Consider the following 205,331-nt stretch of genomic DNA (forward strand, 5'->3'; position numbering starts at 1 on the left):
CCTATAGTCCCAGCTACTCAGGAGGCAGAGGCAGGAGAATCACTTGAACTGAGCCAAGATCACATCACTGCACTCCAGCCTGGACAGCAGAGTGAGACTCTGTCTCAAAAAAAAAAAAGAAAAAAGAAAAAAAATTATCTTGAGTAAACAGACAACCCATAGAGTGGGAGAAAATATTCATAAACTACGTATCTGACAAAGGACTAATATCCAGGATCTACAAGGAACTCAAACAAATCAGCATAAAAAAAAAAATCCCATCAATAAGTGGGCAAAGGACATGAAGAGACAATTCTCAAAAGAAGATATACAAACAGCTAACAAACATGAAAAAATGCTCATCACTAATTAGCAGGGAAATGCAAATTAAAACTGTAATGACATACCACCTTACTCCTGCAAGAATGGCCATAATTAAAAAGTCAAAAAATAATAGATGTTGGCATGGATGTGGTGAAAAGGGAACACTTTTACACTGCTGGTGGAAATGTAAACTAGTACAACTACTATGGAAAACAGTATGGAGAGTCCTTAAAGAACTAAAAGTAGAACTACCATTCGATCCAGCAATCCCACTACTGGGTATCCACCCAAAGGAAAAGAAGTCATATGAAAAAGACACATGCACATGCATCTTTATAGCAGCACAATTCACAGGTGCAAAGATATGGAACCAACCTAAGTACCTGTCAACCAACAAATGGATAAGGAAAACGTGGTATATGGGCACAGAGGCTCACACCTATAATCCCAGCACTTTGGGAGGCCGAGGCGGGCGGAACACCTGAGGTCAGGAGTTCGAGACCAGCCTGGCCAATATGTTGAAGCCCTGACTCTACTAAAAATACAGAAATTAGCTGGGCGTGGTGGCAGACACCTGTAATCCCAGCTACTCAGGAGGCTGAAGTAGGAGAATTGTTCGAACCCAGGAGGTGGAGGTTGCAGTGAGCCAAGATTGCACCACTGCACCTCAGCCTGGGCAACAAGAGTGAAACTCTGTCTCAAGGAAAAAAAAAAGGGGGGGGGGGAATGTGGTATATATACACCATGGACTACTACTCAGCCATAAAAAGGAATGAAATAATGTCTTTTGCGGCAACTTGGATGGAACTGGTATTCTAAGTAACTCAGGAATGGAAAACCAAATGTCATATGTTCTCACAATTGGAAGTTAAGCTATGAGGATGCGATGGCATACGAGTGATATAATGGACTTTGGGAACTGGGATGTAAGTTTGGGAGGGGCTGAGGCATAAAAGACTACATATTAGGTAAAATGTACACTGCTCGGGTGACTAGTGCACCAAAATCTCAGAAATCACCACTAAAGAATTTATCCATGGTAACCAAAAACCACCTGTACCCCTAAAACTATTTAAATTTAAATATAAAAAGTGATCTTGCTTCTCTTCTTAGATCCAGATTAAATATTTTTGACAGGACTCTTACATAACTCATGTTGCATCCTTAGAAATCACACATTTTGGGCCTAGCGTGTGGTGGCTCACACCTGTAATTCCAGCACTTTGGGAGGCTGAGGCGGGCGGATCACTTGAGGTCAGGAGTTTGAGACCAGCCTAACCAACATGGTGAAACCCCGTCTCTACTAAAAATACAAAAATTTAGCCAGGCATGGTGGCATGTGCCTCTAGTCCCAGCTACTCAGGAGGCTGAGGCAGGAGAATCGCCTGAACCTAAGAGGCAGAGGTTGAAGTGCACAGCACTGCACTTCAGCCTGTGCGACAGAGAGGCTCCATCTCAAAAAAAAATTACACATTTTGAAAAGGAGAAAAAGAATGATGAATTACACCACCAAGTGCCAATTATGTTGTATATATTATATATAACAATACACATAATTATCATAATCCTATGACTGAGTGTGGCAGATATGAAGATTGCTGTTCAGACCCCTCTTCTAGAAAGCACTTGCTGTGCAGCTGAGAGGAAGAGGGGTGGGTGACAACCTCTGTTAGCTCCATCAGGGTCAAGCTGAGTTTATTCTCTTGAGTTTATTCTCTTTTTCAGGTAGCCACTAGTCAGTGACAGAACAAGGCCTAGTGAGAATACAAGGGCCTAGTCATTTCTGCCCAATGCAGGGCTCCTCCAATGGGTAATCTTAGCTCCATATTGCCTTATGGGCCTGGCAGAGAATTCGTCAGGTCTGCATCATTCTGGTTACTCCTCCTGCTCAATCCTGTTCCTCTCATTTTCTTTCATCTGTGTTATTCCCCAACAAATCATATGCATGTAGTAACACTATCTCAGTGTCTGCTTCCTGGAAAGCCCAAACTACAACATTCTCATTTAGCAAACGAAGAAAACTGGAAATCAGAGAACTTTAAATATTGTTCCAAATCATAGTTAATATAGCTACTAGGATTTGAATTTAAACAAATGGACTTCAGGGCCTCAAAAGTAATCACCTTCGTATTATAAATCAAGACTCTTTTTTCTTTTTTTTTTTTAGACAGAGTTTTGCTCTTGTTGCCCAGGCTGGAGTTCAGTGGCACGATCTCAGCTCACTGCAACCTCCACCTCACGGGTTCAAGCAATTCTCCTGCCTCAGCCTCCCAAGTAGCTGGGATTACAGGCACATGCCACCACACCCAGCTAATTTTGTATTTTTAGTAGAGATGGGGTTTCACCATGTTGGTCAGGCTAGTCTCGAACTCCTGACCTCAAGTGATCCACCCACGTTGGCCTCCCAGAGTGCTAGCATTACAGGGCATGAGCCACCATGCCCAGCCTATAAATCAATAGACTCTTTTTTTTTTTCTTTTTTTTTTGAGACGGAGTCTCGCTCTGTCGCCCAGGCTGGAGTGCAGTGGCCGGATCTCAGCTCACTGCAAGCTCCGCCTCCCGGGTTCACGCCATTCTCCTGTCTCAGCCTCCGAGTAGCTGGGACTACAGGCTCCCGCCACCTCGCCCGGCTAGTTTTTTGTATTTTTTAGTAGAGACGGGGTTTCACAGTGTTAGCCAGGATGGTCTCGATCTCCTGACCTCGTGATCCGCCCGTCTCGGCCTCCCAAAGTGCTGGGATTACAGGCTTGAGCCACCGCGCCCGGCCTAAATCAATAGACTCTTAACACATATAGGCTCTCACTAGCCTTTGATTGCAATTTGCCTAATTCTCAGCTTAAGTACTTCTAGGAAAATCATCCTTAGAGAAACTATTTATTTCATCCCACATCTGTCAACACATTGATCAATCTTTAGCTCCAAGTCTATGGTATTGCTAGCCCTTTACTTAACATATTATGCATTTTGACAATTATAATGTAAAAAAGATTGGCTGGTCATGATGGCCATATATATATATAAGCACTTTAGTAAAATGAAACAATCTAAGTTTCAATAAATAACAATCATTAAAAACAAATCTTTTTTGATTAACCACTAAATACTAGGCATTACACTAAATTCTGGTGATTCAAAAAAAATCAATAACATTCAGACCGTGACGAAGATCATAGAATCATATTTTACTATATATTTTTACAAACTTCAAGTAGATCTTAAATGGCTGCTTATTAAAATTCATTTCATTAAACATCAAAATTGTACTACACTGATGACCAGCCCGAGCAATAAAGTCTGACTTTGTCTCTACAAAAAATAAAACAAATTATCCAGGTGTGGTGGTACACACCTGTGGTCTCAGGTACTCAGGAGGCTGAGGTGGCAGGATCGCTTGATCCCAAGAGATGGAGACTGCAGCGAGCTGTATTCAATGCTGGGCACTCCAGCCTGGGTGACAGAGCTTGAGAAACCCTGTCTAAAAGAACTAAAATAATAAATAAAAACTGACTTTACTACACTGAATGACTTGTTTGCATACTTCTGATTAAGAAATAAGAGGCCGAGTGCAGTGATTCACACCTATAACCCCAGTTCTTTGGGAGGCTGAGGTGGCTGGATCACATGAGCGCAGGAGTTTGAAACCAGCCTGGGCAAAATGGTGAAACCTCATCTCTACCAAAAAATAGATAAAAATTAGCCAGTCTCATAACCTGGTCTCAAAATAAATAAAAATTTTAAAATAAACTGGCTGGGCACAGTGGTTCACATCTGTAATCCCAACACTTTGGGAAACCAAGGCAGGTGGATCACCTGAGGTCAGGAGTTCGAAACTAGTCAGGCCAACATGACGAAACCCTATCTCTACTAAAAATACAAAAATTAGCTGGGCGTGGTGGTTCATGCCTGTAACCCCAGCTACTTGGGAGGCTGAGGCAGGAGAATCACTTGAACCCGGGAGGTGGAGGTTGCAGTGAGCCAAGACTGTGCCACTGCATTCCAGCCTAGGCAAGGGTGAGACTCTGTCTCAAAAGAATACATAAATCAAATAAAATAGAAACAGCAAGAAGGTATTAATATTAACAAACTTTATACCTTTTACCTTTAACGTCTATCAAATAAATTCAACATTCAAGTTTTACATTTTAAAATCATTTTTATTGAGCTAATTTTAACAACATTGCTTTAGCTTGTGACAGCTGCCCCAAACCAAAACAAAGCCATCATGAATGCTATTCAGCATCCTCAATGTAATCCAGTATGTTTTCGTACTTGGAATATAGTTAAACTTTTGACATTACATAATCAAGCAAACAGCAGTGCATACTATATTATTCAAAAAGACTTTATCTATTTCATTTAAAAAATCAAGCTACAAGTGGCCTCAGTTTTATCACCAATCGCAGTGACACATTCCACACTTCATGCTCTCAAAATAAAAAGTGCCCTAAAACTAACTCTAAGTTTTTTAGTTACTGACATTAATACTAATCAGAGTTACAGGAATTGAAGTTTAACATTGTACAATATAAGCGGCAATAAGTTACTGATATTTGCTGACAAATTCCACTCAAACTAAATACATCCTTGATACATTCAAAAAGACATTTTGTAAATTTTAATAAGCTAGTGTATATGCTGCAGTGCAAAAAAAGTGACACCCTAGTTTCCTGAGCTTTAGGAAATTAACAATTTTCTGACTACTACTTTCAACTTAAAATAGGCTCTCTATTATATGAAGCCATGATAAAACTACACAATTAAATTAGGCTTTTGGAGAACTGAAAGACTGGTCAGAGTTACAGTGATTTAGGGTAATGAAAAAGTTTTCAAAGTAAAAGTATTTACAACACTACAAAGGATACTATGGATCTGCATGTAGTACAAAGATTAAAGATAACCTACTGATTTCACAATTGTCCCTCCTCTTTCAAAAATATTACACTGGGCCAGGCGCTGTAGCTTACACCTGTAATCCCAGCACTTTGGGTGGCCAAGGTGGATGGATCACCTGAGGTCAGGAGTTTGAGACCAGCCTGGCCAACATGGTGCAACCGCATCTCTACTGAAATACAAAAATTAGCCGGGCGTGGTGGCAGGTGCCTATAATCCCAGCTACTCAAGAGGCTGAGGCAGGAGAATCGCTTGAACCCAAGAGGCGGAGGTTGCAGTGAGCAGAGGTCGCACCACCGCACTCCAGCCTGGGTGACAGAGGAAGACTCTGTCTCAAAGAAAAATTACACTGAAAGACTTTATGGTAAGTATTTAAAATTAAATATACCAACCCGTGGTATATTACACATTTTAATATATTCTTCCATAATGCCCACTAAGAAGAAATAAATGGGATAAATGATGAAAAAAAAACAAAGAAAATAAACACGCTTTTAGGAATGTTTTCACATGTGTACATGGCAAGGGACATGAAAATGATTCCTCATGAGAACTCTCTACATCCTAAAAATTACAAAGACCGAGTTTCTACTTCAATTTTTTCTTCTGCTTGAAGTATATCTGGATCAACATGAACAACCGGAGGTCGTAGGATAACTTCAGGCCCTCCACCATAAATAGACTGCAGAAAATTCCATGTTTCTTCAGAAATCTGGCCAGAATCTGCTCCTTAAAATTATGTAGAAGAAATAATGTTTACAAACCTACATTCATACTGCAAAAGCTTTCATAATGTACCCCCCAGCATGAATCTTCTAGGGATAATTGAGAACTTTTGGAACATGAATCCGCAGACTACCAGCCCATATTGTTATAAGCTGCAACATACGGTTTGTCTCAAAATGTCAGAGATGCTTTTTCTTAGCTCTTACCAACAGCCTTAAGACCTTTCCTCAGATAAAAAAATAGTGGCTGCTTTCCATTATTTGCCCTAGTTAATGTATGGATTACATTCTTCAGCTGGGTAAAAAAGTACTATAGATGACTAATAACATATTTCTAACAGTGACAAATCACTCACAAGTAAAAGCTTAAATACGAGTCAAACTTACCTTGCCTAAGTATCACATTACCACATTTAGTGACTGCAATCTTAGTATTGTCAATAGGACCTGGAGGATCTAAAGGAAAATATATCAAAATGTATTTTTCAAAGAAATATAACAAAAATTGTGTAATTTTGTGCTTGACAAAATTGTGACCTGTAACTATATTATCAGATTGGTTATTTCTTAGCCTAATTATTATTATTATTATTTTTTTTGAGATGGAGTCTCGCCCTGTCGCCCAGGCTGGAGTACAGTGGCACGACCTCAGCTCACTGCAAGCTCCACCTCGGGTTCAAGTGATTCTCCTGCCTCAGCCTCCTGAGTAGCTGGGATTACAGGCACACGCCATCATGCCCAGCTAATTTTTGCTTTGTTTTTTTTAGTAGAAATGAGGTTCACCATGTTGGTCAGGCTGGTCTTGAACTCCTGACCTCATGATCCGCCCACCTCAGCCTCGCAAAGTGCTGGGATTACAGGCATGAGCTACCGCGCCTGGCCTAGGTTAATTCTTAACGTCTTCTCCTGAGCTTCTTCGTTTTTAGTTCTTAGTTCCCCCAAAACAGAACCAGGAAAGAAGATAAGAGAGGCTTGTTCACAACTATCACAGTCTAACAGAAATTATTTTTTAACTTTCTGTTTGGGGATTACAAGTCAAAATGTACCACTAATGCTAAAAAATAGCAATTCCTTTGTAACTTTAAATAAATTATACAATTAATGTGCTTCAGATTATCAAAGTAACATTAAAAACAATAAAAGCATTATAAAGGAAAGTGTTTAAATATATTCTTTTTAAATTGTAAGGCAAAAGTGAACCACATGGTCATCATCAAAAGCTGTAAAAGAAACTTAAATTTACAATAAAAAAAAAAAAACCATTAAAAAGTGGGCAAAGACCATGAACACTTCTCAAAAGAAGACGCTAAGGCAGGACACTCGCCTGAACCCAGGAGGAGGTTGCAGTGAGCTGAGATCTCACCACTCCACTACAGCCTGAGCGACAAAGTGAGCCTCTACCTCAAAAAAAAAGAAGAGTCAAGAAACAAGAGATGCTGACAAGGCTGCGGAGAAATAGGAACACTTTTACACTGTTGGTGGGAATGTAAATTAGTTCAACCATTGTGGAAGACAGTGTGGCGATTCCTCAAAGACCTAGAACCAGAAATACCATTTGACCCAGCAATCCCATTACTGGATATATATCCAAAATAATGTAATTCATTCTGTTATAAAGATACATGCACACATATGTTCATGGCAGCACTATTCACAACAGCAAAGACAGGGAATCAACCTAAATGATCATCTATGGTAGACTGGATAAAGAAAATGTAGTAAATATACACCATGGAATACCATGCAGCCATAAAAAGGAAAGAAATTATGTCCTATGCAGGCACACGGATGGAACTGGAAGCCCTTATCCTCAGCAAATTAATGCAGAAACAAAAAACCAAACACTGCATGTTCTCACTAGTAAGTGGGAGCCGAACAATGAGAACACAAGGACACAGGGAGGAGAACACACACTGGGGCCTGTTGCTGGGTGGCTGGGGTATGAGGGGCGGGAGAGCAACAGGAAAAACAGCTAATGCATGCTGGGTTTGATACCTAGGTAATGGGTTGATAGGTGCAGCAAATCGCCATGGCACACGTTTACCTATGTAACAAACCTGCACATCCTGCACATGTATGCTGGAACTTACAAAATAAAAATACAGTTTTTTTAAAGGTGTAGAAAAGTCAGATAAGGTGGTGAGCACCTATAGTCCCAGCTACTCAGGAGGCTGAGGCAAGGGGATCGCTGGAGCCCAGGAGTTTGAGGCCAGCCTGGGCAATATAGAGAGCACTCAGTAATTCAGCACTTTGGGAGGCCAAGGTGGGTGCATTCCTCGAGCACAGGAGTTCCTGGGCAACACTGTGAGACCATATCTCTACAATTAATTTTTTAAAATAATTTTTAAATTAGCCAAGTGTGGTAGTACATGCCTGTGGTCCCAACTACTCAGGAGATGGAGGTAGGAGGATCGCATGGGCTGAGAGGTCAGGGCTGCAGTGAGCCATGATCACACTGCTGTACTTCAACCTGGGCAACAGAGGTAAGACCTTGTCTCTATTAATTAAAAATTTTAAAAAGTAAATATATAAATACAAAAAAGCTTTAACCAGGCATATTGTTGCAGCCTTTTTCACATATCAGAATATCTTTTTGTTTGTTTGTTTAAAGACAAATCTTGCTCTGTTGGCCACACTGGAATACAGTGGCCATGATCTCAGTTCACTGCAGCCTCCGCCTCGCGAATTCAAGCAATTCTCCTGCCTCAGCCTCCTGAGTAGCTGGGATTACAGGTGCCTGCCACCACATCTGGCTAATTTTTGTATTTTTAGTAGAGACGGGGTTTTACCGTGTTGGCCAGGCTGGTCTTGAACTCCTGACCTGAGGTGATCCACCCGCCTCGGCCTCCCAAAGTGCTGGGATTACAGGTGTAAGCCACCGCACCCGGCACATATCAGAGTATCTTATTTTCAAATTATTAAATATTGTTATACAATTTTACTTTAAAAGTCCACTGTATTGAATAAACCATAACTTAAGCAACCTCTTATTCCTTATAAAGATTTCCAAAATTTGTTCAATATTAAGATCACAGATTTACTTTGTTCAGTTCTCTTATTCCTGCTATAATTCATAAAATAAGTTTAACAAAATTTAAAACCAACAGAATATAAACTAGAACGTGAAGATCCCTGAGGACAGGATTTTTTTCTCTTCTGTTCAATAGTGTAATCCCAAGTACACATAGATATTCAAGAAATATTTGTCAAACAAAAAAACAAGTAATATACCAAAAAAAACTTTTTCAGTCAACCACTTACCTCCATCTTTACCCTTCACAAAACTTTCCCATTCTCTAAACCACTGCATACTGATGCAATAAAAAGTAGCTGGAGAGTCCTCTTCTTGGAACGCTCTATTAAGCTAGAAGGGGAAAAAAAAAAACAATCACCTAGTATCTAAAACTTGCTTTATGGCAAAACAATACAATCATTCCACTTCAGTGTTTGATAACTCAGCACTTTCGGAGGCTGAGGCAGGAGGAGTCTTTGAACCCAGGAGTTCAAAACCAGCCTGGGCAACATCGTGAGAACATCCCTACAAAAAATATATATTTTTTTTATTTTTATTTATTTATTTTTGAGATAGAGTTTTGCTGTTGTTGCCCAGGCTGGAGTGCAATGGCACGATCTGGGTTCACTGCAACCTCCGCCTCCCAAATTCAAGCAATTCTTCAGCCTCAGCCTCCTGGGTAGCTGGGATTACAGGTGCCTGCCACCACACCTGGCTAATTTTTGTATTTTTAGTAGAGACAAGGTTTTCACCATGTTAGCCAGGCTGGTCTTGAACTCCTGACCTCAAGTGATCCACCTGCCTTGGGCTCCCAAAGTGCTGGGACTATAGACGTGAGCCACCGCACTCAGCCTATACAAAAAAAATTAGCTGTGTGAGGTAATTCGTGCCTGCAGTCCCAGCTATTCGAGAAGCTGAGGTAGGAGGATCGCTTGAGCTAAGAAGGTTGAGACTACAGTGAGCCATGATTGTGCCACTATACTCCAGCCTGGGTGATAAGACCCTGTCTCAAAAAAAAAAAAAAAAAAAGTGGTACAGTAAGATGTACCCTAACTTAGTACTAGGATATGTGGTAGCAATATGAATAAACAATTCTAGGTTCTGTCTCAAAATTTAACAAGTAAACATAAAAGGGGCATAAAGATTGGGTAAATGAAGATGGTCAAGACAAAGTCTTCAAAACAATAAATACTGCACATATTTATTAAAAATCTAATGCATAAACTTTATTTATGTACACATATTATATCAATAGTCTATACTTTGTTTACTTAAGATACTGGTAGACAACTTGCTATTACCTGCCATGCTGCAATGAATGATCTTCTACATGTCATTTCACAAGCAATATACATAAATGTATAGGTAAATTCTAAAAAGCGGTGGGACAGTCCCTGAAAACCAATTCCCTCTTCCAGCTCTTAGGCCTAAGGAATGGGTATGTGACTCAAACTATACACAACTCTACCAGAAATAAAAATCTTCAGAGAAGTAACCTAATGGTTAGAATGGAATCACTCCCATGTCAATTCAGGTAGATACTCAGGACTACCTTAGTTCTCAAACTTTTGGAGGTATGGGTTTTCAATTTTTATTCTTAGTAAATTTCTTTTTTGCCAGGTTAGCCAGTTAAAAAAAACCCAAGCGACAGAAAAACTGATACAGAAAGAGAAGCACAAGCAAAAGAGGCTCGGGAAAATTAAGGGTATTTGGAATTAATCTAATTGTAGCAGTGTATAAGACTCCTAAAAATATCTCATGATGGGCAATTAAATCCATGGAACACACTACCTGTGGACAAAGACAACCAAGTTCAGATTATATAATTCCTCTAATCAAATTAATCAACCCCCTGTGGTTGTCCACAGATTTCCTTATAAAAATAGCCCAGACATACCTCCATGATCTCCCCCCATCATCTGACCTCATCTTCTTTCTTCCTCATTTTTCACTGGTGGTCATACTGGCCACTTTGTTATTCCCAGAATCAAACAAATACACCCCTGCCTCACAAGGCTTTTGCACTAACCCTTCTTTTTGCAGGTATCTGAATGACTATCTCCCTTGCCTCCTTTAAGTCTTTGCTTAAATGTCATCTTCTCAATGAAGCCTATTTTGACCATCCTGTTTAAAACTCCAACCTGGGCTGGGCGCGGTAGCTCACGCCTGTAATCCCAGCATCACAGATCACTTACGGATCACTTGAGGTGGGGAGTTCGAGACCAGTCTGGCCAACATGGTGAAACCTCATCTCTACTAATACAAAAATTAGCCAGGCGTGGTGGTGGGTGCCTGTAATCCCAGCTACTCGGGAGGCTGAGGCAGGAGAATCGCTTGAACCCAAGAGGAGGAGGGTGCAGTGGGCTGAGATCACGCCACTGTACTCCAGCCTGGACAAAAAAGCAATACTCCATCTCAAAAATAAAATAAAATCAAAATAAAATATAAAACTCCAACCTGACTCCTCCCCCTCACCACTATAATCTTGGTGCCTCTGATTCTATTCATTGTTTCCCTTTTCCATTGTACCCATCACCTTTCAATATAATATATAACATATTTATCAAATATAAGCTCTGGCATGACACAGTGGCTCACCTGAGACCAGAAAATTCAAGACCAGCCTGGGCAACATGGTAAACCCCACCTCTACTAAAAATACAAAAAAAAATTAGCTGGGGGTGGTGGCACATGCCTATAGTCCCAGCTATTCATCAGGAGGCTGATGTGGAGGATCTCTTGAGCATGGGAGATCAAGGCTGCAGAAAGCTGTGACCATGCCACCACACTCCAGCCCGGGCAAAAGAGCAACACCTTGTCTCAAAAAAAAAAAAAAAAAGTATGTGTGTGTGTGTATATATATGTACGTGTGTGTATGTATGTATATATAAGCTCTCTGAGGGCAAAGATCTTTCTGGGACACAAGGTAGCTAGCTGCTTCGGTGGAACAATAAAATTTACAATGCTGTGGCAAGTCTCTGATGGTTAACAAAGAAATCAAGGCATATTTGTCTCAAGGCATGGAATTAAAGTTGGGGCTTTCTGTGATGAGAAACTTATCCCTAGAGAACTGAGATTTCTAAAATGTAATGTCAGACCGAATCTGCCAGATGCTGGATTATAACCACCATTAAATTCATACCACTACCATGTTTAAACACTTTCAGGACTTACTTTATCTTTGGTATTAAGAAGTTACTTCCTATGTGTTTAGGTAGAAGCTTTTTAAAATTTAGTTAAGCATAGTTACCTCATTAATTTAAGGATGTGTTTCTCTCTAGTTCTGGGAAATTTATCTAAATGGTTACTCTAAACGTAGTTCTCACCCTGTTCTCTTTTAAAAAATACATAATAGAAAAATATTGGATCCTATAGCTATTCAATATGTCAAAACTTTTCTTCCTTCTGTCTGCTTATCTTTTTGTGCTTTACCATGGGAGAAATCTTTCCGCTACGTCTTTCAGCATACTAATTTGCTCTCCAATAGTATTTATTTTGCCATTCAATCAACTCATGTATTGAGGTTTTGTTTTGTTATTTAGGATGCAATTTCCTGATGTATCTCCCTGAATATCAATCATACTTCACATGTCTACACTCACTGCTCTACCTAGGCAGATACCTTTATGCTTGCTGCCTGGTACAGTGCAACAGGTAGAATGCTAGGGTCATCACGGTATCTGCCACTTCCAAGATTAAAGCCCACATAGTCATTTCCTGTGGCACTTGCTTGCTTCTTTGATCTGATCCTATCTGCTTTTTCAGTTTTTCAGAAACTTCACCTAGCTTCCAATCCACCAAGGGCACCTATTTTTATATTCCAGTGTTATTTTTGTTAACACATGTGCTTTGTTTAAAAAAAAGGGGGGGGGCTGAATAAAACAAACAAAAAAACCCTAATATTTACAGAATAATAATTATAGGTTTGCACTTTTTTTGTGTGTGTGTGTGTGACGTAATCTCACTCTGTCATCCAGGCTGGAATACAATGGTGTGATCTCAACTCACTGCAATCTCCACCTTCCCGGTTCAAGCAAATCTCCTGCCTCAGCCTCCCAAGTAGGTGGGATTATAGGCACCCGCCACCACACCTGGCTAATTTTTGTATTTTTAGTAAAGATGGGGTTTCACCATGTTGGCCAGGCTGGTCTTGAACTCCTGACCTCAAGTCATCCGCCTGCCTCAGCCTCCCAAGGTGCTGGGATTACAGGCGTGAGCCACTGAGTCCGGTCAATTTTATTTATTTTTAAAGACAGGGTCTTGCTCTGTTGCCCAGGCTGGAGTACAGGGTCACGGTCAGAGCTCCCTGTAATCTCCAACTCCTAGGCTCAAGCAATCTTCCCTCCTTAGCCTCCTAAAGTGCAAGAAAGGCATAAGTCACCTTGCCCAGTCCCAGATTTGCTTTAACAACAAAACAACAACAACAACAATTTTATTAAGGTGTAACCCTCCCACTCTTCGTGTGGACTTCAATGGTTTTCTGTAAATTTATAGTTGTGCAACTGTCACCACAATCCAGCTTAGAGCCCTCCAACATCCACAAAAGCTGTCCTGCACCAGTTTGCAATCAGTTCCCCTTCTCTTGGTCCTTGAAATCGCTAATCATTTGTCTCCACACTTTTTCCCTTTTTAGAAATTTCATATAAATGAATTAGACATTATATGGTCTTTTGTAAGTCTGTCTTACGCTTGGCATAATGTTTCTAATATTTGTCCATGTTGCTGCATGGATCAGTATGCCATGACCTTTTTACTGCTGAGTAGCATTTTATTATACAACTATAACACATTTTGTTTATCCATTTGTCGGATGACAGACATTTCAATTGTTTCTAGTTTTGGGCAATTATGAACAATACTGCCATAAACATTTGTTTACATGTTTTATGTTAATATAAATTTCCATTTCTCTGGAATGAATACCTAAGAGTGGGATTGTTGGGTCATGTACTAGGAGTTGAACCTACAAGAAATTACCAAACTGTTTATCATTTGGCACACAGCATTTTGCATCCTCATCACTGATATTCATAGGAATTCCCTAATGACTGAGACTGTGTACTTTTTATGTGCTTATCAGCGCTATCTTCTTAAGGGTAATTTCTATTCAAATCTTTTGCCTATTTTCCAATTGGAATATTTGTTTACTTATTGAGTTGTATGTTCTTTATATAGTCTGGATACGAGTCCTTTGATGACGCATGATTTTTAAACACCTATAACTTACACTGGATTTAGGTCTACCTTCCTAACTCAGTGTTTTACCAAGTACCACTATTCTTGGACTTAGTGAATGACTCATTCATAACCACAATATCCTACACTGGCTCTGACCGTGGAATTCATTTTACACAAAAGAAATGAAGAAATAGGCTTACTTTCATAAAATTCACTGATGTTACCAGGTGCTATCATTTGCAAAAGATGTTGGCCTACCGGACTTAGTTTTTTTGTGTGGGTGGCAACACTTTTGAGTTTGGTATTATCTTACACGATGACGTATATGCTCAAAATTAGAAACCAATATATGGTGGTTTTTCCCATAACCAGAATACATAAACCTAGGAATCAGGTAAAGGAAATAAGAGAGCTCATCTACTACTACCTACTGACATATTCACAAAAGTTTTGCTTCCCATACTCACAACTTCGGCCTCTACTAAATGTGGAAGATTTGTATCCCGAGGGAACACAACAACAATTTGACTGGACTGAAAGTTGAGACAGCCCTCTGGCCATTTTGAGTTTCTCATGTCACTGAATCAGCAAGAAAAGAGGAGGTTACAGTACTGGCTGCAATGACTGATCCCAGTTATAAAAGGTAAATAAAATGAACACTACATTACTACATAATAGGAACAAAGAGGATTATGTTGGGAAACCAGATTATACCCACTGTACTAGTTTCAGAGGAATGCTATAACAAAGTGCCACAAATTTGGAAAATGAAAAGGTATTCATTCTCTCTGTTTTGGAGACCAGAAATCCAAAATCCCAGTGTCAGCAGAACCATTCTCCCTGTAGAGGCTCTAGGGGAAGATTCCATTCCTTGCCTATCATGCTTCTAAAGCTTCTACTTTGCAGCTGTATCATTCCAACCTCTGCCTCCATCTTCATGATTTTCACCTCTTCTCTGTGTATCTCTCTGCTGTGTATCTCTGTGAAAGGTCACTTACTGGATTTAGGGCCCATTCAGACAACTGAGGATGATCTCATCTCAAAAATCCTTACATACGCAAATACCCCTTTTTCAAGTAAGGTCACATTCACCAATAAGGTTAATTTACAGAGATTAGAGTATGGAAATATCTTTTTGGGAACCACCATTCAACCCACTATAGGCACCATTTAGTATTTCCATATTCAGAGAAATCTAATACAGACAAGACTACTACGGGTTCAAACCCTTCAGAAATGAAGGTCTTGGGTTATTTTATGAGGTAAACACATTTACAACTAGCCAAGGTATTGGCTGAGAAGAGAGGAAATAAGGAAAGAAAGAGTAGTGATTAGCTATAGATACATATTTCTTCCTTGCTCCATGTACATATTTATAAATATTTACCAGATGTTGAAATAACTACCAATTTATTTTTTTCCTTTCATTTGATTACTATTACAAGGTATGTTGGTGGTTAACATTATAGTTCATTCTTTTTTTTTTTTTTTTTTTTTTTTTTGAGACGGAGTCTCACTCTGTCGCCCAGACTGGAGTGCAGTGGCCGGATCTCAGCTCACTGCAAGCTCCGCCTCCCGGGTTTACGCCATTCTCCTGCCTCAGACTCCTGAGTAGCTGGGACTACAGGCGCCCGCCACCTCGCCCGGCTAGTTTTTTTGTGTGTGTGTGTGTGTTTTTTAGTAGAGACGGGGTTTCACAGTGTTAGCCAGGATGGTCTCGATCTCCTGACCTCATGATCCGCCCGTCTCAGCCTCCCAAAGTGCTGGGATTACAGGCTTGAGCCACCGCGCCCGGCCTCATTCTTTAGATCACAGAGTATAACAGGGAAAAGCATGACTATACTGTCTGAACTAAAAGATTTATGAACATCACTTAGAAATAGGTATAGTGACTGATGGGACTTTGGGTCTCCCAAATATGGAGAAAGGGCAAATGAAACACATACTGGTGCAGGAGCCTAGTTGTATTACGTCAGGCAGAAGCATGATACTGTTGCCACTGTTGTTGGTTGTGTAAGTGCATATGGGTGCTGGGTTGACAAAGGGGTAGGCTGTGCTGTATTATCTGTTAATGAACATCATTTTCATTTATTCATATACTCCTTTCTGTGAAGACAAGCCTACATTTTACAGGATCCATTGCCAGTAGTATGCCAGACTATATATAACCATGATATATGAAATATATGAAAGGTATAAGAAAGAAACACGATTTCCCCCTCTGGTGGCAGCTTTGGGTAGTCTTGAGGCATCCACAGATAGCATAAGTAGGGTTTTGCCACCACTTCTAAGCGTCTTCCAAAGAATCCAATCTCACTTAGTACTGTACGTAGCTAACATCTTTAACAGAAGCATCCTGTGTCTTCTGGGCATCATCTTGAATAATTCGCTTGGGTCCTGATAGTAGCAGTAGCTTCTCAGGTTTCTGAGCATTGTCACAGGCAGACAGCTGAAATCGTTTCCAAGGGCTTTGTGCAGTTTTGAATTTTTTTTTAACTCTGAAGCAATCTGAAACTTACAGGAAAACTCCAAGTATACAAAGAAATTTTCTTTACCTAGTTTGATTTCAGAATAAGTTGAACAGACGTTCCTTTCTTCCAAACAGTTTGTTGTTTTATAAAATGTCCCTCAGTTTGGGTTTGTGACTTTCCTCATTTGAGATTCAGGTTATCCACCTGTGTATCAAAGAAGTGGTGCCATGTTCTTCTAATTGTACACTATTCTGGCACATAAGTTTTATTTGTTTCACTTCTTTTTTTCTTTCTTTTAAGATACAAAGTCTCGCTACATTGTCCAGGCTAGTCTTAAACTCCTGGGCTCAAGTGATCCTCTTGCCTCGCCTCCTGAATAACTGGAACTTACAGGCACACACCAGCACACCCAACTAATTGATTTGTTTCATTTTTAATGGTGCTCATTTTATCTTCATCGAGATAGTGTCAGGATTCTCTGCTGAAATTTAGTCTTTTCCCTTTGTAATTAATAAGTGTTTAATGAGGGAGTTAAGTTGAAATGATGTAAACATTCCATTCCTCATCCTTTCCATTTATTCATTTATTTATTTATACTAATATGGATGCAATATCTATTTTATTTAATGAGGTTGTATATTACTAAAATTTATTTTGAGGCTAGGCACATTAGTTTATGCTTGTAATCCCAGAGCTTTGGGAGGCAGAGGCAGGAAAATCGCTTGAGGCCAGGCATTAGAGACCAGTCTGGGCAAGACAGCAAGACACTGTCTCTACAAAAAAAATTTTTCTTTAATTAGCCACACATGGTGGTGTGCATCTGTAGTCCTAGCTACTCAGGATGCTGAGGCAGGAGGATCCCTTGAGCCTAGGAGTTCAATGTTACAGTGAACTATGACCAGCCACTGCACTCCAGTCTGGTGATAGAATGAGACCCTGTCTTTTAAAATGAAATTCAGAAATATATAGATATATATAGATACATATCTATATATCTATATTTTATATACATTTGAATTGAACGTATTCTCTCTATATATATAGAACATATTCTCTCTATATATAAAGTTACATATAGATCTATCCAGATATAGACCTATCTAGATAGACCTGTATTTGTTTATTAAGGTCAGTGACTTTATCAGTTTATTGCTTAACCTGCTCTATCTATATTTCATATACAGATCTAGATACAGATCTATCTAGATAGACCTAGAGAGCTAGGTATGATCAATCTTACTGGAGTAATCAATCTATATATAGATATAGATATCTATATAATATATATATATATATCTCTGAGAGCCAGGTATGATCAATCCTACTGGAGTAATCATTGATCCAAGGCACTTTCAGTGAGAGTTAAGAAATATTAAGTTTCTATACATGCATACACACACACACACACACACACACGTACACGTCCATATTTACTCAGTTATTATCACGAGTTCACAAAGATACCCATAACTCCAATTCAATAACAATACAAGGTACAGTTTAGTTTCCTCCTTTTCCATATTTGAAACTTCCTCATCTGACAATGAGAAACTTGGCACTCATTACACTTATGACTTGATCATTTTCCCATATGGAACCAATCGCTCACTGCCACTACCACCACTATGCTGTACCCTTGTAGCCACCAATGTCAGGCCAATATGGGCATCCCTTCTCATTCTGCCTGGGCTCTAACACTCTTTTTTTTTTTTTTTTTTTTTTTGGAGACAGAGTCTCGCTCTGTCGCCCAGGCTGGAGTGCAGTGGCCGGATCTCAGCTCACTGCAAGCTCCGCCTCCCGGGTTTATGCCATTCTCCTGCCTCAGCCTCCCGAGTAGCTGGGACTACAGGCGCCCGCCGCTTCGCCCGGCTATTTTGTATTTTTTAGTAGAGACGGGGTTTCACCATGTTAGCCAGGATGGTCTTGATCTCCTGACCTCGTGATCCGCCCGTCTCGGCCTCCCAAAGTGCTGGGATTACAGGCTTGAGCCACCGCGCCCGGCCCGCTCTAACACTCTTGATTGGGCTCATACCACTCACTATACAGAAGTTATCTTTACCCTGTGTGGTTATAAAACACCATCCTTGGCCACTGCTTCCCTCCCATCCACAATGTGGTAACCCTATCCCACTTCTAGATTTCCTGAAAGCCAGCAGTGGTCTTCTTGGCCTCAACTGCCCAGTCCCTTCGATAGTAATGTAACGTTCTCATTCCCTATATTCTGATTCTATTCAAAATACTTAGAATAGCTTCTATTAATCAAACACTGACAGACACAGTCATTCGCCATTATTTAAGCATTGATAGAAAAAACTATTTTTAATATTCAACTAAAGTTTGCTTCCTTAGATTCAAGAAGCAAATGAAGCCCATGTAAAATAAATAAATCTATACCCATATCTTTTTTTTAATGTAAAATTTACTTTAGGCAAGGACACAAAAAAAGCCCTGAATCAATGAGGAAAAGCAGGTGTGTGTGTGTGTGTGTGTCTACACATGTGCAGGAAAGGAATAATATGAAACATACTGGACATCTTATTTTGATCTGCTTAATATCTTCTCCCCTGCTTTTACTACAAGAATTTTTTTTCTTGCAGTATTACTCCTCCCCATAATAGTGTCTCAGTAGATTTATCAATGAACATGTCTCTCAAATGATCCAGTTTTTCAAGTGGAGCTATGTTACTGACAGCAGCACTGCAGAGACTTCTTGCTACCTCGATAATTGGAAGGGTACTATTCCTTGCCCATAAAACCTGGTTGTTCATTCTTTTTATTTTATGACCACACTTTCTGTTGCTTACAATTAAGGGACACCTCATAATATGTTCAGTTTGTGAAAAACGGGTATATTTATAAGCTCAGGAGTCTCTCAAAAAAACAAAATAATAATATATCTCACAAAAGAATGAAAGTAGTACATGCAGTCTGGATAGACTACAGAGAACACTAACTTAAGAAAACCTGTAATTTTCCATTTCAAAAAGATTTCTGCCAGTGCCAATACATTAAAAAAAAAAAATTATTGTCAATCCATAAAAACAAAAACCCACAAAGGGGTCAAGCACAGTGACTCATGCCTATAATCCCAGCACTTCGTCGGGCCAATACGGTGGATCACATGAGGTCAGGAGTTCGAGACCAGCATGGCCAACGCGGCAAAACCCTGTCTCTACTAAAAATACAAAAATTAGCCAGGCATGGTGGGGCACGCCAGTTGAGTTGGGAAGCTGAGGCAGAAGAATCGCTTGAACCTAGGAGACGGAGGTTGCTGTGAGCCGAGATTGCACCACTGCACTCCAGCCTGGGCGACAGAGTAAGATTTTGTTCCATACACACACACACACAAAAAAAAAAAAACACAAAGGGAGAACATAACTCAACAGAACTGTAGTGAACTGCCTGACGTCATTCACCATTATGCACCTAGAACACTTGAAATCTATTACAACTCTTTCATCCAATCATTTTATTAATATCATATAGCTGATAATTGTCAGGTCTTCATCTTTATCCTAGATCAATTTGAAAAGTATCAGTTTTTTACCCGGATAAAAATTTCCAACTCAGTTTTTCTTCTCTTTTCAATTTTCTCCGCCTCAATCTGGCAAGTGTGACAAATGTACAGATGGTTAACAGCTGGTCCTCCACCATACCTAAAGCATGAAAAATTTAAGAATTAAAATTATGGCAAGCTTAAGAAAGCTTATGTTCTAGGAAGTTTGTTTCTAACATTTAAGTCAGTGGCCAAATACCCAGTAAAAATAAATTATCTTAATAAAATTCTCAAAGTAATATAAAAACCAAAAACCATATAAGGACTTGTTATTATGTTTATTAAGGTCAGTGACTTTATCAGTTTATTGCTTAACTTGCTTTATCTATATTTCAACTCTCCCTTACTTCTGCTCCAAAATGTTAGAGCCAACAACAAAGTAAAAGAAGTGATTTCAAAAATTATCATACAACATATAAATGTTAAATTACACATCACAGTCATAGTCAAGTTGTCATCAAATGAAGGACTCCCCTAGCCTCTCTATTAAGAAGCATTGAATGTATGAATTATTTTTAATATTTAATTAAAGAAAACATAATTAGTAGGAAATTTGTGGTGCAAAATGTTTTAAAATAAAGGTCAGAAGTTGCAAGACCAACCTGGCCAACATGGTGAAACCCCGTCTCTATTAAAAATACAAAAATTAGCCAGGCGTGGTGACGTGTGCCTGTAACCCCAGGTACTCGGGAGGCTGAGGCACAAGAATCACTTGAAACTGGGAGGCAGAGGTTGCAGTGAGCCGAGATCACACCACTGCACTCCAGACTGGGTGACAGAGCGAGACTCCATCTTAAAATTTTTTAATTTACGGCCAGGCGCGGTGGCTCAAGCCTGTAATCCCAGCTCTTTGGGAGGTCGAGACAGGCGGATCACAAGGTCAGGAGATGGAGACCATCCTGGCTAACCCGGTGAAACCCCATCTCTACTAAAAAATACAAAAAACTAGCTGGGCGAGGTGGCGGGCGCTTGTAGTCCCAGCTACTCGGGAGGCTGAGGCAGGAGAATGGCGTAAACCCGGGAGGCGGAGCTTGCAGTGAGCTGAGATCCGGCCACTGCACTCCAGCCTAGGTGACAGAGCGAGACTCCGTCTCAAAAAAAAAAAAAAAAAATTTTTTTTAATTTACAATGTTAAGGCCAGGCCCAGTGGTGCATGCCTGTAATCCCAGTACTTTGGGAGGCCGAGGCGGCCATATGGCTTGAGTCCAGGAGTTCAAGACCAGCCCGGGCACATGGTGAAACCCCATCTCTACAAAAAAAAAAAAAAAAAAAACCCAAAAATTAGCCAGACGTGATGGACGCCTGTGATCCCAGCTACTCGGCAGGCTGAAGCGAGAGGACCACTTGACCCTAGGAGGTAGAGGCTGCAGTGAGCCGAGATCATGCCACTGCACTCCAGCCTGGGTAACAGAGCAAGACCTTGTCTCAAGAAAAAGAAAAAAAAAATTTACAATTTAAGAGTAAGATACTCAATTGTCGGAGTATATACATACGTAAAATTTTAGTGTGGGGATATGCAAAATATTTTAAACAAAGTACTTAAATTACCACAGCATACCTTTGCAGACAGATAATTAGAACAAAAAAATTAAAATTAATTATCTAGACTATGCCACAGTAGCTACAAAGTCTTCCTACTCACACTTTATAATGAGTAAGTGAAGGAAAAAGAATAAACATACAGCACAATGAGCATCTGTGAAATAATCCAATCCCCTTTTAACCAGTTTAACTGACTTTCACAACACTGTATGGTCTGATTTAAAAAACAAACCTGCTATATAGGTTATCCCAAATGTTCTGAGGCAGCATCAAAACCAGGTCTTCAATATAACCAGCTTTTCTTGGAGGAACACCTAAAAAAAAAATTTAAACATATTTGTTTCATGCTTTTAATTACACTCCTTTCAAAGATTAAACTCATTTTTTTAACAATAACCAAATGACTGATCAATCCTCATTGTTTTTTTAAGTGGCAGGGTCTTGTTCTGTCACCCAGTCTAGAGAGTACAGTGGCATGATCATGGCTCACAGCAGCCTCAAAATTTCTGGGCTCAAGGGATCCTCCCACCCCCACCTCCTGCATAGCTGTGACTAGAGGCATGCTTCAACACACCCAGCTAACTTTTTTATTTTTTTGTAGAAAAAGGCTCTCATTATGTTGCCTAGGCTGGTCTCAAACTCATGAACTCAAATGATCCTCCTGCTTTGGCCTCCCAAAGTGCTGGGATTAGAGGCATGAGCCATTGTGTCTGGCCATTTTTTTGAGTCAAGGTCTCACTCTGTCACCCAGGCTGGAGTGCAGCAGCATGACCATGGCTCACTGCAACCTCAACTCTAGGGCTCAAGGAGTCCTCCTGCCTCAGCCTCCTGAGACACTGGGATTACAGGTGTGAGCCACGGCACCCAGCTCAATCATTGTTCTTACATTCTCTCTCCCAAGAAAGGTAATTATAAAGCATTTTTGGTGGCTGTGTTTTCTCAAGATGAACATACACCTTAAAATTTCTATGTCCAATACAGGTATCCCTATCCCTTTAGGTTTCACTATAAACATAATTACCATGAATATCCCATCTTCAACCTTGAAGTTTAATCAGCATCATACAAAGGTCCTCTTTATTGTAGTAACAAACATTAACACAGCCAATCTCACAAGGGCCAAAGTTACATTTAATTATGAGGCTTTTTTTTCTTAAATCCCAGATACATTTCCATACTCGGGAAAAAAGCCAGCTATTCATTTAGACAATGGCGTTAAGAGCCACCAATATAGCGGGCAGATAAAATCACCAGCACAGGAATGCCCAAGTAGGAAAAATGATGTATAATGGAGGAGCTCACTGTAATGTAAACAGCTGTTTTATGTATCTGACTCTACTATGAAATTAGAGCTTTCACAGAAGAAAAAGGATCTTTAGTGTCCTTAGGCACTAGCAAAAAGTTTAGAAAGCATGTACTCAGTAAATATATGTTCAATAAAGAAGCTAGAGATTACCTATAATTAAAAAGGACAGGTGAATTTCTCAAACCATTAAGTTTGAAAGCAGGTGGGGAAATAGGAAATAAGTGTGTGACGAAAATTCTTGGCTCTCCTAATTTGCAAATTATTTTACAGCAAACTTCTAACACAGCTTTGCATTACAGGATTTCTTACCTCCATGAATACAAAGAAAGTCATTATTTGAAATAGGGCCAGGTTCGGCAAAGGTCTTAAATTTATTTAGCCACTGTCGAGAAATATAAAACTGAAGGAGGCTCGGTTCCATTATGTTCAACAAATTTGATATCCTTCTCCTCTCTTTTTGTGCCTCTTCACTGCTCTTCCTATTAATGACAATGATTAAATTCAATATGCATTTTACTACATTACTAGTAGATGGATTTTTCTTCTTATTAGACTTAGCACACCTATTAACACTATTAGGTCTTGGGAATTTCAAGAGAAATATACTTTGTATTATCCACCAAATGCATTATATACCCATAGGGATGACACTGCATCTTATCTACGGGTATCCACATAACTACTGGAACACAGTAAGCATTCAAATGTTTGTTAATAAGATCAAGCTAAATAATTAAACTGCTTCTGTTTCAGGAGCTAGCACCTTCTTTTGTAAGATGCTAAAAAATACCAAATATTTTTATAGTAATACTTCCATTATTAGCTACTTTAGGAGAAAATTTGGTACTTAATTCAGACCATCAATGCCTAATTTTTAAATTACAACTTTTTTTTTTTTTTTTTTTAGATGGAGTCTCACTCTGTTGCCCAGGCTGGAGTGCAGTGGCACAATCCAGGCTCACTGCAACCTCCACCCATGGGGTTAAACTGATTCTCCTGCCTCAGCCTCCCGAGTAGCTGGGTTTACAGATGACTGCCACCACACCTGGCTAAGTTTTGTATTTTTAGTAGAGACAGGGTTTCACCATCTTGGCCAGACTGGTCTTGAACTCCTGACCTTGTGATCCACCCACCTCGGCCTCCCAAAGTGCTGTGATTACAGGCATGAGCCACCACGCCCGGCCCTAAAATTAATCTTTCTAAAACAAAATAAATCCCTTTGCTCTTCAAGTAAATGATTTAGCATTTTCTGAACAAAGAATCATCTACATATACAGCCTTTTACTGTATTTTACCGTAATGAAATAGGAGGAAAGCAATTTCTAATCTTGACTTAGCAATCCATTAGAATGTCTTAGAAATCACTGATAAGCCCAAACTGTGAGATGTTCTTTCACATCTATAGCTATTTCCATTACCTATAGAAAAGAACATAAGCTTCTGCATTTTGTACAGTAGATTCTGAAACTTCAGTGACACTCTGATCATCAAATTCATACCAGAGATTATTTAGATTGTTTCGGCAGTAGGCTATATAGTGTCCACCTGAATTTGAGGGAAAAGAAATCATTACAGTAATACAAAAACAACACAAGAAAGGAAGATAAACATTTTATATTTCCAGTGCCTAGCACAGTAGCTGGAATATAGGAAGAACTATGCTTGTATTTTTTTTCAATTTGCATGCTTGCCACCATTCCTTCATCACTTGATGACAGAACATGTAATTTTATTTTTTATTTTTTATTTTTTAAGAGACAGTCTTGCTCTGTTCCCCAAGCTGGAGTGCAGTGAAGGGATCACAGGTCACTGCAGCCTCAAATTTCTGGGCTCAAGCCATCCTCTTGCCTCAGCCTCCTGAGTAATTGGAACTACATGTGCACATCCCCACAACCAGCGAATTTATTTTTTTTTTTTAGAGATGGGGTGTTGCCATGTTGTCCAGGCTGTTCTCAAACTCCTAGTCTCAAGTGATCCTTCTGCCTCAGCCTACGAAGGTGCTGGGATTATAGACATGAGTCACTAACACCTGCCAGGGTCTGTACCGCAGACCCTGACCCAGTGACGATGAATGAAGTACACTGACACAGATATTCTGCTTTGCCAGTCCAGCTGAGCATCCGGGCCACTTACAGACTTCAAGAAGAGTGCTGTAAGCAGTTGCGACCAAAGCCTCGACCAGCCAGTGAGACTCACATTTGTTCAGTACAGATTAACTGACAAAGCCTTGAGTCAGCACCACTAGAGGGTAAATGACATTGCAAACCTTCCAAGTAGAAAGCAATTAAGCACCCAGTAAATCAAAGGTTAGTCTTAGGACCACATGGGTAAACAAGCTAGTTAGATCAACTCCCCATATTCCTTTGTTTCTACTCTAATTTATTTAACTAAGGGGACAAGGCTGCCTTCAGCCAAGTACTATACGTAAAAACTCCCAGCCCTCCAGAAGGGTTTGTGTATATTTTCTATAACTACAATGTTTCCCACCAGCCTGACTGAATCCCCACAAACACCTAGCTATTAGAAAACATTATCTTTTTTTTTTTTTTTTTTTTTTTTTTGAGACGGAGCTTCGCTCTTGTTACCCAGGCTAGAGTGCAATGGTGCAATCTCGGCTCATTGCAACCTCTACCTTCCGGGTTCAAGCTATTCTGTTAGCTCAGCCTCCCGACTAGCTGGGATTACAAGCACCCACCACCATGCCCGGCTAATTTTTTGTATTTTTAGTAAAGACAGAGTTTCATCATGTTGACCAGGCTGGTCACGAACTCCTGACCTCATATGATCCACCTGCCTCGGCCTCCCAAAGTGCTGGGATTATAGGTGTGAGCCACCACACCCAGTTAGAACACATAATCTTAAAAAAATCCAGTAAAAAATCATGTTAGGGTCAGGCGTGGTGGTTCACGCCTGTAATCCCAGCACTTTGGGAGGCCGAGGCAGGTGGATCACGAGGTCAAGAGATCGAGACCATCCTGGCTAACATGGTGAAACCCTGTCTCCACTAAAAATACAAAAAATTAGCCACACGTGGTAGCAGACGCCTGTAGTCCCAGCTACTTGGGAGGCTGAGGCAGGAGAATGGTGTGAACCCGGGAGGTGGAGGTTGCAGTGAGCCAAGAATGTGCCACTGCACTCCAGACTGGGCAACAGAGCAAGACTCCGTCTCAAAAAAAACAAACAAAAAAAATCATGTTAATGCCTTATTATTTAACTGTATACAATTTTCAATATTGGAAACATCATAGTAAAAATATTTAATTTCATAAAATTGACATGTTTTTAATAATTAGCAGTAACATCTGTTTTTAACTTTTTTTCTTTCAGATATTCAGACATTATTTAAAAGATCAATTAGGATGTTTAATTTTTTTTTTTTTTTTTTTTTGTGGAGATGGGGTTTCACGATGTTGCCCAGACTGGTCTCAAACTTCTGGCTTTAAGTGATTCTCCCACCTCAGTCTCCCAAAAGGCTGGTATTACAGGTATGAGCCACCATCCCTAGGCTTATTTTAATTTTTTTTTTTTTAATCTAAGAACATCTGTTAAACCTATATACTTACTACTTGCAGTTCCATGATGGCAAATGACTGACAGAAGATCATAAGTCACAATTTGAGCTGGACTATCCTTAGCAAGAAATGGCTGAAGATCCAAGCCTTCTAGTGGAAATGAAACATGGGTACTGATTTTGGTGGAAAACATTAGTTCATGTCTGAATCTTTTAAGGTGGATGCATAAAATCTAAAAGAATAAAATTCAAAACTAATTTGTCAATACAGAAAACAAAAAGCATTATAATAGGTAATACTTACTAATATTTTTATTCAACAAGCAAGAAACTGAGGTGTTCAATCAAAATACAACTATAAAGTTATTTAGATTTTTATTTAGTTTTAAATGCTAAAGGAGTCTATTCAATATATACTTAAGTGTCAAGGTTAAGTATTAATCTGCAATTATAACCTGCTTCCAGAGACGTTAAAAATATGGAAATGGTGAAACAAGGTACTTTCTAAGTTCACTGCTATTTGTTTTTCTAATTTTACACTTTAGACCTGGCAAGATCCTACGAGTATGATTACACTTTGTTCAACATAGCACACTGTTAAAGGGCACTTACAGTATTTAACTTAATATTTTAAAAATGAATAATCTTAAAAAGGCACGCATAGCAACCATTCAATTCTTCAACCAAGCAAAGAGAATTTATTACTACATTTTGCTACATTAATACTTTATGTTCCTACCACATAATACAAGTTGAGCTAAAATAATGTCCATACCTCAGGAAACTTCTGTACTTTACAAAACTTTACTCCATTTCTCAACCTAAGGGGAGAAAAGAGAAAATCAATTAGTCTACAAAAAAACTTAGTATATTTAAATTTGCAGCAAAAATCTTTTAGAAAATGCAGAGATCCAGCCAGGCCAACGTGGTGAAATCCCGTCTCTACTAAAAATACAAAATTTAGCCAGGCATGGTGGCACATGCCTGCAGTCCCAGATACTCGGGAGGCGGAGGTAGGAGAATCACTTGAACCCAGGAGGCAGAGTTTGCAGAGAGCCGAGATCGCACCACTGTACTCCAACCTGGGCTGGAGTGAGACCCTGTCTGAAAAAAAAAAAAAAAACAGAACAAGAAAAGAAAGAAAGGGAAAGGAAGGGAAAGGGAAAAGGAAAGGGGAAGGGGAAGGGCAAGGGCAAGGGCAAGGGCAAGGGAAGGGCAAGGCAGAGACAAAAGATATCAGACTAGAAATACTTGCCACTGAATTATGTTACATGTATACACTAAATATCTTAATCAAAACAATGGAGTTCCTTATTGTAAAAAATAATTAAAATTGGCCGGGTGCGGTGGCTCACGCCTGTAATCTCAGCACTTTAGGAGGCCAAGGCGGGCAGATCATAAGGTCAGGAGATTGAGACCATCCTGGCCAACATGGTGAAACCCCATGTCTACTAAAATACAAAAAATGAGACGGGCATGGTGGCATGTGCTTGTAGTCCCAGCTACTGAGGAGGTTGAGGCAGAGCAATCACTTGAACCCAGGAGGCAGAGGCTGCAGTGAGCCCATATCGTGCCACTGCACTCCAGCCTGGCGACAGAGCAAGACTCTATCTCAAAAAATAATAATAGTAATTTAAACCAACATATCAGTAATCAAAAATTTAGAGAGTTATATAATTCTTTGGTGAAACTTGTTTTAACAAATGTGCTACTGTCTATGGTGTGGCTATGCCTTTAAAACATCTAGATATTAAGTAAAACCAGATAAAGCAAAATCTGTTTTATAAAATGTGTAGTTCAAGTTAATATATCAAAATCTTAGCCAGGCACCATGGCTCACGTCTATAATCCCAGCATTTTGGGAGGCCGAGGTGGGCAGATCACCTGAGGTCAGGAGTTCAAGACTAGCCTGACCAATATGGCAAAACCCCATCTCTACTAAAAATACAAAAATTAGCTGGGTGTGGTGGCGAGCACCTGTAATCCCAGCTACTCGAGAGGTTCAGGCAGGGAAAATTGCTTGAACCCAGAAGGCAGAGGTTGCAGTGAGCTGAGATTACACCACTGCACTCCAGCCTGGGTGACACGGCAAGGCTCCTTCTCAAAAAAAAAAAAAGTCTTGGCCAGGCACAGTGGCTCATACTTGTAATTTCAGCATTTTGGGAAGCCAATGTTGGCAAATCGTTGTGAGCCAAGGACTTTGCAACCAGCCTGCGCAACATGACAAAACCCCATCTCTACAAAAAATACAAATTAGCCAGGCATGGTGCATGCATCTGTAGTCCCAGCTACTTGAGAGGCTGAGGCAGGAGGATCGCTTGTGACCAGGAAGCTGAGGCTGCAAAGAGCTGTAATCATGCTACTGAACCTTCAGCCTTGGTGACAGAATGAGACTATGTCTCAAACGAAAAAAAAAAAAAAAAAAAAAAAAACACTTTATTCTTACATGTGGTAAAAAGATAAAGGATTGTTTTTTGTTTGTTTGTTTTTTGAGACGGAGTCTGGCTCTGTCGCCCAGGTTGGAGTGCAGTGGCCGGATCTCAGCTCACTGCAAGCTCCGCCTCCCGGGTTTACGCCATTCTCCTGCCTCAGCCTCCCAAGTAGCTGGGACTACAGGCGCCCGCCACCTCGCCCGGCTAGTTTTTTGTATTTTTTAGTAGAGACGGGGTTTCACCGTGTTAGCCAGGATGGTCTCGATTTCCTGACCTCGTGATCCGCCCGTCTCGGCCTCCCAAAGTGCTGGGATTACAGGCTTGAGTCACCACGCCCAGCCAAGGATGGTTATTATTAATAATCAAAATTAATACACATTTGACAGATCTCTACTTTGAATTTGGAGGTAGATGCAAGGTTCTTTTCCATCTTCCCTGTTATCTTTTTCCTAGTATGCTTTGCTTTACAAGGAACAATCCCTTTCCAAGCCCACTTCCTTTTCAGCAGTCAGCTAGGGCTTCAAGAACAAAGTGATAAAATGTCTCCAAAAGTAGAAGTCAGCTTTCTCATCTTTATCAACCAAATAGTATACCATTCCTTTCTGTCATGTCATGATCAGTTGCAGATCAATGTTTCCTTGAGGTTACTGCCAAGAAGTAGAAGTCTGTATTATTCCAGATCTTATTAGGAGGCCGTTGTATTTCTATTATAGAGATTGAGAAGAAATTTCCAGTTCACTCTGCCTCACAAATAGTTGCTTTTCGCCAAATCTTCCAACACTTTTTTCTGACTTACCACTAAGAAGCATTGAAAGTCTAAATTGGGCCGGGCGCGGTGGCTCAAGCCTGTAATCCCAGCACTTTGGGAGGCCGAGACGGGCGGATCACGAGGTCAGGAGATCGAGACCATCCTGGCTAACACAGTGAAACCCCGTCTCTACTAAAAAATACAAAAAACTAGCCGGGCGTGGTGGTGGGCGCCTGTAGTCCCAGCTGCTCGGGAGGCTGAGGCAGGAGAATGGCGTGAACCCGGGAGGCGGAGCTTGCAGTGAGCTGAGATCCGGCCACTGCACTCCAGCCTGGGCGACAGAGCGAGACTCCGTCTCAAAAAAAAAAAAGAAAGTCTAAATTGATTACAAGATAGAAAAAGGCAGCTGGTAGTAGATGTAAACAAAATCAGACTTTAGCTGTCTTTCTTGTCTGCCACTGTAGACAGCAGATAACATCAAAGTTGGTATAACCTTTAGGAATTTTATGTAGATCTGAAACTTTGTACCTTTTACTTCCTGAATCTAGCCTGTTAAAATGGTAATTCAGAAGAAAATATTGTCTTATTTAGGAAAATGTTTTACACAAAATCACGTACAGATTTCATCCCTCAAAGTATACTCTCTCATATCTTAGATAGGCCTATTAAATCTGTCAAATTTTTACCTTACATTTGTTTCACAAAACAGCTAATCTCTATTATTACTAGCATAAAGCTTTCTGGCCTATATTTTTCTAAATACAGTGCAAATTTAACTCCACATACTCAATTCTAAAAACCAAGAAAAATATACAACATGAAATTAAAAGCACTGTCAATGTCACTTACTTTTTGCATTTTTCACAACTGTACATATTGTCACCTGCAAATAAAATAGATGTGGCATTGGTTTCAAATTAACAGCAAATTGCTTATTATGGTCCTGTAATTCTTTGATTTTGTCCCATGCTGACCTCCCATCACAGTAAAACAAGGTTCCCTTTTTTCAGTCTATGCTCATGAATCAGGTTACTGTTTACCTTCCCCTCCCTTAACTCCTGCCAACACTGAAGACCTACCTCAAATAGTATCTTTTCCATTTATTCATTGAACAAAACTTACTGAGTGCCTGTCATATGTCCAAGCAAGGTACTAGATACACAAAAATAGTGAATGACCTTAAATGATACGGAGTAGTTCACAATTACAGACACATAAATAAGTCCATTATTTTGATTGAGTTTGCCCTTCTATGGATCTCAGAACAGTTTTAAAATATTTCACCGCCGGGTGCGGTGGCTCACGCCTGTAATCCCAGCACTTTGGGAGGCCGAGGCGGGCGGATCACAAGGTCAGGAGATTGACACCATCCTGGTGAACACTGTGAAACCCCGTCTCTACTAAAAATACAAAAAAATCATCTGGGCATGGTGGCGGGCACCTGTAGTTCCAGCTACTCGGGAGGCTGAGGCAGGAAAATGGCATGAACCTAGAACCTAGGGGGGTGGAGCTTGCAGTAAGCCGAGATCGTGCCACTTCACTCACTCCAGCCTGGGCAACAGAGTGAGATTCCGTCTCAAAAAAAAAAAAAAAAAAAATTCACCTATCATTTGTCTTATACCACAGGAATTCACATGAATTACTTCAGGATGTGATTTTTCTTGTTATATTTATATTATCAAGGTGGACACTAACCTAATGCCAATATGTGAAAGTACTATTAAGCTGTCTTAAAACTTAGCTTTTATGAATACATTTTATTATTTAGTCCCACTTGTATTTTAGATTCACCTACAACAATTCAGCCATAGATATTACTGTATTTCTTACCTTTTAGTTCATCTCTGGCAAAGAAGGCAGCAAGACAATCTTGCAAGGTTACTACTGCCAATATGTGAAAGTACTATTAAGCTGTCTTACCTAACCTAATGCCAATATGTGAAAGTACTATTAAGCTGTCTTAAAACTTAGCTTTTATGAATACATTTTATTATTTAGTCCCACTTGTATTTTAGATTCACCTACAACAATTCAGCCATAGATATTACTGTATTTCTTACCTTTTAGTTCATCTCTGGCAAAGAAGGCAGCAAGACAATCTTGCAAGGTTACTACTGGACCCCAAAACCAGCTAGGGACACATGAGACAACAAACCTGAAACATCATTGATAGAAAAAAAAGGAAATGTTCTGCCAGTACAGCAGAAACAGCAGTTTTAACAATCATGTAATACAAAGAAAATAAATGCATACCTCTTCACATATTCCATGAAAAAAGCTATCCACCCTTGTGGAGCATATGCTTCGCCACATGATCCTGCTTTGACTATAGAAGTTGGATGACTTGATGAATGCAGCTTAGCAAGGTCTTCCTTGCCAGGAATTGGCAAGGACAGATCTTGAAAGGTCTCGAGGGTTACAGACACCTAAAATTGTTTCGTGTTTTAAAAATGGGATGAACATAATGCAGCAAAACATTTACAAGGTTAGATTTTAGACTCTAAAGATCAAAGCATGTTTAAATACGAAAAAAACACACACACACACACAAATTGAACAGCTTTAATAGTCATAATAGCAAAAAAAAAAAAAAAAAAAACACTTGCTCTGTATCAGGTATCTTCACATTAAGCCCTGTGCAGTAGCTATTAGCATCCCCATTACAATCACAGATGCTGCAACATTAAACACCCCAAATCCAGCCACTGCATCTTGAGGTCCAAACTCTTAAGCACTATTGTATTTATTTTTGAAAACTGACCTTGATGGTAGTTTTAAAATGTTTTTTTAAAAAACGTGAGGCAAAACCTGGCATCTAATTTTAAATGGCTAAAAATATGTCTGATAATTTCACTTAAATATTTAGTACCAAAATAACCTACATTAAAATGATCCTATTGAAAGTTCTTAGATCTGACTTGAGATTCCAACACAATAATTGAAATCTTTTTTGTTTTTGAGATGTTATTTTACATTCATCATTGCACTAAAGTAAAACTGTACTTAAGAAAAGCTCAAAGAAACTTTGAAGGATTGAAGTGTTATTAAAAAATTCATGATTTTAATTTATGCCTTGGTTATTGTCTATGAATTTGATACTACCTTTAGTATCTGAGTACCAACCTAAACCTGGAAAAATATTTACAAACCATATTATAACCAAATGTAAAAGATACATTCACAGCTTTGTACCCATGAATATCAACAAATTCCCAGTATATAAATTTCATCAGCCTGGGAGAATATGCAGGTGTTAACAATTCTTGTGGCTGAGCAACTTCTCGCCTTTATACGTAACCAAACTAGATGACGAAGGATAATATGTGCCTGTCCAATGATGGGTCACCATCCTTTAAACAGGATGCTGCTACTTCCAAAAAAGTAAATTCTATACCTAGAATCAATTTGTATTGATGTAAACACAATAAATGCATGTATGATCATCAATAGCAAAGAGAAGGAATTAAACTTTTCACATCATCTTGTCACATTTTTAAACAGCATTTGACAGGAATTTTCTGTGTATTCTAATACCCTCATACTCACCCTGTCACAAGTCAGACACTGCACTGAACTAATGATTGTTCCATCAAATATGTCTGAAATAACACTTCTGTATTTCTTGTGCTGTTTTTTTCTCTTTGGAGATGCAGACTGAGCTAGGATCGAAAAACATTAAAAAAAAAAATTAAAGCAGCTCCTTTCACATTTTTCTCTGGAATCTTTTTGTCTTGTCAATCTTACTTGTATATGATCTCTAGAATCCTTAAACTGTAAAACTTACTGTGTTGATAAGGAAATTTTCAAAATACTCTTCAAAAGAGCATAAGTATTAAAAAAAGAAAAGAAACCAAGCAGACAAGGCTTAAGATGTTTGTTGTTGTTGTTTTGTTTTGAGACGGAGTCTCACATTGTCACCCACGCTGGAGAAGAGTGGCACAATCTTGGCTCACTGCAAGCTCCGCCTCCCGGGCTCATGCCATTCTCCTGCCTCAGCCTCCTAAGTAGCTGGGACTACAGGTGCCTGCCACCATGCCCAGCAAAGTTTTTGTATTTTCAGTAGAGACAGGGTTTCACCATGTTAGCCAGGATGGTCTTGATCTCCTGACCTCATGATCTGCCCACTGGGATTACAGGTGTGAGCCACCGCGCCTGGCCTGTTGTTTCTTTAAAAGTATGATTCTTGGCCACCATAAATGTACATAGAAGAAAAGGAACAAATTCTAAATTAGCACAATATTCATCACTGGGATGTTACTTAAATGTTCTACAAGCCTTGAAGAGGTTAGAAAGTGAGGGAAAGATGATAAAAGTCATCACCAGGCTGAAGATGAAATAGAAGGGGTTCGGTCTCCCTATCCTGATTTCAGAGCAATTCTGTTTTCACTTATTTGTTTTGGTTTCCAAGCAAGGCTTTATTTGAAGAAAAGATTCCATTATTTCAAGTTTTTAAGAGTTCTTTATATATTTCTGGATACATGTCCTTTGCTAGCTGTATGATTTATAAATATATCCAACCTTATCTTCCCATTCTCTGAACGTCCTTTGTCAACAAACATTTTTAATTTTTTTCTTTAATGGATCATGCTTTTAACGTCTTTACGAACCCTTTGTCTAACCCAAGGCCATGAAGACTTTCTCCTATGTTTTCTTCTAAGAAAACATAATACTGGAACTCTCATATATACCTGGAAGGAATACTAAATGGTAGACACTCTGGTAAAAAGTCTGGCAGTTTAATACAACTATAAGCATTAAACAAACATAAAACCCAGTAACCCCACTTCTAGGTATTTGTCCTAGACAAATGAAAACATGTTCTTACAAAAACCTGTACATAAATTTTAGACCAACATTATTCATAATTGCCAAAAACTGGAAACAATTCAAAAGTCCACTAATAAGTAAGTAAAAAAATAGTGGTATACCCACAAAAAATGAAATATTAGGCCAGGCACGGTGGCTCAGGCCTGTAATCCCAGCACTTTGGGAGGCAGAGGCAGGCAGATCACGAGGTCAGGAGTTCGAGACCAGCATGGTCCATCTCTACTAAAAATACAAAAAATTAGCCAGGTATGGTGGTGCACACCTGTAGTCTCAGCTACTCGGGAGGCTGAGGCAGGAGAATTGCTTGAACCTGGCAGGCGGAGACTGCAGTGAGCAAAGATTGTACCACTCCACTCCAGCCTGGGCGATAGAGAGACTCCGTCTCAAAACAAAACAAAAAGAAACATTACTTGGTAATAAAAGGAAGAAACTATTCAGACATGCAGTAACATGACTGAATCTCAAATGCATTATCCTGAGAGGCAAACCTGTTTCAAAAGACTACATATAAAAAGATTTTAGAAAATCAAAAGACTACATACTATATGATTCCATTTATATGACATTCTAGGAAAAGGCAAAACAATAAGAAAAGAGGATCAAGGGTGCCAGAACACAGGAGTAGAGAGATGATCTGGTTACGAAGTAGTACTATGCAGGAATTCTTTGTGGTATTAGAACTGTTCTGTATTCCGTTTGTGGTGGAGTAACAAGAATCCATGCTGCAGGTGTTAAAATTCATAAAGCTCTACACAAGAAAAAGTGAATTCAACTGTATGTAAAATTTTAAAAACAGAGTACCAACAAACAAAATTTGTAATCATGTCTATGTAAAATTATGCTATCAATTTTAAAAGATCAAACCATATTTCATAATTAACACTTTAAATTATCAAGAATCAAAACCATCATTTTAAACTAAGACCCAAAGCAAAAGAGACTAAATAAGAGAAACTTTTTACCTTTTTTGTGTGGTGGTGCCAATCCTGGCCATAAATTGCCTGATTTAGGAGGGCTTGCTGATAAACGTGGATTAACACCTTCATTTGACGGAAGGATCTGTGGTGTAGACAGGTCATTCGAATGGACGTCAGTGATATATTCTGTAAGATTTAAAATTTGTATTATTACCTTAAATTGGAAAATTATTCTAACTGTCCAGTAATGTTAATTTAAAGGTTTCTTAATTTGATACTTTGAACACTGTTCATATCAACAAATGTCAAGTTAAATACTTAATAAAGTGCTTACTAAGCAAAATAACAGTAACCTTCTACCCAGAAATCCAACTAATTTTTGTTTGTTTATTTATTTTGCGACAGAGTCTCCCTCTGTCCCCCAGGCTGGAGTGCAGAGGTGCAATCTCGGCTCACTGTAACCTCCACTTCCCGGATTTAAGCAGTTCTCCTGCCTCAGCTTCCCAAGTAGCTGAGATTACAGGCATGTACCACCAGGCCCGGCTCGTTTTTGTATTTTTAATAGAGATGGGGTTTCACCATGTTGGCCAGGTTGGTCTCAAACTCCTGGCCTCAAGTGATCCACCCACTTTGGCCTCCCAAAGTGTTGGGATTATAGATGTGAACCACCATGCCCGACCCCAACTAATGTTTATAACACACTACTATTACAGGCAGTTTAGGAAGTAAGCAGTGGAAATACAAAGCCAAAAAGGATCTTGTTTGTCCAAATACAGCATTAAAAAAAAAAAGAGGCTAGGCTGGGTGGCTAATGCCTATAATCCCAATACTGGGAGGCCAAGGTGGGAAGACTGCTTGAGCCCAGGAGTTCAAGACCAACCTGGGCAACATCATGAGACCCCCCCCATCTCTACAAAAAAAATCTAAAAATTAGCTGGGCATGGTGGTGTACACCTGTAGTGCCAGCTACTCAAGAGGCTGAGGTGCGAGGATCACTTGAGCCCAGGAGGTTGAGACTGTGGTGAGATGTGATCATGCCACTGCACTCCAGCCTGGGTGATGGAATGAGACCCTGTTTCAGAAGAAAAAAAAAAAAGATATTCAGGACTTTTTTTAGAAGTTCAAAACCATGTGAAAGAAAAACAGATTATTCTCCCAAACTAACATAATAACCAAAATCAAGAAATGTAGGTATAAAGTAATCATAAATTATTTTGTTCTTACTGTAATAAAAGAAAAAACACACCACTTCATCAGGAAAGAACCTTTTTTAAGAATTATAAGATGAATCAAGAAAATATAAGAGTTATCTTAATTGTTTGCTTTGGATTCCTAGTGCCTAACATATTCCAGGGCAAGGGAATGTGCTCAGTAACTATTCGAGTGAAGAAAAGAGAATTGTTCATAAGAGATCTTGAAAGGGGATGTACTCAGAAATTTTTCCAGATAACGCAAAATCGTTTCTCACACAGGCGTTTCTCAATTTTTCAACCATGACTAAATCAGACTGCATAATATTGGGAGTGAAAAAACAACTCACTCTAGGACTTTCTGAAGGGAATAAAGCTAATGAGATTTAGATTGGGAGTTGGCAATTTTTTCCTCTAACGGACCAGAGAGTAAGTATTTTAGGTTTGTGTGCCTTACAGACTTCACCAGATTTTTTTCATTAAGCCCTTAAAACACCTAAAAGCTCAGACTCCTGACTTAGGTTATCCCCTAATTACTATATATAAGAACAAACCTGTTACAGAGCAATAAAAGATGAGTATGTCCCTAATCAGGCTTAACTGGGCTTTTGACAAGAAAATCCTGGACAGCAGTCAAAGCTAAGTCTTTCAATACTGATACCTGACATATTTATTCACTAACAATTTCTACACAAGATCAGTATAATTAAGGAGCCTAACACTCTTAGTCTTCCTGACTAGAAAGCATCTGTGCACTTTACACAAGTGAACCACAAATCTTCCTATAGTTAAGAATATTTCTCAAGAAGAAATTTTGGATTCATTCAAATACCTAAATAAATTGTTTAGTTACTCTCACTCTTCAGTAATTACAGAAAAAAAACTTTTTTACATTACATGTCTGCCACTTATTTTAAGATCACATATTTTGAATCTCTAACAGCCTAATTTTGTGCTTTGGAAAACTAAATACCACATTTTAAGCCAAGATGAGTTAACTCTTAAAGAGATAAATTACAAAGCAATTCAACTTTCATTTGGCCACATGCTCTTTCTCAAAGAACACTGACTAGTATCATGGCATAATCTATCACAGCAGGACTCACTATAGTTCATTAAACTTCTACACTAAAACACATCTGATGTGACTCCAACGACAACAATCTTAATCTACTAATGTATATAATTAGAAAATTGCAATTTGGGTTATTTGCTTTTTTCCAGGATCACAATATAATTTGCTTAAAATAAAAGAGAAAATTCTGGGAAGCCCAATTTTTTAGATTACTGCATGACTATACAAAAGACATCTGATGAAATGTTTACTTCAAAAGGAGGATTAATTTCTTATATAATTAAATGACCCCAAAATTTCCTTTTTTCCTCAGGTTCTATAATTTTATGACTAATACTCACATGCAAATACTGCTAAACTATAATTCTAATTAGAAATACCCAAAGTAACAATTAAACACCCATGTCTACAAATTAAATACTATCATTTTCATGAACAAACTACTAAATTGTCACCTGAAGCTCTGCTGTGTATTTGCACTTTGACAGTTTCCTGGTTGTTTAAGTCAACTGTTTCAGATATAGAGTCTCTATCTTTATCTAATTCGCCTTCAGAATTTACTTTATTAATCTTATTGCATATCTTCTCTTTTTGCCAATCTTTTGACATTTCTGAATTGTTTTCATCATCCTGAATTAACATTGTTGTTTCATTATTATCTTCAGAGAAGCCTCTAGAGCCATTTTCATTTTCTGCTTTATCACTGTTGCTACAAGATTCACAAGACTGAAAATCTACATCCGACTGGCTCTTGTCTTCTTCCATTGTCTCCTCAGTGGTTATGGTTTGCGGATCTTCTTCTACTTCCATGACTTGCTCTTTCAATTCTTCATGAAGCAAATCCATTAAACATCGAAGGAATTCTTGAGCATCCTAATATATCAGCAACATAATGTTACCACTTCATTACATGTGTATATAGAAACATAAGGGAAAATATACAAAATATCATTATCAACTTATATATAAACATACAGCACTATATTGAGAAAATACCAGTTTGTAGAGCATAAAGCACTAGAGAAATGAAGATGCACTCACTTCCAAAAAGTTAGGTAAATAAAGTTTTCTTTTTTTGAGATGGGGTCTCATTCTGTTGTCCAAGCTGGAGTGCTGTGGCATGACCACAGCTCACTGTAGCCTCAATCCCCCAGGTTCAAGCAATTCTCCCACCTCAGCCTTCTTAGTAGCTGGGACCACACGTATGAGCCATCACACCCGGATGATACATATTTTTAAATTATTTTTAGAAATGAGGTCTCCCTATGTTACCCCAGGCTGGTCTCAAGCCCCTGGGCTCAAGCAGTCCGCTGACCGTGGCCTCCTAAAGTGCTGGGATTACAGGCATGAGTCATCACGCCCAGTCAGATAAAAATTTTAATAAACTGAAGATGATCTAAAGGTCAACTTCAGCTGGATATAGGAGTTCATGCTTGTAATCCTAACATTTAGGGAGACCAAGGAGGGAGGATCGTTTGAGTCAGGAGTTCAAGACCAGCCAGGGCAACATAATGAGATATTATCACTCTTATTTAAAAAAAAAAAAAAAGGCTGGGTACAGTGCCTCATGACTGTAATCCAACACTTTGGGAGGCCAAGAAGGGTGGATCACCTGAGGTCAGGAGTTCAAGTCCGGCTTGACCAACATGGTGAAACCCTATCTCTACTAAAAATACAAAAATTAGCCGGGCATGGTGGCACACACCTGTAATCCCAGTTACTCCACAGGCTGAGGCAGGAGAATCGCTTGAACCCAGGAGCTGGAGGCTGCAGTGAGCCAAGATTGCACCACTGCACTCCAGCCTGGGCGACAGAGCGAGACTCTGCCTCAAAAACAGATAAAGATAAAGGGAAGTTGAAAAAATATAAACAACGAACAAGAAAAAGGGTTACTTTTCTTGGCAAAAGAAAGACACAAGGAGTGATGACCCCAAAAGATAAGTGGACCAAAAAAAAACCATAATGGCATTTTCCAAATTTATTTAGATTAAAATTACAAAAGAAAAGCAATAAACTAACCTGCTGAGAATACCCCCGAAACGTTGGATTTACAGTTTTAATTCCTTGAAACAGATTAGTAGGCACAACAGATCCTGGCCTGAGCAAGAAAACATTTTTAAAGAGTAATTTGTGTTATTTTTAATTTTTTTTGTTGTTATTTTTAATTTTTATTTTAAAAATTAACAACCAATAATTCAAAGTGTTAAATAAATTGAAAATTACGTTTCAAAAAAATCATTCAAAACTGCCTAATATGTTTCACAGGCACATCAGAACACCTTATCCTCGATATTTTAAGTGATATTTTACTGCTATACTCATCCTCAATTAAATGATTATGCTTCACCCCATGACTTTTCAAAAATGCAAATTTCCCAAATAGTTCTAAAACAAAATTATTAACATATTACAGTAAACTGTGATCCTAATGCTAAACTTTAGAACAAATAAACATAAGCAGGAAAATATTCATATAGTATTTAGGGTCCGATTTTATCATTGTGAGAATGCCTACTCCTGAATATAAAACTCTAAAGTTCCAGTAACAGCAGCTGTATAGCAGCTGTAACATTCCAACACTATATCACCAGTCCAAATACTTCCAGACTTCCATGACACCTTCATCTGCTTCTAAACTTCTCTGACACCTTACATTCAGCTTCAAATGTAACATACCTGAAACAAAGCTGTCTCAAATCTGTCTCTCTTCTACTTTTTTCTGGCTCCATAAATGGACCTGCATCCTTTAAATATTTATAATATTCATTTAAAACTTTAATAAAGAAGAAAAGTATATTAAGTTACATACCTGCTTTTATGCCACAGCTCTGTCATTAGTTTGAGATAACTTTTACAAATGGCAGGTTTCTTATCTGTTCGTGCTAGTCCTCCACAATCAAGAAAAAACTGTGTCAAAGGTGGGCTAATTTTAAAAAGGGAAAAATGTTAGAGTCAAAGCTAATACTGATTATTTCTAGTCATTCAATTAACTGACAACACGTACATCCCTAGAGCTGTCATTTCTTTCTTTGATCCCTTTTACAGCTTCACTTTCATTCCTTCATAAAGAGCTCAGTCCTTTCAAATCAGATTTGGCCCCACCATATCAAGAGTCCTCCATGCTGCCAGATACACTTTTCAGTCTCCACTCAGTAACATTTGCCACAGACGACCATGCCCTCATTCTTGAACAAATCTTCTCTGGACTATTGTATGCATTTTCCTACTTTTCCTCTTTACCTCTTAAAATTCCTTTTTCCTCTTTATTGCTCTTTTTGGCCTCAGACATGTAAATGTAAGGATTCCTCAGGACTTGATCCTATGACTTTTCCCTATATACTTTTCTTCCCTGGGCGATCTAAAATTTTCAACCATATTCCAATCATGGTCAAATTTATATAAAGCCAACCATGTCATCTAAATTTCAGATTTATATCAAATGCCCAAACTGAACAGGATAAAAATTTAACTTTCAAGTGAACCTGCACTTCCTCCAGCCTTCTACATTCCATTATTTGGTACTAATATTTGTTGGTGGCTCAAGTTAGCAATTTATAAGGAAGTATAGTCTGTCATGAGTTCGATTAGCTTGAGGGAATCTCCATAAATCTATTTATAGGAAACTGACTGGGCAAAGGACCAAATTCTCACCTACATAAACCAAACCCCCTATGAAGGCAGTTAGATAACCACGAAGCCATCTCTTTGCCCAGCGTAATCCTTTTTTTTTTTTTTCGGTAGAGACAGGGTCTTGTTATGTTGCCCAAGCTGGTTCCAGAACTCCTGGGCTCAAGCAATCCTCCCACCTTAGCCTCCCAAAGTGCTACAGGCATGAGCCACCACACCCAGCCACCAATAGTGTAATCGTATCAGCCACATCTTTTTCAATGAAATCAGAGGAATTACAAAGTAAATCCATGGAAGCAGTATTGCGCAGTAATCAACAAAAGATCTACAAAAACAAACATACACATAAAAATCTCAGATTCAGAATTTTGTCCCCGCCAGGCATGGTGGGTCATGTCTGTAATTCCAATACTTTGGGAGGCCAAGGCAGGACATGACTCAAGGACAGGAGTTCAAGACTAGCCTGGGCAACATAGCAAAAACCCATCTCTACAAAACTTTTAAAACATTATCTGGGAGCAGTGGCATGCACCTGTGGTCCTAGCTACTTGGCAAGCTGAGGCAGGAAGATCCCTTGAACCCAGGAGTTTGAGGCTGCAGTGAGCCACGATCGCTCCACTGCACTCCAGCCTGGGTGACAGAGTAAGATCCCGTCTCTAACTTAAAAAAAAAAAAAAAAAAAAGGGCTGGGCGCGGTGGCTCATGCCTGTAATTCTAGCACTTTGGGAGGCCGAGGCGGGCGAATCATGAGGTCAGGAGATCGAGACCAACTCGACTAACACAGTGAAACCCCATCTCTACTAAAAATACAAAACTTAGCTGGGTGTGGTGGCCGGTGCCTGTAGTCCCAGCTACTCAGGAGGCTGAGCTGAGATCACATCACCGCACTCCAGCCTGGCGACAGAGCGACGCTCCGTCTCAAAAAAAAAAACAACAACAACAACAAACAAAAACCAGAATTCTGCCAGTACTTACTAGCTGGTTACATTGGCAAAGTTATTTAAACTTCTGTGTCTGGTTTTCTTATCTGTATAAAAATAACAATAGCAACAATCTACAGGTCTCTTAGGATTGTACTGTTAAACTTTGAATCTCCTCTCCCTTTCTCTACCCACATCCTATCAATCAATCATCCTCCTAAAAATGTTTATCTCCAATTCCTTCACTCTTTTCCTACCACCCTAGATGATGTAAACTACCACTACTTCTTGCCTAAATCATTATCATAGTCTCCTAGCTGGTCTGTCAAATTTCACTCACTTCCCCCTCCAATTCACTGTCCACGTGGCAACCACAGTAATATTTTAAAAATATAGATTATTAGCTACCCTACTATACAAACACTTCAATGGTATTGTACTATGAGAATAAAGACCTACATCTTTAATGTGGCCTACATAACCTAGACCCTTGTCATTCAGCTCTATGATTACTGTACCTTGTCACACAGATTTTCTTCCAGTTGCTCAAATGTGTCAAGCTCTTTCCCATTCCAAGGCTGCTTACAAGGAGCATTCTGCTAGGAATGCTCTCCCCATCCTTTCAAACAACCAGCTCATAATCATTCCTCAAGTTTCAGAGTAAATGTCTCTTCTTTTTTTTTTTTTTTGAGACAGAGTCTCACACTGTCACCTGGGCTGGAGTGCAATAGCATGACCTTGGCTCACTGCAACCTCCACCTCCAGGGTTTACGTGATTCTCCTGCCTCAGCCTCCCAAGTAGCTGGGATTACAGGTGCACACCACCACACCTGGCTACTTTTTTGTATTTTTAGTAGTGACAGGGTTTCACTATGTTGGCCAGACTGGTCTCAAACTCCTGACCTCGTGATCCACCCGCCTCAGTCTCCCAAAGTGCTGGGATTACAGGTGTGAACCACCACACCTGGCCTAAATGTCTCTTCTTTAACGTCCGAGCGCAGTGGCCCATGCCTATAATCCCAGCACTTTGGGAGGCCAAGGCAAGTGAATCACTTGAGCCCAGGAGTTGGAAACCAGCCTGGGCAACAAGGCAAAACTCCATCTCTACAAAAAATTTAAAAATTAGCCATGTTTGGTGACACGTGCCTGTAGTCTCAGCTACTCGGGAGGCTGAAGCAGGAGGATCACACAAACCTGGGAGGCAGAGTTGCAGTGAGCCAAAATCGCGCCACTGTGCTCTAGCCTGGGCAACAGAGTGAGACCCAGCCCCAAAAAAAATTGTCTTCTTCAAAGATGTGTTCTCTGATTACTTAATAAAAATGGGGTTATCTTTATTTCACAAGGTTATGAAACATAAGAAAACAGAAGGCAAAATATTTATGGAGGCAAAATATTATGTCTAAACAAAAATTAGATTATTTTGGGAAGAAGTACAGGTTTAATATCCCTAATACAAAATACAAAAATCAAAATGCTCCAAAATCCACAACTTTTTGAATGCCAACATGATATTCAAAGGAAATGCTCATTGGAGCATTTCAAATACTGGATTTTTGGATAAGGGATGCTCAACCAGTAAGTATAATGCAAATAAATACTCCAAAATCCAGAAAAATCTGAAACACTTCTGATTCCCAGCATTTCATAAGAGGGATACTCAACCTGTAGACATATGTTGAATCTCCAATCACTGCTCTATAATTTAATCCAGGAGAATGGGTAATGTCAAAGTCAGTGATTTCTGAATTTTGGTCCAGACTCAATGCATCTAAATTTAAAGGGTAATATCACCTGACTCAATGCATCCAAACTTAAGAGTAAAACCACCTGACATATCTATTTTGTAAGACTACGATTACAAAAAAAAAAAAATCTGACTCCTTTATTAAAGGCTTTCCATCTACAGAAAAATATAAAATATTTTCATAAGATCTCTGAATTAAAAGTGATCTGAATAATTAGTTCACACTCTTCGTTTTCTAGATGTAAGAAACAATAACTTAACTTGCTCAAAGACACACAACTACCCAGGGTTTACACAAGGACCAGCAGCCTCAAGAAACTACAGGCATACATACAGTAACATCACTGGGACAAGAATGGGTTATGTCCCAAACCAGATTCTTGCCTGTTCTACCTTGAGAGTTAGTCAACTACTATAGTTGCATGGTTTTCTGCTCAAAAAATAACTTTAAAAATCATACAAACAAAACAAAATTAATTTCTCTATTTACCAATTAGAAAGAGCCTGCAAAGCTGCATTCATGTAACAAGTATTTCCAATATTTTTCAAACCTGTAAGACCTATTAAGAAAAAATATACATGAAGTCATCATTCAATAAAGCAAAATGACTCAATTTTAGGGGTCATTAATATGGTTCCCAAATTATACTAAGGACCACAGAAATACAATACAGCAACTTGAACAATTCAGAGAGGTCACACTTTTGGAAGCCTTACAATCACCAAACATTTTGTTTGTTTTGTTTTGATGGAGTCTTGCTCTGTCGCCCAGGCTGGAGTGCAGTGGTGCAATCTCGGCTCATTGCAAGCTCCGCCTCCCAGGTTCACACCATTCTCCTGCCTCAGCCTTCTGAGTAGCTGGGACTACAGGCACCCGCCACCACACCCAGCTAATTTTTTGTATTTTTAGTAGAGACGGGGTTTCACTGCGTTAGCCAGGATGGTCTCGATCTCCGGACCTCGTGATCTGCCTGCCTCAGCCTCCCAAAGTGCTGGGATTACAGGCGTGAGCCACGGCGCCTGGCCACAATCACCAAAATTTTGAGTTTTACGTAAGTTCAAGGATTAAACAGTTCAATCTTTGAAATTTGCACAGGAAGAATGGCCTTTCCTATTAACATTTAAGACTAGATGTTTTTAAGAATCATTAATTGAGGCTTTTACATTTATTATAACTAAAGTTTAATTATTTTGAGAAATAGTTTAATGACAATGCAAAAAAGTTCATGTCATGATAAATGATAAACATCCTTTTCCTTTCCATTTCAATGTATTGCATTGAAAGTAGTATTTATGCCGGGCGTGGTGGCTCACACCTGTAATCCCAGCACTTTGGGAGGCCAAGGCAGCCAGATCACGAGGTCAGGAGATAAGAGACAATCCTGACTAACAGGGTGAAACCCCATCTCTACTAAAAATACAAAAAATTCTAAAGGCGTGGTGGCGGGCGCCTGTAGTCCCAGCTACTCAGGAGGCTGAGGCAGAAGAACGGCATGACCCAGGAGGCGGAGCTTGCAGTGAGCCGAGATCACACCATTGCACTCCACCCTGGGCAACAGAGCGAGACTCCATCTCAAAAAAACCCAAAAAACAAAAGAGAAAGTAGTATTTATTAGGTTGAACCATGGGATACTACTGACAATCTACAAAAACAGCAATTTCATATGGTTCAAGCTAATACGAAAACGAAGCCATTTGACTTATCACTTCCATATATATAGTCAAGTTCACTTTCATCAGTTTACTTTCATTATTAAAAGATGAAATAAATACTAAAAAAAAAGTTATAAATGCTATTTGGATTTGGAGCAAAATGAAGAAAATTTAAAATTCTAAAAACCTCTAAAACGAGACTGAACTACCACTTACTGATAAGTATCCAGTAAAATTAATAGTGTGGGCAAAACTAATGGGTTAAAAATGGGAAATACATAAAATATTTATAAATTAGTCATGTCAAGCTTAAACGAAAGCGTTAATTTCCAGATAATTATCTAAATATACATTCAATATACCACTAGTATCAATTATAAACAGAAATTTTTAAGTTTATACTAACAACAGTGGGCCTAAAAGAATATGGAAAATCAGGCCGGGCGCGGTGGCTCAAGCCTGTAATCCCAGCACTTTGGGAGGCCGAGACGGGCGGATCACGACATCAGGAGATCGAGACCATCCTGGCTAACACGGTGAAACTCCGTCTCTACTAAAAATACAAAAACTAGCCAGGTGAGGTGGCGGGCGCCTGTAGTCCCAGCTACTCCGGAGGCTGAGGCAGGAGAATGGCGTAAACCCGGGAGGCGGAGCTTGCAGTGAGCTGAGATCCGGCCACTGCACTCCAGTCCGGGCGACAGAGCGAGACTCCGCCTCAAAAAAAAAAAAAAAAAAAAAAAAGAATATGGAAAATCCAAATAGACTGGTTCTCAATTTAGGGGAAGAAGGGAGAAGTGTATCACCTGATTCTTTTTCCAAATGTTTTCCCCTGAAAATTCTGCTAAGGGAATACCTTAATACCTAATACCTCCCCATCACTGACAATAGAAAAATGAGTTGAGGCTGGGCACGGTGGCTCAAGCCTGTAATCCCAGCATTTTGGGAGGCCGAGACGGGCGGATCACGAGGTCAGGAGATCGAGACCATCCTGGCTAACACGGTGAAACCCCGTCTCTACTAAAAATACAAAAACTAGCCGGGCGAGGTGGCGGGTGCCTGTAGTCCCAGCTACTCGGGAGGCTGAGGCAGGAGAATGGCGTAAACCCGGAAGGCGGAGCTTGCAGTGAGCTGAGATCCGGCCACTGCGCTCCAGCCTGGGCGACAGAGCGAGACTCCGTCTCAAAAAAAAAAAAGAAAAATGAGTTGAGAAACACTGTTAAAACAGACCTCAAAAGGCAAGTTAAGCAAAAAGATCGTAAGGTTCAACTGCAAAAGAGTAAGTAGGATCCTAGCTTTGGTAAACTGATACCAGAGAAACCAAAAGCTTGTTTTGCAAATAAAATTTTACTAGGCCAAATTTCAAAGTCCTTTTGTTGTAATTATCAAGCCCGTTTTACCTCCACATTTTGAAACTTTTATACTATATGGTTTTCTAAAGAAAAGGGCAGTGCTATACAAGGGTTACACAGGATTATTTTACCTCTTGCCCTAAGTTCATCTTCTTCGTCCACTTCTATATCCAGATCATCAAATACGGCAACCAGAGGAGTTTTTAATGTTGTATTACTGGGTATTTTAAAATCCTTGATAACAAAAAAAAGAGAGCACACTTGAACAAATCCTTAAATTTAAAAAAAAGCTTTAATTGTAACTTATATAACATCTATACCATAAAAATTATTGAGATGTTATTTTAATAGCAGAACCATAAGAATTTGTGGTATTAGCAATTAAAGTAAACTTACATTTCTGTTTTAAAGGAAATAAGGATCTACCCTAGGTAATAGCATGTCAGCCCCACTTTATTAACATACGTATTTGAGTTAAAAAGGCACTTTTTATGACTGAATTTTCTGAATTAAAACTCCACAATAACTGCAAGTATGTGACATTAAAAAGTCACATAGCTAAAAAGACCTCTGAAGGATACTATCGTACATTGTCTTCTCAGATCTAATTTTCTACTGGGAAAAAGGCAAAAGTTTTTCATCATAACACATTATCTGTAGACTTCTATAATCTCTCCTGATAGTACTATATTTACTATATTTACACTTTTTTTTTTTTTTTCTGAAACAGAGTCTCACTCTGTTGCCAGGCTGGAGCGCAGTGGCATGATCTCGGCTCACTGCAACCTCCACCTCCAGGTTCAAACGCTTCTCCTGCCTCAGCCTCCTGAGTAGCTGGGACTATAGGTGCATGCCACCATGCCCAGCTAATTTTTGTATTTTTAGGAGAGAGGGGGTTTCACCATGTTGGCTAGAATGATCTTGATCTGTTAACCTCATGATCCGTCCACCTCGGCCTTCCAAAGTGCTGGGATTACAGGTATGAGACACCACATCCAGCCTGCACGATTTTATGCATATTAAATAGTTCAAGCACTTACTTTAAAAATATTCTAATATTAATTTCCAACAACTGGCTTGATTCAGAGGTTGCAACTGATAACCTGTTACCCAAATGCTAGCAAACACTTAAAAAAAAAAAATTTTTTTTGAGCTACAGTTTAAAAAATTCGGAGATGACAAATAAAAATCAAAATTTGAAAGTTCTCTTGTAGTATCAGAAGCTTGAACTACAATGAACCAACATTCAGCAACACCCAAACAGAGAAGGAAACTAAATAGCAGCATAAATTTAGCATGTACTCTGGTTCTCCAAGTTATTATAGCCTTACTCTACCTCTAAAATGCAGGCATATGCACTAATTCCCAAACATTTTACTTTCCTGACATCTGTAGAGACTGGACATTTGAGTAGACTTCATACTCCCATTTTGTTTTTACAAAGTAATTGCTTTTAAAAAGATACATGCTCACTACAAAATATCTAAATGCATAGAAGTACAGAGACTTAAAAGAAATCACTTGAAATTTTACTATCTAGAAAAAATGTCTATTTGAAAAATCTTATTAATATTTGTATGGCTTCCAATATTTTACTATTTTGCAAATATTCTGTGGTAAACTGGATTCAAATGTTGCATGTAAGTTTTGGTCTACTAATCTATCTGAACAACTTTTTTCTTCTGAACAATTTCGTCAACAATGCGATCATAAGGAAGTTGCATGAAATTAAGTTTATGCCTTTTATATGTTAACATATTTACAAGTCATCAGAAAATTATTAACAAGCCATCAGGAAAGTATCGGTATACTTTTTCTAACAGATTCAACATTAATTAAAGTTCGTAATCTTGATCTTTTCTGGTAGAAATGGCAACAGACAGCTTATTTAACTTACTTCTCTAGTAAGTGATGCTGACAATTTTGCCTTCATAGATTATTAGTTTCTTGTGTGATTAAACTTTGGTCATAACATCACACTTTTTTCTTTTTTTAAATTTTTTCTACTTATTACCATTCAGATATCTTCAGTGGGACAAACTTTTGTTAACAATGTAAGAGGATTCAATAAAACTACCATTTTCTTACTACCCGGACTTCTGAAAAAGACTAAACATGTTTGTGAATGATAAATAGGTATAAGCCAGAGAAATAGTAATGGCTATAATTAACTAAAGCCATTCAACTGAGAAATTGAAAATGCAATAAATTACTCTTTGACTAAAATCTAGCCACCTTAAGTTATATCATGTGTAAGGCAAGCAAATTTATTATCACAAATGTCTACCATAAGAACATGATACAAACATACAACAGAAAAACCTGAGAGTTGGTATCAGTGAACAAATACAGAAATTGTGATTTCTATAATACACATGAGGAAAAAAACTCGCTCTTCATCAAATCTGATCAAATTCTGATCAAACGATGATCAGAATAAGAAGCCAACTATTCTAAGTTAATTTCCTTTTCCCTATTTTTCTATGAGTTAAAAATTCTGAAAATTAAGTGATAAATTCTGTGAGGAAACCTATACGTTTTCTAAGTCTCTTGATCCAAAAGAAGAAAAACCTCTTTTTTTTTTTTTAGTTGGAGTCTTGCTCTGTCAGCTAGGCTGGAGTACAGTGGCGCAGTCTCGGCTCACTGCCAGCTCCGCCTCCCAGGTTCATGCCATTCTCTTGCCTCAGCCTCCCAAGTAGCTGGGACTACAGGTGTCCACCATCACGCCCAGCTAATGTTTTGTATTTTTAGTAGAGATGGGGTTTCACCATGTTAGCCAGGATGGTCTCGATCTCCTGACCTCGTGATCTGGCCGCCTAAGGCTCCCAAAGTGCTGGGATTACAGGCGTGAGCCACTGCGCCCAGCCCAAAGGGAGAAAAATCTTTAACCAAAGACTGATGCTAAGCTTTACTATATTCTACTTTATTTTCAATAATAAGTAAAATGTTCACAGTAATAAAAAGGGGATGGAAGGGAGGACAGAATAGGGAAGAGAGCTGAATTAGTAACTGTCATTCCCTATCAAAGAAGGCCTACCACCTTTCTTGGAATCAGATTTACCAGAAAAAGATAAAGACTACTTGAGTCATTTAAAAAAAAAAAAAAACTTTAAAAATTCATTAGGGGCTTTTCCATCTTCAGACAGGTGGGCTTCAATCTCACCCTAATCTATCACTCTAAGCAACACAAGAAAGGGGAGCATGAGAACTTTATTTGAGAGAAAAAAGGCACATTACAGAAATCTTCAAAGTACAGGTTAGGCAGTATTCCTTTTTAAAATTTTAGCTACATAACAAATTCTGAAATTATTACCTGAATGTTTTACAGCTTAACTAAGTGGATCTAGATTATTACCTGGACACTGTTTTCTTGTATTTGGTGAGGTTGTCTTACATGAGGCAATGAAGGCTGAGTTCCTAATTTCCTATCCAAAAATACTTCTTTGCTGCAAGCATAACACCATACTCGAAGAGTGGTAAGGTTCACAGTTAGATAATGTTTTGTCTCCTATATCATTTCACAGTAGAGGGAAAAGAGGAACCAAAATTACATATACTTGAAAACAGTTCTTCAAAAGATAACAGAAGATAAACTGCTGGCCTTTGATGAGTAACAATATACTCAAAAGCCAGTTTAGAATGCCAAAAAAAAATTATTTAGATAAACTTCTAAGGTATAATGAACAGTAACAATATGTAAGCCTACTCTAGAAATTACTCTGCCATTTTCCCCTCACTATTCATTATATAAAAAAAAATGCAAGAGTAAAAGACCTTGCTTTGCAGTCTGCAAATAAACATAACACAAGAAAATAATTAACAATAGCTAGTAACTACTCTAAGAAATCAGAATGGCAAAAGAACACAAATGACATGAGTCAAAGCATAAAACAGCTCTAGCAATATAGAATATATAATCCTGGAAAGATAAAAGCCTAGCCTTTCTCAACCAGAGTTCCACTAGAGAATTAAGCCCTACAAAAAATGATCTAAGTGACTAATTTCTCAATTCTCCCAAAGGTGGGACACAGTAAGTACCATTTTAGATGCACAGAAAGAAGTAAATGATATACAATGATGCCTTCGAGTTTGGGTATTCAGGCTTAATTAATTCTCTAGAGGAATCCTGGTTGAGAACAGTTGATGCTGTAGAGGTATCAATGTGCATCTTAAAACACAGTCATTCGAGAAACTTTCCATTTAGAATGGGAGGTCTACATAACACTATAGAAGAGGCATGCCAGAGTTACATGAGAAGTACTAAACAACCAGAGCAAAGCAGAAAGGTGAGTCCAGTTAGGATAATGTGCAGGAAAAGGCAATATGACACGAGCTGAGACTTTAAGAAGTTAGCCAGGCTATCTCATAAACCTAAGTACCCATTCTCTCTCGGGCTTCAACCTCCTAATACGCCAGCTATCACCTCTAAATATCTGGAGATGTCTGGATGTACACTTTTTTTTCTTTTTTTGAGATGGAGTTTCGTTCTTGTTGCCCAGGCTGGAGTACAATGGCACAATCTTGGCTCACTGCAACCTCCGCCTCCCAGGTTCAAACAATTCTCCTGCCTCAGCCTCCCGAGTAGCTGGGATTACAGGTGTCTGCCACCATACTCAACTAATTTTTTTGAATTTTTAATAGAGACGGGGTTTCGCCATGTTGGCTAGGCTGGTCTCGAACTCCTGACCTCAGGTGATCTGCCTGCCTCAGCCTTCCGAAGTGCTGGGATTACAGGTGTGAGCCACTGCACCCAGCCAGATGTACGCTTTTGAAATCAGTGCTTTCTTAATCACAACCTCATTTTAACGTTCATCCTCCTAGCAATTCCCTTCCCCACCTTTCACAGAGAATGTAAGTGAAGTTTTAACTTAGAGCGCAAACTTGAATTAATAATGTTATACTGGCTTTCCCTTTCCTTCAGGTACTTTTTTAACAAGTCTTCCATTAAATTTTTTATATACATACCTGAGAATGTATGGTGCTGTGATCTACTTGTGATTCACCACAGCCAACATATGAACATCTATTCTATAAATAATTATATAGGAAGAAAAATAAGATACTTTATAATATACATGTAAATTTACAACAGCATTACAATTATATTTACAATTAAGTTTGGATTACCTGTTTTAAACTCAATGAGTAAATGACTTTCCAGTCATAAAATTTAACCAAATGTTTCCAGGCACAAAATAAAACCAGAAGACATATTTCTAATCTAAAAGCTATGTCATTTCTAATAAAAGGCAAGCATAAAATACCTGAGTGATTTAATAAAAACTGCAAAAGCACTATAAATTAAGATCTTTCCAAAGTTTATTTTTTGTAATCAATAATGACCTTTTAAAAGCAAGTTTAATTTACAAAAATCACTTTAAGTGTCAAAAATTTTCTGGTTATGATTATTCAGATCCAAATTTATTATTATTATAGTAATCTTTTCAGGAAAAAACAGTACACACCTCCAGGCATGCCCAAAGATTCGGTCCTCGGACTTTACAATCCTGACAAGTACCCTATAAAAAGAAATAAAAAAGACAACATTGGTTATATTGACACAAACCCATACAATTCACTAATGCACTGACATTATACATATTTTTAAAACATGGCTCATAGAGTATTATAACAATTTATGAAAACTACATATTCAAGAGAAAAGTGAAGTTTTTCAAGGAAGAAAAAACCTGTTTCTTACATGAGATTTTTGTATCAAATCTTCTTTTGTTATTTCACCAACTGAATCCAAATGTGGGCAATGATTTCGAAAAGCTGACATTTTGTTAGGAATTTTTTCCTGTTTCCCAAGACTTTCAAAATGAGGTAACACCTATAGGAAAAGTAACACACACACAAAAATTAATAAGTGAATGCTTACAATGCCCGCAAAGATTCCAAAAAAAATAAAAATGCTAACATATTAAAAATGATTAAGATAAAACATAAGAATGATATGTTTATAAGTTTGCCCTGTAAAAGAGTGTATTCTCAAACATAGATGAGTTTTCAGAATTGAAGTTAATTTGAACACTGGAAATTTCTCTACTACATAAACATTTTATTAAAATTGACATCTACAAATAAAATGTAAGTTTGTTTTTCCATGACTTTTGCTGCTTTTCCACTCTCTCATTTCACTTTTTATAGATAAATAAAAGGGGGGAAATATTCACATTATTCAATTGTGAAGCATTTTTATCCTTTTTCTTAAAAAAAAAAAAAACTAATCCTTAGGCTAGACTAGCAGTTGAAAAAAAAAAAAAACTTCAAGTAGAAAGCTTCATTTTTCTACTAATAGGACCCCCTACTGATGGCGTAAATTAAATCATCTGGTATCCTGGCCTTATACCAGGATAGGCATTAAATTATATCAGGGTTTCTCAATCCCGGCACTACTGACACTTAGGGTCAGATAATTCTTTGTTGTGAGGTATCGTCCTGTGCATTGCAGGTTATTTGGCAACATCCCCGCTTCTATCCACAAAAGACAGACCATCCCTGCCACCACTCTGAGCTCTGATGACCAGCGTCTCTAGACAGTATCAAATTATATCCTCCGGGGAACAAAATCTCTCTAGGTTTGAGAACTCCATTTTCATGATCTTTACAACCCCTGAAGTAGGTGCCATTATTAGCTTCATTTGCATATAAGGCTAAAAGACGCAAACTTTACTGATTCCACAGCGTCTGATTCAAGTAAAGTGAATGATTTCCAAACAAAGGTCTCAAGTCTAATTCGGTATTTCTAGATCTTTTGGTTGTACCTTTTCACTAACAGGGTTTTTCAAGCTCTTAATTCAACTTTGAGGTTTGAGAACACTTTCCCAAAAAAAGTTAAGAATTTGCTAGGACAGAAAGAAACAGTTTAAAAGTCTGAACTTCAGAAACATTGTAAATTTAATTTCTTTTGTGGTTTATAAGTTATCCATGCAGGTCTATGTAATACTTTATAACTACATACAACCCCTTTGTTACCCTTATAGCTTATACAAGACTGTCTGCCTTTTATTAATGAATTAATTTATTTATTTATTTTTGAGACAGAGTTTCACTCTTGTTACCCAGTCTGGAGTGCAATGGCATGATCTCAGCTCACCACAAACTTCACCTCCCAGGTTCAAGTGATTCTCCCACCTCAGCCTCCCAAGTAGCTAGAATTACAGGCATGCGCCACCACACCCGACTAATTTTTTTGTACTTTTAGTAGAGATGGGCTTTCTCTATGTTGGTCAGGCTGATCTCAAACTCCCGACCTCAGGTGATCTGCCTGCCTCAGCCTCCCAAAGTCCTGGGATTACAGGTGTGAGCCACTGTGCCTGGCCTCTGTCTGCCTTTTAAACCCATTGCAATAAATTTGCAGAAATATTAACACATTAGTAAATACGTTTTTAAATTATACTTTAAGTTCTAGGATACATGTGCACAACGTGCAGGTTTGTGTAAATACATTTTTTTTTTTTTTTTGACGGAGTCTCGCTCTGTCGCCCAGGCTGGAAGTGCAGTGGCCGGATCTCAGCTCACTGCAAGCTCCGCCTCCCGGGTTTACGCCATTCTCCTGCCTCAGCCTCCCGAGTGGCTGGGACTACAGATGCCCGCCACCTTGCCCGGCTAGCTTTTTGTATTTTTTAGTAGAGACAGGGGTTTCACCGTGTTAGCCAGGATGGTCTCGATCTCCTGACCTCGTGATCCGCCCGTCTTGGCCTCCCAAAGTGCTGGGATTACAGGCTTGAGCCACCGCGCCCGGCCATATTTTTTAAGTTAAAAAAAAAAAAGAACAAAATCAAATCAAATAATCAATTCACTATTACACTGCAATGCACAAAATTCACCAGGAACTACTCTTAGGGTTAATAGTGCAAACATTTCTTTTTTCTTTTGAGACAAGGCCTCATTCTGTCACTCACACTGTAGTACAACAGGACAAACACAACTCACTGCAGCCTCAACCTCCTGGTCTCAAACCATCCTCCTGTCTCAGCCTCCCGTGTAGCTACAACTACAGGTGCACGCCATGTGATTAGACTACCCCAACCCAGAGAAAACACCACGGAAAAGGATTGGGTAAAACAATTCTCAAAGCCTTTAAGGGTTGTTTGTATTCTCACCAGCCACAGTTGAAAGACACCATAATAGAGGAAATAAAGTACTCAGAATGGCATTGCCTCAATAATGGGAAGAAATTATCCTTAATCTAAAGGCTACTCTGGTTCTGCCTTTAAAAAGTTCAAAAAGGGCCAGGCGCAGTGGCTCACCCTGTAACCCCAACACTTTGGGAGGCCAGGTGGGCAGATCACGAGGTCAGGAGATCGAGAACATCCTGGGGGGTAGTAGAGAAACACCATCTCTACTAAAAATATAAACATTAGCTGGGTGTGCTGGTATGCACCTGTGGTCCCAGCTACTCAGGAGGCTGAGACAGGAGAATTGCTTGAACCCAGGAGGCGGAGGTTGCAGTGAGCCGAGATCGCGCCACTGCAATCCAGACTGGGGACAGAGCAAGACTGTCCAAAAAAAAAATATTAAAAAGTTCAAAAAGAAGTCTTAAAAGGATCAAACTGTTCTGAAGGAACTATGTTCAGAACAAAGCTTAAGGACATTTAAAGGAATGAAAAAATTCAGTACCCAACAAGGTGAAAACCACAATGACTGGCATCCAATAAAAAACGACAGGCATTCTAAGAAGGAAAATCTGACCCACAGTGAAGAGAAAAAGAAGAAACCAAGAAATAGGACAGATGACAGAACAAAGATAGAATAAATCTTAATCTTAAAAATTAAATCAGAACATCAGTGATATGGGGGAAAATGTTCAAATTTGATGAAAACTAGAGCCCTATAGATCCACAAGCAATTTAAACTCAGCACAAAACACACAAACTACACCATGCACATCAAAAACAAATTGCTTAAAACTAGTAATAAAAAGAAAATCTTAAAAAGTAGCCAACAGGCTAGGTACAGTAGCTAATGCCTATAATCCCAGCACTTAGGGAGGCCAAGGCAGGAGGATTCCTTAAGCTCAAGAGTTAGAGACCAGCCTGGGCAACATAGTGAGACCTCGTCTCTACTAAAAATTTAAACAATCATCCAGGCATGGTGGCAAGTGCCTATAGTCCCAGCTACTCATGAGGCTGAGGTGGGAGGATCACCTGAGCCCAGGAGATGGCAGCTACAGTGAGCTGTGATCATACCACTGCATTTCAGCCTGAGTGACACAGCAAGACCCTGTGTCAAAAACAAAAACAAATTTGGAATAAGTGCGATGTGGTGCTGTGAAGAATGTATATTCTGTTGATTTGGGGTGGAAAGTTCTGTAGATGTCTATTAGGTCCACTTGGTGCTGAGCTGAGTTCAAGTCCTGGATATCCTTGTAAACTTTCCGCTCGTTGATCTGTCTAATGTTGACAGTGGGGTGTTAAAGTCTCCAATTATTACTGTGTGGGAGTCTAACTCTCTTTGGAGGTTTCTAAGGACTTCCTTTATGAATGTGGATGCTCCTGTATTGGGTGCATATATATTTAGGATAGTTAGCTCTTCTTGTTGAATTGATCCCTTCAACATTATGTAATGGCCTTCTTTGTCTCTTCTGATCTTTGTTGGTTTAAAGTCTGTTTTATCAGAGACTAGGATTGCAACCCCTGCTTTTTCTTTTGTTTTCCATTTGCTTGGTAGATCTTCCTCCATCCCTTTATTTTGAGCCTATGTGTGTGTCTGCACTTGAGATGGGACTCCTGAATACAGCACACTAATGGGTCTTAACTTCGTATCCAATTTGCCAGTCTTTTAACTGGGACATTTAGCCCATTTACACTTAAGGTTAATATTATAATGTGTGAATCTGATCCTATCATTATGATGTTAGCTGGTTATTTTGCTCATTAGTTGATGCAGTTTCTTCCTAGCATTGATGGTTTTCACATTTTGACATGTTACTGCAGTGGCTGGTACCAGTTGTTCCTTTCCATGTTTAGTGCTTCCTTCAGGAGCTCTTGTAAGCAAAATTGACCACATAGTTGGAAGTAAAGCACTCCTCAGCAAATGTAAAGGACAGAAATTATAACAAACTGTCTGTTAGACCACAGTGCAATCAAATTAGAACTCAGGATGAAGAAACTCACTCAAAACCACACAACTACATAGAAATTGAACGACTTGCTCCTGAATGACTACTGGGTAAATAACGAAATGAAGGCACAAATAAAGATGTTCTTTGAAACCAATGAGAACAAAGACATAACATACCAGAATCTCTGGGACACATTTAAGCAGTGTGCAGAGGGAAATTTATAGCACTAAATGCCCACAAGAGAAAGCAGAAAAGATCTAAAATTGACACCCTAACACCACAATTAAAAGAACAAGAGAAGAAACAGCAAACACATTCAAAAGCTAGCAGAAGGCAAGAAATAACTAAGATCGGAGCAGAACTGAAGGAGATAGACATACAAAAAACCCTTAAAAAAAAATCAATGAATCCAGGAGCTGTTTTTTTGAAAAGATCAACAAAAGATCACCCTAACAAAACACAACAAAAAAAGAGAATTTTAGACCCATATCCCTGATGAACATCGATGCTAGCAAAACTAATAAACAAGAAAAGAGAGAAGAATCAAACAGACGCAATAAAAAATGATAAAGGGGATATCGCCACCGATCCACAGAAATACTAACCACCAGTAGAGAATACTATAAACACCTCTATGCAAATAAACTAGAAAATCTAGAAGAAATGGATAAACTCCTGGACACATACACTCTCCCAAGACTAAACCAGGAAGAAGTTGAATCCCTAATTAGACCAATAACAGGCTCTGAAATTGAGGCAATAATTAATAGTCTACCAACCAAAAAAAGTCCAGGACCAGACAGATTCACAGCCAAATCCTACCAGAGGTACAAAGAGGAATTGGTACCATTCCTTCTGAAACTATTCCAATCAATAGAAAAAGAGGGAACCCTCCCTAACTCACTTTATGAGGCCAACATCATTCTGATACCAAAGCCTGGTAGAAACACAACAAAAAAAGAGAATTTTAGACCCATATCCCTGATGAACATCGATGCAAAAAACCTCAATAAAATACTGGCAAACCGAATCCAGCAGCACATCAAAAAGCTTATCCACCATGATCAAGTGGGCTTCATCCCTGGGATGCAAGGCTGGTTCAACACATGCAAATCAATACACATAATCCGTCATATAAACAGAACTAAAGACAAAACCACATGATTATCGCAATAGATGCAGAAAAGGCCTTCAACAAAATTCCACAGCCCTTCATGCTAAAAACGCTCAATAAATTCGGTATTGATGGGACATATCTCAAAATAATAAGAGCCATTTATGACAAACCCACAGTCAATATCATACTGAATGGGCAAAAACTGGAAGCATTCCCTTTGAAAACTGGCACAAGACAGGGATGCCCTCTCTCACCACTCCTATTCAACTCAGTATTGGAAGTTCTGGCCAGTGCAATCAGGCAAGAGAAAGAAATAAAGGGTATTCAATTATGAATTGAGGAAGCCAAATTATCCCTGTTTGCAGATGACATGATTGTATATTGAGAAAACCCCATCGTCTCAGCCCAAAATCTCCTTAAGCTGATAAGCAACTTCAGCAAAGTCTCAGGATACAAAATCAATGTGCAAAAATCACAAGCATTACTATACACCAATAACAGACAAACAGAGAGCCAAATCATGAGTGAACTCCCATTCACAATTGCTTCAAAAAGAATAAAAGGCCTAGGAATCCAACTTACAAGGGGTGTGAAGGACCTCTTCTTCAAGGAGAACTACAAACCACTGCTCAATGAAGTAAAAGAGAACACAAACAAGTGGAAGAACATGCCATGCTCATAGATAGGAAGAATCAATATTGTGAAAATGGCCATACTGCCCAAGGTAATTTATAGATTCAATGCCATCCCCATCAAGCTACCAATGACTTTCTTCACAGAATTGGAAAAAACTACTTTAAAGTTCATATGGAACCAAAAAAGAGCCTGCATTGCCAAGACAATCCTAAGCAAAAAGAGCAAAGCTAGAGGCATCATGCTACCTGACTTCAAATTATACTACAAGGCTACAGTAACCAAAACAGCTATACTGTTTTGGTTACTATACCAAAACAGAGATATAGACCAATGGAACAGAACAGAGTCCTCAGAAATAATACCACATCTACAACCATTTGATCTTTGACAAACCTGACAAAAACAAGAAACGGGGAAAGGATTCCCTATTTAATAAATGGTACTAGGAAAACTGGCTAGCCATATGTAGAAAGCTAAAACTGGATCTCTTCCTTACACCTTATAGAAAAATCAATTCGGCCGGGCGCGGTGGCCCAGGCCTGTAATCCCAGCTCTTTGGGAGGCTGAGGCAGGTGGATGACGAGGTCAGGAGAACGAGACCATCCTGGCTAACACGGTGAAATCCCGTCTCTACTAAAAATACAAAAAATTAGCCGGGCGCGGTGGCGGGTGCCTGTAGTCCCAGTTACTCAGGAGGCTGAGGCAGGAGAATGGCGTAAACCCGGGAGGCGGAGTTTGCAGTGAGCCAAGATCGCACCACGGCAGTCCAGTCTGAGAGACACAGCGAGACTCTGTCTCAAAAAAAAAAAAAAGAAGACAGTTATACAGCCAACAGACACATGAAAAAATGCTCATCATCATTAGTCGTCAGAGAAATGCAAATCAAAACCACAATGAGATACCATCTCATACCAGTTAGAATGGTGATCATTAAAATGTCAGGAAACAACAGGTGCTGGAGGGGATGTGGAGAAATAGGAATGTTTTTACACTGTTGGTGGGACTGTAAACTAGTTCAACCATTGTGGAAGACAGTGTGGTGATTCCTCAAGAATATAGAACTAGAAATACCATTTGACCCAGCAATCCCATTACTGGATATATACCCAAAGGATTATACATCATGCTACTATAAAGACACATGCACACATATGTTTATTGAAGCACTATTCACAATAGCAAAGACTTGGAATCAACCCAAATGTCCATCAATGATAGACTGTATTAAGAAAAGGTGGCACACATACACCATGGAATACTATGCAGCCATAAAAAGGGATGAGTTCATGTCCTTTGTAGGGACATGGATGAAGCTGGAAACCATCATTCTGAGCAAACTATCACAAGGACAGAAAAGCAAACACCACATGTTCTCACTCACAGGTGGGAAGTGAACAATGAGAACACTCGGGCACAGGGCAGGGAACGTCACACACTGGGACCTGTCATGGGGGGGCGGGGGGAGGGATGGCATTAAGAGAAATACCTATTGTAAATGACAAGTTAATGGGTGCAGCACACCAACATGGCACATGTATACATATATAACAAACCTGCACGTTGTGCACATGTACCCTAGAACTTAAAGTATACTTAAAAAACAATAATAATATTTAAAAAACACAGCCAATAAAGACCCACAATATTCAGAGGAACAAAGAAGGACAGAGGGCTTCTCACTGGAGATAACACAAGCCAGAAAACACTAGGGCAACATCTTTAAAGCACCAAAAAAAACCCTGTTAACATAGAATTCCATCCATGACAAACATCTTACAAAAAAGAAAAGAAAGACCTCTTTAGATATACAAAAGCAGAAAAAATTTATCACTAGCATACCTGCACTATAAAATCTGTATGTATCTTTCAATATTTTTCTATGCTCACGTAATCATACAAAAGCAGACACATGCAGCCTTCTTCAGTCATCATTTCTTCAACAAACATGTAATCATTTACTTTTCTGAATCCTCCTCTTACTCAGGGTAAGGGAGAATTTAATGAACAGTCCTCTATGTCATTTTCATGGATACACAATACTTCATGATGCATGCACTGTGTAGATTATTTAATCAATTCTCCCCTTGATGGACATTCACTTTGTTTCCACATTCTGCCAATAAAAACATCCTTATAGGTCAGGCATGGTGGTTCACACCAGTAATCCCAGCACTTTGGGAGGCCGAAGTGAGTGGATCACTTGAAGTCAGGAGTTCAAGACCAGCCTGGCCAACACAGTGAAACCCCGTCCCTAGCAAAAATACAAAAATTAGCCAGGCATGATGGCACATGTCTGTAATTCCAGATACTTGGGAGGCTGAGGCAGAAGAATCACTTGAATCTGGGAGGCGGAGGTTGCAGTGAGTCGAGATGGCAACAGAGCAAGACACTTTCTCAAAACAAACAAACATCCTTATAGGACAGGTGCAGTGGCTCACACCTGTAATCCCAACACTTTGGGAGGCTGAGACAGGGATTATTTGAGCCCAACAGTTCGAGAACAACCATGGTTAACAAAGAAGACCTCATCTCAGGCCGGGCGCGGTGGCTCAAGCCTGTAATCCCAGCACTTTGGGAGGCCGAGACGGGCGGATCACGAGGTCAGGAGATCGAGACCATCCTGGCTAATACGGTGAAACCCCGTCTCTACTAAAAATACAAAAAACTAGCCGGGCGACGAGGCGGGCGCCTGTAGTCCCAGCTACTCGGGAGGCTGAGACAGGAGAATGGCGTGAACCCGGGAGGCGGAGCTTGCAGTGAGCTGAGAGCCGGCCACTGCACTCCAGCCTGGGTGGCAGAGCAAGACTCCGTCTCAAAAAAAAAAAAAAAAAAAAAAAAAAAAAGAAGACCTCATCTCCACAAAAAAATTTAAAAATTAGCTAGGCATTGTGTGCATGCCTATAGTGCTGGCTACACGGGAGGCTGAGGTAGGATAATCCCTTTAGCCCAGGAGGTCAAGCCTGCAGTTCATGCTGCTGCATTTCAGCCTGGGTGACAGAGCAAGACCCTGCCTTCCAAAAAAAAAAAACCTTATAAATATTATGAATATTACCTTACATGGGCTGGTTTTGAAAAATAGGTTTTGTAAGATTACTTTCCAAAGGGGCTATACCTGGTCAGGCACAGTGGCTCACACCTGTAATCCCAGCTTTAGAGGCTGAGGCGGGCAGATCACTGCAAGTCAGGAGTTCGAGACCAGCCTGGCCAACACAGTGAAACCCCATCTTTACTACAAACACAGTGAAACCCATCTCTACTAAAAATACAAAAATTAGCCGGGCATGGTGGTGCGCACCTGTAATCCCAGCTACTAGGCAGGCTGAGGCACAAGAATCGCTTAAACCTGGGAGGCACAGGTTGCAGTGAGCCAAGACTGTGCCACTGCACTCCAGCTTGGGCAAAAGAGTAAGACTGTCTAAAAACAACAACAACAACAAAAAAATAAAGGGCCTATACCAACTTACATTTCATTAACAATGTAAGGGAATACCATTTTCTGCACAGCAACACTATTCTTTATAAGTAAAAGGTATTGTTTTTTAATTCTGTCATTTGAAGGGCATGTTATAACATTTCACTAGTACTTTAATTTACGTTACCCTGACAACCATTAAGTTTGAATGTCTTTTCATAAATGTTACAGCCTTCTGGATTTGTTCTTTTATTAATTTTCTTTAAATCTTTTGCCCTTTTTACTATTGGGTCCATAACCTCTTCTTTTAAAATTAATTCTCTATCCTCTATATTGTAAAATATTTTTTCAAACTTACCTACCTACCTTTCTAATTGTGGTAAACACCATGCTGAAAAATTGCCCTGTCACCACTGAATGGTCTTGGCGTCACTGTCAAAAATCATTTGATTATATACAGTACATAAGGATTTATTTCTGGGCTTGCTTTTTTTTTTTTTTTTTTTTTTTTTTTTTAAGAGATAGTGTCTTGCTCTGTTACTCAGGCTGGAGTCCAGTGGTATGATCATAGCTCGCTGCTACCTCCAACTCCGAGACCCAAACAATTCCGCTGCCGCAGCCTTCCAAGCAGCTAGAACTACAGGTGTGAGCCACGCCACCTGGCTAATTTTTTACTTTTTTTGTGGAGACAAAGTCTTGCTATGTTGACCAGGCTGGTCTCAAACTCCTAGCCTCAAGCAGTCTTCCTAACCTTGGACTCCCAAAGCGCTGGGATTACAGGCATGAGCCACTGCACCAAGCCTATTTCTAATCTATTCCATTGGCCAATATGTCTGTCTTAATGTCAATACTGTTATTAAATTTCTTATGGTATCCTTTACCATTAAAACGTTTTAATTTTTACAAAATTAAATATGCCTCTTATAATAGCTTCTGAGTTTCTTATCTTCACATTTCCTTTATCCTAGTTCGTATAACTAAATCTGTAGAATATCGTTAAGTATTTCTACAAGGCTTTGATCTATCTGGAATTTGTCTTAAGACAGGAACTCAATTTTATTTTCTTCTAGATGGGCAGACAGTTGTACCAGCACCACTTATTAAACAATCTCCCCGTTTCCCACTGAACTGTAGTACTACCTTTATCTTTTATTAAATCTGCACACATACTGGATTATTATTCACTTTTACTGTTTAAATGCATTTACCAGAACCTCTTAAGACAATACTGAATACAAATGTGATCATGGGCATCCACACGTCCCCATCAAATTTCTAATTTTCATGCTCTTGACATTTAGGATATTTGCTGTAATTTCCCTCTATTTTTAATTTACTTATTTTATTAGAAATGGTCTTGATAGGCTGGGCATGGTGGCTTACATTGTAATCCCCGCAATTTGGGAGGCTGAGGTGGGCGGATCACAAGATCAGGAGTTCAAGATCAGCCTGACCAATATGGTGAAACCCCATCTCTACTAAAAATACAAAAATTGGCCAGGCATGGTGGCAGGTGCCTGCAGTCTCAGCTACTCAGGAGGCTGAGGCAGAAGAATCACTTGAATCCGGGAGGAAGAGGCTGCAGTGAGCCAAGACTGTGCCACTGCACTCCAGCCTGGGTGACACAGTGAGACTCCATCTCAAAAAAAAAAGAGAGAAAAAGAAAAAGAAATGGTCTTGATGAACTCTGGCTAATACTGTATTTAGAAATTCTGCATTTCTAGACATAAGTGAGACTGTTCTTTTTGGCAGCATTCCTTTTTTTTTCCCCTCTGCTACTTGAATCAGGATTGGCAGCATATTTATCAGAGATAAAATATGTGTGCTTCACAGAATGCATTGACTAGTTTTGCATTCTTGATCGTGGAAAAGAGAGTTCCTTTTTATTATGATGATTTGTTGTTCTTCATAAATGAAACTCAGCTGTGAAACCATATGCTATGCTGCCTCTGTCAAGGACCAGTCTTCCATCATTTTTCCAAACCTTTCATGGGGATTGGGCAATTAACATTTTTACTTCTTGGGTCAATTTTACTCATTTACATTTTGCTATAACAACATCCATTTTCTCTTGAAATAACTTTGACATTATAGCATTACATGTATACTCTCAAGAAAATTTGCAAAAGATTCCATTAATGTCTCCGGTATTTGAGGTCTATGGTGTCTACTCATTCCTAATCTTGTATATTTTTATTCCATATTTTTTTCTTCTACAAGATGTTTATCTAGATTACTGGTATTTGCAAAGAACCAGTTTTGGGATTTATTTATCTTCTCCACTATTTTTGTTCTGATCTGTTTTCAATTCCATTAATATCCATATCCTACTCGCCTTTGGTTTTATCTATCTATCTATCTATCTATCTATCTATCTATTGGACACGGAGTCTCACTCTGCTGCCCAGGCTGGAGTGCAGTGGTGCAATCTTGGCTCACTGCAACCTCCACCTCCCAGGTTCATACGATTCTCTATCTATCTATTGGACACGGAGTCTCACTCTGCTGCCCAGGCTGGAGTGCAGTGGTGCAATCTTGGCTCACTGCAACCTCCACCTCCCAGGTTCATACGATTCTCATCTCAGCCTCCCAAATAGCTGGGACTACAGGCCTGTACCACCACGGCTGGTTAATTTTTGTATTTTTAGTAGAGACGAGGTTTCACCATGTTGGCCAGGCTGGTCTCAAACTCGTGACCTCAGGTGATCCACTCTCCTCAGCCTCCCAAAGTGCTGGAATTACAGGCATGAGCCACCGCACCCGGCCTGGTTTTATTTTCTTAATCCCTAAAGATGAGTATTGAGTGCTTTGTTTACTGAAAGTATTTAAGTTATGTATTTTCCTCTAAAGTAAAAATTCTGCTGTTTGCCAATGAAATTAAGATGTTCTTTTCACTGCTTTTTAGGCAATACTATGTTGCCTCAGAGGAAAGAAATGGGATGAGAGGATTGAAAAGAAACTTCCAAGATAAATATTTTTTTCTAAAATCTCAAGCAAAAAATAAGATTAAAATAAATTCTCTCTGCGGATAGCTGAGATTAAAAAAAGAATAAAACATAAATACATTATCTCCATTCTGTTATTAATTTTGTAGTATCTAAACAATTTAATAAGAATTGGCTGGGCAGGGCTGGGTGTGATGGCTGACACCTGTAATTCCAGAATTTTGGGAGGCTGAAGTAGGTGGATCACCTGAGGTCAGGAGTCTGAGACCAGCCTGGCCAACATGGTGAAACCCCTTCTTTACTAAAAATACAAAAATTAGTTGTGCATAGTGGTGGGTGCCTGTAATCCCAGCTACTCGGGAGGCTGAAGCAGGAGAATCACTTGAATCCGGGAGGCAGAGGTTGCAGTGAGCTGTGATCACGCCACTGCACTCCAGCCTGGGCAACAGAGCAAGGCTCCATCTCAATTAAAAAAAAAAAAAAAAGGCCGGGCGCGGTGGCTCAAGCCTGTAATCCCAGCACTTTGGGAGGCCGAGACGGGCGGATCACAAGGTCGGGAGATCGAGACCATCCTGGCTAATACGGTGAAACCCCGTCTCTACTAAAAATACAAAAACTAGCCGGGCGAGGTGGCGGGCGCCTGTAGTCCCAGCTACTCGGGAGGCTGAGGCAGGAGAATGGCGGAAACCCGGGAGGCGGAGCTTGCAGTGAGCTGAGATCTGGCCACTGCACTCCAGTCCGGGCGACAGAGCGAGACTCTGCCTCAAAAAAAAAAAAAAAAAAAAAAAAAGAATTGGCTGGGCAGCTGGGTATGGTGGCTCAGGTCTGTAATGCCAGCACTTTGGGAGGCCAAGGCGGGAAGATCATTTGAGCTGATGAGTTCAAGACCAGCCTGGGCAACATGGTGAAACCCCATCTCTCTACAGAAAATACAAAAATCAGTCCAGCATGGTGGTGCACACCTGTAGTTCCGCTGAGGCAGGAGAATCCCTTGCGCCCAGGAGGCAAAGGTTGCAGTGAGCCAATATTGCACCACTGCAGCCTATGCAACACAGCGAGACTCTGATTTAAAAAAAAAGAAAGAAAGAAAGAAAAAGGAAAAGAATTAGTGCATGTAAACAAAGGCTAACAATTTATCCCAAGGATATTCAGTATCCCATACAATTAAGCATAATGTTATCAAAATAGAAAACCCTTAGTATTCTTGTTACCTAGTTTTTACTCAGTTTATTTACTAAGGTAATAAAATTATTCTTTTATTCCTTTATTTGACAAAGATTTATCGAGCGTAGGGTATTCAGATACAGTAGGGTAAGACAATGGGAGTTCTTAGCTACTTCGATTTCTTCTCAAATTGTACACCAAGAGGAAGAAGGCATGTATGCTTCCATTATTGTCTGATAATTTAGTCACAGGAGATGAGTATTAGACATTAGAAAAACCAGAAAATGATTGTATATAGAAATGCTATTGTCCAATCCACAGAAGTAGATTTTGTAAAACTAAGACTCCTGTAGAAGCTTGTGACTTACAAGTTGGAACTCACAAAAAGTGCACAAGATTTTATCTCAGTTTGTCCTTATCTTTGTAATCTTGTGTCTGGCAGCTTTTTCCTCTATCTGCCACACTAACTGGACTACTGTTAGTTTTCTCACCAATAATGATGGCAGTAACACCACTGAAAATTTTTCCAGATGAAAACGACTGCACTCATGCTCTATGATGTACAGCTGCAGTGGCTCAATTGCTCGTCTGCATTAAAGTAAATTCAGAACTGCTTCTGGGCTGGGCATGGTGGATCACAACTGCAATCCCAGCACTTTAGGAGACTGAGGCGGCAGGACTGCTTGAGCCCACGAGTTCAAGACCAGCCTGGGCAACATGGCAAAACCCTGTCTCTACCCCAAAAAAATACAAAAAAGCATTATTCTCAAAAAATAAGGCCGGGCGCGGTGGCTCAAGCCTGTAATCCCAGCACTTTGGGAGGCCGAGACGGGCGGATCATGAGGTCAGGAGATCGAGACCATCCTGGCGAACACAGTGAAACCCCGTCTCTACTAAAAATACAAAAAAAAAAAACTAGCCGGGCGAGGTGGCGGGCGCCTGTAGTCCCAGCTACTCGGGAGGCTGAGGCAGGAGAATGGCGTAAACCCGGGAGGCAGAGCTTGCAGTGAGCTGAGATCCGGCCACTGCACTCCAGCCTGGGCGACAGAGCAAGACTCCGTCTCAACAAAAAAAAAAATAAAAAAAATAAAAAAAATAAAAAAAATAAAAAAAAATAAGCTAAAATTAACAGGACGAAATTTAATAATGATGGATGTGATATTCCACATTAGGGTTCAAAGAATCTACCATATAAACTGAGACCAAAAAAAGGGCTCAGGTATTTGGATTATAGACCCTTGAAGAAGTAGCAATTCCTACTCAATTCATCAACAGAACAATAGGTTTCAAGGTTTTAGAATAAAAAGAGTAACTAGTCTTGCTGGGTACAGTGGCTCACACCTGTAATCCCAGGACTTTGGGAGGCAGGGGCATGAGGATTGCTTGAGGCCAAGAGTTCAAGACCAGCCTAGGCAACGGAGTGATACCCATTCCCCATCTTTACAAAAAAAAAATAATAATTTTTTAATTGAATAGTGAAAAGGGGAAAAGAAAAATAATTTTTTTTTTTTTTTTTTGAGACGGAGTCTCACTCTGCCGCCCAGGCTAGAGTGCAGTGGCCGGATCTCAGCTCACTGCAAGCTCTGCCTCCCGGGTTTACGCCATTCTCCTGCCTCAGCCTCCCGAGTAGCTGGGACTACAGGCCCGGCTAGTTTTTTGTATTCTTTTAGTAGAGACGAGGTTTCACCGTGTTAGCCAGGATGGTCTCGATCTCCTGACCTCGTGATCCGCCCGTCTCGGCCTCCCAAAGTGCTGGGATTACAGGCTTGAGCCACCGCGCCCGGCCAGAAAAATAATTTTCTAAAAAAGAAGAGTAGCCACTCATAAACTAATGTATTCATAAACTAATGTACTCATAAACTAAGCAGATTATATCTGGAATACAGTATTTTATTTAAGAAGAATATGCCGGGCGCAGTGGCTCAAGCCTGTAATCCCAGCACTTTGGGAGGCCGAGACGGGCGGATCACGAGGTCAGGAGATCGAGACCATCCTGGCTAACACGGTGAAACCCCGTCTCTACTAAAAATACAAAAAACTAGCCGAGCGAGGTGGCGGGCGCCTGTAGTCCCAGCTACTCCCGAGGCTGAGACAGGAGAATGGCGTAAACCCGGGAGGCGGAGCTTGCAGTGAGCTGAGATCTGGCCACTGCACTCCAGCCTGGGTGGCAGAGCAAGACTCCGTCTCAAAAAAAAAAAAAAAGAAGAATACTAAAAGCTACAGAATAAAAGTGCCTCTCATAGAAAATCTTAAAAGAAATAATTTGAAAACTGTATAAGATAGCACTGTGCTGAGAGTAAAGTTTCTGGGGCAAGACTCTACTATCTCCTAGATTTGGGACTAGTGGTAAGTTTCTTCTCTTTGCCTTAGTTCCCTCATCTAAAAAACTGATCTAATTACAAATATCCACTTCATAGAGTTTTGGCGAAGATTAATATATAATACTTTAACCAATTATATAATTACACATGTTAATATATAATTACATATTATATATTAGCATACATAAAGTACTTAGAAGAGAGTGATATAGTAAGTACTCAGTAAATGTCAACCATTAAGAACTGAAAGCATGGATGTCTAAACAGCAGAAGGCAAAAGATGCCAGGACTTGACACACATGTTCCAATTGAACATGATGACCAAAGGGATCCTTTCTTTTCTATGCAACTTGAGAAAGTCAGAACAGCATATCCAATCAATGGTGAAGACTTTGGTTCAAATACAGATGAACTTTCATGGAAGGAGCATGTTCCCCATAACTGTTACACAGAGGTCGGATAACTGTCAGAGGTGTTTCAAAGGACAGCAAGCACTTTGCACTAAAAACTCAGAATTAAGATTCTATGATTGGCCGGGCGCGGTGGCTCAAGCCTGTAATCCCAGCACTTTGGGAGGCCGAGACGGGCGGATCACGAGGTCAGGAGATCGAGACCATCCTGGCTAACACGGTGAAACCCCCGTCTCTACTAAAAAATACAAAAAAACTAGCCGGGCGAGGTGGCGGGCGCCTGTAGTCCCAGCTACTCCGGAGGCTGAGGCAGGAGAATGGCGTAAACCCGGGAGGCAGAGCTTGCAGTGAGCTGAGATCCGGCCACTGCACTCCAGCCCGGGCGAGAGCGAGACTCCGTCTCAAAAAAAAAAAAAAAAAGATTCTATGATTATAAAAAAAATTGATTTGTCTTTCAACAGTTTCAATCTAGACTATGGTTCCACCAGTACTAGTCCAGCAGTACCATATTAAATATTACACTTTAAAATTATTTAATAGCAAAAATATAATGAAGTAATAAGCTTATGGTTTATCTTTCCATATTTATCATTGCTACCAACAAAAACAAGCTAAAAAAATTGATGAATGGAAGGAAGTTATCACTGAAGAGTGCAACAACAAGCAGAAAAGTTTATTTTATTCTCAATCCATAGTAAGTGTTCAGGGAGACTTTTCACGAACGAAATCAGCTGACAAGCATTTTAAATAACTGTTTCTTGCCCTTTAAACAAATACTCTGAGAATAAAATCATTCAAACCTCTGTGAGGATTTGAATATCTCACAAAGTCCTATAATACTTACCTAATCATTCTCCATTTTCATTCAAAACCACAACACAAAAAGAGAAATGTAGTGCTAATCTTTTTATTTCTTTTACTAGAAAAATCTGTCGCATTGATCCTTAAGAGTCGAATTAATGAGAGCCTTAAGTCTATTAAAAGAAATACGCAGTCTCCTGATTTCTCTAGCTACAACCTATGTGTTCTAGAATCTATTCTTAACATTACCACAATTAATAATACTAAAGTATAGCTTCAGTCTGGCAATCTTCATTCCAAATAACCTCCTCTAAATGAGATTTGTAAATATTAATTAGCATTTCCTACACAGATTTTTTAAAATCTGTACAATAATGAATGGCAAAATATGGTCAATTCTAGCCTTATTTCACTGAAATAATTTTGAGAAAAACTGGAACAAGAGAGAGGAAATAGAAATGAATTAATGAATATGACAGAGTTCTAACAGAGTCTCAAGCTGATGATAATTTTCACTCTAAGTCTCACTTCTGAGCAAGATGAAGAGTTAAATAACAATATACTGGCATTATGGAATAGTCATTAAAAACATTCATGTAGCCGGGCGCAGGGGCTCACGCCTGTAATCCCAGCATTTTGGGAGGCCGAGGCAGGCGGATCACGAGGTCAGGAGATCGAGACCATCGTGGCTAACATGGTGAAACCCCATCTCCACTAAAAATACAAAAAATTAGCCGGGCGTGGTGGCAGGTGCCTGTAGTCCCAGGTACTCGGGAGGCTGAGGCAGGAGAATTGTTTAAACCTGGGAGGTGGAGATTGTAGTAAGCCGAGATCACGCCACTGCACTCCAGCCTGGGTGACAGAGCAAGACTCTGTCTCAAAAAGAAAAAAAAAAAAAAATTCATGTAAACCAGATAGAAACATGGAAAAACCTAAATCTTCATTTCAGCTTGTTAGCAAAAACAGAAAAGAAATAAGGACTATGAGAAAACAAATGCTACCACCATAGTCAAATGAGAACCACCGTAAAAGAAATTATCAATTTTTTTATTGTTTACCAGACTATAATATTGATTTTAAAACTAATCAAAACTGATTCATCTAAACACAGTAACGCTTCCATAAAAAAAATATAAGAAATTCCAGCCAGACATGGTAGCTCACACCTGTAATCCCAGCACTTTGGGAGTCCAAGGTGGGTGGGTCACTTGAGGTAAGGAGTTTGAGACCAGCCTGGCCAACATGGTAAAACCCCCGTCTCTACCAAAAAATACAAAAATTAGCTGGGCATGGTGGCGTGTGCCTGTAATCTCAGCTACTCTGGAGGCTGAGTGGGGAGAACTGCTTGAACGCAGGAGGTGGAGGTTGCAGTGAGCCAAGATCGCACCACTGCACTCTAGCCTGGGCAACAGAGTGAGACCCTTTCTCAAAAAAATAAAATATATAAGAAATTCCTCTTCTAGGATTTTATAAACAGTTAAAACCTGTGGGAAGTGGTCTTATTTTAGGTCATAATCAGCCCTACAGTTTCACCACATTACTATATTTCAGGACTGCACTAAGTCCTGGGAAACAGAAATTAATTTAACAAATGCTTATAATCAAGCATGGGCCAGACATTGTAAGTCTGTGGGGATGGCAGCATTGTTCAAGTCTCCACCCTGCTTTCCTTTTGAATGACTGGTCATCAACACTTTTATCATCCCTCTCCTAAATACTGTCCAATTCTTTTACTTTCCTTAAAAAACTAATTTGAAAGTCAGTGTCCTTCTGTCAACCCTTCTTCTTCACAAGTTATCTAACTTTTAAACCTCAGTACCATCTTAGATCCCTCCTTACTTTTTTCATTTACTTTTTTCGAGATGGTAGCCTCTCTATGTTGCCCAGGTTGGATCTGAACTTGAACCGGGCTCAAGCGAATCTCCTGTTTCAGCCTCCCAAGTGACTGAGACTACATGATCAAGCCACAGCACCTGGCTCCCCTCCTTACTTTCTATCAGTTTCTAAATTCTGCTTTTTTCACCACATTTCAACCCACATTTCTTCTAGGTCTCCATCTAAATTGAGGCTTTTATTTCACATCTGGATTATTCAATGAGAATGCCTGTTAAGACATAGAGTTGATACCTGGACCATCTCCTTTCAGCTCACTTCAATGTTTACTTGTAGCTGGTATGGACAGTTTCCAAACACACTGACAGCTTCCCATCTCAACCACTTCTCTCCTCAGCTAACCAGAGCTTGTTGAGTCCTACCTAGCCAGTGTACCTGGGAAGTTCTGGGAGCCTTTTAGGTAAAGGCAATCTTAATCAGTGAGGATTGACTGTAGGTGGAAAACCACCCAGCTCCCCTTCATTTGGGGCAGTTATACAAAACTCTGAGGCAGTTACACAAAAATCTCCAGAGGCTTAAGCAGCCTCCAGTTAGCCTTCCATTATTGACCTTTTTTCCTCCTTCTTTGATTCTACCTGCTTCCTTACTTGTGCTTTATAGCATCTCACCTGCACCCATGTCATCTCAGGTCCGAGTTCAAGATGCACTTCAGAGAAACCATAAGGGCTACAAAAATAATGGTCACAATCTAGCTTAACATAAAGCCACCCCAGCACTCTTCCAGTTTCAATCTTCTAACAATTACAGCTCATTCTCCTTTCATGTGGATCACACACCTCTTCTGATCAAACACCTTCAGTGAAGTCTTTCATAATTTGTCTTCTTTATCTCTTATTATTAACTTACATAAACTATGAATATCAGCCAAACTGTTCTACCGATGTTTTCTCAAATATAAGTTGTACCCTTCAAGGAGCTCATCAATCTGTTCACATTATAAATATCCTCCAATATTTACCTTTCAAAGCTCACACATCTCAACTACTATCTTCACCAAGCTCCAATCACAAGTAATGTCTACCTCACCTAAATTCCTAAAGAACTTTTAAAAAAACTCATAAGGCATTTGCTATTGTTGTGTAAAAAACTGCCTCACTTGACAACAAGCTCTTTGAAGGCAGAAACCACGTTCCTTTCTTTTTGTTTCCCAAAGGGCCTTGCCCTGGTAGACTCAAAATATTGACCTAACTTAGCCTTCTGAACATTTGAGAGCACCATTTATTTTGATACACTTATTGCTTCTTAAAGACTAGTTCTCAGTATACAATATAGCACAAAATTCATGTGCATTTTTATAGTTAAAAGCAACTGTACTTATCTCACAGTCTTTAGAGTTTTCCCACTTATCAAAATGCTCCCGCAGACACATGCACACTTTTAAAGTTTAAAAACTACACTAAATAGAGCTGTTACTTATTCCCTTGCTTTTTAGAAATGGTTACATTTCACATTTCTCACCAAAAGTCTTTCAGCATTTTATGTACTTCATTTTCTTGTGAAGAGTCCTCAGTCTGTCACATGTTATAGTTCACAGTGCTCCCATCTTAATCTATCTGAATTCCCAATCTGTATCAAAAGCTGCTTTGGCAACATTATTTCAGGCTTTACGAAATTCTGATCCTTACACAATCTTGAAATGTTTCTGTCATGGGGAAAGACTTTATTTCTTGGCATTCCGGACTCAGAGGACTGGCATGAGGATCAAGTAAGACTGTGTAAGTGAAAGGTCACTGAAAATTCTAATAGTACTACATAAATGTAAGAATCATCATCTCCTTAATTCTGAATTTCAAATATTTAAAATCACCTATTTACTACAATCTAATGTCATTAAACTGCAGTTGTATAAAAAGATTTGCTTCTTGTTAAGTTACAAAAAGTTCAGAAAAGACAGAAAAAAAGTGAAAGCTGGCCATAAACCAGATCATAAATAGGAAGCAATCTTAAGTAGACTATCCCTCTTGCACATATTAGGTCAAATATTTTATTCCAATCATATTTTTCGTACTGTACTTTTTTTTTTTTTTTTTTTTTGAGACACAGCCTCGCTCTGTCGCCCAGGATGGAGTGCAGAGGCATGATCTCCACTCACTGCAAGCTCTGCCTCCTGGGTTCACGCCATTCTCCTGCCTCAGCCTCCCAAGTAGCTGGGACTACAGGCGCCTGCCACCACGCCGGGCTAATTTTTTGTATTTTTTAGTACAGACGGGTTTCACCGTGTTAGCCAGGATGGTATCGATCTCCCGACCTCGTGACCCACCCGCCTCGGCCTCCCAGAGTGCTGGAATTACAGGCGTGAGTCCAGCCCTGACCTTTCTTTCAATCCTGCCAAAGTAATGAAATAATACAAAGCTCCTAGCATTGTGTAACTATTTCTATTATTTTTCTTAAAACTAGCATTCTTTCATTAAGATTCCTATTTTCTCCCTTATTTATAATAGCATGAATTCACCAACAATATTTGTATTATGTTCAAATCAGCCTATGACGATAATGTGACTTGGTCAGACCTTTCCAGATGAGACAGTAAGAGAAAGGGAACTAGGACGGCCTCGTACTTTTTGTAACGTTTTTCTTAAAGGAAAATAATCTGATTAAACTTAAAAGATTCTCGAAATCCACACATTTATTAAGCAAAAGGCCTAGAGATCGTTATGGTAAAATTCACCCTCAATTTAAGTCTATGCTCCTGCCAATATTTCACCCTCTGGCTCAATTTGCCAGGCCTAATATTGATTCTACGAGAATGTAAACTCCAACCGTACTTGAGTGCAAAACACCCAGGAAAATCTCATCGTCCAACAGCTCAACGTAAAACCCTGTAAATATTCAAATGAAGAGCGTTTTGTATATGAGAAATATAAGTAAAGGTCTGGGAAACCACACACTATGGATCTTTCAACCAAACAAAGGCTGCAGATGGACAGAAGGTAAGGGGTAACCTCTCAATCAGGATCAAACATTGGTCGAAGAAAAACTCCAGGGACGATGACACCTCGGTTTTTCCGTTCACAACAACAAAAAACGGGGCCGGCCCCCTCAACAGCGCCGCAAAGCGAAACCAGAACCCAGGGACCAGCGCGCTGCAGGGCTCTCAGTCGCCCACCGAGACGGACTGGCAAGCCTGAGTGGGGAGACCGAGGAAGGGAGCAGAGCCCCCCTCTCTCGGGCTCACCTGCCCCTCCCGCTTCCAGAGAACAACCCCTGAGGACCCTTCCTCAAATCAACGACCGGTTCCCAGCCTCCACCGACCCCTGACAGGGCGACCACTAGATTATCTCTGCAACGCAGAGCACCGAGGGGCCGAGGCCTTCTTCCCGCCCGCGCACCCACTACCATCCAGGACCAAGAAAAAGAGACTGCTGCAGCGGCCGCAGCCCTGGCGCGCGGAAGCAAGAACTGAGACCGGCCCCCGGAGGCGAGCGAAACGCCCTTCGGCCCCGCGCCCCTCCCAGCAGCGCCGCGCTCACCTCCACGGCCTGGCCTGCGGGACCCGCCAGCGTGACCAACAGCGGCCTGCAGCCGCACCTCCGCAAGCTCCTCTTTTCCTTCTCAGCCCTCGGAGAGGGGCACTGTCGCGTCAGGAGGGCCGGAAAACAGCCCCGCAGCGCAGCCCTCGGGGTGTCCGCCTCCCGAACCGGCGACTTCCCGCAGCAGCCACGGCTCCTTCCGGTGTCTCCGGGGTCGCCGCAGGCGTCTCGGGCGTCAGGGAAGGTGGGGGCGGAGCCTCAAAGGGAGCCCGCCCCAGGGGCGGGGCCACGGGGGCCAGGCCCAGGTACGGACATCCAGGCCGGCTCCCTGTTCTGACTGCAAACTCACTGTACAGGGTATGTGCAGCAGTTTGAGGCTGTGAGCTTTTTTTCGTTTTTTACATGTTTTCTCCTCCTCTTTCACAGTCACACACTACGACCATTAGAAGGTCTTGTCTCGATGCATTACAAAAACTGCATTAAGGCTGGCCACTGAAGGGCCTCAGGTTTCCAATTTTGTGCAAAGAAATATTAGACTTAACTTATCCCAATTCAACATTGTATTTCCTCCTCTCATCTGTCTTCCCCCAACTTCTTAAGACCTAGATTCTCTGAAAGCAATTATGTTTCCCTTTTCCATCTATGCAAAGAAGAAATTTATCTCACCATTTTCCCCTTAGGTCAAAATCAAGATGATCAAAGCAAATATTTATTGAAACCTTAGTATCTGCTTAGTGCCTGGAGCATTGAAGGAGTCTTGCCTTCTAATTATGTAGCTGTTAAAATGCACTCGATTGAAGTTCAAATCTATGAATAAAAAAGGTTAAATATTTAAAAAATTGTTAAAATTGCCAGTTTCAATCTGTCTCATGACATCTGACTTTTTGGTCTCCAAAATGGGAGCATGTACCCAAGTATCATGCAAGATGCTCAATCTCCATTGGAATAGGTAGAAAATATAAAAGCTTCTACTAATTTTATGGTAAAAATGAAATAAATTAGCCATGATACAAAATTCTATGTAGGCATTGACACTCAGGCCTCAATTTGCACCACAAATGATCGCCTATGCTGGGTTCACTGAGGAGAATAGAAATTTCACAGAATAGAAGTTTCACGGGCAGGCGCCATGGTTCATGCCTATAATCCCAGCACTTTGGGAGGCCCAGCCAGGCAGATCACCTGAGATCGGGAATTCAAGACTAGTGCCTAGATAATAGTAGGCAAGTACTTCTCAGGTGGACACCAAGTGAAGTCCTTGCAGTGGACAAGTTCTCATGAAACAAATGCACTCTGATAGAATACAATGCAATACCTCTCCCACTTTTAACTTCAGTGAATTCCTGCCCCTCACCCTTGGGTATTTATATTTATCCTTTTATCCCACAGTCCAGATTGCTTAGCTTTTACTTTTCTTCAAACAATATTTCCTGATGGTTTATAATGGCTTATAAGGAAGAACACTATCATTAGGAAATAAATCAATCAACAAACATCCCCTTGAGAGAATAGATTATACATTCCAAAGTGTGGACACCCTGCTGAGTCACTGATTCTGGAGTAGAATTCTAGAGGGTATGTGGACACCCAGCTGAGTCACACCGATTCTGAAACAGAATTCTAGAGGTGCCATTCATGGAGAATATAATGTAAATAGTACAACTTAGAGTTGTGCATCAGACCGGATACTGAAGTCTCTTCTAATGAAAGGGAGAAAAAAGAAGAAATGAAAAGTAGGAAGAAAAAGAAAGAAAAGAAGTCTCTTCTAATGAAAGGGAGAAAAAAGAAGAAATGAAAAGTAGGAAGAAAAAGAAAGAAAAGAAGTCTCTTCTAATGAAAGGGAGAAAAAAGAAGAAATGAAAAGTAGGAAGAAAAAGAAAGAAAAGAAGTCTCTTCTAATGAAAGGGAGAAAAAAGAAGAAATGAAGAGTAAGAAGAAAAAGAAGAAAAGAAAAGGAGAGATAGAAACAGGGAGGGAGGAAGACAATTGAATGGTCATATCAAAAACAAGTACCTTCTCATTTTTGTAACTGAGTAATGGCAAATAAAAAATAGCAATGTAGAAAATATACATTTTGGTGCTTATGTACCTGATACTAAATAAAACTTTGTAAATGCTGTTTCCGTAGAGACAATTTTACAGATACTCCCAACCTCTATCCCTCATTCACCTGGCTAACTCCTACCTAGATATTCTCTGTTTAACACAGCACTCTTCACCCCATTATTTCCCATTTCAGCATCCTGCTTGTTTCCTTTAGAGAATGTATTATAATTTGTAATTATCTTAAATTTTTTGGTGTACTTAATTTGTTGCCTGTCTTTCCTGAACTCCTCAATGGGAGCAGTGACTATTTATCTTATTCATAATATTCCCAGAGCCTAGCATTGAAGGACTCAAAAACTTGTCCTTCTGCTTAGTGCCTGGAGCATTGAAGGAGTCAGTTCAATCTGACTCCTGACATCTGACATCTGAAGGAGTCAGAAGAAGCAGTTGAGTGTCCAGGCACTCAACTGGGGGTGGTTTTGTCCCCTGAGTGGATAGTTGGCAATATTTCTGAGGAAGATTGGTGGGAGAAAGAATTAGTCACATTCCTTTGCATTGATGTTACAAGAGAGTCCCAGACATCATTTGTGCCACTATTGAGAAACCCTAATTTAAGCTGGGGCTTTAAAATATGTTTTTGGGCCAAGCACAGTGGCTCACGACTGTAATCCCAGCACTTTGGAAGGCCGAGGTGGGCAGATCACCTGAGGTCAGGAGTTCGAGACCAGCTTGGCCAACATGGTGAAACTCCGTCTCTACCAAAAATACAAAAATTAGCTGAGTGTGGTGGTGGGCACCTATAATCCCAGCTACTCGGCAGGCTGAGGCAGGAAAATCGCTTGAACCTGGGAGGCGGAGGTTGCAGTGAGCTGAGATGGTACCACCGCACTCCAGCCTGGGCAACAAGAGCAAAACTCCATCTCAAAATAAAATAAAATATGTTTTTGGGCTGGGCGCAGTAGCTCATGCCTGTAATCCCAACACTTGGGGAGGCTGCGGCTGCTTGAGCCCAGAGTTCAAGACCAGCCTGGGCAACATGGCGAAACCCTGTCTCTACAAAAAAATGCAACAATTAGCCGGGCATGGTGGATCATGCCTATAGTCCCAGCTACTATGGAGGGTGAGGTGGGAGAATCACTTGAGCTCAGGAAATTAAGACTACCATGAGTCATGATTGTGCCACCTCACTCCAGCCTGGACAATAGAGCAAGACCCTGTCTCTCAAAAAACAAAAACAAAAAAGAAAGAAAAGAAAAAGAGAAAATTATATTTTAAAAGAAATCTTAGGCAATGCATTTTTGCTTTTCCACTCACTGTCACGTAATTAAAAAGTCCACCAGGCCAGGTGTGTTGGCTCATGCCTATAATCCAGCACTTTTCAAAGCCAAGGTGGGAGGATCAATTGAGATCAGGAGTTCGAGAGCAGCCTGGTCAACAAAGTGAAATCCTGTCTCTACAAAAAATTTTAAAAAATAATACCAGGATGTGACAGTACATGTCTGTAGTACAGCTACTCTGGAGGCTGAGGCGGGAGGATCTCTTGAGCCCAGGAGTTTGAGGCTGCAGTAAGTGAGCTATAATCATGCCACTGTACTCCAACTTGGTGACAGAGCAAGACCCTCTCTGTCAGGAAAAAAAAAAAAATGTCCTCCAGTGATTTTATAGTAATAAAAAAATACGGCCTTTTACCCCTAGTATTAGAAAAAAATCCTGCCCAGTGCAATATCAAAAATTATCTACCACTTCCTCTACCTTGTTCTCTCTTCTCCCTGGCTTAGTAGTTTTTGTTTTGTGCCCCTCCACAGTTGTAGAAGACAAGAACAGAAAGGATCTTTCTGGACTGACACAGTTTTAGCAGTCAGTGGCTTTGGGGTATGGCTGAGGTCTGAAGCTGACCCCTTCTGTCATGGAGTCCATCACTGGAACCCTCACCTACAGCCTCTTGGCTCAGCAATGTATCTTCTGGATGGCCAGCTATGACCTAGTCCTTAGTCCCCTAATTTCCAGGGATCCTCTCATCCAAACTGACAGTCCTGTTGGACAGCCACTTTCAAGGTGACTCAGTCCAAATCTCCTACATGTGATTCTCACTTAGTCCACAAAAAGTATACAAGTATCTTGCACAGAAGTGTGAACTTTTCCTAATCAGCCCTATATGCATTTTTTTTTTTTTTTTTTTTTTTGAGAAAGTCTCGCTGCAGTGCAGTGGCACATTCCTGGCTCACTGCAACCTCTGCCTCCCAGGTTCAAGTGATTCTCCTGCCTCAGCCTCCCGAGTAGCTGGGACTACAGGCAGGCATTACCATGCCGGGCAAATTTTTGTATTTTTTTTTTTAGCAGAGACAAGGTCTCGTCATTTTTGGCCAGACTGGTCTTGAACTCCTGACCTCAAGTGAACTGCCTGCCTCAGCCTCCCAAAGTACTGGGATTACAGGCATGAGCCTTCACACCCAGGCCCTATATGCATCTTCTGCTCAGAGGCAGCCTCAGCCTCTTGATTTAGAACTTTTCAAATGTACATCAGTTACCAAATATCATCCCTGTAAGATTCAGGGGTACATATCATCTTTTCCAAATGGTCCTCTTAAAGCCCCTCAGACTTGTCTTGAGATGACAGGGAAGCACCTATTTCCCCACCCATCATGCAGGTATCTTAACTTAGATGTGTAATTTGGCACTGACGTTTGAAGTCTCTGCCAAGAATCTGTTATCATCTGTTCACTCTTACGGTAATGATTCAGGTTACCCTAGCTCAAAGTTTCTGAAAAATGACACTCCATTGACATTTTGGATTAAATAATTCTTTCTTGTGAAGGGTGATTCCTGTGCACTGGAGGATGTTTAGCAGCGTCTTTAGTCTTTACCTACTAGATCCCAGTAGCACCTCCTCCAGCGATAACAAACAAAAATGTCTCCAAACATTGCCGAAAGTCGCCCAAGGGGCAAAATCACCCCCAGTTTAGCATTGGTGCTCTAGTTTAAGCTAGTGCTCCTCAGAGTTTTCTTAGATTATCAGATCAGGTCATTTAGAAAATTATAATACACTGGGATCAATAGACAAGGATGCTTGCTGTTAGAGGTTTCCAGCAGGGATCCCTGCCTTGGCATACCTGTAAGCCACCTGACGCCCATAAGTGAACTGGGATACAGAATTTGGATGCTCTATCTTTGGCAAAAAGGAGACTCACTGGCTTATAGAATCCAAGGAATGATAGCTAGACCCAGGGACTCAAATAATGTAAGGGCTTTCTAATGATCTCTTCATCATTCACTTTTTTTTTCTTTCTTTCTGAGGTAGGGTATCGCTCTGATACCCAAACTGGAGGCAGTGGCACAATCATGGCTTACTGTAGCCTTGACCTCCTGGGTTCAAGCAATCTTCTCATCTCAGCCCCCTAAGAAGATTTGACTACAAGGGCACTCCACCACGTCTGGCTAATTTTTGTATTTTTTATAGAGATGGGTTTTCGCCATATTGCGCAGGCTGGTTTCATACTCCTGGGCTCAAGTGATCTGCCTGCCATGGCCTCCCAAAGTGCTGGGATTACAGGTGTGAGGCACAGTACCTGGCCCATCACTCACTTTCTAATTTGCCATCTTACAGTTTTCTCCAAAAGCAGAGTTCCTGGTTTAAAAAAAATCCCAAAGAATGGATTTACTATCTTCACCTGGGTCCAGTGCCTGTCCAAGAGCATTCAGCCAGAGAGTCAGGATCATGGAAGAACAGGGCAGCTTCCATGACAATCAAGTAGATGAATGGAAGACACAATATCATAGATAGCCAATACTGGCTTACAGGCCAAGTAAAATTTCTTACTTGGCCCACTTTGGGCTCCGGAAGTGCTAGGATTATACATGTGAGCCACTGTGCCTCACTGAACACAGGCCTTTTTTTTGGAGTAGCACAGCACTGTCATAACTACTGACGCAATGCAGTGCAAGTATGTTCTAGGTCATTTTCCAGCTTCAGATCTCCAGCTTTTACCATTTTCACAATCTTTTCAAGCCTCAATTTCTTGATCTTAAAAATGGTAATTTTTTTGATAACAGCTTTATTGATATATAATTCACATACCATACAATTCATCCACTTAAAGTGTACATCTCAATGGTTTTCAAGTGTACACTTCCGGAGGAAGAGGGATATTTTTGGCAGAGGGAGGAGCACAGGCAAAGGCACATCAGCAAGAAAGAATATACTGCAGTTGGAAACTTATAAGGGGTCAGTATTGCTAAAGTAAAGCTTGAGGGCAGGGGTTAGGGGAAAAGATTACACAAGAGAGGCAGATCGTAAGTGGCCTTGTCTGCTAAGTAGTTTTTCTTCTAAGGACATGAATAACTTTGGGAAAGGAAGCAACACAATGAGATTTATGTATTGGATTACTTGGATGGCAATGACTGACATAGAGTAGAGGCAGGCTACTTATTGCAGAATCCAGACAAGGGAAGGTAAGGGCCATGAGAGTTACTTAGGAGTCTAAAATAACAGACTTTTAAGTGACTGCATGGGAGATGGAGCCTAGGAGGGCTCCTCTGTACAGATCCTCTAAATTCTTACCTGGGTTATTTTAGTAGCCTCCTCACATATCTTTCCAACTCCATTCTCAGTCTCCTTTAGTTCAATGCCATACTTCTAAACATAACTTTCTAAAACTTATATCTAGTCATGTAAGTCTTCAGTGACTCTTCCCTGCCCCCAAAGAGTTTTTTTCTCACCAAGGTCCTAGGATGAGGCAAATAAATTGCCTAGAATGCAATATCTAAGACCCTTATATTTGCAGGAACCAGAAAATACTTCTAACTGTATGACCTGGGCACCTTGCTTGCTTCCTAGTCCCTCATGGCCTTAGTTTGACCCAAATTTACTTCACCTACCTAGTCTTTTGCTATGCCCAATCAAACACCCTGTCCTCAAGCTACTGAAACCTGCATTTCGTTTTTCTGAAAGGCAAAACATTTGCTTGTGCCTCTCCTACTTAGTGCAACTTTACTTATACAGGGAATGCCTTTTCTCTCAAAAGTGAACTCCATTTATCCTTTAAAGGGACACCTTCTAGGGCAGCCATGTCCAACCCTTTGAATGCAAAAACTTTTTTGCTGATCCATGGTAGTGGATATCATGAAAATTATGGATGGAACTTTTTTTTTTTTTTTTTGAGACAGAGTTTCACTCTTGTTGCCCAGGTGGGAGTGCAATGGCAAGATCTCGGCTTACTGCAACCTCTGCCTCCCGGGTTCAAGCAATGCTCCTGCCTCAGCCTCCCGAGTAACTGTGATTACAGGTGCCCACTACCACACCCAGTTTTGTATTTTTAGTAAAGACAGGGTTTCACCATATTGGCCAGGCTGGTCTCAAACTCCTGACCTCAGGTGATCCACCTGCCTCAGCCTACTAAAGTGCTGGTATTACAGGCATGAGTCACCACTGCACCTGACCTTCACAGAACATTTTTTTTTTTTTTTAATAGTTCATCAGCTATTGTTAGTATTAGTATATTTTATGTATGGCCCAAGGCCATTCTTCTTCCAATGTGGCCCAGGGAAGTCAAAAGGTTGGACATCCGTGTCCTAGGGGAAGCCTCTTCTGACTTTGCTGTGCTGTGTGGATCTTTCCTTGTGTTCTGTACCATGTTCCTTAGTGATATTATTACTGCTGCTTGATTATACAACATACACTGTAATGTCATTATTACACATAGCAATGATTTGTTCACTTTTCCATTTCCTGAACCAAGCTGTGGGCAGGAATTTTTCTTACTCATTCTAGTATTTCCAGCCTTCAGCACGCTACAAGGCACAATGTAAGAAATGAACAAATCAATAAACCTATTACTGAAAAAGATGAATGAATGGGAAAATATGAATTACAAGATATATTTTTTAACTTAGAAAAGCAGTAATTTTCTTGTAATTCTCAAAATTTTCATCATTTAAATACATACATAGCAGACGCAGCTCTTTTTAAAATATAAATTTAGAAATGACACACGGTTTTCTAGAGTTTTGAAGTCATAAGATTTTTTAGAATTGCAAAATATGAACTCTTGTTTCCCTGTAGTTTAATTAAAATTTTATTGTTCTTTATGTTAAAGTAACTTTAGAATAAACTTATTTACCTAAGCTCTTAACTTGAAAAATCTCTGTGATGTCTATTAGTTATTTTACATTTTGATGTAAATACCTTCCAAAAGAACACAAATGTCTCTCTCTCTTTTTGAAAAAGGGTCAAACCAGGAGGATAACTTGAGGTCAGGAGTTCAAGACCAGCCTGGCCAACATGGAGAAACCCTGTCTGTACTAAAAAATACAAAAATTAGCTGGGCATGGTGGTACGTACCTGTAGTACAAGCTACTCAAGAGGCTCAGGCGGGAGGATTGCTTGAGCCCAGGAGGCGGAGGTTGCAGAGAGCTGAGATCACATCACTGCACTACAGCCTGGGTGACAGAAGGAAACTCCATCTCAAAAATAAATAAGTAAATAAATAAAAATAAACAATAAAAATAAAAAATAAATAAATTTAGAACATTTTCACCATTCCCAAAAGAAACCCTGTACCCTTCAGCAGTCACTTTAATTTCCCCTCAACTCTCCCAGCTCTAGGCAATCACTATGCTGCTTCCTCTTTGTATAGATTTCCCTATTCTGGACATTGCATATAATTAGAACCATATATAATGTACAGTCTTTGTGACAGGCTTCTTTTTTTTTTTATTTTGAGACAGAGTCTCCCTTTGTCGTCCAGGCTGGAGTGCAGTGGTACAATCTTGACTTACTGCAACCTCCACCTCCTGAGTTCAAGCCATTCTCCTGCCTCAGCCTCCCAAATGACTAAGACTACAGGTGCATTCCACCATGCCCGGCTAATTTTTGTATTTTTAGTAGAGATGGGGTTTCACCATGTTGACCAGGCTGGTCTCGAACTCCTAACCTCAAATGATCTGCCCACCTCCACCTCCCAAAGTGCTGGGATTACAGGCATGAGCCACCGTGCCCCGCCTGACAGGCTTCTTTACTTAACGTAATGTTTTTAAGATTCGTCCATGTTATAACATTTATCAGTTCATGATTCCTTTTTATGACCAAATGATTATATGAATGATTATGTGTTAAATGAATATATCACATTTTATTTATTCATTCATCAGTTGATGGACATTTGAGTTGTTTCTACTTTTTTACCATTAAGAATATTGCTGCAGTCAGGCGCAGTGGCTCACGCCTGTAATCCCAACACTTTGGGAGGCCAAGGAGGTCACGAGGTCAGGAGATTGAGTCACGAGGTCAGGAGTCACGAGGTCAGAAGATCGAGACCCTCCTGGCTAACATGGTGAAACCTCATCTCTACTAAAAATACAAAAACAAAATTAGCCAGGCATGGTGGTAAGCACCTGGCATCCCAGCTACTCGGGAGGCTGAAGCAGGAGAATGGTGTGAACCCGGGAGGCAGAGCTTGTGGTGACCCGGGATTGCACCACTGCTCCAGCCTGGGCAACAGAGTAAGACTTCATCTCAAAAAAAAAAAAAAAAAAATAATGATGCTAGGTCAGGCACAGTGTCTCATGCCTGTAATCCCAGCACTTTGGGAAGCCTAGGCTGGAAGATCACTTGAGTCCAGGAGTTCAAGACCAGCCTGGCCAGCATGGTGAAACCCACTTTCTACTAAAAATACAAAAATTAGCTGGCATGATGAGGGGTGCCTGTAATCCCAGCTACTCGTGAGGCTGAGATGGGAGAATCACTTGGGCCTGGGAAACAGAGATTGCAGTGAGCCGAGATCGTGCCACTGCACTCCAGCCTGGGTGACAGAGTAAGACTATGTCTCAAAAAAAAAAGGCCGGGCGCGGTGGCTCAAGCCTGTAATCCCAGCACTTTGGGAGGCCGAGACGGGCGGATCACGAGGTCAGGAGATCGAGACCATCCTGGCTAACATGGTGAAACCCCGTCTCTACTAAAAATACAAAAAACTAGCCGGGCGACATGGCGGGCGCCTGTAGTCCCAGCTGCTTGGGAGGCTGAGGCAGGAGAATGGCGTAAACCCAGGAGGCGGAGCTTGCAGTGAGCTGAGACCCGGCCACTGCACTCCAGCCTGGGCGGCAGAGCGAGACTCCGTCTCAAAAAAAAAAAAAAAAAAAAAAGAATAATGTTGCTATGCATATTCATGTACAAGTTTTGGTATGAATGTATGTTTCATTTCTCTTGGGTATTACCTAGGAGTAGAATTGCTGGACCATATGATAACTCTATATTTAACATTTTTGAGGAACTGAATCTGTAGTATTTGGATATGTACAGATCACTATACTCTGAATACATGTTCTAAATTAGCATTTAAAACCATACTTTGAGTTCTAAATACCTTGGTTAGCTCAGTCATAGAAGGGTCCTGTAAAATAACTTGCAGTGGGTAATGAGACTAAAGCTATAATGACCAATATGTGACCTATAGCATTGCATACATTTGAAAGGAGGCCCTGAGGTATTTCTGGGAACTGCCAAATTTTTGCAGTTAATAGAAAAATTAATTGGAGCTACAAATTGCCTAAAAGTGTTCATCTACTTAGGTGATATAATTGCTTTTACATCCTCAATGTGCTAGACGACTTTCTTCAGGCTTAATATTGTCACTTGATAAATGTAGTTTCCACTAATCAATCATTCATGAAGTACATTGGTCACATATTGTTTCAGCTGGAATGAGCAGTGACCCTGACTATTCTAAATAAAATATCAGATATACCCAACCAGTGCAATTAAATCTGACTTTGGTGCTGGGCACGGTGGCTCATGCCTGTAATCCCAACACTTTGGGAGACCGAGGTGGGCGGATCACTTGAGGTCAGGAGTTTGAGATCAGCCTGGCCAACATAGTGAAACCCTGTCTCTACTAAAAATACAAAAATTAGGACCAGGAGCAGTGGCTCATGCCTGTAATCCCAGCACTTTGGGAGGCCAAGGCAGGCAGATCATGAGGTCAGGAGATCGAGACCATCCTGGCTAACATGGTGAAACCCCGTCTCTACTAAAAATACAAAAAATTAGCCAGGTATGGTGGCAGACGCCTGTAGTCCCAGCTAACTGGGAGGCCGAGGCAGGAGAATGGCGTGAACCCGGGAGGAGGAGCTTGCAGTGAGCCCAAGATCGTGCCACTGCACCCCAGCCTGGGCGACACAGCGAGACTCCATCTCAAAAAAAAAAAAAATAAAGAAAGAAAGAAAGAAAAATTAGCTGGACGTGGTGGCACAAGCCTATAATCCCAGCTACTTGGGAGGCTGAGGCAGGAGAATCACTCAAACCCAGGGGGTGGAGGCTGCAGTGAGCCAAGATTGTGCCATTACACGCCAGCCTGGGTGACAGAGCGAGACTCTATCTAAAAAAATAAATAAAAATAAGCCTGACTTTGGTACCTTCTGCATGTGGCTCACTGCTAAATGCTGGCTCTTTTCTTGTCCCTTTCGTGTGTTCCTCAATGACTGTATCCTTTGCTAGGGACCTCTTATTGTTTCATTCTCCAATCCTGGACAAAAAAAAACCTGTGGCTGACCATTTAGATGGTCAATTTAAACCTGGTTTGAAGATACAATCTTCTAAGGTAATTCAAGCCTGGCTACATTCTGTGACACTCATATGGTCCACAGGAAAATTTTTCTTGCAAAGTTGCAAGTACAGGCCCCTTCTGTTGTAGGCCTCTCTCTCTGTTCTGCCATCAAAGGCTTCTCTAGATAGTCTATTGCTTTTAGACTTTTCCAGGTGACATAAATTCCAGGGCACAGAGTCAGCTCATCTGAATTTCTTAAAGTTCCTTTACTTGGCTTGAGGTGGAGAAAGTGTAGGATAAGCAGTCTCTTCTTCCAGCTCTTGGGGGATGGGGAACAAAAATGCACAGCACTCCAGAAAACTGTCTCCTAGGCTTTTTTTTTTTTTTTTTTTTGAGACAGGGTCTGGCTCTGTCACCCAGGCTGGATACAGTAGTACGATCTTGTATCACAGCAACCTCCATCTCCTGGGCTCAAGCCATCACCCTCCCATGTCATCCCCCCACCACAACCTCCCGAGTAGCTGACACTACAGGTGTGCCCCACCACACCCAGCTAGTTTTTTCATTTTTATAGAGACTGGTTTTCATCATGTTGCCCAAGCTGGTCTTGAACTCCTGGGCTCAAAGTGATCCACCCGCCTCAGCCTCCCAAAGTGATGAGATTACAGGCATGAGCCACCAAACCTGGCCCTTCTAGGCATGTTTATTCTCCAATCTTCTTTCTTTCTTTTTTTTTTTTTCTTTTTTTTTCCCCAGTCTTCTTTCATCAATCCTGACATATCATTCCTGGGAGGTGTGTGAGAACTGAGGATTGCTAAATGGGCTTCACATTCTTCCAGCATGTCCTGTGGGGATGGTTTGGCATCCTCTTTTTTAGAATGTTCAGGGTACTTCACATTTATTTTTCTCAGCTTTGGAGCCTCTGTTAAAAGACCCACTGAGGAGTCTCATTTAATATGCCATGTATCTTAGAAATGTGTACCATTATTGTTCTATTTTTTTTTTTTTTTAAGGTATGCATTTTTATTCAACTGGTCTCAAGTCAGTGTACAGGTAAGCCCTGGCTGCCTCCACCCACTCCCAGGGAGACCAAAAGCCTTCAAACATCTCAAGTTGGGGGTCAAAAAAGGGGGGCCAAGAAGACTGATCATTCAAAATAAAACAAAATAGGAAAGTATTAAGGCAAAGATTAAAACATTTGCGGCGGGGCGTGGTGGCTCACGCCTGTAATCCAAGCAGTTTGGGAGGCAGAGGCGGGCAGATCACGAGGTCAGGAGATAGAGATCATCCTGGCTAACACTGCATGGTGAAACGCCGTCTCTACGAAAAACACAAAAACAAAATTAGCCAGGCGTGGTGTCTGCACGGGCGTCTGCAGTCCCAGCCACTTGGGAGGCTGAGGCAGGAGAATGGCGTGAACCCGGGAGGTGGAGCTTGAACCCGGGAGGCGGAGCTTGAGCCCGGCAGGCGGAGCTTGTAGTGAGCCGTGATGGCGCCACTGCGCTCCAGTCTGCGACAGAGCGAGGCTCCGTCTCAAAAAAAAACAAAAAACTTTTGCATTACGTAATTTACACAATAACAATGCTATCACCTCCCCTGTGTGGACTCAGGAGAGGACTGGGCCATTCTTCTTAGAGAGAAGTGGGGTGGCTTTTAGGAGGGCAAGGGACTTCCTCGCATCTCACGATATTTGGAACGACTATTAACAATGCATCTCATGATATTTGGAATGACTATTAAAAAAAGAACAATGTACGATCAAAGTCCTCAGCCACATTGTAGAACTTTGGGGGATGCTCACTCCAACCAGCTGCTCTCACCTTCACTGTTCCAGTTTTGAAATCCTGAATCAAGCCCCCCCCCACCCCCGCCTCCCCCAAACAAAGCCATGCCAATCTCTTCTTGTTTTCTGTGTAAGTTAGGTTTCGTCAAGAAAGGGTGTAACGCAACTAAGTAAAATTCCGCCTAGAAGCATTTGTGGTGGACAATGGAGGGGCCAGAGGGGCTGGACAAATTGTATTCTTGCTTGCTGATCCACATCTGCTGGAAGGTGGGCAGTGAGGCCAAGATGGAGCCACTCGTCCACATGGAGTAATTTGCACTCGGGAGGAGCAATGATCTTGATCTCCATCGTGCTGGGCAACAGGGTGGTGAGGGTGGTGATCTCCTTCTGCATTCTGTCACGGATGCCAGGGTACATGGTGGTGCCACCAGACAGCATTGTGTTGGCGTAGAGGTCTTTGAGGATGTCCACGTCACACTTCATGATGAAGTTGAAGGTAGTTTTGTGGATGCCACAGGATTCCATGCCCAGGAAGGAAGACTGGAAGAGCACCTTAGGGCAGTGGAACCGCTCCTTGCCAATGGTGATGACTTGGCTGTTGGGCAGCTTGTAGCTCTTCTCCAGGAAGGAGCTGGAGGCCGCTCTGACCATCTCCTGATCCAAGTCCAGGGTGACATAGCACAGCTTCTCTTTGATGCCACGCACGATTTCCCACTCGGCAGTGGTGGTGAACCTGTAGTGGTGCTCCATGAGGGTTTTCATGAGGTAATCAATCTGGTCCTGGTTGGCCAGGTCCAGAAACAGGGTGGCCTGGAGGAGGGCCTACCCCTCATAGATGGGCACAGTGTGGGTGACTCCCTCATTGGAGTCCATCACGATGTGGCCAGAGGCGTACAGGGACATCACGGCCTGGATGGCCATGTATATGGCTGGGGTGTTGAAGGTCTCAAACATGATCTGGGTCATCTTCTCGTGATTGGCCTTGGAGTTCAGGGGGACCTCGGTCAGCACTATAGGTGCTCCTTGGAGCCACACACAGCTCGTTGTAGAAGTTGTAGTGCCAGATCTTCTCCATGTCATCTCAGTTGGTGACGATGCTGTGCTCGATGAGATACTTCGGGGTCAGGATAACTCTCTTGCTCTGGACCTCGTCACCCTCCTAGGAGTCCTTTTGACCCATGCGCACCATCACACAGATGTGGACGGGCAGTGGAGCTCTGTGCTCGTGGGGTGGACATGGTCTTGGCAGTTTGTTCGACGTTCTTAACCTTTTTTCTTTTTTTTTTTTTAATGGACCTCTTGGCTTTCTGGTAGAATCTGGGACCCCCTTTTCAAAGTAATGCTTCTATGTGCATAAAACAAACAAATACATGGGATTACAAAGCAAACCAACTATATTGAAATAAAGTTGCCTCTTTGGGTCCTGTGGAGGTCCAAGTACTGAAGTTAAAAATTTCCTTAAGAGCCAGGTGTGGTGGCTCACACCTGTAATCCTAGCACTTTGGGAGGCCAAGGCAGGCGGATTGCCTGAGTTCAGGAGTTTGAGAACAGCCTAGGCAACACAGTGAAACTCCGTCTCTACTAAAATACAAAAAATTAGCTGGGCATGGCGGTGTGTGCCTGTAGTCCCAGCTACTTGGGAGGCTGAGGCAGGAGAATTGCTTGAACTGAACCTGGGAGGCAGAGGTTGCAGTGAGCCAAGATTGCACCACTGCACTCCACCCTGGGTGACAGAACAAGGCTCCGTCTCCAAAAAAAAAAAAAAAATTTCCATAAGATTCTTAGTTCTTTATAAGCATTACTATATTTGTCTTTCTTTTTCTTTTTCTTTTTTGAGACAGAGTCTTGCTCTGTCACCTAGGCTGGAGTGCAGCGGTGTGATCTCGGTTCACTGCAACTTCTGCCTCCTGGATTCAAGCAATTCTCCTACCTTAGCCTCCCAAGTAGCTGGGATTACAGGCACGCACCACAGTATTTGGCTAATTTTGTATTTTTAGTAGAGATGGGGTTTCACCATGTTGACCAGACTGGTCTTGAGCTCCTAACCTCAAATGATCTGCCCATCTCAGCCTCCAGGTGTGAGCCACAGTGCCAGGCCTATATTTGTCTTTCTAACACATCAGGAGGAAATTGAGACATGAAAAGGGTAAGTACCTTGCCTAAGACCACTGTGACATAAAAAATATATATTTGGGCCAGGCACGATGTCTCACACCTATAATCCCACCATTTTGGGAGGCTGAGGTGGGAGGATCCCTTGAGCCCAGAAGTTTGAGACCAGGCCCCAGCAACATAGGGAGACATTGTTTCTACTAAAATTTAAAAAATTAACTGGGCATGGTGGCAAGTGCCTGTAGTCCCGGCTTCTCAGAAGAGTGAAGCAGGAAGATCACTTGAGTCCAGGTGTTCTAGGCTGCAGTGAGCTATGATCGCACCACCACAGTGCAGCCTGGGCAATAGAGTGAGATCCTGTATCAAAAACAAAACAAAACAAAAAACAAGCAAACGAAAGAGAGGAAGGAAGGAAGGAAGGAAGGAAGGAGAAAGAAAGAAAGAGTATGTATTTGGTCTCTGTTGCCAGTTCCTGATACAGAGCTCCTAAATCTCGTGGAATTTCCTGGTTGATAGGAGTGTCTTTTTTTCTGATATTCTTGTTGGGCTCCTGGATAGCTTTAGGATAGAGGCTGGTCACCAGCAAATTCAAGCTATGATTAGAAGCTTAAAAATTTTGGCCCCATACCCAGCCCATCCTCTTTGGAGGAGAGAGGAGTTGAAGATTGAGTTAATAATCAATTATGGTTACATTGTCAGAGGGTTCGAACCAGAGTGACTCCATTTTGAGTGAGGGCTAGGAAAATGAGGTTGGGACTTGCTGGGCTACATTTCCAGAAAGTTAGGCATTTCCAGCTTCTAAACATTTACAGTTAAGGGAACAGATTGATAATGTTTACTAAACAGATCCAGACTTGGGAGTGTCCTGATGTCCCTGATACCTTGAGAGCAAAAGCATTCCTCATTTTGCTTTAAAGATAATAATATTAATTTTTGCAAAATATAATAATTAAGAAAAGTAATCCTTTATCACAAACCCTTGTAGCAGAGCACATCTCCCCATGATCTGTTTTTAATCCTTGATAAATGAATATTGTACCTAGAGTGGATGCGTTCCTCTTCTTCCTTTCAGGAATGCCCTACTCAGTCTATACAGTAGGTATACATTCACCGCTTTACTGTCTTAAATTTACTTTTGCTTTGGACTGTGGACTTGCTTTGAATTATTTCTTGCGCGAAATCCAAGCACCCTCTCTTGGGGTCTGGACTGGGACCCCTTTCTGGTAACAACATTATGAAGCCTCCATAGAAATCCCTGAAGTACGGGGTTCTAAGAGCTTCTGAGTTGGTGAACACATCCATATCCCAAAACGGGATTCCATGTGGACAGAAGTTCCTGCACTCAGGATCCTTCCAGATCTTGTTTTATGTACCTCTTCATCTGGTTGTTCATCCGTATCCTTTGTAATATCTTCTGTTATAAATCAATAAACTGGTTTGGGATGGGAGGAGAAGGTTGTGGGAATCCCTGATTTATAGCTGGTTGGTCAGAAGTACAAGTGACAAACTGGGATTTGCAATTGGCATCTGAAGTGGGGGCAGTCTTGTAGGACTGAGCCCTTAAGGGTTTGGTGCATAGTATTGAATTGAATTTAACTGTACAACACCCAGTTGGTAGATACTAAATTAAAGAGTGGAGTTTATAATAAGACGTAATTGGAGACTTGTTTGGTGGGGAAAAGCCTCTGCACATTTGGTGTCAGAAGTGTCGAAAGTACAGAAAAATAGCTTGTGTTTCTTTTCCTTTAACAATGCCTCTAGTAAGTGGTCTAGAAAGGATTCAAACTCAGGCAGTTTAACTTCACGGTTTTGTTTTGATATTATGCAGATAGGATCCCTAAATTCATTAATGGTTGCTGTAGCATGTATTGCAGTACCCGTACAGAAGAAACAACTGGTCGTACTCCATGAACTCCATTCTCTGGTTCATTACATGATGGCTTGGTTATCTGGGGGAGGTACGGGCCTTCAGAATTAATCTAGGCTCCAATTTTTTTTCCTTGTCCCCGATATCAGAAGACATTGAGTCCCCTGTCCTTCTGGTTTAAATCACTACTTGTTTGGTTTTCCTTTACTTGTAGCTAATATGTTAACTAATGTATCCAATAATAGCTAAAATTGAGTGCAGTACTCTGCCAAACCAGTAGAAGGGAGGCTTACAGCAAATTGCTTTTGGTTTATAAACATAAATTAAATGTGATATTTCTTTCTGTTTTATATATTTTATTTTATTATTATTTTGTAGAAATGGGGGTCTTGCTATTGCCCAGGCTAATCTTGAACTTCTTACCTCAAGGGATCCTCCCTCATCGGCCCCCGAAATTGTTGGGATTACAGATGCGAGCCACCTCACTTGGCCTAAATGTGACATATATTATTCTCATGCTAAAGAATAAAATCTGTACCCACCGTGTAATAATATTTCTCTCATAATGTTTATCGTGGAATTAAGGAGATAATGTGGTCTCAGGAAAATTGTGTTGAGTGGTAGTCATCATCAGTACTGCTCTTCCCATTAGGCTGAACGTTTGGAAGTTGTGGGAAATGGGAAAGAGGAGGAAATTGGGAAAATAAATGAAAATAGCCTTACAAATTTCAGGTTTTTCAAATCTCAAGAGCTCCATTTACCTTATAAGTGCAAAATATTTTCACATAAAACCCAGTCTGTGGATAGTTAGTATTAATCTAATAATATAATAAATTGGTACTACTATTCTATTTTCCATTTGATTAAATGGGAATTTTGAAAACAGAATTATTTTGGCTTTTACCACAAACAAGCTCAGTAACTAGAATTCATAAATCTGCAGGGTTTCTTTGTTTTGTTTTTTTGCTTTGTTTTGACACAGAGTCTTGCTCTAGTCACCCAGGCTGGAGTGCAGTAGCACTCTCTGGGCTCACGCAACCTCTGCCTCCCGGGTTCAAGCGATTTTCCTGCCTCAGCCTCCTGAGTAGCTGGGATTACAGGTGGGCACCTGGCTAATTTTTGTACTTTTAGTAGAGATGGGGTTTCCCCATGTTGGCCAGGCTGGTCTCGATCTCCTGACCTCGTGATCCGCCCGCCTCAGCCTCCCAAAGTGCTGGGATTACAGGCGTGAGCCACTGCGCCCGGCCTTTAATTTTATTTTTTGAGACGGAGTCTCATTCTGTCCCCGGGCTGGAGTGCAGTGGCGCGATCTCGGCTCACTGCAAGGTCCGCCTCCTGGGTTCACGCCATTCTCCCGCCTCAGCCTCCCGAGTAGCTGGGACTACAGGCGCCCGCCACCACGCCTGGCTAATTTTGTTTTTGTATTTTTAGTAGAGACGGGGTTTCACCATGTTAGCCAGGATGGTCTCGATCTCCTGACCTCATGATCCACCCGCCTCGGCCTCCCAAAGTGCTGGGTTTACAGGCTTGAGTCACCCAGCCCCGCCTAAATCTGCAGTTCTGATGGAATGTTTTGACTGAAGACTGAACGTAGAAACAGTACCTTGGGTTTTGTTGTTACTTTTTCCTAACCCGGCCCCCTATTAGTTTACTATGTATTAGACAGAACCTGAGAGCGATGACTACTCTGCCAATAAATTGCTACATTCAATATTCTTCGGTTGCCTAATTCAGTGGGAAACAGAGAAAAAAGGTAAAGAGGACATGAAATCAAAAATAAATGCATCTTCTATACAGGATTAGAATGCCTCTTAACACTCATTCATTTGAGGGCTGAGGGCCTGTGGTAGAAGTTCTTAATCTTAGATCCATGGATTGTTTTCAGGGTTTTGAAATTGTGTAATTTTTTTTTCCTTTAATGTAATGAGCATGTGTATACGAATTTTTTTTTCCAGGGGAAAGGCTCCATAGTTTTCACCAGACTGACAACTGTTCTAAATCCCCCGACAGGTTACAAACTACAATACTAGTTTTTGACCGGTTTGTAAAAGGATGCGAGTCTTCAAATCCAGTTTTTACATCCTTGTGACGAGGCAGGAGCCTCTACCCTAAACAAAAATGGCGGGAGCTGCTTCATACGTAGCTCCTCACGCAGAAAGCCCAGAAGGCCCCCTCCACTTTCTCTCCACCTTCCCACTCCTGACCCCGGAAGGACTCCGCCTTGCCTCCGTCTGGCTGCTGCTCATCCCCAGGCTGCAGCTGGGAAGCGGGCGTGGGCAGGCCGGTTGTACCTGGCCTGGAGCTACAGGTACGGGGCCAGGGGCAGGGTGGGGTGGACAGGCGGGTGGGAGGAAGCGGAGAGTTGGGCGGCCACGCAGTTGGGGCAGAGGCCTCGGGGCACGGGTGGCGCGGACTCCATCGCCGGCGTTAGCTCTCCGAGTGCCAGGTGGAGCGGCGCAAAACCAGAGGGTCTACGGCCCTGCCACCCTGAACACCCCCGACCTCGTCTCATCTCAGAAGCTAAGCAGGGTCGGGCCTGGTTAGTACTTACACAAGAAAGCGGGAGGGTCCCCACGCCAGAGGGAGGCCTGCAAAAGGAAGCGCGGAATTGGGATGGCTCGCCATCGGTCTGAGCCCGAGGAAGGGTCTGGACGGCCGAGCTGGAGGTATCCCCTTTTCTGGTCCTCTTGGTAAAGAAAAAGGAAGACAGCAGAGGAGAGCTCCGCGAGGGGCTGCCGTGGGGTCGGGAGAGAGCGCGCTGGCGATGGGGCAGTTGGTGAGGTCTCAGGTTCGGCTTGGATGCGGGTGGTTTTGAGCAGGGAGTGGCTTTTGGTTGTGAAAGATTATGCTGCTTTACAGGTGCTTTCAGAGAAAAATTTAGATGGGAGTATTGTGGTGTCTGTTCCTTCTGTAAAGTTGTTAAATATCTGTTTTCCGGAGGAAAGACTCAGCTTGTTTTTGCACAGGACTTTGAGACTTTTTTTTATTGTAGTTTTATTGTTGTTGTTATTGCAGCTAAACATTTTTCTCTGTTCAAAGTGTCTTCTCAGAGTTAGGTTATATAGATTTGTGCTTCACGTCAATTTTCTTTTTGGTATTTCAGACTTTCCTTCCTGTTGTATTATAAAGTCAAAGTTGTAGAATAGAATTTTAAGATGTGTAAGAAACAAATTGTTTATGACACTTATTTTTAATTACTCAGTAGTTGGAATGTAGGGGAACAAGTAATATCACACAGGACAATATTTTTGGTTATGTTTTATAGATTCCTTCTATAAATTTGAATAATCATGAAACTACCTTCATGTTCATTTTTATTATACTTCTGGAAGCAACTGAAATGACTAGTTTTTTTTTTTTTTTTTTTTTAGTTTTTCAATGAATAATGATTAGGTTTGGAATCAACTTCCTCAGTAATTTTAAGTGAAAAAGAATGAGGTAGTTAGAATGCAAAAATAGAGGTTTGTTGTAATCTTTTTTTTTTTTTTTTTTTTGAGACGCTGTCTTGCTCTGTCACCCAGGCTGGAGTGCAATGGTGCAATCTCTGCTCATTGCAGCCTCCGCCCTCAGGGTTCTAGCAATTCTCCTACCTCAGCCTACCGAGTTGCTGGGATTACAGGCGCGGCACCATGCCTGGCTAATTTTTTTGTATTTGTGGTTGAGTCGGGGTTTCGATATATTGGCCAGGCTGGTCTCGAACTCCCTGACCTCAACTGATGCGCCTCGGCCTCCGGAAATGCTGGGATTACAAGCGTGAGCCACCACGCCCGGCCTAGGTTTGTCATAATCTTTTAAGAATATCTCTGCAACCAATTAAAGTGTTTGCTTTATTTTCTTTCTATTCTGCTTAAAAATTTGGAATGCTCTATTATAGGGAAAATTACTTTGGGTGAATTACTCAATATATTTTTTTTAATGCAGTAGCATAGATTGCTTAATGATCCAGACTCTAATTAGTAAAAATGTTTCTCAAAATAAAATGTATTAATATTTAGGGAGGGGGAAGAATAAATGAGCTTCCCCCCACTTCCTTTTTACTGTAGTAATATTAAAAAAGTGATACATGTAGGCAGGTTTTTAAAAATCAAGTATTACAGACAGACTTACAAGGAAAAGCAGTCATTCTTTGTCCGGCTTCTCTATACCCTTGTTTTATTCTCCAGAGGACCATTTTTCACTTTCTTAGCTGTTCGTGGTTTCCTCTATACTTTTTAATCATATGTCTCTATCACAAGGTGTTGACTGAAATTAATGTATGTCAGTTAAACTATACTGAGTCTAAAAGTTGTACTTAGAACACTGGTAGGGGGAATTAAATTTATACTGCTGTATCTCTAGTAAGGATTAAGGGACGCATCAGTAGTAGTAACCCACCCTAAGAGGTATCACTGTGTTTGATTTTAAAGGAAGCCACTACTTAATCAGTGGTTTTGACCCTTGTCTGAAAACAGGTGGGTATTAACGGAAGGGGATAGATAGTCTATTGGAGTATAGAAAAAGAGAACATAGAGATATATGCAGAAATGAAGGGCCTAAAAAAAGTATAGCAAGTAATTTTTTTTTTTTTTTTTTTTTGGTGTAGACAGGGTTTCACCATGTTTCCCAGGCTGGTCTTGAACTCCTGGGCTCATGAGCTCAAGCGATCCACCCACCTTGGCCTCCCAAATCACTCCCAAAGTAGCTCAGGCATGAGCCACTCACTGTGCTCCCCCGCAAATAAACTTTTATAGAGAGATCGTTGGTAATTTTTATATTCTGTTATGTAATATGCAACACTACCCAAATAAAATAAATAATGAATTTGGTAGACATCAACATTGTGGTTATTAGAGAGGTGCATTCTCTTGTGCATTGGAGATAGTGCGTAGGTGTTTTCTTGGCCTGAATGGAATATTCCTCAGGACTCTTGATTTTTGCACTCATCAGGCAACATTTTTGACTTACTAGTTCAGCTTCCTATAGTCTTTTATTTCAGGGATGGTATTTTTTTTTTTTTGAGACGGAGTCTCGCTCTGTCGCCCAGGCTGGAGTGCAGTGGCCGGATCTCAGCTCACTGCAAGCTCCGCCTCCCGGGTTTACGCCATTCTCCCGCCTCAGCCTCCCGAGTAGCTGGGACTACAGGCGCCCGCCACCTCGCCCGGCTAGTTTTTTGTATTTTTTTTAGTAGAGACGGGGTTTCACCATGTTAGCCAGGATGGTCTCGATCTCCTGACCTCGTGATCCGCCCGTCTCGGCCTCCCAAAGTGCTGGGATTACAGGCTTGAGCCACCGCGCCCGGCCAGGGATGGTATGTTTTGATAGAACATGTAAGTATTCTGGTCACTAGATAGTGTATTTCTTTATTATAAATAGATAAACTTGTAAACTGGTTTATATATCAATACCATGTAAATTTGTTTAGTGTGTGTTCTACTGGGTACAGTGATAATAAAATTATTTCTGGCTCTGAAACCCAGACCCTGAACCACTGCATTAATGACTTATCTTTGTGCAACAACTGCTTCTCTGTACTCATCTGACTTTTCTTTTTTTGTTCAAGAGGAATAATATGCACTAAAACTATACCAAAATCATATAGCATGCATGTGGCATTTCTTTGAAGATCTTTAAAATGAGATAATAGGAGAATAAATGCGTGAGTTCTGATGTTCAGTCAGTGAACTCGGAGATTCACAGAACCCCAGGATTCTGTTCTGGATTCCATTCAGCAACCTGCCTGCCACCCACTCTCACCCCCGCAGTTATAGGAAGGAAACCAAATGAATGGGAAGCAGTATATTTTCAGTTACTCTCTAAAATATGTTAAATTTTTATGTAACCAGAAAAGAGAGAATCTAGAACTTGCAGTTTGCTAAGGAAAATTTGCTACCTGGACTCAAAGTTTAAATCTAGCTTTTTTATTTTTTAACTTCTTATTATTTTTTACGCTATCTCTTACAGGAAGGATAGCTTATTTTTTCTTTTACGCGTTTGGTGATTAATAAATATAATTTTACCTCAAGTGTAATGTCATCAATAATTGACTGCAAAAATAAGCTGATAGAATTAAAATTTCAGTTTGTACCTTTCATTGGTAAAGTAACCAGAAATCTTTGTGGCTAATATGTTTTTATGTTTCATTTAATGAAGCTTAGAAGAGGAGCCATGTCAGAAGAAACAGTAAGTGAATCACAGTTTTCCTTGAAGACAGCCGCCCTAAGAGTGTTTGATCTTCCTCTGACTTGGTACTATTCTCTCTCCCAGGTAAATAAAAGAAGCAAACATGAAGTTGAATATTAAGCTTATTGCTCAGAGCGTATTTTGTTTATATTATTTCAGTTTTATTTGAGGTTTCTATATAGTACAGTCAAAATATTTATTACAGTAATTATTTTCCAGTATGAATTTACAGTATAAATTTATTAAAACCTATTTGGTTATTTCATGGGTTCGTAACTCTTAAGGGGTTACATTACTTAGAAATTTTTTTCTGTCTTAAACAAACTTACATAGTCCATTATTACTACTTTCAGTGAATTATGTTATTCCAGTAGGCTTGTTCTCACTATTAACAATTCTTTTAATTTTATTGTGGTAAGGTACAAATAACATAAAATTGACCATTTTGATCATTTTTAAGTGTATAGTTCATTAGCCTTAAGTACATTCACATTGTTGTACAAACAATATCCAGAATTCTTTTCATCTTGCAAACTCAGACTCTACAACTGTTTATCAGCATCTTACTATACCTCCTTCCCGTCATTCCCCACCACCATTCTATTTTCTGTCTGTATGAATTTGACTGGGTAACTCACAAGTAGAATCCTACGGAATCTTCTTGTGACTAGCTTATTTTACTTAGCATAACGTCCTCAAGGTTCATCCATGTTGCAGCATATGTCAGCATTTCCTTTCTTTTTAAGGTAGAATAATATTTCATTGTGTGGATATACCACATTTTGCTTATGTGTGTGTTTGTTGATGGACATTGGATTACTTCCATGCTTTTGCTATTGTGAATAATGCTGCTATAAAGATGGATATACAAATATCTCTTTGAGATCCTGCTTTTAATTCTTTTGAGTGAAGTGAAATTGCTGGATCATACAGTAATTAATTCTACTTTTTTTTTTTTTTTTTTTTTTTTTGAGACAGAGTCTTGTTCTGTCACCCAGGCTGGAGTGCAGTGGCCGGATCTCAGCTCACTGCAAGCTCCGCCTCCCGGGTTTACGCCATTCTCCTGCCTCAGCCTCCCCAGTAGCTGGGACTACAGGCGCCCGCCACCACGCCCGGCTAGTTTTTTGTATTTTTTAGTAGAGACGGGGTTTCACCGTGTTAGCCAGGATGGTCTCGATCTCCTGACCTCGTGATCTGCCCGTCTTGGCCTCCCAAAGTGCTGGGATTACAGGCTTGAGCCACCGCGCCCGGCCAATTCTACTTTTAATTACTTTTTTTTTCTTTTTTTTTTTGAGGCAGGGTCTTGCTTTGGAGTACAGTGGCAAGATCATAGCTCACTGCAGTCTCAAACTCCTGGGGTCAAGCAATCCTCCCACCTCAGCCTCTCAAGTAGCTGTGACTTCAGGCATGTGCCACCATCTCTCCACCAATTTTTTAATTTTTTGAAGAGACAGAGTCTCAGCATGTTGACCAGGCTGGTCTTGAACTCCTGGCCTCAAATCATCCTCCTACTTTGACCTCTTAAAGTACTGGGATTATAGGTGTGAACTGGCTTGCCCAGCCCTATTTTTAATTTTTTGAGGAACTGCCATACTGTTTTTCACAGTGTGAGCCACAGTAAAGTGGCTGTACCACTTTACGTTTCTACCAGTAGTGCACAGTTTTTCCACATCCTCATCAACGCTTGTTATTTTCTGTTTCATTGATAGTAGCCATCCTAATGGGTATGAGGTTATATTAGTCCATTTTCATGCTGCTAATAAAGACATACCTGACACAATTTACAAAAGAAAGAGGTTTATTGAACTCACAGTTCCACATGGCTGGAGAGGTCCCTCAATCGTGGTGGAAGGTGAAAGTCACATCTCACATGGCAGCAGACAAGAGCTTGTGCAGAAAAACTCCCTATTTTTTTTTATTTATTTATTAAAAACTCCCATTTTTAAAACTGTCAGATATTGTGACCCTTACTCATTATCATGAGAACAGCGAGGGAAGGACTTGTCCCCATGATTCAATTACCTCCCACTGGGTCCCTCCCACAATGCGTGGGAATTCAAGATGAGATTTGGGTGGGGACACAACCAAACCGTATCATTCTGGTCCTGGCCCCTCCCAAATCTCATGTCCTCACATTTCAGAAGCGATCATCCCTTCCCAACAGTCCCTCAAAGTCTTGACTCATTTCAGCATTAACTCAAAAGTCCACAGTCCAAAGTCTCATCTGAGACAAGGCAAGTCCCTTCCACCTATGAGCCTGTAAAATCAAAAGCAGATTAGTTACTTCCTAATTTGGGGGTACGGGCATTGGGTAAATATGGCCATTCTGAATGGGAGAAATTGGCCAAAACAAAGGAACTACAGGCCCCATGCAAGTTCAAAATCCAGCAGGGCAGTCAAATACATATATATGTATTTGAGATGGAGTTTGGCTCTTGTTGCCCAGGCTGGAGTGCAATGACATGATTTTGGCTCACCGCAACCGCCACCTCACAGGTTCAGGCGATTCTCCTGCCTCAGCCTCCTGAGTAGCTGGGATTACAGGCATGTGCCACCACGCCTGGCTGGTTTTGTATTTTTAGTAGAGATGGGGTTTCTCCATGTTGGTCAGTCTGGTCTCGAACTCCCAACCTCAGGTGAACCACCCGCCTCAGCCTCCCAAAGTGCTGGGATACAGGCATGAGCTACCACGCCCGGCCAGGACAGTCAAATATTAAAGCTCCAAAATGATCTCTTTTGACTCCATGTCTCACATTCACATCATGCTGATGCAAGAGGTAGGTTCCCATGGTCGTGGGCAGCTCTGCCCTTGTGGCTTTGCAGGATACAGCCTCCCTCCCGGCTGCTTTCATGGGCTGACATTGAATGTCTGTGGCTTTTCCAGGTGCACGGTGCAAGCTGTTGGTGGATCTGTCATTCTGGGGTCTGGAGGACGGTGGCCCTCTTCTCACAGCTCCACTAGGCAGTACCCCAGTAGGGACTCTGTGTGGGGGTTCCGACCCCATGTTTCCCTTCTGTACTGCCCTAGCAGAGGTTCTCCATGAGGGCCCACCCCTGCAGCAAACTTCTGCCTGGGCGTTTCCATACATCTTCTGAAATCTAGGTGGAGGTTCCCAAACTCCAATTCTTGATTTCTGTGCACTGGCAGCCTCAAAACCATGTGGAAGCATTTAAGGCTTGCAGCTTGCACCCTCTGAAGCCACAGCCCAAGCTCTATGTTGGCCCCTTTCAACCATGGCTAGAGTGGCTGGGATGCAGGGCACCAAGTCCCTAGGCTACACACAGCACAGGGACACTGGGCCTGGACCCTGAAACCACTTTTTCCTCCTAGGCCTCCTGGCTGGTGATGGGAGGGGCTGCCGTGAAGACCTCTGGCATGCCCTGGAGACATTTTCCCCATTATCTTGGGGATTAACATTTGACTTCTTGTTACTTATGCAAATTTCTGTGACCTGCTTGAGTTTCTCAGAAAATGGAATTTTCTTTTCTATTGCATTGACAGACTGCAAATTTTCCAAACTTTTGTGCTCTGCGTCCCTTATAAAACTGAATGCCTTTAACAGCACCCAAGTCACCTCTTGAATGCTTTGTTGCTTAGAAATTTCTTCTGTGGCCGGGCGCGGTGGCTCAAGCCTGTAATCCCAGCACTTTGGGAGGCCGAGACAGGTGGATCACGAGGTCAGGAGATGGAGACCATCCTGGCTAACACAGTGAAACCCCGTCTCTGCTTAAAAATACAAAAAACTAACTGGGCGAGGTGGCGGGCGCCTGTAGTCCCAGCTACTCGGGAGGCTGAGGCAGGAGAATGGTGTGAACCTGGGAGGCGGAGCTTGCAGTGAGCCGAGATCCGGCCACTGCACTCCAGCCTGCGACACAGCAAGACTCCGTCTCAAAAAAAAACAAAAAAAAAAGAAATTTCTTCTGCTAGATACCCTAAATCATCTCTCTCAAGTTCAAAGTTTCACAAATCTCTAGGGCATGGGTAAAATGCTGCCAGTCTCTGTGCTAAAATATGGTAAGAGTCGCCTTTCCTCCAGTTCCCAATGAGTTCCTCATCTTCATCTGAGACCACCTCAGCCTCACCTAATTATTCATATCACTATAATCATTTTGGGCAAAGCCATTCAACAAGACTCTAGGAAGTTCCAAACTTTCCCACATTTTCCTGTCTTCTTCTGAGGCCTCCAAACTGTTTAAACCTTTGCCTGTTAATCCAGTTCCAAAGTCATTTCCACATTTTTGGGTATCTTTTCAGCAGCACCCCACTCTACTGGTACCAGTTTACTGTATTAGTCCATTTTCATGCTGCCAATAAAGACATACCTGAGACTGGGCAATTTACAAAAGAAAGAGGTTTATTGGACTTACAGTTCCATGTGGCTGGGGAGGCCTCACAGTCATGGTGGAAGATGAGAGGCACGTCTCACATGGCAGCCTCAAGAGAGAGTGAGAGCCAAATGAAATGGGTTTCCCCTTATCAAACCATCAGATCTTGTGAGACTTATGCACTGTCATGAGAACAGCAAGGGAAAGACTTGTCCCCATGATTCAGTTACTTCCCACTGGGTCCCTCTTACAACACATGGGAATTCAAGATGAGATTTGGGTGGGGACACAGCCAAACCATATCAAAGGTAGTATATCCTTCTGGTTTTGATTTGTATTTCCCTGATGATATTGAGCATCTTTTCATGTGCTTATTGGCCATTTGTATATATCCTTTGGAGAAATGTGTATTTTAGTCCTTTGCCCATTTTTTTTTTTTTTGAGACAGAATCTCACTCTGTTGCACAGGCTGGAATGCAGTGGTGCAATCTCACTGCTCACTGCAGCCTCCGCCTCCTGGATTCAAGCAATTCTCCCTGCCTCAGCCTCCAGAGTAGCTGAGATTACAGGCGCCCACCACCATGCCTGGCTAACTTTTGTATTTTTAATAGAGTCAGGGTTTTGCCATGCTGGCCAGGCTGGTCTGGAACTCCTGACCTCAGGTAATCTACCCGCCTCTGCCTCCCAAAGTGCTGGGATTACAGGTGTGAGCCACTTGTGCCTGGCCCCTTTGCCCATTTTTAAAATTTTTGTTCTTGTTAAGTTTTAGTTCTCTGTATAGTCTGGATATTAATTCCTTATTAGTTATATGCTTTCCAAATATTTCTCGAATTTTGTGAATTACTTTTTTTTTCTTTGAGATGGAGTCTCACTCTGTCACCCAAACTGCAGTGTAGTGGTACAGTCTCGGCTCACTGCAACCTCTTCTTCCTGGATTCAAGCAATTCTCCTGCCTCAGTCTCCCAAGTAGCTGGTATTACAGGTGCCTGCCACCATGCCTGGCTAATTTTTGTGTGTATATATTTTTTTTTTAGAAAGAGTCTCGCTTCTTCACCCAGGCTAGAGTGCAATGGCGTGATCTCAGCTCACTGCAACCTCTGCCTGCTGGGTTCAAGCAGTTCTCCTGCCTCAGCTTCCCAAGTAGCTGGAATTACAGGCGTATGCCAGCACGCCTGGCTAATTTTTGTATTTTTAGTAGAGACAGGGTTTCACCATGTTGGCCAGGCTGGTCTTGAACTCCTGACCTCAAGTGAGCCTCTTGCCTCGGCCTCCCAAAGTGCTGGGATTACAAGTGTGAGCCACCACACAAGCGTGAGCCACCACACCTGGCCTAATTTTCGTATTTTTAGTAGAGACGGGGTTTCACTATGTTGGCTAGGCTAGTCTTGAACTCCTGACCTTAAGTGATCTGCCTGCCTCGGCCTCCCAAAGTGCTGGGATTACAGGTGTGAGCCACCATGCCTGGCCCTGTGAATTACTTTTTTATTCTGTTGATAGTGTCTTTTGATGCACAAAATTTTAAAATTTTCATCAAGTCTAGTTTGTCTATCTTTTTTGTTGCCTTTGTCTTTGTTGTCATATTTAAGAGGTCATTGCCAAATCCAATGTTGTGAAGCTTCTTAGGATTTTAGGACTTATATTTTGGTCTTCAGTCCATTTTGAGTTAATTTTTGTGTGTGTTATTAGGTAAGGGTGCAGTTTTCCCCATACCATTTGTTGAAAAAACTGTCCATTTCCTACTGAATGATCTTGCACCCTTGTCAAAAATCATTTGATGATATATGTGAGAGTTTATTTCTGTGCCTTTGATGCCAGTACCATACTGTTTTGATTACTGTAGCTTTATAGTAAGTTTTGAAATTAGGAAGTGTGAGTCCTCCAGCTTTGTTCTTCTTTTTCAAGTTTGTTTTGGCTATTCTAAGTCCCTTGAGATTCCATGTGACGTTTAGGATGGGTTTTTCTATTTCTGCCAAAAAATCATTGGGATTTTGATAGAGATTGCATTAAATCTGTAGATTGCTTTCAGTGGGATTGACCTCTTAACAATGTTAAGTCTTCTAATCCGTGAACATGGGATGTGTTTCTGTTTATTCATGTTTTCTTTAATTTCTTTCAGTAATATATATATGTATTTTTAAATCGTAGAAGTCTTTCATATATTTGGTTAATTCCTATGTATTGTATTCTTTTTGATAATAATCTCAATGGAATTGGGGGAGGGGTTGCTTTTGTTTGTTTGTTTGTTTTTGAGACAAGATCTTGCTTTGTTGCCTGGGCTGAAATGCAGTGGTACAGTCATGACTCACTGCAGCTGAAACCTCCCAGGCTCAGGTGATCCTTCCACCTTAGCCTCCCGAGTAGCTCGTACTACAGGTGTGTTTCACCATGCCTAGCTAAATTTTTAAATTTTTTGTAGAGACAGGGTTTTACCATGTTGCCCAGGCTGGTCTCAAACTCCTGGATTCAAGTGATCCTCCCACGTTGGCCTCCCAAAGTGTTAGGATAACTGGTGTGAGCCACTGTGCTTGACTTTCTGTCTCTCTCTCTTTTTTAACCAGATTTTAAAATAACAAGATGGTTCTGTAGTATCCTTCACAGCCCATCAATGAAAGTTTTTATTTTTTATTTATTTTTATTTTTTTTTGAGCTGGAGTCTCGCTCTGTCACCCAGGCTGGAGTGCAGTGGCACGATCTCGGCTCACTGCAAGCTCCGCCTCCCAGGTTTACGCCATTCTCCTGCCTCAGCCTCCCGAGTAGCTGGGACTACAGGCGCCGCCACCACGCCCGGCTAGTTTTTTTTGTATTTTAATAGAGACGGGGTTTTTTTTTTTTTTTTTTTTTTCTTTTTTTTTTGTAGAGATGGGGTTTCACTGTTAGCCAGGATGGTCTTGATCTCATTACCTCGTGATCCGCCCGTCTTGGCTTCCCAAAGTGTTGGGATTACTGGCGTGAGCCACTGCGCCCGGCCAATGAAAGTTTTTAAAAAATCATTTTGATCTCATGGATTTAATTGTATTTGATGTTTTAAACCATTGCATGTATTTATTCTTATTTATGCCCAAATGATCTCATATTTGGCCAGTGAGAGTCTATTCAAGTTGGTTCCTGAGTGTTCTTGATAAAACCCTGGTAATCCTTGCTATCTAGTATAAAATGGCACAGGCTCATCTTGTACTTTTCCTGCTCTATACCTGGAATCAACCACTTCTTCAAGGACCCCTTTAGTGTAAAATGATAAAGACACCAAACTAGGTACTGTGAGTCAATTCAGATTACATTGAGTAGTTGTGAGAAGGAAAACAATCCAATTATAAAACTCTCCCAAAAGTTCTTTGCTTTGAATTATTGTGGTTTAGAAACTAGGTTGGTACAGCCTATTTTTTAAAATTTTATTTTGAAATAATTATAGATTCACAGGAAGGTGCAAAAATTATACAGCGAGGCCCAGTGTACCTTTTATCCCATTTCCTCCAGTGGTTACATTTTATATGACTGTAGTACAATATCACAATCAAGAAATTGACAGTGATAATGTATGTATATAATTCTATGCCGTTTTACCATATGCATAGATTTATGTAACCACAGCCTCTGTCAAGATCCAGAACTCTTCTATACCATAAATATTTACCTCTTGCGTCCTTTTTATAATCATACTCACACCTTTTTTTTTTTTTTTGAGACCGAGTCTTGCTCTGTCACCCAGGCTGGAGTGCAGTGGTACGATCTCAGCTCACTGCAAACTCTGCCTCCCGGGTTCACATCTTTCTCCTGCCTCAGCCTCCTGAGTAGTGGGACTACAGGCGCCTGCCACCACACTGGCTAATTTTTTGTGTTTTTAGTAGAGATGGGGTTTCACCGTGTTAGCCAGGATGGTCTTGATCTCCTGACCTGGTGATCCACCTGCCTTGGCCTCCCAAAGTGCTGGGATTACAGGCGTGAGCCACTGCACCCAGCCCACACCTTTGTTTTTTTCTGGCACCATTCCTTTTTTTTTGAGACGGAGTTTTGCTCCTGTTGCCCAGGCAGGAGTGCAATGGTACTATCTTGGCTCACTTGTAACCTCCACCTCCCAGAGCGATTCTCCTGCCTCAGCCTCCTGAGTAGCTGAGCTACAGGTGCCTGCCACCACGCCTGGCTAATCTTTTGTATTTTTGGTAGAGATAGGGTTTCACCATGTTGGCCAGGCTGGTCCCAAACTCCTGACCTCAAGTCATCCACCTGCCTCAACCTCCCAAAGTGCTGGGATTACAGGTGTGAGCCACTGTGCCCGGCCCCAGCATCATTCCTGATCACTGGTGAACCCTAAACTTTTCCATCTATAGTTTTTTTTTTTTTTTTACTTTTTTTTCCATCTATGATTTTGTCATTTCAAGACTGCTATATCAGGCTGGGAACAATGGCTTATCCCTGTAATCCCAGCACTTTGGGGGATCGCTTGAGACCAGCCTGTAGTGAGAGACCCTCTCACTGCAGAAATAAAAATAAATATAAGCTGGGCATGGTGGTAGGTGCCTATAGTCCTAGCTGAGGAGGCTGAGAAGAGAGGATCACTTGAGCCCAGAATTTCAAGGATATATTGAGCTCTGATTGCATTATTGTACCCCAGCCTGGGCAACAGAGCAAGACCCTCTTAAAAAAAAAAGCTATATAAATGGAATCATACAGGCTGTTACCTTTTGAAATTGGCCTTTTTCAACTCAGCATAATGCCCTTGAGATCCAGCAAAGCTGTTGAATATATTAACAGTTTGTTCCTTTTTATTTTGTACTCCATGGTATGTATGGATGTGCCACAATTTGTTAACCATTCACTTATTGAGAGTCATTTAATATTACAAAATAAACCTGCTTTGAACATTTGTTTGTAGGTGTTTGTGTGGACGTGTTTTCATTTTTCTAGGATAAATGCTTAGAAGTAGATATTTAAGTTTTTGTTTTTTTTTTTTTTTTTTTTGAGACAGAGTCTTGCTTTATCACCCAGACTGGAGTGCAGTGGTGCAATCTTGGCTCACTGCAACCTCAATCTCCTGGGTTCAAGTGATTCTTGTGCCTCAGCCTCCCGATTTTCTGGGATTACAGGTGCACACCACCATGCCTGGCTAATTTTTGTATTTTTAGTAGAGACAGGGCTTCACCGTGTTGGCCAGGCTGGTCTTGAACTCCTGACCTCAAGTGATCCACCCTCCTCAGCCTCCCAAAGTTTTGGGATTACAGGCATGAGCCACTGCGCCCGGCCTAATACTTAGTTTTTAAAGAAATTATCCCTGTAATCCCAGCACTTTGGGGGATCGCTTGAGACCAGGAGTTTGAGACCAGCCTGGGCAATATAGTGAGACCCTATCACTACAGAAATAAAAATAAATATAAGCTGGGCATGGTGGTAGGTGCCTATAGTCCTAGCTGAGGAGGCTAAGAAGAGAGGATCACTGAGAAGAGAGGATCTTTTTTGAGAAAAGATCCCCTCTGTCACCCAGGCTGGAATGCAGTGGCAAAATTAAGTATTGGCAAATTAATTATTGGCAAAATTAATCATTTTACATTACTACCATCAGAGTATGAGAAATCCAGTTTTCCCATATTCTCAGCAGCATTTGGTATTATCATTTCAAAATAATTCTTTTAGATAGTCTAATATAACTGAACAAAAGTCTGGCTGCTCACTGCTTGAGGACCGAAACATGAGAAGGAAAGAGTGGTGAAAGGAAAGCAACTTTATGGAAATGCTAGCAGTTGGGAAAGACTAGGCTTATGTCTCCAAAAGACCATTTCAAGTGTTAGGCTGAGGGAAGGGGTTTAAAAAGACGAGACTTGGTAGGGGAAATGTGGGAGTAACACAAGATGCAGGTTCCCATGTGTTGTTCCAAGGACTATCTCGAATTATTGTCTGCTTGGAGTGCAGGCTGGTGCCATTTTATTTACTGCTGAGTTATAGATTATCAGTTTTGAGGTAATCTCCCTTTAGAGGAGAATTCATTCCACAGCTGGGCCTTTTTGCCTGGGTTGTTGTAGCCCCGGAATTTCTTAACAAGCATGCAGTTAGATAAGTGTGCATGATGCAAGGGAGTGTCTGGTGGGAAAGAGGGGAGCAGAGTTTCAGAGAACATTTCAAGGCCGTATTTTAAGACTAAGGACACAAAGTGTCTAGTTTGTTTCAAGGTTACATCTTAAGACTAGAGAAGGCCGGGCGCAGTGGCTCAAGCCTGTAATCCCAGCACTTTGGGAGGCCGAGACGGGCGAATCACGAGGTCAGGAGATCGAGACCATCCTGGCTAACACGGTGAAACCCCGTCTCTACTAAAAAAATACAAAAAATTAGCCGGGTGAGATGGTGGGCGCCTGTAGTCCCAGCTACTCGGGAGGCTGAGGTGAGAGAATGGCGTAAACCCGGGAGGCGGAGCTTGCAGTGAGCTGAGATCCGGCCACTGCACTCCAGCCTGGGCGACAGAGCGAGACTCCGTCTCAACAAAAAAAAAAAAAAAAAAAAAAAAGACTAGAAAAAAAGGAGGAAAAAAGTTTTAAAATACATTTCTAAGCTGAAATACTCAGTTACACTAATAGTTTTGTACTGGTATCTCACTGTGGTCTTAATTTGCATTTCCCAATAGGCTAATGATGTTGAACATCTTGTGTTTGTGTGTGTTTGCCGTCTCTGTATCATCTTCAATGAAATGAAATGTCTCTTCATGTCCTTTGCCTGTTTTCTAAATTGGATTGTGTGAGGTTTTTTGTTTGTTTGTTTGTTTGTGTTTTTTTTTGGTGATGGAGTCTCACCCTTGTAGCCCAGGCTGGAGTGCAGTGGCGTGATCTTGGCTCACTGCAGCCTCTGCCTCCCAGGTTCAAGTGATTCTCCTGCCTCAGCCTCCCGAATAGCTGGCACATGCCTGTCATGTGCCACCACGCCTGGCTAATTTTTTTGTATTTTTAGTAGAGACGGGGGTTTTACCGTGTTGGCCAGGCTGGTCTTGAACTCCTGACCTTAGGTGATCTGCCTGCCTCAGCCTCCCAAAGTGCTGGGATTACAGGCGTGAGCCACGGCACCCGGCCTGTTTTTTTTTTTTTTAAGACAGGGTCTCTGTTGCCCAGGCTGGAGTGCAGTGGTATTATATTGGCTCATTGTAGCCTCAATCTTCTGGGCTCAAGCAATTCTCTCACTTTAGTCTCCTCGTTAGCTGTGACCACAGGCATGCACCACCATGCCTGGCTAATTTTTATATTTTTTGTAGAGACGGGGTCTCACCATGTTGCCCAGGTTGGTCTGGAACTCCTGAGCTCAAGCAATCTGTCTGCCTTGGCCTCCCAAAGTGCATGGGCCATGGTGCCCAGCCTGTTTGCTTTTTTACTGTTGAATCCTGAGAGGTTTTTTTGTTCGTTTGTTTTTTTGCTTGTTTTTTTTTTGAGAAAAGATCCCCTCTGTCACCCAGGCTGGAATGCAGTGGCACAATCTTGGCTCACTGCAACCTCTGCCTCCTGGGCTCAAGTGATTCTCATGCCTCAGCCTCCTGAGTAGCTGGGACTACAGGCATGCGCCACCATGTCCGGCTAATTTTTTTTTTTTTCGTATTTTTTAATAGAGATGGAGTTTCACCACGTTGCCCAGGTTGGTCTACCTGACTTCAAGTGATCTGCCTAACTCAGCCTCCCAAAGTGCTAGGATTACAGGAGTGAGCCACTGTGCCTGGCTGCTTTGTTAAAATTTTGTCTTGATTTTGTTTTTGTTTTTTTTTTTTGAGACGCGGTCTCCCTCTGTCGCCCATGCTGGAGTGCAGTGGCACGATCTCAGCTCACTGCAACCTCTACCTCCTGGGGTCAAGCGATTCTCGTGCCTCAGCCTCCCAAGTGGTTGAGATTACAGGTGTGCGCCACCTCACCCCACTAATTTTTTTATTATTTTTTGTAGAGATGGGGTTTCACCGTGTTGGCCAGGCTGGTCTGGAACTCCTGACCTCAAGTGATCCACCTGCCTCAGCCTCCCAAAGTGTTAGGATTACAGGCATGAGCCACTGTGCCTGGCTTTAAACTTTTATTTTGAAAGAATTTTATTTACCAAAGAGTTGCAAAGATTGTACATAGAGTTCTCGTATATGCTTTGTATTAACATCTTTATATTAATGTCTGTTATAACTCTAATACAACCATCAAAACTAAGATTAACATTGTAATCTTAATTTTGTAAGTAATCTTTACTATAGACTTTATTTAGGTTTTATTAGTTTTTTTCCACCTTACATCCTTCAGGATCTTATCTAGGTTCCCACATTGCATTTAGTTGTCAAGTTTCCTTAGTCTTCTCCAATCTATGACAGTTCTTTCAGTTTTCCTTGGTTTATATGACCTGCTGCTTTTGAAATATATAGGTTAGGTATTTTGCAGAATGTCCCTCAGTTGAGTTTGTCTAATGTTTTCTCAGGGTTAGATTCAGGTTATGCATTTTTGGCAAGATGTCACAATATAAGGCAATATCAGGGGATACATGATGATGTCTGTGTGCCTTATTACTGGTGATAGTAGCTTTGATCACTGGTCAGGCATGGTGTCTCATTCCTATAATCCCAGCACTTTGGGATGACAAGGTGGAAGGATTACTTGAACACGGTAATGCATGTCTGTAGTCCCACCTACTCTGGAGGCTAACATGGGAAGATCGCTTGAGCCGTGGAGTTTAAGGCTCTAGTGAGCTGTGATCGCACACTGCATGCTAGGCTGGGCAACCAAGCGAGACCCTGTCTTTTGAAAAAAGGCACACACACACACTCCTTGATCATTTAGTTAAGGATGTGTCTGCCACACTTTTCCACTTTTTCTCCGTGGTAAATAAGAAGTTCGGAGGTAGATACTTTGACACTGTAGGATATTTTGATTCTCCTTACATTTTTGCCCACTAACTTTAGTACTTATTTCGATGCTGCCTTCATTTTTTTTTTTTTTGGATGGAATCTTGCTCTGTCCCTCGGGCTGTAGCGTGATCTCAGCTCACTGCAACCTCCACCTCCCAGGTTCAAGCAGTTCTCCTGTCTCAGCCTCCCGAGTAGCTGGGACTACAGGCGCATGCCACCACACCCAGCTGATTTTTGTATTTTTAGTAAAGATGGGGTTTCACCATACTGGTCAGGCTGGTCTTAAATGGCTGACCTCAGGTGGTCCACCTGCCTTGGCCTCCCAAAGTGCTGGGATTTACAAGTGTGAGCCACTGCGCCCAGCCAGCAGTTGTTACTGAAGTGTTTATTGGTGATTTCCTATTTCCTTCATTACTTCTATATTTAGTAGTTAGAATATTTCTTTTCTTTTCTTTTTTTCTTACTTACTTATTGTTTTTTGAGATAGTTTCTTGCTCTGTTGCCCAGGCAGGAGTGCAGTGGCACAATCATGTCTCACTGCAGTCTCAAACCCCTCGGCTCAAGTGATCCCCCTACCTCAGCCTCCCAAGTAGCTGGGACTATAGGCGCCCACTGCCATACCCTGCCAATTTTTGTATTTTTGTTAGAAATGGAACTTCACGGCCGGGCGCGGTGGCTCAAGCCTGTAATCCCAGCACTTTGGGAGGCCGAGACGGGCGGATCACGAGGTCAGGAGATCGAGACCATCCTGGCGAACACTGTGAAACCCCGTCTCTACTAAAAAATACAAACAACTAACCGGGCGAGGTGGCGGGCGTCTGTAGTCCCAGCTACTCGGGAGGCTGAGGCAGGAGAATGGCATGAACCCGGGAGGCGGAGCTTGCAGTGAGCTGAGATCCGGCCACTGCACTCCAGCCCCGGCGACAGAGCAAGACTCCGTCTCAAAAAAAAAAAAAAAAAGAAAAAAAAAAAAAAGAAATGGAACTTCACCATGTTGCCCAGGCTGGTCTCAAACTCCAGCTCAAGTTCTCTCTCCACCTTGGCCTCCCAGAGGTGTGAGCCACCATGCCGGGCCTGGTATATTACTTTCTTTCTTTCTTTCTTTTTTTCTTTTTTTTTGAAACAGAGTCTCACTCTGTCGCCCAGGCTGGAGTGCAATGGCACGATCTCCACTTACTGCAACCTCTGCCTCCTGGGTTCAAGCGATTCTCCTGTCTCAGCCTCCTGAGTAGTTAGGATTACAGGTGTGCGCCACCATGCCTGGCTAATTTTTTTTTTGTATTTTTAGTAGAGACGGGGTTTCACCATGTTCGCCAGGCTGGTCTGGAACTCCTGACCTCAAGCTATCCACCCACCTCGGCCTCCCAAAGTGCTGGTCATATTGATACTTCTGACTTCAGTCCAACAACAGAGGTTTCATTTTAGCATTCCTAGTTGGATCAATTATGACTTGTTTATTCAGCAGTGAGATACCTGACTGTCATAAACTATAGTGTATTACTCATAATATATTTACTTATTATAGTATCTAGTGTATACATAAAGAAATTTCAGAATTGGCACCCCAATACTCCTCTTTTTTTTTTTTTTTTTGAGATTGAGTCTCACACTGTCACCCAGGCTGGAGTGTAGTGGCATGATCTCGGCTCACTGCAAACTCCATCTTCTGGGTTCACGCCATTCTCCTGCCTCAGCCTCCTGAGTATCTGGGACTACAGGTGGCTGCCACCACGCCCGGCTAATTTTTTTGTATTTTTAGTAAAGACAGGGTTTCACTGTGTTAGCTAGGATGGTCTCAATCTCCTGACCTCGTGATCCACCCGCCTCGGCCTCCCAAAGTGCTGTAATGGGATTACAGACGTGAGCCACCGTGCCTGGCCTTAATTTTTTTTTTTTTTTTTTAAGCGATGGAGTCTCGCTTTGTCACCCAGGCTAGAGTGCAGTGGTGCGATAGTAGCTCACTGCAACCTCCAACCCCTGGGCTCAAGTTATTCTCTTGCCTCAGCCTCCCAAATAGCTGAGACTACAGGCAGGTACCACTGCACTTGGCCCCAGTACTCTTTTGAGAAACAAATTTACCAATAGGTTACAATGTTTATGTCTAACTCTTTTTTTTTTTTTTGAGATGGAGTCTTGCTCATCGCCCAGGCTGGAGTGCAGTGGCGCGATCTTGGCTCCCTGCAAGCTCCGCCTCCCGGTTCACATCATTCTCATGTCTCAGCCTCCCAGGTAGCTGGGACTACAGGCGCCCGCCACCACACCCAGCTAATTTTTTGTATTTTTAGCAGAGACGGGATTTCACCGTGTTAACCAGGATGGTCTCGATCTGCTGACCTTGTGATCCGCCCGCCTCAGCCTCCCAAAGTGCTGGGATTACAGGCGTGAGCCATCGCGCCCGGCCAAACGAACCCCACGTCTAACTCTTTGTCAGTAGCCTTACAATATCCAGGCAAAACACTGTCACTTAGGTGAGCACCTTTCTTCCTCACGCCCTTCAATGTGCTTCATTTGGAACAAAGTTTGATTTACTTTTCACAGCCTGCAATTTATCTTGGGATCCATCTGTGATCCCATATCCTGTTGATTTTTTTTTCAATTGACATGGAACACAATTTATTCTTTGTTGTGTCCAGTTCTGTGTGTTTTTACAGCTGTGCAGTCATGTGTCTATCACCACAGCACCAAATAGAACAGTTCTTCATCCCCAGTTCCCCTGTGCTACCCCTTTGTAGTCACCTCTGACCCCTAGCTGCCTTTGATGTTTTCTGTCCCTATAGTTTTATCTTTACCCACAGATGTCATATAAATGGAATTATACAACATATAATCTTTTGAAATTGGCTTTTTCCTTTTAGCGTAATGCATTTGAAATTCATCCACGTTGTTTGTCTGAATAGTTTGTTCTTTTTTGTTGATGAGTTACATTCCATTGTATGAATGTACCACAGTTTATCTGTTCACCTGTTGAAGGGCATTCAGGTTGTTTCTGATTTTAGGTGATTATGAGGTCATGCATATTTTCTCCTGTGTTTTCTTCTAGAAATTTCTTCTTTGAATGTTCTTTCTACCTTTGACAAAAATAGATTGACTATATGTTTGTGTGTGTTTCTCGCAGGCTGTCTATTCTATTGTATTAATCTATACATCCACACTGTATTGCCTGTTGCTTTGTAGTTAAGTCTTGAATTCAACTAGTGTGAGTACTACAACTTTGTTCTTTTTAAAATTGTTTTGGTTCTTCTAGTTCCTTTGCCTTTTCTTAATTTTTTAAAAATAGGCTTATCAGTATCTACAAAAAATTTTTCTGGGTTTTTTGTTTGGATTATCTTGTTTATATAGATCAAATTGGAGAGAAAAATTCCTGTAATCCATGAATATGATGTAGCTCTCCTTTTATCTTCTTTGATATCTTTTGTGTTTCGTTGTTATCTAGCACAGATTTTATTAGATTTAACTCTAATATTTTCTTTTTCTTTTTCTTGGTGCTATTATAAATAGTGTTACTTTTTAAAATTCAAATTCCAGTTGCTTATTGCTATTATGTAGAAATACAGTTGATAGTGTATATTGACTTTGTATTCTGTTATCTTGTGAAACTTACCTACTAGTTATAGGAGCTTTTTTGTAGATTCTTTGGAACTTTCAATATAGACAGCTGTATCATCTGTGAATAGTTTTACTTCTTCCTTTCTAATGTATTCCATTTGTTCCTGTTTCTTAACTTTTTGTACTGGCTAGTACTTCTAATATGACATTGGTGAAATGACATCCTTGCCTTGTTCATGATCTTATGAAGAAAGCATTTAGTCTTTCACCATTAAGCATGATCTTAGCTAAAAGTTTTAAAAATAAATACCCTTTATCAGCTGGAGGAATTTCCCTTTTGTGTTAGTACCCTAGAGTTACCATAACAAATTACTGCAAACTTGGTGACTTAAAACAACAGAAATTTAATTTTTTGGTTATGAAGGCTGAAATCACAGTGTAGCAGAGCCACACTCCTCTGAAGGTTCTAGGGGAGAATCCTTCCTTGCCTTTTCCAGCTTCTGGTGACTCCAGACATTGTTGACTGTAGCAGCATGGATTAGTCTGTTCTCACTCTGCTGATAAAGACATACCTGAGACTGGGTAATTTATAAAGAAAAAGAGGTTTAATGGACTCACAGTTCCACGTGGCTGGTTGAGGCCTCACAATTATGGTGGAAGGCAAAAGTCGAGTCTTACATGGTGGCAGACGAGAGAAGTGAGAGCCAAGTGAAAGGGGTTTCCCCTTATAAAAGCATCAGATCTTGTGAGACTTATTCTCTACCATGAGAACAGTATGGGGGAAACTGCCGCCATGATTCAATTATCTCCCACTGGGGCCAACCCACAACATGTGGGAATTATGGGAGCTGCAATTGAAGATGAGATTTGGGTGGGGACACAGCCAAACCATATCACAGCATAACTTCAGTCTCTTTACATGGCTTTTCCCTTTGTGTATTTATGGTTTATAAAGATACTGTCATTGGATTGAGGGCAATATGGTCTCATCTGAATTCTTACCTTGATTATATCAGCAAAGACCCTATTTCAAATATGACCACATTCTGACATTCCAGGTGGACATGAATCATTCTGGGACACTATTCAACCTACTACACCTTCTATTCCTATTTGCTGGGAGTTTTTAAGTACTCATAAATGGATGTTGAATAAAGTGTTCTTTTCACATCTGTTGAGATAATATTATGGCTTTTCTTTAGTTGATATTATGGTAAGTTACATTGATTTTTAAATGTTGAACCAGATTTGCATTCCTAGGATGTATACTACTTGGTTATTTATATATTTTTAAATATATTGATGAATTTTATTTGTTAATATGTTGTGGAAGTTTTTTGCATCTATCAATGAGGGATTTTAACCTATAGTTTTATTTCTTGTGATGTCTTTGTCTGGCTTTGATATTAACTGTCCCCAACTTAACAGTTTTTTGACTTTACGATGATGCACAGCCATTGCAAATTTGACGTAATGTATGATATTCAATAAATTACATGAGATATTTAAGACTTTATCATAAAAGAGGCTTTGTGTTACATGATTTTGCCCAGCTGTAGCTGATGTGTTAACAAGTGTTCTGAGCATGTTTAAGATAGGCTAAGCCATGATGTTTGGTAGGTTGGGTTTATTAAATCCATTTTTGACTTATGTTTTCAACTTAGGATGGATTTATTGGGCTATAACTCCATCATAAGTCAAACAGCATCTGGACTAGATTGATAACATGATTGGGAAGTATCATTGTGTGAAATTGATACTGTTTCTTCTTTACTTGGTATAATTTGGCCTTCAGTTTTCTTTGTTGGAAGGTTTTTCACTACCTATTCAATTCTTTAATAGATATTTAACTGCTCGTGTTACCTTTTTTTTTTTCCAAGTGAGTTTTGATTTTGTCTTTCAAAGAACTTGAATTTATGGACATAGAATTGTTTATAGGATCCTTTTTACAGACCTTTGTGAGGTCTGCAGTGATGACTCCTATTGTGTTTCTGATTTTGGTAATTTGTGTCATTCTTGCTTTTTTTTTCTTAATGAGACTGGCTAGAGGTTTTCTTAGTTTTCCTTCCAAAAAAACCAGCTGTTGGTCTTATTGATTTCTGCTTTAATCTTTATAATGCTTCCTATCTCCTGCTTGTTTTAGGTTGAATTTGTACTTCTTTTTTCTAGATTCTTAAGTCGAAAGCTTAGATTACTGATTTGATATCTTTCCCTTTTTAATATAAGCATTTAATGGCATAAATTTCTCTCTAAAGTTAAAGATGCATCCACAGTTTAAGGCTTTTGTTCTTTAATGGGGATAGAGGAGAAAGGTTCTGGTGCTGGTTCATGCCCTTCACAGAAGCTACTGTTTCCCTCCCTCTGTACCATTAGGGAGACTTTCGTAGGACTCTTTCAGTATTTTCTATGAGTGCCTTGGTGATTCTTGTTGATAAGATATGCAGAAAAGGTGTGGATTTCACCTACATTTGCAGCACCTCTCTCCCACCTCTCAACAGTATGTTCTTTCTCCAACAGTTTTGAAACCATGCTTGCTGACCTCTTCTTGCTAATGTTCTGCTGTGTTTTGTCCATGTAAGCCAATGCCAATGTGTTATCTCTCTGCAAATGCCTGTCTCATTAGTTTAGGGGGCAATTGGTTGCCCTCTGATCTCCGTATTCTGATGGAGTCAGAATACTTTATGTTGGTGTTGGAAGGTTGGAGGTGACATTCTTTCCAGCTCTCTACATTCCAAGCCTTAGCTTTTAGCATTCCTTTGCTTTTAGTTATTTAATAGTATTTGTCTCCCAAGAGAAAGTTAATCACTTCTTGCTCTGATGTTGTACTTATATAACTTAGTACTTGTATGACTATTTATTCACATTGTGCTGTAATTATTTGCCAACGTATCTGTCTCCACTATTAGCACACTGCTTGAGGGAAATAGACAAGTATATGCAGAATGCAAGATCTGTGACCTCCATATGTCTAGTGCTTCCTGATTGGTTGTAGGCACTTATTATGTGCTCATAGAATAGAATTACAGTAAGATTTTAATTCACAACACAGTCCTGGTACTTTGAGATTCTGAAGAAACATTTGTTAAATAATTCGTGAATAAAATGGCTTATTTAGAAAGTATTTAGAAATTGATTTAGCTTCTGTTTCCTCAAATTTCCAGATAGTTTTTTTAAAAGCTCAGTTTAAGTCTAATTTAATCATCCATGTAATTAAAAATCTTGCTGTGATTCAGACAGAAGAATCAGTTGCGTGAATTAATCCTTAATTGCTCAAAAAATATTAATGGTGTTGAATTATTTTCTGCTCCCATTGACTTTGGGGTAATATTGTTTACCTGATATCTTCAGAGTAGTGAGTAATAAATTACAACATTTAAAATATTTTTAAAAAGTAAAATTGGGCTAGCTTGTCATTGAAAGAGTAAAATTATATTCTCTTGTTAGTAGTTAGAAATAGGTTGGATTAAGAATAAGTTTAGTTATGGCCGGGCGCGGTGGCTCAAGCCTGTAATCCCAGCACTTTGGGAGGCCGAGACGGGCGGATCACGAGGTCAGGAGATCGAGACCATCCTGGCTAACAGGGTGAAACCCCGTCTCTACTAAAAATACAAAAAACTAGCCGGGCGAGGTGGCGGGCGCCTGTAGTCCCAGCTACTCCGGAGGCTGAGGCAGGAGAATGGCGTAAAACCCGGGAGGCGGAGCTTGCAGTGAGCTGAGATCCGGCCACTGCACTCCAGCCCGGGCGAAAGAGCAAGACTCCGTCTCAAAAAAAAAAAAAAAAAAAAAAGAATAAGTTTAGTTATTAGGTCCTTCTTTTAAGTGAACAAATTAAAGAGTTTTTTCCATTTTAACTGCATCTTTTCCAGATCAAATTTTCTCCGGTGGCTAAAAAGTTGTTTGTGGTAACTGCAGTGAGTGCTATATCTGTAATTTTTCTGGCTCATCACTTTAAAAGAAAACGTGGAAAGAAGAAAGGAAAAATATTACCATGGGAACCAGAGCACGTCATACTTGAGTACACTAAAAGAGCAGCATCAGACAAGGGTATGTGGAAATAGTTGAATTAAGTGTACAAAAGAAATTTTATGTGTAAATCATAACTGCAATACAGTGATTTTAGTCTTTTAGTCTCCAGAATTTTCTTCCTAATATATTATTTAACTCAAAAGTAATACAGATTTATTTTAGAAAGATTAGAAAATGTAGATAAGCAAACAGAAAAAATTAAAATTACTTAACATTCTGGTGCCCAGAAATAACTACTGATAATACTTTCACGTATATCAGTCCACTTATATTTGCATTTAAATGTCATATTGAGACATAAAATGTTATATACAAGTAAATTATTTATGTATTTTAAGTAAAATTGTGATCAGACATTTTGTAACCTGCTTTTAGGATACTTGACAGTGTGTAAGAATGTCTTTCCAGGTCAATAAATATCCCTCTGTGCTATCATTTTTAATATATAACTAGTGTTAATTTGTACGAATGTAACCCAATTTAATCATTTCCCCATTGTTCCCTTTAGGATGTTTGTGTTTTTCTTATTTTGCATATCCTTGTCTATTTCCTTAGCATGTAGAATTCAAGAAGTAAATTGCTGTCTTTTAAAGGATCTTTAATTTTTGTTAAAGATAATCGTATGAGGCCGGGCGTGGTGGCTCACGCCTGTAATCCCAGGACTCTGGGAGGCTGAGGCGGGCGGATCATGAGGTCAGGAGATGGAGACCATCCTGGCTAACACAGTGAAACCCTGTCTCTGCTAAAAAATGCAAAAAATTAGCCAGTCATAGTGGCAGGCGCCTGTGGTCCCAGCTACTCGGGAGGCTGGGGCAGGAGAATGGCGTGAACCTGGGAGGTGGAGCTTGCCGTGAGCTGAGATCATGCCACTGCACTCCAGCCTGGGCCACAGAGCAAGGCTCCATCTCAAAAAAAAAAAAAAAGATATCGTATGAATAAAAATAATTTCTTAAGCATGCCGAGTTTCTTAGTTTTTTATTATTTAGTGAGTGTGTGGTATGCTTTTGTGATTCAACTGTCCAGCATACAATTAATGAGTGACATTTTGTACCACATGCAGTGAACATTGCAACAGTAATGATTGCTGTCACTTGCTGAGATTTTATTAGGTCTCAGGTAAGTGCCATATATGCAGTGCTTTATTTATTTATTTATTTATTTATTTATTTTTTTTTTGAGACGGAGTCTCGCTGTGTCGCCCAGGCTGGAGTGCAGTGGCGCGATCTCGGCTCACTGCAAGCTCCGCCTCCCGGGTTCCCGCCATTCTCCCGCCTCAGCCTCCGAGTAGCTGGGACTACAGGCGCCCGCCACCGCGCCCGGCTAGTTTTTTGTATTTTTAGTAGAGACGAGGTTTCACCGTGTTAGCCAGGAGGGTCTCGATCTCCTGACCTCGTGATCCGCCCGCCTCGGCCTCCCAAAGTGCTGGGATTACAGGCTTGAGCCACCGCGCCCGGCCGCAGTGCTTTATTTAACCTTACAGCAATCCTATGAATTAGGACTGTAGTCTTGTTATTGTTTCTATTTTCGACATAATGAAAACTGAGATATGCAAAAGCTAAGTGACTTGCCCAAGGTCATATAATTTATAAGTGCCGGGATTTAAATCCAGGAACGTCTTAACTGCTGCATTAAGAAAAACTAAGGCCGGGCATGGTGGTTCATTACTGTAATCCCAGCACTTTGGGAGGCCAAAGCAGGAGGATGGCTTGAGCCCAGGAGTTTAAACCAGCCTGGGCAACATAGTGGGATCACATCTCTACAAAAATAACAGTAAAAAAATTAGCTAGGTGTGGTGGCACATGTCTGTTGTAGTCCCAGCTACTCAGGAGGCTGAAGTGGGAGGATCACCTGACCCCGGAGGTCAGTGCTGCAGTGAGACGTGATTGCACCACTGCACTCCAGCCAGGGTGACAGAGTGAGATATTTTCTCAAAAAAAGAAAAAACAAAAGACTAAGATAAAATGTCTGCCTTAGAAGAATGGATAGATGAGTAGAAAAGACAGAAGTATAACTAATCACAATGCAATGAGATATGGGTAAGGTTTTGATGTAATTCAGAAAAGGAAATGCCTGTATTTTGTTAAATTTACAATTAATAAAATTGTAAGTTTAACGTAGTCACCAGTATTTTTTTTTTTTTTTTTTTTGAGAGGGAGTCTCGCTCTGCCGCCCAGGCTGAAGTGCAGTGGCCGGATCTCAGCTCACTGCAAGCTCCGCCTCCTGGATTTACGCCATTCTCCTGCCTCAGCCTCCGAGTAGCTGGGACTACAGGCGCCCGCCACCTCGCCGGCTAGTTTTTTGTATTTTTAGTAGAGACGGGGTTTCACCGTGTTAGCCAGGATGGTCTCGATCTCCTGACCTCGTGATCCACCCGTCTCGGCCTCCCAAAGTGCTGGGATTACAGGCTTGAGCCACCGCGCCCGGCCGTCACCAGTATTTTTATACTGATTACAATAGACCATTCAAATACCATCCTAATTTATTAGGTAAACATTCTATTCTTCATTTCAGAAGCAGATTTTAGCAGTGTTAAAAAAAGATTATATAAAGATTTAGATTTTAATAATGGTGTACATTTAATAATTTACACAATTGAGTGATGTGTGTTTTAAAATTAGTAGTTTTCTGGATAAATGTATTATAAGCTCTGAAATTTATCATTGGCATTATTGATACTTTTAATATCAGTATGTTTATGTGATAGGTTCAAGTTGTTCCGGTAGCAGACAGAATTTGACATTATCTTTAAGTTCTACCAAAGACAAAGGATCTCAAGCTTGTAACTATGCTAATGGAGGACTTTTCAGTAAATATTCAGATTCTGCACAGAGTTTGGCCTCTGTAAGTACAGAAAAATTAATTTACAAAATTTTTGTTTATGTATCTTGTGATCTATTAGTTTAAGTATCATATACTTGTAGTTCTTAGTATGGAAATAATCTTAAAAAACCATCTGATTAAATCTGCTTTCTTTAGGCAAATAAAGTACCTTTTTGCTGACCATTCAGTCAATTTGGTTCTAGGTTTATTTGAATAAGTGATGTGGTCTCATGGGGTCCTGTGAAAATAGTGTTGATGTGGAAGTATTGCTTCAAAATTAGATGTTCTTGTTTTCACTTATTTGTGGGAGCTAAAAATTAAAACAGTTGAACTCATGGAGATAGAGAATAGAGTGATGGTTACCAGAGGCTGGGAAAGGTAATGGGGGCTGGAGGGGAAGTGGAATGGTTAATGGGTACAAAGATAGAATAGAATAAATAAGATCTAGTATTTGATAGCACAACAGGGTGACTGCAGTCGACATAATTTATTATACATTAAAAAATAAAGGTATAATTAGATTGTTTATAACATGAAGAAGGGATAAATGCTTAAAGATAAAGGTAATAGATACCCCATGTACGCTGATATGATCACTACACGTTGTATATATCAAAATGTTATGTACCCCGTAAATATATACACCTACCATATATCCACAAATATCAAAAATTAAAAAGAGTCATTAAAAAAATTAGCTGTTCTGCAAGAAGCTGGACAATGCATCCAGACTTTGTGCTGGGTCACAGTAATCGCTTGATGAGCCTACTTAGATGAAAGTATTTGGGGCCGGGCGCAGTGGCTCAAGCCTGTAATCCCAGCACTTTGGGAGGCCGAGACGGGTGGATCACAAGGTCAGAAGATCGAGACCATCCTGGCTAACACGGTGAAACCCCGTCTCTACTAAAAAATACAAAAAACTAGCCGGGCGAGGTGGCAGGCGCCTGTAGTCCCAACTGCTTGGGAGGCTGAGGCAGGAGAATGGCGTGAACCCAGGAGGCGGAGCTTGCATTGAGCTGAGATGGCACCACTGCACTCCAGCCTGGGCAACAGAGCAAGACTCCGTCTCAAAAAAAAAAAAAAAGGTATTTGGTTTTCTGAAGCCAAGTGTGAGGTTCTTCACCTCCCTCTTTGGATCATTAATACAGTACTGACAAGCAGGAGGCTGCCCATCTTTATTTGGAGCATTAATATTAATGCTGATTGACAAGTGAGGAATGAAGTTCGTGTTTGTTTAAATCGAATGTGATTTAAACATTAATTTGAAAAATGGGTAGAATATGTACCTGCTATTAAATACAGAACAGGCAAAAGAATATACAGTGAGAGCTGGGTGCTATGGTGGTACCTATAGTCTCAGCTATTCAGAAGATTGAGGCAACATCAGTTCAGTCCAGGAGTTCGAAGACAGCCTGGGCAACATAGCGAAACCTTGTCTCATATAAAATAAAATAAAATAAAAATAATAATTAAACTAAATAAATAAAATAAAATAGTGTTCCTGATCCATTCACTTCCCCTCCATGGAGATAAACAACATTAACAATTTCTTTTTTTTTCTTTTGAGATGAAGTCTCGCTCTGTCGCCCAGGCTGGAGCTCAGTGGCGCGATCTCAGCTCATTGCAACCTCCACCTCCTGGGTTCAAGCGATTCTCCTGCCTCAGCCTCCCAAGTAGCTGGGATTACAGGCATGTGCCACCACACCCTGGTAATTTTTGTATTTTTAATAGAGATGGGGTTTTATCATGTTGGCTAGGCTGGTCTCGGAACTCCTGACCTGGTGATCTGCCCACCTTAGCCTCCCAAATTGCTAGGATTACAGGCATGAACCACCGTGCCTGGCCTGTATTCATTTTTTCTTCATAGTTTATAGAACACCATATTCTATTCTGTACCTTGCTTCCATATTTCACTGGAATCTATAGCTGCCCTATTCTGTAATGCCTAAAAATGTACTAAAGTTTTAAAGGTTCTTCTAGGACAGGAATAGCTAGATCAAAGGCCTGCAGACTTTTAGTCTTCTGTGAAACCAAGCGGCATAATGAAGAATATGCCTATTCTTTTTTTCTTTTTTTTTCTTTTTGGCAGTGTATTGATGGAATATACCTATTCTTTTTTTTTTTTTTTCTTTTTTTTTCTTTTTTTTTTTTTTTGTTTCTTTTTTTTTTGAGATGGAGTCTCACTCTATTGCCCAGGCTGGAGGGCAGTGGCGTGATCTTGGCTCACTGCAACCTCCACCTCCCAGGTTCAAGTGATTCTCCTGCCTCAGCCTCCCGAGTAGCTGGGATTATAGGCATGCGCCACCACATCCGGCTAGTTTTTGTATTTTTACATGATTTCATCATGTTGGCTAGGCTGGTCTCGAACTCCTGACCTCAAGCGATCTGTCTGTTTCAGCCTCCAAAGTGCTGGGATTACAGGCGTGAGCCACTGCGCCTGGCCAGAATATGCCTGTTCTATAATGTGGACTTCCTCAGTGTCTGCGAAGTGCCTCATCTGAATTTCCTCAATTCAAAGTTGAAGCCCTTGTTGACTAGAAGTAGATAAGGTGAATTTCAGGATAATAGTGTAACAAGTCTTTAGAATCACTGTACTGTACTTGCCTAACTGAACACGTCATTCCTCTTTTGTTAAATCTTACAATTTAACAAAAACATAAATTTAGCATAGTTGCCAATATTTTTATACTGGTTACAGTAGACCATTCAATACCACCCTAATTAATTAGATGAATATTTTACTCTTCATTTCAGAAGCAGCATAATCTGTAGGCTGTATGTTGTAACTTGTTGCTCCTAGACTGCAAATCTGTACCACATGCCACTGTACTGAATAATGTAGGCAGTTGGAACACAATGGTATTTGTGTATCTAAACATATCTGAACATAGGAAAAGTACAGTAAAAATACAATTTTGTAATCTTACGATAGGGTTGACTGTTGTATATGCAGTCCATCATTGACCCAGATGTTGTTATGTCAAAAGTGTCAGATGCCAGCAGAAAAGCCAAATGGAGTCACCTAAAAGGCAAATGATAATGTGGGCTTAGATTTCTCAAAACTGAACTGGAATTAGGACAGAACTGGGATTAGGGATTTGAGAATCACCTGCATAGAGGTGATTGAAATGATTTGTTCAGTGGACCTTGCCAGTAAAGGGCATTTACAAGGACGATAGTGGCTTTTTTATTTTAGGTTTCATTTAGCAGAGAGTCAGCCGTGTAAAACATTCTAAAAGAAAAATAAGCTAGCTAGCTTAAATCAAAGTAAGTATAGATAAAATTTATAAGTGAATGCTTAAAACAATATAAACATAACTGCCTGATTTCTGATGGAAATAAGTGATTTACATTCAAAATATTATTCTACTTGTGTATTTTTGAGCATACAGGCTTATAATAGAGTCGTGATTTCTAAGTTTGATTGAATATCATCAGAATTATTTCTTCATGTGGAAATTACCTGGGTTGTCTTACCACTAATAGGATTTATAAAAATAATTTGTAAATATGAAAGGTCACAACATATTATCATGAGAGAGATTTGAAGTAACTTCTGTCCATCTTAATTTCAGGTCCAGAGTGTCAATTCTTGTCATAGCTGCGCTTGTGGCAATTCTAATTCCTGGGACAAAGCAGATGAAGATGATATTAAACTTGTTAATATTCCTGTGACTACTCCAGAGAACTTATACTTAATGGGTAGGAATGAGATGATAACATTTTAAGATATTGTGCTTACATTTAATTTGTTTTGTTTTTGTTTTTTATTTATTGAGACAGACAGGGTCTTGCTCTGTCTCCCAGGTTGGAGTACAGTGGCCCGATTACTGCTCATTGCAGCCTCAACCTCCTGGGCTCAAGTGATCCTCCCACCTCAGCCTCCTGAGTAGCTGGGACCACAGGTGCATGCCACCATGCCCAGCTAAATTTTTAAAACATTTTTGTAGAGATGAGGTTTTGCCATGTTGCCAGGTTGGTCTTGAACTCCTGAGCTCAAGCAATCTGCCTGCCTCAGCCTCCCAAAGTACTGGGATTACAGGCATGAGCCACCGTGGTCAATGGTAAGTTGAAATTAAAGAACAGTGAATTGTTCTAAGAGAAGCAACTATAATTTTAAATGTTCTTATATCCATTGTATCTGGTCTTCATAACATCATACATTGTATTAAACTAATACAACAAAATTAAAACAACAGAAATTTATTCACTCAGAGTTTTGGACGCTAGAAGTTCATTATCACTGGGCTGAAATCAAGAAGTCAGTAGAGCCATGCTCTCTCTGGAGGCTTAGGGGAGAATCTTTTCCTGGCCTCTTCCAGCTTTTGGTGGCTTCCAACATTGTTTGGCTCGTGGCCACATCATTCCAGTCTCTACCTTTGTCTCCGTATCACATTCTCCTCTGTGTGTATCAAATCTCCCTATCTCTCTCTCTCTCTCTCTCTCTCTCTCTTTTTTTTTTAAGACAGAGTCTCACTCTGTCACCCAGGCTGGAGTGCAGTGGTGCAACATCGGCTCACTGCAACCTCCATCTCCCGGGTTCAAGTGATTCTCATGCCTCAGCCTCCCAAGTAGTTGGGCTTACAGGTGTGCACCAGTACCCCTGGCTACTTTTTTGTATTTTTTACTAGAGACGGGGTTTCACCATGTTAGCCAGGCTGGTCTTGAACTCCTGAGCTCAGGTGATTTACCCACCTTGGCCTCCTAAAGTGCCGGGATTTCAGGCATGAGCCACCTCACCCAGCCACCCTTCTCTTATAAGGACACTTTTGATTAGATTTAGGGTCCACCACATAAACTAGGATAATCTCCCTGTGTTGGGATTCTTAATTACATCTACAAAGATGTAAGATGTTACCTTTATTTATAAGGTAACATTTACTTATTCTAGGAATTAGGACCTGATCTTTGGGTGACCATTATTCAGCCTACTACACTATCTTCACCTAATCTGTTGACTGTTATATAATGAATTTATCAGAATTCACTTTACTAAATATGTTTTATCTAGCTATCATTTGTATTGTTATATCCAGAAAACAATTTTAAATGGAAAGAGGCCTTCTGTGTTTCACATCTCAGTATTTCTTGACCATGAACATGTCTATGGAGCCTCACTGGAGCCCTGGAGAAGAACTTGTTGTTGAATCAGAAGATTCAAATGCTTTTCCCTATTCTCTATTCTTTTTCCAGGCTATCTTCCTTTTAATGGAAATGCATACTAAACAGGAAACAAAACCAGTAAACTTGATGTGGCCCTGGCCATTGAGCAGTAAAGGGTTGATGGCTCTGTGTAGAAGGACTGAGTGCCTCAGAATGCATTCCTGCTCTCTAGAATAGTTAGACTATATCATCTCCAGTGCCATCACTGTGGGTACTCCTATGGGGAAAGAAGGTCTCCAGAGATTTAAATTCACTATGTTTCTAGATTACCCTATGTCTAGAAAACTTACACTCACAGCTTCTGTTAATATTACAAGTTTATGGCTGGATATGGTGGCATGTACCTGTAGTCTTACCTACTTGGGAGGCTGAGGCAGGAGGATCATTTGAGTCTAGGAGTTCAAGGTTACGGTGAGCTAATTGTGCCACTGCACTACAGCCTGGGTGACAGAGAGAGCCCTTTTTCTTAAAACAACAATAACCCAGAATATTAAAAATTCAAATTGAAGAAATACAGAGTAAAACTAGAGACGCCACAGGGGGTCTTTGTGTTATAGGATTAAGATTGCTAGGACCCCTATGGATCACCTGGTATCATCACCCATCTGTTTCAATTCTCTTTATAAAATTGATGACATTAAAAAAAGATTGGTGACTATATTTCACTTGCTGTTACAAAACTGATGATATTTGGTAGTCTGAGCTATGTTCTATAGTGAGGTATACATAGTACTTCTTGAGGACACAAGTTTTATCTTTGTATTATACAACTCTGCTGTAAATAATTCTTCCTGAAGCCAAGTGTGGTGGCACATGCTTGTAGTCCTAGCTACTTGAGAGGCTGAAGTGGGAGGATCACTTGAGCCCAGAAGTACAAGACCAATCTGGGGGAACATTGTAAGACCCCATCTCTAAAAAAAGAGACCAAAAAAACCTAAAAAAAAAAAAAAAAAAAAAAAAAATTCTTCCTGTGTTCGTATGTTCAACCCAAATAATAAATGTATAGAAGGGATAGTGTGAGAAAAGGATGAAGGAATTAGGGTTGCGTAACTTGGAGAAAGGAGACTAGATGGTGATATAATTGGTTTTTATGTGCTTAAATGTTTTAGGAGGAAGATTCAAAAGCTATTTTTTGCTACAGAAAATCAAACAAGAAGGAAAGGCCTACATTTCATTTTAAGAAATTTTAGTCCAGGTGCGGTAGCTCACACTTGTAATCCCAGAACTTAGGGAGGCTGTGGTGGGAGGATTGCTTGAGCCCAGGAGTTTGAGACCAGCCTGGGTAACATAGTGAAACCTCATCTCTACAAATAAATAAATAAATACTTTAAAAAAAAATAAGAGAATCTGGGCGTGTTGGCTCACGCCTGTAATCCCAGCACTTTGGAAGGCTGAGGCGGGTGGATCACCTGAGGTCAGGAGTTTGAGACCAGTGTGGCCAACATGGTGAAAACCCATCTCTACTAAAAATACAAAAATTAGCTGGGCGTGGTGGTACATGCCTATAATCCCAGCTACTCGGGAGGCTGAGGCAGGAGGTTGCAGTGAGCCGATATGGCACCACTGCACTCCAGCCTGGGCAACAGAGTGAGACTCTGTCTCAAAATAATAAATAAATAAATAAATAACAAATATGAAATTTTATTCATTTAGGATTGTAGGTTCTATAGGTAATTGAAGAAATGACTTGAGAGGAGAGGTATTTTTTAGCTACCGTATCTTAAAAACATCGAGAGAATGACTTGCCCAGATTCTTAAACAGCTTTTAAAGATATTTTTCTTTAATATTTAACATTTTAAAAATACTTTAAAAGTTGAAGTCTTAAACTATTTTTGTTTTGTTTGAAGTACATAATTATTTTTGTAAGCCTTGTTTTTTAATTTGGAGAAGAAGAATCACACGTTCATCTTTTTTCCCACAAAGCTTTCTGTCGGCAAGGAAATGAAATTCCTGCTTGGACTATAACTAACTTTTGATGGGTTCATCCAATATCTTGCAATTTTTAACTCTGGCCCACCAGTTTATCCAAATCAGCCTGTTGGGATCATAGTGGTTCAAGACACCCTTTAGGGGACAAAAGTTGGAAAAGACTTATTTTAGATTTCTATATTATTATCTTTTCTTCAGCTTTACTTTCTTTTTTTTTGAGATGGAGTGTTGCTCTGTAGCCTAGGCTGGAGTGCAGTGGCGCAATCTCGGCTCACTGCAACCTCTGCCTCCCAGGTTCAAGCCGATTCTCCTGCCTCAGCCTCCTGAGTAGCCATGATTACAGACACGTATCACCACACCTGGCTGCTTTTTGTATTTTTAGTAGAGATGGGGTTTTACCGTGTTGGCCAGACTGGTCTTGAACTCCTGACCTCAGGTGATCCACCTACCTTCGACTTCCAAAGTGCTGGGATTACAGTTATAAGCCACCGTGCCCTGCCATCTTCAGCTTTACTTTCTTCTTAGAACTTATAAACCAGATAGCTTTTTGTAAACTGGTTTCTTCCCATTAGTTTTCCTTTTAATTTGCAGGAATATTTTGAAACATAGTTATGTGACTATAAAAAATAGCTATTACTGTGGAACTTTTGATGAATTCATGATATTCCTTTAGAAAAATTCTGAGAACCATATACATTTGTGTTATAAAGAAATGAAAACATATTGGCCATTTTGTCTCTCTGATTTTTGGTTAACTGGAACCATAGGCTGAGAATATATTGGGAAATTAAGATTCTACCGTGAAATGATGTATGATTCTTTAGTGTCAAAATTTGTGCCATTGGTGATAATGTACAGAAACACTTCAGGCCCCAAATAATTTTATTTTGGCATTGGTTTTGCTCACTTAAAATTGTTCTGTTCTTAATTTTTAGGTATGGAATTGTTTGAAGAGGCATTGCGTCGATGGGAACAAGCTCTAACCTTTCGCAATAGACAGGCTGAAGATGAAGCCTGTGGTTCCATTAAACTGGGTGCAGGAGATGCCATTGCTGAAGAAAATGTAGATGTAAGGGTGATTTATTTGAGTGGTCTTCATAATATTAGAAGAATCAAACAAATCTTTTTTTTTTTTTTTTGGTAGAGGTAGGGTCTAACTATTGTTACCCAGGCTGAGTCTTGAACTCCTGGGCTCAAGCGATCCTCCCACCTTGTCCTCTGAGTAGTTAGGACTATAGGGATGCACCACCATGCCTAGCTAATTTTAAATTTTTTGTAAAGATGATGTCTCACTATGTTGCTCAGGCTGGTCTTGAACTCCTGGCCTCAAGCGACCCTTTCACTTTGGCCTCCCAGAGTGCTGAGATTATAGGCATGAGCCAAGGTACTGGCCCAAAATATTTTTTAATGTTGATTCAGTGTATTTGCTTTATGTTGTATTTTATAGAACTGTTTTTTTCTTCTTCCTTGGGACTATGTGGGGTATTTCTTACTGGTCTTTTTCTATTCAGGTAGTTGTTACATGCCAGATTTACCATTCATCAAGTTTATTGACTTTCCCAGGATATGCAAAATAAGCAGATTGATTTCTAAAGGATTTTTTTTTAAGAAATGGGGTCTTGCTTTGCTGCCCAGGTTGGAGTACAGTAGTTCTTCATAGGAACAATCATAGTACACTATACCCCAGAACTCCTGGGCTCAATCAGTTTTTCTGCCTCAGTCTTCCAAGCAGCTGGGACTGCAGGCACGTTCTACCTTGTCTGGCTTGGAATTTTTTAAAGTTTGATTTGTGCTTTGGGATTAATTAAGTGCCATTATGTTCATAAAAATCACATAAAGGTATAGAGCTAGACTAGTCCTTATTGATTATTTAGTTAAGCTAGTGGTTCTCAAACTTGCTAATGCATAAGACTCACCTAGAGGACTTGTTAAAACACAGATTTGGAGGCCCCACCCCATGAATTTCTCATTGACTAGAACTGGGGTGGATCCTAAGAATTTGTATTTCTACCAAGTTCTTGGGTGATAATGAAGCTGCTGGCTCAGAGACCTCTCTTTAAGAACCCCCAATTTAGTCTAATTCCTTAATTTTATAGGTAAAGAAACTGAATCGGCCGGGCGCGGTGGCTCAAGCCTGTAATCCCAGCACTTTGGGAGGCCGAGACGGGCGGATCACGAGGTCAGAAGATCAAGACCATCCTGGCTAACATGGTGAAACCCCGTCTCTACTAAAAAATACAAAAAACTAGCCGGGTGAGGTGGTGGGCGCCTGTAGTCCCAGCTACTCGGGAGGCTGAGGCAGGAGAATGGCGTAAACCCAGGAGGCGGAGCTTGCAGTGAGCAGAGATCCGGCCACTGCACTCCAGCCTGGGCGGCAGAGCGAGACTCCATCTCAAAAAAAAAAAAAAAAAAGAAACTGAATCACTAAGAACTAAGGTAATTTTGCCACAGACACAGCTATAACCCAGGCCTCTTGACTTCTGCTACTGTATTCTTTCCACTATCTATCAGTAGTTTTTTATATTACTCTCTTTCTTTGCCTTTTATTTAAAAGTGGGAAAAATATTTAGAATTTTAACATTAGAATTTAATTTGTTATGTGTACTTTTTCTCTCCTTGTAGGATATTATTAGTACTGAATTTATCCATAAACTCGAAGCTCTACTGCAAAGAGCCTATCGTCTCCAAGAGGAGTTTGAAGCTACCCTTGGGGCATCTGATCCTAATTCCCTTGCTGATGATATTGGTAAGATGGACATTTTATATGGCTTTTATGAAATGTTTGCTTTTCTTTTATATCCTTGGAATCATTTGCGTGTCTGTCTTATGTATTAATAGTTTACTTAAAAAAAAATAGCCAAAAGAAAAAAATTTTATCATATTTCTTTTTTCTTTCAGTTTTAATTTTCAAATGAACTAATGCCCTTAATATATAAATTCAAGAATTTATCATAGGCAGGACTGTGACATTATTTTAAAATGTATTGTGGGGGGAAAAAATTGAGTTAAGAGTGTTGGAGGGAGAAAAGAATAAACAAAAATATACAGAGACTCACCACTTCGGAAATATGCATGTAATATTACCTAAAATACTTGTAAGAATTATATATGTTGAGGCCCACTTTAATCGCAGGATAGCTGTTGATGTAAGTAGTCAATACTTCATTATGGGTCATTACCTTTGTTACTTTAAAGAGAACAGAGTTTTAAAGATACTTTTTAAAAAGTTTTTTATTTTTTTTTATTTTTTTTTATTTTTTTTTTGAGGCGGAGTCTCGCTCTGTCGCCCAGGCTGGAGTGCAGTGGCGCAATCTCGGCTCACTGCAAGCTCCGCCTCCGGGTTCACGCCATTCTCCTGCCTCAGCCTCCCAAGTAGCTGGGACTACAGGCGCCGCCACCTCGCCCGGCTAGTTTTTTGTATTTTTAGTAGAGACGGGGTTTCACCATGTTAGCCAGGATGGTCTCGATCTCCTGACCTCGTGATCCACCCGTCTCGGCCTCCCAAAGTGCTGGGATTACAGGCTTGAGCCACCGCGCCCGGCCTATTTTTATTTTTTTGAGACAGGATCTCTGTTGCCCAGGTGGGAGTGCAATGTCACGGTCACAGCTCACTGTGGCCTTGACCTATTGAGCTCAAGTGATCCACCTGCCTCAGCCTCCCAAGTAGCTGGGACTATAGGCACATGCCACCATATCTTGCTAATTGAAACATTTTTTGTGTGTGTGTGGAGACAAGGTTCTTTTTTTTTTCTTTTTTTCTTTTTGAGACGGAGTCTCACTCACTCTGTCACCCAGGCTGTAGTGCAGTGGCATGATCTCGGCTCACTGCAACCTCCGCCTTCCAAGTTCATGCAATTCTCTTGCCTCAGCTTCCTGAGTAGCTGGGATTACAGGCATGTGCCACCATACCCAGCTAATATTTGTATTTTTAGTAGAGGCGGGGTTTCACCATGTTGACCAGGCTGGTCTCCACCTCCGGACCTCAAGTGATCCACCCACCTCAGCCTCCCAAAGTGCTGGGATTACAGGTGTGGGCTACCGCACCTTGCCAAGGTGAGGTTCTTGAATGAAGTCTTGGAAGAAAGGAATGATTAAAGTTGCTTCTTCAACTTCTATAAATGCCCCCAAAGAAAGAAAGAAGACAAAATTATATGGTTTTTTTGGTCAAAAATAGTTTCTGTCTTTTTAGTATGAAGAGGATTATTATTTTCCAATTAAAATAAAAGCTAAGGAGTTTTAACTTTGTCCACATTAGTACTGAAAGCAGCTGAACTTTGAGATATTTATATCTATGCATTTTGAGTTCAGGTAAAAGATTTTGTTTCTATTAGAATTATGAATTACTGTGTATATGTCATAAGGTTATATGAAATCTCTTTGGTCTCTGCTTTGTTGTACTATTATTGTCACCAAACATTATTTATTTATTTATTTATTTATTTTGAGACGGAGTCCCGCTCTGTCACCCAGGCTGGAGTGCTATGGCCGGATCTCAGCTCACTGCAAGCTCCTCCTCCCGGGTTCAGGCCATTCTCCTGCCTCAGCCTCCTGGGTAGCTGGGACTACAGGCGCCGCCACGTCGCCCGGCTAGTTTTTTTTTTTGTAGTTTTTAGTAGAGACGGGGTTTCACCATGTTAGCCAGGATGGTCTTGATCTCCTGACCTCGTGATCCGCCCGTCTCGGCCTCCCAAAGTGCTGGGATTACAGGCTTGAGCCACCGCGCCCAGCCAAACATTATTTATTAGACTTGAGTGTTCTTTAATAGCTATGTTTTGACATACCTAGGAGATTACAGTCTGGAAAAAAAGTAGGCAGTATTCGTATCAACAAATACAATTTGTCAAAGCCTTATATTAATTTTTTCTACAGTTTCTTTTGTAACTTTAATTAGAATGTTATTTATGACAGTAAGTAGGAGAAAGAACAGAGAAAAGGAATTTTTTTAAAACCTCAAATGTAGAATGAGAATGGAACAACCAGAAAAGTTACAAAAGTGGTGAAGTGGCAAGGAATGCCACAGAGAAAAGTAAGCAGGAAAAAATTATGAGGAGGAAAGAGGAAGAGGATCCTGAGACTTTTAATGTCTTACTCTAGGAATGGAAGCTTTGTCTACACTGTCTAATCTTTGGCAGTTTCTTTTAGTCTCATTATAAGGATCTTGTGGATGTGTAGTTCTTGTTCTTTTAGTCTTGTAATATGTATCGCAGATTTGATTCTCTTTGGCATGCCTGGACACATTTTTTCTATATCCTTCTGTAGCGGTTGGCTGAGTCCGTCTCTTATTTCTTCAGGTTGAAAAGATTCCTTGGGTACAGTCTCAGAGTCTGCTTTAGATTCTTGTTGCTTTTAGAGAAGAAGACCTCTGGGCATGTGGCTTAGTTTCTGGGGTCTTCAAGTTGTTTCTGAGGCAACTGTTGTTAATCCAGAACTCTAAATGGATAGGGTGGGACCCAGAGTCAGTCTGTGCATTTAGTTAGCTTAGGTTTGGAATAAGTTTCTGACCCCATGCATGTTTTAACCTGAGCTGTCACTGCCTATTAGACTGATGTGCTTTTCCCTGTAGCCTTCCAGTTCATTGGCCTCCTGTTGCCCTGGAGATTCCAGATAACGTTAAGCTGTTATATTTTGTTCGTTTTGGGGAATTGTTTGGATATTGCAAGTTTGCATTTTTGAGCTGCTGGATCAAAAGAACTGAATTTATGGCCACGATTCAGGGAGCAGTCTGTTATAACTGTTACTTGACATTGATCAAAATTGCCTAGAAGTCAGTTAACTCTCCTCATTCTTTAAATCCAAAGTTATTGTATACATTTAACTTGAATTATTGAGAGGCAACTTAAAGTTAATAGTTATAAATTAAAATAGTCTAACAAATGCCTTCAGAGGCTTGGGGCGAATTTAAAGCAAATATTGATCTGATGTCAGTGAATACTTCATTGTTTTGGAATCTGCTTTGTCTAATTTGATGAACTTCATTTTTTTTTTTTTTATTAAGAATCTGGTAGGATTTCAATATTGGAAGAATTTTTTTTTTTTTTTTTTTAAGCAGTCTTGCTCTGTCACCCAGGCCGGAGTGCAGTGGTGTGATCTCAGCTCACTACAACCTCTACCTCCTAGACTCAAGCCATCCTGTCACCTCACTCTCCTGAGTAGCTAGGACTACCGGTGCATGCCACCACACACTGCTAATTTTTTTTTTTTTCTGAGATGGAGTTTTGCTCTTGTTGCCCAGGCTGGAGTGCAATGGCATGATCTCGGCTCACCGCAACCTCTGCCTCCTGGGTTCGAGCGGTTCTCCTGCCTCAGCCTCCTGAGTAGCTGGGATTACAGGCATGCACCCCCACGCCTGGCTAATTTTGTATTTTTAGTAGAAATGGGGTTTCTCCATGTTGGTCAGGCTGGTCTCGGACTCCCGACCTCAGGTGATCCACCCACCTCAGCCTCCCAAAGTGCTGGGATTACAGGCAGGAGCCACCATACCCAACCAACACCCTGCTAATTTTTTAAAAAGTTTTCTGTAGAGATGAGGTCTTGCTATACAAGACTGGTCTTGAACTATCCAGGCTGGTCTTGAACTCTTGGGCTCAAGCAGTCCTCCCACGTCAGTCTCCCAAAATGCTGGGTTTGCAGTCGTGAGCCACCATGTCGAGCCAGGAAAGACTTCTTAGCCATCATCTAATTTCATCTTTCTCCCTGTGTATGATAGCTAGGGGGAGCTAGTTAATAGTAGCCACTAGTTATTAGTACATCCATGTGTCTTCTCTGGATCAGGTACTGTTATATTCTGAATGAAAATTATCTCAGCAGGACACGGTGGCTTACACCTGTAATCCCAGCACTTTAGAAGGCTGAGGCATGTGGATCACCTGAGGTCGGGAGTTCGAGACCAGCCTGACCAACATGGTGAAACCCTGTCTCTTCAAAAAATACAAAAATTAGCTGGGTGTGGTGGTGGGTACCTGTAATCCCAGCTACTCGGGAGGCTGAGGGAAGAGAGTCGCTTGAACCCAGGAGGCAGAGGTTGCAGTGAGCAGAGATGGTGCCACTGCACTCCAGCCTGGGCGACAAGAGCAAAACTCTGTCTGAAAAAAAAAAAAAAGGAAAAGAAAATTACCTCAATCCCTACAACAATTTTTAGGATATAAATATACCTATCATCCCTATTTTTCAGAAGGGGAAAGTGAGGTACAGAGGCATTAATAACTTCACCAAGGTTACACAGCTGTTAAGTGGAGGAACCTGAATTTGAACCCAGTCAAGCTAGCTTTAGAGTCTTTCCTTTCCTTTTCTCTTCCCTTTTCCCTTTTTCCTTTTCACTCTTGTCACCCAGGCTGGAGTGCAATGGAGTGATCTTGGCTCACTGCAGCCTCCACCTCCTGGGTGGAGCAATTCTCCTGCCTCAGCCTCCTGAGTAGCTAGTATTACAGGCACGTGCCACCATGCCCAGCTAGTTTTTGTATTTTTAGTAGAGATGGGGTTTCACCATGTTGGCCAGGCTTGTCATGAACTCCTGACCTCAGGTGTTCCACCCACCTTGGCCTCCCAAAGTGCTGGGATTACAGGCAGGAACCACTGCGCCTGGCCCATTCTTTATTTTTTTGAGAGAGAGGGTCTGACTGTGTTGCCCAGGCTGGAGTGCAGTGGCTCGATCTTGACTCTCACTACAACCTCTGCCTCCCAGGCTCAAGCGATCCTCTCACCTTAGCCTCCCAAGTAGCTGGGACCACAGGCACTTGCCACCATACCTGGCTAATTTTTATTTTGGGTTGAGATAAAGTTTTGCCATATTGCCCAGGCTGGTCTCAAGCTCCTGGGCTCAGGTGATCTACCCAGCTTGGCCTTCCATACTGCTAGGATTACAGGTAATGAGTCACTGTGCCCAGTCGCAGAGTCCATTCTCTTAACCACCATGCTGTATTGTCTTACCACTTGCAGGACAGACGTCTTCTTTGAATGGGAGGATTAACTGTGAACTTTTTGTGGACAGAGTATGCCTATACCCAAAATTCCCTGTAGGAAAGATCAGCTTAGAGCAGGCAGCCTGGAAATTCCACAGTTGACAGAGTAAGGAGACTTCTATTTCTGGTGGTGGTATGCTTTTGTAAAGATCTTTTTTTTTTATTGTTATTTTTCTTCCTCTATACTCATGTGGTGATCTGTAGTTAACTCATACGTCTTTCTTCCTTTCTCAGGCTTTCTAGGCAGATTTCACGCATTTTGTAGAAAGAAATTGTAAAGGTTTAATCCAAGAACAAAAGAGGCAAGCTATGTAAGATAGAGGGCCTAACTGTGACCCGGAACTTAGTGTAGTGCTAATGAGTTACTCTGGTTTATCCTACATCTGTATAATAACTGAAAGTACGGACTGTGGATGCAGACTAACTGGGTTCAACTCCTGGCATTTCCATTTATCTGTGTGATTATAAAACCTGTCTAAGCCTTGGCTTCCTCTTCTGAAGAATTAACATGTAGAGTACCAATTTTATAAACTGATTTTGAGGATTAAATGAAAGTTCTAGGAACAGGGTAACAATGTTTATTGGCTCGGAATTTGGAACTTCTCTAGGACACTCTCAGGAAGACCATCATTTTACCTCTAGAATCTTAGGCTGTCATTTTTGTTATTGTTGTTGTTGTTGTTGTACCTTTCTGATCCGATATTTGCCAGTTTCAAGATGTTCTTTAAAATTTCTGGTCCACTGATATCCTATTAATGTTTTCCAGTGATGCCATACTTTACTCCATTAAACAAAATTTATTCTGTCCCTTTTAATGGGCCTTTGGGAAGAAGGAGAAGTACCTTCTTGAACTAGAAGGTAATTTGCCTACCATGTTCAACTATAAATTCTGGACATTAGGTCAGGCATGGTGGCTCATGCCTGTAATCCCAGCACTCTGGGAGGCCGAGGCAGGTAGATCATCTGAGGTCAGGATCGAGACCAGCCTGGCCAACCTGGTGAAACCTCGTCTCTACTAAAAATACAAAAATTAGCTGGGTGTGGTGGCGGGCACCTGTAATCTCGGCTCCTTGGGAGGCTGAGGCAGGAGAATCACTTGAAGCTGGGAGGTGGAGGTTGCAGTGAGCCAAGATTGCACCGTTGCACTCCAGCCTGGGCAACAGAGTGAGACTCCATCTAAGAAATAATAATAATAAAATAAATAAATTGTGGACATTATAATAATAGAGTCTAAGGTTTACATTAGCTTTTGTTGAACTTATGGTTAATTGAAATTTCTAAGTTCTTTGTTATTGTTAGTTTCTTACCATTAAGCCACATCTTCCCTGATTTATTCCTGCACAGTTGTTCTTTTGGACCAAGGATATAGGTACTGTATTTCTTACTCTTACTAAATTGTTAGTTCTGAGTCATCATTCTGAATTGTTAAATAGTTTTAGATTTTTTTTTTTTTTTTTTTTGAGACGGAATTTGACTCTTGTTGCCCAGACTGGAGAACAATGGTATGATCTCGGCTTACCGCAACCTCTGCCTCCTGGGTTCAAGCGATTCTCCTGCCTCAGCCTCCTGAGTAGTCGGGATTACAGGCATGCGCCATTACGCCTGGCTAATTTTATATTTTTAGTAGAAATGGGGCTTCTCCATGTTGGTCAGGTTGGTCTTGAGCTCCCACCTCAGGTCATCCGCCTGCCTCGACCTCCCAAAGTGCTGGGATTACAGTTGTGAGCCACCGTGCCCGGCCAAATAGTTTTAGATTTTGATTTGACATCTAATGTATTAATTATTCTTCTCAACTTTGTATCATTCTCTAGTTTGGTTAGTTTTGTATAGTTGGTAATCAGTGGTGTCATTGAAATCATTAATAAAATTTGTTAAAATGGATAGTGTCAGAGTCAGACCTGAGGCATGACACTGTCAAATTTCCTTAGGTCACAAATAATTATTAAGATACTTTGTAAGCTTCAGTTATTCAAGATGAATAAATTCTGGAGATCTAATGTATAGCATGGTGACAGTAGTTAATAATACTGTGTTGCATATTTGAAGTTTGCTAAAAGGCTAGATCTTAAATCTTACCTTACACACCACACACACACATAAACACACAGTCTCTATGTAGAGGTGGTAGATATGTTAATTAGCTTGATCATGGTGGTCATTTCACGTTGTATACATATAACAAAACAATCATATACCTTATACACAGTTTTGTATGTCAGTGATATCTCATAAAGCTGTTAAAAAAAAAAAAAAAAACTTCATTCAACCAGCTATGAATTCAGCTTATTCTGTTTTACACAGTTTTCGTCTTGATTATGAAGAGACCATGGAGCCGGGCACAGTAGCTCACACCTGTAGTCCTAGTTCCTCAGGAGGCTGAGACAGGAGGTTCACTTGAGCTCAGAAGTTGGAGGCTGTAGTGAGCTATGATGGTGCCTCTGTACTCCAGCCTGGGTGACAGAGTGAGATCCTGTCTCTAGAGAAGAAAAGAGTGAGAGAGATCATGGGATACTTTTTTGTATATCATAACAAAATGTTAACTGGGAATTTAGGAAAATACAGAATTTTTTTGAAAAAGAGACTAATATTAACATTATTTGGAAATATTGCTGAGGCTGAGTTTTTTGCAACTAGGGATTTGCCATCAAATGTTCACAGCTGGTTTTATACTCACTTGCAAATCATTTTAGTATTGGAAAGCCGATGTGTCAGATTTTATTTACTTCAGAAGAGCCTTAGCAAATTTATTTTACTAATTTGGAATTCAAAATTTAAATAAGGACTCTACTTATTATACATTTGTACTATTTATAGAAGAGTAGTTTGCCAACTTAACATTATGGATGAGATTATAGGGGGACTGTTTAAATCCTTTCAGCATTTTTTTTTTTTTTTCTCTGAGACAGAGTCTTGATCTGTCACCCAGGCTGGAGTGCAGTGGCACAGTATCAGCTCACTGCAACCTCCACCTCTTGGGTTCAAGCAATTAATTCTCCTGCCTCAACCTCCCAAGTAGCTGGTATTACAGGTGCGTGCCACCATGCCAGGCTAATGTTTGTATTTTTAGTAGTGACGGGGTTTCACCATGTTGACCAGGCTGGTCTTGAACTTCTGACCTTGTGATCCTCTTGCCTCGCCTCCCAAGCGTGAGCCACCACGCCCAGCCCAGCATGATTCTTCCAGCATTTTTCTTTGTAGATAACAATGTATTTATTGAAAATAAATGTCTATTCTCCTTTTCTTTCTTTTTTTTTTTTTTTAATAGCAGATCCAAAAAACTTCTGAGTTATCAGTATTGTGAATTATTTGGGTTTACTTTTGGTAGATGAAGTTAATAACATATATTTTGAAAAACATATGGTTCTAACACTGGAGTATGGTGACTATTGCACAGCTCTATACATTTAAAACTAAAACACACTGCACACTTAAAGGGGGAGAATTTTGTGGTATGTAAATTATGCTTCAATAAAGGAGTTGAAAATACACTATGGATGGTGTTAGCTAAGCTTAAGTAAGTAGATTTTTGTGAATTTGAAATAGTGCAAAATAGCATTTCATACTAAATTGAATGCAAATCCCAAATTTTCGTTTTGGGTTTTTTGGTTTTTAGAGACAGAGTCTTGCTTTGTCTCCTAGGCTTCAATGCATTGCCACGGTCATAGCTCACTGCAGCCTCAAACTCCTGGGCTCAAGCAATCCCTCTGCTTCAGCCTCCTGAGTAGCTAGGACTGCAGGTGCATGCCGCTGTGGAGACAGTGTCTCACTTTGTTGTCTAGACTGGGCACAATTTTTGAAAAATTCTTTTTTTTTTTTTTTTTTTTTTTTTTGAGGCGGAGTCTTGCTCTGTCGCCCGGGCTGGAGTGCAGTGGCCGATCTCAGCTCACTGCAAGCTCCGCCTCCCGGGTTCACGCCATTCTCCTGCCTCAGCCTCCCAAGTAGCTGGGACTACAGGCGCCCGCCATCTCGCCCGGCTAGTTTTTTTTTTTTTTTTTTTGTATTTTTAGTAGAGACGGGGTTTCACTGTGTTAGCCAGGATGGTCTCGATCTCCTGACCTCGTGATCCGCCCGTCTCGGCCTCCCAAAGTGCTGGGATTACAGGCTTGAGCCACCGCGCCCGGCCGAAAAATTCTTTAAAGAATCACTTAGTTTCAAAGATGGTGGGCCTGTTTAATTATAGACTCTGTTTCTCTGTTGCCACATTGGTTGTGACACCTCAGCTGGTAACCAGAAATATTAACTGTCCTTTGTGAATAGCCTGTGAACCATACTGTTGTTTATATGCACGGGAACTTCTGCAGGTGATTTGGATGTGTTGTTGTTTTTACTTTGGTTAAATTTTAAATCTATTTTCTATTCTGTAACATTGCCATCCAGGAGGCCATTAAATACGATAAATACTGAAAAGAAGATCTGACATTTCTGTTAATTTAGCAGCAGGCATGGAAATATTAGAACTAATGCTGAGAAAATGAAAGAGCAGTATTAAAGTAGGAGTATTTTTTTTTTTTTTTTTTTGAGGCGGAGTCTCGCTTTGTCGCCCGGACTGGAGTGCAGTGGCCGGATCTCAGCTCACTGCAAGCTCCGCCTCCCGGGTTTACGCCATTCTCCTGCCTCAGCCTCCCGAGTAGCTGGGACTACAGGCGCCCGCCGCCTCGCCCGGCTAGTTTTTGTATTTTTAGTAGAGACGGGGTTTCACCGTGTTCGCCAGGATGGTCTCGATCTCCTGACCTCGTGATCCGCCCGTCTCAGCCTCCCAAAGTGCTGGGATTACAGGCTTGAGCCACCGCGCCCGGCCGGAGTATTTTATTTTTAAAATGAAAAACTTCTGGCAACCTGGCTCTAAAATTGCAAACATTCAAATGCATTCCTAAGCTGTGCTGTCATCTGTGTTAAAATAGAAAACAGGCTGGGTGTGGTAGCTCATGCCTGCCTGTAATCCCAGCACTTGGGAGGCTGAGGTAGGAGGGTTGCTTGAGGCCAGGAGTTCAAGACCAGTCTGGACAACATAGCGAGATCCCCATCTCTATGAAAAAATTTAAGAATTAGCCAGGAGTAGTGGTGTGTGCATGTAGTTCTAGCTAGTCAGGAGGCTGAGGCAGGAGAATCCCTTGAACTTAGGCATTCAAGGCTGCAGTGAGTTACGACTGGGCCATTGTACTTCAGCCTGAGAAACGGTGAGACTCTCTCTAAAAAAAATTAAAATACGAAATATTTTTGATATTTGGGAAGGAAGTGATACTGATACAAAATGGTTTACTAGTAATATTTTGTGTTTTAAAAGCATACTTAAACACAGATTTTATTATAATATTGTTTAAAAGTATGCCTGCAAAAAGAAATATAGCACAGTAGATGTATTTCAAGCCATCTTTACAGTTTTTCTTACGATAAGAAAATAGCTTTGCATTAGGCAGGGTTTGAATTATGTTTTAAGGAATGAATTCCTCATGTAAAATATAACCCACTCCATATTCTGTAATTTATTGTTTGCCGTGGTCCATGCTGCATTTCCTTAACCATCCTGAATTAATGAATAATTATTGCATGCATTTCTGAGCACTAGTGCACCAAGAGTTTAATACAGTCTTAAACAATAGTTATTTGTTCTATTCCTTTTTTTTTTTTTTTTTGACACAGGGTATTGCTGTGATGCCCAGGCTGGAGTGCAGTGGCATGATTGATCTTGGCTCACTGCAACCTCCGCCTCCAGGGTTCAAGTGATTCCCTTGCCTCAGCCTCCCAGACTACAGGTGCGCTGGGGACTAGAGTCATGCACCACCACACCCAGCTAATTTTTGTATTTTTAGTTGAGGCGGGGTTTCACCATGTTAGCCAGGCTGGTCTCGAACTTCTGGCCTCAAGTGATCTGCCCGCCTCAGCCTCCCAAAGTGCTGGGATTACAAGCATGAGCCACCATGCCCGGCACTGTTCTGTTTCTCTTATAGGAATATAGAAGTTGTGCAATCACAAACAAATGAAATGAAGATTTGAGTTAGTTCTCTAAAACTGAAAAAAATGTTTTCCTTATTCACTTATAAGAACGTTTAGTGTTGAATGTGAGATGTTGAAATCAGTAGAGGGCAGCACGTTTTATCTACATGTTGGATGCCTGGGACTCAGATGCCATTCTGTGTTGCTACTTGTAGCCCTGGGAGCTAAATATAAGTCAGCACTTGCTGGCGGGCTTTGTATACACCTGCTACTGTAACTCAGAATGAGAAAGAACATGGAAGTTATGCAGAGAAGACATGAAATAACATTAGTGTAAATTTCCATTAGTGTACAAGTTCTAGCTAAAAGCATCTGGAAGTGTTATGTTTATGTTTATTTGTAGCTTCTATTTTCAGAGATTAATTTGTAATTGTTAAACTGTATTTTTTTGTAACTTTTGAAGGCTTAACCAAAACCTCCAATATGATTTCAGTTATACATAGTATAACTTAGTAATTAAGAACATGGGCTTTAGAGTCAAGCAAGCATGGGTTCAAATCCTGGCTCTACCAAGACATTAAGCAAGACTTGACTTTGCTTAGACTCAGCTTCTTCATCTGTAATGTGTAGGACTATATTAGGATCAAGTTCGAACTGTGAGGATTAAGTGAGATAACATAAATATTTAGCATAGGCACATGGTAAACACTTACCTATTCATTATTGTAATATAGTCTAGCAGTTTAAAGAGGCCTGTTCTAAGCTGGTTTAAAAATTTCATGGTTATAGATAGGAGGATGTCATATGTTCATAAGTTGTTTTACAATAATATTGTTAGTCAGTTCTGCAGACAACCTTCATTTTTTTCTGGGAATTAAGTTGATTTTTCTCATAGTAATATAAATTTGTATTTAATGAAACAAGGTAAGCCATGTTTAAAGTTATTTTTTGGGGAAGTATAAAAAGCTGCTATTTATAAATCTACCTTTTTTCTGGGTTAGAAATCATCTGAAAGGTTTGCAAAAAATAATTATTCTAGATGTAGCTGAGATTACTGACTTTCCCTTGTCTCTGACCTTGTCAAAAAATGATGATGGATATACTGCCTCTTGCTGGTATATCCTATTTTTATTAATTATTATTATTATTTGAGACAGGGTCTTGCTCTGTTGCTTGGGCTAGAATTTAGTGGTGTGATCACGGCTCACCACAGCTTCAACTTCCTGGGTCCAAGTGGTCCTCCCATTTCAGTTTCCTGAGTACCTGGGACTATAAGCGTGCACTACCATGCCTAGCTAATTTTTTAATTTTTTATAGAGACAGGATCTCACTATGTTGCCAGGCTGGTCTCGAACTCGTGGGCTCAGGCAGTCCTTCTTCCTTGGCATCCCAAAGTGCTAGGATTATAGGCATGAGCCACCATGCCAAGTCAGGATTCTGAATAAATTGAGAATGCAAAAAAGAGCCTTTTTTTTTTTGGAGATGGAGTCTTGTTCTGTTGCCCAGGCTGGAGTGCAGTGGCACCTTCTTGGCTTCCTGCAAACTCTGCCTCCTGAGTTCAGGCAGTTCTCCTTCCTCAGCCTCCTGAGTAGCTGGGATTACAGGCACCTGCCACCATGCCTGGCTAATTTTTGTATTTTTAGTAGAGACAGGGTTTCACCATGTTGCTCAGGCTGGTCTTGAACTTCTGACCTCGTGATCCTCCACCTCAGCTTCCCAAAGTGCTGGGCTTACAGGTGTGTGCCACTGCACTCGGCTTTTTTTTTTTTTTTTTTTGAGATGGAGTTTTGCTCTTGTCACCCAGGCTGGAGTGCAGTGGCATGATCTCAGCTCACTGCAACCTCTGCCTCCTGGGTTCAAGTGATTCTCTTGCCTCAGCCTCCCGAGTAACTGTGATTACAGGTGTGTGCCACCACACTGGACCTAAACTTTTTTTCTTAATAGCCGGATTGGACAATGTGTTAAGGCTTTTTACAACTTCTTCCTTTCCCCTCAAAAAAGTTCTCTGGAAGCTGGGTGTGTTGGCTTACGCCTGTAATCCCAGCTACTTGGGAGGCTGAGTGGGGAGGGTTGCTTGAGTCCTGGAGATCGAGGCTGCAGTGAGCTATGATCATACTGCCACACTCCAGCTTGGGTTACAGAGTGAGACCCTGTCTCAAAAAAATAAGAAAAATAAAAAAATAAAATAAATAAAATAAAATAAAATAAAAATAAAATAAAATGTCTGGAGAAGAGAATACAGAGCAAAATAACAACATACTTACCCAGCTAGCTGCTTAGAGATTCCCTGCCTGCCTTACAATTTCTGCCAACACTTTGTCCAGCTCAGAAGGAGTGAGATCTAGAGCAAAAGTGATGAAGGGTTTGCAGACCCTGACCTTTCTCTAGAAAGTCTCAGGAGAGTGAACTAGTGTACACCAAGAACTAGTGAACATTAATTTTATCTTATTTGCCTCTCCCTGGTTAATTGTATGCAGGTTCTCAGCATTAGCCAAGTTACTCTTCCCATGGGGAGGAGCAAATGAAGAGGTGAAGGGAGCAACTTAAAATGTAAAACCAGAATAGCTGCTTCTTGGAGATTGGAGTGGAAGTCCTATATGAAATATGAAGATGGGATACAAAAATTAGCTGGATGTGGTGGTGTGCACCTGTGGTCCCAGCTACTTGGGAGGCTAAGATAGGAGTAGCTTGAACCCAGGAGGAGGAAGCTGCAGTAAACCAAGATTGGGCCACTGCACTCCAGCCTGGGCAACAGAGTGAGACTCTGTCTCATAAATTAATTAATTAATTAATTAAAGGTGGGTGGGGAGGTTTAATGGTTTCCTTTGTGACATTGATTACTTTTGACAGTATAATTATTTATGTACATATCCATTCTGTTGTGCTAAACCTTAAACTCCTTATGGACAGAAGACATATTTAATTCTATTCAGTGTCTGAAACTGGTTTGAATGTAGTATAGGGGTAGTAGTAGGTCGATGAGTCTTCTACGATGTTTATCAGAATCACCTTCGTAGGTTTTGCTCTAGACCTACTGAAGTTGAAACTTTGGGGTTGGGACATGAAGCTGTGGGTTTGTATTTCCTAGTTCAGCAGGTGATTCTCATATGCATTTTCTGCTTATGAGGCCCTGCAGGTAGTATTTGAATGATAGATATTTGGATGGATAGACAAGATGGATAACGTTAAGATTTTTTGCAATAAATTTAAGTAAATTAATGTAATAATTTCAGTTTATTAAATATAGAACTTTAGTGAAGTAGAAATTTAAAACTAATTTTTAAAGTACCTGAGGAAAATGTAATATATGGTTCATGTGTATTTTATTTTAAGCCTCAAATATATATAAAGTACTATTGCCAGTAAGTCTGCTTCTCTTTTTGTTTTTTCTTTTTAAAAATTTGAGACAGGGTCTCACTCTTGTCACCCAAGCTGGAGTGCAGTGGCGTGACCATAGCTCACTATAGCCTTGAACTACTGGGCTCAAGGGATCCTCCCACCTCAGCCTCCCAAGTAGTTGGGACTACAGGCATGTGCCACCCCACCCAGCTAATTTTTTTGTATTTTTTGTAGACATGGGAGTCTCCCTATATTTCATAGGCTGGGCTCAAGTGATCTTCCTGTCTCAGCCTCCCAAAGTGCTAGGATTATGGGCATGAGCCATTGCACCTGGTCCAAGATACTTAATTTTAATGTCACCACATTTTTCAGTCTTTCCTATATGGTTTGTGCTTTCTATGTATTGTTTAGAGGGGTAAAGATAATTCTTTTATATTTTCCTTGGAAAGTGTTAAAGCTTTGTTTTCAAAGTTTTGTTTTTCATATTTAGGTCTTTATTCTTCTAGAAGTTGGTCAGGTGTGGTGGCTCATGCATGTAATCCCAGCACTTTGGGAGGCCAAAGTGGAAGGATTGCTTGAGGCCAAGAGTTTGAGACCAGCCTGGGCAACATAGTGAGACACTGTCTCTACAAAAAAATAAGTAGAAGAATTAATTTTATAAAAGTAATTAGCTGGGCGTGGTGGCATGCCTGTGGTCTCAACTACTTGGGAGGCTGAGGTAGGAGGATCTTTTGAGCCTGGGAGTTTGAAGCTGTAGTGAGCTAGGATGGCACCACTGCACTTCAGCCTGGGTGACAGAGTGAGACCCTGTCCCTTAAAAAATGTTCTAGAAGTTTTGTTTGTTTGTTTTGACAGAGTCTCGTTCTGTCACCTAGGCTGGAGTGCCGTGGCACGATCTCAGCTAACTGCAACCTTCACCTCCTAGGTTCAAGTGATTCTTGTACCTCAGCCTTCCTAGTAGCTGGGAGTACAGGCACCTGCCACCACGCCCAGCTAATTTTTTTGTATTTTTAGTAGAGACAGGGTTTCACCATGTTGGCCAGGCTGGTCTTGAACTCCTGATCTCAAGTGATCCTCCTGTCTCAACCTCCCAAAGTGCTGAGATTATAGGCATGACCCACTGTGCCCGGCCATAGAAGTTTTTTTAAATTTATTTTATTGTTTTGTTTTTAACGTTTGGATAGGTAGTTGCCTCAGCACCTCTCTTTGAATAATATATTCTTTTGTGACTGATTTGCAAAGCCCCTCCCTTGTCATATGTCAAGTCTTTCTGTGTGTCTTTTCTGGTCTCTCTATTTTATTCTGCTAGTCTGTTTGTTTCCTGCATTGGTTTCACAGTGTCTTAATTACTGTAGCTTTATATAGCTTTATAATAAATCTTGACATTTGGCAGGGTGAGTCCATTCACTGTGGGGCTTTTTGAGACTTGTCATGACTATTCTTAGCCCTTTGCTTTTCCATGTGAAGTTTAGGACAGCTTGTCAAGTTTCATGAAAAACTCTCTTGGGATTTTGATTATTATATTATGTTTATCGGTCAGCTGTAGGCGAATTTACATTTTCATATTTATAAGTTTTATATCTGTGAACATGGTATGATTGTTTACTTAGGTCTTCATTTATATCTTTCATAATGTTTTATAATCTTCTTCATAAATGTCTTATATGTCTTTTTTCCTAAATCCCTTATAGTTTCATTGTCATTATAAGTGGTTATCTTTTTTAAATTTACATTTTCTAATTTGTCATTGCTGGGATCTTAAATGTTGGTTTTTGCATTTGAATATTAACAACTCTTGTGAACTCTTATTAGTTGTAATACCAGTAATTCAACATAGGTCTTTTGGCGTTTTTATTTAGACCACGTATTATCTGGGAATGATAACATGTTTATTTTTATTTCATCTTTTCACCACTTATTCTTTCATCCCGATTCCCCACCCCCCTCCCCCCACCTCTGCCCTATCTCACCGCTCTGGGTAGAGTGTTATAATCTTTTTATGTCTGAAGAGAGCTGTATCAGAAAAAGGACCATAAGTCAGCTGGCCCCCCATACAGAATCAAAGACTATATTTCCCTGTGGCTATAGCCTCTCATTAAGGTAAAGGAGCATTAATGGCAGAGATACACGTGGAGACTTTAAGGCAGATATAGCTTAAAAATCAGTTTTTAAGTATTTATTTATTTTCTGTGTACCTTACACAGCAAACAAATACTTAAACACAACTCTGAAGCATGTGATGAAATTCAGATGAAATAAGGGCTAATGTGCCTATTTTCAGGTTGCTTGTAGTCTGATGGGGTAACTAACACACTTAATGGAGCACTTAGAAAGCAATATAAGTTAGTATATTCTTCAATACTGAGCAGTTAGACTCAGAGCCTAACCTCCATCCACAAAGCAGAAGATCCTTCTGTAACTTTTCCTCTCCGCTTCCATTTCTTCCCATACCTCACAGTTGAAGTGCCCTCAGCCTGTTTAAGAGCCTAAGATAAGAACTTAAAAGTAAACAGATCTTGTTTGGGACATGTGGGTTAATTCTTTAGTTATCTGCAGCTGTTTTTTGCTGCAGTATCTGAATATCTGTGAAATTCATTTGGGAACCCGAGTTTCACGTAAGAAGATATGTACAGTGTATTTCTGTGTGATGGTGTTATCGTTCCTTAATGAACAAGTAATTTTGTAAGCTTTGAAAAGTGGCTATAAATGGGTGGCAAATGCAAACATGTTTGTTTTATTATTTTGAGTCCAGAAGCATGTCTATGCTATGTAGATAATTTTTATACATTTCAAATATCACACAATAAAGTATATATTTATATATTTTATAAGAAACAGAAATTTGTATTATCTGAATTATTTTGGTAAAAATTAGGCTTTAGTTGGCCACAACAACTCAGAGATATTCTGCCAATCTCTCATGAGGAAATTCTCATCTTCCACCAAAATGTGGGGTTCTACCAATCTCTAACACCAGGAATAACTTATACTTTAGGAGACTTCTGTTACTGTCATATCATGAAGAATGTGTGTCATTACATACTTTGGAAGTTTATTTTTGTAACAGTACATTCAGGAATTAACATTATTCTTTACCCACTTTGGTTAGGCTCTTTGGCCAGGAGTAAATTGCTGGATTTAATGCCAGTTTAAAAGTAAACTGGGTGTGAGGTGGGAGGATTGCTTAAGCCCAGGAAGTTGAGGCTGCAAGACCTTGTCTCAAAACAAAACACCACCACCAAAAAAGTGAACCTGATTAACAACAGATGTATCTTGCCTACAGTTTCTTGGGGACATTATATAGTTGGTATGGTTTAAATGAATAAAGTTCCAACTTATTAATCTCTAATTTCATTTCCTTCTAAAATTAATTGGGCTTCATATTTTGGGTAATTACACTTCATGTGAAGAGTAGTATATATTTGCAGTAGTAGTATTAGCAGGCAACTCTGAAGCCTGTATGATAAATGTTATTTTTATGGCAGAAACAGAGGACTTTGAGATTCTTTTATATTGATGTGTAGGAACAGATTTAGTTCTTAAAAACAAACCAGGAATTTTTGTGGCTTAATTGAAAGCATTGCTTCACATATTTCAGATATGTGTTTAGGCATCTTCCTAATCTATGTTTTTGCAGAATGAGCTCAGAGAATCTTGGGTCTGGAAGTAAAGATGAAGATTTCATCTCTGCCTTTAGTCAATGCTTAGTCTAGTTTTGGAAACAGGCATTAAAAAATAGACAGTGGAGTAAGTACATAATAACATGTTATAAAGTGCTATGGGAACATCAAAGAAAAGCATGTGATTATTCTTGGAGCGGGGCTCATGGAAATGTTTCACAGAAGGAGTGACACTTAAAGAAAAATGGTCTGCTAGGGAGACAGTTGAGAAAAGAGCATTCCAAGTAGAGGGAAGAACATGAATCAAGGTGCAGAGTGGAGCCTGTTTAGGGACCTACAAGTTATTTAATATGTTTTGGGAACACTATATGTGGGGAGTGGTGGGAGATGAACATAGAAAGCTGGGCAGGACATAAATTATGAAGGTCCTTACTTTGCACCTTTAGGCAAAACGGAGCCATTGAGGATTATAAGAAGTCATAATCAAATTTATGAGTTTGAAGAAGTCTGGAAGTGTGGCTGGCACAGTTTAAATATTTTATCCATTTTTGTTGCTGCTCCTTTATAAGATTTTGAGTCAGTGAGACATCCTTTAAGGGAAAATTAGAGATTTTGCCAGCTTAGTGCTGACTGCACAAATTCTCTGGCACAGCATAGGAAAAGCTGTCAAGTAGAACCTCTTGACCACTAGAGAGATGTTATTCTTCTTTTTTGGTAAGCAGCCAGATAGAACATTTAGAAATACTGAATGAACTTGGCAACAAGAGGAAATACCTCGGCCTAACATCTTACATCAAATGTCAGCCCCAAGTTGAAGCTCTAAGACCTTGTCATCTCCCTTTCCTGCAGAATCATTGTGGTTGGAGGATAAACTCCCTGAGGGTTTATTTTTAGGGAATGATATGAATTGTCAGCTTAAGTTGTATACTCAGACATCTAAATATACAGAGTACACATTGTGCAACATATGAGAAATTTGGCTTAGTACTTTCCTCCCATGTGTTAAGGCTCATAATCTTATTTTTAAAGGGTTTAGTAATAACACAATATGAAACTTAACTGGTATACAAGTTAAAGTAGGTTCAGAGAAGAAAACAGTATAATGAAAATTGTTGGGGTCCCTGAAACATGAGAAATTTCTGCTGCTTGCCTTTGCCTGTTTTGTATTGAAGTTATGTCTTAACAGCTTGGATTTCTATGTCCAGGACCATCACTGCCCATATAAGGTCTTTATGTGATTTAGACAAAGGGCCATCCATGTAAGCCCCTTGGGAGGGGACCTTTGTGCCAAGAAGGTCCACTTTACTTCAGGAAGATGCAGGTCTAGTATTTGGGCTGGATTTCTGCCCTGACTTATTCCCTTGGCAGGGGACCTTTGTCTAACATACAGAATGACCAGTTGTACCTCATGGCCCTGCTCAAGTCTCTGTAACTGCAGACCTAATCTTAATGACTTCCTGCTTCACTTTGGGTTAATCTAGTCACTTCTTTCTTCTTTAAATAAAAGAGGAGAGGGTGTAGAAAATGCTGTTACTCTTCCAAAGTGTTTGAATGGTTCCCATTCCCTTTTCTTCTAATACTCAGTTTGCATTGGCAGCTGTACTTCCCAGTTAGGAATCACAGTTGTTGTGTTGGTCAATCATAGCATATAAAAATTTTGATAAATAGGGAATGCCAGAGACAACTATTGTGGAAATCTTTTCAGTAATATCAGGCTGTTTTGTACATACATTATTTCACATAGGTGAAACTTTGTAAGTCATCACAAATCAAGAACTTTGACTAGGCCGGGCGCGGTGGCTCAAGCCTGTAATCCCAGCACTTTGGGAGGCCGAGACAGGCGGATCACGAGGTCAGGAGATCGAGACCATCCTGGCTAACAAGGTGAAACCCCATCTCTACTAAAAAAATACAAAAAACTAGCCAGGCGAAGTGGCGGGCGCCTGTAGTCCCAGCTACTCGGGAGGCTGAGGCAGGAGAATGGCCTAAACCCGGGAGGCGGAGCTTGCAGTGAGCTGAGATCCGGCCACACTCCAGCCTGGGTGACAGCGAGACTCCGTCTAAAAAAAAAAAAAAAAAGAACTTTGACTAGTTCTCCTTTTTTCTTTTTTCTTTTTTTTTTTATTATTCTCACCACCTCATCATATGTAACTTTTTTTTTTTTTTCTTTTTTAGAGGAACAGGGTCTCACTCTGTTGCCCAGGCTGGAGTGCAGTGGCATGATCCTAACTCACTGCAGCCTCAAACTCCTAGGCTCAAGTGACCCTCCTACTTCAGTCTCTTGAATAGCTGGGACTACATTGTGTGCACAACCACGGCTGGCTAATGTTTTTATTTTATGTAGAGACGGGATTTCAGTATGTTGCCTGGGCTGGTCTTGAACTCTCAGGGTCAAGTAGTCCTCCCACCTCAGCCTCCCAAAGCACCAGAATTGCAGGCATGAGCCACTGCACCTGCCCCAAGTTCTCTTTTCTTTTGTTTCAGTGGATTTTATTGTTTCTCTTTTCAATATTGAGGCACACTGAAGTTAAAAATCAAGAAAATATCATAACTCTGTTAGTTTTTCACTTTCTGAAATTATGTTTTTTCTGGTTTTTATATTCAACTTTGTTCTTTCTGTCAAATTATACTGTAGCATTTTAAAACAAATCAGAAAATAAAAATTATCTACATTATGTATGGCCAGATAGTCATACAGAATAAACAAAGAGCAGCAGTGGTTTCCTAGACTTGATTATTTAAACAAATTGTAACAGACTCTGTTTGGAAAATAGCTTGTCTTGTCAACAGCAGAAGCTTTTCCATTTTTAATAAAAGCATAGAAAGGACAAGGTTCCAAGTCATGTTTAAATTGCTGAATATCACCCGCAGAAAAGTTGTTGACATAGAAGTCAGATGACATTGAGACAATTGGCAGGCTTCGTTGTCTTGCTCGCCTTATAAAATCTACAGTGGACAGCCTGGATTTTAAAAGAAGAGTGGCATCTTTGGAATCTCTACTAGAATCTGCTGAGGTTAAAATAGACCCAGTGTTTTCTGAGTGACAGAAAATAGAATGTGCCTAGTGATGGCAAAAGTGAAATGTAGAAAACCCACTTGGATAGGTCTAAGGAAATAGATCCAGACCTGAAATTCCAAGTTCCAGGACTTCTAGTTTTCTTTAAAACTTGTAAAGCAAATCCTGCTTTGGAAAAAACTCAAGTAATATGTGAATTATGGGATTGTGAAAGAAGGGGTAAGGCTTGAATCCAGTCAGATTTTTGGCCTAGAATATGTGACAATTGAGTTAAGAGTAAACATTATGTTTTTAATGTACTTCCAAAGAATATCATTGTTTATATCTGTGTACAGTGAATGTTTGAAAAGTTCTGGGTGATTGAGACAATTTAAATTTTTTTTAAATTTTGGATTTACTTATTTTAAAATGTTACCAAAAATAAAAAAGAGCTACTTCACTGAGAGCCAGTGTGATAATTTACAGAGTATTTTAAATTTAATGTACAATCAACCAGTTTGTGGAAACTTTTTAAAATGCACTTCTGATGTTCATTATCATTCATTAAGGAGTGTAAGCTGCATATTTCAGGTTTACAAGATAGTATGATAAGTTTAGTTAAGTTAGGGCTGGCTATTAGAAACATAAGAAGTAAGCCAGGTGCGGTGGCTCACACCTGTAACCCCAGCACTTTGGGAGTTCAAGCCGGGTGGATCACTTGAGGTCAGGAGATCGAGACCAGCCTGGTCAACATGGTGAAACCCCATCTCTACTAAAAATACAGAAATTAGCCAGGCGTGGTGATACACCTCTAATTCCAGCTACTTGGGAGGTGGAGGCACAGGAATTGCTTCAACCTGGGAGGTGGAGGTTGCAGTGAACCAAGATCACTCCACTGCATTCCAGCCTAGGCAAGAGAGCGAGAGTCTGTTTCAAAAAAAGAAAAAAAGAAAGAGAGAGTGAGAAAGGTAAGAAATTTAACGGGGTTCTGCAAACAAGTTAAAGTCATAGGCAAAATGACCCAGAGTAAGTATATGATAGGCTCTCTAGAGATTTTCGTGTCCTGGGGATGGTCCATTTATAATAATAAATTTTAGTTTACATGAACAAATATTTTAGTGTTTATTATGTGTTCAATAATCTCCTGAGAACTGTAGGAACCACCAGGAAAAACAAAAGGGAAAGGAAAGAAAGTAAAGTCCCTCACTCCAGTTATGTTACAAATGGGAATATTGAGGAACAGAGAAGATAAGAAACTTGCTCAAGGTTACACAGCTAATAAGTAACAGAGTCAGTATCGGAATTCAAACTCTGGAACCCATGGTGTTTAACACTTTTGCTATACTGCCTTACATAGGAGCAAAAAATTAGATAAATTTTGGAGGATGTTTACAGGGGATAATACCTGAGCTGAGTATTTTTTAAAAATGTGCTTGTGGGTAGCACGGGGCAAGGGAGCAGAAGAAGAGTAGGTTATATGTAGAGAAGAAACAGGAGGAACCACAGGCTTGAATAAAGAATGTATTTGGCAATGATAGTAATAGCAAAAATTATTTTACACTCATGATGGACCAAGTACTGTGCCTCCACAAATCTCATTTAACTTTTGCAACAACTCTAGGAAATTAGTATTGCTATCCTCAATTTACCTAGGTGGGTAAGTAGCAAATCTTAGGATCAGGATCCAGATGCCGACTGGCTGAATCCAGAAACCACGCTTTTACCCACTGCATTACTGTATGACAAGTGGGGATATGGTGAACATACCCTCAGATAAAGCAGAGAGTTGTTTTTTTTTTTTTTTAAGTAATTGATGGAAAAGAACATTGGATAGGTAGGGTAATCAGAGATAATGGAAAGCTTTGAAAACCAATGGAAGAGCCATCTGATTAGAAAAGGGCTTTTTTCCCCCAGGTTACAATGAAAAACTCAATATACATAATTAGGCTATTCTTCTCTAATAATTACGTATGTCAAGTAAAATAGTCTGTGAAAGCACTTAGTAGAATACTAATAGTAGACACATAGTAGTCACTCAAAAAATATAAGCTGAATCTGAGTCTTCTAAAGAACGTGGAAGCCCTTTGCACTGTAGTTAAAATATGAACAACGAATGCTCTAACAGCACTGTCCTATAGAAATATAATGTGAGCCACAGATGTAATTTTAAAATTTCTAGTAGCCACATTAAAGGCTCAAAAAAAACAGATAAAATGAATTTTAATATATTTTCTTAAGCCCAGTATGTATTAACGTTTTCTGTTTTTTGGTACTAAGTCTTCAGAATCTATTATGTATTTTACACTTGCAGCACATCTCATTTCATGTGTTTAATAGACACATTTAACTAGGAGCTACTGTATTGGACACCAGGGCTCCATAGTTTTATAGCATAGCATCTGATATCAGACGACCTGAGTTTGAATCCTACTGTTCTCTTTCTTAGATGTGTATGTATGTAGCAGCTACTTAGCCTCTCTGTACCTTAGATTCCTGATACATAAAATGAGAAAACTAATAGTATCTACCTCATCAAAGGGTTATTGTGGAGATTAAAAATAAGATAATACATATAAAGCATGTAACTTGGTATCTGGCAAGTACTGAGTGAAAAATAAATGTGTATTTTGATTAATCGCATCACGCTTCTATTGTTATGATTAAATAGCAGACATTCCTTAGTTTCCATGTCTTCTCCTTCTTGAAAGTATTTGATTATCCCCGCTTAAACATTCCCACTTAAAATCCTAAACCAATCACTAAATAGCAAAGAAAGGTTGCAGAGCTAGAGAAAAAAGGTTATGAGTGGTATATGCTTGGCATTATACACTACTAATATTGTTGGTATTCACTACAGGGTACAAATAAATTATTTTCAATTTGCTGTTATATTTAACACTCATCAGGTCTTTTGACTTTTGAATCTAGCATCGTTATAGATGCTTTCTCAATCAGGATATAAAATTCTTGTGTGGTAATAATTTACAGCATCATTGGCAACACTGAAATATAGAAAGCATTCATTGTCTTACCCTGCTTCCTCCTACCTTTGAAGCTCTGAGCCTTTTCTGCTGTCAGCTATTTGGGACCAAGATATATAGTTGATACTGCTTTCTTTTCTTTCCTTCTATTTAAATCCTTAGAGGAAAGTGCACAAAACAAAAAAGTACAATGATTTATCACACATTCTTATGTAATTATCATGTACAGCAAAACGTAAAACATTGCCAGCTTTCCAGATGGGTTTTCTTGTAATCCCTTCCAGTCACCTGCAGAATGAACCAGTGTCCTGATCCTCAGGCTAATTACCTTCTAGCTTATTTATTTATTTATTTATTTTGAGACAGAGTCTCACTCTGTCACCCAGCCTGGAGTGCAGCTGTCCTGATGCTCAGGCTAATTACCTTCCAGCTTATTTATTTATTTAGAGACAGAGTCTCACTCTGTCACCCAGACTGGAGTGCTGTGGTACGATCTTGGCTCACTGCAGCCTCCACCTCCTGGATTCAGGCAATTCTCGTGTTTCAGACTTCTGAGTAGCTGGGATTACAGGTGCCTGCCAACACACCTGGCTAATTTTTGTATTCTTTTGTAGAGGTATGATTTCGCCATGTTGGCTAGGCTGTTCTCAAACTCCTGACCTCAGGTGATCCACCCACCTTGGCCTCCCAAAGTGCTGGAATTACAGGCATGAGCCACTGTGCCCAGTCACCTTCTAGTTTTTAAAAATAATTTTTTTTTTTTTTTTTTTTGAGACGGAGTCTCGCTCTGTCGCCCAGGCTGGAGTGCAGTGGCCGGATCTCAGCTCACTGCAAGCTCCGCCTCCTGGGTTTACGCCATTCTCCTGCCTCAGCCTCCCGAGTAGCTGGGACTACAGGCGCCCGCCACCTCGCCCGGCTAGTTTTTTGTATTTTTAGTAGAGATGGGGTTTCACCGTGTTAGCCAGGACGGTCTCGATCTCCTGATGTCGTGATCCGCCCGTCTCGGCCTCCCAAAGTGCTGGGATTACAGGCTTGAGCCTCCGCGCCCGGCTAAAAATAATTTTATCACTAAGCATGTTTAGTTTTGTCTGTTTTTGAATTTTGCTTGAGTGAATTTAATAATAATTTTTCATTGTGAATGAATTCTTCGTATAATCCTTCACTCAACATGTTGTTAGATTGATCCATGTTACTGCATGTAGCAGCAATTCATTTATTTTCATTGTTGTATAGTATTTCATTGTATGAATATACTATGGTTTGTTTGTTCTGTATTTGGACATTTGTGTTTTTTTCCAGTTTGGAGCTATTATAAACAGTGTTATTATGAACACTCTTATGCATATAAGCATGCATTTCTGTAAAACACACCCAAGGGTAGAATTGTTAGGTCATAGAGAAAGCAACCTTGAACTTTAATAGGTAATGCCAAACTTTTCAAAGTGGTTCTACCAGTTGTTTCTACCAGTGGTGTGTGAGAGTTTCCACTGACCATACATCCTCGACCCAAAAAAAAAAACCCATTTTCCCCCAATGTTAGTGATTCTGGTAGGTGTGTAATGATATTTCACTGTGGTTTTAGGATTTTTTTCTTTTTTTTTTTGGCTGAGAAAAATTCAGTAAGAAGTTTCTGAAAATATTGACTAAGATCAATGAAGCGTTAGGTTTTTTTCTTTTTTTTAAGAGACAGAGTGTCATTCTGTCTCCCAGACTGGAGTATAGTGGTACGATCATGGCTCACTGCAGCCTTGAACTGGTGGGCTCAAGCGATTCTCCCGCATCAGCCTCCCAAGAAGCTGGAACTTTAGGTGCACACCACCACACTCTGCTAACTTTTTTTTTTTTTTTTTTTTTTTGAGACAGAGTCTCGCTCTGTCGCCCAGGCTGGAGTGCAGTGGCCGGATCTCAGCTTGCTGCAAGCTCCGCCTCCCGGGTTTACGCCATTCTCCTGCCTCAGCCTCCCAAGTAGCTGGGACTACAGGCGCCCACCACCTCGCCCGGCTAGTTTTTTGTATTTTTTAGTAGAGACAGGGTTTCACCATGTTAGCCAGGATGGTCTCGATCTCCTGACCTCGTGATCCACCCATCTTGGCCTCCCAAAGTGCTGGGATTACAGGCTTGAGCCACCGCGCCCGGCGTCTGCTAACTTTTTAAATTTTTTGTAGAGCTGGAGTCTCTCTCTGTTGCCCAGGCTGATCTCGAACTCCTGGGGCTCAAGTGATTCTCCCGCCTCAGCCTCCCAAAGTGTTGAGATTACAGACATGAGCCATTGCACCTGGCTGCCTTTGGTTTTCATTTTCCATGCTGTCACTGTCTTTCAATACCACAGTCGAGTTGATAATACTTTTCATTTGTTTTGTTTTGTTTTGAGACAGACCATTGCTCTGTCATCCAGGCTGGAATACGGTGGTGCAGTCTCGGTTCACTGCAGCCTCTGCCTCCCAGGCTCAAGTGATCCTCCCGCTTAGCCTCCCAGGTAGCTGAGACTACAGATGTGTGCCACTGCGCCAGCTAATTTATTGTAAAGACAGGGTTTTGCCATATTGCCCAGGCTGGTTTTGAACTCCTGGGCTTAAGAGATTCGCCTGCTTCAGCCTCCCAAAGTGCTGGAATTAAAGGCATGAACCACTGTGCCTGGCCAAGAGTTGATGATACCTCTTCTTTTTTTTTTTTTTTTTTTTTGAGATGTATTCTTGCTCTGTCACCCAGGTTGGAGTGCAGTGGCACGATCTTGGCTCACTGCAACCTCCATCTCCTGGGTTCATGCAATTCTCCTGCCTCAGCCTCCTGAGTAGCTCGGATTACAGGCATGCACCACCATGCCTGGCTAATTTTTGTATTTTTAGTAGAGACAGAGTTTCACCATATTGGTCAGGCTGGTCTTGAACTCCTGACGTCAAGTGATCCACCCACCTCAGCCTCCCAGAGTGCTGGGATTACAGGCGTGAGCCACCACACCCAACCAATGATGATACTTTTAAGAAAGAGTATTTTAAACTTTAATTGAATGCATGAAAGCAGTTAGTTTGGGATATTGCCCAAGATTCTTTCTTTATACTTTTGACTATCGTATCTAAAAAACAGATGTATTATTTCTCTTTGTAATAATTTAGCTGCCATTCCAGGAATCATAGCAATTACTGAAATAAGAGGTATAGTCTATGGTTTATGGACTTGGATTTAATGAGTAAATCCTTCTAGTTCCTCTGGAATTGAGCCATTTTTCTTTGTTAGATGTTTTAAAAAATAAAGTACAAGTATGGTAACTGATCTGGATGACATTGAATATTGTTACTGTTACTGTTGACTAAAGTAAAACAGACTTTTGACATCTCATGGGTAATGTCTGAAAGGTAAAGTGACACTAGATAAATGTCTATATTCTACTCTGAAAATAGCAAAAGCCATAAGGAACCAAGAGTTAATTGACTTGTAAATTTAATCCCACTCTCGGCCGGGTGCAGTGGCTCTCACGCCTGTAATCCCAGTACTTTGAGAGGCTGAGGTGGGTGAGTCACCTGAGTTTGGGAGTTCGAGACCAGCCTGGCCAACATGGTGAAACCCTGTCTCTACTAAAAATACAAAAAGTAGCTAGATGTGGTGGTGTGTTCCTGTAGTCCCAGCTACTCGGGAGGCTGAGGCAGGAGAATCACTTGAACCCGGGAGGCGGAGGTTGCGGTGAGCCAAGGTCATACCATTGCACTCCAGCCTAGGCAACAAGAGCAAAACTCTGTCTCAAAATAAATAAATCAATAAAATAAAATAAAATTTAATCCCACTCTGATAATGCCGTGACATAATGAAAATTGTAAAACTGTGATTTCTTTTTGTGAAAGTAATACTGAGAATGGAAAATAATTAAGATAACGCTTTGAAGGTTGTACAGGAGGATTACGTTTTGTATAAAAGCTCAGTGTGTGTGTATTTGTATTTAAAAAGCCTTAATATGCACTGAAAAGAGAATTATGGGAGTTTTTCTGGATAATTGTGTCTCCAAAAATACCAGTTTGATAGCTATTTATAAGTGTGAAACAATTAATGTTGTTTTATTCTCCAGTTTAATAGAAAAATGTAAATTTCTAAAATGTTTTTATAATGGAATAATTTAACCTCAGATTTTGTCCCATTAATAGTCATTTAGTAGTAGAAAGATTTTTAAGACGAAAAGTTTTAGGTACTTTAAAAGGATTGATGTAAACGTCATCTGAAAACAATTATACTTTAAACTTGGAAGGTAAATACTTAAAACGTAAAGTCTGATCTCACCAAACATAAAGTAGGAAAAAAAAAAGTTACATGTATGATTATTTTTGGTACTTAATAGGAATGAACCTTGCACCACTTGTGGCTTATTCTCTCTTCTGCTTGTTGTAGAGCTTGGAATATAATTGGTTGTATAACTTTTGATTTAAACATTTAATTGAAGCTAAATTGATGCTTTGAATAAAAAAAAAACATACTTCGTAGGTAGAATCACAAGTTGTGTTTTCTGGTACTTAGGGTTTTAAACAGAATTTGACAGATTTCTAGTAGAGATAATAAATTTTAATTTTGGAAAAATTATGAAAATTTGGATGAATGAAAGCCAAGGAGACTTCTGGTTTCTCTCTCCCTCTGTCTCTCCTTTCTCTTTGTTTTCACAAGGTCTCACTCTGATATCCAGGCTGGAGTGCAGTGGTGCAGTCATAGCTCACTGCAGCCTCAAACTCCTGGAGTCAAGCAATTTTCCTGCCTCAGCCTCCTGAGCATGTGCCACAACACCTGGCTTTTTTTTTTTTTTCAAGGTCTCACTGTGTTTCCCAGGCTAGTCTCAAAACTCCCGGACTCAAGTGATCCTCCTGCGTCAGCCTCCCAAAGCACTGGGATGATTACAGGCATGAGCCACCTCAGCCAGCTGGTTTCATTTTAAAGAAGATAGTGTCTGACACACTTAGCAGATTGAGAATCAAAATAAGAAGATATATATTTTATTCTTTGCTCTTTCATACTTGTGATACATTTTGAAGTTTATTACTTGTTTTCTCCATTTTAGTCACATATTAGCAGGAAAGTATTTGTTTGAAAATTTAATGTTAACAATGAAATTCCTGATAATAGTACATGAGGATATTCATACCCACATTCCGAATGACAAGTATTGCTAACAGCCTGTCTTGATAGGGTAAGATTAACTCTTTCCAAAGAATTTGAACTTTTTCAGCCTTTTAAAATTTGGGGGGTATTTATATTTGACCCTCAGGTAAGCAGAGTAAACATCAAGGACCTAGGTCTGATTGTTTTTGACTGTTCAGTTTTTAAAGTAGGTCTCATTAAAGCCTGAAAAAGTCACAAATACCTTCTTGTTTTTTTTTTTGTTGTTGTTGTTTGCTTTTTTTTTTTGGTGGTGGTGTTTTTTTGAGATAGAGTCTTGATGTGTCCCCCTGGCTGGAGTGCAGTGGTGCGATCTTGGCTCACTGCAACCTCCACCTCCCGGGTTCAAGCAATTCTCATGCCTCAGACTCCCAACTAGCTGGGACTACAGGCTAATTTTTGTATTTTTTTAGTAGAGATGGGGTTTCGCCGTGGTGGCCAGGCTGGTCTCGAACTCCTGACCTCAGGTGATCCACCTGCCTCAGCCTCCCAGAGTGCTGGGATTACAGGTGTGAGCCACCGCACCCGGCTGTGAATTGTTTTAATTGGTCAGCTTATCACAAGTGACAGGCCAGATATTTTATGTTAGTAATATAGTTGATTTAAATGAACCTACAAGTTCTTGTAATTTGGGCAAGACCACTTGCAAATAAATTGCTCTGTTGCAAACTAGCTGTGATATATGCTGACTTTACCATGTATAGTAGGTAATCCAACTCTGCTTATTATGTACTAAAAAGCCCTTTTAATAAAAAGTTAAGCTTAATTCCTTCTTAAATTAAAAATGAATATTTGCTTTGTAACACTCTCTCCCCTACTTCACAGAGTTTCAGATTCAGTTAAACATTGGATTCTTACTGTTTTCCTTTTGACACTGGTAGTCTAAATAAAGATAGGGGAAAAAAATCAAAATCAAACTATGGAATGCGAAGTACCACAATGATGTGGAATATCACTTTCTGAACTTTTCACCTTTTACTTTTAAGATAAAGATACAGATATCATCATGAAGGGTAATGTGGATGACTTTGGCCTGCGAGACACCTTGAGCATCGCATCCACGGATTCTTTTGCTTCAGCAGCAGAGGTAGGACATGTGTGTTCCTAATGAGGATTTCTATTGCTTTTTTAGTGGAAACAACAGTCTTGTCATTATACTGTAATTCATTTTGGTCACTGTTTATTTATCATCTACCACGTGGTAGGTACCAGGATACAAAAATGAAAAAATCTAACATGAAAATAAGCTCCTACAGGAGCTTACACTCTCTTTAAGGAGATGGACCTGTAAACACGTGATTTGGTTGGGCACTTTCATATACTGTAGATTATGGGGGAGGCATAGAAACTAGTATGTTAATGGAAAGCAATTTTGAAGCTTATATCAAGAGTCTTAAGGATGTTCAGTTTCTTTAGTTCAGAAATCATACTTTTAGATTTTTGTTCTAAGAAGGTGATCAGATTCAAAGATTATATGTTGAAAAAAATTCACTGTTGGCCAGGTGCAGTGGCTTACACCTGTAGTCCCAGTACTTTAGGAGGCTGAGGTGGAAGGATTGCTTGAGCTCTGGAGTTTGAGACCAGCCTGGGCAACATAGTGAGACCTTAGATGTGGTAGTGAGTAGCCTATAGTTCTGGTTACTCAGGAGGCTGAGGTGGGAGGATCCCTTAAGCCCAAGAGGTCAGGACTGCAGTGGGCCATGATTGTGGCACTGCATTCCAGCCTGGATGACAGAGCAAGACCCTGTTTCAAAAAAATAAAATAAAATAAAAATATATAGATAGATAAGATAGATAGATAGATAGATAGATGGATAGATGGATACGTATACACACACACACACACATTCACTGTGGCATTTAATAACAATGAAAAATGGAAAACAATCTTATGCCAAATTATGGCACATCTGTAATTAAAAATGTTATAGAGCTATAACCATGTTTCCAATAATTTTAATGTCATGGGAACATATGTTAAGTGAAAAGATTAGTATGTAAAGTTTTATATAGATTGTATGATTATAATTTTGTAAAAAGGAAACAAAAACATGTATGATATGTAAGTATATAGGCAGAGGAAAAAAGACTAGCTATAAATAAACAGTAGTGATTACTGAATTATAAATCTGTGGGTAATTTATTTTTCACTGAGATTTAAATTTTTTACCAAAAGAGACTGCTTGCAAAGAGGTCATCTTTTTGTTTTTATTTTTGTACTTAAATCAGCTTTAAAAATTATGTATGACCAATTTTATCTCAGAATATTTGCATTTTTACAGTAGATTTTGGATATTATAATTTTAAGTGGTCTTTTTTCATAGAAATAGTATTATGCATCTGGCCAGGCACAGTGGCTTATTCCTGTTATTCCAGAACTTTGGGAGGCCAACGTGTGCAGATCACCTGAGGTCAGGAGGTTGAGACCAGCCTGGTCAACATGGTGAAACCCCATCCCTACTAAAAATTTAAAAATTAACCGGGCATGATGGTGCATGTCTGTAATCATAGCTACTCAGGAGGCTGAGGCACAAGAATCGCTTGTACCTGGGAGGTGGAAGTTGCAGTGTGCCAAGATCGTACCACTGCACTCCAACCTGGGCAACAGAGTGAGACTGTCTCACACACACATGCACAAAAATAGTATTACACATCTATAACTGATATGTGAATTTATCTCTAGTTTGGAAGCTTTAGATATTCCAATACCTGTACCTTTAACTTTGGATCTGCCTTTTTAAAAGCAGTACTGATTCATAATTTCTTTTGTCCTCTCAAGGTTTTTCTGTATGTGTATATTTCAGCCATCACTTACAGTATCATCTCCTAATTGTTTACATTAAAAAAATAATTTCCACTTATAAGTTTGCAATAGACAGAATATATTTACTTGTTCTATGGGAAAGCTGTTTCCTCTTCCTTTTACTGTTCATTACATGCATGTTTATCTTTCTATTCTGTAGATGCTATGTCCTAGATGGTTTGTAAGGAGAAAAATTGCTATTCACTTTGCACTTTTTTTCCATTGTGAGGAACAATATACCTAATTCCTCTAAAGTCTTTTTTTCTAATATGCAACTTTAAAAAATATTTTGCTAAGTGTTCATTGTGCTCACTTTAAATTTATTGTTTAATAAGATTTAATAAAAATTATTAAATGCTTGTGGAAAACAAAATGCATGAATATACACAAAAAGGACTTACTATTCAAGAAATATCCTAAGACTGCTTCCATGGTGTAAATGTATGGTCTCAGAATGTGAATGTTCCAAGATAAAATCTTTTATAAGAAATGTTTGTTGGCCGGGCGCGGTGGCTCAAGCCTGTAATCCCAGCACTTTGGGAGGCCGAGACTGGCGGATCACGAGGTCAGGAGATCGAGACCATCCTGGCTAGCACGGTGAAACCCCGTCTCTACTAAAAAAATACAAAAAATTAGCCAGGCGAGATGGCGGGCGCCTGTAGTCCCAGCTACTCGGGAGGCTGAGGCGAGAGAATGGCATAAACCCAGGAGGCGGAGCTTGCAGTGAGCTGAGATCCGGCCACTGCACTCCAGCCTGGGCAACAGAGCGAGACTCCGTCTCAAAAAAAAAAAAAAAAAAGAAATGTTTGTTAAATTATTTTTAACTATATGCCAAGCACTTAAGGTTAAATTAGGGAAAATTGTTTTAATGAAGAAAGTTATAAGTTAATAGATTCAGAACCCTTTGGGAAGTTAAACAGTTTTTGATCGTTCAAAAACGTTTTCAAGATTACCAGAAATATTTCTTGCCTAGTTAGATTAAAACAGTTTCTGGTATAGGTTTTTCTATACACTAGATCAATCATTTGTGAAAGTGATTAACAAGATTTTATTCTATAAGCATTGCCAAACATTGGTTTGGAACCATGGATGAAGAGTTTTTTGTTTTTGTTTTTTTAAATATAGCTTTCTTGACAAGTAATTCATATGCCATAAAATTCAGCCTTTTAAAGTATAGAGTTCAGTGGTTTTTAGTATGTTTATATAGTGGTGCAGCCAGCGGTACTTTCTAATTTCAGAACATTTTTATTACTCTAAAAACAAACCCCTACCCAATAGCAGTCACTCTCCATCTCCCTTTACCCCCCAGCCCTTGGCACCCAATACCTTCTGACTCTGTGAATTTGCCTTATTCTGAACATTTCTTGTAAGTGGAATCATACCATGTGATATGTTGTATTTGGCTTTCTTTCACTTAGCATAATGTTTTCTTTCAAGTTCTGAAAAGTCTTTTTGATGTTAGGGTACCTTCACATTTTACTCCTAATCCTTCCATCTGTTAAAGAGATTGTTATTTAATAGGTAGAAACTAATATTGCAGAGAGCAGTTTTTAGTTGTAGATTCCTTTTTTTTTTTTTTTTTTTTTGAGACGGAGTCTCGTTCTGTCACCCAGGCTGGAGTGCAGTGGCGTGGTCTCGGCTCACTGCAAGCTCCGCCGCCTTCAGGGTTTACGCCATTCTCCTGCCTCAGCCTCCCGAGAAGCTGGGACTACAAGCGCCCGCCACCACGCCTGGCTAATTTTTTTGTATTTTTTGTAGAGACGGGGTTTCACCGTGTTCGCCAGGATGGTCTCGATCTCCTGACCTCGTGATCCGCCTGCCTCGGCCTCCCAAAGTGCTGGGATTACAGGCGTGAGCCACCGCACCCAGCTGATTCCATTTTTTAAAGAATTACCACTCTGCAATTGTGTATATGTGATTAATAGAGAAATCATAGGCTTCTCTTTAAAAAGAAAATTTTATTTAAAAAAAAATTTTTAAATAGAGATGGGGTTTTGCCATGTTGTCCAGGCTGCTCTCAAACTCCTGAGCTCAAGCAATCCTCCCATGTCGGCCTCCCAAAGTGCTGGGATTATAGGCTTGAGCCACTGCGTCTGGCTGAAAATTTTATTTTTTGTAATTCAGATACCTCTGTTGCGCACAGTGGCTCACACCTGTAATCCCAGCTCTTTGGGAGGCCGAGGCGGGCAGAGAGGTCAGGAGATTGAGACCATCCTGGCTAATACAGTGAAACCCTGTCTCTACTAAAAATACAAAAAATTAGCCGGGCGTGGCGGCGGGCACCTGTAGTCCCAGCTATTCCGGAGGCTGAGGCAGGAGAATGGCGTGAACCCGGGAGGCGGAGCTTGCAGTGAGCCGAGATCGCACCACTGCACTCCAGCCTGGGCCACAGAGCCAGATTCTGTCTCAAAAAATTAAATTAAATTAAATTAAAATATAATATAATATAAAATATTTTTTAGATACCTCTACTTGTACTCTAAATGGAACCTTGGAAAGCTTTTGCTATATACACCTCTCTGATTTGACAACACTTATTTATAGCAATCCAAAAACTACAGCAATAATAGGGCCACGTTCAGCCAACACGGGAGCAAGATGGCGATTGTGGGCAGGCAGTATGGGCTTATTTTGCCAAAGAAAACATGGCAGTTGCATCCTGTTTTGCAAAAACCATCAGTGTTTGGGAATGATTCTGATGATGATGATGAGACCTCCATGAGTGAAAGCCTTCAGAGGGAAGCTGCTAAGAATAGCAGGCCGTGAAACAGACCAAACTGGAATCCAGAAGGCCCTTGAAGAAGATGCTACTGTGTATAAATATGACAGTATTTATGATGAAATGCAGAAAAAACAGGAGGAAAACAATCCCAAATTGCTTTTGGGGAAAGACTGAAAGCCCAAGTATATTCACAACTTGCTAAAAGCAGTTGAGATCAGAAAAAAGGAACAGGGAAAAAGAATGGAAGAGAAAATACAGAGAGAACAAGAAATGGAAAAGGGAGAATTTGATGATAAAGAGGTATTTGTGACATCTGCATATAAGAAAAAACTGCGAGAGAGAGCTGAAGAAGAAGAAAGAGAAAAGGGGGCAGCTGCGCTGGAAGCATGTTTGGATGTAATCAAGCAGAAAGATCTCAGTGGATTTTATAGGCACTTATTAAATCAAGCAGTTGGTGAAGAGGAAGTTCCTACATGCAGCTTTTGTGAAGCCAGATCTGGTATAAAGGAAGAGAAATCAAGGGGCTGCTCCGATGAACTAAGTTCAAAAACCAGAGTACCACAAGAGAAATGCATTCTTCAAACTGACGTGAAAGTAGAGGAAAACCCAGATGCAGACAGTGACTTTGATGCTAAGAGCAATGAGGATGGTGAAATAGAAGGAACTAGAGTGAACTGCAGAAGGGAAAAGGTCATAGAGACCCCTGAGAATGACCCCCAAGCACCACAGGAATCAAAACCACTCTCAGTCACCTAGTGAAGAAAGAGGGCACAGTGCCAGACACCACATGAAAGGATCACGAACGTCGAGAGGACACGTGAAAAGGGAAGATCAGCACCAACAGAAGCAATCCAGAGACCAGGAGAACCATTACAGACTGTGATTACCAGAAAGGAAGGGATTCTCATAGGCACAGGAGGCCAGTCATAGAGATTCCCATTGGAAGAGGCATGAACAGGAAGATAAACCAAGGATGAGGGACCAAAGAGAAAGAAGTGACAGAATGTGGAAAAGGGAGAAAGACAGGGAGAAATATTCCCAAAGAGAACAAGAAAGAGACAACAAAATGATCAGAACCAACACAGTGAGAAAGGAGAGAAGGAAGAGAAAAGCAAAGGAAGAGCATATGAAAGTAAGGAAGGAAAGATATGAAAATAATGGTAAATACAGAGATAGAGAAAAATGAGAAGTAAGTGTTCAGTCTTCGGAAAGAAATTGAGACAGAAAGGAAAGCAGCCCAAGTTCTAGGGCAAAGGATAAATTTCTTGACCAAGAAGGATCCAACAAAATGAGAAACATGGCAAAGGACGAAGAAGTAAACCAGGAAAAACCCACTAATTCTTAATAATCACTGGGAGCAAAACAGAGACTCACAGAGGAAAGGCAAGAAGAGAAGGGTAAAGAACAAGAGAGACCACCTGAGGCAGTGAGCAAGTTTGCAAAGAGGAACAATGAAGAAACTGTAATGTCAGCTAGAGACAGGTACTTGGCCAGGCAGATGGCGCAGGTTAATGCAAAGAGCTATATTGAGAGAGAAGATGATTGATGGCTACCCCAAGAGAAAAGATTTAAGGAAGCACAGAAAACTGTAATTCCTGGAACCTGCTGTGTAAAACCATAAAGGAGTATGTTGCCAGTAGTTTGGAGGGCATTTTAAAATTTATTTTCAAAATTTTAGGTTAAAATCAAAAGTCTTACATCTTAGATGCTTGCATGTGAATGTTTGGCTGAATTTATATATAGTATATACTTATCAATACCACATTCTTTGTTGTATTCAAGAACTGCAAGAGTGTACTAATTCCCTGTAGGTACATAATGAGGAAAATTGGCTTCACTACAACCATTAAAAAATAATTTTGGCCAGATGTGGTAGCTCGTGGCTGTAATACAAACATTTTGGGAGGCGAGGCAGAAGGATAACTTGAGGCCAGACATACAAGACCAGCCTAGGCAGGATAAAGAGACCTTGTCTCTATTTAAAAAACAAAAGGCCTGGCATGGTGGTTCATGCCTGTAGTCCCAGCTGTTTGAGAGGCAGAGGCAGGAAGATCATTTGAGCCTAGGAATTTGATGTTACAGTGAGCTATGATCATACCACTGCACTCCAACCTGGGCTACAGAGCAGGACTCTGTCTCTAAAAAAAAATTGTTTTTAATAAATAATTTAACTCTTCTTTTTTTTTTTTTTTGTGAGACGGAGTCTCGCTCTGTCGCCCAGGCTGGAGTGCAGTGGCCGGATCTCGGCTCACTGCAAGCTCCGTCTCCCGGGTTAACGCCATTCTCCTGCCTCAGCCTCCCCAGTAGCTGGGACTACAGGCGCCCGCCACCTCGCCCGGCTAGTTTTTTTGTATTTTTTAGTAGAGACGGGGTTTCACCGGGTTAGCCAGGATGGTCTCGATCTCCTGACCTCGTGATCCGCCCGTCTGGGCCTCCCAAAGTGCTGGGATTACAGGCTTGAGCCACCGCGCCCGGCCTTTTTTTTTTTTTTTTTTGAGACGGAGTCTCACTCTGTCGCCCAGGCTGGAGTGCAGTGGCCGGATCTCAGCTCACTGCAAGCTCCGCCTCCCGGGTTCACGCCATTCTCCTGCCTCAGCCTCCCGAGTAGCTGGGACTACAGGCGCCCGCCATCTCGCCCGGCTAGTTTTTTGTATTTTTTAGTAGAGACGGGGTTTCACCGTGTTCGCCAGGATGGTCTCGATCTCCTGACCTCGTGATCCGCCCGTCTCGGCCTCCCAAAGTGCTGGGATTACAGGCTTGAGCCACCGCGCCCGGCCAATTTAACTCTTCTAATAATGTTGGTTTTGTTGCAGGAACTACTGTATTTCAGATAAAATATTATTTTATAAATATTGTATTTCAGATAAAATGGATTTGAACAATAGAAAATATACTTTATGTTCTGAAATTTGTATTAAAGTATAAAATGTGGATCATCTTGTCTAAATAGCTTACAGCATAGTTGGCTTAAATGAAAATAAAAAATAGTGATATGCTTAAAAAAATACACCAATAATAATATACAAAGCAACAAAGATGAATATTTAGGATACTTATAACCTGAAAAGGTGGGGAGGGCTATATCTATCATTTAAAATTTTTCTTCTATGAAAGTATGAAGGCATGGCCGCCCATGGTGGCTCACGCCTGTAATCCCAGCACTTTGGGAGACCGAGATGGGCAGATCACCTGAGGTCAGGAGTTCTAGACCAGCCTGGCCAACATGGTGAAACCCAGTCTCTACTGAAAATACAAAAATTAGCCAGTGTGGTGGCACGCGCCTGTAATCCCAACTACTTAGGAGGCTGAGGCAGGAGAATCGCTTGAACATGGGAGGCGGAGGTTGCAGTAAGCCGAGATTGTGCCACTGTACTCCAGCCTGGGCAACAGAGTGAGACTCTCTTTCTCTCAAAAAAAAAAAAAAAAAAAATATGAAGGCTTGACTGGGGCTGAAAGATCTGTTCCCAACATAACTCACTCCTATGAATGGAAAGTTGGTGCTATCCATTAACAGAAGACCTAAGTTTCTCACCACATTGACTTTTCTGTAGGACTATTTGAATATCTTTACAGCATGGCACCTGGCTTCCCGCAGAGGGAGTAACCCAAGAGAGGGCAAGATGGAAGTGATGACTGTTTTGACCTATCCTCAGAAATCTCATTCTGTCATTTCCACAATGTGCTGTTGGTTACACAGGTTAGCCCTATTCAATGTGGGATGGGGTGTGAGTAACCAGGGTGAGAGAATCATTGAAGACCAATTTGGAGGGCGGCTATTTTAAGTTCCTCTTTTCTATTAAGGGATACAGATTGGTAACAACCTGCTTTCCTTAATTGTAAGTCTTATTTATAAATTTAGGTGATTGATTTCAAAGGAAAATGTAAACATGTATAAAATGGTCCCCATTAAAATAGAACTTAGCCTATTTCATGTCCCTACTTGTAATAATCTTGTGACTTTAGACATTTTCATTCACGGTCATTCAGAGGACCTGGTCTGGATTAAGGCTTTTAAAAAATATTACTTCAAATTTAACATAGTAATTACATGCCATGCCAAGGAGGATAAGGCTCAGTCCATCTTGTACCTCATGAGGCCCAAGAAAAGTAATTTAGGATGTTTGAAATCTGTAGCTAATCCCCAAGCACGGTTTTCACTGGTTGCTTCATATGTAGGAGTTACCTATTTATCTGTTTTTATTGTTGGCTGTTGTTGTTGACTTGTTCGATTTCTTTTTTCTTTCTTTCTTTCTTTTTTTTTTTTTTTTTTTTGAGACGGAGTCTCGCTCTGTCGCCCAGGCTGGAGTGCAATGGCCGGATCTCAGCTCACTGCAAGCTCCGCCTCCCGGGTTCCCGCCATTCTCCTGCCTCAGCCTCCCAAGTAGCTGGGACTACAGGCGCCTGCCAACGCGCCGGCTAGTTTTTTGTATTTTTTTAGTAGAGACGGGGTTTCACCGTATTAGCCAGGATGGTCTCGATCTCCTGACCTCGTGATCCGCCCGTCTCGGCCTCCCAAAGTGCTGGGATTACAGGCTTGAGCCACCGCGCCCGGCCGCTTTTTTTTTTTTTTTGAGACGGAGTTTTGCTCTTGTCGCCCAGGCTGGAGTGCAATGGCATGGTCTCGACTCACTGCAACCTCTACCTCCTGGGTTCAAGTGATTCTCCTGCCTCAGCCTCCCAAGTAGCTGGAATTATAGGCACCTGCCACCACACTCAGCTAATTTCTGTATTTTTAGTAGAGACGGGGTTTTGCCATATTGGCCAAGCTGCTCTTCGACCCCTGACCCTCAGATGATCCACCCGCCTCGGCCTCCCAAAGTGCTAGGATTACAGGCATGAGCCACCGTGCCCAGCCTTGTTTGATTTCTTTTATGGTCATATTTATGGTACTTGGGAAATATGGGAGATAACTAAAAAGGTAGGATGATGATTTGGTGTAAACAAATAGAGTATTTTCTTTTTGAAAATATTAAAATGAGTTTTTAAAATGTAGCCTTTTGGGAGAAGAATAATTTCAAAATATATGGGAAATTTCATTTTTTTTTTTTTTTTTTTTGTTTTTTGTTTTTTTTTTGTTTTTTTTTGAGGCGGAGTCTCGCTCTGTCGCCCGGACTGGAGTGCAGTGGCCAGATCTCAGCTCACTGCAAGCTCCGCCTCCCGGGTTTACACCATTCTCCTGCCTCAGCCTCCCGAGTAGCTGGGACTACAGGCACCCGCCACCTCGCCCGGCTAGTTTTTGTATTTTTAGTAGAGACGGGATTTCACCGTGTTCGCCAGGATGGTCTCGATCTCCTGACCTCGTGATCCGTCCGTCTCGGCCTCCCAAAGTGCTAGGAGGGAAATTTCATTTTAGCTAGTAAAAAAAGGACCCCCTTTTAATAGTAAATTGCATGTTCCATAGCTGCAATTAACTGCATTATTGACTGCTGCTTCTGAAATAACTTCTCAGCTCTATTTAAATGTTAATTTTTTTCTAAAACCGTTTAAAACATTTTTGGGAATTTTGTTGAAAAATTCTTCCTATATGATGTATTCTGAAATGAGAATTTCAACCAGTGTTTTAATGAGTTTCTTTTTGTTTACAAAAGTTTAATGATTTAAATAAATGTTTCTGAGCTGAAATTGTCTCTTAAGAGTTAATGGTATCTAGTATCAAATTTTCAACATGATATATTCTCACAGCTGCAGTCCTATTTTAGGAGGCTTCTTTAGACGATTATTTCAACCAAACCAACAAATAAGCAAGGTAGATCAATAATTCAAGACTCAACTCTGGAATCTCCCATTGTTGGATTGTCTTTTTATTATTATTATAAATTATTTCATGTAGAGGGTTTAATTGGAGCCCAGTTTAGTTTTTTTTTTTTTTTTTTTTTTTTTGAGGGAGAGTCTTACTCTGTCACCCAGGTTGGAGTGTAGTGGTGTGATCTCAGCTCACTGCAACCTTGCAACCTCTACCTCCCAGGTTCAAGTGATTCTTCTGCCTCAGCCTCCCAAGTAGCTGGGATTACAGGCATATGCCACCATACCCGGCTAATTTTTGTATTTTTAGTAGAGATGAGGTTTCGCCATGATGGCCAGACTGGTCTCGAACCTCAAGTGATCTGCCCGCATCAGCCTCCCAAAGTGCTGGGATTACAGGTGTGAGCCACCGCACCTGGCCCCCAGTTTACTTCCTAGGAATTTTTTTGAATAGAGAATAGAGAATACTAATGGTAGGTATATGTGAGTCCTATTTGTTTTGACAGTGGTACAGACATTTAAAACTGTTTAATATCTAAAGAATTTCCATTCTAAGTTATTTTTAAAAAGCTGTTTAGTTTTTCTTAGCCTCAAGAAGACCTTGCCTTTTAGCATAACATATATTCCTTAAAATATGAGGGAAAATGTTACTTAGAGAATATATACTGTGAGATACTGTCATCTCTTCATACCTTTTTTTTTTTTTTGCATCTGGCCTAATGGACATATTTATACATTATAAATATTGCTGATGCTGAAACTTCTTATCTCTTGGCTCTTCGGATAAGGCTCATAGAAAGGGTATAATTTGGTGCTTAATAATGTGCCTGGGTTTAAATTTTATCATTTAGTTTTGGGATTTGGGGTAAGTTCCTGCTAATTTAATCTCTGTTTCTTCATCTGTAAAATGTGGATTATTTATTTATTTCTTTATTTGAGAGAGAGAATCTCACTCTGTCTCCCAAGCTGGAGTGCAGTGGTACGATCTTGGCTCACTGCAACCTCCGCCTCCTGGGTTAAAGTGATTCTTCTGCCTCAGCCTTCCAAGTACCTGGGATTACAGGCATGCGTCACCACACCTGGCTAATTTTTGTATTTTTAGTAGAGGCGGGGCTTCGCCATGCTGGCCAGGCTAGTCTCCAACTCCTGACCTCAAGTGATCCGCCTGCCTCGGCCTCCCAAAGTGCTGGGATTACAGGTGTGAGCCTTGCACCCGGCAAAATTTGAATAACAGTACTTACTTTATGAGCTTTTGTAAGGATTAAATAAATCAAGTGAAAGCATTATTGCAGCACTGGCTGCATGTGAAATACCAAAACCAGAGCCTTGAGAGTTAATTCTAGAATTATAGAGTAGACATTCAAAAGTCTCCTCCACAAAGCAAAAAATGTCAAAAACAAAATTTTCAGAATATTGAAAATGGATGAAAGACTTGCAAAAATTCAGAGAACACTGAATCAAGTAAAATGGCTGAATCTCCATAAGAGCAGTTTAGAAAAAACACTTCTAAATTTCATATGGAACCAAAAAAGAGCCTGCACAGCCAAAGCAAGACTAAGCAAAAAGAATACTGGAGGCATCACACAACCTGATTTCAAACTATACTATAAGGCCACAGTCACCAAAACAGCGTGGTACTGGTATAAAAATAGGCACATAGACCAATGGAACAGAAGACAGAACACATGATAAACCCAAATAGTTCAGCCAACTGATCTTTGACAAAACAAACAAAAGCACAAAATGGGGAAAGGACACCCTTTTCAACAAACAGTGCTGGGATAATTGGCTAGCCACATGTAGGAGAATGAAAGTGGATCCTCATCTCTCACCTTATACAAAAATCAACTCAAGATGGATTAAGGACTTAAACCTAAGACCTGAAACTACAAAAATTCTAGAAGATAACATTGGAAAAACCCTTCCAGACATTGGCTTAGGCAAGGATTTCATGACCAAGAACCCAAAAGCAAATGCAATAAAAACAAAGAAATAGCTAGGACCTAATTAAACAAAAGAGCTTTTGCATGGCAAAAGGAGCAGTTGACAAAGTAAACAGACAACCCACAGAGTGGGAGAAAATTTTCACAATCTCTACATCTGACAAAGGACTAATATCTAGAATCTACAATGAACTCAGACAAATCAGAAAAAAACAATTCCATCAAAAAGTGGGCTAAGGACATGAATAGACAATTCTCAAAAGAAGATATACAAATGGCCAACGAACATATGAAAAAAATGCTCAACATCACTAACGATCAGGGAAATGCAAATCACAACCACATTGCAATACCTACTTTACTCCTGCAAGAATGGCCAAAATCAAAAAATAAAAAAACAGTAGATGTTGGTGTGGATGTGGTGATCAGGGAGCACTTCTATACTGCTGGTGGGAATGTAAACTAGTACAACCACTATGGAAAACAGTGTGGAGATTCCTTAAAGAACTAAAAGTAGAACTACCATTTGATCCAGCAATCCCAGTACTGGGTATCTGCCTAGAGGAAAAGAAGTCATTATTCGAAAAAAGTACTTGCACATGCATGTTTATAGCAACACAGTTCACAATTGCAAAATTGTGAATCAAAATTGTAGAACCAACCCAAATGCCCATCAATTGACAAGTGGATAAAGAAACTGTGGTATGTATAGGTGAAGGAATACTGTGCAGCCATAAAAAGGAATGAATTAACAGCATCTGCAGTGATGGGGATGAGACTGGAGACTATTACTCTAAGTGAAGTAACTCAGGAATGGAAAACCAAACATCATATGTTCTCACTGAGGCCGGGCGCGGTGGCTCAAGCTTGTAATCCCAGCACTTTGGGAGGCCGAGACGGGTGAATCACGAGGTCCAGGAGATCGAGACCATCCTGGCGAACACAGTGAAACCCCATCTCTACTAAAAACTACAAAAAACTAGCCGGGCGAGGTGGCGGGCACCTGTAGTCCCAGCTACTGGGGAGGCTGAGGCAGGAGAATGGCGTGAACCTGGGAGGCGGAGCTTGCAATGAGCTGACATCTGGCCACTGCACTCCAGCCTGGGCGACAGAGCGAGACTCCGTCTCAAAAAAATAAAATAAAATATGTTCTCACTGATACGTGGGAGCTAAGCTATGAGGACGCAAAGGCAAAAGAATGATACAATGGACTTTGGGGAATGGTGGGAGGTGGGTGAGGGATAAAAGACTACAAATATGGTGCAGTAATGGTGCAGTATATACTGCTCAGGTGATAGGTGCACCAAAGTCTCACAAATCACCACTAAAGAACTTATGTAACCAAATACTACCTGTATCCCAATAACTTACGGAAAAATAAAATAAAATAAATAATCCTGACACCTCCATATTCTAGGAAAAAAACTTCATCTCCAACTTTCACACTAACTGGTTGAATCTCTCCACTCTTTATAGAGCCTGATCCAACAGCAACAGCTATTACTGCTGCTTGCAATACTTTTCCTTGAGATTTTTCTGGAAGCATAATGCCTCCTGTGTGTGTGTAGGGGGGGGGGGGGGGTTTGTTTTTGTCAGGTCACCCAGGCAGTAGTGCAGTGGTACAATCATGGCTCACTGCAGCCTTGACTTCCCAGGCTCAAGTGATCCTCCCACCCATTTTTAAATTTCATAGTGCCTGACCATAATGCCTCCTTTGGTTGTAGTTTCTACAGCACACCTTTCAACCAATACTTGGTCAGGATGGAAGAAACTTCCAAATGCTTGTCCTGCCGTGACTCCTGACACTACAGCTTGTACTCTGCTCTCACACCCCAAAGATTTTTTTATTAAAAAGAGAGCAAATTAAAAATCCACAAAACTCACTTCTTTCTCTTTCCTGGGGAATAGTGTCAAAAGGATTGGTACCGATTATTCTTTGAATGTCTGGTAGAATTTTCCTGTGAATCCGTCTGGTCCTGCATGTTTTTTTTATCAGTAATTGTAAAATTACCATTTCAGTCTTGCTGCTTGTTATTGGTCTGATCAAGGTATCTAATTCTTAAGATTTAAGATAGGAAGGTTGTATTTTTCCAGGAATTTATCATCTCTTCTGGGTTTTCTAGTTCATGTGCATAAAGGTGTTCATAGTAACCTTGAGTGATCTTTTGTATTTCAGTGGTGTCAGTTTTAATATCTGTTTCTTTTCTTAGTGAGGTTATTGGGGTTTTCTCTCTTCTTTTCTTGGTTAATCTTGCTAAAGGTCTATCAATTTTATTTATGTTTTCAAAGGGCCAGCTTTTTGTTTCATTTATCTTTTGTATTGGTTTTTTGGTTTCAATTTTATTTATAAAATTGAAAATTGGTTTATTTTAATAACTTATCTTGGTTATTTCCTTTCTTCTTCTGGGTTTGGGTTTGGTTTGTTCTTGTTTCTCTAGTTGCTTGAGGTATGACCTTAGATTGTCTGTTTGTGCTCTTTCAGACTTTTTGATGTAGGCGTTTAGGCCTATGAACTTTCCTCTTAGCATCACCTTAGCTGTATTCTGGAGGTTTCGATACTTTGTGTCATTTTTGTCATTCAGTTGGAAGAATTTTTAAATTTCCATCGTGATTTTGTTTTTGACCCAGTGCTCATTCAGAAGCAGGTTATTTGATTTCTATGTATTTGCATGGTTTTGAAGGTCCCTTTTGGAGTTGATTTCCAGTTTTATTCCACTGTGGTCTGAGAGAGTGCTTGATATAATTTCAGTTTTTAGTGTCGAAATATCAGGTACTATTACATTCATTGTGCTCTTTGTTGCCTGTATACTTTGGTTTTTTTGTTTTTGCTTTGTAACTTGTATTTATTTATTTATTTATTTAGTCTTGGAGTTTCACCCTTGTTGCCCAGGCTGGTCTTGAACTCCTGACCTCAGGTGATCCGCCTGCTCCAGCCTCCCAAAGTGCTGGAAAGTGCTGGGATTATGGGCATGAGTCACCGCACCTGGCCCCCCCTAATTATTTTAATTAGAGGATGTGGTGGTGCATACCTGTAGCCCCAGCTACTTGGGAGGCAGAGGCAGGAGGATCACTTGAGCCCAGGAGTTTGAGGCTGCAGAGTTATGGTAGTGCCACTACAGCTTGGGTGACAGAGCGAGATCCTGTCTCTTCCAAACAAAACGCTCTAGAAGTTTTCTAGGTTGTTGTGGTTTTTTTTTGTTTGTTTTTGTTTTTTTGTTTTTTGCTTAGCTGGCTACCCTGTAGTGTTTCCAATTGTTTTTTAATGAGCTGTCAGAAGATTGGAATTTCATTTGTAGAGTTATGGTAGCCAAAAGCACGACTGTCTTTCAGTTATGCAAAAGTTAATCAAAGCTACATACAAGGAAATATTTCTTAGAATAGCAACATTGAGCTTATTTTGTTGTTTTTGTACTAAGTTTTGCTTCATTATAATCATAAGTTATAATACTTGTAAGTACTCTATGGATGATAAAATTCTCCTCCTCTTTTTAAAAAATGCTTCTTCGGTTGTTCTTATTGGTGAACTATAAGATGTAGTATTGCTGATCAGACACGGTGGCTCACGCCTGAATCCCAGCACTTTGGGAGGCTGAGGCAGGCGGATCGCTTGAGGCCAGTTTGAGACCAGCCTGGCCAACATGGCAAAACCCCATCTCTACTAAAATATAAAAATTAGATGGATGTGGTGGCGTGCACCTATAATCCCAACTACTCTGGAGGCTGAGGCAGGAGAATCACTTGAACCTGGGAGGTGGAGGCTGTAGTGAGCCAAGATCCTGCCACTGTACTCCAGCCTGGGTGACAGAGTGAGACCCTGTCTCAAAAAAAAAGAGATATAATTTTGCTTTTCTGTACGTTCTGTGGATTTAAGTAATTGGATTCAGAATGAACTAGCTTGTTAAAAGTTTTACTCTTTTTAACAACTGAATTTTGAAATAAAATGAATTCAGATTTTATTAGCTATAAAATCCTATTGAATGGTTTTTATGGTTTAATCAAATTTATTGTATTGATGTTAGCAAAATCCTATTTTCTTTCTTTTATAGTTTATCTTCTTATATCAGTGTATTCTGCTTTTTGGTTTTCTGGATTTTTGTTTTGTTTTGTTGTTTTTGAGACAGGGTCTGGCTTTGCCAACGAGCCTGGAGTACAGTGATACAATCACAGCTCACTGCAACTTCAACCTCCTGTACTCAAGTGACCCCCACCTCAACCCCCTGGATAGCTAGGACCACAGGTGCTTGTCTGCACACCTGACTACTTTTTTAAAATTTTTGTAGAGACAGCGTCTTACCATGTTACCCAGACTGGTTTCAAACTCCTGGGTTCAAATGATCCTCCCAAAAAGTATTGCAATTACAGGCGTGAGCCACTACACCTAGCACCTGTATTCTGTTCTAACCCACTGTGCTCTTAGCTTGCAGAACACAGAGAAGTACGGCATCCCTACAGCCTGGAGTCCCTTTGTCACTGCCCATTTTACGAGGAAGCCATGCATTTAGTTGAAGAAGGAAAAATTTACTCCAGAGTACTGAGGTACCATTTCAGTTTTGTTTATGTTTATGAAGGATATTAAGGTGTTTGTATGGTACTTATTAAACATGTTTATGAGAATAGGAGAAAATATGTTTTTAGGTCCAAGTAAAGAAAAAATTGTTTTTACGTGTTCTGTCAGTATTGAAAAAACATGTTTTATATTAAGGTCCTGAGGTTAAGCCTTGTTTGAATCCAAATTTATAGTAGGCTTGATCTTGAATGTAGTTTAACAATTGTCTCCCCTGTTTATTACATAGAACTGAAATGTTGGAGTGCCTAGGAGACAGTGATTTTCTTGCCAAACTTCACTGTATTCGACAGGCTTTTCAGGTATTTTTTTTAACATTAAGTGACTTCACCCAGCCACTCATCCCCACCCTCATGCTGTAGAGTCCAGTGCAAGTAAACAGGACAGCTCTTTGCTCTTGATTATCCCTATTCCTAATGACAAATATAAAGTCCACTAAACTTATTTTTCCTCCCCGCTACCTGCCTTCATTTGTTTCCATATTTCATTATCCTGTCCCACGGCTTCCCAGGCCCACCACACTTTGTCAAAACAGGATATTTTGATACTTCAGGAGTGTAAAAATAGCTGCTTAAAATAAAAACCCTCTTTCTTATTATTAATTAGTATGTATTTGAGATTTGAGTCCATTATAAAATTGATTTTCTAAAAAGAAAGTAAAAATATATTTGTTTTCTTATATTTTGGGGCTATAGGAAATTTATTTGAGACTTTGTAATATTATGTTGAACAGAATTTAAATTCAAATTTAACTCCCTTTAATCTTTTGGCTATAGATAGTTTCAAGAGTTCTTTTTATTTTAGGAAATGAGGACTTTCTCTGTGAGCTGCCTGTTGAAATAGCACCACATGCGGCGCATTCACTGTTTAAGGATGATTTGTGCTATTCAGTTGAATGTCCATTCACATTCATTATAGGTCTCTTTTTTCTTTGGGGATGAATATTTTTTCAGGTAATTCTTTCAGAGTCAGCCAACAGGATATTCCTCGCTGAGAGTGGAAGGAAAATTTTATCAGCTTTAATTGTGAAAGCACGAAAGGTAAACTTGTTCTGTTGGGAAGTTTTTACCATTTACAAAAAGTTGTTTTTACACTTTGAACTGAATGTTACATTTTGATAGAAGAAAAAGTTTTTGTGGATAGTTGCAAAGTTTCACATTTTAGAAATAAATAACCCAAAGGGCATTAAGTTATGCTTGGGTTGAACTAGCTATAAAGTCCACACTATTTCAACCAAGTTGTTTCTCATAAATTATTTCCATTTTGCCATAAAGTCTGTAAATGTCATGGTGAGAATTATCACTAGATCTGCTGCGATAGCCATCACTATTGTTATTACTAATGCCTCCTCTTTTATTCCCTCAATCCTGTTCAGGAAGAGGGTTACAGGAAATAGTGTAAGTCTCAGTACAATATAAATTGAACTGCCTCATCTTCATGTAGTAGAATGAGGCAGAAGCGGTGACAAGAACTTCATTCAGACTGTAAGGAACCACCTTACTTTATGTAAGGTTTGTCCAGATGATGAGAAAACAAAACAGGCCTTCCCTGAGCCATCTGCACACCTAGCTTTCAGACTCAATCCCTTTGAACTTTAATTCTTTCATTTATATAATAGAATTACATTTATATTACTTCATTTCAGAGGGTTTTTAGGATGATTAAATAAATTATAAATGGGAAAGCAACTTAAAGAATAAAGTGTTAAGAAGCATAAAGTGCTAAGTATATGTAAGATGATACTATTAATACGTGCGATTCCCAATGTAAGTCTTGTGTTGCTTTCTTGGCCTTCTCATGACAGATAAACTGCAACAAAAGCCTCCCATAATGTCTGCTATAACCAGATTTTCATTTTAAGGACTGACCAAAATAGGCATACATATTTGAGTAATAAATAGTTTGCTTGTGACATTTTACTGACATTCTTTATCTTGGCTTCTGCAAAATGTTGCAACAGCAAAGTAGTAAACCAGATAAATTTGGCATACCTTTAAAATGTATTTTAGTTCAGTTACCTAGTAGAATTAAGATCCACCAGACTTTCTTGAAGAGTAACTTTCTTTGTAGCTTGTTATAAAGTTGAGTTTAGGGTTAAAATGTGTTTTCTTCTTCAGAATCCAAAGAAGTTTGAAGATGTTTTTGATGAAATGATCTATTTTTTAGAGCAGACCAATCACTGGGATAGTACTGAAATGGAACTTGCTGCTAGAGGGGTAAGTTCAAGTTTTTTGTGATATTTATTTTTCTTAGTTATTTGAATGTAATTTTATATGAGTTGAGACTACTGTTTCATTGTCCTTGTTAAATACAGTAAAGCCAATTGTATGGTTGTGGGACATCTTTTTTTCTGACAGAGTCATCAATCACACTCCTTATACATTGGGGCAGTAGTTGTAAATTGTTTTCTGACAAGCCTTTTTTGCTGTTGTTGGCTCCTTGCTTCCTTCCCTCCTGTCCTCCTTCCCTTGTTCCCTCTCTCCCTTCTCTCCAAAAGTCATTGGCAGACCCCTAGCAGGGCAGGAATGGTGGCCTATGCAAGGACAGCTTTGGGTGGTACAACAGCAGCAGCTCAGTAGGGCTGGGGAATTGACTGTATACACAGGACTGAACAAATAAGTATACTGAGAAAAATCAGAGCCAGCTTCTTCCTGTGACAGAAGGGAGGTATAAAAAGCTGGGATTGGAATTGGAGCTGTCAGTGTGAGTTCACCGTTTAGAATATATATGTGGATACAGATACAGAAATAAATATAGGGCCAGACGTGGTGGCTCACGCCTGTAATCCCAGCACTTTGGGAGGCTGAGGCAGGCGGATCACCTGAGGTCAGGAGTTCAAGACCAACCTAGCCAACATGGCAAAACTTTGTGTCTACTGAAAATACAAAAATTAGCTGGGTGTAGTGGCTCACGCCTGTAATCCCAACTACTCGGGAGGCTAAGGAATGAGAATTGCTTGAACCTGGGAGGTGGAGGTGGCAGTGAGCCAAGATCATGCCACTGTACTCCAGTCTGGGTGACAGAAAGAGACTCTGTCTCAAAAAATATATAGATATAGATATCGGCCAGGCATGGTGACTCACTCCTGTAATCCCAGCACTTTGGGAGGCTGAGGCGGGCGGATCGTGAGGTCAGGAGTTTAAGACTAGCCTGACCAACATGGTGAAAAAACCTGTCTCTACTAAAAATACAAAAATTAGCCAGGCATTGGGTGCATGCCTGTAATCCCAGCCTGGGTGACAGAGCGAGACTCCATCTCAAAAAAGAAAAAGAAAAAGGAATGAATTTAGGGCTGGGCGCTGTGGCTCACGCCTGTAATCCCAGCACTTTGGGAAGCCGAGGCAGGCAGATCACTTGAGGCCAGGAGTTTGAGATCAGCCAGGCCGACGTGGTGAAACCGTGTCTCCACTAAAAATACAAAAATTAGCCAGGCATGGTGGTGCATACCTGTAATTCCAGCTTCTCAGGAGGCTGAGGCAAGAGAATCACTTGAACCCAGGAGGTGGGAGCTGCAGTAAGCCAAGATCGTGCCAGTGCACTCCAGCCTGGGTGACGGGGCAAGACTCTGTCTCAGAAGCAAAAGAAAAAAAAAAAGAATGAGTTTACATTCTTTTTTTTCTAGGCAGAGAAAACAGTGAGTACAACAAATACATGAATACTTAATCTTTCCTTTTCTAGTATTCCCTTATTCAGGAAATGGAATCAGCATCCATTTACTTCTGCAGGCCAGCAACCTGAGACTGATCCTTTACCTCTCCCTGATCCTCACCCACTTTATCATATTCATCTCTAAGTTTGTCAGTTTTAACTCATAAATGTCTTTCCGTTTCTTCAACTTTCCTCTCTTCCTGTCACCCCTCTTGGCCTAAGTACCTGTTGTCTTTTCTGTAGGCTACGTCAGTAGTCTTTATATTTCCTGATTCCCTGCTCACTCCTTTCCTCCCTGCATTCATTCTTTCCCCTCTCTGTTTCATTCTCCACATTTCTGCCAAAATGATACAGCACAATATACTTTTTCCTTTATTGTGCTTCATACAGTTCGTAATTGGATGTTTGCAGGATTATTTTGTTGCTGTTTTCCCCATTATACTCTAGGCATCTAATTTGCTTACTCTGGAAGTCTGAGCCCCTGGTACAGCATGTAGGATGCAGAGTGTGTATGAATGAATGAAAGAGCAAGATGTTCATGATCTGGTGGGGAAGACAGGCATATATACCAGTAACTAAATAACAAGGTAGAATGAGCATCCTGGATGTTATAATAGAAGCATGAACAGAGAACTCCTAGAATAGAGGGGAAGAGAGATTATTTTCACTTGAGATCTAGGAAGGAGCAGCGATAATGTGAATCGGAATTTTTAGTGGTGAGCTTTCATATTTGTCTCTCCTTATATTTTTTATTTTTGAATAAGCTGATTAAAAAAAAAACCCTGCTGTTATAAAACCATAAAGCCCTGGCTCAGATTTTATTTCAGCTCTATGTAATAATAATTTTTGTTTTAACTCATAATTTAATGCAGGTGAAAAGTCTAAATTTTTATGACGTTGTTCTGGATTTTATATTAATGGATTCCTTTGAAGATTTGGAAAACCCACCCACATCCATACAGAATGTAGTAAATAATCGATGGCTAAACTCATCCTTCAAAGAAACAGTAAGTGGTGGTTTACTTTTCTCAGCCTTTTAAGTTTGATTAAAAAGTGTGGCACATATACACCTTGGAATACTATGCAGCCATAAAAAAGGATGAGTTAATGTCCTTTGTAGGGACATGGATGCAGCTGGAAACCATCATTCTCAGCAAATTATCACAAGAACAGAAAACCAAACACCGCATGTTCTCACTCATAGGTGGACACTGAACAATGAGATCACTTGGACACAGGAAGGGGAACATCACACACCAGGACCTGTTGAGGGATGGGGGAAGAGGGGAGGGATAGCATTAGGAGATACACCTAATGTAAATGATGAGTTAATGGGTGCAGCACACCAACATGGCACATGTATACATACGTAACAGACTTGCACGTTGTACACATGTGCCCTAGAACATAAAGTATAAAAAAAAAAAAAAGGAAAAAGAAAGGGGTCAGCCAGGCGTGGTGGCTCACGCCTGTAATCTCAGCACTTTGGGAGGCTGAGGCAGGTGGATCATTTGAGGTCAGGAGTTTGAGACCAGCCTGGCCAATATGGTGAAACACTGTCTCTTCTAAAAATACAAAAATTAGCTGGGCATGGTGGTGGGCACCTGTAATCCCAGCTACTCGGGAGGCTGAGGTGTGATAATCGCTTGAACCCAGGAGGCAGAGGTTGCAGTAAGCCGAGATCGTGCCACTGCACTCCAGCCTGGACAGCAAGAGTGCAGCTCTATCTCAAAAAAAAAAAAAGTCCAAACTGGATAGATTGATAAGATTTACATATACATCTGTCTGTGAAATAATGTATGGAAGCTGAGCTCATCCTTTGATATTCAGCTCAGGCATATACGGTGTAACATCTTCAGATGAAATTCTCTTTTCAGCGTCTGTTGTTTTTTGTTCTCAGACCTGTTTGACATTGGTTTTTGTTGGGCTTTAAGTGTGCACCTGAGAGCAAAGCAGGGTGGATATGTTTTATGATGCCATTTGGATACCTTTAAAAAAATGTTCCAGTTGGCAATTTCACAATTATTTTGGAACTTACTGATATTAAACTTACAAGCATTTTAAATAAATTCATTTTTCCTCAATTAATATGTTTTAATAATAAAAGCTACATGTTTTCCATTTCTGTAACTGATTTGGTAAAGTGACCTTGAGCAAAGCTGGGTCATGCCAGAGTAGGGTCAGATTTTTCTTTTTTTTTTTTTTTCCTTCCTGGCATCACCTCCAAGGGTCAGATTTCTTCAGGATCCACTGGGTGCTTTTGTTCTGTCGCGGTCGTATTTCCTAGTTCTTTATTTGGATCAAACTGTTAGCTCTATTCACAAATATTCCAATAGTACTATTCTTGAAAAAAAATTACTTTAGACCAGGTGCAGTGGCTCATGCCTGTAATCCCAGCACTTTGGAAGGCCTAAGTGGGTGGATTACTTGAGCTCAGGAGTTTGAGACCAGCCTGGGCAACATGGTGATACCTCATCTCTACAAAAAAAAATACAAAAATTTGCCAGGTGCAGTGGTGCGTGCCTGTAGTTTCAGTTACTCAGGAGGCTGAGGTGGGAGGTTCACTTGAGCCTTGGAGGCGGAGGTTGCAGTGAACCAAGATCACTCCTTTGCACTTCAGCCTAGGCGATGGGAGTGAAACCCTGTGTCAAAAAAAAAAAAAAAAAGAATATTATATTACACATAGAGTATTTATTTGTGTATGTGAATTCTATATACACATATTTTCACTTTTTTCCCTTAAGGAACAGAACTTTAAAACTCTGAAAATTGAATCTTCTTTGTTCCAGAGTACAGTCTTTTTCCTTTAGTGGCTTTGTGTTTAATTTTTTAAATATTATTTTACTTTTTTTTTTTTGTCCTTACAACCTTCAACTTTGCTCATGATTTAAAAATTTAAATAATGAAGTACCTTTGCATTAATGTTTTCAAACAATGTGAGGACCCTGACTAGTTCTTTTTGTTTGTTTGTTTGTTTTGAGACAAAAGTCTCGCTCTGTCGCCAGGCTAGAGTGCAGTGGTACGATCTCTGCTTACTTCAGCCTCCGCCTCCCGGGTTCAAGCAATTCTCCTGCCTCAGCCTCCCGAGTGTCTTGATCTACAGGCATGCGCTACCATGCCCAGCTAATTTTGTTTTGCATTTTTAGTAGAGATGGGGTTTCACCATCTTGGCCAGGATGGTCTCCATCTCTTGACCTTGTGATCTGCCCGCCTCAGCCTTCCAGAGTGCTGGGATTACAGGTGTGAGCCACTGTGCCCGGCCGACTAGTTCTTATTAGTAATGAATGTATTGAACGTTTTAGACCCATAAACTTTGAACTTTTTTTTTTTTTTTTTTTTTTTGAGACATAGTCTTGCTCTGTCGCCCAGGCTGGTGTGCAGTGGCGCGATCTCGGCTCACTGCAAGCTCCGCCTCCTGGGTTCACGCCATTCTCCTGCCTCAGCTTCCCGAGTAGCTGGGACTACAGGCACCCTCTACAGCGCCTGGCTAATTTTTTGTATTTTTAGTAGAGACGGGGTTTCACCGTGTTAGCCAGGATGGTCTTCATCTCCTGACCTTGTGATCCACCTGCCTCAGCCTCCCAAAGTGCTGGGATTACGAGTGTGAGCCACTGCACCAGGCTGAACTTCTAATAAAAATGGAAAAAGCTAGCCGGGCGAGGTGGCGGGCGTCTGTAGTTCCAGCTACTCGGGAGGCTGAGGCAGGAGAATGGCGTAAACCCGGGAGGCGGAGCGTGCAATGAGCTGAGATCCGGCCACTGCACTCCAGCCTGGGCGACACAGCAAGACTCCGTCTCAAAAAAAAAGGAAATGTTTATATAGCTGTATATGAATCTTTCTTTTCTCTGCATGTATTTAGGCTGTGGCTTCAAGTTGTTGGTCGGTGCTGAAACAGAAAAGACAACAAATGAAGGTAAAATTCATTAAGACCTGAATTCCTTTGTTAAATCATTTAAGGATTCTGTCAAAGAAGCTTCTGAGTCACTTCTCTGGTGGGAATTGGCAGCTGTAGGAGGGGTAGGAGGGACTGTCCCTCAGGCTAGATGAGTGACTTACTGGTGGTGGGTTGGCTTCTTTTTTGAAGGCCTTCTTTCTCATCCTTAATATTTGATGTAGTTTCATATAGCAAGTATTGAGGCGTGCGTGGTATTTCAGCTAACTGGGAGAGGGGTTTAGAGTTGGAAACAGCTCTGATAAGTTTTAGGTTTTTATTTTTTCTCTTAATGATATTATTATTATTATTTTTTAAGACAGTCTGTCTCTGTCACCCTGGCTAGAGTGCAGTGGTGTGATCCTGGCTCACTGCAACCTTCGCCTTTCAAGTGATTCTCCTGCCTCAGCCTCCCGAGTAGCTGGGACTATAGGCGCCCGCCACCCCACCCAGCTAATTTTTGTATTTTTAGTAGAGACAGGGTTTCACCATGTTGGCCAGGCTGGTCTCAAACTTCTGACCTCAAGTGATCTGCCTGCCTCAGCCTCCCAAAGTGCTGGGATTACAGGCGTGAGCCACTGCACCTGGCCAATATTTTTTACAGTTCTTTAATATAGTGGATTCCACTTAATTTAATCCAATTAAGAAATAAAGATTTGATTCTAATAGCTGCTTTATTCAATTTGGAGCCCCTACAAATAAAAAGTCTTCGAGTTTATATCCTGCCTCCATGCCTCACACCCTGTAACCTGTCTTACCTGCTAAGCATTGTTTTTCTCATACACCCCTAGTAGTAAAGGGCAAGGACTCTCAAGTGAGACTATTGGGTTCAAATGCCACATACTAGCTATGTGACCTTAGGCAAGTTGCTTACCCTCTCTATGCCTCAGTTTCCTCATCTCTAAGAATAGTAATAGTATCTACCTCATAGTGTTTTGTTTTGTTTTAGAGATAGGGTCTTGCTCTGTCATTCAGGCTGGAGTGCAGTGGCATGATCATAGCTCACTGCAACCTCTAACTCCTGGGCTTAAGCAGTCTTCCTGCCTCATCCTCCCTGAGTTGCTAGGACTACAGGTGCACAGCACCATGCCTGGCTGATTTTTTATTTTTTTGTACAGATGGGGTCTTGCTATGTTGCCCAGGCTGGCCTCAAACTCCTGGCCTCAAGTGATCTTCCAGTCTCGGCCTCCCAAAGTGTTGGGATTACAGGCGTGAGCCACTGTGCCTAGCTGTCATAGGGTTTTTGAAGATTCAATATGAAGTGCTTAGAACAGTGCTTGGCATAGTGCAGTAAGCAAGTATTGACTATGACGACATTATTATTTGCCCAAGGATATACAGTATTTTATCACATCCATATTTTCCAATCTTATAACTTTGAGACAGTATTGCCAGTTGCAGTGATTTTAAAGTATGGTCCTCACAGCATCTTCAGAATGTACTGTTAGAAATGATTCTGGAGCCCCTATATTTGGATAATTCTTATTTAAAATGATTCCAGAGACCCATATTTTAAGCAGGTTTCCTTAATGATGATGATGAACTCTAACGTTAGGACTAGGAACAGACTTGTAGATGTTGGTTTGATTCTCACACTAACTAGCATGATTACAGTAAGTTACTGACCATCAGCTGACCCTCAGTTTTCCCATGTGCAAAACGGTGTTAATGCCTACTTAATAGGACTGTGGTAAGGATGAAAGCAATATCAACCAGCTTAATTTAAACATTAAACATTTAAAGAGTTTAGTAAGTGGTAGTTATAATAATAATGATAATATTATTAACATGTCTAACTTTATTTTTCTACTTCTTAGAATAAATATTGTACTTTTTTTTCTTTTTGAGACAGAGTCACTCTGTCGCCCAGGCTGGAGTGCAATGGCACGATCTCAGCTTGCTACAACCTCCACCTTCCAGGTTCAAGCAATTCTTCTGCCTCAGCCCCTCAAGTAGCTGGGATTACAGGTGCCTGCCACCATGCCTGGTTAATTTGTATATTTTTGGTAGAGACGGGGTTTCCTCATGTTGGCCAGGCAAGTCTCAAACTCCCGACCTCAAGTCATCCACCTGCCTTGGCCTCCCAAAGTGCTGGGATTTCAGGCCTGAGCCAGTGTGCCCGACCTAAGTCTACTTTCTATATCCATAGATACCTATATGTCTCACCTCTTCGGAACTATTTCCTATACCTGAAATGCCACATTCCCTCTGTACTTAAATAAATCTTACCCATCATTGAGCTCAGCTCACATAATTCCTTGCTGAAGTTTATCTAGTCTGCTTCAGCCCACACCAAGTTCCCACTTCTCTGACCTCATAATACACTTCAAGTCTGTATGGTATTTAGAACTTTACTATATGTAGAACATACTTTTTGGCCCTCACTAACTAGCTGTGTGTGAATTAGGGCAGTTTATTTAACCCCTCTCCAATATCACTTTTCACATGTTTAAAATGATGTTAACATGACATACTTTTGAAGGAATGTTTTAGTAAATTAAATAGAAACTAGCACATTTTCTAGAATATAATGGGTACTCATTAAATGGTAACTGCTGCTATCTTACATTTTAAAAATGAGGTTTAGGCCCAGCACAGTGGCTCTTGCATGTAATCCTAGCACTTTGGGAGGCCAGAGTGGGTGGATCACCTGAGGTCAGAGTTCGAGACCATCCTGGCCAACATGGCGAAACCCCGTCTCTACTAAAAATACAAAAATTAGCTGGGCATGGTGGTGCACACTTGTAATCCCAGCTACTCGGGAGGCTGAGGCAGGAGAATTGCTTGAACCTGGGAGGCAGAGGTTGCAATGAGCCAAGATGGTGCCACTGCACACCAGCCTGGGTGACAGAGTGAGACTCTATCTCAGAAAAAAAAAAGAAAAGAAAATGAGGTTTAGAAGATTGTCTTGGAGACTGTAAAATAGAAAATAACCCCCCAGGAGACAGAATCTGAAGGTGTAGTTTTCTCTAGTCAGTGCTGTATAACAAATCCCACAGTGTGCTATTTAACAAGGGAAATTCAAAAAGTTATAAATATAAACTTGGAGTTTCCCAAAACACAGCTATATGAAGTAATACTTCACAGGAAGAGGCAACTACACAATTAAATACTTAAATGATATAGGGTTCCTTAATTAAAAGTTAGGATTCTAGTAAGAGTAGCTTAATCATTTTACTAGTTGTTTTTTTTTTTTTGTCAGTTAATATAATTAAGTGATTGAGTTGGGCTTTTAATAGCTAAAACTATGATAGTCTTATCATAAAACTTATACAACTAAGGAACACTGTAGCATTCTTGTTGTTGCCTGGTTGCAAAGCTGATATGATTGCCTTTTTTTTTTGAGACAGAGTCTTACTTTGTCACCCAGGCTGGAGTACAGTAGCATTATCTTGGCTCACTGCACCCTCCAACTCCTGGGCTCAAATGATCCTCCCACCTCAGCCTCCTGAGTAGCTGGGACTATAGGTACACACCACCACACACGCCTGGCTAACTTTTGTATTTTTTGCAAAGACAAGATTTCACCATGTTGTCCAGGCTGGTCTCGAACTCCTAGGGTCAAGTGATCCACCTGCCTTGGCCTCCCAAAAGTGTTGGGATTATAGGCATGAGCCACCATGCCTGGCTGGATGGCTTTTTTATGAAGCATTTTTATGAGGTAAAAACAACTTTTAAGGGTGGGATATGGCAGCTCATGCCTGTAATCCCAGCACTTTGGGAGGCCAAGTAGGGAGGATTGCTTGAGCCCAGGAGTTCAAGACCAGCCTGAGCAACATAGTGAGACCTGTTTCTACTAAAAATAGAAAAAATTAGCCAGGAGGCGTGGCATGCACGTGTAGTTCCAGCTACCTGGGATTTTGAGGTGGGAGGATCGCTCAAGCTTGGGAAGTTGAGGCTGCAGTGAGCCATGACTGCACCAGTGCGCTTCACCCTGGGCTACAGAGTGAGACCCGGTCTCAAAAAAACAAACAACAAATAAAGAAATGTGTCTCAGCACATATTAAACTATTGACTATGATATGAAAACTATAAACTAGTTTATATAAAACATTCTATGACTCTAAAGGTTACTTGTAACCTTATTAACTTTCTTAATAGCATGGCTGATGATTGACTCTTGGTTTGCCCTCAAAAACAGTAGTCATGAGCCTTGCACTGTAGTGTGCACCTGTAGTCCCCACTGCTCAGGAAGCTAAAGCAGGGGGATTGCTTGGGGCCAGGAGTTGGAGGTGTTGCTAGACTCTGGTCTAAAAAGCAAATTTTCTTAAACTCCCACTGGTCATATAATGAATAGCAACTTCAGTTTCTGTACTAGAGAAAGCAAATAACAAGAAGGTAGAAATAACTTGATTCTCCTTTACTTCCCAACAGATCCCAGATGGATTTTTTGCCCATTTTTATGCCATTTGTGAACACATCAGTCCTGTCCTAGCCTGGGGCTTTTTGGGTCCTAGAAATTCTCTCTATGATTTATGTTGCTTTTTTAAGGTATGTTCAGTCATTGAGTCATTTCTCTTTTTTTTAAAATCAAAAAGGAGATACGGTTTTATTCTGTTTTGTTTTGCTTTTGTAGAAGAACAACTGTTATTTAAGAGTAAAGTTATAAAAGTCACCTAAATTCAGCATTTAAATGCCAGTATTAAATATTTTTGGCATTTTATAATACCACTATTATTATAATGGACCAGTATTTTATAGATTTGGTGCTTTATTGTGGAGTAGGCTCAGCATATCCATTCACCTTATCAATTCCCTAATGCAAGGGATACCCAAGCTTGAGCAACATAGTGAGACCTGTTTGTACTAAAAATAGAAAAAATTAGCCAGGAGGGGTGACATGCATGTGTGGTTCCAGCTACCTGGGATTTTGAGGTGGGAGGATCGCTCAAGCTTGGGAAGGTGAGGCTGCAGTGAGCCATGACTGTATGAATTTGAAAGTCTGGATGTTTTACTGTACCATTCTTTTTTAAAATTATGTTTATGTGCTGTCAAGGTAATATTTTTATAAATGGTTTAGGAAATGTTTATTTTACTCTCATTCAGAACACGTTGGTTTTTGTAGTTTACTTGACCACCCAAATGTAAGGTATGTGTTTTAGGGATTGGGAATTAAGTCTGTCATCAGTGAGCATTCTGACTTGAGGCAAATCATTCTTTGATGTTCCTTTTCTTTATCTATAAAATGAGGGGACCAACAGATTGATTGCTAATGACGCTTTCAGATATAAAATCTAGTGAATCAGCCGGGCGCAGTGGCTCACGCCTGTAATCCCAGCGCTTTGGGAGGCTGAGGCGGGCGGATCACAAGGTCAGGAGATGGAGACCATCCTGGCTAACACAGTGAAACCCCGTCTCTACTAAAAATACAAAAAATTAGCCGGGCGTGGTGGCCAGTGCCTGTAGTCCAGCTACTCGGGAAGCTGAGGCAGGAGAATGGCGTGAACCCGGGAGGCGGAGCTAGCAGTGGCCGAGATCACGCCACTGCACTCCAGCCTGGACAGAGCGAGACCCCGTCTCAAAAAAAAAAAAAAAAAAATCTAGTGAATCAGTGAAGTGTGTCTTCTTAGTACTTCTTAATAACGTTTGGAAGATATGTTATTAAGAAAGAAGACAAATTAAATATTCCTGTTTTTCACTCTTTGAAATTACTTTTTTTCTATTATGGTGACATAACAGCTGAGACTTAATACTTATTAGTAGGCAGTTTGCTTACAGTGAGTTTCAGTGTATATAATAACTTACTGAAATGAAATATCCTTCAGGATCTACCACTGATTTGAGACCTGAAATGTTCTTTGTTTTTCATGTGCCTTAAGGGTTTTCTTGTACAAAAAAGCACATTTAAAATTATAATGTATTATTTTATTATTATTTATTTAAAACTATTACTAGAATAGTTTATTTTTCTGTCTTAGAGTAGAGGCAATGCTCAAAGGTCACATTGAAGGGAAAGGACTGTAACCCCTTACATTTAAACAGTGCTTTAGAGTTTACAGGCACTTCTTACAGATTATCTTTTTTAAATGTTTCCCCACCTCTTCATGGTATCACATAGGTTATCTTTTTTGATCATCATGTCATCCCTGATTAGTAAGTAAGATGGGTGGTATTAGCCCTATTTCACAGAAAAAGAAAATGAGCCCCAAAAAAGGAAAGGTTAAATCACTTGTGCAAGGTCCCTTTTCTGAGATACGAAACTAGCACTGGAAGTCAGGTCTTCTGATTCCTGATTCAATGCTCATGATAATATTAGAAGCCTTTTCAATGTAACAGAACTTTGGTCTAATAAATGCCCATTTGTTTTATGTTCATTTTCCAGAATCAAGTTATTTTATTTCTCAAAGACATTTTTGACTTTGAAAAGGTGCGCTATTCAAGTACAGAGACTTTAGCTGAAGACCTCATGCAGTTACTCATTCGCCGCACTGAGCTTTTAATGGCCTATCTTGAAGCAGATGCCCTGAGGCATACAAGTAGTTGTCTAAGTAGTCATGGTCATGTTATGTCCACTGGGCTACTGGAAGCCAAAGTACAATAAGTACCATAAGAATCATGCAATTTGAGTGTGCTATGAAATATTTTAAGGTAACTATTGATTTTGTAACATATATTACAGAATCAACAGAATTGGTGCATGTGGATTCAGGAGGAAAAAAAATCTAGTAAAAAATAAGCAACTGTACTGTATTTATACAGAAGTTCTGTCATTGAATTCCTGTGTAGTGTAGTCATAGTGGCTTTTTGCACTTACTAGGTAATAATCAAAGTTGTGAAATGTATCTTTTACAGAAATATTGCTTGAATTGAAGCCAATATTTGGGAGTTAATTGGTTTGTCTTCTTGAAGCTGTCATTCTCAAAAGCTCTGTTTTTATGTTTTGCACCTTTAAAATGTACACTTTAGCCAAGATCTTTGTGGCCCACACATGCAAGAATATATTACTCCTAGTGTCACTATATTTTAACTTTGCCTAGAAACATATTTTTAATTATAAAGTTATTCATTTGTTTAATCAAGTGTAGGCAGTAATGATGTTTAACATGTACTGCATACATTATTGCTTGTGCATTTGCTTATGTATTTGAATCAAAGAAATTGTAATCACTGAATATTGTTATAGAATATTTAAATGGGCCACTTGTAGTGGCTCATGCCTGTAATACTTCGGGAGGCTGAGGCAGGAGGGTAGTTTGAGGCTAGGAGGTTGAGACTAGCCTGGACAACATGAGGAGATGCATGTCTCTACAAAAAAATAAAAATAAATTAGCTGGTATCAAGCAGAGTTCCATGGAAATATTAAAATTTAAAAATAAAAATAAAAATAGGCCAGGCTTGGTGGTTCATGCCTGTAATCCTAGCACTTTGGGAGGCCAAGGCGGGTGGATCACCTGAGGTCAGGTGTTCGAGACCAGCCTCACCAATATGGTGAAACCCCATCTCTACTAAAAATACAAAAATTAGCCAGGTGTGGTGGCGGGCGCCTGTAGTCCCAGCTACTAGGGGGGCTGAGACAGGAGTATTGCTTGAACCCAGAAAGTGGAGGTTGCAGTGAGCCGAGATCGCACTACTGCACTCCAGCCTGGGCAACAAAGTAAGACTCCATCTGAAAAAATAAATAATTTAATTAAATTAGTTGGGTGTGGTGGCATGTGTCTGTGGTCCGAGCTACTTGGGAGGCCGAGGTGGGAGGATCACTTGAGTCCAGAAGGTCAAGGCTGTCATGAGCCATGATTGCACCACTGCACTCCAGTCTGGGTGACAGCAAGACCCTATCTCAAAAGTGAATAAATAAAACAAATAAAACATTTAAATGAATTGACACTGAGAAATTTACAATTTATAAATTAATATTAACTGTAGTTTCCAAAATATGTTACTGTTGGTCCTGTAAGTTACAAAGAGACTGAAGAACTTTCTTTTTATACATTAGAGCATTTTTCCCTGGAATGAATATTGATTAAAAAGATAGCATTTATTAATTAATAAAGGCAATTTAAAATTTAGTGTTATTTGAAGACTGTCAACATCTGAAGGTATGAAACTTGGTACGGTAAAATAATTTCTCCTTTCTCCTACAAAACTTCCTTTTAGTTATTCCCACAGAAAACTCAGCCCAGTGGGAATTTGTCATATTATGCCCATGTTTTTAAAATATTCGTATTTTGAATCTTACTGACGTTTTAAAGAAGGGTTTTTTCCTCCCTTGAATGTAAAACAAAAATATTTTTAATCATGTGGAAGTATATATTTCATGTTCATTATGATAAATCTACAAACAAATGAATTGTTTTTATGGGTGGGGTTCTTCTATAAGAGTATATTAAATGCTTTCAGAGTTGTATTAATTTTGTTTCTAAATAATATACCACTTACTTGGAGTGGCTAACTCAGTATGTAAGTAGATTAGATTTGTTGATTTTGCCTCTAAAACGGGCTTTATTCATTTTAGGAGTGAGTTGCACAAAAGGATCGAAAATGTTTTTTTCTTCTTTTAAGAGACGGGGTCTTGCTCTATTGCCCCAGCTGGAGTGCCGTGTGCGATATCATACATAGCTCACTGCAGTCTCCAACTCCTCATACTAGATGCATGTGCCACCATGTCTTACTCCTAAAACACATTTTTAAAAAGCGAATTTTTAGATGAAAGTGCCTAGTTTCTGATTAATAAATAGAAGATGAAAAGTCGGGGGAAAAAGCATAATCTTTTAAGATTTGTAAATTTGTGTATGTGCCACATTTATGTAAATTAACTACAAAATATGGAATTCAGGATCATGCTGTTTTGCATGTACTTTATAGGTTAATATAGCATGAAACATACAAATTACCACTGTTCTTTAGTATATAGCTCCTTGACTTTTCTTATATAGATGCTTAATTTAACAATTACCTATTTATAATTCTTATTATTGATGGAAATATGATTAGAAGTACCAAAACTAAAAATTCCATTATATACTGTTTACTTTTTATTTAATATTACATGTTTTTACCTTGTTGTGGTATCTTTGGTCTTGAATGATACACACACATATGTGTGCGTGCACATGCATTTCATTACCATGTAGACAAGACAGTTACTGCTTATATACACTTACCCATTTGAGGGCTAAGTGTTTTAAGTTGTGGTTTTATAAGCAAAGCTGTAAGTAAATGTAATTTATTTTAGAAAGATATTATTTGACACCAGTTTTGAAGAATTGCACTATTTGATAATGCTGCTACTACATGAGATAACTCTGGGGAATTAATTTTATGAGATAAGATGAATGGCTTCTAGAAGGTGTTGCTTTTTATTTTGTTTTGTTTTTCTTTTTCTTTTTTACATTTCATCTTAGAAAAAGTTGCTTATATTCAGCAGGCTGGTTTGTCAAATTCAGTGTTTGAGTTTGTTTCTGGTCATTTCAGTAGCTGCTACTTTAGCAAGATGTGGCCTTTCACAAAAGAGGTAAGAGTGACCAAATAGAAGTTTAGGACAATAAGTATAGAAAAAACCTCTCTATTGTAAGAGAAGAAACTTGAACTTTTTTTTTTTTTTTTTTTTTTTTGAGACGGAGTCTCGCTCTGTCGCCCAGGCTGGAGTGCAGTGGCGCGATCTCGGCTCACTGCAAGCTCCGCCTCCCGGGTTCACGCCATTCTCCTGCCTCAGCCTCCCGAGTAGCTGGGACTACAGGCGCCCGCCACCTCGCCCGGCTAATTTTTTTGTATTTTTAGTAGAAACGGGGTTTCACCGTGTTTGCCAGAGTGGTCTCGATCTCCTGACCTCGTGATCCGCCTGCCTCGGCCTCCCAAAGTGCTGGGATTACAGGCGTGAGCCACCGCGCCCCGCGAAACTTGAACTTTTTAAAGGAAATGTCCTCTTGAACATTTCTGACTGCATGGAGAAGGGTACTTAAGACATGTAACAGGCCGGGTGCAGTGGCTCATGCCTGTAATCCTAGCACTTTGGGAGGCCCAGGTGGGCAGATCACCTGAGGTCGGGAGTTTGAGACCAGCCTGACCAACATGGTGAAACCCCGTCTCTACTAAAAATACAAAATTAACCGGGCATAGTGGCGCATGCCTATAATCCCAGCTACTCGGAGGCTGAGGCAGGAGAATCGCTTGAACCTGGGAGGCAGAGGTTGCAGAGAGCCAAGATCGTGCCATTGCACTCCAGCCTGGGCAACAAGAGCGAAACTCTGTCCCAAAAAAAACACAAAAGACATGTATAACAGTTTCCATTTGCCTTAAAATTGGGTTAAATAGCAAAAGCAATGTTTTTAAAATGATTAGTTTAGAGCCTTTTAGGGTAAACCCTGTTTAAACACTCACGGAATTGCCCTTGCCACCATGAATTCTACCATCCACTTCCATATGTAAGTTGTAAGAGGGACTTCAGTTAAGTCAGTCCTGAGAAAATAGCCTTTTTTCTGGAAGAAAGAAGATAAATTTTCAGGCAATTTACATTGGTATTTCTTTTAATTTCCTTTTTTGTATTTTGATTTCTCTACATTTTTGTTCAACTACAAGAGTACTTATTTCTTCTTGAAGGTTAACATTATGTTTATTAAGTATCAAAATGGACTTATCTTTTAAAAAAGAAGACAAGTTTTCCATACTGTCACAGCTCCAAAGAACTTTCTTTCTCATACAGTAATATTATTTATTTGCATCCATTTACTATGATTCCATTAATTTGTTAAATTAACTGCTTTTATAAAAATATTTACAAATGTTTTCTTGCCTTAAAATGTAACATTTTCTACTTTAATTTCCAAGAGAGTGATTATTTGCATTACAAAGGAATTCTTAATAATTCCTGTAAGCCTAGGAAATAGGAATGCCAAAGTAACATTTAATGTACTTCTCTGTAACTTTTCATAATCAGAAATTTTTAATTATGTTTATATAACCCATTTATTTTCATCTTAATGTGAATATATATTCAGAAATTATTTGATGTAAATTTCAAAATGATTATAGAAATTAAGCTGAATTCTAATTTTTGCTTAGATTAAGAAATATGTATGTGAAATTTAAGAATGTGTAATCTGTGATTAATGGAAATAACATCCCTACTTTGTTCCTAATGAATATATTATGTTATTGTTTTGTTTAGTTTGAGAACAACCATATGTTAGCTTTACTTGGCTGATACCAGTAAATGTTTCTGTTTCCTAAATGTAAGGCCTGTACTCATTAATTTGTGTAAAAGTAAAACACTACAGTAGCAGAAAAAATTGCACTGGCTCTTCAGCCAAAATAAGCACTGTAACGTGGATGTATTACTATTACTGCCAAATAAAAAAGTGATGGTACGTCTTGTTGATGTATTGAATATTTTAAACAATGTTAATATATAATTATGAAGTCACACTTGTCTCATCAGATCCTATATGAGAATATTCAGTCTCCATAAGACCCATATATATGGCATAGAGAACAGGACAACAGAAGCATTATAACCAAATACAAAACTTTATCATTAAAATAAAAAATAAAAGGCCAGGCGCGGTGGCTCACGTCTGTAATCCTAGCACTTTAGAAGGCCAAGGCGGGTGGATCAGCCTGGCCAACATGGTGAAACCCTGTCTCTACTAAAAATACAAAAATTATCTGGGCATGGTGGCGGGCACCTGTAATCCCAGCTACTCGGGAGGCTGAGGTAGGAGAATCGCTTGAATCTGGGAGGCAGAGGTTGCAGTGAGTCGAGGTCGCACCATTGCACTCCAGCCTGGGCAACAAGAGCAAAACTCCATCTCAAAAAAATAAAAAATAAAAACAAAGATTAAAAAATTTATTGTTTCTCCATGTACTGATGTGGGGGAAAAGACAGTTTTGTGATGAATAAAGTGAAAGTACTTGTGTTTTAATTAAAGTATTTGGATAATGCCATCAAGCATAATATAAACTTATATTGATATATATGTATCATTACTATTTATATATGATCTGAACCTCCCGTCTCATCAGTTCTTCAAAAGGCTTCAGATATATATGGCCAGGTGCAGTGGCTCATGCCTGTAATCCCCGCACTTTGGGAGGCTGAGCAAAGCAGATCACCTGAGGTCAGGAGTTTGAGACCAGCCTGGCCAACATGGCAAAACCCTGTCCCTACTAAAAATACAAAACTTAGGCCAGGCGTGGTGGCGCACACCTGTAATCCCAGGTTCTTGGAAGGCTGAGGCAAGAGAATTGCTTGAACCCAGGAAGTGGAGGGTGTAGTGAGCTGAGATCACGCCACTGCACTCTAGCTTGGGCAACAGAGTGAGACTCAGCCTCAAAACCAAAAAACAAAAGGGTTCAGATATATTTAGTCAAGGAGAGGGATGCCGCCTGGATACTACCATAGTAACCAGATGGAAGTCACATGAATATGAAAGGACTTTTAACAAATAGATTTATTTTAGGATAATTATATATGCTGTAGATATGTATGCTGTAGATAAATGTATATAGTTATATTTTTAGAATTATTAAACATAAAGTGAAATATATTGATAAGAAAACCATATAAACATGAGTAGAACCTTTCCTTAGCTAGGATACAGGGTTGAGTGCAGTGGGAAACTAGAGCAGCATCTCATTCTCATTTTCTGTTTTGTCATTATCTGCCATACTCTGTTGTCTCATGCATCTTCTTTGATCCCACTATCTGAACTTAATGTAATCTCTCTCTGAATTCTTGTGTATGTTTAAAATGCTTCTCTGCAAACATCTTAGTGCCCTATTGTTAGACTTGATAGGGCTTTGCTGGAAATCTTTATAAATAGCTTTGTTAATCTTTCCAAACTAACTGTTCTTATGCTGCTTCTGACTGCTGTTTTTTTCTGCAGTGTTTCTTCTTATGCCCTGTATTCTCTGATACTTTATCCTGCCACTTCTTCCCCCGATCTCTTTCTCTTATTATGCTACTGACATCTTTGATGAGGCTACACAAGCTCTTTTGTCTGCTAAGCTTCTTTGACTTTTTCTCTCTGAACAGTGAAAACCCTACAGTAACCTCAATCATCTGGGCAGGGAAGGACTGTATTCTACTACAGAGAAGAAAAACAGCCTTCCTTCTATGACACTTTTTATTCTTTACTTAAAAGCCACAGCAAAGCAACTGGTACATCAAATATGTCTTTTATGTGTGTCACAGAAGCCTTTCACAAAGTACATTTATATTTAGGGAATTACAGAACTTTTATAATTTGCTATGATTGAAACGATACCATAGTACTTGAATATAGAGAAGCACTTTGAATTAGAAAGCACTTGAAATATATGACTTCCAGAACTTTGCTAATTCTTATTTAATAATAACTCTGTGTGAGAATGGTCCCAGGGGCTGGGCATGGTGGCTCACGCCTGTAATCCCAGCACTTTGTGAGGCCAAGGCAGGTGGATTGCCTGAGCTCAGGAGCTTGTGACCAGCCTGGGCAACATGGTGAAACCCCATCTCCACTAAAATACAAAAAATGAGCTGGGTGTGGCAGCGTGCACCTGTAGTCCCAGTTACTCAGGAGGCTGAGGCAGGAGAACTGCTTGAACCTGGGAGGCGGAGGTTGCAGTGAGCTGAAATCACATCATTGCACTCCAGCCTGGGCAACAGAGCAAGAATCCGTCTCCAAAAAAAGAAAGAAAAAAGAGAATGGTCCCAGGAATTTTACAAAGCACCAGTAAAATAATGTAGTAGAAGATAAAGATGGATAATAAATATTAAAGCAATTATATTCACAATCTGTTATAATACAACAAATTATCCCAAAATTTTAGCAGCTCAAAACAACAAACAAGATCTTACACAGTTTCTGAAGGCTGGGAATTCAGGAATGGCTTAGTCTGGTGGTTCTCTCCTGAAGTTGCAGTCATCTGAAGGCCTGACTGGGGCTGGAAGACTCACTTCTAAGGTTTTCTCATTCACATGTCTGTTGTCAGGAGGCCTCAGTCCCTTGCTAGCCATTGGCAAGAGACCTTAGTTCCTACCAACTAGACCTCTCAGCTGCCCGAGTGTCTTTTAAGACATGGCAGCTGGCCAGGCATGGTGGCTCATGCCTGTAATCCCGGCGCTTTGGGCGGCTGAGGCAGGAGGAATGTTTGAGCCCGGAAGTGTGAGACCAGCCTGGGCAACATAATGAGACCCTATCTCTACAAAAAAAAAAAAAAAAGACATGGCAGCTGGCTTCCTCCCAGATGAATAATCCAAGAAATAGCAGCAAGGTAAAAGACAAAATGTCTTTTATAACCTAGATGTTGAAGTGTTACCACTTCTGCCATTGGTAACACAGACCAATGCTGACACAATGTGGGAGGGGATTGCACAGGATGTGAGTACCAAGAGGTGGAACATGTGGGATTGTGTTGGTGGCTGGATACTATGGCAGGGAATCATAATAAATTATACATAATGATATAGACAATTTTTTTTTTAAGAGCGAGACAAGGTTTTTCTCTCTCTTACCCAGGCTGGAGTGCAGTGGTTCTCACTGCAACTTCTAACTCCTGGGCTCAAGTGATTCTCCTGCCTCAGCCTCCTGAGTAGCTGGGGCTACAGCCACATGTCGCCACACCTGGCTTATTTTTACTGTTTAGTAGAGATGAGGTCTTGGTATGTTTCCCAGGCTGGTCTTGAATTCCTGTCCTCAAGTGATCCTCCCACCTCAGCCTCCCAAAGTTCTGGGATTACAGGCTTGAGCCACCGTGCCTCATTGACATTTTAATTTTAATGAGTGAATGAATGTACATTCTTTGGCCAATCTTTTGATACAGTATCAAGGCCTTTAGTTGGGAGTATGGATTCACTCTATATTTCAAGATATCTGTTACATAAACTAAACCACTAAATCAGTGGTTCCCAAACTTTTTGGCACCAGGGGCCAGTTTTGGGGAAGACAATTTTTCCATGGACAGTGCGGGGGTGGGTGTGGTGGGTAGTTTTGGGATGAAATTGGTCCACCACAGATCATCAGGGATTATATTCTCATAAAGAATGCGCAACCTAGATTCCTTACATGCAAGTTCATAATAGGGTTTCTGCTCCTATGAGAATCTAACGCCATTGCTGATCTGACAGGCGGCAGAGCTTAGGTGGTAATGCTCACTCGCCGGCCCTCACCTCCTGCTGTGCAACCTGGGGTTTGGGGACCCCTGCCCTAAATCATCATCTGGAATTTCGAGTTTTCCTTACTTTTTTAAAGGAGAGAAAAGGTGCACGAAAAGCGCTGACTGCAGAATCTCCCTAGATTTGTACAATTTTGTACCCAATCTTTTACATTTGTCTTCTCCACACCTAGCTTGGTGGTAATTTTTGTAAGCTATTTGCCTTTATCAAGTTTTTTCAAAGCATTCAGCTCAGCTTTTATAAAAAACTATAACTTTATTTTTGCTTTTATAATTTCTTTTCTTTTTTTTTTTTTTTTTTGGCACGATCTCGGCTCACTGCAGCCTCTGCCTCCTGGGTTCAAGTGATTCTCCTGCCTCAGCCTCCCAGGTAGCTGGGATTACAGGCATGCACCACCACGCCCAGTTAATTTTTGTGTTTTTAGTAGAGACAGGGTTTTGCCATCATGGCCAGGCTGATCTCGAACTCCTGACCTCAGGTGATCCGCCCACCTTGGCCTCCCACAGTGCTGGGCTTACAGGTGTGAGCCACCGTGCCTGGCCTATAATTTCATTTTTTAAATGTTTACTTTGTATAATTTCAAAACTGTGCAACCGACATAGAACAAACCCAATCATTCGTGATAAGTATATAAGTAATGCTTATACAAATTGGCAAATCTTGGATTTTTAGTAATCTCAAACTTAGCATGTCAAAACTGAGCTCCTTACCACCCCCTGCCTAAACCTACTCTTCCCACAGTCTTCCGTATCTGGGTAAATTACAACTCCATTCTTCCAGATCAAAGGCCAAAAACCTCCTTTCCTCACACCTCACATTCAGTAACCAAAATCCTACCAGTTCTACCTAAAAAGGCAACAAGGAAAAACTATATATACCAGGTATTTCTCACTACCTTCACAACTATCACTTTGGCCCAATCCCCATTCCTCATTCCGATTATTGTGGAAGCCTAATTAATTGATCTTCCTGCCTCTTCTCTTGCCTTATTTAGTGTATGTGCAGCACATAAGCTAGAGAGAGTAAACATGTCAGATCATGTCACTATGTTGTTCAAAACCTACCAAAGGCCACCCATGTTAGAGTAAAAACCAAAATCTTTACAATGCTGTACAAAAAGAGGCTGGGCACAGTGGCTCATGCCTATAATCCCTACTCTTTGGGAGGCCGAAGTGGGAGGATGCTTGAGCCCAGGAGTTTGAGACCAACCCAGGCAACATAGTAAGACCCCATTTCTACAAAAACTAAAAAATTAGCCAGGTGTGTTGTTGCATGCCTGTAGTCCCAGCTACTCAGAGAAGCAGAGGCAGGAGGATTGCTTGAGCCCAGAAGTTAGAGGCTGCGGTGAGCTGTGATTCCACCACTGCACTCCAGCCTGGGTCTCTTTAAAAAAAAAAAAAAGGCCAGGTGCGGTGGCTCACGCCTGTGATCCCAGCACTTTAGGAGGCTGAGGTGGGTGGATCACCTGAGGCCAGGAGTTTGAGACCAGCCTGTCAATATGGTGAAACCCCATCTCTATTAAAAATACAAAAATTAGCCGGGCATGGTGGCAGGCACCTGTAATCCCAGCTACTCAGGAGTGTGAGGGAAGAGAATCACTTGAACCCAGGAGGCGGAGGTTGCAGTGAGCAGAGATCATGCTACTGCACTCCAGCCTGGACGACAGAGTGAGACTTCTCAAACAAACAAACAAATCCTACATAGTCTGTCTTCTGCTCCCCCACTGCACCTCCTATTACTTCACCCTTCACCTACTTAGCTTCACTCACACAAGCCTCCTGGTTCTTCCTAGAACATGTCAGATAGAATCCTTCTCTGGGCCTTTGTATCTATCCCTGAACCACTCTTCCTCCAAATATTTGCATCTCCAGATATTTACATAGCCTACTGCCTCACTCTCCTCAAGGCTTTTACTCATATGAGGCTTTCCTTAGCCACTGTATCTAAAATTACAACATCTACTCAGCCTGCTTCCAGCATTCTCTACTTCCCTGCTCTGGTTTTATCCATATTGCCATATTACATGTCACTAAATACTACATAATTCATTTTTTTGCTTATTGTCTGCCTTCTTTCACTAGAATGTATGTTCCATAATGTCAGGTATTTTTCTTTTATCACTGCTGTATCCTTAGCATCTAGAACTGAATATGTGTTGAATGAATGAATGATGAATTGGTGGGAAAATAAGCAGGTCTTGCATGCTGAGTAGCTATCAGTGTTCGACAGAGAGAACGGAGAGCTTTGTTTAATCTGGTGAATCTGTTGGGTGGAATAAAAGAATAAAAAATTGGAAAGTTTCTACTTATTTATTTATTATGTTTCGAGACAGAGTCTCACTCTGTCGCCCAGGCTGGAGTACAGTGGCATGATCTCGGCTCACTGCAACCTCTTTCTCCTGGGTTCGAGCAATTCTGCCTCAGCCTCCTGAGTAGCTGGGATTACAGACGCATGCTACCACACTCAGCTAATTTATATATATTTTTTTTTTTTCTTTTTTTTTCTTTTTTGAGACGGAGTCTTGCTCTGCTGCCCAGGCTGGAGTGCAGTGGCTGGGTCTCAGCTCGCTGCAAGCTCTGCCTCAGCCTCCCAAGTAGCTGGGACTACAGGCGTCCGCCACGTCGCCCAGCTAGTTTTTTGGTTTTTTTTTTTTTTTTTTTTTTTTGAGACGGAGTCTCGCTCTGTCGCCCGGACTGGAGTGCAGTGGCCAGATCTCAGCTCACTGCAAGCTCTGCCTCCTGGATTTACGCCATTCTCCTGCCTCAGCCTCCCGAGTAGCTGGGACTACAGGCGTCCGCCACGTCGCCCAGCTAGTTTTTTGGTTTTTTTTTTTTTTTTGAGACGGAGTCTCGCTCTGTCGCCCGGACTGGAGTGCAGTGGCACGATCTCGGCTCACTGCAACCTCTTTCTCCTGGGTTCGAGCAATTCTGCCTCAGCCTCCCAAGTAGCTGGGACTACAGGCGCCAGCCACCTCGCCCGGCTAGTTTTTGTATTTTTAGTAGAGACGGGGTTTCACCATGTTGGCCAGGCTGGTCTCAAACTCCTGACCTCAAGTGATCCACCCGCTTCAGCCTCCCAAAGTGCTGGGATTACAGGTGTGAGCCGCCATGCCCAGCTGACTCACTTCTTTAAATCACAGAAATAAAAATGTAATTATAAATTGATATGTATGGGGCAGGGATAGGTATGTATAGGGAAGAGAAAGGTGGGATGAAAGGTGAGGTGCAAGGTAAGGAGAAAGGTAGGGTGCAAGGAAGCCTTCTTCGAGGAAGCAGCATTTAAGAAGAGACCTGGAGGTTACGTTGAAGTTAGGTGAAGGGGAAAGTGGGAGAAAGGATTTCATGCAGGGAACAACTTATGCAAAGGCCCTGCAGCCAGAATGCCCACAGAAAGTTGCATGAACTGAAGAAGGCCAATGTGATGGCATCAAAGAGAGCAAGGACACAAGCAAGACTACCGAGACCACCTATCACCATCTGTAGTTTGGTACATTTAAATAATTGTAATTACCAATTTTGAACTTTTCTATCATTGAAGAATGAATGGCTGGCTTACCCTCCTTAAA

The 205,331-nt window shown here is 40.4% G+C and overlaps 2 protein-coding genes, 1 long non-coding RNA gene and 2 pseudogenes across 9 annotated transcripts; 2 read left to right on the forward strand and 3 right to left on the reverse strand.

The window, feature by feature from the left end:
- Window positions 1-4,436: 4,436 nt before the first annotated feature.
- On the reverse strand, window positions 4,437-75,448 carry USP33 (ubiquitin specific peptidase 33). Of its 4 annotated transcripts, none has more exons than XM_033225357.1 (24): window positions 75,216-75,448; window positions 52,679-52,810; window positions 52,443-52,496; window positions 51,943-52,000; window positions 50,333-50,485; window positions 47,109-47,211; window positions 44,466-44,535; window positions 40,494-40,607; window positions 39,704-39,782; window positions 38,140-38,557; window positions 35,465-35,605; window positions 33,222-33,334; window positions 31,929-32,101; window positions 31,736-31,830; window positions 30,525-30,558; window positions 27,271-27,316; window positions 26,548-26,728; window positions 24,403-24,529; window positions 23,294-23,463; window positions 21,911-21,992; window positions 20,128-20,236; window positions 9,180-9,282; window positions 6,306-6,374; window positions 4,437-5,922 (listed from the first exon to the last, which is right to left on the reverse strand). In XM_033225357.1, coding segments are annotated over exons 2-24 (2,652 nt in total). In that variant the 5' UTR covers window positions 52,681-52,810; window positions 75,216-75,448; the 3' UTR covers window positions 4,437-5,764. The 4 variants fall into 4 exon arrangements, with proteins under 4 accessions (XP_033081248.1, XP_033081247.1, XP_033081246.1 ...); XM_033225356.1 differs by having other exon boundaries at window positions 31,736-31,806; window positions 51,943-52,005; XM_033225355.1 differs by having other exon boundaries at window positions 51,943-52,005.
- A 350-nt stretch (window positions 75,449-75,798) lies between these two features.
- On the reverse strand, window positions 75,799-88,008 carry LOC117093835. Its single transcript, XR_004441268.1, has 4 exons — window positions 87,830-88,008; window positions 85,861-85,866; window positions 79,386-79,396; window positions 75,799-75,809 (listed from the first exon to the last, which is right to left on the reverse strand). It is a non-coding gene; the product is annotated as an uncharacterized LOC117093835 (long non-coding RNA).
- Window positions 88,009-88,762: 754 nt separating this feature from the next.
- LOC117092129 lies at window positions 88,763-89,769 on the reverse strand (annotated as a pseudogene).
- Window positions 89,770-94,760: 4,991 nt separating this feature from the next.
- On the forward strand, window positions 94,761-194,084 carry MIGA1 (mitoguardin 1). 3 transcript variants are annotated; one of them, XM_033225360.1, is made up of 16 exons: window positions 94,761-94,867; window positions 98,694-98,802; window positions 119,293-119,470; window positions 122,157-122,293; window positions 125,848-125,974; window positions 130,301-130,434; window positions 131,988-132,111; window positions 162,309-162,409; window positions 178,950-179,068; window positions 179,326-179,398; window positions 180,050-180,136; window positions 181,214-181,312; window positions 183,617-183,751; window positions 186,604-186,657; window positions 191,050-191,166; window positions 192,998-194,084. In XM_033225360.1, exons 2-16 carry the CDS (start codon window positions 98,704-98,706, stop codon window positions 193,214-193,216), a joined length of 1,803 nt encoding a protein of 600 aa, XP_033081251.1. In that variant the 5' UTR covers window positions 94,761-94,867; window positions 98,694-98,703; the 3' UTR covers window positions 193,217-194,084. The 3 variants fall into 3 exon arrangements, with proteins under 3 accessions (XP_033081251.1, XP_033081250.1, XP_033081252.1); XM_033225359.1 differs by having other exon boundaries at window positions 94,762-94,867; window positions 98,689-98,802; XM_033225361.1 differs by lacking the exon at window positions 191,050-191,166 and having other exon boundaries at window positions 94,762-94,867; window positions 98,689-98,802.
- On the forward strand, window positions 166,596-168,879 carry LOC117092132 (annotated as a pseudogene). The gene has a single exon (XR_004440631.1). The product of XR_004440631.1 is annotated as a nuclear speckle splicing regulatory protein 1-like (transcript).
- Window positions 194,085-205,331: the final 11,247 nt, after the last annotated feature.

The sequence above is a fragment of the Trachypithecus francoisi genome, unplaced genomic scaffold, assembly GCF_009764315.1.
Source record: "Trachypithecus francoisi isolate TF-2019V2 unplaced genomic scaffold, Tfra_2.0 Lachesis_group12, whole genome shotgun sequence".
Lineage (NCBI taxonomy): Eukaryota > Metazoa > Chordata > Mammalia > Primates > Cercopithecidae > Trachypithecus > Trachypithecus francoisi.

Excerpts from the sequence above, each read along its gene's own strand:
- MIGA1 (XM_033225360.1), top strand. The coding sequence starts at position 98,704 with ATGTCAGAAGAAACAGTAAGTGAATCACAGTTTTCCTTGAAGACAGCC. Across the intron at positions 179,399-180,049 it reads GTATTCGACAGGCTTTTCAG|GTAATTCTTTCAGAGTCAGC; the intron begins GTATTTTTTTTA and ends ATATTTTTTCAG. Across the intron at positions 183,752-186,603 it reads ACTCATCCTTCAAAGAAACA|GCTGTGGCTTCAAGTTGTTG; the intron begins GTAAGTGGTGGT and ends GCATGTATTTAG.
- USP33 (XM_033225355.1), bottom strand. The coding sequence starts at position 52,759 with ATGTCAGCTTTTCGAAATCATTGCCCACATTTGGATTCAGTTGGTGAA. Across the intron at positions 44,536-47,108 it reads AGATGAACTTAGGGCAAGAG|GTCTTACAGGTTTGAAAAAT; the intron begins GTAAAATAATCC and ends TTTTCTTAATAG. Across the intron at positions 33,335-35,464 it reads GGCACCACCACACAAAAAAG|CTCAGTCTGCATCTCCAAAG; the intron begins GTAAAAAGTTTC and ends TTTCGATCCTAG.